Genomic DNA, 234,237 nt, shown 5'->3' on the forward strand with positions numbered 1-234,237 from the left:
AAAGGAAAATTGCCAGATGTGTGAATTTAGATAAGAGGTAAGAGATCTGCCTTGGACAGATCCCAACAGTGTCCCAGGTGAATTACAGAATGGCTTGGAGAAGGTGGGTAGAGAGGGAGGTAATAACAGTTCATTCAGCTTTCTGAATGTTAATCTAATTGTTAATCCATTTGATAGAGAGGGACAGGGAACTTCACCCAGAGGGTGGTGACGCACTGGAACAGGTTGCCCAAGGACACTGCATATGTCCAGTCCCTGGAGGCATTCAAGGCCAGGCTGGATGTGGCTCTGGGCAACCTGGTCTGGTGGTTGGTGACCCTGCACATAGCAGGGAGTAGAAACTGGATGATCATGGTGGTCCTTTTCAACCCAGGCCATTTTATGATTCTATTAAACAGTTGCGACACATCTAATAACCAGCTCTTCAGCTTTGTTGGTGCACTAACTTGTAAATGTGTGTCTATTGTATGGCTGAAATGTGGAACAAAACAGCAGTTCATTACAACTAAAACCCATATGCAGTGTTGACAGTTGCCATGACAATTTTGTTGGGTAAAACCCAGATGCTTGATTCTTAATTAAATAATGTTGAAAAATTTTGGTTTTACTGTTGTCCATTTCATTTTAGATTTAATTCATTAAAATACATTATACTCCCATAGTATGCTTAATAATTTTCACTTAGTAGTTAGCAACCATCAGTGTGAAACAAATATATGCTTTCAGAATCTTACTTTTAATTTCCATCCACTAAAATCTGGGGTTTTGTTTCCAAGCGAGAACAAAAAGTAATTAGGAAAGCTGTGTTTTTGTGTGTTGTTTTTTTTTTAACTTAAGTGCTAAAAGGGGGTTATGATCACAAACTAACTCATAAAGGCAAGTCTGAAAATAAAAAAGAAAATGCTCCCATCTGAGCTGACAGCTCTGTGTGGGCAGAATTAAAGTTGTTACCATAAATTACAGATGTGGCACCACATACGTACCACATATAGGGTTGGTCTTTATTTTTATCTTCGGGATTTCAAGTTTCTAAAGGGTAAATTGAACTCTTCATTAACTTTGTTCTCTTGGTTGACAGGAAAATAAATATTAGAAGACTTAACAGTGTGTATGTCCCAGGGAGGTGGTTGAATCGCCATCCCTGGATGTGTTTAAGAGCCATTTGGATGTGATGCTCAGGGATATGATTTAGCAGAGGATTGTTAGAGTTAGGGTACTGTTTAGGCTGCGGTTGGACTTGATGATCTTCAAGGTCTTTTCCAACTTGGGCAATTCTATGATTCTATGTCCCTATGGTGGGACTTAGTTATATTCTATCTCAAGTTGAAGACTTACACCCCACTGAAAAGTATGGGCAAAGGCAGAAAAACAAACACCTCCACCATATCTGCTGGACTTCCTGGATCGCTTTTCTCATAATTCAGCTGCCAAATACTGCCAGAGTTAAGAAATAGAAAAGAAAATCCCAAATAGCTTAAAACATCTTGCCAAAATAATAGTTAACAGCTATTTACCCATCATGATTCACTTCCTTCAGGATCCCTGCATAGCTACTTTTAGATTATATCACCTTTTCAGGCCAGGTGATAAAAGCTTTCTCCTGACAATCTGTAGTTCCCTCACCGTCCAGTCCTAAAGGCTCTGAAACTGGGATGCAGCCAGAGTGTAACAGCTGGGACATAAAGCTCAAAGGATACTGCAGAGTCTTCTGCAGATACCAGCTTGGGCTTTGGGAGGGTTGTCATGTCACATCCCGTGATGGTGGCACTGAGTGCAGGCTGTCATCACCCATCAGCCCAGTGCTTTGCCTCACATAATGCCAGAAAGAGCTGCTTGCAAGAGGCCAGAGCACAGAGAAGATAGGTTAGCTATGGGAAAGGTACAGGGAGAACAGAAAACTTGAATGTTTCCCTTTACTCGTTCATACAATGACTACTGAGACTGTTCTCACAGTAAAACCTAATTCCAGTCTGAGGTCCACAGCACTTTAGACAAGAATAAACTTTTTTTTTTTCTAATAAAGAAATATGAAGGGTTTTCTAAGAGGCAAAACATGTATAAGCCTACTCAAATTGTGTGGGAGATGGATGACAAAGCCTCTCTCTTCTTTAAGATTCTCTTCTAGCAGAAACAGTTTTATCTGGATTTTTGACATCAAGCATATCTATTCCTATGCCTTCTTTTCCATAGTGATGCCCAATCCCAAAGCACTCCGAAGACTATATGTTCATATTGTTACACTACGCAATACTGTAATTTCCCAATCAATTCACTGACAAAGTCACTGGACAGATTCAAAATAAGAATGCAACAAAAGAGAAAAGGCACTTCTTTCAGAGCAAGACAAAAAGAGGGAGGAAAAAAAGAGCAAATAAAATAATTAGGACAAACACATTAGTATTGCTCTGAGGGACAAGTCATTCTCTTCCTGAAGAAATTCATTATTTGCAATTACTTCTGCTGTGAGATAACTGTAATGCACATCTCACAAGAAATGAGCTCAAGAGCTCATCTCTAAGGCACTGAGGAAAAAATGGTGCTTGGCTATGTCTTAATTTACTTGTAGCCTACAGTCTTCAATAATAAGTCTTCATTAATGATCTTGGAACAGCAAAAATTAAGTTTTTAAGGAGATTTTAAGGAATGAGAACCTTTTTGCCAACAAAATTACAGTCCTGCTAAAGGGAGATGAGACTTCTCAGTAACTGGGTGATTCTTTGTGACCCTTAACTCTAGTCAGTGTTCGATGGGTGCAGAGCAAACAGTTCAGCATCCAATGGGAGAAGTTAGGATTCAGCAAATTTTCCGCTTGATTTTCACTTTAGACAAGAGGGTGCAACAATATCAGAGAAGGAGTTAAGGCAGACAAAAGTAAACTGAGTGGGAAACCTATCAGTTCAATTTTCTCATCAAAGTTCATAATATGGAACAGTCCAAATAATTTTAGCTATTAAAGGGTTATTATAAAGTAATTTGGTTTGAATAACTGTTTCTGTTACCAGGAAATCCCAGGAAATAATGAAAAGATATATAAAAGCCAAAGGAAAAATGAATGCTGTAAAAAGGGAAGAAGAGCCTGCAACATTCTATTTACAGTGCAATTGTCATGCATCTTATCAAATCATGCCACTGTTCCTCTGTGTGACAATTGCTGAAATGTGAGACAAAGTACACCCTATACTCAACTGATACACACTGCATAACATTAAGCACTGAATAAAGGATATATATATATATATATATATATATATATATATATATTTGTTACAAGGAACAGATGGTCACCTTATTCAAGCAGCTGTTGAGAAAAAAAAAATTACTGTCAGGCATCAGAAGCTAAAAATGGTCAGATTCAGATGTACGTCCTCCTGCTAAATAGTGGTATCAGCATTTAGCAACTAACTGGTGTAAGACAAGACAAAGGAAATGAGCTGAGATAGCTTCTCCCGGTCAGCTCTGCCTGCTGCTCCTGATGGCATGTGAGCCATACCAACAAACCTAAGCTGTTGCTGAACACAAGATCTAGCTGTGCCTTAAAGCACTTTTGCTGTCCAAGTTCAAGGCTAGCGAGTGGAATTGCTGGAAAGTACAATAAAGGAATAAGAATCTCAAAATCTATACGATTAAAACAGTTATTTTAGAGACTATATTCTATCACTAGGTGGCGTTGCTCTAAATCTTTCAACAGCTGTCTATGGAGCTCTGCTATATGGGTAATACTTGGCAGTTAGAAATGCATGCGGGTATCACAGAGATGGTGCCACGCTACTTAGAATGTGTACAGTACTTCAGTGAATCTGTCTGGTTAGAGATTTTATTCTAACTTCGACCTCATCTCTTCTGTTTACTACTACAGTAAATAAACACTACAAATAAACACAGTCCCTAACCAGACATTCAGCTATTCCAATCCCAAAGCATAGCCTATTCAGAAGTGCACAGAAAATAATCCCAGCTCATGGCTTCCCTTTTCCACAGTTCACCTTCACAGATCTAATCATCAGGCAAAGCACAGTTGATTTTAGGCCATGTTCAAGTGTTGTATAATGGCTGTGAAGCCAGTGCTCTTTACCAACTCCCTGTGCCAACGTGTAGGCTCATTGGCCCATGGCATTTGGAAAATATATATATGTGTATATTTCAAAAGTCTAAAAAGTTATTTTTGCTTTTTTCTTTTACTTGAACTCTCTGTGAAAGCTGTTAACAACAAATCTGGCAGCGTGAAATAGCGGGGTAAAAAGCACGAGCATATTTATTACCTCTAAACCTGAATGAAGCTTTCAAAAGAACAGAAGTGACACAAAAATTCAAGGCTCCATTTCAAAACAACCTTAGCAAAATGTGTGTCCAGTTCAATTTTGGACACTACTGAAATCTCATTCTGACTTCAGTAACTAAATCCTGTGTATTGTATCTAAGGCTTATGGACCAATGTGTAATGCCACTGTAACAAGAGGGTTTAAAGCTTCAAACATGCAAAAATTAACCATGCCCAGTAATGCCATCCTTAAAATCCACTAGTCTCTGAAATTACCTAAAGCATGGAAATGGCTAAATAAATAAATAAATAAAATTAATGTTTATGCACTTCATATTTATAAATCACTGGATAAGAAATAAGGGGCTCATTAAGGGACTAGGCCCCAGAACTCCTCGTTTTCAGCTGCGGATTCTAGATGTCAACTGAGAAACCACAATCCTTACACGTCTGTATTTGCAAGACATGTCAAGTGAGGACAGTCAGCCTTGCACAAGAGACCCCTGCACATTCACCGTGTTAACAGTTACAGCCTCAGTCCCATTGCTAGATTTTCTTTCTTGTTCAAGAAACACCCTTTAATAAAATGCATTTTATGCCTTGATGTTTCTGTCCACTTCATTGATGCGATGAGCTGATTTGTGTTGGCATCCATTTCAACAAATTAACTTCACTGTATGCACAGTGATCCCACTTTCCTGAGCTCAAATAAGTTGCAAGCAGTCAGGATAGCTCTACAAACAGCAGTGCTCATTCCCAACAGTTTCAGTAACAGGAGTACAACAATCAGTAACAGCTACATTGTTCCTTTTTAGAGGGGATATATGACCATTTTAGCTCCTTTAAAATAATTTCAGAGCAAAGGCAGAGTGCTTTTCAGTAGAGTAAATGAAGTCAGTCTAAAGAACAAAAGGTTATTTTCACTTTCTGCAGTAGTTATTTTCCAGAAGTCCGTGAGCTATTATAAAAGAGGTTCCCTCCCCCCCACCCCCTTTTACACCCCTCCTGTAATGCCCTCTTGCTCTGTTAGACAAACACACCCACGAGCATCTTTCAGTTCTGACCAGTGATTCTTGCAGGTACTGATCAAGGCACTTTTCCCCTTATCTGAATCTCTGCAGCCTAAGTCTCATTCACCAGGTTCTCCAGCAATTGCTTCAGGTCTGTGTAATTGGCTATGCATAGCTGTTCAATCAGATAACACTCATCCTGGCAAAGCACTCGAGTAATAGGGATGAAAGAAGCTTAGCACTAATGACAAGTGTTGTCTTTAGCCTACAAGGCCTTGAACACACAGCAGGAGGGAAAAACAGTTTCATCAGTTTAACTGAATCGATTTAGAAACAGGTTAGGTAAAATTGGAGAACCTCTCATCCTCTGGCTTTCATTGGAAAATGTCAGTTTCTGAAGCAGTTGGTAGGAGCAGGAAGCACTGAGCTGCACTCTCAGCCCTAGGAGCATGGCCCAGCACTGCTGTGCTACTTGCCTGGGAGACGCAACTGATGTCCTAATAAAACAGTCCTCCTCTTCTCTGCCTTCTTTACATTAGCATGAATTCTGAAAATCAGATGTTCAGCCACTGTGGTTAACAGGTGACTATTATGGCTTGACACTGCTATGTAGACACAGACTGAGTGTACATATTATGTCATTGAGGAATAATTAATTGGGCTCATCTTAAAGATGAGTAGAGATTGGTATTAATATATTACTCATCTTAATAAATGTGCCCACATATACATGACAGATAAGCATGCTGACAATATTATTTAAAAAGAAAACACAATGCCTTGATAGAACGCATTCATCAAAGGGAGGTGAGCTCTGTGGTTCAAAATGCCTACACTTAAAGACACACATTAAGTCCCTCTTGGGTCTGCAACTGATTTCTTGAAGGTACAGGATAAGGGACCTTTCACTGGTCAATCAGCCTTAGTGGGAATCCAACTTAAGTGCCTGTATACCAATGTGTGGAGCATGGGGAACATACAAGAGGAGCTGCAGGTATGCGTGTGCCTGCTGGGCTTTGATGTCATTGAGATGTGATGGGATGACTCTCACAACTGGAATAATTGACATGGCTTCACCAAGGGTAAGTCATGCTTGACAAACTTGGTAGCCTTTTTTGATGAAGTCACAGTGTCAGTGGATAAAGGAAGAGCATCTGACATCATCTACCTGGATTTGTGCAAAACATTTGACGCTGTCCTGCATAACACCCTGGTTGCCAAACTAGAGAGAAATGGATGTATCACACATTAGATAAGGAATTGGCTGCACAGTCACACTCAGTTACAGTCAACAGCTGTCCATTTGTGGATGGGTGGGCTGTGAGGGAGGTGTCCCTCTAGACATCTAGGCATATAGCAGAGGAGTCGGAACTAGATGGTCTTAAAGGTCCCTTCCATCCCAAACCATTCTATCATTGTACAATTCTTAGCCACTTAACCAGGCTGTAGGGATAGGGATAAGTTCTGGCTTCTCTCTGCTTAGGAAGCAATTCAATCTGTTGCTGCAGTATCATTCATGAGATTCTCAACAGGGCTGGGCACAAAAATGGAAGGTCACCAAGAAATCAGAGCAAGAGTGAGATGTGATATCACAACAGCAGGAGAGAAGGATGGCATTGCAGTGATGGGCACATGAGCTAATTGCAGTTTTCTAGACCTCAGAGGATTTGGCTAAAATGTCAGATCTGGATTTTTCTTACTGAATGTAAAAGGTAAAATCAGGCAAAATCCAGAAGGTAGAATGACTTCTGGAAAGAAGACATAATTATAACACTGTGGGAACTACTCACACATATCTAAAGGAAACTGTGTCTTAAAAACAGTATTTTCTGCAAAGTTAAAGAGTGTTTCAAATTCAGAAGTATTTACCAGCTATCTTTCTACTGACAGTCATGGTAATTATTAGTTACCTCCTATTTCAGTCAAAAGCAGGGTCTCCCTTTAGTCAAGCATTTGATGAGCTGCACTGGGAATCTTTGAAATGAACTACTAACCTTGCAGAGTACTGACAGCTCTTTGTACAAATGTTTCCTTTAAAATAAATTAGAATAACAAGGTGGGGTCATATAAGTCAGGTCATATAAGGCAGTTATTTGAAGACACATACACATAAAGCAATTTGCATAGAAGCCTTGTTCCCCTTACAGATTTGCAATAACAGTTTGTTAAACTTTGTTTTTCCTTCATTACAGTTATAACTGCTGCAGCAAATGCACAGTGAAGAAAGGCAAATACGTAAGAGCAGGGTTTTTATCAAAGGCCTCTTGAAAGTCTGTCAGCAGGGCTTAGAGGCTTGTGGATAAATTACAAACCCATGACATAGCATAACTAAGTTTTGTGGGTTGAGCAGATGCCAAACATGGCAGCCAGTTTCTTTAGACTACAGAAAGAGGCAGACAGTTCCTAACACACACGTACTACTCCTTTGCTCCTAACACTATAGCATGTCTATCTGGCAGGTTAACACTTGTACTGTTTGTAATGAAGTTTATCGATTCTGTCTTCATTAGACTGAGGATCATTGCAGCCAAAAATTCCCAAATACGTGGTTGGGTACCAGGCTATACAAAACAGTATAAGAGACCTAAGTGCTCCTAAGCAATGCCCTGATCTAAATAAAACTGCTTAGTCCTTACTGCACTGTGGAGGCCTCACAGGAAGGGACAGCAATCCTGGAGCTTCTAAGAAGAATAAATTGAGCTGCCCTGTACAGCACGTTATCTGGATCTGTTAGTGCAGGAGGATCCACATCCTGGCCCTCTCATTCATCAAAGTGAACATGTGGTATGCAATAGTTTACAGTCTTGAGAAGCTTACAGCCCTGTTTCCATTTGGATATGGCCACAGTGATTGCACCTCATCAGCTGGACATTGCACTTTATCTGGAAAATGTAGGGGTGAGAGTAACAAAGGAAGAGGGGTGAGGCAAAGGGGACTAAAGAGAAGGAGCGTATGAAAGAATGAGAAAGGAAAAACAAGGAGAAAAGGTAGTGGGAGCGCAGAGTGGGATAGAGGAGGGCTAAAGGGAACCCCTTGCCTCCTTCCAGGTCACTTCCTGGTGGTATCTTGCTCTCCTGGTACAGCTGAGCATAACCCTAAATACTAATCTCCACATCTACTGATTTCAATAATTTGACATAGTATCTTGCAACCAGCTCTAAATACAAAAAGCAATACTGCAGCCATTAATCAGCTAGTGCAGTCCCTGCACATCTGTTAGTGCTGCAATGCAGCACCATTAGAGTGAACGTGTAAGCCTTTGGATAAACAGTTGCTAATTTATCCTGCAGTTCCCTAGAGTCACAATAAGGGTAAATCTGTCTACTAGACTCACCACAAAGATTCCTGAGAGGTGACTTGAATTATACCCAGTCTTTGTTGCAATATCAAAACGCTGAAGCATAAGATGCTTCCATTCATTAAAATGAATTAAACTGCCCCATTCTTGGAATAGAAAAGGTGCTCAGCCCTACCACACAACACAAGCCCTACTGAGTTCAACAGAAATGCCATTGCTGCAAAGGAGGCACAACAAATTATAATGATGCACTCTTTTCGTTTGCCAGTAAACACCTATAAAACAGACTGTGGCTCAAAGTGTGTTTTCACATAGACCCAGAGTTCTCCAGCAGGGCTGCTTACATAAAGTGAATTTGGCATTTGCTGTCTAGGGCATAAAGGTGCAGATTTACTACTCATAAGACTACTTTATTTCTCCAACACTTATTTGCTCCTGGCTTTCGAAAGCTTCCATAAAACAGAAAGAAACTACAGCTCTTTAATTTTTTTTTTCTTTTTTTTGAGTGAAGTGACAGAAAAGTGGCAGTTCTCCCAGCTGCAGAGCTGTGAAATGATAGTTAGATATTTTCTTCTCTCTGACAGGTCTTTTACAGTAGGAAATTAGTGAGAGCATGCGCAATCCAAGGGCACTTCCTCAAAGATGGTAGCTGAATGCAGCCTCGGTTGAAAAGCGCAACAGAATTCTCCTCAAGCAGAAGCCCTGTCTAACAAAACAAAGACCACCACAACACAAAACCCCTACGAGTCATTGCAATAGACCCCATCCACAAACAACCATATGGAAATTCTGTGCACCTCTTGTAGTAGTTACCCTCCCTCCCACTAGCTGTTGCATAGCTAAGGGAACACAACCAGAACTCAGAGGGCTGTTCTATGAGCAGCCTTCCATCCAGTGCAATTAATACTATATTGTTTCTCAACACTACAGGGATCCTACAGCTCTGTTTTTGTTTGACACATTCTCTGCTGCTTGTATTTGAAGAGCTTTTGGAACACGCATCTGAAACTAAGAATCAGGGCACTTAATCTGAAGATGCTAGTGGCACAGTAACCCTTGGCTCTCCCTTGGGTTGAGATATCATCAGTGACATTTTTGTCTAGGATTGTCACGAGAGGAAACTAAATAGCTAAATACTTCCTAGAATTAGAGCCCAAGTGCATTAGGGTACATGAGCAGTTTGTCTTTCAATGGAACCAATGATGGCAGTGAAAAAGGAAATCTTCCATCTAGTCTCTTAAAAAAACTTGATGAACCAATGCAGTCCTACCAATCATTTTAATTTGAAAAACAGAGCGGATACATCTACAGAGATAGAGGCAAAGCGGGCAGGTAAATCCTTTTTAATGCAGAATCACACCATGTTCTCATTGCTAACTGATCTTTCTTACAGCTTGCTTATTTGCCTTCACCCTCCAGCACTTCTGAGCAGAGTGACATAAAAATAGTGCGTCCTACAGTTAATCAGCAACAACCCTTCCATGGACATAGGGTAGGACGTTGACCAGAAGTGTTTAGAGTTCTGAAATGAAGACTAAATTTAGCACTGATTTTGGCTCCAAAATTCCTAGTACTTATCATTGTAAATGCTACATTACACTTCAGTGTGCAGCTAACACTTGAGAGCTTTCAGAAATGTTTTTTCAGAAGAGGTCAAGAGCAAGACGTGGCACTGATACACTCCAAGTCTCCTCGTGACACTGCTCAGACCATCAACACTCCCATTAAAGCACTGTTTCTATGAGAATGGTTCGTGACATCAAGAGTGGCAGAGAAGAAAATACAAAGCATTGGGCAAAGGAGAAAAAGGTGAACAACTTAGGTGGCCACTAATGTCTGATGCCATAAAATTGGAGTCCTTGCACACAGCAGGAGATATTTGACATTTTCAGAGCTTAGCACTTGCACGATTTATACCATGACTGTTATTTTTAAAGAGAGCAAAATGAGAGGCATTAGCAAGAAATTTCCAGGCACACCACATCCTTAATCAGCTGATAACTGTTTTCACCTTAAAAATGCTGGTTTGTCTGGCAAAGTAAAAGGCATTTGGGATATCAGAAGGTGTTAACAGACCCCTAAAGCTGGGTCTGTGTTCATATCAGAAGCCAGATCAAGATAAGATTTCTTCTTATGTGGCAGAAGATTATGGAGGCCAGTCTGTGCTAAGTCATTTATGTCACAGGAGTTGAAGAGAAAGAGAGAGGTAGAAGGGCTGGGACAGAGACACAGAACCTTAGTGGGGCAACTGGAGAAGTGGGTGCAGCCAGTTATCTGGCACTGCAAACAGCAGTATAGGGGGAACTTATATTTGTTTTTCTCCATAGCCTATAGTTAGAGAAAGCCACTTCCCTTACCTACAGCTGTCCAGTGGGAAGATCTCAAAGGAACACTGTCAAAATGCAGCACACACCACTGTGGTCCAATGGGGCCAATTATAACAGCTGAGGATCTGACCAGACAGCTTCTCTCACTTCTTTGCTACTCAATCTGTATTCACAATGTTTTGCTATCAGAAATTTATCTTATGAAATATTAATACCATAGTTTAGTGCCAAGGGTGGATTAAGACCTGGCAATGCATAAATGCTCCAGGTAATCAGCTCAGCAACTTTCAGCTGTCAGTCACAGCTCTCTGAAGTTATCCTGGCAATGGTACATGCTATGAGTTATCCTCATTGCTGATGCATTTAAAGCAGTATCAAGCAGATGTGAGACTTTTCTCTGTAAACAACGTGCTGAAAACAATCCCAAAGAACCAACCAACCAGTAAAAAAATATTAGTTTTTGAATAGATACCTATGGTTTAAGCAAGGATACACAACCAACTTAGGGAGAACCCAGTAAGTGTTTTAATATTAAATAAAGCATTACATAATCTAACTAGAAAGCGAAGGCCACCATCATGCTCAAGGAAAAAAAAAACCAAAAAAACTGGGAAGAGATGAAGTTATTATTTTGTGATCATTTTAGTAAGGCTGTACTTCTAGGTAAACGATGCTTAATTTACCAGAGCGGACTATGAGAAGAGGATAATAAAGCAAATAATGAAGCAAACTATCCAGACCATACAACCCTCAGTAGATTTAATCTACAGACAGCTCAAGGTTTCATTACTGTGTGAAGAGATAGGTCAGCTCTAATTCTTGCATGAAAAATATTGCAATCCAGCTTTAGAAGAAAATTCCCATATTAACAGGACTCCCCCTGCAGCACATTTAATATTTCCTTGATCCCTCCCAACTGCTAAAACATTTATGGGTTTCACTGTGTCTCAGTTCACAGAAATAACAGCTATAGAAGGTTTAATTGCAGTAGGAACACACTACGCTTTGTGATGGAGAACAGATCAATATAAACAAGAAAACAATTGTTCATAGATTTCTTCCCCCCCCCCCCCCCTCCACTGGTGCTTATCTGATTACTGATATCTGCTATGTTTATATATCCTATAATCTAAATCTTTCTGTCACAGATATCTAACTGAAATATTTTACAAATAACAAGCTACAGCATTGTGCTCCTTCAGCGGCTGTCTTCATCCTGTAGAACTGCCTCCTCTTATAATCATAGTATCATAGTATCATAGTCTCGTGCGGGTTGGAAGGGACCTTAGAGATCATCGAGTCCAACCCCCGGGATTTGAGCCTCCTGTGTAGCAGAGCGGCACTTCTACCACTTGCGCCACAGGGGGGATTCGAACCAGGCAACGCGGCATTCCTACCACTTGTGCCACCGGGGCACACAATGTTGCTTTCTCCCATTTTGCTTTCCAAGTACACAGCATCACCCAACACCTTATTTATCAGCCATTAACAGTGGAGAATGTGAACATTCTCTTATTGTCAAGTAGCATAAGACCAAAGGTAACAGTTTTTGAAGAACCAAATGCTAGACAGAAAATGGCTAACTCAGTTTAGGTTAAGTCTACTTGAATTTCCTTACACAGTCCTCCCAAGAGTAGGATGACTGTGCTTCAGTGCTTATCTTTCGATTACCTGCTTCCCGTGTCAGCTCTGCAAGCAACCTGCCATTCAACGAAAACATACTTGTTTTCCTTTGACATGCACAGTTAATACATCCCCAGTCCAGGGAGGCCTTCAATGAAATACTGATTTGCTGCATTGCTTGAATTACAAATCCAGTCAAGGAAACCAAAAGGTCCCCTGCCTCAGGAATGTGTTATCCTTAATTTCATGTATCACTTTCTTTCCAAGTCACCAGAACATTTGAGGTCTCTGCATAACTTCGAAGTATCAGAATCAAGCACCAAAGGCTAATAAAGTTAAAACAATACAAACAACTGTGTGCTTTCCCACAGTGTCCCATAGGATTAAAGAGAATTTAAGAATGGGCAGAATAGCCCCTGGGTCAGTGACATTGCTATTAGACGATATCATTCCCAACACACTTCGGGATAACAGCCTTTCCACAGGTAGGCTCCCTTCTTTCTCTATTTGCCAAAGCAGATCTGACTTCTTAAAAGCAGATCATTTCTTCTTAAATATAGACAGAAATGACTTGTCAAGTGGAAGGAATGAAGATGGGCTGAGGACCATCTCCTTACGCGGACTATTGAGGTAAACCTACTGTGGACAGCTAGCAATCTCCAGTCTCTCAGGTGAACACAAAATAGATGTATAAACCTTTTTCCAAATCCTCTTTTCTGAAGTTCTCCAAGGAGAATCAGAGCTCAGCCAAGCTCTTTACTGAATAAAAACACTTATTCAGGAAACAGTACGCTCTCCAAGCCTTTATATCACATAATATTGATTGCTGGTACTGATAACTGAATGTGAATACTATGCTCAGTTTGCCTTTAATATCCCTTGGAAACCTCTTGTAAAGGGGTAAATTATTAAAGAAAGGGACTCTCTTATGCTGAGGCCAGGAAAGAAACTTGTGAAGATGTACCTACATCTTTATACATATCCAAAAAATACACACCACTGATATTTTCTCAGTTTGAGACTGCTAATACAGACAACTTAGCATATATTAAATATGTTATTTTTGGGAGCATATCTCTGTTACATGCACCATTAAAACAACTATGCTTCATAGGCTAAAAAAAAAAAAAAAGCCATAGGACTCATTTGGTGATACACTACAGAAAATGGTGGGAAGGTTCAACTCTACCCAGCTGATATATAGAGTTTTTCTATTCAACACAGTAAAGTGACTTGATTTTATATTTTAATGAAGGAATTAATTTTCATTGAACTTGGATCTACGTAAAGATCACATGAGAAAGGTACTCTATAATTCTCATTTCCATCTCCTCCTCTAATCTCATGTTTTTATTCTTACGTTTCAAACCCCATCCCTGTGTCAGCTTTTTATCCTTCTACTCCATCTTTGCACAAGGCTGACTTCTCTTTTAAATCTGGTTCACTTCTTTACATGACACAAGCCAATACACTTTAGGTGTGATTCAGTGTTTGAATTATTGCAGTTGGGTCACTAGCTATTCATCAGCCTATTAAGAAAAACGGGACCTACTTAAAGATGCAGGCTGAAAATTTTGCAAGTGTGTATTAAACAATTTATCCAGACCAATAACAATATTGCAAGATTAATAGCAAAGCAGCTGACAGAATCAATATCCATTCCTCCTCCCTCAGTTCTAAGCCTGGATATACTATGAGAACAAGCCATATTAAATTTAAAGCTAACCTGATCTAGGTTCTGTCACTCTCAGGGCATAGGATTCTATGACATTTGGAAATGGCATCTACTTATGCAACATCCATTTTTCAGTAGCATCCATTTCCAAGTGATATTGTGATGCAAAATGAGCTCTACCTACTGCTTATGGAGTAAGGCTCCAGTAACCTAGGCTGGTTTTGTTTTTCCCTTTGCCAATGACTGTATAGTATAAAGCTCTGAATAGCACGCATTTATAAATTCGAGAATAAGTATGCTGCTATTTTCAGAGGAAAACTGTCATTATAAAACCAGCCAGCACAGGGCCTCGTAGCACTTAACTTCATAAGACAATTGGTTTCATGGAGAGAATACTAGCAGCAGCATTATCCAATAATCTATAGACTGAGCTGAAGAAAACAATAAAAACTGATCTCAGTGCAGAGATGGAAAGAAATTGATCTTCAAAACTCATCTTTAGAACATCAAATAATATAACTGACCAATGAAAACCCAAACTGAAAACCTTAGGGCACCTGAAATCAGCACCTATTTCTATGAGATAAGGTAACACACCAATAAGTGCTAGAAGAAGGATCTTACCTCAGTTCCCAGACTCAGTATTTAGCCCAAAGCCTTATAAAAATACGCCCAAGTTTCATACATTATAGAATACCTGCAGAGAAAAAAAGGAAACAGATGAAGTGAAACCCAATAAAAATGCAATGTTCCCAACTGTATACATATTTAACAACCACCACAAATCCCATCTTTTTAATACACCCTGTAGAAAAAGAGGTTTCAGTTACTTGCCCTTACAGCCATGAATATTCAGTCTAATTCGCTGCCATCTCTAAAAAATTTTAAGCTCTGAAAAGCAGGATACTTTAGAAGATGAGTAACTACTTATCTCAAGTTATCTTCAGATAATCAAGATATTTAACAGTGACCTTGGTTCTTTGTTCATCCTGAACTTATCTATTCTGCCAAGGGTTCATTTTAGCCTGCTGGTAACATACTAGCCATCAATCCTGCTTAATTATTTCTAGCTAAAAACAAACCAAATGTTGATTTGGCATTAAACAAAATTCATCTAGCAAAGCTTCCATGAAATTAAACCTATTTATCCCTTTGTCTGCTAACTGAACTATCTGTGATGCTTTCTCCAGACACTGCATAAGATTTTAGCTATTATTCTAAGCAAATGAATTGAGAACAAAAATAGAAACAGCCATTAAAAGATAATGCTACTGGATAATTCTTGCTTCCAGTTCTGTCTGCATATATAAGCTTAAGATCTTCATGATACTCTAATCAAGCTGAATTAAAAGCTTTCTAAGTATAATTTTGTGCTATATAAGCTTGTCTCATTAAAAATTGGGAGAAGAAGGGGGGGGAGCAGCTTTCTGACTATGATATAAAGTAACTCTGATAATGCTTTGTGAGAATCAAGCTGAATGTTTGTACTCTCACACCCCTTGTTTTTACAAGTGAAAGAAATGTACTGAATCATGATTAAGACTTTATCTGGAACATCCAAAGCACAACCATCTAGAAATAATGAGGCATCAAGCTGGCCTTGAAGAAAAATCTCGTGCTCCAAATGCAACAACACTGGCTGTAGTTCAAAGTGTTAGAAAGTGACCCTTCTTCTGTACAATAGGTGCTTAATGTGATTGTTCTGACAAGAGCAGCTAAGGGTTTAGAAATAATCATCATGTCCAGGAAGATGTTTCTTACATGCCTCCCACTTAACCTTAACTGGATTATGAGGATGTGCAGTGGTATTGCAAACAAACCTTGGTGATCTGAAGTACTGCTCTGTACAAAGAGGCTTTCTTTCCCCAATTAAGTGAGCCTGGTACACAATTATTCCAAGGCTCCTTTTCATTCCTCTGCTGGCAAAGTTACAAAGACTCTGGGAACCGGGATGCCAGTTTTCATGCTGCTACCAGAAGCCTCACACCTATTAAAATGGAGCAAGTTCCTCAAAACTACAGTTAGCAGGGAAGCAGAACAGCATGGTAGGGCAGTAAATCACGACTTGAAGTGAGCAATGCACCTGATCCTCACTTTTAATTAGCTCTAAAATGAAAATAATACATTAACATGTCAGCTTCTTCCAATCTGCTTCATACTGCACCTAAAGTTACAGTTATGGCTAACATTCTCTGTCGGAATTTTCTGGTTCTTTACTTTAAATGTCGCAGCCATGTCAAGAGCCACTGTCAGAAGAATGAATGTGCAGTCACCTGCAGAAGAGTTAGCACTGACAGATATTCTCTGTCTGTTCTTTTATCAGAATCCTTTCTCATCTCCCCATTTAGCCCTCAGGGATAACGCAATCTAAAAAAACATCAGCTTCATAGCAAAATATTTTGGAGTAAAAATACTCCGCCTAGATACAACAAACCCAACCAACCGCAGGACGTAGTTGTGACAGAGTAAGTAGGTGGGGAAAAACATCTTACTGACTCCTTATCAAGAAGTGACTTCTCTTCAGGTGGTTCCACTTTGCTGACCTCCTTCAAAACCTCTTCATACTCAGTGGTTCATACAGAAAGCCAGAAAACCATGGGGAAGGAAATGCCTCAGGGTGAGAAATAGTGTCAGATTAACAGCATCAGGTTAAATAGTAACTCACTTTTGTGCATTAATCGGGACAAGAACCAGAGCCAAAGAGCAGAGGGCTATTCTGACATCAAGCTGATGACCATAAAGAGGCTATGTGCAATGGTGCACAGATGCTTCCAAGTCAGCCTATCCTTTCCTTTCCTCCTATTGCTTCTGATTTCTCTGATCCAAGCAGGGAGGCTCACATCAGCTATCTGGCTTCTGTAGATCAATAACTGAACTGTGATACCAACACTCTAGTTCACATAGTTCAGCTGGTCAGGTAGGTGTCACCAGCAAACTTAGAAAAGATATTCAGAGCACTCTCCTCCATACAGCCATTCTCCCCTAGTGTCTACCACTTTACCTGTTCACATGCTTCAACTTAGTTATGGCTTCCCAATGACTCTTGCTAATTTTCCTCTAAAGAACAGTACAGGCTAAAGCAGAAAAACACCTACAAAAGGATGGCAGAGAGCATGGCTTTCCATGCACTGCACACTGCTGCCCTGTGCCTGAGTGCTCTGAACCTCAATGGACCAACCACGCAGTCAGTGTCCACTCATGCTTGCCACCACCATGTCTGATCACTGCTTCTCTGCATACAGATGCAGTCTTCAAGCAGGAGCCCATGTTGTAAGAAGGAATAGATGCCCACTTCATCACCCTGTCAGTGCAGAGATACCACCCACACCTAGGCCATCCATGAGGGCTGTACTGTGTATTTGCTGTATGCAGCAACAGTATGCTCAGCTTCTAAGCAGCTGTTTTTAATTGGAGAACAATTTACAAATCCCACTTGCTGTCACATACACTAAATCAATCACTGAAAGGCAAGAAAAAAAAAACATAGAAATTGGGTTTCTCTTTCTATGCTGAACCAATGGACAAATTCAGCTTGTTTTGTGGAACAGCTGTGTTTAGACCAGCCAAGGTCTGATCCAGTGTTTGCAACTGACCCCTGGTTTCAGATTAATTTCTCAGAGCTACACTGAGCTGATGGCATCTGAGGATGTCTCTCCCCCACATTTGCTGTTGGGAACATGAAGGCATGGCCCTATCGCCACACCAATAACAATGTCACCTGCAACAACATGATTAAGCAGGTTCAGGCATTGTGGCTTCATGGAAAACTGACTTTTCCCTCATGAAAGCAAAGCACTTCAGCTATTATCCTCAATGCATAAACTTATCATTTGCTTCTCACGTTCTTTTCAGTTTCCTTGACGTTTAAAAACAAAAGCACCTTTGGCCTTACCAGCTCCTCCCCCACGCTCTTAGTACCTGGCACACAGCTCTGCTGACTGGGTAGGTGACCTTCTGCTCCTCTGAGATTAATTGAAGGTTCAGAGGTTTTGTTTCCAAGGCAACTCCTTTTGATGGATGTATGAAGTTCTACAGTTTGGGGGAACCTGCAAAGCTGCAGAATCCCCTGCAGCTCACTCTTCTGGGCTCATATACAAAGGATTGGAACCAACTTGAATTTAAACTCCACCAAAGTCCTTTGACAACCTGACTGGATGGAAGTGTCAGTCTAAAACAGGAGCTGCACTGTGTGAAAACAGCAGCAGCTTGTTTACTGGAAGAGAGGATGAGAAATCTCTGCTAAACCCCATGTCTTCAAAGGTATCTGCAAAACAGACAGCACAGACAACATCTCTGCAGCCTGAGTGAGAGCGCTCCCAGCCAGAGCACAGGAATAGGAGCAGAACAGCTTTGCAATTAGCAATGAAACTGCTACTTCTCGGTAGCTGCATGTGGCTGTACGTGAGGTCATCATGGGAGCAGAGGTTTCCTGAACAGTTCCAGATGTCAATAGACACCTTAGTGAGAATATCTTTGAACTATCTGTGGAGGAAAAATGAGGTAAACATGAATAAATTACACTGAAGTGATTGAATGCCATAGTACACAGTATTTGACAAGGGAAAACTGCTAAAAAAAAAAAAAAAAAAAAAAAAAAAGCCAAGAAATCCTATCTAAAGAAAGTTCAAGTTGAGCATCCCTGAAACATCCAGGGCATGGCAAAGTGAAAGAGCCCCTGTGGTGAGAGGTGGAAGAAAGCAGCTACATCTGACACTGCTGCAGGTAACAGAAATCATGAATGTATAAAACAGGTGAGATCATTCCTGGTTGTTTGGGCCCTGCATAGAATATGCAGGCCAAATTAAATCTGTGAAACCAGCAGGATTTTCTATTATCATAATAAGAAGCCACTCAAAATTACTTGTTTAATCCTGTTGTTCTTACAAGGGGCCACATATGAGATCACAATTACTTCAACTAGTATTCACTAACATCTTCCATTATAAATAGTTGATTTCAGTTACTCACAACTTTGTCAGATTGTCAAAATTGAGCATATAGGCTTATTCTGGTATTTCAAAATGCATATTTTGCACTTAGAACATTAATACTTCAGTTTTTCTAAGAAGAAAACTAGGCTCAGTTTTGTCAGAGAAGGTTCTGTCTTTAACAACACAATGGCACATCCACTGTGCAATTGGTAAGCTTGGGAAACATTGCTTCAGCCATAGATTTGCCTCTGTGATGAACACCAAGATCCAGCTCGACACAAGGAAATAATCAGTTTTATGTTGCAAAACTGAAACTTTGAGATTTATACAGTCTTGGCAATGCTGCAACCAACAAGAAGGCTATAAAACTCCCTGATATCTTCCAGTGGAAAGTCACGTTACAGAAATGGAGCAGCAGTTATGCCGTGTTGGTACCAGATGACAGCACAAACCACCTAATGGAAAGGATGGGGAGTGGGGGGAAGAGAATCCAACCCAAAACACTGGGCAAAGGAGGCTGGAGAAATAGTCCCAAGGGGTGAAACATTTGTGCTCCCACTTCCCAGAAGCCAGCTGGAAGGAGCACATCTCAGCAGTGCAAGCAGGAGATAAAGTGCTATGGTGGCTGCAGGTGGCACTGAGACCTTCAGAGCTGCAGCACGAGAGTCAGCAAATCCAGAATAAAAAGCAGCATGTGCCCAATGCTCAGAAAGGATCAGCAGATGTGGGAGGGAGTCTTGAATCCAGACAGAAAAGGGAAGAGGGTTGTTACCAAAGTCAGACTGAGCCCCTGAGCTGATAATTGGTATACTCTCTACATGGCAGATGTAAAACAGCACATCTTGGCTGAGCAACAGACAGCTCAAAACCTGCACACCTTGCTGCCATATACTTACAGGGACAGAACTGTCCTGCTTCTTCAAAACAGAGAATTGCAAGGAATTCCAACATGACTCCTAAAAAGACCCACAGCTCTATTTTGTGCAGAAAAGCACTCCAGACACATGGAAATCTGCCCACCTCTCTTGAAATAAAATAGAGCATCTTAAGAATCAATCCTCAGTTCAGTACATACAACCTTGATTATCAGGCTTGAAACACTGTAGATACCTGCATCTCTGTGAACTGACTGTATTGAGATCTCAATTCAGATACATACAAAAGTGTATTTTCACAAAGAAGAACACACTGTTCCCTAGCAGAGGTTTCTGGCTTCAAGGGCATCTAGAAACAACAGCACCAAGTCATCCCACATTACTGTGATTTTTTAAGGTTTTTTAATTAGTAGCATTTTTCCCATCTATTCTTATAATCAATTCTGAAAGACTTTTGAAGCTCAGGATAAAAAAAAAAAAAAAAAGATACATAGCTATAAAGCAAAACTAAATTGAATTGAACCTACCCACCCCCCTGCTGCTGTTAGCAACCTTCAGTCATTCTTTTAGTTTCCACATTGCTTTCTCTCTTTAAAAGAATAAAACCAGCATTACTCACCACCAAGGAAAAATATTCAGTAAACGCAGTAGCCTCCAGCCTAACTAAATCCTGTTGTTAGTTCACCCCAGCAGTATACAATGACTACCATCACTGCTCTTGGTGAACTGTTAATTGGGTTCTCTGCCTTATTATACTCATTACAGAAGCAACTGTAATCAAATGGTTGTGTACAAAGAATACATCTCCGACCCCCTGCATGCAATTTTTTTCTGAGATGTGCTTTTGTGCTTCCACCATCAGCCACTATTCCCTGGAGGCAAACACAGAGTCTGTACCATCTCTCAGACAGCACCTGAAACAGAGACCTGATTTAAAAACAAAACCAGCAACTACAAAAAACACAAGTATTACTGGGGGAGAAAAGTAAAACTAGTGTAGAAAAAGATAACATAATATTAAACATCAGCGCTTGCATAACAAATGGTGTGACTTGTAATAAATTGTAGTTTTTTTCCATTTGGTATGAGTATTTTCAGATACACAATCAACCTTCTGAATGTCTCCCTTGAGAATTCCATGACAGAACCAAGGTTTCCTCTTCCCAATACCATGAACACTTGCGATGTCAAAGTTGTAATGTTTAATGCATGGATGCAGGCCCTAGCTTTAGATATTTAGATGTTTAGTTTCTGGTACTACTGAAAAACAACCATTTATTGCTCTTCATAATCATACATGAAATTTTATCATTGGGAAAGTGGCATATTCAGCCTAAGAATGAAATAAATCTTGAGAGATTTGAAAGGCTCTCATTTCTTGTGCTTGAACTCAAAATTACTTGGCAGCAGGCTGAAAAACAAACAGGATTTTTTTTCTCCCCTATGCAATACACTGTTTAATTCCAGAGCTCTCCACAACAGAATGTTGCAGAAGCCAAATTATAAATAGGTTGAAGAAATTAGACTCATTCATCACTGGTGGAATTAATCAGGATGGTCCAGCCACAGTTACCCAGTCTGGAAAACAGTACTCGTCAGATTGCCAAAGGATAGAAAGCATTCTGTATGAGAAGGTATTTTAGGGACATCCTGTTCTATACAGTGCTTTTCCCCAGTGTAGCTACGGATTGAGACTACTTACTAGGCTGGATGCGCTTCTGGATTGATCCAGGAAAGTAAATATGAGCCTCTAAGACGGAAGAACTACAGTAACTTCCATTTCATTTGTCTGCTTTCCAATGTTTAAGCACAGAATGTGATCTGGAATTCAATAAAATGTACCAACCTTTTTGATATTTGCATGGAAATTATTTAGACAGTTTACAGCAGAATCTCAACAAACAGAAGATCTCAGTCTTTTAATTTAATCTACCCTTAATGAAAGTATTTCCTGGACTAAAGAGAAGCAAAACTAAGTATGAAAACAGGTGTAGCACACAGAAAAAAAACGCGTCAAGTTCATATGCGTTGTAGAGCTACTGTAAGATTTGCACTAAAGAAGCAAAACCACAACTTCAGTCATGAAATGAGCGAGCTTCTTTCTCTTTATCTCCCTTTACAGCTGCAAACATGCATCAGCAGTCCTTGGAGATTTGCCTTTTGCAAGCTACCTTAATGGCAATAAAGAAACAGCTGTAAGAACAGCTTTCCCTTGCGTATTGCATTTCTTGTGCTGCATTTCTGACAACATTAACGAGTCACAAAGGGGAAATAAACTGCCTTTGAGTTAGGCTGCATACTGCAGTATTACTCATCTCCAGCATCCAAGATGAGAGACTGTTGTTTGATGTATTTTATAACGCCAATCCAATGTACAACCTTGACAAAAAAAGACCTGCATCCAGATCCCTGAGACAAGTAGAGTTGTCTCCATTGACACTAATCCATTTCACCAGCTCAGGATCTGACCTGTGGACTCGAATGGGAGCTCGATTTGTATCATCTTTCTTGAAGACTGCTTATATTGGTGGTATGTGACAGTTGGACTGAATCATCTTGGAAAATAATACTAATGGGTACATCCATAATTGCATACCAATAAAGAGACTGTGGCTGTTAAGAGTCTGCCTCACATAATGAAACCAAAGTCCTGTGGCCTTTCTTTATACTAGAAGTACAGTAACAGAAGATTGATGTTACTTGTTTCTATACCTGCAGAAAGCACAGACTTTCTTCCACAGTTGGGCTGGCCTGTTCTGATTCAGCAAACAAGCAAATGAAAAACAGCCATAAGGGAACAGCAGGAAAAGCACAGACAGTGAAAAACTTTATCAGAAAACCTGCATAGGCAAATACAAGAGAAAGCAAATATAGAAGCAGTAATACAACTAAAATCACTCCAGGCAAATACTAGCTGGAATTACTGCAAACTGAATGAATAAGGTAAATATTCAGAAGAGTGTATAGAGACCTTCCCATGGCTGCACTCCAGGGAGGAGATCAACCTCTCAGAGATGGAGCTCTTGTTAATGATAAGTCTGCCAAATATAACCTATTAAATAAAAGTAAATTCACCAGATGACAATGCAAGGCCTTGTTAAAAAACCAAATGGCTTTTTTCATGAAGACACTGGAGAACTATAGAATTTACAAAGCAAAATTACAGTAGTGTGGGGGAAAAAAAAAAGAAAAATTAGCATTGTTAAGAAAATTGTACACCAGTGGCACAGGGAAAATCTTGCAGGTAAAAGTGCTGAACAAAAGTCACATAAGGTTTCTAAGAAATATCACTTAATCCCATTGTGAGTATTGCCATATTCCTGAGCAGATGACTGTGTATATATCTCAACAGGTAGTGGTGAATTAAACTAACCTGCATAGGTGCCCAGAGCCACATCCAGCCTGGCCTTGAATGCCTCCAGGGATGGGACATCCACAACCTCCTTGGGCAACCTGTTCCAGTGTGTCACCACCCTCTGACTGAATAACTTCCTTCTAATATCTTACCTGTCTCAGTTTAAAACCATTTCCCCCTTGTCCCATCACTATCCACCCTTGTAAACAGCTGTTCCTCCTCCTGTGCATGTTTTGCACAGAATATTTGTTATACTAATACTAAAGCTCAATGTACTTTGTCAGTCCTGCTCAGAAAGCTTATGTATAGATCTAATGCAAAAACACACTCTTTCCTCACTCTGTTAAGCAGTACAAACCAAGAGAGTGTTACTGCTTGTATTCAGTAAAGTGATAGACACCGTTAGAATACATGTTAAACATACATAAGGCTGCATTTGTGATTACAAAAAAGATATCGCTCATTGTTTAGCTTAAAAGAGTTGCTGTCATTGTACATACCAACCCACTCTAACACTTCATGAGAAGTACTACAATTTTGCAAATCATCACTTTTCCTCAGTCCTTTCTATCTATTTTTGATTGGCTTGGACCAACGTTGTTGACACCATGAGGGAATATCTCCACAGTCAAATCTCCTGTGGCAGGCTTGGCTTCCACATACAGACACCGCTTACAGGATGTCTGTTTTACTCAGCTTCCCAAGGTCTACCATCCTGTAGACAGTTGGTGACAGAGATGCTGTCACTATGACATTCTTGCAGTGACCACAGCACAAGACAGAGCTGCCTTTTCAGTGAAATCCCTACACTATACAAAAAGCTCCTAGAGAAGTTGATAGCCTCCACACATTTTCCCTAGAGCTCAGTAAAATAATAAAGGAAACATTTCAGTCAAAACCTGTGGAGTTGGAGAGATATGCCTAAATACTATTGTACTGGAGATTTTAAATCAATCATTTCTTCTCATTTTAAGAGCTCAGCTGAAGATTATTTCACTTTCCTTTTCCCTCTCCATGCCAATTACAGTTCTGCTGAGACAGTGAAAGCCTTAGCATGGAAGGATTCAGAAACATTCCTAACTATTTTCTCATTAGTATCTTTGAATAAGAGAGTAAAAAATCTTACTTGCTTATGGTTTTGGGACGTTCAATAAGCTCCATAGCCAATAGGTTATTATATGACATACACTGTTAGTGAGACTAGACTGAACAATGGCTACATAGAGATTAAGATACAGATAGATGAAAAGATGCAGTATACAGAGAGATCTGAACTATATTTAGTTTCTGTATCAGTTTAACTGCTTTTCTTAGTTTACAGCTGACAGGTAAGGAGAGGTTAAACCAGATGTTTCATACAAAAGATTATTGTGATAGAAGAATAAAGGGAAAATGCTCACCAATGTTGAAGGTTTGTAATAAACACCACAAAGGAGCAAGCTCCAGAGAAAAAGAACCTGCCTTAGTGGCAGTCAGCCCTTAAATCAGATCTGGGAGAGGTGGAGCCAAACTCCAATCATTCCGGTAGCAGAGCTGAATTACCTTCACCTGTGCTCCCACAGCTGACTCATTGCTTGCCTCAGGTGGTTAATCAGAGGTTAAGGCTGTGATCAACAGTTTTCCATACACTTAGCTATCAGAAGCATTTATTACTGGACCTACTGAGAGAAGATGGGCAGCTATGGCCATGAAAAATACATGTTTGTTCTTCATAATAGTAATAGATCTTTTCTTATGCACTCTATTGTACAAACAGATCTACCACATCTTGATTGTGAAATGTTAACATGTATCACCTATTTATGTTCTCCAATACTAGTTATGATCAAATGCTAATGCACCTCTTAATGACATTACTATTACTATTACTATTACTATTACTATTACTATTACTAAAGACTATTACTCTTAAATAACGGTTTGAATATCTACAGACCAAGTGTCAACTAATCAAGGTCCATTTACTTCTTACAAACAGTACTTACTTACAAAGTACTGTTAATTTACTCAGTGGAGACAGCACATCTCCAAGACTCACAAAGCTCTGATATCCACAACTCTTTATTTGGAGGATATATATAGGGATATATATATAGGGAGGATATATATATATATATATATATATATAACTTCAGCAGCTACACCACAAACACTGTAAGCTTGTTGTCAGGTCAACATTTCCTCAGTGGGAAACACTGATTTTCCCAGTAGCAGCGGAAGATTTACAACTGAATTTGTTTTCTTCATCTATTCTCCTTCCCACTTGTGTCTATTGAGTTTATGGTGACTTTACTTGAATTTAAGGTCTATGTTTGTGCTTAAGCTATGCCCACATCTCCTAAGAACAATTAGCTCAGTTAAGAAGTGGGCAGGCAAGCACTACGGTGTTTTACCATTACTTAGCAAGCACTAACCCAGAGATGTTGTTTACTGGGATATTCAGTTAATCCCTGAAATGACCCTTGCTCTGAACATGCTTTATTTTAATTCAGAAAGACAGTTCTTTTCACCTTTGAGTTTCCATACAAAGTTACAATAAGATAACTGCTCTGTCTTGTCTAGTAGCCAGCTTCTTTCTATGCAAATAAGAAAGCTGTTGCACTTCACACAACATTTCCAGCCTTCTGCTTCTTGTCTGACACGTAGTAACACTCCAGATAAAACAGTAACACCTTCTTTCACATTAGTAAGATCTCTCAAATACACAACCATTTTTTAAGTGCAAGACAATAAGGGTCGGGTTTTCTTTTTGTTGTTGGCGCTGATGGTTTGTTTTTTTTAAGTGATTGCAGCTTAGAAGCCATAGCAATTGGACAGGTAAATAAAATGGGAAACGATTATTCTGTGATTCCAGGTTCACTGGGAAAAGTTTCACCAAGCAGAGATCACCAGAAAGAGATCCTTCCCCAGTGCCAGTCAGCCCTTAAATGGGGGTCTAGGAGAGGTACAGCCAGGCTCCGCCCCATCTGAATTGCCTTCACCTGTGCTCTCATGGCTGACCCAGTCCTTTCCCCAGGTGGTCAATCAGTGGCTCAGGCCATGACTCAACAGTTCCCATGCAGATGCAGTAGGAACTAGATACAAATTATTTCAAATAATGCAAATAATTGTTTTGAATATTTTTGCTTAAATGTAGAGCACCATACCTCAGCTGGAGGAAGCTTTGGTTCAGTAATGTGCTGTAAGAGTCACCCACCTCCAGTATTCCTACAGATCACCTTCAATATTTTATCCAAAAACTCTGGCTAGCTAACCCCATGGACATATATCAGCATAACAGACTTTCTGCAGCTAGTTCATGTTACAGAACCACAGATTTGTACAGCTGGAAGGGACATCAAGGGATCATAGTCAAACCCTGTGCTAAAGCAGTTCCCTACAGCAGGTTGCACAGGTTGACATCCAGAGAGGTCTTGAATATCTCCAGATAAGAAAACTCTACAGCCTCTCTGAGCAGCCTGTTCCAGTGCTCCTGACTCTTACAGTAAAGAAGTTTTTGCCTGTGTTAATACATAATTTTCTGTGATCCAGTTTCTGCCCATTTCCCCTTTTTCTATTGCTGCTCACCATCTGGAAGAGTCTGCCCTCATCAACTGGACTCCTGTACGTTGTACAATTCTAAACAGCTGTGAAAGGCCCTCTCAGGTCCTTAGGTCTCTCAGCCTTTCCTCATAAGAGAGATGCTTCAGGCCCTTTATCATCTTTTTGGCTCTCTGCTTCACTCCACCCCCTGACCTGCACTGGTGCATGCAGTTAGTCCTCCCCAGGTGCAAGACTCCACACTTGCTCTTGTTGAACTTTATCGGGCTCCTCTGTACCCAACTCCCTAGTTTGTTCAGCTCTTGTTATATAGCATCACAGCCTTCTGGCATGTCAGCCGCTCATTCCAGCTTTGCATCATCAGCAGTCTACCCAAGGCAACACAATGTACATGCAACTTTCCATCACAAGAATAGTAGGAAGAATTGAGGGTGAGGGGTGGTTTTTAAAAACTGATCTTTGAACAAGCTAGGAGATGAGAATAGAGAGTGATAAGGAATCAAATTAAAAGCCCACTAAAATTCTGTGATAGTCAAAGTAAATAAAGCAAACATTGAAAGAAAATGTATGATTTTGGAAAGATAAAGATCAGAAACTAAGAAGGTTAATTAATAATGGTGGAGCTGAACCTAAAACCCCCAAAATATAGCACCATCCTCCCTGGTTTTGCTTTGTTTTCTAGACTCTCTTTAATGTGAAATAAAGCATTTGAACAATTTTGGTAGACTATATAGCACTTTGTAAACAACCTATTGATAGCTACATGATAAGGAAGTTCTAAGAAAATGTCAGGATAAGGAATCAATTGTGTGTCTGGAAATGCCCCATGGGGAAGTACAGCCATCAAAGTACTGAGGTGTATTTGATATTCCAATTTCTGTTGCAGAGTATCAATGCTGAGAATCATACTGTCCCCTGTTTAGATCACATAGCAGGCTGGGGACAAGATGAATTTTCTACTGATACTACGTCTGAGGAAATTGCTCATTTCGTGTTCCCTCAGGCTGGATGCCAAAAGGAAATTAAAGATACATTGGCCAACTCAGCTGCTGTGCACTAACAGCATCTGAAAAATACAGCATACAATCTTTGCCATGTCAGGGCAACCTCTCTGCAAATGAAAGCTAATAAGATCTGGATTGCAAGGAATAGCGATAAAGAGTTTCTGTCCTCCAGGACACTCTCAGCTGCTGGCACAGCTGTAAGAGCCAGTATAGAATGCTTGCTGGATACTAGGACCCACAGAATTGTTGTATTTATCACCCTCCTTTCTACCACTTCATTTGCAGTGTGAAAGGAAAATGCTACAGTTTGCTGAGGAGCAAGATTTTGTCAGCAATCAGAACAATGCCAATGTGTTGTAATTGGTACCAAGTTTGAGTTTTCCAGACAGATGGGACTGGACCAACTACTCACAGCTCTGAACAAAAATATCATACTAAGCCAGCCAACTGTTGAAAAAGCAGGCCACCAACCACTGAATTATGCATTTACTTTGAAGGATATCTGGATCCTCCAGCTTTCACATCACTGCATTCCTCTCACATGCAAAGCTTTTTCTATCACATAGATATTCAAAGAGGTCCCTGCCCTTTGAGATACTGAACACTGTGTCCTAATAGCAAAAAAACACTCACAGATCAGAGTAATTTTATCGACAAATTCACATTTCAGATACGCTCAAGGACAAAGACAGAACACTCAGCAATATCCAGGACAGAGCCCATGGTCATTCCATCCTTTCATCATCGTACCACTAAAAGCTGTCACCTTTTGCGTATTTCTCCTGCAAAGAGTTCTTCTAGCAAAAGGAGAAAAAAAAATCCAAGGTATTTTCGTGCTCACTTGGAATTAGCTAGACCGACCTTTCTTCAAATGATGCTGCAGTTGTTTGAATTTCCCCTTCAGATGTATTTGGCCATTATACATGAGCAAGTATGATTTGCAACTGTAGCCCTCATATAATTGTGTGCCCCGGTGGCACAAGTGGTAGGAATGCTGCGTTACAACTACCAGAGAGCAGAGATCAGCACTGCTCCTCCACTCCCTGTGAGGACCTGTAGGCTGCCATGAGGTCTCCCCTCAGTCTTCTCTAACAGAAAATGTCTAGTAGACACTTTCAAGGATCTGTCCATTATGACACAGAAGTCTAACACCAGTTTCCTCAGTGGAGGCTCAGGAACCCAAGCAGAAGTCAGACATTTCACTTCCGTTATGTATATGTCATCCTCCTGTCTAGAGATTCACAAAACATCTCCCACAAAGAAATACATAAGTGTAAATGTGAGGAGGAGATGGGTCATTGTAGAGTACCTCCTTAATATTATAGTCACAGCACTAAGTGCACTGCAATGCACCCATACAGTGATACTTCTGTGATGGACTTGTCATCTGTAGAAAACACACCACTTACTTGACAGGGTGGTTGGAAAAGCACAAGCTCTTCCTTCTACATTAGAAGGAGCATCAATTTCAGACCTTCAGGGACAGGATGGAATTTGTAGCCAAGAAAAACCTTTTGCCTCATCCAAAAGAAAAGGTCATTTTCAGCATAAGTTAAGGCTACTGCCAGTATTGCCAGGGCTTGCTAACAATAACCTCAGTCAGAATGGGTCTCAGATGCAGAGGGAGATGTATAAATTTTCTCCATGGTTACAGATTTCAAACATAGCCATCTGAGGAGTGACTGCCTTTGTATGCCATTTAGTATGACAAGAATGGAAGCATCTTCAAAAGCAAATTGCAGATCCTGTTTAGATCATAGCCAAAAACTCTGGATAAGCTATCTGTAGCAGACCATGCATCCCAGAAAATGCACCATATTAAGAATGAGAACAATAAAATGCAGGTGGAACATAAAGAAGTTAATATTCAATGTGGGTGAATACTTGATTGATATAATAAGACCAGTGATAGAACTATGTCATCAAAAAGGAATGGATCATTTAGAAAATGATCAGAATTCTAGAAGATATGACCTCTGAAAGAAGATGAAATTAATATTCAGCCTACAGAGGAGTCATCTGGAAAAGGACGTGATATGTAAAAGCATTCAAATAGGTAACAAATGATTGCAATTAGAGAAAAATCAGACCACATGGAAGAACAATCCATTGCAATTTGATGACCAGAGAAACCACAAATGGCTCAGAAAATCCTGTGAGCTAAAATGGGTCTGGCCATGCTTTTTTTCTGATAGCAGTATCATTTATGCATGGCTTTGACTGCTGTTGGAAGCAAATTGCTGCGTTAAACAGACCTTTGCTCTGGATCACAACAGCAGTTCATGCAGACCTCAGTGGTCTCCGTGTCCATAGAGAATACAGGCAATTATTTTTATTAGAATGGGGGAAAGAAACTCTCATCAGGAGGGACACAGATCCTGCCTTTGGAGAGAAGAGTGGACTGAAGGATCATTAGATCTTCATTCTTAATATGATATAGGGATTTGTCACGGGTTACTTAGATTTACCTATGCCCGTGACAGGGGAAGCCACCCCGTGCCCCGGGGTGCCCCTAACCCCCGTGCAACCCCCCCCACCCCCCCCCCGGGGCCCGGAAAGGAGGGGAAAAGGGGAATGGGATAACAACAGTGGCAATCTAAGGAGGAAAAACTTATTTATTTTACTAAATATGATATCGAAATACAAGATAACACAATATAATATAATTGAGGCTAACAAATCGAACGAAACAGAGAGAGAGAGAGTCCCCAAAAACCGAGAGGCCTACTGTGAACTCTAGGCGACACGGCTGGAACGCTTCCCACTTCCCGAGAAGTTCAAGAGAAGAAGGAGGGCACTCCAGCCTGGGAACAAAATTATACAGCGTCCTGGTCCCGTGACTTATCATTACCCCTGTTGTTCTCTGGGATATGTAGTCTTCTTCTGTGGACTGCACATTCAATAGAAGTATCCATACTTTACATGATGTTATGATGTGGAATACTGATAGCAAAATTACAAAATTACAAAACCATGACAGGATTTAATATCAAAAGGTTGTTAACTCACCACCCTCCCTGCTTAAGTTCTCTAGAGTGGTTTCATAGACCTCAGCTAGCTAGAAAACACCTGGTTGGGGAACACCTCTTCTGTTCTCCATTCTATGCTGCAATATTGTTTCCTAGGTGGATCATTAATTAAGCAAAAGATGAAGAAGACAGTTCAGCTGCCCAAGGCTACAGCTGGGACACTTATTGAGCACGAAGGAATGTACGTCTGCCAAAAGGCTTCATGAACCTTCTCTTCATGCTGAAAATATCTTGCAAACTGGTTGCTAGGTGCTCAGCTCCTTGACATTTACATGCTTGAGCAAAAACACATCTGCTGTTTAGCAAAACGTCATAATAAATGTCATTTTTAAACACTGTCTGCAGCAATTTTGGTTAGATTTTCAGCAAAACATGAGTATTATTTCAGTTCTTAGAGGTAAGTCCTGTTATGTGATGGCCAAGTACAGGCTTTTTTAAAATGCTATTGGCTGCTGCAGCCATTGGTAGAAAGTGAGTTTTAAAAAATATCTATGTTTTACTGACAGTAATATCTCAAAAAACCCAAAAGCTTAACAAAATATACAATACTTGAATGATGTGAATGGATTCATGCAATCAAGAATTCTGGGTTAACAATAGTTTATTCTCCTTATATGGTTTTTTCAGGAGCTGGAGGAGTACAGTGCTACTTCTGTCTACTTTAGTTGTTGAAGGAGATGTCTGTTGCCCTTGGTAAATGTTCTGTGGGACCTGTGTGCAGAGGCAAGCAGGTAAACAAACAACTACAGCTGACTTTCAAAGACTGAGTCCTATAATATTGCTGGATCAACAAAATTCACACTCAAATAACAGAATGCTGTGAAGTGTTTCCCTCTTGATGATTCTTTACATAAGCTTTCAATGATTAAAGGCCTCTCTTGCTGGGTATGTCAAGGGTTCACAACTATTAAGGCTGACTGTAGCAGCGACGGTGTGAGAAGAGCATCCCTGGGCAGCACCACTCCAGGGAGGAGCTGGGATGAGAATAGGTAGCCCACATTCTATCAACTGCCGCTGAACTGCAAGAAGCTGTGGGAAAGGCAAATGGAAGAGCAGGTCCTTATTTCATCCCTGCTGCTATTGTTATAAAAATAAATTGATAGACAGCAGAGGTTTTCACCTCTAAATCCAAGCCTGGCTGACAGTGATTGAAAGCCTCTGTCAGAATGGCTGTTCAGTGACAAGGCATGAGGGAAAATTTGAGCAGTGTGACTCTGGTTTCTAGGTGTACATCAGCATCACAAGAGAGACTGACAGCTTCCACCTCACAGCTAAGGAATGAGTAACAAGCATAAACTTTATATAAGTTTTGGGTACCTCACAGTCATAGCTTCTGCAGTACTATTCTAAGAACAGTACAGCTGGGCTATGTTTGTAACATTCAGTCAGTTCTACAGCAGAGAATAAAATAAAAAGATCCTGGATTATCTTGGCCTTTAACATGTCCCCATACAACATTCTTATCACCAAGCTGAAGAGGAACAGATTCAGTTGTTGGACAATATGGTGGGGTAAGGATTTGGCTGGATGATCACAGCCTGAAGGTTGTGGTCAGCAGTTCTAGATTCAGGCAGAGGCCAGACAGAAGTGGTGTTCCTTAAGCTTCTGTTTTTGTACCAGTGCTCTTCAACATCAATGACACAGACAGAGGGACTGAGTTCACGCCTTCAACAAGTTTGCTAATGACACCAAGCTGAGTGTTGCAGTTGATTTGACAGAAGGAAGGGATGTCATCCACAGGGACCTGTCCAAGCTTGAAAAGCACACTCACATAAACCTGATCAGGTTCAACAAGACCAAGTTCAAGGTGCTGCATGTGGGTTGAGGCTATTCCCTATATGTGTACAGACTGGGAGAACTTATTGAGAGCAGCCCTGCAGAGGATAACTCGGGAGTTATGGTGGACAAAGTGTTTGGCACGAGCCAGCAATGTATGTATGCAGCCTGGAAGGCCAAAACTGCATTGCAAGCTGCACTCAAAAGAGAGGTGTCAGCAGGGCGAGGGAGGAGATTGTTCCCCTCTACTCTGTCCTCGTGAGACCCCACCTGCAGTACCTGCAGTAATGTGTTCAAATTTGGGTCCCTCAGCACAGGAAAAACACAGAGCTGTCGGAGCAGCCTCAAAGATGATCAGAGTGCTGGAGCACTGCTCCTATGAAGAAAGGCAGAAACAGAAGAGGAAGAGAAGACCTGATTGCAGCCTTTCAGTATTTAAAAGGAACTTAAAAATAAGATAGAAACTGACTTTTTACATCATCTGACAATGATAAGACAAGAGGGTATGGTTTTAAACTAAAAGTGGAGAGATTTACATCAGATACTAGGAAGAAATTCTTTATTCAGAGAATAAATTCAGTGAAACACTGGCAAATGTTGCCCAGAGAAGCTGTTGTTGCCCCATCCCTGTAGTCATTAAAGATTAAGTTGGATGGGGCCTTGCATCACCCAATCTAGTTCTTGGCAGTCCTGCAGAGAGGTTGGCAACAGGTAAGGTTAACTCCCAACTCAAGCCATTCTATGATTCCATGACATTACGATTTGTCTCTTTTGAGAAAATAAGGTGACTTCATGCAGCCCATTATAAACCAATTTGAGAAACTCTCAGAATCTGTTAATTACACTTTCTGTGCTAGTTTTGTTTGTCCAAAATCTTCTACACCCATTAGCTGATCAGATCTGAACTTAGTAACATTGCAGAGACTGAGCAAAAGGGAGAAATTTCTCATGGAACATAGGTTAAGTTGAAGAGCCCTACTACATATTGAAATGTATGAATATACATCTAACCATAAGACTGCATGCAGTGTAAGGCTGAAAAACATAGAATGGGGAAAAATGGTATTAAGTATGAACTTGGGTTATGAGGGAGGAATGAAAGAAGCATATAAGTAAATTAAGGATTCTGGGAAACTGAGATGGTCACGGTTAATAAATCAGACCTAAATATTGAAGGCCGTAGATAAAATACTTGTCACTGCACACTCTGGGGTCTTTACTTTATATCTTTGGTGCTGATTTCAAGATGAAGCTCTTGGAGATAAGAGACAAGTTAAGAAATTTGATTTGTTTCTTGCAAGTAAAAGCTCCAACTGTGACAAAGAGGTAAGAGGAAGTTGCTGAAGGTTTCTCCATCATGTTGAGACTGAAAATTCTCCACTCTGGTGTTTGAAAAGCAGACAGACCACCTGTTATTCTTAAGTGATATATCTGCCCTTGAACTTTATGGCTCAGTCTGTTCTAAGGAATCTAACAATAATAATGTAAACTTCCACTTCTGTCATAGCAGATGAAAAAGGGGAAATGCTGATAACATGAGAAAAAGGTTTATCGATACATCTGACAACACACATTTATAAGCAGTACACACAATGCTAGGAGGCATTCAAGTGACTTAACTGCGTAAATCTCTGTTAATAAGAACTGCAAACAGTTAGCAGGGGAGGTGTGTTTCACAGCATCTGATGTTTATGCATGTTAGGGGGGCTATTTTTAAAAAGCTGAAGGCAGAGTATGATTATTTCAGAAACATTTCAGTGTGCTGCTTCTCACAAAGCCTAAGTGATTAATGTTGAGGGTAATTTGTGTGGAGGTGTTTATCACCTTTTTGCTGGTATTTCTTACTACGGTTTTTCTACTAATACAACAATTTGATACCCAGCTGACATACTGAGGGCTTGTATAGTGGAAAAGCAGAAAGAATAATATAAATAAAGAGCAGCTCAGAGCAACAGCACTTGATTGACACTGTGAATCTACTCTCACTGAGACACAGTATGGCTTCCCTGGCTAATTTTAAGAAAAACAATTAACAGTAGACTATTATGCTAAAACAAGTTTAACTAAACATATCAAAATCATGTGAAATTTCTACAAGTTATTCAAGGCCAGGCATTCAATAAGCAGGATTGAAAGAAAAGGAAAAAAATCCAGATTCATGATCCTGTTCTTATCTTATATCGTATATTTTCCCTATCACTCTCAAATTTTCTCACTAATTTACTCAGTTATGTAATTGAAGATCAATAGTTTTTTCTATGCAATAACAGGCTATGATTTAAGCTCATGTTTAAATGTTAAGAAACATCCATCCTACTTGTAAGGAGAAGAATCTCGTATAAACTTCTGTTAGCATAGCCCCAAAGATCTCCTATTTATGGGGAAAAGATACTTTTTAGTATGAGATATAAGGTAGCCTAAAATTAGGACTCTGACTTGAAAGAATAACATTAAGTTCTAAATGATAAAATGAATAAAGGTTAATTTTAAGCACTACTCTTTGGAGATAATGGTAACCACATTATCCATTATATTTTAATTCATGGTAAAGCAGATTCCAGTAAACCTTTCAGACTAATTTGTAAATGAAGACCTTAAGGATCTGACCTCTATAAGGGAAGCTGATATTACTCATTCCTTCACACCGACCTATGGAGAGAATCTCATGTGAAATGGACACAACCAGCATTCCATCTATTTTTGAAGAAGCTCAACAATTATTGCTGGGATTCTGCACTGTTTAACAGTGTCAGCTTTTTGGTCATACTTCTGGATTATATTGCAGACCGTAAGTTTTAGAAACTGGGACTACATTGCTCAAGTGTTGGTTTCTGTTTAAAGCATTCATTCTGAGGTTAATTTATCACACACACTGGCAAATTCCACTTTGAAACAGCATTTGCTGATACAGGGGTGTTGGTTCAAGAGTCATTTAGATGTTGTACTGAGGCACATGTCTTAGTGGGGTGGGCAAGACAGACAAGTGGGACCTTGGTGGTAGGTGGACAGTTGGACTGGATGATCTTGGAGGTCTTTTCCAACCTTGGTGATTTTATGTTTTTGTGATTTCTTATTACTTGGGAATTAAAAGGGAAAGAAGAGAAATAAGGATTCCCTGAGTTTTTAATATAATGATATTCCTCTTCAAAACTATTTTACATGCCTATATGGAATAAACCAGAGAAATTAGGATGATTTTTTAAAAATAATTTTAAATAAATATTTTACAATGTGTTAGAATTTTTTGTGTATGTGTTCTACTTTAGCAATTCCTTTTTCTAGTTTACTACATTAAAATAGAGAATAGGTCAAGTTGTCAAAGCCTAACTTGTAGTGCAGAGATCACAGTGAGTAATTTTGCTTAATGAAGCTGTAATCAATGTCTGAGCAGCTCCATCATTAGTATCATTACGTTATTTATTTATGCTCTGTTTTGCTAAACTCCTCTCTATAAATAATCTTCAAAGGCAAAATCTGCATAAGCTAAAGTGCATATTACTTCAGAGTTTTGCAAACAACCTCTTGTAGCTCTCATTTGACTCACAACCTGAGATCCAGTAGATCAAGTACAGACGTTGTTTTAAGTCAGCCTGCCTAGGAGGTGTCTGATGTTTTAGCAACACAAGCAACTAGAACAGATAAAAGATACTCTAACAGCAGTTTGAGCTGTGCTAGGAAGGAAAGAAAAGGGAAGGGGAAGGAAACGGAAGGGGAAACGGAAGGGGAAGGAAATGGAAGGGGAAGGGAAAAAGGAAAGGAAAGGAAAGGAAAGGAAAGGAAAGGAAAGGAAAGGAAAGGAAAGGAAAGGAAAGGAAAGGAAAGGAAAGGAAAGGAAAGGAAAGGAAAGGAAAGGAAAGGAAAGGAAAGGAAAGGAAAGGAAAGGAAAGGAAAGGAAAGGAAAGGAAAGGAAAGGAAAGGAAAGGAAAGGAAAGGAAAGGAAAGGGAGAAAAAGAGAGAAAGAGAGAAAGAGAGAAAGAGAGAAAGAGAGAGAGAAAGAGAGAAAGAGAGAAAGAGAAAAGCACAGCAATCCAATTGGTCTATAAAAATTAATTAAATGTCTTCCTCAATTAAGCATGAGAGATAGTGCTTATTTCATGAGACTGCTCTGGCTACCTGGTGATACAGGGGCAAAGCAATATTTCATAATCTCCTAAAAGAAGATCATCTTATTCCAGTATCAACATCTATATCCTGTCCAGTGATAAGAAAATTAAATGTTATGCTAGGAACACAGGCTTCTTAATAACACTGGTCTAGATGAATATTAAACAAAGGCTAAGAAGAAATGGAAAGCAATTACAAAGCCTTGGAGACAGACCCCTGCTATACGCCACTGGAATAAGTAACCTGGATTCTTCTGAATACCACACTGCCTGAATTTCACTTCCAAATTTCACTTAAAAACCAACTTCAATTGCTGCTTAAAAATAACGTTAAGAGCACTGTCATTGCTTACATGACTGCACGACCACAGAGTATTATGAGAGCATGTGCACTCAATAACTCAATACAACTCAAAATGTTAACCAGTGTTGCCTTTATAAATTGACAATATAAGCTTTAGATATTAATCGCCATAAGATTATGTGTTGTTGCAAACCAAATCTGTAAGGTGATTATCTGATCATTCTCAGTGTATCCTATACACAACCATAATGTTTATGCACAGGCTACTGAGACATGTTCTGACTCCTTCAGATTCATGGAAAAAGAATGAATTAGAATTGGAAAATCAAGGCTTTAAAATTGAACCAGAGGGTCAGATCATAAATTGGAATGGAAGAACTCAGCTCTATTGACACAGATGAGCTATCTCTGGTTAAACAGTAAGAAAACACTCCATAACACTTCTAAGTTCACAAAAAAATGTTATATATGAATGACAGGAGAAAAAGCAAAACAACAATAACAAACCACCCTCTCCTTTCACTCCAGCCATATGTAAACTCTGTGTTCATTTATTTCACATAAGTACTACGTAATTTAAATTACAATTAGGGTTATATTAGCACTGACCAGTAATACTGATGCCAAGTATTCACCAGTTACTTTATAATGTTCAGTGTGGCATTAAGACTAACAGATCAACTGGTAAATACTGTTTTATTTGTGATCAAGCATTAATTTAGGAACTATATAGCTAAAATACAGATCAATTCTCTACATCTTTGCATTATGCAATTAAGCAATACTGACTTTTTAATGCAAGCAAGACATTCATACTCTGTAACTTGCCTTTTTCAGGTGTTCAGGATTCTCTACCCCAACAGCCAGCTGCAGAAACTGCAAAGAGGAGAGGTGCTATGAAGGTGGAGCCAGATTCATAGGTAAGTGATCCAGTGTAAGGAGACCTGTCTCATTCCATCTATACAGTACTGCTATTATATTTGAAAGGGTAAGAGAAAATAAGAAAGCAGCTAGCATGGTCATTAGACAGCAGGTTGCCCTCTTTGAGCAAAATTTCCCCAGTGCATGCTAGTGGTTGTCCCTTATGTGAACATCATTAAGATGGATAAAAAGATACCTTCGCTAATTTAGCCAAACTGAAAATGAAGACACTGGAAACGTCAAAAACTATCACCATTGTCACACCATTACATTACAGTGAACATTACAAACAAGCATTTTATGACACGAGATTTTAATCAGAAAGATTCTAAGTAAACGGACCATGAATTCCCCTTTGGTTGGATTAGGAAATAGAAGCATTTGATGGCTTAATTTCATTATCAGCATTGCTACATACTCTTCAGAGTCTTCCACTGCACCTACAGTTATGTGATATTTTACCCAAACAAGCTGACTGCAGAGGATGAAGCATGGAATTTTGCTACTGCTAGTGACTATGACAGAAAAGCAAAGAAAGAGCCAAAGAAAAATTCAGATCAAACCAGAATCCAGCTAAGGCAAAGCTGTTTCTTTTATGAGGCGGGGAAGTGCTTTGAACCTGCTGTTTCAGGTGGAAATTACACTCCTATAAATTGACAGGATGATTATGCCAATTAAGCCTACTTAATGCAATATTGTTACATGCTTTGTAACTATCGATGCCAGTAACCGTAACTGGCCCAAACACACTTCAGTCAAACGTTAAACTGGTGCAGCAGAAAAACTGTTTTTAAATCCCATTAATTACAACAGATGAGTTCAAAACAAATGTGGTGAGCAAGCGCCCTCTTAGGGGTATTTGATACTAACAGTGCTCTTCACTTACATAACTTGGAAGTTCAACACTGACCATTTCCCACAAATAAAATGGCAGTGTCTGACATTCCCCAATCCCAACATTTCTGAAGTGCTGTGAAAGGTTTAGAAATATTGTCTAGAGTTTTTGTCACTTCTGTTTCTAAATGAAATCATTGGTCACTGCAAGTACTGAATTTGCCAAAAGAATGATATAAAAATAGTCCTTCCAGCCTACAATACTTCCTCATCCCATTTCTCTAACAGGAATTAATACCAGCATGTGTTCTCTTATTGGAATTGGTGGTGGGAAACTAAAGAGAGAATAAACCAGTGGACTTTGTTTTCTAAAACTCCATAGTAAGCCAAACAAAAGTAAGAAATCTCCCTAATTATTGATGTTGCAGAGATGTTGCTGGGTTCTCCTATGACACTGACACAATACAGCCTAAGTAAGAGAAAGATGAAAAGTTCTATTTTGTGTTAGAAATGAATACAGAAAAAATAGTATGTGTGGCAGACTTGAAACTGCCTTTGGAACCTGTAGTAAGAGTCAAATAGATAAAGACTGATATGCTTTTCTGGAAAGTGCTTAGCCAGGCTGGGCAGGACAATATGGGAGAGCTCCTACAGATTTAGGTTGACATGACACGAGGACAGAACAGCACCCTGTTTTTCTCTGACGTGGTTATTGCAGGCTTGGTTATAGAAAAGAAAATTCATGACCCTACTTCAGATAGCCCCTGTCACTAGATGCCTTTTGTATATACAAAGCATTGCTGCAAAAACTTGTGGACAATTCATCTCTCCCAGTAGGTCTTACCCTGGTCTTCAGTAATGAGAGCATGAATTCTGACTAATGAAAGAGACACAATCCTTTAGAAAATGCTGCAGTTCCTCACACAAATCATTATGGCCCAGTTTTAGCAAGCCTCAGAACAGCAGAGGTACTTTTTTCACTTGTGTCTTAGTATTATGTATTAATAACAGAATATACATGCTAATTTGCTACAGAGACTAGCCTCAAAGCAGGTAAAACTGCACTGGGCAAGGGATCTGAAGTGAAAAAAGTGACCAAAAAAGCTCTTTTTAGACATTTTTGGAGCCAGCAACAGTGCTGTACCTGGGCTAGCAGCTGGCAGCTTGTGGGCGGGCTCCTGAATCACCAGGGGCAGAACTGGTGGTAGAGCTCAGGGAGGAAGCGCAAAGGCTGAGGACCATCAGCCTATAAGGAAAAATGATTGATGAACTTTAAAGGAAGCCTGTTTTTTTAACACCATACCTTCATATTTCCCCTTGTATAATTTTATATGTTGTTTTTGGAGTAAATTCTAATGTTTCTCAGATTAAAAATAGTCTAGAAATGTTTGCTTTATACATTTCTAGACAAGAGCTCAAGTTTGGACCCTTCACAGCATGCAGCAGCAGCCAGCAGAAAGAGAAGCAGTTCTAGGAAGAAGCACTGCTTCTACAGAAAATTCACTTCTACAGAAGGCACAAGAGAGCTTTCAGGTCTTTAATGATATATATATATTTCTTTTCTTAGGAACATACCTGTTTCAGGAACCCCTGGTGATCAGATGAGTAATCATCAACAATGACACCACAGTGGAAATTAATGTTTTACAGATTTAAACTACTATGTTATGGAATCACTGTTGAAGTACTAAAAGTTACCCTCTCATAGGTGTTTTCATTTATAAGAACATACGAAGAACATGTCACAGCTCCTCAATTACACCTCACTAGAAAATCTGGTTTTATTTACTTCATTACTCTTCCCAGTCTCTTAAACTGGAAAACACAGTGTGTTTTTCTACAAGTCCGTACCAGTTGTAGCAACATAAATTGCATTACAGAATTGTTTTAGAAAGATGCTAAGAGATGCGACAAAGGTTCAACACTCAATGTCTTAATGTCTCTCCCTGTGAAGTGCTTGAGCTGGAAAGGACTACGATGGAGTGCTTTATTGTTTGGGATATGAAAATAGTTCTACCTGTTTCTCTGTAAGAGGACTTGAAGAGCTAATAATTTCTAGTGTGTTCCCTATGCTGACACAGGATAAACCATCAGACACAAATGTCTGGTAATAACAACACATACATTACTGGCATAGTCGTGTCCATCTGAGGCAGGAAGATGCACACACTGCTTGCTCTTTTAGAAACATGGATTAATTCTAATTAAATGTCTATTTAATAGGACATCACCAATAGCCTAATGTTATTCCTTTAACAATTATGTTCAAGCTTGGGAGAGGTAAATAAAAGAGAAAGGCAGCTGGAACAGCAATAATTGGTCTAAGTGACTAACAGAAAATTTTGCTCTGAATATTTTTTCTGAGGAATTTTTCTATTCCTGCTCAAATTTGCTCCAAGAAATGACATTCTCTTTCACTCCTCCACAGGCTCATTTGCATTTCACACACAAGTCTGACCAACAGAAACTGAGGAAGAGATATACTGTTATAGAAAGCAAATGTGCAAACCCGACCTTTTCTCTAATTGGATAATATCTCCTAGGACATTCAGAGTCTGAGTTTTTTTCTTCATTACATGGATGTAAATCAGGATGAGCTTCTTCTGAGATCAGAAGAATTATATTCTTAGTCTTCATGCCTTCTGGTGGTCTTTTACACAGAAGCACGATCATCCTTCAGCCATGGATAGGTGTGATACTTGTCTGCTTGTAGCACATTAGCACTAGATGTGAGGTGAACTACACAGGGTCAGATAACAATAGATGCTGATAGTAGAAATAGTGCAGTCCTCATATCACTAGAACAACAAGATGTAGGTTACATGGCATACAAGAACGTTGCCATGTCAAGAAACATAGTCATGAGTGTTTGCATTCCTTAGGCCAATTTTTAAAGAGTAGGTTCTGAAGGCAATAGAAAACTAAAACACTTTTTAAGAACTGATGGCAATTAGCCTGTAAGTCATCTCTACTGCCTACCATGAAAGTTTATCTGTATAATTACTAGCTATAAAATGAGTGCTATAGTTTCAAACAGAGTTCCCACAGTTTCCTTTTGGGAGGAATCTACCTTCTGGCTATAAAACTGACAGCAGACTAATGAGAGGCTTGGGAGCAACATGCAAGAATGTGAAAGAGCCCTCTTTCTAGACGTCAGAATTAACTTCATCTCAGTTTTCACCTAAAAAAAAAAAAAAAAAAGAAACAAAAACCTTTTGAAAAAGCATTCCAATTAATTCAAAAATCCATAACAACAGCATTTTTGATCAAGTAAATGATGAACTTTGACATATAGGAAACACTTCTCTTAGTTAGTTACAGGAACTTGTTTTGATAGTTATTTTAATGAATGAAAAATGAAAGACTTTGTAGAAGCAGATAAAAAACACTGAAAAAAAAATGGAGCATGACTGAAATCCTGGTCTATAACCTTTCAGAAGAATAAACATCAAAGAATTTCAGGTCATTAGCAAATGAAGATGGATTTAATCAAAAGAATATTTACATATGAATAATATAGCTTGTTATACATTTATAGCCCATCCGTGGAAAATTGAATTAATCTGCAATGCAAACCAGCTCTGTTAGCTACTCAATGTCAACAGTGATGACAGAACTGTATTTAATTGGTTAAAAAAGGTCTTGTTTCTTTTTTGGCAATTGCTTTTTGTGTAGTACGAAGATTTTCTGAAGTCACTGAGCAACTGGTAAAGAGACCATTAAAACAAAAAAGTACTACAGCATGTTATGATCTTTATACTCACTTTTTATCGAAACAAGGTTTAGCTTAAATCACAAAAAACTCGTAAGAGTTAGTTAAAAAGATGTGGAAAGTGGGCAGAATGCACTATATCATCAGTTTAAATCGTCAGATGGGCAGTGCTCGGTGCAGAAGAGACATGGAGCTGATGGAGTGTGTCCAGAGGAGTGCCACAGAAATGATCCCAGGGATGGAACACCTTCCTGTGAGGACAGGCTGAGAGAGCATGGACAGTGAAAGAGGGGATATTTAGATTGCTTTTAAGGAAGAAGATTTTTACACTAAGGGTGTTGAGGCACTGGGGAACAGGCTACCCAGAGATGTGGTGGATATCTTGTCCCTGAAGACATTCGGGGACAAGAGGGTGCTGAGCAACCTAACCTAGCTTAAGTGTTCATTACAGGGGAGCTGGACTAGGTGGTCTCTAAGAGTCTCTTCCAATTCGCTTCAGGAATCCTCATGCCTATTTCATTATTATGCTGCTGTGCTACTTCACTGCTATTGTTGTGAGGGGTCAGCAGGTAGCACAGACACCCATATGTGATACAAGACACCTCCTCCCTTCAAAGGCTCTCCCTTAGTGAATGCAGGAGGCCAAATTATGTATGAATAAGCAAAAAGAAATGCATTCCTTTGCAGTAAGTCTTGTGCGAACGCAATACCAGTTTCACCCATCATGGTAATTAATAGTTTCTGTGGAGGCCTGTTTATCCAGACCTTGGGACACTCAATAGGTAATACAGAATTCCAATTTGTGAAATATGCTAAAAAAAACCACAAACCCACTTTGCAGAAATGATGATTTTGTCAAAGTGCCCTTTGAGTAGGGAATGAGGGACACTTCTCATCAAAATCTATGATGAAATTCCCCTTGGTTGAAAAAAAAACCAACTCAAGAACTGACGTATTTAAGTACCTTGAGACTGCCAAAACAGGTAGAAGTGCAAGAAAGGTGTAGTAGTTCACATGAATCTCTTGATAGAAACACTGTTGCCATAACAACAGCATATTAGAAGGTTAGGGGGAAAAGCCAGAAATACATAACTTCAATAATGTAAAAGATCTAGTTTCAGGTCTTCTCTATAATATGCTACAGCTCATTTACCGCAGCTAAATAAGCATAGACTGCACACAGTGCATTTCAAACCAGCAAGCATTTATTTTCACTCCTCACCTTTCTCATATCTAAACACTTCAGAAAGCATTACTCATTATAGTACCCTTGTGAGAAAAGTGGCTTTATCACTGTTGTCTGGCACTGGGGTAAGTCAATCAGAAAGTACCAATTAGCCCACCTAAAGTTCTATTAGAGACCTACTGTACAAGAACTATGTTTCAGGCCCTGACACAGCCACTCATGGTCCTGCCTTTGGGATGTCTCTGTTCCCAGCACTGCTCAGCAGATAACTCAATATCTTCCTAATACTCACAAAAAGGAATTTTGGTAACAGAAAAAGCACCAAGCAGAACAACAGGTGTGGTGAGCATTAAGGATTCCCTCCTGCATTTGTTTTGATTACAAAACAGACTCCCCAGGTTCCACTACAAAAAGTAGAGATTTCCTCATTTGCATAAGAAGTACTAATGTGGAAAGCAAATGCCTGGAATGGGATCTCTCTTTAAAGGGACAATGGTCTCCAGAACAATTTGCAAAGCATAAATGTATCGTTTTTGTGAGTTTTCCTGGGAAAATTGTCCCTCAGAACAAAGGATATAGAACTATTGGCAAATGTCTTCTTTTTCTAGTTTTTTGGTTTTTTCCTCCTCTCTCTCTGCTCTTTTTTATTCCTCTGAGGGCTAAATTACCATTCTTTATTTCCAGAGTTCCCACATGCTATTATTATTCTTCCTTGGGTGAATCTGATTCAGAGCCCTGTACTTTGCTTCCTGACAAGTTTTAGTATAGTCTTGCAATTCTGACATGGGAAAAAAAAAATCTTATGTATGCTTTTTAATTGATTTTAAGAAATTTACATCGCGCATAGAAGGCTGCTATTTAGCCTATTGTACTTCCTCAGTCTTCTCCCCTCACATACATTTAGGATGCCATAAGGATTTAAATGAGCTATTCACAACACTTCTGTTGAATATTCCTTATGGTCATGACTTCTGCCTATCTGTCTTGCAGTCAAGAAACTACCTACCAGATGGTGTTTAAGTCAATTCCATCACGCATTTTGGTTGCTAATGCTGCTGGATATTAAGACACTGGTAGATAGTAAAAGAGGGTAAATAAATCCTTTTACCTATGACACTACTATGCTGTTGCTTCCCAGTCCCATCACAGGGAAGTGTTAGTTGATACAATATGCAGCACCCAGGTACATATCTCCAGGTTCCGTTTGCATTCTTCAGAGCAATGGGAGGTCCAAGTACTTAGTTTTGGCCATATGACAATGTGGGGAAGGCAGCTGGCAAACAGCGTATGAGCCTTCAAGTCACAGCCCTGAATTTATCAGCAAGTCTTTAGACTTTCTACTCAACTTTGGTAACTTTGAAAAAATTTTGCCAAAGAGAAAACAGTTTCTGAGTGCTTTCTTCTGTACATGGCAGCAAGTCATCAGTCTCTTGCTTTCTTACATTGTTAACTTAGTTCATCTGGTCAACATCTGTAAGTGACTCTTCAGAGAGGCAAGCTCTATAATAAAAGCTCTAAAATAATAATTTTACTAGTGACAAGTTCCTTAAGACTGCATACAGGCAAAACACTCCGCTTTTCCTTCAGTGAGAGTTCCTTAGGAATCTCTAAGGCTACATATAACCACCCACACAAATCTTTTGCAAAGACATTTGGATAGAACAATCTGAGCCAGCATGGCCTCCTTCTACAACCCTGCTCTAAGGACTTTAAAATCTTCAGTATATCTCTCTGTGGCTTCCAATTGTACAGTGATTTGGCAGAAGGGGCTGTTTTTAACTCTGAGTAAGATATGGCCCAGTATAGATTTCGTAGCTACTGCTACTATGCTTGAACTTACTTGATTTGTGACCCTAGTTTTTTTTTCCTCTTTAATGCTGATAAAATAAATGATAATAAGCTCACAGTTTAGACAGCCATTTCATGAAGTGTACTGAGCACTAAGATGCTTCCTTAGAATTACGCACCGTCTGAGATTCCTGGAAAAAGGGAATAACCAACACGTTGCTTCAGCATCTTTGTTTACATGCATTTGTCAGCCTGGTAAACAAGTCACAGTGGTAAGATAGACCTTTGTGCAACAGAACAGTCTTTCCAGTCCCTTTCAGCTGGAACCCAAGTGCCAAGAGCAGCAAAACTGTTTATCTCTTCTTGACATTTCTTGTGCAGCATTGTCCTGGAAGAACATTCATAAACCAGCCAGTAATATCCCCCCTGGAGCTCGGGCACAGTATGTTTCCACTGCAAAGAACACTCTTCTCCTGACTCTGATGAATGATTTCAGAGTAGCTCTGATTCAGCACTATCTTACTGCACTGCATCATTAAGCTGGAACACAATAAAATTGCCTCTTGCCATCCTCCACAACTCTCAGCAACCTCCACTCTGATAAAAACTTGTTTTCTATTTTCCTCTAATAAAAAGCAGCTCAGAGTTCCACAACGGTAGCACATTAGCCAGCTTATTCTTCTTCACAGATTCATAATATCATTACCTCTAATCAAACAGTGAAAATCTTGAGGTTAAATATACAGTCCTGCAAGCTTTATTCTTCTCCAGAACAAACAATGATCTAACTTTTTTCACGCAGCAGTGACTGATATTCCCATATGAATCCCTACCACACTCCAGAACAATTAAGTCAATGTATGTTAATCATAGTTTTGTGCCCTTCCTACCTTGAATCCATCTATAATATTGGCTTTCTGAATGATTTCCTACAATGACATAACATGAAATGTATAAAGGAGATTAAACATCCTATCATTGTACGGAAACAGTGAGCTCACTTTCAGAGTCTTCCCAAGGGCAACCCACAAATAGCACAATGCCTAAAAAAGGAATGCACAGGTCCTGAATTTCCATACACAGGCTCTCCAAATTTACATCCATAGCCCCACTTTTTAACATAAATTTAACTGGAAGATTTCATAACAGTTTTCATGTAGATCATAGAAGGTTGTCAACAGACAAAATTAACTCACATTTGTCATGCCTCCCTCATTTACACCTACTCTGAGCTGGGAGAACTTTAAGGCTTGTGTATTAGTGCTTATTGTAAATGTCAGTCATCAACTAACTGCTCCACTCTGTTCCTAGAGCAACATGAGACTTTAAAACACACTGCATTCTAGGCTCTTGATTTCCCTTATATCTCTAAAGGCCACAAATTGACTGCACAAGTCAGTAAAGAAACAAACAAGGTCAGTCAAAAAAAGGATGGCTCAAAACTGTTACTTTATCATTATCAACATCTGAAAGCAGCACTGGCATAAAACAAACAGCAATTAGAAACATCCTTTCCCTATCCTTCCAAGAAGCTGACTACCACTAGTGCTATGAAGGAAGGGCATGAGGGCAAGGTAAAATCACCAGTAACTGATAATTTTACGAGTTTCAAAGAACTTCAGAAAAGCAAAATACAAAGCACTGCACAGGTAAACAGAATAAACTGCAGGAGAATCATAGAATCACCGCAGCTGGAAAAGACCTCCGAGATCATCCAATCCAACTGTTCACCTGTCACCAATATTTCCCCACAAAACCATCATCTGCAGGCTTACTGAGGGTGCACACAATGCCCTCATCCAAGAAATCAATAAAGATATTGAACAGTACGGGCCAACTTACTCAGGGTCATGACATCTTTAGCAAGTTAATGACACACCACCAACATTCTGATTCCGAAGAGCAGGCGTATGGGGAGGAAAGGAGTTGGTCCCCCTTCCTGTGGACCTTCAATGCAAATACACCTAGACCTACCAATAGGTCATAGAATAGAATCAAAGAATCACAGAATCATTAAAGTTGGAAAAGACCACTAAGATCAACCATCCAATTGTCAACTCATCGCCACCATGCCCACTAAACGATACCCCTAAAATTTTGTTACATATTCTTCAGCTGATGCTTTTACACAACAAGCTGCAAACTTGATACTAGTACAGAGCAAAGTTTTGCTTTCCCATGAGGATGACGTGCAGAATTACAACATATTCAGCACAAGATTTTCAGTTTATTTCTTAAACTGACCATAACTCAGCAGCAGCATAGCTAAGATAACAGGAGTTCATGTCAGAATATCTTTCTTCCTATAGCTCTCCTGCTTCTAATCCCTCACCTATCCTCTATGGGCAGTACTGTATGGTCTGTTCCCTCCTCCATTCCATACGACTCTTGCCTTTATTTCTAGTTATAATAATTGAGATATTTTGTTTTTTGTTTTTCTACTTTTGAAAGAAGCAAAGTTCCTACATGTGCAAGCTGTAGACTGTAGATACTGCAGTGCCCTCTCCCAGTCTATTCCAATGAGTGAGGTTACACAGCACAAGGCAACATCGGACAACATCAAGCTATCTGCATGATCCGCAGCATCTCAGAGAGCCATCTGCTCCTGCCATCACTTGCCTCAGCGCTGGGAGACGGCAGCACTCACAGCAGGATGGAAAAGCACATGTGTTGTACAGAAGCAGCCCTGATAAGGCATGCAGACAGATTTGCAGGGAATTCACTTTCAGCCATGAATTATCAGTCTTGAAGCGCTGAGTTCCAAACACAAATGCTGCAGTGCATGAGAAAGAAGGAGAGGCAATTGTCTAGTCACATAAACACAGGTGGTAGTAAGTATTAAACAGATAACCCAGTTAACCAGCAACGAAGTTACAAGTTATTTCCAAGTTATTTCTAACACTTTATTTTGTGCGTTGAGTTTACAGAAGATGACAGCAGTAAAGAAATCTCATCCCAACTACCCACAGTGTAGGAGGTTACAGAGGTGGTATTAATCAATACAGCCACCAAAGATTACTGTGAAGTGTTCCTTTGTATCAAGAACCTGCCTTCCAAAATAAAAGTAAAGCATCTTGCAAATGCAAATTGTACCTTAGGTGACAAAGCTGCAGTACCAAATGTCTGTATATAATGACCTTCACTGGTAGTAACTCTGAATTATTAACTACAGAATCATTGCTTGGGATTGGAATAATGGGCATCCACTCCCGAATCAGCATATTAGATGTCAAAACCTTTCTGTAAACTACTAAACCTGCACAAAACAAGATCTCTGTGACTGTACCTCTTCCTACTCATCTTATGGCACTGTGGCTCCCACCCAGATCCGATCTTTCAGACAGCATAACCACAGCTATTCTGGGAAATGTCAGAAACATTTCATATCTCCTTAACTTCAATAAGTATAATCTGGAATTTACATGCTGTGTCATTATAACCTGCAGCTCCAATTTTGTAGAACAACCATAAATGGAAAGTTTAATGCTCTAAAGAAGCTTTCATTGTAATTTCTTTCAAGTAAAAAAAGGGGTTGAACTCGATGATCTATAGAGGTCCTTTCCAAACCCTATGATTAGATGAATACATATAGCATGAATACCTTTAAGAGGTCTCAGTTAAGGGCTGGAGGACTTAACATCTGATCTATGTTTACACTGAAAGAAGTGAAATGGAAAATGTGAAGGTTTCACTGAAGAGAAAGTTTACCTTTCTGTAATGGAAATGTCAGTTCTACCTTTTGCTTTTCAAATGCTGTACAGTAGAATCTAAATACTTTAAGAAAAAAATAGGCCAAAAATAAGACTTAGGTTTTTATTTTACAAACAAAGTGATTCTTAGCACTTACAGTTCTTCTAAAGAGAAGAACAACAAAAATTGCATCATCATACTCAATGGGAAAATGGTTTTCTTGACATCTGCCACAATACATACACTCTCCTTAACCACTTCTCTCCCACAGAATTCCCTCCAAAAACACTGCTCAAGTGTCAGAGGAAGTCACATAGAAACAAAGTTTAATGCAATCTACAAAAGGCCAGGAGAGCTTTGTGCTACTGAAAGTGCTGCTTCACTGCAAAATATCAACAGAAAGGAAGAGAAATAGGCAGCAGTGTTGTGCCTTGATATAAAACCTTTCACGGCACACCACTAAAAAAGTTATACAGAGCATAAATATGTCTGCAAATACCAAGTTCAGTAAAATCTGAAACATACTGTGATTTGCTCCCAATTTCTGCAGTGCAGTGTAAAGAACTGCTTAAATGCAGTTCCATACACAGAAAGCTAAGTGTAAAATAAGAGCCCCATGTATAACGGGAGGTGAATTATGGGGAATAAATAACAGCAAGAAGAGTGTTAATATTCTATGCAGGTGCAGGAGAAGTATACTCTGTTATTCCATTAACTTGATGTTTTAGAACTGTTCTACTGTTATCCAGCACAGACGTGCCCAGAACAATACATACCCTGCAATGCAAGTTGGTTACGAGAACTCGCATTTTCAGAAAACATCTTTACTTCTTGAAATAGTTTGAACAACACATTTTCTGCACAAATTTGACATAGTCCACAGAGAAGGAATGGAGCTAGATTGACCTGTATTAGCAATGCACTAAGGTCCGGCATATTCAAACAGGAAATAAAGAGCTAAATAAAAGCTACTCCCTCAAGTCACTCTGGATTCTAGCTTCTGCTAATTCTCTGCTGCCTTTCCTTACTAGCATAAGTCTGAGGTAATGCTTTCTACAGAACAGGATAAACATGCAATACTTTCAGTTGCATTTGACTTTTTCCCCTCTTTCAGAAATTGCCATCATTACTAATTATGACTGTGCACACATAAGCATGTTTTCTTAAGAACATTGTCTATGTAAAGAGATAAGCTAGGATTCTACCTCATGCACTCACCTACACACCAACTCCATTATGAAAGCAAACACACATTTTTCAAGCAGCTGATGAAAGCCTTGTGTCTCATTCCCTGGCAGCCACACTTGATAAATTACCAAATCACACAAGCTTCGCTTAGTCTCTGTTTGCTTTACTGAAAGTAGTTTATTTTTAATATTAGAGAAAGATAATAGAAAAAGAAAAACAAATCTCTTATTAAATAAATGCAATCTGGAACTTGATTATTAGAACTGAACAGAAAAGAGAGTTTGACGTTTCTGTATTTCAGATTGGAGACCCATGGGTTCATTCAACTATGACTGCTAACACTCAATCTCACGTCAGAGATCATATGGGGAAAATAGGGACTTGACTTAGAAAAATCGCTGTTCTTCAAATCTATTCCCAGTGAAACATCTGATTACAGTAATGTCTTCCAGACCTATGAAGGGAGAAAAGAGTAATTCATGTATGTAATAATTAAACGTATTATATGATGTAATAATTAAAAACAAACATACTGAGATTAAAAAAACAACAACAATGGGATGATCTAAACAGTAAGGGAAAGGTGTCAACAGGAAAAATGCTGCGGAAAAGGGAAAAACCCAGGAAGGTTCGGCGGTTTGAAGTCATTTGATGTGAGATATTGAATATATGTGCAACCATGTTCAACATAGACATTACTTTTTAGCACAGTTCCACACTTGCACAGAAGGATATATCAATGCTATTATTGGAAATAGCACTTACAAGCGCGAGCATGTGTACAGAAGTGTAGATGAAGTGATTTAATGTACAAGGTTTTTGGATTCAAGTCAGAGATTGGAAGGTGTTTTCCCTTCTACTTTGATGAAGCAGAGCTTGCTGATGTCCACGGGAACACACTGATTTGTAGATTGAACCCCATGGCCAATGAATCATGATAACTGCAGTAGTGCAGTATATGCTAGAAGACATTCTTATGCATCATTTACAAGTTTTAATTGCATCTTCCAAGTGGGAAATGGTATCTACATGTGCTGCTGAAACAAGCAGAAAGAGAAAATTAACTAAGCCAAGAGCCAGCTTCTCATTTTGACCTCCATACAAAAGCGTTCGCTTTTCTGCGCGTAGCTGAGATTTCTCACTGACTTACTAGCAAATAATGAATTTTCAGAAGCTGCCTTTATTTGCAGCCCTCATAAAAGCACCTAAGGGATTGACTCACAAATTGCCTGGGACATTTATACCTTCACCTAACCTTGCTAAGGGGACTGTCTTCATTATGAGTCTGCTTCTTCATGCCCTTTCCTCTGAGGCAATAAGAACAGTTTGGTTGTGACATTCAGCTTTTAATACTGGAGTTCACCAAAAAAACTGCCAACACAGGGCCAGGCTTTAGCAGCACTCATCTTTTTCTGCTTCGTATTCTTTTAACAGTAAAGGAAAATGCAAGCTAACATTTGCTGTGACACACACTTACCTGGAATTGTTCAGTTCTTTAAAGTGCTGCCAAAGGGTCAAATGGATTTATAGGAAAGGTGCTAAAAACTAAGGAAACTCAGAAAACGTGAACAGGTCAAACTTCTGATCAGGAGACCTAAGAGGTAAGGAAGTGTTCTCTACTGGAATCTTATGTTAAGCCCTAGTGATCAGTGCCCTTTACCTCAAATGCCTTTGAAATAAAATTCAGAGGGCAAATTTGAAGCTTCACAAGCTACAAACAAGAATGAATTCTGCTGCCCCCGAAACACTCCTATGACGCACAAAACCAAACACTGACTTTTCAGAGTAATGTTATAGTTTCTAACAACTTTAAGATGTGAGGTTTGGCAGACAATGCTGTTTACCAAGTCCTGAAAATGCAATATAATGCTTAGTGAATAGAAAAATAACCCAAACTTTTATTTTACTCATCAACAGCTGGACAGATTGTAACATTTATATTTGACAGAGCATTCACCACTGCAGATATCCACACCTCTGCTCCACATAATCATATGGAAGACGAGAAATAAACAGATAAACCAAAAAGTCCCTCTGCTTTCAAGCTTCTTTAAATGAAGCAAAGTTCCTGAAAGGGCAGAAGGAACCTGCAGTTCTTCCACTGACTCTTCTCAGAACACTGGAGATGTGGCTGTATGAAGAAAATACATAATTCATTGGATGGTCTCACTTGCATTTAAACAGTATTATCTAAATCCTGATCAAGACAGCATTGTTGGCTCTTCATTTTCTTTCTCTTAATCTTCTTAATTTGTTCTTACTCTTCTCAGTGCTGTAAAGTAAGTTTCTTAAGTGGATCAGACAGAGGAAAAGAACAGTGGTTACACAGAGATAGGAATAGAATAACTGATGCTAGAAAATAGAGAAGATGGAACAAAAAGAGACTATGACAGTAGTAAAACACAAGTCAAGGACAGGGTAAGGCATACTGAATGCTGGACCAGTTTCAAAAACTACCTGTGGTAAGTGCAGCTGACATTGCATAGGGCCAGGCTGGCAGAAAGATGTCTTGCACAGACCAGTGCTCTGGAGCAGGCCATCTCCTGCCATCATTGACATGAGCAGAATAGTAGATTTTAGGCCCTGCCTGTATTATTCTACAGTTTTCTGTAAGCTGCTCATTCACTAAAAGTATTTGGGGCAGGTTTGGAAGGCCAAGAACTAGAAGATTTAGGAGCTCATTCCAGTAGCTGCTCTGCTAAGGCCACATCACTCTCTACCTGAAGACATTTTAGACTTTCCTAAAAAGGCTGCCTATGATTCTCATTAAAAATAAATAAATCCTGCCATGTAAGAAATACAGTCGTGGGGAGATTGGGCTGACATTGGATACTCCAAGGCTATAAACAACTCACCGGTGGGCAGATAATAAAATGCAAAGCTCGGAGCTGAGCAAAAGTGGTTTTATGGAGCGATTATCTAACAAGTGAAATACATCCTACATATACAGTAAATGTGAATGCAATATGAAGATGCAACAGTCAACAAAGAGCAATGTAGAAAAGCCTTTTAGAAAACAAGATAATAAGCACAAGGCTTTTTTCTTCCCTTTGAAAACAAAACAAAAAATACACTTAAGAGCAATTACCAAAAAAAAGAGATTAACTGATGAATGACAATTATAATAAACCTCTTTCAAATGCTGTACCACCCGTTCTCCATTTCATTTATACCCCTATTACCTTCCTTATTCTCAGGCTCAAGCAATTTCATAACCAATTTCTGCTGAGTGACAGCACGATAGCCAAGTCAGCAATCTCATCTAGGCAGTTTTATTTCCCAGTTTGTGCTCACAGTTGTTTGTTATCAGTAGGGCATCGGGAGGCATAAGACCAGCATGTGTAGGGCTTATAAAACCACAAATAAAAACCAGTGAAATCTGTATTCAGTGGCAATGGAAGCACTGAGAATAAAAGGGAAAGTCAGCGTATGCAATCCTACAAGAAAATCCCAAAAGGAAGAAAACTGGCACACCTGGTTAATTGTCAGCCATCCCTACTAAAGTGGCCACACAGCACTTCTGTGAGAGCAGCAAAGGCTGCGATAACATACAGCACAGTAATTCAGATTACTTATGATAAATACATTATAAACAGATGCAACAACTGCAGGGTTTGCAGTACTTGATACCCTGTATTTAACACAGAAAAAAAGACTGAAGCCTCTCTTCAGGCAACCAGCGGATTTATTGCTTTTTTGTGCACAAACCTACATTACGCCTGCTAATTTAATACTTTATAAATGAACCATTGCCAGGGCACGAGGAACATTTTTGCATCCTCTATAGAAAACAGCACAACTGCAAATAAAGGCAACAAGCCAAATTAAAATATAAAAGAACGCATGTAAATGTCATGGTGTCCGATCAACAAGCACTGTAGCAAATACTTAGTGTGTTTCTAAACTGCTTTACATTGCAGCTTGATTTATTAATATATTCTACTACCTCCATTCCTCTGAACTAAAAGTGATGATTGTTTTCATTTACTGAAATCTCTCTCTCTACTTTTACATACAAATGTATGGAATGAAAGATATTACCCCCAAAAAATTTACAAAACCCTTGTTTATAAGTATAATCAAATGTAGTGTGAGGAACGGTACTTATTCTGAACACTATGCTATATTCAAAATAATTACTACTGCATGAACAATTAGGCAGCAGATCTCACCTTAAAAATAAGGCTCATTAAAGAGATTGAAAAGCAGATATAAGAATGGCAAATGCCCCTTCTTTACACCTCAACACATGATAAAGCTTAAGGTGAATCTGCTCAGGGATATGATTTAGCAGAGGGTTGTTAGAGTTAGGGTACTATGGTTAGGCTGCAGTTGGACTTGATGATCTTCAAGGTCTTTTCCAACCTGGGTAATTCTATGATTCTATGAATCCATTGGACTTCAGTGAACTTCTACAAGCCTCACAACACAATGGATATTTTACCTCACGCGTCTCTGAGGAGAATTAATAAGAAGTGTTGAGTTGGATAACATTTGGAGCTGAGTACATGTCTCTGGACATAGATACAACACAGGATCATCTGTGATTCACCTCAGTCTTTGGAAATTTAAAACCTACCTACACACAGAGAGAAATGGTAATGCTTTTCTATCAATTAGATCTCATTTTTCTGAGCACACTGATCAGAACCATTGGCCAGATGTTCAGATGAGCCCCATCTGGTTTGGATTCACTGGCCAAACTGAAGTAATGCAGGTAGCAGAGTATCTCCTTTCATTAAGTATAAAAAAGCATTATTCATCCAAAATACCTACCTAATATTTCTCTCAACATATTTTTTTTTTCATTTTGCTAAAACCACCTTGCATTAGCCTGACGTCACACGGCCTGTCATCACCACAGTTTTTACCATAGCAACCCATTACCCTACATAGTCACATGAACCAAAGCTGAATGTGGCACTGTCCCTATGCATATGAAGTTTCAATTTAGGTCAGAATTCAGCACTGCCAGCTAATAAAGTCCAGTCAAAGAGCTGAGAGAGTTCCTATCCAGAGCACAAGGAGATAAGTACAGTGTGTACCAAGACAACTTATATAAGGAGGTGTTTTTGCAGTGTCACTGGCTTGGAAAAACCAGTTACACCTCTGAGTTCAAGTGTCTGATTACATTTTCTTCTCAACTCTTGTAATCACGCTGTCATCTGTAAAGGACAGGTTTGTGGAGGAGCCTCAGACAAACACCAGGGACTTTGGTGCTCATAGAGCTGGAAGGGCACAGCTTCTCCCAGGACAACTAAACAAAAGGCTGTGAGCAAACCCTTAAAGCACTCCTGAAAACCCAGCTGCCTATTTCCATTGCTTGACAGGAAGCAGATTAATTTTAATAGCCCAAGATACACATCCAGTTTGATCTTGATGTTAAAATGCATCTTGGTAGTATAAAACAAATCCTGAAATGGAATTTTTCTAAGTGTTAGAGATCCCTTTTTTTCTTTTTTTTAACTGGCATTTCTGTAAGAGAACACAAGCACTCATGTTTTCAAGGCTGATATGAGAGGAGCAGTGGAGTAATGTTAAGTTCTGCACTAGCAAATTAGTACAGCAGAATCAGGTTTCTTTGTTTGTCTGTTTTTAACAAGTGAGAAGGCATTTGCTTGAACTCAGTGTTGGGAATATCCCCATCCATCTCACAGAAGATCACTGTTCTTCCACTGGGCTCATAGAGTCATTGATGGGGGATGGAGGAAGAGTCAGTCAAAAGACAGCTCCAAAATCAAGTGGGTACTAAGCCATGACAGGAGTGAAACACATTCACTAAGACTGAATGCTCAGTAAGTACTTGGAAATGGCAATTATTGCACAGAAACAACGTTAAACAATTAAAATATTTTCTTCTGGCTCTAGTCCTGGAAAGTAAAATGAGTATGGATTTCATATTTGGTCCACAATGCAAAGAGCTGAACCACTGGGTAAAGAACATCACATTAGAACTTATCTCTGAGGACTTAGGTGGGAGTGGAAGGTTATCCAAGCATGACATTACAGGTTGGTTAGTCTGACCTCAGTGTAAGGTTTTACAACAAAATTGCAAGAGATGAAAAAAATAAAATACAGAATAAGCAATACAAAATATAACAGGACACTTAATTAAAAGGTGAATGCATTCCTAGAGGATCACCAGGCAAACCAAAGGCAGAAGGCTGAAGTCCAAAGTCTGAAGCATATGATCCCTAGAGAGCATCTCTCCCAGTCTTCAATTCCAGATCATACCTGGGGCCAATGAAATTACTTTCCTTTCCTATGCCCCAAAGCGGAAAGCAAAGCACTGATTCTGCTTTTTGGGCAAATTTTCAGAGAGCAATCTCACACTACAAAACTCTGTAAATCCCTGTTGCCAAGGAACCCTTGGGGCTTTTTGCTCTTGTTGTTTTCAAGCTTCATTTCCTTTCCAATTCCTCCTTCCTGATCCTTTTAATCACAGTACAATCCATAATTAGTCAAGTGGTGCAGATGAGTGCTCTGCATTTATAGGGGTGGAAACAAACAAACAAACAAGCAAAACAACAACAAAAAAAACCCAACAAAACAGAAAACCCTCCACACTCAAAACCTGAGCTGAGATTTCCAATCCACTGCAACAGTGCTTCACTGCCTAGAGCAGTCAGGGTGTCAAGTCAGCTTCAGCTGAATCAGTTTATATACAAAGCCTGTAATAGTGATATCAGAGCACATGCACTGGGTAAAACAGAAGATTTAAAAGCTGTTAGAACACTAGAAAAAATTTCTTAAGTATCAGAAGATCCAGATATAGCATTGAGTTACACACACCCTATGCAAAGACAAGAAAACCTTGTTGGTTTTATTTTCAGCTATCTTTGGTACTGACCGTAATCAAATTCCAAAAGAGCATTTCAATTAAGTGGACTTAACTAAGATCCAAAATTGAATACTGTTCATTTTCACTTGTGACTAGAAGTCGTTTCCAATAAGTCTCTTAAATATCCATAGGAGTACTAAAAACTGTTTGCCTACCAAGTATAAAATAAAAAGATCTCTTTATTGGCTGTTCCTATCCTGAAGTAGCAAAGACATGCCCTCTTAGCTCCTTTTAAAGGATTGCACACTGTCACAAATGTAATAAGACAACCAGATCAAAGCACCCTTAATAAGCCACTGCATTTCAGCACTCCTTGAAGCTCAGGCAAGGCTACACCTACAACATGGTAGTATTACTGATTTAGACTCATCTCCACTAAAGAATGATTTGTTTCCATCTAAAGGGTATTTTTGCTTTATGAAAATTTGTCTCAGTGAAACAACAAGGATAAAGGAAAGCACAAGACCGTGGGAGTTGAACCCAGCAAACAACTAAACAACCTGTAGTGTGATATAATCAACCCTCCAGACCCCTCAATATTTGTATTTCAGCCATTGTCTTCCATTTCCAAGAGGCTTTGTCTACTTGGCTTGTTTAATTGCTGAGCATGTTTTGCATTTGTGAATAACCTCTGCAGTAGTGTCCATGGTCAAATCCACTCCTCAAACCTGAGCCTATCTATACATTACATCTTGTCCTTGAAAGCCTGAAGTGTCATGAACTCACCAATTCTAGCAGCCTAATCCACCTTCTGGCTGTTTTTATGTTCTGTGATTGCACAAATCTTGGGTACATGAGGATCTACATGATGTACTTTACAGCCTACCTCTACCGAGATAGCAAAACCTTTCCACAGTGCGGAGGCCCGTCTGAGTTGGCATCTGTGCCACCAGTTCTGCTCCACTGCTATAACCACCCCCACAGGGCATTTGCCACCATCCAGGACTCAGTGTAGAGGTAGGGCACTGACCATTTCTCTCATTCAGCAATATCTAAAGCCAGCTGGAGAGCCTTCACTTCTACAGATTCACTTGATTCACCTTCCCGTTCCATGTTTCCCACAGCAAGGAGTTCTACATTTAAGAAGTATTTGTTTCCTCGTGTAATTCTGACTCAACTATTTTTAAAGGGCACAACAGACGTATTTTAAAGATCTTTTACGTTTATAGAGAGTGAAAACCTACTCTATGTAGTAATTATGCTTAAGAGATTAAATGCCTTTGTTTAGTCTGAGATCTCCCAAGCTAATACCTAAGATTGATACTGTCTGGAAAGTTACAATTTGTAAATGAAGCCAACCTAAACAAATAAACAAAGAAAAACAGCAGGGAAAAACTCTATAACATAACTGTATTGTATTTTCTCTTTCTTCCAAATGAAGAAAAGCCTCAGATGGGCACTAGCATTAGCTAAGGAATGAACCTGAGACCAAATCAGTCACCAGGTTTTAGTGTTGCTTAATAGAGCTCTATGTTAGTCAGTGTTCTTCTAAGTCAAGGCTATTACATCTGTATGAAATGAAATCCAACCCTGACAACCACACACCCTGTATTCAAAATTTTTGTCTTTAATACTCATTTCTGTAGCTTAACCTTCTCAGTATAGGACCAAGGTAACAGGGAGGAAGAGAAGAACTTTATAGTCTCCTGACACCTAAAGCTGCTAAGAGCTACTTTAGCTCGCATAAGCAGACCAGAGGACCCCAGTACTATCCAACTGCAATGAGCCTTAAATCTATCTGTCACCTCAGAGTCCAACATCAAAATGACCCCACAGTCTGGAAGGAAAAATTCAGCTAACCTACAGTGTTATTTTTTACACTTCCTTATTGACACCATGGGCATGAGTTACATGAATTGTTTTGTCAGCAGTGGAAATAATGTGAACTATCACTAATATCAGCTGATGGCTTGCTTCCTAACACTGCCCTTTACACAAGACAAATCCCATTACAAATATGCCAATTTTATTAGTTTATACGATCAGTGAGCAAATTCTGTCTTTCTGCAGCTTCTGATAATTAATATAGTATAGATCCTAGTTGCCTTGGCTGAACACATAGATTGTGAGCTCCAAAAACATTCAGTTATACATTCTAATCATACACACTGAAATCAAGTTACATACTGTGATGATCTATACGCCAGCCTACAGCTTTCCGCATGGATTAACAGACCAATGATTTTGTATTCCATTGCCAAGACAACATTTTCAACATCTTATACCTATAGAAGACACGTGTTCTAACTGAACTTTATGAAAAGGAATCATTCATCAGGAGAATGTGTGCAGAAATTTGGCCAGAAACAGTGCATGGGCCTCAAAGCAGTAACTCAGAGGTGCAGTTACTTATCCCATCACTGGGCCCTTCATTACTAACCCCACAAGTTACAGTACCTGCAGAAGGGCACAGACAAACCCAGACTATACCTTTTTATTGGCTTCTACAGTCCTAATTTACTAGTCACTGGTCATGCTGAATGGCCTAACTCCTGTTAATTTTGCTCTGGAAGCTACTCACTACTTTTAAGAGAGCACAGGCAAGATGATGAAAGTCACCAGGAGGTCACGGATCAAATTGGATCAGGCTACTGTTATAGATGGTGTTAAATTGCATTGGAATCAGGAACTCGAAACTACAGTAAAACAGCAGTAAAAACTTGCTGAACAGTCTAATATCAGCCACTACTACAAGCCAAAGCAAGGCAGATGGGCTTGTTTCATTATAGGTTTGATACAAGACCACTGATATGTTTTCCCCTGGAGAGTTACACAGTTTTTGTTTTGGTCTTTAATCCATTAGTAAGGACCTAAGTAATTGCAATGACACTGCAGAAAACATAACATGAATTTTTGGCCATAAACAAAACACTAACACAGAAGCTTGGCTCTTATTACATCCCGCTGCAAGAATAACATTCCCCACCTTCTCATCAATAAAAGCATTATACCAATGTACTCTTGGACTTAACACATCCTATCTTAAAAATATACCAAGGATACCATTTGCTAGTACCCTCCTCTGTTGCTACGGATTAGTTTTGACTGATGGTAAGCATAATGTTGATAATTAGCCTCTCCTTCTCTCTCCTTTTGCACTAAATAACCTCTAGTCAAATACCATGCTGCCACTTCACTAGAAGATACTCAGCTGCAGCAACGGCCGTGGTGGATGTCTGTTATTTTCACCTTACTTTAAAGCTTACTAAAACTTTAAGATCTATCCTTCCACAGCACAAAGCAATGCAAGGCAGAATGTAACTGTATCCAAATTAAGGCTCTTAGCTAAGATATGTACCTAAATTGCAGAGAGTAGAACTGATGTTTTCAATGACATATGCTAGCTACCCTCATCACCCAGCTCATGACAAGCAAGTTAACCTTCCTGCCACAAACATTTACCCATTTGGTATTTCTGCTCTATGGCTCTCTGAGAACCCAGCACCTCTAAGCAAATCATAGCTCAGTGGCTTGCAAGTATCTGCCTGCAAATTTTCATCTCATTTACCTTCTGATACTGCATGATCTTCACACACGTTTCAGGGCTAAACTCTGCTTGTGTTTTAGACTTGTTTACAACTTACCTTAAAAATAAGCAGCTTCTTGAAAGGCTTTTTTTTTTTTTTCCTGTATTTTAAATGATTTTATGTCATCTAGAATACTTTAACAACAGTAAAGTTTAATAAATAATGCAAAAAGGCAATCGTGTCATTTATATTTTATCTAGCCATGCTGAAAAGAAAGGCGAGATGACTACCCCAAGAAATTCTAACTTTGGACATCCAGAAAGAAGCCACCAGGTCTATAGGTAGACATCTAGAGGTAGACACCTAGATGGCAAACAATGAATCTGTATTTTGTCATGTGAATCTCAGTCTAAACGGAGGATTATTGGGAGCAACTTCTACTCCCAGTGCAACAAGGTACTCAGAACAGTTCCTTTCAGCGATGATGTTCACAGGAAGAAAAGCAACAAGAGTTTAAAATCACTTCCTGCCATTCTGTCAGTACACATTGTCTGTCACACAATGTACTCTACTCCTTGGAAGCCTTGTGCCAATATACAGTCATCAGTTTTCTCCCCAGCCACTCAGATGGTTTTGTCTATTTGCCATCATACTTAAATTTATCAGTTAACATAATTAACAACCATCGCTGACTAATTGTGGTATGTAAGCTCAGAGCTTTTTAAAAGTGAGCTGCTCACAGTCCATGTGGGACTTGGTCACATTTCAATATGATTTGATAACCATCACCACAAACCCCCACAAGAAAAAAAAACAGCCAAAAATCCCAGCCTTAAACAAGAGGATGGGTACATCTAAAACCCTGCAAATTTCACCTGTGAAGCAGAGTTGAAAAAGCACTGCTAGAGTGCAATTTGAGCTGAAGTTCAAGAAAGGATGATTTTAAGATGTTTATACTCATAACAGTGTTTGGATTGTAACTCAGTGGGGTAGGATAGTTTTCTGCGTCTTTAGTCTGATGAACGACCCCTGCTGCAGAGTTGGAGTCAGTTCCATGGGGTTTTTTGTGTCATGACTCATACAGTGAAGGTAGGGATGACACCATAGAGAAATGTCTTTGCCTCCCTCTCTCAAACTTTCTTACCCACTGCCTGACGGCATGACTCATTTTAAGATCAAGTACAAATATAATAAGAACTTTTACTCACTGAAAAAAATGCTGTATTTCATGGCTGCCTTTAATGTCAAAAGAAAATAGGAAAATCTGGACTGGCAATTAGCTTATTTATGGAGTTATGCAGAAGTTGTGCTCAGATCTCCATGTTTTTGACCTTTGTTAGAGTCTGACGTAATTCTAGCACCAGTTGAGGCAAAGAATATGTTTTTATATATAAACATATTTTGCTCATGGACAAAGTACCAGTACTGTATTTTTCCCATATTCAGTTTTTCAGAGGTTAATCAGAACTGTTTGCACTGAATGAAATGGTAGGCTCCTTGTCGTGGATTTACATTAATGGATCTCGCTATTTATCCTAATCTATGAGGCTCATGAATCAGACTGTCCTGATCCCAACAACAAGGCAGCCAAGAGAGATCCATCTCTCTAGAGCACAACACAGGAGATCAAAAGAGGCGTGTAACAAGACATGGGGTGAGCCTACCCTGTTCACTTGCACTATTTCCTACAGTCTTCTCTAACAGAGGCAGCAAAGCTCTGTAACTCATTTCAGGTCTGGTCAGCTCCTATTAAAAAGAGAGTCCATAGCTTTGGCAGTACCCAATCCTTGTTACACGGCAAAGGAACTCAGCAGAACATCAGTGCCTTCAAGTCCTACAAGAGGAACTTAAAATGAGCAATAAAAAGAAGATAGAAAATGAAAGACTCTATTACAGTTGTCCATGATGTAGTAAAGAAATCAAAACGAATCACTGTGAAAACATACTTTTAAACAACTTGATCTGCCAAAATAAACTACTCACAAACTTCTCAACATGGCGCAGCCATGCCTTCTTTAAGAACCTGCTATGTATGATAAAAATGAAAATGTCTTCCAGGAAATGGCTCTTCAGAGTGCATTGCCTGTGCTACGCACTTCATTTCTCTGTACTACGAAAATATTCTCCAGTCAGGCTACAGCAAAGCATCTGATTTGCTTGAATTGCTACCAGTGACAACCAGAGTACTTGCATTAACATTCACTCTAACCATTTTTCATTGCCTACCCTTTCACACTCTCTGCTATTATACATTTTTTTAAGCTCCCAAGATTAATTCCATGAAATGATCAATGACATTTGTAATGTTTAAACAAAGGAAAAGTGCCTTGATGCTTCTGTGCCTGTTTGCACTTCTGCAGCTTCAATGGAAAGTCTCCAAGCTGGCTTTTGTTTGCTGATTACTTTCATTTGCAACATGGAGAGAAGCAGGGTTAGCACATGGAAGATAAGCTTTATTCTAAACATGAAAGGAATCACATGGCAGAACATTCAGTTCTTAGGTGAATGGTTTCCATGCTCTTCAATGAATCCGAGAACAGTCTCAGCCATAAATTACATTTCCACAACAAGAATGCTTGAGTATTGCAGGCCCTATCTGCAAAGGAAAACACGGGCTTGTTGACACTGTACCGCACTTGCTTGGTTTAGAAAACAGCACACATTGAAAATTGTTTCAAAATACAAAGCAAACAGTTTTTCTTTGTAACATGCATGTTTCTCAGAGACTAGGACTGCCTACATTTCCCCTGGTATTTGATTTCTGTACACAGTCATGTAGGAATCTGTGCTGTCTGAAGAAAAATCTAATAAGAAAAACAAGTGGCATTCCTGCCAAACCTTCCAAGTCTCAAGTCTCCAGGCAGCTGTTATTAACCAGCCACACAGACCCCATAGTTCAAAGTTTTAGTTAATTAACAGTATTCTTCAACACAACCAGAAATAAGCTTGGTTATTCACTAAGAAGAGACTAACTGGACTATATTACTGACATTATTACATGGTGATTGCTGCTTATCTGCCAGACATTGCTATATATGTGTATGGACCTGTATGTGTGTGTGTGTATATATATATATATATATATATATAATATGTATGTATACACCGACTGAAGTAGTTTGTGGTAAGTTAAAGGTGCAGCTTTAACAGAACTCAAGGGTGCTGTTCCAGGTGCTCAATCCACCCCATGGCATACAGGAAGAGCAAGAAAGGGACTGTGCTGCTGCTTCCACCAACACATGGCTCTTACTTGGGTCCCTGGTGGGGACCTTGGCAGAGTTCATGGTGAGCAACTGAGCTGCTGGATGAGAATCTACTGGATCTGGACCAGCGCAAAGAAAAGAACTGCGGCACACATCACTGACTGTAAGTCAAGGAAAACCTAATTGAAGTCAATTGAGTGAACTAAGCATGGGGTGAATTAAGAGCTGTTGCATTAGGGTAAAACTGATTCCAATCTTGAAAACTGAATTTTACCTTTTTCATTTTTTATCTTTTATGTTTTAAGCTATCACCCTGAAGGCCCTACATAACCTCATCACAGTAGGGTGAGAGACAGGGTAACAGTTCCTACTTTCAAACAGTGCAAAAATGCTACTACCTTATTGAAGAAAGACACCGATATTATGTACCCAGTACAGCAGAGAAAGGAAAATAAATCACACAATAGAATCATACAATGGCTTGGGTTGAAAGGGGTCATCAAGCTCCAACCCCATTGCCACATACATCAGATCATACCCTCCCACAAATGCAAATTTTCCTTGTTTAAAGTAACCAATAATTTACATTTTGGATAATACAAATAGGAAAAGGAAGGTCAGTGGTTAAAAGCATATGCTGCTTTTGATCATAGAAGACATTCAAAACCCCGTCGCACAGCTGTGAGTTGGATGATGTTGAAATTCATTTACATGGTGCAGCAATTCAAGCTGCATCACAGCACAGTTCTACAACAATCTTTTTCCTCCTCTCTGGCTTTCCAACTCCTGACAAACACACCAGAAGATATTAGCAAGGAGGGTGGATACATTCTGTCTGAGCACTTTCTCTGTACCTGATTGGAAGCATGACCAAGCCGTGCTGCTGAGCTGTTGCGTGGCTTAGTCTCATCTGCCACCCAGTGGCTTCTTGCCAGTCCTGCAACTTAGTGCTCAATTTACCACTGAGGTAGGCTCTGAAGAGGGTCCATTTTTACACACGCAGATAAGCCATGACACCGTGTTACTGCACTCCGATATCAGCCCACAAGAACTCAGAATAGCAAACACAAAGTTTGGTTAACTTCTCTACACACAAGTTCTGCTTCACTCTAAGATTCCCAACAGAACCCCAAGTTTCACCTAAGAAGTAACCACTGGCTCATCCGTTGGGCCACAAAAAGCCAGTTATCACCAAAAGCAAAAAGTTGGAAGCCTTTGCTGGGAAAAACCATCAGAGAGAAGCAGCTCTGCAAAAGCAGGGACAGCAGCACTCAGCTGATCAGCTGGCAGCTCTGTAGCTTTGGGAGAATGTTGTACACGAGGGAGATGTTTTATTTCAGCATAACCCAAACTGTAAGAGATTTTACTTCCAGCTTGGCTGATGAGACCAAACTCATTAGTTTGTCAGAAACAGCAATTTTGGTAAATGTCTCTTTTGGGGCACTGAACAACAGAGAATGTTTATTTAACAGCAAGAAAATGGCAGTTTACAAACAGGATTCATTAGAGACAGAGTGGTACAAGTAAATGTTTTCATGTATCAGTTTGAAATACGCTGTGCCTGGAGCACTGTGGTGTTTCCCAGTCTCTGCTGTGGCCATGGGAATGGAGCATCCTGAAGGTTTATAGTTACACATCTTGACTTCAGGAGTGTGAAGGAATGAGGCATTTCTCCCTGGTAGTTATAAGTACACACAGTGAAACCCATCTGTAATTTCATTACACAAGTTAACTGGGATCAGCACACAAATGTGTGCTGATTTGTGTACCACAAATACACTACTGAGGATGCTAGAAGTGTTCTAAAAATTGGGCAGAGGGGACAAAACCAAACAGAAACCTTTATTCCTTCTTTAGAGGATCTGTCCCAGCTAAGATTTCCTAAACCCAGACTGGCTTTGAACTCACACTGAACTTGAAAGGAGGCTTCTAGACCCTACATCCTGGTCACACTGCTCAGCCTGAGTAGCAGCTGAAGAAGGAAATGCTGCAGGATGGCTCCCGTCACTCAGCAACAACCAGAAGTGTTTCATGTTGAAACCAGGACAGCAGGGCACGCGTGACAGGAGCCAAAGGAGACACTGACCTCCTAGGGTTGCCTAGGTCTCATAACACTGCAGCTGATCTGCATCTCCTTCTGGGAGGTATTTGGGGACCAGGGAAGAAGTGGGCCTGTTTTAGGCACATTCATACCCATACTTAGATCAAGGAGCTGTAGATCAAGTAACCTCAGAGAGCCAGGTTCAAGAGAAGCAATTTAAGGCACATTCTGCAGGTGCTCAATATAATGCAAGTCCACAATCTGGCCTGTATATTTTAATCCATCACAGTAACTACCTGTATTATCACTGCAGCCTATCTGTACAACACATCCTTGTTCTACATGAACTATTCCATAGCCTTGGTTGTAAAGTTAGCATTCAAAACCTACTATTCAAGTTCCATCCCCTTCTTCCTCCCTTCCAAATGAAATCCACCCTTCTTGCAATGCTATCAAGAAAGCCTCGTACACTTGACCTTCCTCAAGATATTCTAAACATTTTATGCTAATAAAGTACCTGCATTTATGCAGACATAAACATAGCTTAAGAGACCTGCAGAATCCATTAAAACTAAAAAAAGATAAAAACTCTCCACTCTAAATTGACACTTTGCAAATTGCCACTAAGATTAAAATACATATAAATTGCTGAAAATGAAATGACTGCTTAATGGGTGAAATCCAATCTGCTTAAAATCTAGAGAGTGGCAGAGACAGGAGGAAAAATAAGGAGCTAGCAATCCCATTGAGCAAAAGCTACCACAAGTGGATCCACAAGTGACATGAGCTGCTGCAATTTGCAAATAATGAGGCAGAGAAGCAAAGCTTGCAAGTAAAGTCTTCTGCCATGATCTTATCCATATTTATGAATTCCCAAGTCAGAAAGGTTTGCTGCATATTAGTGAATTTGTTACCTATATATAGCAGTTGTTTTTCTACTGCAAACTGAGATATCCAAACCAACCCACAGAGCAAAATCATGTCAGGCACTCTATAATTTTTAATGTAGCTGTAAAGCCTGTTTTTCAAAGCAGATAAACTTTTCAGTTATACACAAATTAGCACTTACCAGTTAGCTTTGCAAATAAGCTAAGGTCTCACTTCTCCCTTACATCTCCCTCCCCCAAAAAAGCTAGATACAGTGAAAGAAATACACAGCTTTGTTGCTTCAGCCATTGAGAGGGTGCTTGACCTTGCTCTACAGTGACACGAATGCAGTAAAGCCTAGCTATTTGTTCAACATCTAATCAAATGAGACCTACCAACAGCTTGCAATTTCTCTTAAGAATGAGAATGGTTTTATTTACATGAAGATTTTCATGGCCATTGAACTGAAAACTGAAATTACGCTGTAACAGAAGCATTTCTGCAACAGCTCCAATTCTTTGGTCTGGTCACCTTCTGCCTCATGGGGAGCGAACATAGATTTATGTCATTCTCAATTAGCATTCACCTCCCCAATGAAATGAGACAGAAATCATCTGAAATAGCTAACATCTATCACAATCTCCCCATGTCACAATGAGCCAGGGCTCAGTAGTGATCTCCCTCTCTTCTCCAGGCCAACCCAGAGCAATAAAGAATGAGGTCCTCTGCAGACTATAGAGGGCAATTCTCCAAAATGTTTATTCTTCCAAATTCATTAAGTGTTGCATGAGTTCCCCCTAATACCTGTCCCTGGTAGTAAAAGAATAATAATAAAATAAACCCATTCATATAGGCTGCACAGTTTGTTTGTCCCGAGTACAAATTTACACTCCAACTGTTCAGGTCCACTGGTTTGAGTACAGATTTAATGTAATATTCTGGGTTTCTTCCTGGGGTTCTCAAAGACAGCCAAGCAATGAGAAAATTGACAATTTTCAATTACTTTAATTATTAGAGTAGCTAAAGTATGTCCTTGAAAAACCATGTTTGTAACCTACTTAGGAAAACATTTGTATGAGACACTGGCTTAATCACTGGCTTACACCCAAATAGCCGTAAGAGGTAATGATACAATTGGTTTTGTCATAACTTACATTGTTGGTTTTTTGTTGTTTTTTTTTTTTTCCAGTTTTCCACTATAAAGTAAAAGCAAGTGCAAGAACTCATTAATTTCTCCCCAAATTAATTCAGTGCTTTATAATTACTACTTAAGACTTTCTTTGAGATGAGGAAGGAATGAACACATCCCAATCTCCAGAAATAGAATTCATGTGAAGAAACTATTGCTCCAGACTGCAGAAAAGGCCACATTGGATTTATTTCAACTACATAAATAAGCACATTTTAATCATCAGGTTTGTTTACACGAGACTGTACAAGCTGTCAAGGCCCATCAGCACTGGATGGAAAGCAACTAGTCACCCACTCAGCCCCATGCTGCTGATGTATTTGGTATCACCTTATCTGACGAGTCTTGACAGCCCTGGAAGCAGAAGCCCTTCTTTTACCCATATGTGCAAGAGGAAGCTTAAGCAAACAACTCAAGATAAGCAGAAGAAAACTTCACCTCATCTCAGTTTCATGTTTTAATTCATATGGGCCACTTCAACTGCCTGTATAGAAAATGAGTCAGACCAGCGCTGTCTTGGCCCTCAAATGTCTATGACATTTTATTCAAAAATTGTTGTCATTGTCTGCTTTTAAGCCTATATGACTGGTGGAGCATTAAGTCTAAGATGAATCACTACCTTTCAGCACATGGCTGACATATGTGGAGGTAGGTACAAGACAAAGAAGCTCTTCCATTATAACATTAGACACTTTGCAGCTGCAAAAGGAAGTTCTTTGCACATGCACAGTAACCTATTGCAGCTCAGTCACTCTTGAGATGAACAGGAATTTGAAGACCTCTTGTATCTACTGCACTGACAACTGACAAATTAGACTGAGATAAACAATCTCTTACCTGAAAATGAGTTCAGCATTCTAGAAACACAGTAATTAATTGTTTCAAAGTCAGCAAAACCTTACGAAACCACCAAAATAGGAGCAGGCAGTCACAAAGTCCACATCCAACCCAAAAATCCCAAGAACCCTCATACAACTCTATGCACACTTCTGCACAGAAGATGGATAGTCCAGCCTCTTTTTTTCTCTCTCCAAGGTGGCAAAGCTGGAGACAAACTCTCCCCAAATTCCTGCCTTTTTTTTTAATCTTATTTCCTTTGCGGCAGTTCCCTGTTTATGGTAACTTTATGGAATGGGAGATGGATGAAAGAAGAAAGAAAGAGGCAAGCCCTTGTATTCAAAGTACCTAACCAGCACCATCCAGGGCCTTGGTAGCATTCAGCAGATCCTAACTGCAGTGCTGGTAAGCAGACACATGCTGGGTTGGCAGAGCTGTGTGTGAAAGAGGACTAAAAGTAAAACCTTCACACTAGTGGCTGCCAACCTGTACCACAGGCAGCTCCAGCTATCCTGAAAAGGGCTTTGCTTTCTGCAGTGCTGAGTATGATGAGAATACAGTCTCACAGGCAGACTTGTGCATGCAAAGAAGTTGCTCGGTAGACTTGGTAAATAAAGCTTAGTTAATTAACTGAACTTCAGTACACAACAACTGAGCATTAGAGGGCCAACCATAGCTGCTTCAGCAGCTCAGACAGCCCAGCAACTTATCTGATGTGCTTTCAAGAAAGCAAAAAAGCACACAATCAACCAAAACCTTGGAATTATTTCATTTAGCTGTAAATATTTTACACTAAATAAAATAAAAATAATAACCCTCTCAATAAAGTGTCTCTCCAAATGATGGCTTAGACTACAAAACAAACAAACCACCCCTGAAACTACTATGAAAGAAATATTGTCTTCTCTGCCTACATTCATAGGATTCTGACAACACCAAGATCAATCTATTTAGGTTTTTTTTCAGAACTACTTCTCAGTGTTCCTCCTCCAGATGCAATTGTCGTGTGCTTTGAAAAGAAACAAACAACAAACCCACAACTTTAAAGCCTGTTTAGGATCTACAGACCATCCCTTTGGGAAAATGATTTCCATTTAGCTGGCATGCAACAGCAGCAACAAAAGTCAGGTTGCTTGAGTGTGCAGAATCTCAAACAACTACAAAGAAAACAGAAAAGGTTTCTGAAATACCATCACCAGCTCTCAGATGGAAACCTGTATGGAGGGACTGTTAAGAGATCAAGATCTTTCCATCTGTTGGCCTTTACACTTGCAGAGCCCAAATTAATCTCCTTGAATTAAATCAATACTGTAGCTGAGACTGATATTATGACATAATTGGTATAGTCTGAAAGGAAAAAGGCTGAAAAGGAAAGAAAACAAACACACAACAAGGTTAAACAGAATATAAAAGAAAGGAGCAGATACTTATGTCCAAATATTTTAAACTAAAGACTCTCTCCAAGTTCCCTTCCCCTAGAAAAAGATCACAGGAGACAAACCTGCATATGAGTGAAATAGGAGACTTTCTCTGTGAGTTTTAAAAGCGAAACAAAATAGTGCAATACTATGAATGATGGAGCCTTTAACATTACAGTTGCCTGCAAAGTGTCTTTCTTGAGCATCCACAGGTTAAAGCAAGGTAACAATGAATGTTGAGCAGCCTGCTTACTGTGAGAGGTTAAAAAAATAATCAAAGCAAGCCTTTGCTAGTGGGGTGTTGTGCCCAAAGGTACTTTGTCTCTGTTCTCAAATACCAGTCCAAACTGATTTTTCTTCAGTTGTCTTGAAAGGTTCAGCAACTGCCATTTCTAATTTCTCACAGAGAAAGTTGTCTCTTCATTTCCATCAAATTCTATTGAACCTAGGAACTATATAACCCTACTGGAAAATAAGTGATGGGGAAGCCTCTAGAAATAGATATGAAGCTATGTACTAAACCACCTCCCTGGGCAGTCCATTCCAGTGCCTGACCACCCTTTCTGAGAAGTAATACTTCCTAATATCCAGCTTGAATCTCCCCTGCTGTAGCTTGAAACCATTCCCTCTGGTTCTATCACTAATGACACGAGAGAAGAGGCCGACCCCCAGCTCACTGCAACCTCCCTTCAGGAAGTTATAGAGAGCAATAAGGTCTCCCCTGAGCCTCCTCTTCTCCAGGCTGAACATTCCCAGCTGCTTCAGCCTCTCCTCACATGGCCTGAGCTCCAGACCCCTCACCAGCTTTGTTGCCCTCCTTCTGCTGAATCCCAGTCCTTACAATCAGACATCCTTGAATCAACACTGAGCAAATCATCCATTGCAGTACAAGCCCTTTCTCCATGCTGGGTGCTACACTTATCAAATTCATAAACTATAACTTCAAAAGTACATGCTACCAATACCAGCTCCTGAAGAATATCAAATGGAAGTACCTTGACATCACAGCTCATTCAATACAAACATTATTTGTATTTACATAAAGAAAACATTTATCTGTCAGTATTTTTTCAAAGGCTTTGAGTTAGCACTACCATCTGCAGTTAAGTAAGCTTAGAACTTCACTTGCATCAAATAAGATATTTAAGCATCTAAACTTACACAACAAGGCCATCTAGAGCTCAAGGCAAGTATTAAATCCAGGTACTCTAATGAAAACACACTTGGCTATCTGCTTTCAGGATGATTTTGTGCAAGGTTACTCTATAGAGGACAGATTGCAGATGCATCTCACATTTCAGCAGAATGAAGCACTGTCTTTGTAGCTCAGTTGCTTCTAATAGTTGGAATCCCAGAACATTCCTATATTCCAGTACTCAAAGTAAAGCTGACTTCCACAAATATTACTGGAACAGCCTCTGCAGCCACCTACAGCAAAAAAACAGCAATTGGCAAGATAAGAGCCATAGAAATAAAAAGCAGAGCCCATGGAATGTGTCTTAAAGGCACTTCATGCCAGGTACAATTCAGAGGAACAAACAGCCTGCTTAATGAATGCTGTGACCCTTCAGCACAAGTGGAGAATAACCCTAAATCATTCTGGTGCAAATAACCTTCTTCCATTGCTTGAAGTAGCCTTTTGACTAGTTCACAGCTGGGCAGTGATGTCAACACATGTCATAACAGGACAAAAATTAAATTAATAGTTTAACTCCTGAATTGAATTTCCCTCAAAGATGAGGCCTGTTTCAACCTGTTTTGTCATGATCAACCAAAAATCATAGAAACACAGAATATCCCACATTGGAACGGACCCACAAGGATTATCAAGTCCACTCCCTGGCTCTAAGATTTTCTAGTTCAACCACCAACCTATTACCACCATGCTCCCCAAACTATGTCAGAACTGCTTAGTATTATCATCATTCTTGTTAGTGGCTGTTCTGATGGCATCACTGCAACCACAATGTCACAGTGCAAGATGTGATTTCCTGCCCACTCTTCTCTCCCCAAAGATTGTGCCAAAACCATCAGGGGATGACTTTTACATTTGGTCCCATGGATATCAATGGGATGCAGTCATCAGCCTTGCTACAGGCTGAAGATGCAGCACAGTTAGAGCACATCACAGTTAGCTCCAGGTAGAACAAAGTAGAGCTGAAGAATTATATGTCACAGCATATAGAGTACTTGAAGAAGCCACTCATTACTCATTTTGCAACAAACATTATTGTGGTGGTATTTATTTGACAGATGGAGAAGGGGGGAACAATTACTACTTGTTCTGGCAGAGAACCATGTCTCCCCCAGAGAAAGACAAGGTAGCAATGCCTTAGGGACAGAGATGTTACTGTCTTCCCACTGACAGTCAGGTTTAATGACATAAGGCTTTCTCTGTACATGTAACCGTCTTGTTGAAAACACGACACTGTGACCACAGCACTCTGACCTTTTTTTCCTGAGCAAACAGCAAGCTCTACAAGCTGATCTACACTGTAAAAAGCAACGTAAGGAAGACATCCTTGTAGTTTAATCTACAGTAGCTGGGATGAGCTTCAAAAGGAAAAAGAGTGGTCTTGTGAAAGAAGAATCCACCCAGAGCTACTGAATGCAAACATGTTCTCTCTGGTCCAGGGAGGGCAGGGATGAATCTGTCATGGTATTCAGCATGAGTTAGATGTGTCAGGGGATGTTTTCTGTCTTAATAAGCTCCTTCATTTGCTATATTCTTCTTGCATAATGCTACAGCAGCCTTTCTTGGTCCAACCTCATGACGGACAGAGTACTCCTCATGCATGTGAATTATTTCAGACGTTTACTATTGCATCTTCATAACCAAATGTTCCATGACTACTGAAAACCAAGCCCAGCTCCTAACATTTACTGTCTCCTACCACAAAACTAGCTTCATTCAGTTTATACAATGCATTGTCACCATATACAACAAGAGTAAAGACTCTTCAGAGGCGTCCACACCCTTAAGTGATGCTTAAAACCTCTAGTATTATGTGTGTACAATATATACATACGTACATATATGTATACACAAATCCAGTGCTACTTACTAAGCACTCATACAGTTTTACCTAATACCATCTATTTGGAGCTCCTGCTTCTCACTGGCTGACAGCGTAATTTTAGTCTGAGCAGGAAAAGCAATCAGACTCACACTGATTCCTTTGTGATTTGTATTGACATAACACTATTCATTCCAAGTTTTTTTTTTTGTGTGCGTGTGTTTTGTTTGTTTGTTTTCTTTTTGTTTTTTTCCCCCTTCAGTCAATCCCTAATATTTCTAAACCTGAGTTCTATCTTGCTCCATAAGCCGATCAGTCACTTCTCAGGGCTGGACACGGAGCTTTATCACAGCAGTTCTACAGAACAAAGCAGGACTGGGAGACTGTAAGGAAGAAAACCCAGCTAACAGGTCAGTATCAGCCACTGAAGATTAATCATTCTTCCTTTGCCAGGGAAAAAACAAAACAGACCCAAAGGCAATTATCTTCCTGCCTAAATCAGGCATTCCCAGTGAATACACATCAATCAAGAATACTTCAATAGCAAGCACAATTGTCAGAATCAGCCCAAGGTTTGCAATAATATTCTCAAGTTACTATTTTCCTCACATGACTCTACCACATATACCCTGGTGTCTAAAGAAGGTGCTGTTTGGATCTATTATTTTACACATGGTGTAGAGTTGCCAACAATCCTCATGAAGAAGCTACTGTTGTTAGTCGACTAATAACTAATCTTCGTACAAGTCTTTGTACACGTATCCTTAGATACAGAAAATATGCACTTTTATCTAGGTCAGGATGACCATGCCTGAAACTACTAACATGATTAAGTAGAGGAACTCTTAATCACAATGTCACAACTAAACTTGCCTTTGAAGACAGGAACATCTTGAAAAAGCACGTAGTTAATTAACGAGAGTAGAGCAGCCTGCAGGAAGGGAGGTTAGTCCTATCTTTGACTGACCAATTGTAGGCCAGAAGCTGCATCAGAGCAGTGGCCAAGTGATAAGAATATACATAAGAACCCTGTCACAAAAATCCCAAAGTGTATCTTTAAACAACTCCGTCCTTGAAAAGAAATGCATTCAGCAAAATGATGAAGAACAGGATGGGCAATTGCTAATGGCTTGCTCCATAGATGGGAGAACTGATCATGACATGCCAATAATTAGCGGGGAAGAACTAAGAGGAAGTCGAGCCATGGGATGAAAATGACTTAGCCCTGCTTTGGGCTATCATCAATCAGCTATCATTCAGACTCCACTGAGACAAGCTGTGAAACCTACTGGATTGCTTGTATGGATGCAGGTTTGCTTTTCTACCTCTGAGACGATGAATTGGAAAGACTTCTAAATCACACAGGGAGAATGCAGAGAGAGTTCACAGAGTCCTTCAAATGATTATTTTGAATTATAAGCATGAATGGAAAGATATAAAGGTTTTTATGAATACATTATTGCTCTCTGCAAAAAACAACAACAAAATACTGGTTTTAGAGAAATCTAATGCAGAAAACAGGAGCATAAATGAAAGGAAAGGTCCAGAAGAGTTTATGCCGCAGACAGAACCTTAATGAGATCCAAATGCTGACAGGGGACAGCTGATGCTTATGCAGAAGCAACAGTTAATACTATACAGGGTACAACATGCAGTAATCAAAACAAAGAATACCTCCAGAATATATCAGAGCCCAACAGAGGACCTCTTCTGCTACCACTTAGGGTGCAATACGGAACAACCTGTTTGCATGTGTGCTGTGTTCTTCAAGGACTCAATGCAACTAGAAGTTGAATGCCAGAAAAGCATCTCATGTTTCATTGCCAGTGATGAACAGCCACAGAACAAATCTATTCTCTTCAGATCACAGAGGGGTCAGATTTTCATCAGAAAGACATCTTCCTGCAACAGCTTTGGTAACAAAGAGCACAAGTCATCAGATAATTCAAGTGACAAAACACCACTCCTCATCTTCTCTTAGTCCTACATCTGTCTCACCTGCCAGCCTGGCCTCTTCTGCCAGTGTCTTCATAGTTTCTGTCTTCTGCTCTCTCCCTGTCAAGGTGGGGATGTAGTTTTGCCTTCCTCCCAAGTGCTCATGCTGCAGCCCATGTGCGGAAAGGAACTTGAGGGTAACACAGTTACCACAGGGCCAGCCACACTTCAGGAGCACACAGCATTGGGATCATCAGAGGGCAATGGCATGACAAAGTTGTGGTTGTAAGAACACACTTTCTGTGGGGAAAAAAAAAGAAACAACACACTGTGGGAAAATCATTAATGAACTGTCACAAACCCTGAGGCAGGTTTATCGTTAGCAGAATAGATAATAAGATGCTTACAGCAGCATATATAATTACAAAATCTCCAGTGTAAAAGGTTAGTGCCATCACAAATAAGGTTTAAATCCTTCATCTGCTGAGTCACCCTTATTATTACCAACAAGCAGCATCAGAAACCTTGTCTGCTGCCATATAACTCAAGCATGTCCTGTGGAGAGCCAATGAGATGGGCAGGGGAGGACCAACATGAGTGCAGCAGCTGGGAGAGCTGGACTTGTTCACTCTGGGCTTTAGGGGGGGACAGAGAAGCAGCCCCTAAGCAACTGCAAGGGGATTTGGGCTTTTCATTGAGTACTGTTCTTCCGCCCTCCGTGCAGCCAGGCAAGGCAGCACCGCTAGATGTCAGCCCGAGCTCACAGAACATCATCGCTCGCACTGGAAAGCGGCACCAAACCCCAGCCCAAACTCCCAAGGTGTTCCTAATGACAAGTATTTTTTCCTTCAGGTAGTTCCATATGGCGTCACGTGTCTCCAAAACCAACTCTGATGAAAATAAATATATATACACACTACAGTTTAGTTTAGTTTCAAGGCTTCTGAATCCAAATGGATGCCGTGAGATAACAAGTTAAGAAAGCAAGTTTGAGGATGCCTCAAGAGTTGAAAACAACGCTGTTTAAACACAAAACTTAAGCTATGAGTTTACTTCCCCTATGCCGGAATACAATGAAGGGAAATTGACTATAAGGTCCTGTCAGGCAAATAACACACCTGGCATGTCAGATGCTTTTTTACTTATTAGAGCAGTAGTAGTGAAACTGCTGTGATTTCAATAAGGAAACTGCAAGTACAGTAATCACTGCAGGGAAAATGAAAGAAACTGGAAAATCAAATGCATCCTCCACTACCTGCTAGCATAATATCGATCCTCCTCTCCTTCTCCTGTAAGTCAGCTCCTGTTTATTTCAGCTAGGTACACTGCAGCATGAACACTAAGGGGTCTGAATGGCAAGCTGTGTTGTTCTGCAACAAGCTTCACCTGGGAACGTGCAGTGCAGAAAGCAGATCCATGTTCAGTGTGAAAACTATTGATTTTTAGCTGTCAGCTCTATACTAATAGTGCTGCCAACTGCAAGCACTCCAAAGTTTCCTACAGACATCTTGTGATCCCTTGCCATTTTTTTTCTCCTCCCTGCTCCAGATCTCAGAGAAGTCTGGGATCACTTGGTTTACTTTTTGTGCTAGTATTGCTAAGATTATGGTTGTTACACTACTTTATGTTTCTAAGGGTAGAAACTTGGATTTGGCTCTAAAAATGAGAGAGACCTTCAAGTAACAATCAGGCTTCAACAATGGGAATTTAAAATTAACCAAGTTTTGTGACATCTGCAATACTGCATACTGAGAATAGAACCAAGCACTGATTAAGAGAATGAACAGAAATGGAAAATAACGCTTTGCAGAGGGAGGGCGTCAGACTGCAATACCTCTGCCCTTATGAGCAGAGACGAGACCTCTTGTGAAGTGAGCACACCCAGCATGCTTTCTTTTCTCTGCTCAGCATCCACACAGTGAAGAGACTGCCCTCTGATAGAGCAGCCTAAAGATCAGGAATGGCTGCATTTGTTATATCACATCCCCGGTGACTACTGAACGAAGTCACAAGTCTCCTTTGGACAATTTAGAAAAGGATCCTGCCAATACATTGCATGATGAAGCTATAAATTGATCAAGCCTGTCATAGCAGAGTTCAGGTTGCAGCAGAGGCCACCAGTGCTTGTGAGATGACAGTTTTACACGATGTCAACATATAAAACAAGTACCTATGACACCAGGCAGACAGATAGTGCTGCAAAGCTTCATTAAATTAGAAGCCAACCGACAGTTGCACATTAGAGACTGAACTCAGCAGACACGTAGGTTCACCAATACAATGCTTTTCCACAGCCAGATGCTTTACAAAGACAACATAAGGGTTCAGTTTGTGAACCACTATCTTACTTTCCTTGGAATTAGGTTGTCAAACAGACACTCTGGTGCCCCCTGAAAGCCCACTAAGTTATTTCCTGCACAGAAAAGATGACCAGACTCTGAAGAGAGCTAAAAAAGGCAAAGAGGAATACAAGGCAAAGAGGAATACATGCTGTTCACACACTGCAACGACAGCCCCAGGCTCACTGTAACTGCTGAAGAAGTCGTATCAGGGTGATAGGCCAAATGTCATCCTTTGTGCATCTCCAGAAAGGGCACTGACGTGTGTGTGCGTCCACAGTTCCTGCTGTATGCATCCTAAACTGGAATATTCTGCACCCCAGCTATTGCACTCATCCTAAAGTTCACCCCGGCAGGAACTGAAAGCAGACATGTGTGCAAGCTCTGTTTGCAGGGATAGGCATTAAGAGTTGTCATGGAGTTCTCTCTAGAGCTCACTCTCCCCTCCAGTGCCGCCCCCTCCCCCCATGGCCATTTAAGGCAATCCAAAGAAAAAGAAAAGAAAGAAAAAAAACTTGTCTCCTTCACTCATTATCCCACATGATATTGCTGCATCAAGGCTAAATACCAACCACACCTTCAACCACAGGTGCATGTAACACACTGCTGTGCGACACAACCTCCCAACCTTCAAGATCACCCAGTGCAGACGTTCACCCACCACCAATACTGCCCACTAACCATGCCCTGCAGTGCCACATCTCCATGTCTGAATGACTCCAGGGACAGTGATGGCACCACCTCCCCGAACAGCTGGTTCCAAAATGGTAGAATTGTTACACAGGAAACATTACCACAGCATCTTTTTTGCCCCTTGCTCCCCATCTCCCCACATACTGCCAGCACAGGGAATGAGGTTCCTTCAGAGAACAGTACGCTGACAGAGAGGGCACAGTGCTTCCCCACCTAGAAAATAGAACCATAGAATGGCCTGGGTTGAAAAGCCACAATGATCATCCAGTTCCAACCCCCTGCTATGTGCAGAGTCACCAACCACCAGACCAGGCTGCCACAGCCTCCTTGGGCAACCTGTTCCAGTGAAAATAAATCCAATATGCACACTTACAGAAACATAAACAATAACAACATCAGGTATTCCAAGCACCCTGCACAGCCCTCCCACATGTGGCAGTACAGAGATGCTTCAGCTTGAACACATCCCATAACTATCAGCATTGAGAGCAGTCTAACACAAAATAATGCTGATGGTTTTGTTTCTGCCAGTTTCTCCACTGCAGCATAACTCCTGCAAGAAAAACAATTTAAATGAGCAAGTCACACATTTGCTCAACAAAAGAAGGGCTTTTCCAATGTTTATTTAATATGTAGTATAAGGTTATGGAAGGAAAATGCAGGTCAAGATGGCACATCTAATTCTACATATAACCTGTACTACTCAAAATAATGCAAAGGCTCATAGAAGCATTCACAGGTATAATAATTTCTGAAGAATAAATCCCACAAGACTATTTTCCTCAGCCAAATCACTGCCTTTAAATCAACTTTTGCACTTGAAAGATGACTTATTTTACAATTACTTATTAAAACATAATAAAGTTGGTGTTCAGTGAAGGGTTCCGAGTTTCTTTGTCGGCATTTCTTGATAGCACCCTGGAGATTGCTCAGCCATCTTCAGCACTACTCACAGAAGAAATCAATGTCCTGAAAGAGAGTTGAAAGATGTTTTGAGATAACTGAAGGATTAACATTCCTTTATCTACCTTCAGGGGATGATAAGTAGATGCAAACACTGAATACGCTAATGTATTCAAAGTACGCTCTCTATAAATTAACTCCACAGAATTCTGGAGAAGAAAGCTTTTCTTTTTCAGCTCCTTTTAATGTGATTGGGATGACATAACTCTTTAAAGTGAATTGAGCGATGCTATGTTCTTTATTTTTCCAAACAATTCCTTTATCTTTTTGTTTCGTATTCCTACATCCACACTTGGCTTTGAGTTGTATGTAACCCCTTATCCATAAACTATTCCTAACCAGACATGAAAAGGATGCCTTAATTTGATTCAGGCTGTGATTCGCTCACTACAGAGAAACCTGACTAGAAAAAAGAAAACTTACATTAACAACTTGTATGCTCACACTAAGCAACATTTGCATTAAGTCCAGCCTATCACATGTAGCTGGCCACTGATATACTAATGTCCTCATTCATGCTCCCATTTAGTGCAGCAGATCCCCCTCTAATATCCCACCCCCATCAAGGTACCTATCAAGTTGCCCACTCGGTGCTTTCAATGGGCAAGAACTGCATGCTGCTTGATCATTAAGCTTTGGGCATCACCAGGTCCCATAGTATAAATGAAACAATAAATGAAAGGCTAGGGAAAAAGGCAGTCAGAGAAGGTGGTTCTCACTCCAGTGGTAACAACAGCAACAGACTTAACAGGTTTGAGGCCAGGAAAGCAAGGTACAAGCATTGCCAGCAGCTTAAGTAAAGGGTAGCAGAACTGCAAACATAAGACCAGCTACAACATTGAAAATGGAAGGCTGGTAGCATTACAGGCATATAAGAGCTGTGCAACAACAGCTTGTGTGCAAAGCAGTACTCTTTAAAGGATACTTCTGGATGAATTGATATGACCAGTTAGAGGTCCATTAAGAGCTGCTTTAAACACTTTTAAATGCAAATATAGTCAGATCCTTTAAGCTCACGTTTGCAACACATGTTAAAACACAATTCCTAGCAACTATTAAACTTCACTTATTTCTCATTTTCAATGAAACCTTCCTAATAATCAAGAGCTGAGATAAAGAGTCCACATACAACTTCAAGGCTATGAGCAATGTGCTATAGGCATAAATAAGTGAGTTTTCACATTCAATTGCCAGGGTCCTGCTTTCACTGAAGGGTGAGAAGGGTGTTCAGGAGTGTAAAACAGAAGTATTCTGACATAAGTCTATATAGACCATTAATAGAAGGTGTTTGTACACGTTACTGGTGTATGCAGTACAATATTGAGTCCCCAAAAAAGAAAACCATTTGCAACACATTGCAAGAAGCTTGGGTCAGACTCTTATGGGGCCTTCAAGCGATGCTATTCCAATCAGTAGGAACAATAATAGGATCAAGGCCTTAACTCAGCATTTGTGAAGTCTACATTATCAGAGCTTATGTTAGGATTTTATTGAGAACGTTTGCCTGCGTAGAGGCCCAGAGATAGCATCCCTAAGCATCCGTGATATGCTACAATCAGCTGCCACAATTATAATTTGTTTTTACAGGAAATTAGCGTTACACAGCCAAGGATAATTATATACAGCTGGGGTTCTGTAAATTCCTTACCGTTGTAGGAACAGTCTTATTTGCTTCTTGATAGACATGTTGTTCTGAGACCAGACTGCGAGGGAAATAACCAACTGTCCCCATATGGTCTTCATACTCTTCTCCATAAACCTTCAAGCAAGGAGATGTATACTTAGGTACATTAGAACAGCCCTCATTTGCTTTAAGCTAATTCATAATTTAGCTAAAAGCAGCTACTTAGCAGCGTTCGTAACTCTACTTTTGGATCTACTAGTTCCCCAATTAACCAGCACTTTCAATGAACTATTATCACAAGTTCTAATACAGATATTTTACAGGTATTTATTTCCTGGAGTAAAATAACAGCACAGTTTTGTTTTTAAGTGACTTCAGCTAATATTAGCGTTTACTTCCTTTATATTGAAGTTTTAAGATTGACTGTAATGAAAGTTTTTCTCCTGTAGTTTCAGTAAGCAGCCGCAGAAAAGAATTGCTGAGCCCTTTAAGTTGAGTTAAATTCATAATTACTGGATAGTTAATGAAGATACTTTAACTTCATTACAAAAAACAGGAGGAGAAAAAAAAAGGCCCTTGAGACTCCTCCATCAGTTCAAACGCTCAATTTGAAAACTAAGTTGCCACTTTATAACCCACAGTAGCTCAATATCAACACATTTTTGTCAAGAAATAAATGCCACTCTACTTCTGGTTTGCTCATATACACAGGAATCTCATCTTACGCTTCCAGCCCAGAATTCTCCAGATTCTTTTTCTTTCACTAGTTTTGAGTAAACATAAATCAACTGCCCTTTTTTAATATTAATGAATCTGCAGTCTGGAGCGTTATAATCCTCTTCTGCTCTGACAAGGGAAATGGTGTCTAGGAAAAAGAAATAAAAAAATCAAGAATGAGAAGGATGAATTTAAAGACATGCTTTTATAAAGAAAAATATGGAAGCGTGTGGATGCACACATGCAAAACCATTTCTACGGGCCAAAGTAGGTTATTCTGAAATTAATGTCTGCCAATAATTTGCCCTGCTCATTTTTCCATAACTCCAGTAAGCAGAATAACAGCTTCAGAATGTGTCATTTAACCCTAACGTATGTTACAATCCTTCTGCCTCTTCTCTGCTCTCACCTTTCACTCATGAGAAGGGTCCCTTAGAAAAAGTCTTTCTGCAGTAAAATGGGATTTGATGCTCCGCATTCATCTTCCCACTCTATTTTAAGTTGACAGACCAATTTAAAGATGAGCTAAATAAGTAGTTTTCTGCCACACCACAGCTTCCAAGCCCCACAACTGGTTTTGAGAATATATTCTCTTCTAATTAAAAATCAAAACTAAATTACTCACAGACACAGTCGTCATCAGCACACAGCTTCTTGCTGGCAAGCTTGTCCATAAAAATCCCAGTTGCAAATGGATTCATTAATCCAAGACACAAAAATAAGATCATGAAATAAAGACGTTGTGTCATTTTTCTTTGCTGCAGCACTTCACCGATGCGCACTGTGCCCAATGATCTCTATCTTTTATGGAACAGCCAAACAGCTGGACAAACACCCCTCGCCAATGGGAAAAGATCAGAGTGACATTCCACTGCAACTAGAGGAGCTGGCGGCAAGAGGGAAACCTCAGGTTACACTTATGCAACAGGATCCTTTCCTAAACTTAATCTGGAGCAACTGTATTACTTAAAAATCTTCAGCCTTCCTTCAGTCACACACAGTCTTAATCTAACCTCAAGCAAAATTTGTTGGAGAACTAGAAATTAAGGCAGACCCCAACAAATAGGGAAGAAAATTATATCCTTTCAAATCCTTAAGTCCCTTGTTCTACACAATCACACACTAACACTTCTAATCCTCCCTGGCCCATAAACTCTCCATGGCAGCAATTTCCTCATTACAGTCTGCAGAAAGGTGCTGCTTCAAAAAGCTAATCTTAAAATCAGTCCTTATAAATGACCAAAAGCAATGCTTTGTCTAAATAAGTCTTAAGTCAGACCTCAATCACCTCACTACACCACTGGGAAAAACACATGCTCTGCAGCTAGAAGCTCACACAGCACACATAGGGAACACACCACACTGCAGCAAGAAGCTACAGCTTTCAGCCTACTTTCTTGTTTTCCAACTGATCTACTTCAGAAACAATAAAAGCCTCAACACTCACAAGGCAGCTACTGTACTCATTTGAACACCCGTTTGTAACACAGTACCCAGCCTTAACACCAGCTGCTTGTCTGAACTACATCTGAAGGAAGCCACACTAACTTCATCCCATTAAGTCTTTGAAAGGGTCGTTAAAGGACTCAGACAAAGCTTTAAAGAACTGAGGAATGGTGCAACATGAAAAGCACGAACGCCACAATACCATTTCTCAAATATGAATCTCCAAGAGCCTGACTGCAATTCTCCTAGACAACACCACGGAAAAATCCAGTGAGTTTCAAAGATATAGTTTAGGTTTTGTTATTCTCTAAAGCTAAAATATCTCTTTTTATGTCTTCTTCCATCTTTCATTACCTGAACAAAACGCTTCAGCTTTTGAAGTGATTTTTCTCAATACTACATTGGATTACTTCACTGCATTTAATGTATTTTGTGTCCAACAAAACCGTTAAGTGCTTTAAACAAAGGGGGGGGGGGGGGAGGAAACAACACCACAATCACTAGGACATGGATTTTGTGAAGCCTGCCTAAAAATAGACTGACAAACTTATCAGCAGCATCTTTGGAAAGAGACAGAAAGCTCTTATTAAAATCACTGCTAAAGACCAGACAATTGGAAAATCAAAGCCGATCAAAACAAAACCACAAGTCTGTCTGTACAAAGACTTCCACTACCAGCCATCACTGTAGAGAAAGTCAGAAAGTCGAACCAAACTGTCAAATTTTAACCAATTTCTACCCACACCCGCATAAATTAAAACCACAGTGATCTATTTCCCTTAAGTGACAAAATTGTTCTCAGTGAAAAGCAGCTGCTCCCTTGATAGTGAAGCTGAAGACAGAGCACTGCATTTGTTCTGAACACACTGACATTTAACATTCCCACTCACGGTTTTCACTTTGAAGACACATATAATTTTCCAGCACTCACTTCTGAGAAATGAAAGTCACCTTAAAAGTAGTTAAACCAATGCCCCCCGTGGAGCAATGGAAAGCAATGATAATGCCTTCTACCAGGACAGGAGCACGCTTACAAAGGTACTCATCAAGATTTAGTTTAGAAAGTAATACAGAAGAAGGCAGCTCACCCTGTCCAAAGACCAATGACATCTCAAGAAGAGCATGATCTCCAAAGTGATGCTACTCCCTCAGCTGCCAACCCTTAAATGAGGGTGAGGAGAGGCAGACCCAAGGCACACTGCTTGCACCTGGGTTAGCCATGCCTTCTCACCTGGTGCTCAATCAGGTTCAGGCCATGACCTAGCAATTCTCATCTGCCAGCCTGACAGATTAATAAGACAGATTCAATGACAGTTTGAGAACAGCATAAGCTGAGTTTATTTTATAAAAATTAGTATTTTAGCACAAAAAGTTACTATTCAGTATATCCACAGAAGTCTTGCAACTGTGCTGACAGCTGCAGCCATTTCACACAACAGTCTTTTCTGCACAGGACAGAAAACATGCCATACTCTCATATTAAAAAAGGAAAAAAAATAAATCAATACAAAGAATTCCAAAGAGTGTCTGGTTATTTCTTAGCATAAGTGATTTTCATGGCATGAGACGGAGTTATCTTGAATCCTTGGAGAGCATCTCGAGCAGCTCCTGCTTGACATTCATTTTCGAACTCCACAAATGCAATGTCATGACGTCCGGGCACTAACCGTACTTCTTTGAATCCAGGAAACCTTTAAAACAAGTTTAAGAAGAGTCAGATAGTGTTTTCTAGTTTGATAATTTACCTCCCTTCAGCAGCCAGAAGACTCTCCCACAAGCGTCTACTAGAATAACAGTTACTATTAACAAAAGATTCAATTGAAGAATTATTACATTTCCAGTCCTTAGAACTTCAGCTCTTTTAAAATATCATTCAGCTGAAGTTATTTAATCAGTCATGCCCATCTGCAGGAGCAATTAAAGCCGTTTTTAAAACTCTTCCTGATGTCTTTAACATTACTCACCAGCTTGATGCACTGCGGATTGACAACAGATAACTTCTATAATCAAAATCAGTTTAAAAAAAGACTTCCATTTTGCACACAGTCATCAGAACTGACATCTGTAAAGCTGGCAGTAACACAGAACTGAAACACCTTCAAAACCTCTCATTTCTATTAATCAATTAGCCAATAACATCAAAAAAACAAGTGCGTAAAAGCAGCAAAAGGATCCAAAGGAAAATTTCCTTCCATTCAAAACTTACTGATTGAATAACATGGACAGCATCATCTCATTTGTTTCCTCAGGCAGGTTATTAAGGAAAAGAATATAGTTTGGTGGGTTATCAGGCACCTGCAAGATAAGAGCAAAATTCAGCAGACTTTCCATAGCTGTCAGCCCCTCTAAATCGGTCTGCATTATTATTTGAATAAAGACTCCCAGATCCCTAGTTTTGGCTGTAACACCGGTAGCTGGGCTTTAGGATCCCTTCATGCAATATGCAGACACAGATCTCAGTGGTTTTTGGTTTTGCTGATACTGCAGTACTCCACCGTACCAGACCTCAGCACTGCCACAGTTCAGACTAACTAGTGCCACTTTAGATTTCACAGGTCATCCAAGACATCTCTACAGGAGGAGATCAGCTTGGAAAAAGGACTTCCTCACCTTCTCAGGTGAAGTATCTGGAAGCCATGATAAACCACCTGCTCATCTACAGCAGAAATGAACTACTGTGTATCTTTGGGGAAACACATCGTTTTACTACAGCATACTATTAAAATTTATTCGTTACAAACTCCATTAGATCTTAAGCTTCAGAAAGTCTAAAAGACCTGCTCACAAAAACAAGCATTACCTGCTGATTCTGCGGTGAAGTCCCAGGGGCACTGCTTGAATTTTGTGTTGCTCCCTAGTAAGTAAGAGCAAAATAGTTTTTAAAAGATATTTGGTTAGAGATAAATACATGGTGATGTGCTTCTGTACAACTCAAGTAGTGTATGAAAGACGGTGTGGACTTATTTTTGTTAAGCTGCAATCCAAGGAACATTTGTTTATGAAATACTTGCCCAAGGGAACCAACAACACGTGGACTGCATTGAATCCCCAAACCAGGTAATCAAAGAATAAAAATTTAACTAATGGCTGAGTCGGCAGATACAGCAAATCACTACTCAGCCATCATTAAATTCAGTTGAGTTAGACACAAAGTAGCTTTTGAAAATGAAGACCTAGACAAGACATGATAGACACAACATGACAATAAAATACAGGCTTCACTGAGGACTCCAGTTTAACAAGCATAACTAAAGCTATTACCATTATAAATAAAAACAATTACTCCTAGGAAATCACTATATAAGAATTGATTTTGAATAAATCCTGAGGAAACTGAATTTTCTATGCAGATGAAGTTATTTTTATGATCACATACGTCTCATTGACAACAAACTGTGTCTTTGCAGAAACAGTAATTAATTAAGACAATATTTAAACTTTGTGCCTTCGTTGTTTTTTTTTCCTCCTGTCTTTGCAAATCAACTGCTAAATATCGTTAGCCTAGGCCAGGCCAACCATTACAGGAGATACATTCCATGCCAGCTCCTTCTCATCTAACTGCAAATGGATCACAATGTTCTACCCATCTACCATTCTACATATATGAACATATACATATTGTTACTTTCTACATTGGTTTATTGTACCTTTGCTCTGTACCTTAGTTTTCATCTTACAACAGGAACGAGGAAAAAAAAAAGCATTAAAAATAAAAACAATAAAATAAAATGCACTAAAGACTATGTAATCATACTCCATCCTGCAGCTTTCATGAGTGCTAAAGAACACTACAAATGTAGAGACAACAATTGAAAGAACTTAAAGTACTTAGTCCTAAAAAGATCCAAAACATTACATTACCAAAAAAGAGGGTGTACTGTTTGAATTGCTTTTTCCCTTCTTTTTGGAAATCCCTTACCTGAATTATCTTTTTATTTGCTGCATTAGCTGACTGTTCCAGAGACTTGGCCTTCTTCTTTTCCTTCCTCTTCTCCTTGTCAGCAAAAGTACCCCGCATTTTAGAGATGATATCAGAGTCTGTTTTGGCATACTGAATACGCTTTCAAAAGGAAAAAAACAACAAAATTGTACTGTTTGTTATACTGAAAATCTCACACCAACTTCACTGAACGCATTCTCTTTCATTCACACAATACATTTGTAGCAACACTGTTTTAAATTATATTTTTACAGAGTACGTAACATGCTAATTATGCCTAATTATGCTAGGCAGGGGGGATAGAACTACATGATCCTTGAGGTCCCTTCCAACCCGGGTCATTCTGTAATTCTGTGATTAATTCTGATTGCAACTAAAGAACTTTTAAAAACCAGGATAGACCTCTCATGAGAAGAGATTACTAATTTTATGACCCTCATTGGAATCGGCACTCTAATCAGCTAACAGCATCTTTACCGTGTCTGTCAAGGTAGCAGATGTACAAAGCTATATAACATCAGTTAACAAAATTGGCACCAGCTGCTACTAAAAAAAAAAAAACCTAGGGGGATAAAGCATCTGGGCCTGGGGGGTGGAGCTGATAAGGTTCCAGTGATCTCAGATCTCTGCAGAAAACTGAGTTCAGTAAAAGTCAGAATAAACAAACAGAATAAACACTTGCCTCAATTCAACCCAGACCGCATAGGTTGTATCAGCAGCACAACTATGCTATTCTTCTGACAAGAGCTTCCTGAAAGTGCCCAAGTGAAAGACAAATGATGGAGCTATGAGTATATAAGGGCACAGCATTACACACATATATACACACGTGTGTATACTTTTACAATCCTATCACTTATTGAAGATTACTCCACCAGCTGAATTTATTTTTTATGCTTTGTCCATTTCTAGACATAGGATGCATCCTGCAGTCAGTATTCAAAGAGGGAAATGCACCTGAATGCTTATAATGCCTTAATGCACTTTAATTCTCTACTGCATTTTACTGAACACAAAGGCCTTTAAGGGTAAGTGACAGAACTAAGCTTGCACAGTTGCTTAGCATACAGTTATACAATTATACAGTTAATTATACAGTCAATAAGTAAACAGAGGTTAAACAGGTGTTTGGTATGAAAGATTATTGTGATAGAAAGATAATCTGTGATAAATAGAAAATGCTCACTGATGTTGAAGGGTCAAAGGAGTGATCTCCAGAGAAAGAGACCTTGCCTTAGTGGTAGTCAGCCCTTAAATGAGATCGGGGAGAGGTGAAGCCAAGCTTCACATGCTTCTGGTAGCACAGCTGAATTACCTTCATCTGTGCTCCCACAGCTGATTCATTGCTTGCCTCAGGTGGTTAATCAGAGGTTCAGGCTGTGATCAACAGTTTCCCATACACCAGGAATTGTTAGATAATCTGAGAGCATTCATGAAAGAAGTGTGTGCCTCAACAAAACAACAGTATAGCTCTCCTTATCGCCCAAAGACACGAGCTGAAAGTATTAGCGTACCCACAGATCACTGAAGTGGACCGTTTGCACATACAAGCCTCCCAAATTAGGAGATGCCCAGTTACCCAAACAGGCTGCAAGTGTGTTTCAATTCACTGTGTGTTTCAATTACTGTCTCTCCAGTGCGCCTCAAGCTTGTATAAATACATATATTTGTCAAGACAGGACATTACTGAGTAATAGCACAATTGCAAGTACATCTAACAGTTAATTCCCAAGGCACAAGTACCAAAACACTGCAACACACCACAGTAATGTTATTTTCCACAGAGAAGGAAGAAAATAACTTACCATCGGTTTCCCATAAAATGGAAAGCCTTGCAGCTGTCTCAGAGCATTGGTAGATGATCCTAGTTCTTTAAATATAACAAAAGCCTGTCCTCTCATTTTCATAGTCTTCAAAGCCACAATGTCAACCACATGACCAAACTGTGAGAATAATGCATATAAGGACCTCTTCAATTCTGTTAACAAGAAAGAAAAAACACAAAAAGACTATAATGGGTTGCACGCAAACGTCTGTATCTACAGAGATAGATCCTCATACAGAGAATATGGTGTCCCTCAGTTGATCCTTGCAACCTTTACCTCACAGCAGTAAGCTACACAAGCTTAGAACTGCTGTACAAATGCATATTCGCCCAGTTTTGGCAGGGAGGTGTATTGGCTTCACAATACTCAGCTAGAGAAGAAACCGTACTAACTTTGTATTAACTTTATATAGGTAAGAACTACACAAAAGGACAAACAGCTCGGCTATGTATGAGCACCACTCACAGCTGCTGCTGACACCCACCACAAACCGCTCAGTAACGCCTGCAGGCCTTGAAGAGCATTTGAAGTCCTGTAGTTAAAAGTTACGATGATAAACAGTTATTGATGGAGGCTCAGGGCACGGCATCAGGGCCAACCAGCCGCCTCAGCGCCAAACCACGGCCTCTCAACAGAGAGCAACGGGACGAAACATGAGCGGACAGCCCCCCCCCACCCCCCTACCTTCTTTCTTAATCTTATCATTGATGTTGTTGATGTAGATGGTGTGGTTCGGCCTGATGTCCATGCTTTAAGCCGGCCGCCGATCAGCCGGCAGACAAAGCACACGCGCAGCCAAGATGGCCGCCGTGACGACGCAGGCCGCAGAGCCGCTCCCGGAGCGATCGATGCGTCGGAATCGCGATGGCGGGCGGCGCATGCGCGGTGCCTTGTTGGTTGGATCCTGAAGGGCTCCAAGATGGTGGTTTGATATTTGATACACACCACAAGTCTAAATAGTGTTAGACAGCAGTTCCCGGCACTTTTCTCTGTTTATTGTTTTATAAGCGACTAACATAAAGCATGTCTGTGAAATCCAGGCGTGAATAATGTATTGAAACGTTTTTTAGAAAGGTATAGCATGTGTTTTATGTGTTGATCAGTAACACAGTCCACATGACTCATAATTTAGTTACAAAGTCCAAAACTACTTACTTGTTATCAAATCAGGGTAGCTAAGGGAATTTGATTGTCTTCTGGAGTGACATAATATGAATGACTTTCTTTTGAAGTCTTTAAGCTGCTCATAGAGAAGAAACTAATGAAAACATACACACAAAAAACCTTAACCTGACAGAAAATAAGGAAGGATTCATGGCTTCTGTAATTCTTCAGTGCCACGCTCATACTTGCTCAGAGTCACTCTAAGCACTGCTGATTTATTCTTGAAGAATTTGAATGCAATAAAGCAGAAAGCCATCCTTTCCTGCTCCTCAGGTGGGATTTCAGTCTGTCTGCTGGTTCAGAATAGAAGCAACATTCATTCCTCAGGCTCCCCCCTAGATTTATTTAGATTACTTTTGTTTTCTTAATCCCCAGAGAGGTACAGTACTATTCTATTCACAAAAGGAGTTATTTGTTTAAAAGTCCATGAGAGCTTGAAGAATTGTACAAACTATTCCAAGTTTCTTAGCAAGAATGCCTCTGGCAACTTAGTAGGCAGTTACAGTACATCACCAATATAATATGCTGGAATCATGCTTGCAACTAACAGGTAGCTGATTTCCAGAGACTCTAAGAAGTGTTGGAGAAGCAAAGCAGAGAAGACAAGAGTTTTTGAACACTGCTTTGTATCCACTGCTCTTTTCCAGTCCCTTACTTGAGATCGAGGATACCTGGCATTGATTTATTATTGCAGCTGTTTGTTATGAAACCTGTAAGAAGATTCATTTTTATTCTTCTAAGAGCAGCTCTCTGCATTAAAGCAAGACGGTAATCAAGAGCAGTGTACAGTGGAAGTTTTGGTCCTGGTTTCATAGCATCACGCAATCTTCATAGCTTTGATTGGGTCCACATGCACATAATAATGCTTCAGACTTTTCACAGTAATTATCCTGCAGTATTAAGACTGTAGCGTTGTTAAATTCACACAGATCTATCTGTATAGAAATGTTTTCATCTCAACAGCGTGGGGAGGAATCACATGCTAGTAAGAAGCATGTGTATGATGTGGGTGGATTTGTCTTCTGTAGTTTGGTTCCACTTTTTGACTGCTCTGTTCTGCTGTGTCAAGCGTGATTATGCAGCACATCAGTAAACACTGGGACATGCACAGAGACAATGGACAAAATGACAGGAAATACAGAAATTCCCAAGCAAGTGCACGTTAGCAGTGCGAGCAGCTGCAAAGTTAACCTGCATGAAACCTCACATTTTAGTCAGAAGGTTGAGCAGCTTACAGATCTATATTCAATTGGAAGGTGCAAAACAGAAAGTATTGTGTCCTAGAAATCTGTGGTTGCTGGTCAGTTATCCTGTCTGCCATCCACAAGTGCAAATTGCCAGAAGGAGCTGAAGAGGCTGCAGTGATTTACAGACTCTTGTTCAAAGGCTTAGGCTACACAGTCTGTCAACTAACAAAGCAAAGTGAATGGACAGTGTGGTGGCAGAAGAAATTTAGTATTGATGAGCATGTGGCAAGGCACTCAGAAAAGAATCACCTGAAGTATTCACAGTGGAGTTCTGAATTAACTATAAACACTCAGGAAGAAGACCTGCGTGATCCTGTCTGGAGGACAATAAAACACCCAGAGGCAGGAAAAGAAACAAACAAAAACACTGGAGAAGGAAAAAAAAAAAAAAATGCACTGCATGAGGTGTTTCATAATCCCTAAACAGATGGTTGAATGTATTACTGTTTGCTCTAAATCAAACAAAACCACACAGCCCTCTGACATTTATTGTTGGCGGTTTATGCTTTTAATGATTAAATACACTACCTGATTGACCTTTCAGTTTGTCTGTACAAGTCAGTCAAGGAAGCTTCACCAACTGAGAGAAGAGAAGAGCACACCACCACAACCAGTTATTTGGAGAGGAAAATTGCTCTGGCATGGTTATAATAAGACTCCACCACCTCACAGGCTGCCCAGGGAGGTGGTGGAGTCTCCTTCTCTGGAGATATTTAAGACCCGCCTGGACACCTACCTGTATGACGTGGTGTAGGGAGCCTGCTTTGGCAGGGGGGTTGGACTCGATGATCTCTAGAGGTCCCTTCCAACCCCTACAATTCTGTGATTCTGTGATTCTGTGTAATATACTCTTTGATTCTTCTCTTGACCAAACCAGACTTTCACCTTACCGAGCACACAGGAGAAAAAGAAGCAAACCAACAAAAGAAAACTACAGCACAATTTCCATTGGCATCCTTCTGGTTTATGACAGCATGAAACAGTTGCATTGCTTTAAAAACAACAACTGATTACCGCAGTTAAATGAACCAGAACTAAATTTTAGATACTTGCTATTCATTGTTAATTAGTTGTATCCAGCATAAGCTGTGAAAGGAGTACATTTTGTCACTGTGTTTTATCAACCATGCTGTAAAGAATAAAAATCAATAGAACTTTGAGGTGGACAACAACAGGTCACGCAATAAAGTCCTTCAACAGAGCCCATGCGAGTTCACCAATGAATGCTTCCCATCTCAGTTTGGTTTCTTCAATTTTTGTGCTGAATGGATTGCAGCAACTCTAAATGCTGTATTCACACCTAAATGTTTCAATTAACTCTGGGGCTGCTGGAAGCCCGCAACAGACCCCTTCCATTTCACACATAAAGAAAATCAGAAAGGCAGGACCTGTACACCTGAGAACATAATGAAACCATTAGCTCTGTTTCCTCTGTGGTCATATTCTTTTTCTGAGTTGTTCTTTCCTTTATCAGAGAGCTTTTCCCCTTCTCCTGCCGGTTGCTCCTACTAATGACTATGGGGCTTTGCATCTTTTCTGTTAGGCTGCTACATCAGTTCCCCTGGACAAAAGATCATCAGAAATTGCAGGTATGCTAACCACCACCCCAACGGAACAGAGAATTCCTCACATTTATTAGATTTAGCATTACAGTAATTCCCAGTTTGTTTGAGTGCGCTAATATGCTGAAAAAGATGAAATGTGGGTTGTGCTTTTAATTTCGTACAGATGGTTCCAAATTAGTTCAGGGTGCTTGGGTTTCCCCTTTATTAGTATTGATTGGTGGTGGTACCATCTGTCCTCGCTAACTTTTTGCTGGGAAAAATAGCAGCACTCTGGTTTGATTTATTATTATTCCTCAGGAAGGTGTGAATTCCTTTCAGTTTGGGTTAATTTTTTGTTTTACTTTTACTGGAATTGACATGCTGGTGTAGTGGATGTGAAGTGACTTACATTACTCTGGGTGTTTTGAGTGAAATACTTTTGAATCCTAATGCATATGAAACATCATAGAGTAATGAAATCAAGTCTGAAATGGTTAGTCATATGAACTTGCCTTGTTGTTGCCTTTCTTTTTCTCTTGCAGAATCACCAACGTTGGAAAAGACCTAAAAGATCATCCAGTCCAACTGTTCACCTATTACCATTAGCTCCCACTAAACCACGTCCCTCAACACAACATCCAAACGTTCCTTGAACACCCCCAGGGTCGGTGACTCCACCACCTCCCTGGGCAGTCCATTCCAGTGCCTGACCACCCTTTCTGAGAAGTAATATTTCCTAACATCCAGCCTGAATCTCCTCTGCCGCAGCTTGAAGCCATTCCCTCTGGTCCTATCAATAATGGCACAAGAGAAGAGGCCAACCCCCAGCTCACTACAACCCCCCTACAGGAAGCTATAGAGAGCTATAAGGTCTCCCCTGAGCCTCCTCTTCTCCAGACTGAACATTCCTAGCTCCTTCAGCCTCTCCTCATAAGGCCTGTGCTCCAGACCCCTCACCAGCTTTGTAGCCCTCCTCTGAACACGTTCCAGGGCCTTAATGTCTTTCTTGCAGTGAGGGGCCCAAAACTGAACACAGTACTTGAGGTGCAGCCTCACCAGAGCTGAGTACAGGGGGACTATCACCTCTCTGCTCCTGCTGGCAACACTGTTTTTGATGCAAGCCAGGACGATATTGGCCTTCTTGGCCACCTGGGCACACTGCTGGCTCGTGTGCTGACCACCAGACGAAAATGCAGGTCTAATATCAAGCCTGCAGTTCTGGATCTACAAAGTACCCAGCCAGATTTCAAATGGGGACCAAAGACAACAGGCTGGGCTTAAACACACCTCCCACACAAAAAGAAAAAAACCAAAACCCAGTAGTGCCATATCTGTGCTGTTCTTGAGTACAAACAGCTGGGAGGGATCTGATGAGGGCAGTGATGCAGAACACAAATACCTGAGGGACTGCTGATGGTGGAGCCCAAAGCTTTATATGCAGATGGTTGATAAGATCATTGTTTGATCTATGACAAAGAAGTGAATGAGAACTTCACTCTGCTTTAAGCAGTGCTGTTTTGCTGAAATCTAGGGTAGGGGGTGGGCACAGCTAAGCAGCTGGTGGCGCCCCTCTGAAGCTGAAGAAACTCCCAGAGATGGGGAGAGAAAGCACAATCTGCACTGAGCACTAAGGGAAGTTCCCACCTGAAGGAACAGGTTTACGAGGAAACAGATAAGTTCTTTCAGGAGGACGTTGAAAGTCGAGAGTTTGCCACACTTATCCCACCTGAGAAGGGAGGGTTTCCATGGCACTTAATGGCACCTTGCCCTCAGCATCAGTGTGGGGCTCCATGGGCCATAAGATCCCATAAAGAAGCTCTCAGATTTCCAGAGCTTCTTTCTCAAGCCAACTCAGCCTTGAAATTGCTAAGGCCCATGCCAGCTTCAAGCCAGGAAGCCATAAATAAGCTTGTGGTTTAAAGACTCATTAGTAATGATTAATACAGTTGGGACAAGCAGCAGCAAGCCTCCCTAACAAAGTCTGCCTGGGACCGTGTTGAGGCTCTGCCTGTTCTCGATCTGGATACCAAGAAAGCTTGAGGGTTATTTTGATGGTCTCATTCTTTCAAACGTTTATCAACCTAAATCGTTTAGTTCTTGCTCCCAGCAGATTCTGGGGAGCTGATGGTAAATTATACCATCTCTGGTACTTGAGTAGGTTGTAAATTCACCATATCTGGTGGACTCAGGCTGGCTGTAAATTGTTTTTGTGTTCCTACAGCTTGGCTGGCTGTGGAAAAGACTGCTTTTGATGTGCTGCCTTGTTTGCAGTCGTGCTGGAATGCAGACAGCCTCTCAGCACCTATTTCTTATGTAGTCTTAGCGTGGTATAGCCCCTTTCAAGTGTTAGGGTTCTTGTCTGCCATATCCTCTTTAAAGAAAAAATAAAAACATTGTAGGTCAAGAGTAGCGTCAAATGGGACTTCAATCTTCTCTCCATCAGAATTCCACCCTGGAGCAGCTCTGTGAGTGTTAGCTTCCTAAAATACTCCACTGCAGCTATGATTTATGCTGCCTTGCCTTCAGTAATGTAAAAATAAATCTCAGCTCCACGAGATGAGATCTTACCTCTGAGAAGGAATAAATTTTTTCACCTACAAAGAGTGAAATGAGAACAGGTGCTTGGATATATATATGAATGTATGAGTCTGCTGGCTTAAAACTGAGCATGCGGGCAGATTAAGACAATCCTCTCTGCTGAATTTCTGGTTACAAAGTCAGGCTATACAATATTCAGCAGCCAGCATCTTATATCAATTAAAGTTTCCTGGTTTTTGGATTGAGAAACAATTATTCCACACATAGCTGTTAGAATCTTTCAAGAGGAAAGTAGCGACAGAGAAATGTTTTACTTCAGTATATTTTATTAAGCTGTATTAAACATGAAAGGTTTTTGGTTTTCATAACATTGATCAACATTTTCAAAGACTGAGATTCACAGAATCACCAAGGTTGGAAAAGCCCCTAAAGATCATCCAGTCCAACTATTCACCTATTACCAATAGCTCCCACCATAGAGAAGCTCTATTGAAAAGTATCTTCTTTTCTTGCTAGTGCCTTTTTCTGTGCTCCACTCTTCCAAGCCTGATATCAAGGGTTAGAAATATAATGCTACCTTTGTCTGCACTGTATAAAATCTCCTGGCTGAAACTGTAGAGTGGGTGCCGTCTTTTTCTATTTGCCAGCTGTGAAATATTTTGGTTTCCTTTTGGTCTGCATTTTAACTAGTCCATCAGTAACCGAATACTTTGTCATCCATGATACTGCATTGGAAATCTGCATTAATCATTCACAAGTGAGGACAAATCCAAACCTGCTTTGCAGAAACTGCAATTTCCCTTCACAGAAAATGCAATAATCTGTCCAGTGTGCTGTAATTATTATGAAGTAAAGCACAGATCCACCTCTGCTCCCACCCTCCCATACCAGACGTGGGCTCCCGGGGCAGTTTCCCTCTGACCCGCTGTCTGTCCAAGCACCAGATGCTGGTTGCTTCTCAGCTCTGGCAGATCTGCCTCTAAGCATTTGGAAATAGAGGCTGTGAGGGAGAACTGGTGTCCAGACCACATCTGGGAGAATAATCAGTTGTGCCTGGACTTTATCATGCTGCATCCTTGCCTGCTCTTTATAGCTAAGCAGTAAGCAAGGCTTGGGACTATCATTGCCCTTTCAGACTTCATCAGACTTCGAGCTCTCAATTTCAAGTGGTCTCGCAACGGAGACATCCATACCCTGGGGGAGGTGTGGTGTGTCCTTGAGCTGGAGTGGGTCTATCAATGAGGAGAGGATGAAGATTGCTCTGATACGCACAGTGCTCACATCTCTTGTGCCCTGTGTGACTTTCCCCAGTCCGTGGTGGCCATAATGTGGTCACCTCTTGCCCCCTGTGTACCAAGGCACAGCAGCAGCAGAGCGTGTCAAGGCTCACATGTCAGGCCTTGGCTTCCCATTCTTTGGGGAGTACTGTGAAAGTTTTCTTTTTATTGTGGGACGTCCAATTATATATGGGAAATGTCCTCACCAAACCTGCTCTGCAGCCACTGCCTTTGAGAAGTCAGCTAAGGATGCTGTCACCCGAAGAAATACCGCCTGGCAGCCAGATTATATGCCATGAACCGTTTCTTCAGAAAATCCATCTTAAACTCATTTTAGGCTAACACAGTCAGAGCCATATATTACGTAAGGGGCTGCTAACCCTTTATATCTGCTAAGTGTGATTGAAACACATTACTCACAGGCTTCCTCACTACCTGGACAGTTTTATCTGAGAAAACAATCGTTGGGGGAAAAACTCCCTGTGCAGACGGCCATAGAACACCGTTAACGATCCCAAAGGTTTCTTTACCTTGGCTTTAAGCAAGAGCCAGCTGCCAGAGGGAAAAGCACAGAAAATCATCTGATCAAGGGCACGCTCAGATTCTTCTCCAAGATAAACAGATGTTGCCTTAGGACTTTAAAGTATTAACTATATTGGCAGCATCAATACAGAACTCTGTATTTCTTCTTTGTCAATAAAGTGTTTTGGTTTTTTTTTTTCTTGATAATGAGGCCAATGCGTTTTCTTTATATCTGCATGCTGTAAAATGGGCAGTATTTAGGCACAAGCAAGACCTTGGGGAAGGCACAGTGCTTAGGAGATTGTTCGTGTTCTAAATGAGCACTGCAGTGTTAACTAAAGGATGGGGAGGAAGGCTGTAAGGAGAGGGGACAAAGCTCTCCTCCTGGGGCAGAGAGTTGCAGATACTGTGCATAAACTGATTTAAACAGCATGATCACAACACAGGCAGAAGTTCTCTCTAAACAAAAACTGAGAGTAGTGGTCTTTCCCCTTCTTTTGCATAGAATTAGAGAATCATTGAGTCATTAAGGTTGGAAAGACTACTAAGATCATCCAGTCCAACCCCAGCCCATCCCCACAATGCCTCCTGGCCATGTCCCTCACTACCACATCTCCACAATCATCTCTCATTGTGCATTCCCAACAGTATGAAATGCAAGAAGTATCTCCATCTGCTTTTTTTTTTTTTTTTTTTTTTTGCTTTAGTTTCATGCTGGGAAGGCTCAAGAGTAGCATCATCCAGACAAGTCAAAGTAATGGCTCGGTTCTTTCTCTTTAGTCTTTATATTAACAAAATGATCTTTCTGCTCAAAAATGTAAATACGTATTATTTTCCTTTCTGAAATGAAGTGTTGCTGTGTTTTTTTCTTTATCCCCTGTACTAAATTTCTTCCAACACCACACATTTATTCTGTAAACTGGAGGAAAAAAGCCCAAGCATCAAAGAACCCCATGGATAGAGTCAAACCTGCTGATAAAATCAGGCTTATTCTACACAGTAGGTGCAGAAATGGTATTGTTATACTTTTGTGTGTAATAATATGGTATGATTCAAAAAAAAATCTATGTCCAGAAAGAAATAGAAGTGATTTTTTGATAAAATCACATTAATAATGCTTTCCTTGTGCAGGAAAAAAAAAAAAAGCCCGCATGATTTGTGTTTGAGTCTGATATTCCGGGAGCTGATAACACTGATAGGCTCATTCATTTCTGCAAAGCTCTCAGGAAATGTCTAGGGGCTGTATGAATGAGAATTGTTAGCATTCATGAAAGTGCCTGGGTGCTTTGTTGCCAGGAGACCGTAATGAAAGTACAGCAATGCCAGCCCGATGATAGGAATACGGGCTGCTGCATTAATCCCACCTTCTGCATACACGAGATCTCTATCATTTGCAAACGTGAATGCCTGTGCAAGGCGGCAGGAATTTCGAGAGATGATTCTACTAAGCGTTCTGTAGAAATGTGGAAGTTTAAAAAGCCTCCAGCCAACAACAGCATAGCGCTGGAGCTTTGGAATATGTCCTCCCTTCCTTCAGATGCAGTTGTATGGTATGCCACGCTTGCACATAAAGTATCCATGCTGTTCACTTTTTGGAGAGCCTAACTGAGGTGACAAGGACTGGTGGCCCTCTGATGTTATATAATTAATAAGAGGCTCATGTTTTTGCAACAAAAGGCAAAGGAGGAACCTGGTAAATTAAGACAGGGTTGTTCTAGATAGGCTTTCCTGTGAGCAAAATTGATGAAAGAGTCACAGGGTTGGGGATGTAGTGACTTTGCCTGCATTTGGAGGCATTTGGTTATACTCGCGTGCTGTATTTCCTACTGCTTGCACAGTGGGGAAGACATAAGGTTCATGTTTGTGCATTCATATAATGGCACATTTTGTTGATGGTTTGTCCCATACAGGGCACTTTGTGTTGTCCTGCTGACTTTCAAAGGGATTAACATCACTTCCCAGTAAGAGTAATGAAATCTAGCAGAGTTTTGTGAGCATAGTTATTGGCCTTTGCCCCTCATTCAGAGTTATTTGTTTGAATGTATAACAGGAATATATTGAACTATTAGCAAAGACTTCAGAGAAGTCAGAAATATATATATATTTTCAAGCAACATCTATTTTTCACTCTGATTTTTCTTCATTAGGCTGGGATTTTCAAGGTGGGGAAAAGCTCAGTGAAACAGAGAAAAATGTCAGTGTCCTTGAGTTCCGCTGGAATCTCCTACAGGAGACTTGGGGCCGGTTCAGATGGCTGAATATAATGAAAGTCCAGTGCCTGCTCTCAGTCTGTCCTTTAATCTTCAAGAGAAGCAGTTCTGGTGAATGGCTCTTCTAAAATGACTCCATATGTCTCTTACAAAGGCTCAGTGGAAAGCACGGTTCGGTTGAAGCGATGTTCAGGCTGAGGATGTGGGCGTCAGTGGGAGCTGTGAGTCCCCATGCTGTGAGCAGTGCCCATTGCCCTGGGAAGCTGCTACTCTCAACAGCTGGATTGCCATTTGTATGCCTTCAGTCACAGTCATTTTGAAAGCAGCAAACCTACATCTTGATCTTAATTATTCAAATAGCAGCTTTTCAGCAACGTTCAAATAAATACCAAGGCTTCCTTGACAAAGCAGCGCAGAACTCGTGAATGCTGCAATGAAAGTGAGCTCTGAGGTAGCATACAGAGAGGCTATTTGTACCAGCTCTTTGGAAATTAGATACAGTGAGATGACATTTCCTTATAGCAATCTTGGGAAGCTCATCCGGAGCTGATAGCAATCACCTCTCCAAAGAAAAAAAGTGCGCTAACCTCTGGTAAATATATCTCTAGAGAGAAGCAAAAATAATCCTGTGAGAAGTACTGCCTGACTTCAAGGGAAGGAGCCTCAGCAAATGTGCCTGACAGTTTGGCCTTTCCAGCCAACAAGGCATGAAAAGGGAGATGAAAGAGGCAGAGCTTTCCTGTCAGATGGGAGCTGCTAGAGGAGAACCGAACTGACCCAAAGCGTTGTTTGACCTTGTGTTAGAGGCCTAATCTAAACAGATTCAGGAGGAAGGTGAGAAGTGAGATGGTTCCCTGGAATACCTATGGCACTGTGGAACATGTTATGGATGTAGCTGCTGCTTCTCTCTCAGGGCAAACGCTTTCTTGCTGTACCTCTCCATTTCATGCTATGGGGTGGATGTCTTTCCTCAGGGAGACAACTCCAACTTTGCACTGACTTTGTGGAAAATGGAAAATATCTGTGATGGAGCGACCAAGCCAATTACCATTGTCAAAGAGGCATCTGATAACCAACAGGTAAGTTAGGGCTATATTAGAAGCACAGTGTCTGAATGTTGTGATCCTTTTTTTAGCTTGCAAGAGCTGTCATTGTCCAGGGCTTCCCTGACATCTATTAGGCTCCTAAGAATCCTGACTTTAGGTGTAAATCCCTCCTTTATTTAATCGTCTCTATCAGCCATATTAAAACTTGTTAGAAGGTCCCACACCAGCAGGAGTGCATCTACCTAGATTTGTATAGAACTGCTTGCTGTGCTGAATTCTATGGTATGATAGGCCATGCACAGACTGCCTGCTATAGAGTTGCCCAGCCACCCTTATGTTTGTCTCCCCATTCCCAGTGCTCACTTTGAACCTGGCCCTTCAGTTACATCACCCTGCTTTGCTATGGGTTCTAGGAGTGCAGCATCACCACAGATGGTTGTTTGGATCCAGAACAGAGCAGACTGCCTCTCCTTGGCTACCAGCATGCAGGAGCATCCTGATTACTGCAGCTTTTCCATGCGGGATTAGCGACGTGTGTTCCAACTACACGTTGTTACAAGGTGTTTCATTTCAGCCTTTAAATAGTAAATACACCTTAAAATTGCACTGACTTAAATTTCAGTACTTTACTGGCTTACTGGAATCAATTTCATACATGAGCAGGCAGCTTTTTGTTCAGAGGCAGGACACGTTTCTCTGTAGTACACCAGACTGGGCAGGTACGTGAGCTAGATACATGCATGCTGTGATGCTGTCAGCCTTTTGCTCCTCTTTAGTCAAGGGAGGGATAAGATGGAGGGCAGCAGGGGGATGCTCCTTGGTTTTTTACTATGCCAAGCACTTATTTTTCCCCTTGTGATCACACGATGTGACCTGGGTGTTAACCTGCAAGCATGTGTGTGAAACCTCTGTTCTCATGTGCTTGTTAGTCTCTGCTCTTTAACTGTGGTATCTCCTTTCCACTCATCTTCACCAGCCTTTCCCATTTGGTCTGAATTCGTTGCACAGAAAATGCTATGCTGCAACACAGCTATTGCAATGGGCTTTCTGTCTTTTTTGAGTGGGTGCTCCGGACGTTTTATGTGGCAGCATAAATTGTTATTGCCCATAATAATATTACCATATTTATCCCAAGGCGAGCAGGAGAAACATCATTTCTCTACAGCAATGCTTATCATATCAGAAAGTATGTGTACAGCAACATCCTAAGTAAATTTTCTAAATACGCCTTCACCGTTGTAGCAGCAATGATACTTCTCAGAGCCAACACAAAAGCTGTCACTGCTTTTTAGTACAGGTAAGTATTACCAAAATACTCTAGTAGCGTTTTATTGTTTATACAAGACTTTTGCCACTCAAGAAAGTGATGTTACTTGGAGTAAGGATAGCACTGCTTATCCCTCATTCAAACGTAGGAAGCAAAAGCAATTGAAAGACTTAGAGAAAATCAGTTTGTATCTTAAGTTTTTCTTCTGTTTGGGACTCTAGTGAAGAGTGGTGACTCTTTAATGCAGTTATTATACGGCAGAGCGGAAATGTTTTCAGAGCTTCCTTTCTGGATCCATAGTTCAGAGAGTTGAAATGCAGCTGGCCTCTCTCCAACAAAATCATTTTGGCTGTGGTTTTAAGACAGATGATTCTTGGTGGAGCTCATGCATGAGAATATGAGATCTCAGCGCACTGACCAGCAATGGTACATCAGTCAGTGAGGCACTAAGCAGAGGAGTAGGATCAGCTCGCTAAGAACGGTTTTAACCATTCTTTGCTCTTTTTCTTTTTGTTTTATTTTACTTATTTATTTATTTTTCACAAAGAAGGGAAACATTGGCCACTAGAGGGAGAATAGATTATGCATTTGTTCTGGATGTGCGTGCTTCTCATTCATGTTTGAGACAACGTCTGTACGCAATTACTGACACACAAAGCCTGTTTTTCATGTTCTGCTTTGTGTGATCCTAATCTAATTTTATCACATTGAAGAAGCACAATGAAGCAAAAATTACAAGCTGCAGTTTCATTAGAATACTTCATTTGACTTGATCTGAGTGCAAATTACGGCAGGCATTACCTAATATCCTTTGCAGATATTATTAAAAAATAATTCACGTGCAAGCTGAAGTATTGCTTGATAACTAAGCAGTTCATGCTTAGTAAGGGCTGTTTCTAAAGGGAACTGGGACCAGGTAACACTGGCAACCTGGAAGGAAAAGATCTTTCTGCTGTTCTGGTGTTTAGCTTCTTGCTGTGCTCTCTTCCCAACACTTTTGTTTGTTGGTTTGTTTTTAAATATACACCATTCTCCAAATCTGTTCTTTCTGGGAGAGCTGTGGATGGTATATGAAATCCCTTTTGCACAGCTGAATGATGAGGAGTCATTGACAGTCATCTCAAAGGGCTATTGCAGGCTTGACACCTTGGCACACCATAGAATCATTACAGTTGGAAAAGACCTCTAAGATTATGTAGTCCCAAGGCCAACCCCAACCCCACCGTGCCCACTGACCACATTCCTCAGAGCGACATCTCTACAGTTCTGAAACAGCTCCAGGGATGGTGACCGCATCACTCTGTGGGCATCCTGTGTTTCCTAACAGCCAACCTGAATCTCCCCTGGCACAATGTGAGGCCATCCCCTCTCATCCGCTGGCTGTTCCCTGGGAGCAGAGGCCAACTCCATCTCACACAGCCTCCTTTCAGGTCATTGCAGAGAGCCATGAGGTCTCCCCCTGAGCTTCCTCTTCTCCAGACTAAACAGCCCCGGTTCCCTCAGCCGCTCCCCATCACTCTTGTGCTCCAGACTTCTCACAGCCCCACTGCCCTTCACTGGACACACTCTAGAGCTTCACGAAGGCCTGCGCATTGTGGGGGTCTGTCTGCAGCTGAAGCAACTTGGACAGGGATTCCGGAGAGCGCACCAAACTCCATCTATTTGGCTGCTCTTCAAAAGAGGCCATGTCCTGCAGTCCTTCTCTCTTAGCAAATCCATCCTTTGAAGCCAATGGCAAGATTAAGTTTATTTTATCTTATAGAGGAAAAATAAGCAGAGTCAGTTCTATACATCTCCAGGGGTCCGGCAGGAACTGCTGGTCTGGATGCAAGCAATGGGCTGCCTGTGATGTGCCACTAGTGGGCTGAATCCCCCCTGTCCACCCCACACAGGAACACAGCTTGTATTCATCAGGCTGTGGCTCTTCTCGCACCAGTGCTTCCCATGTGTTTCTTTCTTCAGAAAGAGACCGCCTGCCCTTCCAGGCCCCAGGTAGCAATCTGTCATCACACGCCTGCCTCTGTTTGCTATTTATGTTTTTGCCTTCTCTTTTGCCCCTTGAAATTCTCAGCGTGACTCTCACGCTCTCCCACTGGGCAGCAGACTTGGCTTGCTAATGCTTGCTCCGAGCCTTATTAGAAAGCCGGTTATGTTTATTTTTCATGAGCAAGTATCAGGAAAATGGCTTTTCCAGAGTGCCTAAATATTTCATTCCAATTGAGCGGAATCTGTAGATCCTTTGAAGATGTATGTGTTGTCTTTGAAGTACCTCCTGAAATAGTTTTCTTATGAATATTAGCATATTCAGCAGTTCAGACCTGCTCCAGCTCTCTCCCTGGGGGTTGCAGATAAGGCCTTATCTTCTTCTGAAGGCTGACCCGGACTCAGTCTATTTTTTCACTGATCCTAATCTTAACACTAAATACAACAAGACTTCACATAGAATAGCATATTAGGAAATAAATGTGCTCTATACTAACCAGAGCAATCTGTTTCTCAGCAAAGTTGGCTTATCCAAATCCTCAAAGTGTTTTCTCAGGGAACATTATTCCAAGAATACATTTGTCTGTCTGCCCCTACAGATACTGGTTAAAATTGTTCTGAAGTCAATACAAGATTGCTCAGTGATTTTTAGAGTTTCGCTTCAGGTTTCATATCCATTTGTATTTTCCTAAGTTCTGTTGTTGCTGTTGTTGTTTGGCTATAATAATAGTAACTTTAATTTCCACTGGAATTCCAGTAGCTGTTAAAGATGAGGGAGCCAATGGAGAATGAGATTCATGCAGCTATACTTCGTGTGCAGACTCAAGTGCCATTCATTATCAGTTCTCCTCAACCCACAGTAGAAGCTGCTTGCTAATTCGCATCCCAAGCTGTTGTGGGAAGAGGAAGAGCTTTGCCATGGGAAGCAACAGAAATAGCATCAGAAACACAGAATGAAAGCTTAATTATTACTTTCTGTATGACATCAGCCAACCCTACTCTGGCCTCCAGAAGAGCTTCTCATGCTCTTTAGTCTCTTCCACACATCTGCAGCCCATTGCTCCCCAGGGATGGGACATGACAGACCCTCTCTTGCCCTAAACCTGGACACCAAGCAGCAAGCAGAGCACAGTGCTCCTTGCAGCTTCTCTCTCCTGCTGACAGCGTAAAATGGAGACAAATGGAAGAATTTCTGCTATTTAGAAATGCTATTTCACAGTTGTTGTTTTTGCAGTCTCCGTGAGGAAAGCCGTGAGGTGTGCAGCTGTTTCTGACACCAAGCAGTGACACTTTCTAATCTCAGCAGCACCAACCAGAGACAGTTTGTGTGTTAATTCGCCGTGTAAATCCTGGAGTGCCAGAGAGAGAACATCTCAGAACACAGCATTGTGATAATTCATTAGAAGTTATTAAAGCTTTCTGTGGCTTGCTTGCTTATCAAGTGCTGTCGTGTTACCTTTTTGACATAACAGATCGTCTCTGTGTTAATTGAGTGATATAACAGAAAACACAGCAAAGGAGAGAGCTCAGAGGCTGCCACCATAGCACCATGAGCTGTAAATAATAAGAACTTGTTAAGGAAAAATTATCAGAACATCTCCCTATTATACTTAATAAAGAAACAACAAATTGCTGTGTTCTTGGATGGCTGGGAAAAATAATGGATGCAACAATAGACAGACTCATTTCTCTTTCCAACTGTGCAGAAATTAAATGTCAACTACAACCACTTACTCTTCATTTCTGCTTCTATGTACCATACTTTTTCTTGTCATGCTCCTTAACTGAAAGTGAAACAAGAGGGGACAAAACCAACCTCATTTCGGAGAAGCCGACAATACCTTTGAAATGCTGCAATGTACCCTGTGAAATTCATGAGTGCTCTTCATAATGAGAAAAGTTTCTGTGTAGGACACACTTTTCCTGTTGTGCGGGAACATCTCTCCTTTCTGTTCTAAAACAGAAATTAAGTGCTTTTGTTTTCATGGTGGTGATTGTATGGCAATGGTTGTCTCCCATCAAATATATCTGGATATAAGCAGTGCATTTTGTTGTGCCTTATTTGATTATTCCCACGTGAAGTATGTTTAAAATGCTTTGAAACTAAAGGTGGGTGGAAAATGCAGCAACAGGAAAATCAATTCACAGGAGCACTAATGAAGCAATTAGCAATAGATCGAAGGAGCAGGGAGGCAGACCTTTGGCTTCTTGGTTCAGCTCTGGCTCAGTCTAACAACACTTGACAGTGGTGCTGTGTATCCAGCAGACTGAATGGGTGCTTCACCCAGGCTTAATTAATTCCCCCAGATGATGAAATTCAAAAGTTATCTACAAATTATTCCTTCTTTTGTCCAGAAGAGGGTTCGCACTTCACGCTCAATGTGGGAAGCTGGAGGAAGGAATCTCTGCTCCAGGAAACCAAACTCCCAGTGCAAATGCATCTTGCTGAAGCACCCAACACCAGTGATGGGCATGAGGTTCTCAGGAAGGGACAACATGGGAGGGAGGATGGCATTAGCCACCTACATCCAGCTGCTGGGTGAGCCATGAGCAGGTTCTTGGCGGAGGTTTCCTATGTTTGAGAGCAGTTCTGTTCTGCTGTTATCATTATTGCAAACACAGCGTCTCGCTCCAGTTTGTAGGAGGGAGAGAGTTTTTCACACACAGAGGTCAATGTGAGGGCTGAATGCAAATGAAGATGATTTGAGAGGAATGGACCCGCTGTGTGAAAGCTGCGCAGGGTTCTCGGTTGGTCAAGGATAGAACTCCACCTGGACACAGCCATCATTGGCACCAGGTGATGCCATTGTCCTCTGCTGTCCTGAGCAGAGTCCAAGTTGCCCCAAATGCATCACTGTGAGCTCAGCCACCAGCAGCACTCTGCCAGAAGGACTGGCTGAATGACTGATGTCTCTGCTCCCATTGAAAACTCAAAGGCAACCACTGGAAGGAGCAAGGGGGGGAAGATGCCAAAATCCAGCACTGGCAAAAGCTCATTAAAACCTACAGCTCCAAAGGAGAATTTCAAGCTGACAGCTTGATACTTATTTACTTGAAATTGCCTTCTGAGTCCTGCTGGAAATTGGATAATTTTACTTGTTTAGTGTGGATGCATGCAACACTTGGTTTAATTTTTAATATAACTAAATCCTTTCTTTTTCAGCCATTGGAGGACTCCATTTGGATGCTCCATCAGGACGATCTGAGGAAGTTTCTGCTGCCTCCATGTGAGCAGAGGAACAGCCACTGCCTGTTGAAGTTGGCCAAGACACGTGCCTGAATGTGATGTTGGCTTGGGCTCAGCTGCAGAAGAAACAAAGCAGCAAGGAACCACATGCCCACTGCAAATCTGGCAGAGGACATGTGCTGCTTGCTTTTGTTTCTGCTTAGCGTGGGATCAGAGTGAGTTCAAAGCAGAGATGGCTGTCTGATGAATTAAATTGAACATGGTCAGGACTTAGGTGAAGCCAGTTTGTCTCCTCTTGAGGCTCACAGGAACACCAAAGATCCCATCTCTGTGTCCAAGCCTAATTTCTACAGCAGGTGGAACAGGTTATCCAAACCAAGAGAGAAAGGTAGCAAAGAGACTTTGTTGTAATGCGAGGAAAAGCACTGATTGAATATGCTTCACTGACCAGATCTGAATGGTACGTTTACTTCTAAAGACTTTTTGCCAAGGAAGTAGAGAAATATTTGGGAATGTGTTCTTTGGGTTTGGTTCCAATTCTGGTTTACAGACATTGCCACCTGTTTCTGAACGTAAAATAGTCAGTACTTAGAAACTGACAGCTGTGTTTTCCAGTAGGTTTTAAGGAACAGAGGTTGATGTACTTCTGTTTGCCTTTACACTTGCTTTTTTTGTTGTTATCTACAAACTGTGACTTATGCATGTAGGTCTCAAAGATAGTTAATTCTGACTAGTTTTATAAGAAACACTGTGAATAGAATGACTCTCCTAAACCCTCGGTCTCCTCCAAACATCCACCAAACACCTTAATCACAGGACATGACCATGAAGAGTCAGGCTTGACTTCCTGGGTTCCCTCTCTTGTAACTAACTTTATGACTTTGCAAAAGGCATTACATAATTGGTGTACAGGATAGTAATTCCAAGTCAACTATTAACTCATTGCTGTACAAAGGGACAATGCCATCAGAAGGGAGAAAGCAACAGGCAGAAATGAGTCCAAGGAGCAAAACTGTTCTCCATGTGAATGGTGGTCAAAGCCACGCAATAGTGCATATGCTGAGAGTCTCTAACCAGAGCAATATTTAACTGAATTCTTCTCAGTTTTATGGAGTGGATTAATCTATCCCACATTTGCTGCTACTTTGCTGGCTACAATTCGAATTGTACTGAAATGCAATTCAGTGCTTCTTTGAAGCTTCCAGCCTCTTGATGCCAATTACAGCCCCCATGTGAGGTGTAATGAGTCCTGCTGATAAAACCAAATCTGGCACTGCTGTCAATAGGAAGGTAGTAGCATTCATACCTCAGCCTGGTGGGAGAAATACATTTCTAAAGTAGCGTAGGGGCACAGAGGAGTCCTGAGAGCCTTGGGAGGTCTTGCTTCTTCATGCTGGCCGCATGTGCATCAGAAGCTCCAGCTTCCATTTGTAATGGCAACCTTCCAGTACCTGAAAGCACCTACAGTAAAACTGGGGAGGGACTTTTTATGAGGGCAGGTAGTGATGAGGGGAAATGGCCTTAAACTGGAAGAGGGCAGGTTCAGGCTGACTATCAGGAATCAATTCTTTACTGTGAGGGTGGTGTGACACTGGAACAGGTTGCCCAGTGAGGTTATGGATGTCTCCTCCCTGGGGATGCTCAATGCCAGGCTGGGTGGGTCTGCGAGCAACCTGGTCTAGAGGAAGGTGTTCCTGCTTATGGCAGGATGGGGTTGGAACTACATGGTCTTAAAGGTTCCTTGCAACCCAAATAATTCAGTGATTCTATGAACTATTGATCGATACAGATCTCCCTCTAGATACTTTGGATGTGTGACAGAGACAGATACCGACAGATACTAGCACTGATGCCAGCACTGGAACACGCACTATTCACAGATATCGCAGGTAACTATCCAGATAAAACACAGATAGCCATAGATAACGCAGAGGATAGGTCTGAACCGCAGCAACAACACACTGGTATCGTTGTCTATGCGGATAGGCAGAGGCAGACACCTCTCTCCATAGCTGCGTACGGACACCTCGAAGAGCCGGGTGCTGAGCCACCCGGGGGCGGGGCAGGAGCCGGGGCAGGAGCCGGGGCCGGGCCGGGCCGGGCGGAGCGGCGCTTCGCTCCGTTGTTTGTCCCTGCGCTGCCCCCATAGCAGCCGGGGCAGGTCGCCATAACGACATGGCCTAGGCCGGGCTCTGCGCTCGGCCCCGGCGGGACGAGGCCGGGCCGCGTCGCGCTATGGCCTCGGTGAAGGTGGCCGTGCGGGTGCGGCCCATGAACCGCCGGTGAGTGCCGGGCGGGCGCGGCGAGGCTGCCTCCACCGCTGCCGGTAGCGGTGTGGGCTGGGCGGGCGGTGAGCGGAACTTAAGGGTCCCTTCTCGGCGGGAGGCTGCAACTTTGGGAGGAGAAGAGCATGGGCGGGCCGGGCTGCAGCGGGACTCGGGAGCGGGCAGCTACTCGGTGGGATCTGATCGCCTGAAAGGGGAGAAGGGAGCTTGGATTGGGCCGGTTCCGTGGGGCTGAGAGGCTGAGGTGCGGGTCAGCGTGTGATCTTGTCATCAGTGCCCCTCGTTGTTAAAACACGGTTCTCATCAATCTTTAACGCTGTCACGCTTATCAATCTTTAACGTTAGCCCTGGTCTCAGGTTGCACCAGGGGAGGTTCAGGTTGGGTAGCAGGAAGGATTTCTTCTCTATGCAGTGGCACATGCTTCACATAGAGTGATGGGATCACCGTCCCTGGGAGTGTTCCGGATACGTGGTTCTATGTACATTTCATCTCTCGTTTGGGAACCTCCAACAACAGGCAGCTTTAGGACCTGAAAGTGTTTGTTAAAGAGGAGTTTGTGTGCTGGAGCTGCGATGTACTCAGAGGCAGAAGAAAGAGGAGAGTGTGCGGCAGCAAAGGGGGGTGGTTGTGGCAGGTGGTGGAAACAACTGATAAGCCACAAGTGGAAGTCACCCAGTTAAAGGTTATCTAGTCCAACTCCCTTGCAATGAATGGGGACACTTACAGCTTTATCATGTGCTGCTGTAAGCTGAGAATCCCCATGTCCTTCCTTCTGCAGTAATATAGTATTGCAAACATAAAGGCCAGTAGTCTTATTTTTCCTTATACTGGTCTTCCTTGTGTGTGTCTTCTCTTAGCTGTGCTTATCTGTATGGGTCGTTGCTGTGAGTGCTGCAGTATTCTGCAGACAGAGGGCCTTTTTATTAGCTGAAAGCTTCCTAGTTGGGTGCTCATAGCACTTGTTGCCAGAGTTTTTAACGTGATGCTGTGGAGAGTTAACTTTGATTTCATGTGTGCCTGTATATATGCTTTGGTTTGTTCTGAGCTTAGTCATGCAATGCAGCTTGTTTCATGAGTCATTTTTAATTAGAGAAAACAGTGTTAATGAATAGGTATTGGGAAACTCCTGCATATGCAGCAGTTACACTGTATGGTGTAATAGTACTGCTAATGGTGTAATAAGTCATGAACATGGGTCTTGGAATGAATCGTGTGACAGGGAGGGGTTTGTTTTCAGCTTGCATGCTGTGCCATTGCTTAGATGACAGGCTTTGGTTTAATGTTAAACTATTGACTTATAATTTGGAGGGCTTGACTGGAAGATCCCCCATGTTTCCTCTCAAAACACAGTTTCTCATCAAGATCCTTTCAGAATGGCCATTATCTGGACAGAGTGATGAGGTTGTAGAGAGATGTGATAGTCTTCAAGGCACGTTGCTGCTGGTGTATAGGGCTGCCTTTGCTGGGCTGCTGGTGGCTACTCACTGCCTACTGAGTGGCTGGAGCCTTGGGGTCCTGTTAAGTCAGGCCTAATTCTAGCTCTCGTTATGTACTGTATCTGCACAGTTCGAGGAAGTATGTTGCTTTCATTCATCTATTCAGAGTCTTCTAAGAAGTATGTGGGGATAATCTCTTCTTAATTCCATTTTACATCAACTTCTCTTTGCGTGAAAATGAAGATCAAATTAGTATTCAGGAAAATCTTTTATCTACTCCCCAGCCCCCAGTTAAATAAACTCATCTAGAATATGCTAAGAGAAAAAACTTTTATATTTAGTAAAGAAAATAACATTAGGAAGAATCCAGTTGCTTCTTCTAATTATTATTCCTCCTTGATTTGCTACCCTGATAGCTCTACTCTATTTGGTTTTAGTTCAGGAAGTCATAGATGAACATGAAGTCTTTATGATTTTGAACCTTTTATTTCTGTTTCTTGTATCTGTATTTAATGTATTCCATTTGGTTATCGAATGTAATTAGTTGGATATACTAGGGGAGGGTCATTCACAGTCTTTACCTGCAGAAGGTGCAGCTGGCATCTCTGGTTGAGATGTAAAAGATGGGGCGTCTTAACAAAATATGTGCTGTCAGTGTAACATAGGACTGGACCTCCAAAATAACAGGACTTGGGCTTGTGTGGCATGCAAATAGATGGTTTTATTTTCTATTTACTGTTTCATCTTTTCAAGAGATGCGACCAGTAGAAAGAGCTTTATTCTGCAACTTGGTTACACTCGTTTTATGAGTTGTAATGGGTGAAAAAGGGAAATGAGCATGACAGTGTGCATGTCATCTGTCCTTAATCGCTACCCTTTAGCTGACCCAAAGGAAGATGCACTTAGCAGATGGTTATGGTTGGCAATGACATGATGATACCCTGTGGGTGTGGCCAGCTTCCTACTTGAGGTTAAGGTGATGGGAAGGTGTCACTGTTTAGCAATTGCTGAAGAGTACACAAGCATCTGTAATTTACTAAGAATGCCATCAAAGACTGCAGAAGCCTCAGCGATGGTAGTTTGGGACTGTTACTGTGGTCTGTAGTTTTGGTGCCTACCAACTAAAGCCATTGTATGATTCTGTAATATGGAGTCCAGCCCTGGCTGGGTAGGAATGGAAGAAGCAGTGGCCATGAGGGTGGGAAGTTAATTCCAAAGTTATCTTCACAGTATGCTGAGAACTTTGCAAGCATGAAACAGAACTCTAAAGTAATTTAAATAACAACTGGTTGAGTGATGTGTCAAAGTGTGGGCTCTGATGGGGCTTTGACCTTTGCTAGGATGAGAAGGTAAGAAGTGAACACCAGGGATGATTGTTGGCTAGGAAATGGGATGCCACAGGTCAAGATATTCTAGAAAAACTAGTTGGACTCTTAAGTCTTTTCCGCAATAGAAAACGTCAGCAGTGCTGAAGCAAGCCAAAGCTTTTGTGTTCAAGTAGTAAAGAATGCCAGCACTCTCCTGTGTTCCTTCTTCAAAACTTCTCACCTGTATTAAAGTATGTCGTTTTTGAACATCAGTGGCTTGCGCCTTGTTTTTCCCTTTTATTTCTGTGCCTTTTTCTTCTGCAGTTAATCTTTGAAGCTTTTCAGCTTAGAGGAGATGAATTTGAGCTTATGAGTGTGGTGCGATGACAGCTCGGCTCCTGCTCGCAAATACATCACACAGCCAAACAGAAGCTGCCTTCTGTGCTTCCCCTAGTGCACCCCATGTCGGTACCTTCTTAAGCTCTGTTTCTGGAACCTCATTATCTGATTATGCTTGGGAAAGATCAACAAAAATGACTGGAATCATTGATCCAAAAAATATTGAGCTAAATGTGTACCTTGCGTTCTGACTGCTGGAATAGATTACGAGATGCAAATCTAGGCTTAAATATTGAAAAGGAGAATTAAATATTTAGTTATGGCTCCTTCATAGTGTCTTGGGAATAATGGAATGAAGCTAATAATGTATCAGCTTAAACTGTATCTAAGGAATTACTGCTAATGGGATAGTTTAGGTGGTGGAAGAGCCAGTCTCCCATGGGGAATGAAAGCCCAGACAGCTGGGAAGAGCTAATTCCTTTGAAGAAAGTCATTATAGGATGTGATCTCATGTGAACAGGAAGGTGAGATGAGACACAGGTGGCGTAAGTAGCTCCTGTGTTTGCTTTCTGCCTCTGACCTCCTTTGTGGAGTATTTTGCATGGCCTTATGTGCAGGATCAGACTTAAACTGTGTGCACGGTCTCTGAAACAGCATCTTGCCATTTTCGTGGCCAAAGCAAGGTGTTCCAGGGATTAAGCATGTGGGATTTTCCCAATCGCTGCCCTGTTTCTTCTATTGCCTTCCATAGCACCAAAGGCCAAAAACCTCCCAGCACTGAAGTGGCTGGAGCATAGCAGCAATGTGGGCATGTGCAGCAACATGGTTAAGCTGTCCTCATTTACAGTCCGAGCCTCCAAATCTTTATGATCTTAAGCATTTTGAACTCCAAAAGCTGGTTTTAGAATAGCTTTTCTTTGTTCATTTATTTCAGCATTACCAAATGCAGCATCAGGTTACATCCGTGTCATATCACTAAAAAGACAAACAATCAAATATTTTCTGGCTCTGCTTTTTGTTGAAGGTGGGTATTGCTGGGGTGAACAGCAGGCTGAATTGATGAGCAAAGTCCTTTCGCAGCAGCTGCAGATACAATGCCAGGGTTATTTGTTGAGGGAGGGATTATTAGGATTATCTTACAGGAGAGCATACATGGCGATAGTGTTTAATTGCTGATGGACTAAAGGTCTTTCTGTTGGACACTCAGACACTCCAAATATTGGATTATACGTAGTGAGATACAGAAACATGGGGTGTACCAGTATGTTTCTGTTTGCTTAGATTTGAGAGATGTTTGTGCCTAGATAACTGAAGTCGCTTGTTGTTCTACCTGGATTGCTTGTGTGCATCTTTATTAAGGGAAGGAGTAACCGAAGAACAGCCCTATGGCTTACCTGGGAGGTTAATAGATGGGTGACTAGGCCTGAGTTGGTGGGAGGTCAGTTCTACCTGTAATACTGTTAAAAAGACACACTTAAAAAGCAAGTCAGGTACATGATTTAATGCAGTGACCAGACTGTATTACCATGAGCGTGCATAATGTTCTAAGCAAAGCTAGTTATCATTTGACATAAGGCAGCACAAGGACACCGTGTGTTCATTTCCAGGAGAGCTCTACTGCTGGAGATTGAACTGCTGCATTTCAATATTGTGGGTGAAATTTATTGTTATGACTAAAAGCATTTAATCTATGTTGTCCTTCATATGAGAAATGAAATGTGTGTACTGGTCTGTAAGCTAAAGGACTAGCTCTGTTTCATGAGATGTACAGTGTTTTCCCTGTTTCCACATTCTCAGATACTAAGTTTAGTATTCTGGGTTCACCTGCTTTGTGAAACACCATTTGGAGTGGCAGAACTCGTGTTTGCTGACTTACATAGTTTGCTGACTTCTTATCAACTGCTACCAAAGAAGGGAATGAGCTTATTGCTTTAATCCAGCAGTCCACACTAGCAAAGTATAAAGATTACAGTGATCACATAACAAACGCGCATCATGATAGAACCATTCTTTTGAAGCCTCGGGTGTGTGTACCATGTCATGACACAATCACAGCCATACCATAGGAAGCTATTTCTTTCCTGAAATCTTGGGATTGAATCCGATTGACTGACTTGCTCAGATTTTACTTCTCAACAAACTCATTGAGACTTTTAAAATTGATGGTTAGGGGGAAAATGTCTTTAATCCAAGTAACGCTGAAGGTGTTTTGTCTGTGAACAGTTTTTATTTATGTTTAATGTGAACCCGTCTGTATTTAGAAAGATTATCTGCCTTTTAAAGATGCGTCTTGTAAGAATGTTTCAATAAGCATTGAAGTCAATAACAGAAAACCCCAGTGAGCAGAAAGAAAATTAGGAATTTTGTGGCATTTTTGATACTGTCAACTTTTCTTGCAGTTTGAGAAAGCAAAACCATCCTTGTGTAGTGGAGGTTTGGTTTGACATTTTATGAAGCATAGGGTTGAATCGAATGTTTCTGTTTTAGGAGGTGCTCAAATGAAGGGAAGCGCTTTTGGTCTGTGTGATGCAGTGAGACCTGAGGGCGCACAAGGTACAGTTAGTGTTACCAAGCTGATGAGAAGAAGCCAAGTTCTTTTTGTGACACATTTTGTTTAGTTTTTAGTTAAATCTCCCTGGAATTCTGGTCGTTAAGCAGCTCTCATGCTTTCACATTGTGACCCCAGAAATACACCTTCATAGTGAACAGAGTGATAAAATAGGAAATCCATAACATTGTGCCCAAAGTGTAAATATAAGAAAAGAGTAAAGAAAAGCCACCGAGCTTGGTTGAGCTGCTTTAACAAGTGCTCAGACTGTGTTTTTCAGTGGTTGAAAAACAAAATCACCCAAGAAAACCCTTTTCAACAGGTTTGGACCCATTAGATGTCTACAGTGAATTTCCAAGGGTGGATTCTTTTGTCCTCTTTTCGTTTTCTCATAGAGATGCTCAGCAGCAGTTTGGGAAGTACCTGCATCCATACAGACTTGGACGTGTGTTGAAGTGGTCTTTGGGAACACCGTATTTGAGAAAATTGGTGGCACTTCTGGTTTGGTGTTTTTTGGTTTTCCCCTCCTACCCCATGGCTGGAATGTGTTGTGTTTTTTTACTGTTCTTTTCCTCAGTCAGGCCTGACATATGGGATGGTAACAGCAGCAGATTAGTGTGGTATAAATATCATGATTTTCTGATGACATAAGCTGTTATTAATGCTCTAATGTCTGAATAGTGCAGACCAGACTAATAAAAACTTCAACTGGAGGACCTTAAAGATGAACTTGGAAGAAGACCAAACACGTTTTGCTTCTTTGTAGTAACTTCTTCATTTATATTTGAGATAACAGTGCTTTTCCACATTCCACTCCTCTCTTTCTGTGGGAGGATCTTCCAGAAGTCTTGTGGAGGACGAGATAAATGATGTAAAGCAAGGAGGTCATTGAAAGTTGCCTTAAAATGTGGAGATACTGCCTGAATTTTACTTGGATGAGATACGCGTGGAGGTGCAAAATTGTTCATGTCTTTGCTCTGACAGTAGGTGGGGAATGTGAGGGAAGGAGAAAGTTGATTTGGAGGTATCTACATTATGTTTTCTTTTCAAGAAGTAATTGGTCATCCTTCTCAGACATATGGTTTGATTTTTGGAGTGGTTCTGTTTATAGCCAAGAGTTGGACTGTGAGATCTTTGTGGGTTCCTTCTTACTTGGGATATTCTGTGATTATTCCATGGAACTACTGCAGAATCACCTTGAGCTGAGGCAGTTCTTGCTCATTTGCATCCTCTTGGATAGAGTTTAGTAACTTCTGTGTAGTACAAGTGGACTGTTTATCAGATTATTCCATTATAAGGGAAGCATGCTGGTTCTTTTAAGCGTATCTTGGTGCTGGTATGTATTTAGTGGTAGCAGAGTGCTCACGGTAATGCTGAGCTGATGAATTTCCTGGTATTTACGCCAAGGATCTTGCCTGCTGGATCGCATTGCGGTTTGGTTGAGAGCCAAGGGATCACGGGTTATAAATGTCATTCCCTTGTGATCCTGGAAGTCCACGTGGTGCATGAAACATCAGTAGAGAAAGCCTGCGGGCTGCCCTGGAGCAGGTCAGGCTCCAGGGGAATCAAGTTCTCTTAAATTGTCAAAGCTTAATTGTGAGCTGATTTTGGCAGCCGGTCCCTTGTCGGGGCCTCGTAAAGGAGAGGATGCACTTTTGGGGTTGGTGTTTTTGCTTTGTGGCTGGGCTGGCTGCAGTTGGGGTCTTCCAGCCCTGGGTGCCTTTGGGAAGGTATCTGGAACTGAAATACAGCTGCTTGCAGTCCAAACCTTTAATGGTGGTAGAACTTGCATTCACAGCTTTCTGAAGAGAGTTGAGTTCCCCTGTGAGCTGCATAAAATGATTGCCTGCAAGTGACTGCCTTTGTGCAAGCAATTGTTTTCTTTTTATGTGATCCTCTCAAACTCTTTATGTGTACAATAAACTGTACTCATCCATATGATACGAAAGTAAAGCTGTAGCATCTGACTTTAATGCTTTCTTCTGTCAGTTCTTCCTCCTTCTTTCAGGTTACCCCACTGATTCAGATCAGTATTACTGTTTTGTATTGTTTCTGCTTTCCACCTTCTCCTACAGAAATGAAAATCCGAATGTGATTTTGAAGCACTTTCATAAGCAGGGCCATTTAATTGGGCTGAGTTGTTTGTTACACCTTCTCTAAGCAATTAGTTAGCGACTAGTAGAGGCTGTTCAGGAGGTGGGGTGAGAACATAGGCTGCACTGCTGCCATAACAAGGGCTATTTCCTGTTAAAAGTACCATGGGAAACTGCTTTCCCTGTTGACTGGGATTGTATTTGTGTCTCTAAACTATAGACCTACTAAAAGATACTGGGGTTGACATGGAAATGAATAAGGCATTACTAGAAGCATTCCTCTGATGTTTTTCTGTGGTAGATCTAAATTCGCTTGTGTAATTGCAGCTGCAATTATTACAATTATATATTTTATTAGCTTAGAAAATAACTTAATGTGTTGATATTTAAGTAAGCACTTTTTATTCGCTTAATATTTATTCATGAACGTAAATTTTAAAAATGGCTTTGGCTTTTCTTAAGAATTTCTGCCGGAAAACTGTTTGTGGGCATGGGGTGACAGCCCACAGATGGGAAAATGTCACAACAAAAAGGGAGGTGATTGTCCCTCTCTACTCAGCTCTTGTGAGGCCCCATCTGGAGTGTTACATCCAGGCTTGGAGCCCCCAGTACAGGAAGGATGTGGAGCTCTTGGAGAGCGGGTCCAGAGGGGGGGCACTGAGATGATCAGAGGGCTGGAGCACTTCTCCTATGAGGGAAGGTTGAGGGAACTGGGCTTATTTAGCTGGGAGAAAAGAAGGCTATGGGGAGACCTCATTGTGGCCTTCCAGTACTTGAAGGGAGCATATAAAGAAGAAGAGGAAAGGATGTTTGCAAGGATGGATAGTGATAGGACAAGGGGGAATGGATTTATACAGAGACAGGGGAGGTTTAGCTTAGATATGAGAAGGAAGGTTTTCACACAGAGGGTGGCACTGGTGACAGGTTGCCCAAGGAGGCTGTGGATGCCCCATCCCTGCAGGCATTCAAGGCCAGGCTGGATGTGGCTCTGGGCAGCCTGGTCTGGTGGTTGGTGACTCTGCACATAGCAGGGGGGTTGGAACAAGATGAGCACTGTGGTCCTTTTCAACCCAGGCCATTCTGTGATTCTATGATTGCCGTTTCATTTGGTGTGTGTATCCAGGAGTTTCTGAGGTTCTGTGCATTGTGGTAAAGCCCTTTGCTTCCCTTGGGTTTGTCGTGGTGCTGTTAGCAATTAGAGAGCCAGGTTTTAAATGATACACAACGGTCTTTCACTTTTTGTTTCTGTTCTTTTTGTGTGTGGGTAGGAGATATGCTCAAGGTTATAATTCAAGAGCAGACTGTGCTGCTACTTTGGTTAGATATGAGAAAATCCCATCTCTAGGAAGCAAATTGAGATATGCATGTGTTAGATGCTGAGCTAACATTTCTTATGGTGCTTTTGAAAACAAACACTTGTGACACGTGTACATGCATGATATCACTGCTGTGGATGTGAGCTGTGTTTCTTTCTGAGAGGCAGCAAACCTTTGGTAGCAGAGCCTCTCACTTGTGCTGCCAAGCATCATGTTCTCAAAATATATCTTGGGTACCCCATTTCTAAGTGAGCTTAAAACATGAGTGTGTTGTGGGTGTAAGACTGAGTCCCTGCTACCTGGGCTATATGGATGGATGGGCACTGCTACTAATAGCAGGGTGGTTACAGCTGAGGTTCATCTTACAGCGTTATGTTTTCAAATGTCAGAGCCACTTAAATGACTTCACTGGGCTTTGGATCCTCAAATTAAGAACCCACCACTTAGCTGACATGCAGAGTCGTGCATCTGAAGCTGTTTTCCCCAAGCTTCCTTTCTGCTTCTAGATGAGGGGATCTGGATTTGGAGGCAGGCCCAAGTACTTCAAATTTATCTCATAGCAATAAATAAACATTTATCGCAGCAATTAAAAATAGATTCACTTGATTAATTGACTGTGGCAAGAAACTTATTGAATGAAAATGTGACTGCGGATGATCATGATATGTTTTATTTAATGTACTCAAGCTTTGCTTGTATTTTCAGGGAGAAAGATCTCAATGCTAAGTTTATTATTTCAATGGAGAAAAATAAAACGACAATCACAAACTTGAAGGTGAGTAAACAACTTGAAGAAGGAAATGCTAACCAAATAGCTGTCAAAATATGACTGCATGCAACAGTGGTGCTTATTACATTATGGAGAACAGCCCTTAGCGTTTGACTTTTGAAGTAATCCTTAGGGGTCAATGTAAGACTTGTTGATAACCAGTCTGCAGGCTGTACCTCTTAGGTTTATTGCCATGAGTGTTACTTAGCTGAAAGATGAAAGTCTACAATAGAAGTATGTGCCCAGTAGCTATTAAACCTTCAGTTTATCTGTAGAAGCAGTCTCCTGGAATTCCCATGTAAATGAACTGAACGCAAAGTACCCATCACTTGCTGTAGTATTTTGATTTTCTATTTTAACGTTTCTCTTGCCGAGAGAAATCATGCAAAGCAAATAGATTTTTGCAAGATAGATTCCAATGACAAATATACGAAACGGAATTTCAGTGTAGTTTGTTGAGACAGATGGATTAGAACGGCAGTGATTATTGCTGAAGTGCATCGCTAACTGTCATGCCTTGAGAAGATGATAGTGTAAGCAACAAGTATGTAGTGCTGTTTTAATGAGGGCTCTGGACTGAAATGATGATTACAGTGCAAAGGTCTCTGGATCCAAACTAATTATAAGTGTAGGAAGATCCCTTAGTATAATCTGACTAAGCATAAGAATTGTGACAAGAATATACTGTTAGGAGCAGTAAGCTAAAATCCAAAGGATTCCTGCTATGCTGTCCTGTAATGTGACTGTCCTTACTTTTGAGCTGTGTATGGTTTTCACTGTTGTTAGAATAATAGGCTGGTCTTCATCACAAATCATAGAATCATAGAATTACCCAGGTTGGAAAAGACCTTGAAGATCATCAAGTCCATGTCTTAGTGTGTAGCCTGAAGTTGCATTTGCATTCAGAATAGTTGTTAAAAAAGCATTTTTAATGATGTCATCAGCATGTATTGTACTGGTTCATTTTCTTTTTTTTCATAGATACCAGAGGGCAGTACTGGCGATACAGGAAGAGAAAGAACTAAGACCTTTACCTATGATTTTTCCTATTTCTCTGCGGACAGTAAAAGTCCCAGCTATGTTTGTCAAGAAACGGTAAGATTTCTAGATATTGAAAAGAAGTTGGTTTCTTATTCCCTCCTCCACCCCACTCTGACTTTGTAGTAAAAGCGTTATTGGAACTTCTTTCTGCTGGATGTGCTTCCCTCATGGTTTGGAAATTCCCTACATGCCTGGGAGTTTGAATGTTTTCTTATCCTCTTTTTTTTTTTTTTTTTGGCTTGTTTTCTAACTTATTTAACATGGTTAAACGTCGTGTTTTCTATTTCAGCAGGCTAAATGCCTTCTCTTGTCTGGTTTGTCTTGTAAAGTCAAGCTAGACAGCTTCTCTGAGCTGCTTTGTGAAAGGAGGCATTAGATTTGTTTTGGAAAAGGTTTATGGAAAAAAATCACTTTAGAGAAGCAAGCATATATCTCTAATTCAGATAGACAGAATCATTCTTTGCTAATTGAAGTGTTCTTTCCCCTTCCCCTCTTTACTATTTCACATTTTCAAATATATATTTTTGAGTGAATTTTGAGTGTTTAGTTATTATTATCTTCTCTTTTGGTTTGTGGAATGTGGGAAATATAAGCTCAAAATGTGAGTCTTTCTTTCCCTGTAAGGTGACATAAGGGTTTGCTTCTGAATGTGCTGTAAGTCAGATGACTGTATGCCTCTCTGGTTTGTGTCTTACCTATTCTGTAATTCCCAAATTCAGGGGTATTGGTGTGGCTAATCCTAAAAAGCCTCAGAATAGAACTAAGAAGAGGAAGCAAGAAGTTGAAGCCAATTTAAAATATTTAAAAGAATTGTGACTAATCTTCTTGATTAGGAATGTATACTTGACATTTCTCTTCAAGCATTAGAATAAGCAGGAGATGATCTTATTTTCCAGAATGTTATTTGTTTCATAAAGTTATAAAGGCAATATGGGCATATGAACACATTCTTAAACTTTATTAAGTAACACAGTATACATTTATTTGAAGTTGATGTGAAAGTATCTTAATTGCTTTAGCGCTGCTGGGCATTTGAGAAGCATGTTTGAATGCAACGATTGAACTCAAGTTTGTAGTGGGAAGTTTAGTAACTTAAGGAAAAGTATACCTGTGTAGGGATAGTTGCAGCAGCCTTGAACAGTGATTATTTTAAAGTCTGTGAGCTTTATGGTGCATAGTAGTAGGATGTTAAAATAAATCCTAAACACAGCCTACATGTCCACGTTCAGTATTTTGCTCTTACAGTGTGTCCCATGATGCCAGGCTCTGCCTCCTTGTTCCTCACTGGCATGTATAACTTCTGTTATTCAGTCTCAAAGAAGTTGTCATCCTTGTATCAAGCATGGTAATTATAATGTGTGAAAACAAAAGGAAGGTTTGAATAATGGGAGTGCATTTTCTAAAACAAAAGCTGCTCAAGCTATTGTTTTGGTTGTGTGATTCATTCCACGTTTAATTGGAAGGCTTTGTAGTTAAGCTCTTATCGAGTTGCTGCAGAGTTTCCAGTTTACTGCACCAGTGGCATAGAAGAAGGGCGCCTTCATTCATGTTCGTTTTGCTGTGGAATAAAATTGATCTTGATTGTTGGTAGTGTGCTTTGTTCGTGACCGTTGTGTTTTTCCATTTGAATGGAAGAGAAATAATACAAAAAATTCTGTCTAATATGATATGCTCCATTAATATGCCTTGTAGATGCAAAATAAGCTTTCGTATTCAAAAATTAGAGTGGGAGTGGCAGTCTGCCATCCAGCCACTTAGTTTGTATTCACATGTAAGTGACAAATAGAATTTTGATGTGCTTACTGACCTTTTGTGACAAAACACTATTGCAGTCATTTGTCTTGAAGAAATTAAATCCTAACAGTGTATTTCCTTCTAACCTGTGCATTAAGTCTGTGTTCAGACCATGCTGTCTGTAACTGGCTGCCCGATGTACTGTCCCAAATTGTTAAGCCAGGTATACACAGATTCTTAACAGGGAAAATACATAAAGCTGAGCAGACACACGTGGCTCCCATTAAAAATCATCTAGAATGATGAGAAAGTAGAAAGTTGCTGACCTCAAGTTATGGCTTCAAGCTGGTCAAGGAGAGATTCAGGTCAGTAGTTAGGAAAAGATTATCATAGAATCATAGAATTACCTAGGTTGGAAATAACCTTGAAGATCATCAAGTCCAACCGCAGCCTAACCAGTACCCTAACTCTAAAAACCCTACACTAAATCGTATCCCTAAGTACCACATCCAAGCAGCTCTTAAACATAACCAGGGATGGCGAATTCTTCTTTGAAAGAGTGGTCAGGCGCTGGAATGGGCTGCCCAGTGAGGTGAGGTGGTGGAGTTACCATCCCTGTAGGTGTTCAAAGAATGTGTAGGTGTTACACTAAGGGACATGATTTCGTGGGGAATATTGGTGGTAGATGGGCGCTTGGACTGGATGATTTTGGAGGTCTTTTCCAACACTGGTGATCCTATGATTGTACTGGAAACCTTTATCAGTGTGGTTTGAAAACAGAAGGGAGGCTTTTTCTCATGATGCAGCAAGGAACAAATGCTCATTTTCTGGGTAGGCATGGATAAGAATAGTGCAATACATCTTTATGAAGCTCAGTATTGAGGAAAGCCCACAAACATCGTGGAGGGGGAAAAAACATAAAAAACATTTGAATTTTTGTTGTGAGTAAAGAATGCATGGGGAGAACTATTGTGTGGAAATAATGATCTTATGCTTTTGTGATCGCAGGAAGACAGATAATGGTAGTTTGTGAACCCTGGAGGGCTTATGGCTCAGTCCTGAAAGGGCTGCAGGATGTAAATGCAGGTGGGAATTTCATGAGAGCTCCAGTCAAAACAGTAATGCCTAAAGGCTTAATCCAGCTGGTGAGAAAAAAAGACTGTTATAGAGAAAGGGATGAAAGGGAAAAATCAATGTAGCAAGTACTCAGGAGAGGGAACGGTAGTGAGGTGCTGCTTTTCAGATGACAAGAGAAAGGAAAATTGTGCTTAGGCTGATCCTTGCTCTCTTCCTATCAGACAAGTATTACTGATTACAACATAGCAGCTTTTATGCTCAAGGGAAGATCAAGCTAAGTATTACATAGGCTGGCTCGCAACTCAGCATCAGTGATTAAGGCGTTATTCAGTGTCCCTCCATAAGGAGTGGCATGATTACAGTGCGGGTATGTGTGTGTGCTATTCAGTGTTAATAATGACTTTAAACCGCGTGTATGGATGAACGATAGACAAATCGTATGAAACATCTGTGAGATTTTTCTGAAGTTCATTTATGGATTGGGAGATCTGTATTAATGTTTTCATTGCGAGAGAAATTGCACCGTGTGTTTCTTGGGCCAGTGAGGGCATGGGTGGAAATGAAAGGTAATGATAATGAATGGTCAGGAACCTGAGGGGGGAAGCTGGAGGCAGTGCTGCAGAAAAAGGAGTTGAAGACACCTGGTGAGAGCTGAATTAGGTGAGAATGGACCACCTTTACTGTGTGATGTGGAGGATGGATCATAGATTTCTGAGGCGAATGGTTGCATTAAAAGGCCAGCAGAGAAAAGAGGGTCGCTTAACATTGTAGACAACATTACCATGTTTGCCTAGAAATAATACTTAAAAGCTGCTTATAAAATAACAGGGCCATTTTCTTCCTAGACTTCATTAAATTGTGCCAAAAAGCTCACCGTGCAGAAGTGCTAACAGGATTGATAAACACCTCTTTTTGAGACCAAGACAGATATTTGCAGAGCACAGGGAGTTGACAGAGATGCAAAAAATAAACAGATATTAAGAGTAAGAGAAAGGCATATCTGAGATGAGCTGAAAGCAAAGAGAGCTGCAGAAGGAATAGTGTTTATTTCTTTGTACTTCTGTAAGTCACGCAGATCTCTCACAGAAAAAGAAGCAAGAAATACAGTGCTGTGTGGCTGTAAACTAACTACAATAGAAACATTTAGCAGTTTGATTAGAAATACTTCTTTTTTGTCACAGAGTAAGCATTATTGGTTGATGCCAACGGCTTATTACATGGCAGCTTACTGTGATTGTTTAACGTTTGCTGTACTGGACTGACAACTAAAAAATATCCTTTGTTTTTAGGTTTTCAAAAACCTTGGTACAGATGTGCTTAAATCTGCTTTTGAAGGTTATAATGCCTGTGTTTTTGCATATGGGCAGACTGGATCTGGGAAGTCCTACACCATGATGGGCAATGCGGTATGTAGTATTCTGCAGATGTGCCTTTGTGTTATGTAGCAGTGCATTGCAGATATGTATGTGTTTGTTAGTGCTGTCCTCTGTCCTCTCTGTATACTATTGATTTCCACTGCATCACAACTTCTAGTAGTAGTAAGAGGTTTTAGAAGCTCTTGTTTCTTCTACAGGTAAATATTTCCCTTGCAAGAAGTGTCTTTAAGGGATGCTCTGTTACACTGAACAAAAAGCAATCCTTTCCACTGTGTAACAGAACCAATTTTTTTAAGTACTACCACTGATTTTCTATGTTAGACTTGAAAATTAAAAAAAAAAGATGTGTTTTAAGCACATAAATGCTCATTTTTCTTCTGAAAAAATCTCATTTTCAGACCACTTTTGAAGGGTTAGAAGGTTGAAACAGATTCTTGACCCTTTTCTGAAGTGCCAAGTGTGAAGTAGGGACTGGGGGTAAGAGTAGCTAAATGTGAGTTTCAGCATGTTATGGGTAGATAATGCTGACTTTGAGTTTAAGGATTCCAGCTTTCTTAGCACCACAGTGAAGACCCTGTAAAAGAGGGCAGGTGTGATGGGAAGGGCACGTGGCCATCTGTGAGTGAGGAGCAGGAGTAGTTTCTTGCAGCTCCCTCCACAATGGCTCAAGGTCAAGGACAGAAAACCTTGGCAAAGCTGTTGGAAGTGGAGCAGTGCGAAGGGCTGACTGACGAGCTCTGTTTGAAAGGCAGCTTTTACAAGTTTAATTCCCCTTTAATCCTTGGGAGAAAATACTTTTGTTCCTAGCAGAATTGAAAAGGGGAATATTGCCACTTGTCCTTCATTAGCTCACTCTTTGGAAATGCCGCCTTGCACCTCTTTGAGAGTAAATTAGCTTTAAATCTTATTCTTTCAGTTGTCAAAGAATAAGTGGCTTCACTATGGTAAGAAAAATAGGCTTTTGTAACCAGAAAAGATCTTATGACCTAGATGTGGATTTCTATTTTGGAAATTTATATGTGACATTTTTATGAGACTGCCTGACTATATGTAATGACCGTAATCATCAAGACATGTTGCAAGTGAATAGGTGCTGAAGTTTGTTTGACACTATTCGATAATAAGGGTCTAATCTTCTTGCCATGATACATAAATACTTTAATCTGGTTTTGTACAGCATGTGTATAAAATACACTCAGCCGCCAAGTTAAATGCTTTAAAATTGATGGCCCTGTCAGAGACGCTGCTATGCTGTAAGAAATCTTGAATTGGAAATAAATTTTCTTTTTCCCCACTTCTCCTTAACAAATATGAATTCTGTTCTCCCTTTTCTTTCAATGTATGCTGTTCTTGGCTCCGGAAGGCTGCTTCTTTAACAGTGTGTGCCACAACTATTTCAAGAAGTACGTGGACATGTTAGAAGTCTCGAGCAGGGATACTGAAGTGGTTGGAGGTCTATAAAATATGTTCTATCAGGAAATTATATGCTGAGAAAGGAAGACTGTGGAACAAAGGAAGTCTTCCAAGATGTGAAAGTCTACTGCAGAAAGGAAGAGAATCATTTTATATATCTGTATGTTTTTTTCCCATGTAAGGCACTTGGGCAAGCAGTGGAATGTTGTAATTGCAGTAGAGAGGTTTCTGGTTAGATAACACAGAAGGAAAACAAGCTTTTAATGAGAAAATTCAGCTCTGCAGTGAGCTACTTATTTTGGTTCTATAAACTTTAATGATGGGAAATTCTATAACCCTGAAAAAAAAGAGGTAGAGATGATAAGATATACTTGATCCTACTTAGGAGCAGTAAGGGATGAAAAGGGAAGAAATGTTTAATTTTAGTTTCTAATAAAGAACATTCTGCATGATGTACATTTTAGTGACAAAGTAGACTGGGGAGTATGTGCTCGTACTTCCTCATCTCCATCCTGCCATAGTTGAAGTTATTCAATTAGAGTAATATTTTCTATTTTAAGACTCTCATGCAACTGCTGGTTTGTGTCAGTAACTAATGGCTTGCCTGAAGCTTTATGATGGATCTTTCATGTTGGTTTTTTTTTTCCCTTAAACTGTAATTAAAACTATTCAGTTGTTTCCAAGCATGAGATGAAAGAAAGTTCTTTTAATTTCCTCTGTGTTTTTAAAATAAATAAATAAGTGGTGGGAAATTCTAACACTGGGCCCTGAAAAATATTGGGAAAAGATGCTCCCGTGTTACCAAAGGCAACCTCACAATAAGCATTATTAACTTGTAAGTTTCTCCCTTTATCTGAAGGCTGTTTTATTCTGATTTGGTTGTTACAAAGCAAGGTGGAATCAGTGGAAGGTCTAGATATGCTTGAAGGACAGAGTAGGTAATTATTTTGTAGAATGAAGCCCAGCTTAGGAAGGACAAACTGGCTTTCATTAAGACCTCGGCGAAGGAAGCTAGGAAGAGGGGAAAATAGGGGGAGAGCATGAAGGTGTGCAGTGATTTAAAATAAGAAGTTTGAGACTGGACGAAGAGCCAGGTAGGAATACTGTCTGCATCAAGGAAATAAGGTGACCAGCTCTGCAATGGCATCTGGTAGAAGGCTGCCGGAATTAGAAGCTGAAGAATGAGGAAAGATAGGAGAAGTGTGGAAGCAGGCTGGTGTGACCTTGGAACGGGGGCAGAGCAGAAGAGAAATCTTTGCCTGTGCAGTGCCTGTCTTGCCAGAGTCTGGTGCAGATAAGTCCGCTGTAGGTGTGTTTCCTGCAGCCAGATATCTCTAGAATCCCACTAGGAAAATTTTCTTGGATGCCTGGAGTGCCTGGGCTGTTTCCTTGCTGGATATTTGTCCTAGTTTGTCCTGATTTGCCTTCTTCCTAATTACAAGGCTACAAACTCTAATGAAGATCATTTCTTGCCTTGGCTGTACACAGAATTAGAATTAGTCCTTTGCATCAAGTCTATGCCTTTTGGACTGGAGGCAAATTGTAGCTGACAGACTGTTTTGTAAGCTATTCTGATTTAGCAGCTCTTAGCCCAGAGCTCATCTGTATGCTTGTCCTCTGCCTTTGTTCACTCATTTCAGCTCTGGAGGAGTGTTAGCCTCTGCCTTTGTGTCAGGGAGGTGGGGAGCTCAGCAGGTAGGTAGGTGGTGATCTACCTGCCAGACAGAGCTGTGTGGTTGTCCTTCAGCCCTCTGCTGCTGGGGAACCCTTGGCTTTGGTTGGGAAAGACGTTCACTGCAGATGTTTGCCAAATCCATAGTGAAATGAGATAGATGGAGGAATTAGATAGTTCTTACATTGCTCTTACATAAGCCAGTTCTGCCTTAAGTAGCTTGGGATATTGAAGCTAAGTGAGAGAGGTGACACATAGCCCAACAGTAAAGAATTGGAACTAGGATGTACGTTCTTACATGCATAAGAATTAATGTGGCAAGGTGAATACAGTTAAGTAAAAGGCAGGAGAAGGTTTGATACCTCCCATTGCTGTTTCTCTGTGTGAAACAATTGATTCGAGATTTTATTGTTTAAAATGTACTTCACATGCATATGTAGCCTTGGGAATAAGAACTGTTGTTGTTGCAGGGTGATGCTGGCTTAATACCTCGGATTTGCGAAGGGTTATTCAGCAAAATAAGTGAAAAAACAAAACGGAATGAAGCATCCTTTCGAACAGAAGTCAGGTAGGTGTTGGCATGTTAGTAGTTTGCTATTTTATCATACTTGATTCAGTTCCTGCAACCCTGTTTGGCTTATCTCTGAGAAAGGCCTGTTTCCATGCTTGGCCTCAGTCCTTTAATTGATTTTTGTTGGCAGTTGCAGTCAAAATGTGCAATACTTCTAACTTTGATCCAACAACTCTGTATTTTGCTTTATTTACCTGATGATGAAAATGCCTTTACAACTGGAAGGCATCTTTCTCATTTTACTGTTTATTTAAGGCTGACATTAGGTGCTCTTGGTCTTGCTAATGCCTGCTCCCTTCTGATTTCTTGTTTTATTTCCTCATGATGCAAGGACGCAGCAGTTGTTACTATCTTAAGCCAACTTTGGATTTGCTTACCCAGGCATTTCGTCTTGTTTTCAAATTATCTGAATATGCCTTTTATTCTCTTAAAGAATCTTCATTCAGTCAGTGGTTTTTCTGGCCTTTACTTTCAGCTATCTGGAAATTTATAATGAACGTGTGAGAGATCTTCTCAGGCGGAAGTCATCAAAAACAAATAATTTACGAATCCGAGAACATCCAAAAGAGGGACCGTATGTTGAAGGTAGAAAGACTTCAGACATTTTTGCACTGGATATTTTACTACTTTTACATATTTAAACGTGTTAGATTTAATTGCCTGGGTTTTTTTTTTTTTTTTTTTCTCTTTGAAATAAAGATGATGACGTATATAGAACTTTCACTTGATATAAAAGCACTAAAGTTGAATAGCCTCATTTTCTATTTCTATTTGCTTTCTCAGTTCTAAGATTACTACACGTAAATACAGTCTATCTGTAAAGTCAGTCAAATTTCAAGTAATATTAAGAGATGCAATTGGTTTTAAGAATTCATTGAATGTGATTGATACATCCATAATGTTTAAGATGGAATTAAATAATCTAGTTGGCTTAATCCATCTTCTGCTACTGGAAGTTCCTGTTTCTTGAGAGGTTGTGCTCATGGACCAAATACTTTAGTAAGAGTGCACATTTTCTCTTAATTTACTGTAAACACGTAAGTTAGCAGTTATTCATGGGAGATCACATTCTTTTCCTTAAGATTAATAAAAAAAGCACAGCAAGAAACAGTGCAATTGCAGCATCACTTTGTAGTGATGGTAGTTTGAGTCCTTTTGATGGGATAAAAAAAATGAATCAAGTGCATGTATGGACATACTGAAACATTGTGCTTTTCTTTAGATTTGTCTAAACATTTAGTGCAGAATTATGGTGACGTAGAAGAACTTATGGATGCAGGAAATATAAACAGAACTACGGCTGCAACTGGAATGAATGATGTCAGCAGCAGGTCTCATGCCATTTTCACAATCAACTTCACTCAGGTAAAAACAAGCCTGTATTAATGTCTGTGTTCAATAAGTCATATGATAATAATGAAATACGCTGCTCAAAGCAGCAAGTTTGGATAAATGGTTGACTGTACGTTGTCTTCTGATAAAGAAAGATAGAAGTGTGAAAGTGGCATTTTGGGAATTGGAAATACCTGTATCACTAATCACATTCCTTAAAATTAATGTTGTAATTTGACTACTTAGAATGACAGTTAATAGATCTTGAGGAAGTTCGGGTTGGAAATTTGGGCTAAATCATTTTAAAAACAAAACAACAGAGCATCTCTGTGGCCCAAATCATGGGGGAGAAATGTTGTCTGGGTGTTTTGTTACCAACTTTTCCTCTCTTAATCTAAGAAATCTGTTCATATTTCTCGTTTACTTGTCTAAAGATTGAAATTGTTTTCGCAGAGCATAGTAACCTTTTAAGTTTTTAAAATAATTTGCAGTGAACTCCTAATTGCTACTTCCTTAAACTTGGGGGTGGGAGGAGAATGTGAGTGTAGGTGTCTGTGTGCGGTAGCTGTAACTTTAAGTGATAGTTGAAAGCCTAATAATATGAATGCAGCATGTATTCACAGTATACCAGGTAAATGCCAACTCACAGTTGTTGGTACACGTGCAGAAATGGCTTGGAATTGCAAATGCTAAGATTTCAAAAAGTAACTATTTCAGTGGGAGTTGAGAACAAAAGTCACAATAAATGCCTTTCTGTGACACCCCTTATATACCCGTCTTCTGATACTCTGCTACTGTGAGTAAAATTCAGTGACATGAATTGGATTCTGTAAGATTTCAGATTTTTGTAGCTTAATACTTTTTATTTTTATTTTTAGGCTAAATTTGATTCTGAAATGCCTTGTGAGACTGTTAGCAAGATTCATTTGGTAGATCTTGCTGGAAGTGAGAGAGCAGATGCCACTGGTGCCACAGGGGTTAGATTAAAGGAAGGCGGCAACATTAACAAATCTCTCGTTACTCTGGGAAATGTCATTTCTGCCTTAGGTAAGTTACTGGATTTTGTGCTTTATGCTGTTGTGGATTTGTTAATTGTTAAATACCGTTTTGCTAATTTACAGTTTTTATTTCCGCAAGTACTGGAGTTAGGAACTAGATGATCTTCAAGGTCTCTTCCAACCAAAGCTACACTGTGATTCTATGAAGTAGTGATTTAGAATATATTCTATGTTTGAAAATGAGTGAAAATGTATAACTGCTCTTTTTTGTTTTCCTGTCCTCACGTCACAGCTGATTTATCTCAGGATGCAACAAATCCTCTTTCAAAGAAGAAACAAGTATTTGTGCCTTACAGAGACTCTGTGTTGACTTGGCTGTTAAAAGATAGCCTCGGAGGAAACTCTAAAACTATAATGATTGCCAGTAAGTGTCTTTTAATGACTTTTTTTGCATCCTGAACTATTCACGCTTAATAGGATTAGCTGTAAATATTTAGATTCCAGATGCTTCTTTCAGGCAGAGCATTCTTTACACATTTTAATTTCTTTCTTTGTGAGTTTTCTAGTGACTCTCTGCCTTTACCTGCATTCTTACAGAACATCTCTTGCATCAGTACAGCTGTATGTGGTCTCATTATATAGAATCTGATTAATTTGTTTAATAATTCCATGAACAATGGCAGTTATGTGTCTCTAGAATTTGAGAATTTCATTTTCATGTGCAGATCTTTAAGGATTCTTTGATCTCTTTCTGGATGCATTATGTTTGGTCACAAACATAACAAGGCATTGACATTGTATATGTACAGTCATTAGGCATACATAAGGGTCATCTGAATGTGCATGACTAATTGTCTGCATCTGCTCTGACAGTGAGCTCACTGCTGTGTTAGTCCATAGCAGACACACAGCATAATGATAAGCTAATCTGACCAGTTAATCTTCAAGTAATATCTCCTGTTTGTTCTTGTGATTCATTTGCATTCAAGACAGCTCTGATATTTGTGATAAATGCACAAGCCCGGATCTAGATGAAGTCTTGTAATTCTCTCTATTTATACCTCTCCTTTGCAGACTTTCATTCTCAGTTTTGTTTTGTTTTTAAAGGAGGGTTTTGTGCATCTAGTAAATATAAATGTGTGCATCAGTTCACTTTTCCAAAACATTTCTGCAGAAATAGTGGCAGAAACAGCCTGGTTTCTTTTGACATTTAGTGGGTAAGAATGTAATCTTTTGTAAACTTACTTTTTGAGTACAGTGTTTTAATGTTGTATAGGTTTAATTATTCATGATCAGTCAACCTACAAACTTCTCTTACAGCTTTCTTTTTACCCATAGGAAGCTCTGTAAAGATCACTTGACTTAAAAACCATGCATGGCACGTACTGCAGGTTTTTCAACAGATTGGGATGGGAATCTCATTAAAAAAAACACAACTATTTAAGCTACTAAAAATAGTATTGGAAACGAGGGGTGGATTTGGGATGTCAGAGGTGTAAATGTGAAGAAAAAAAGTTTCTCCCCTATTTAGCTGTGATGCAGTTTAATTGATGGACTCCTTTTTTGAGAAACGGTTGGGCAGGGAAGTTGAGATTCTAAAATGCATTGAACCAAATTCTGGTTCTTCAGTTGCTTTGCTGTGATTGGATTTTCTGGGTTCTTACATTGCAAGATTTTGGGAATATTTCTGGAATTGGTGCCGTTTCCTTTCCTGAGACTGATCATGGTGTCAAAAGATGATCATGGGCCTGATGCTGCTTTCTTCTTCTGGCTGTTCAACTAACGCTGTGCTAGCACCTATCTTGATGTTTTCTTACAGTTTTCTTACTCAACTCTTATGGTTGAGTAACTCATAGTCTGTGGTGGGGTGGGTGAGGAGGCTTTAAAAATGCAGTGAGCTTTTAGTGCCTTTACTAATGATTATAGTGCACAGCTGCTTTTTCAGCTACTTTTCCATCTATTAACGATGCATCTGCTAGGCACAGCCCTGATGGTTGATCTCTTCTCCAGCAGTAACTCTACCGATAATGTGGCTGAATTGCCTAACAGAGCCTGACAGGCTGTCCAGATATGTTTGGCATGCCTTTCCTGTAACTAAAAACTCACACAAAAAAGCAGGAAGATTATCTTAGGCTCTAGGAAAAGCTCTTATAAAAATATATCTGTTTCTGATGTGCCGTATTTCTATAAAATATTGTAGCATCTGTCCAGAAAGTGAATAATTGAGTAGTGGGAGGGAGGCAGTAAATAAAGTAGAAAAGTGATTAGTGTGAGCTAGAGGAAGTATAGACTGGTGCCTAGAGCATCTCCAGTAACTCAGGCAGTCTCTGCCACTAAACGAATATTTAGTGGCAGAAAATTATGGTTGCTTAATTATTTCTTCAGGAGTTTTCATTGTCTGGTTCTTTGGGTTGCTTGTTCATTTGCATCATTAAGAAGACTTCTGGTCCCTTGTTTCCAAATGATGCTCTCTTTTTAATGTAGACATCTTATACATTGTTAGGAAAATTAGCTGAAATATAACATCAGCGCTTTCATTAAAAATCCATTGCATCTCCTTGTTGAGTTGCCTGTAAAAACAATACTTATTTTTCCTGGTGCTTCAGATGAGGAATATTCTGCTTTCTGCCAGACACCTGCAGCTCAGCACAACAGATAGTTGTGTAAATGGGTGATAGAAGCTCTTGTTTTGGTTTGTTTTTCCAGTCTATCTTTTGCTTAAATGCTATTTAAGTTAATTCCAAAACGCAGCACAAAAGTACCTTTTTTCTACCTGAAATGACTTTTCCATTGGATTTTTATATTGATCCTCTATAGAATAGTTGGTGATTTTTTCCACTGTTCATGTAGAAATTCACAGGAGCCTGTGAAGTATTTATACAAGATATTTATGCTTACCAGCAAGTTCTAAATGTTACATATGTTGACGGAAAGATTGCTTTACAACTCTTGATTGCTGGACCTAATTACTTAAATTACTTAAACACAGTTATAGTGCCTTGAGGGCAGTAGAACAAAATGAAGAACTCCAACAAATTGAAGTGGTTATGTATTTCTGTCTCTTCATCCATGATAACTTTATCAGACTTAAAATATAAACTAGCTTTACTAAGTGAAACACATGGTTCTGTGGATAAACTTTCTGATTTCATCTCCTCAGCTATTTCACCTGCTGATGTCAATTATGGAGAAACTTTAAGTACACTTCGCTATGCAAATAGAGCCAAAAACATCATCAACAAGCCTACTATTAATGAAGATCCTAACGTCAAACTGATCCGTGAGCTGAGAGCTGAAATAGCCCGATTAAAAGCCCTGCTTGCTCAAGGGAATCAGGTTAGCTTTACTTGAAATTTATGTGTAATTTTCCTTGAGTTATAACATCTATTTCTAGAACGTAATGAGATAATTATCTTTCATTATATTGATTTGAGCAAACAAGCTCTATGAGGCTATGAATGAATATTATTTTACTGATTGAATCAGTTTCCATATGGCCAGTAGATTACCTCTTTTAACTTGAGGGGGAAAAATTATCAGTCTCAAGCTTTTAGCTTTCTCTTAATGTAATCAGGCCTTGATTGCAGTTTGCTGGGGAACAGGTACTCAACTCAGCACAAGGAGACTGAACAGAACGTATTTGATGTGTGTAGGATGGTGGACTGAAGAAATGCATTAGCTGGTCCCTCAAAAGTAGAAGGCATGAATACCATAATGACCATGTTTTTACACTGATGTGGATTTGGGTAACATGGTTTTTTTGTGTGTGTGTTGCACTACACAGTACATTAGAGAACATGTAGTGTGCTGAACGTGCAAAGGACTTTCAATTGTGATGGAAGAAAAGGTCTGTATTTTTTATTGGCACAGACTGAAAACTTTCCTAGTTAGATTTATGTCTTGGATAGAGGAACTGCTGAGAGGCCCTTCCTCTTTGAATTGGTAATGCTGTTCTTCCAGAGTGCTGAGTCACCAAACTGCTTGATTTAAAGAGTCAGAACACTAAGGAACTGGGACTGATCAGAGTGGAACACTTTATAACAGTAGGAGTGATTGCCAGAACCACTCTGCCCAGTACAAAGCTTCTTCATACTGGAGAAAATAGTCTGGTATATTTGATTTAGTTATGGGCCTGTATAGAATGAAGCATGGTTTCTTCGGAAGCGTTTTAACTATACAGAATGCTGGTTTGCTTTAAAAAATACTTTTTGTTGTGTCCTCTCCCTGTCCACCTGTATCTACCTGCAGAATTTCTTTTTCTCAGTGCTACAATTCTGCCTTTTCTCAGTACTGGCCACTCTAAACAGTTGTTGCACAGGCTCGGTTAAGCTTAATTTCTCCTCTGTTTCCAGGATGATGAAACTGGACTAACAGTAAGGAATGTACAATTGCTCAGGCCACACATCCCTTCTAAATAATGCCACTCGGGGCTGTTAGATTTAATGCCTGAGCAAATATGATTTGGAAAGACCTCTGAAAGGATACTGTATGATTCTATGAGTCTCTAGATTTATCTCTAGACCTACCTGAGTTTATTTTAGATAGACTGCATGGTGCGAAATGTCAGTGCAACATAGACCTTTTATTTATGTAAGTTTAGTACTGCAGCTAGATTTCATGCTATAAAACATTTACTGAAAAAGGGAATAGGACCACAGTATGAAGCAGTAATAGGTATTGTGGGTGATTGAAGCTGAGCTCTGCTCTGTTACAGACAATTAGAAAACTCCTCTTGGGGCTGAATTGTTGTTGTATTTTTGTACTTCTTTTGTATTCTTTAGCAGAGAAAAATGAATGTTTCTTCCCTAGCTTGTCTGATCACTTTTAGTTTTTAAATATGTTAGCAAGGTAGATGTAGCACAGACCCCTTTGAAGATGTAACGCTTTGTCCTAATTCCAATTTGTAAAGCAGTGGATATCACGAAATAAATCTGTTTTGGCTGTAGGATGTGATAGACGGCTGTATAGCAGACAATAGACAATTTGCTTAAGTTAATTGAATTTGTGGTGGTTGGTAAAACAGCAAGTGGTGTTATGTATGCATAATAGAATATAAATCCCTCCATCATTTCTTCTGTGATCTCCCTTTGTGTTCCCAGGATACTGTATTTGCAAATGCTTCTGTAGATCACTGAAGATACTGGTTACTGAAATGCAGTGCCAGATTCAGTGTGGGAGGTCACATAACAATGAGTACTGCTTTTGTGCCTATAGTTTCCTTTTCTAATGCCTATTACCTTATATACAGTTTTTAATTACAGATAGACAGTACAGATATGTCATGCAGCAGAGTCATTAAGTGTTGATGCATAATAGTCTTTCCTGTTTAACAGGAATACAGAGTTAAATTTGGGGAATTACATGTTATAATCTTGTCTGGTTTCTGTGTGGGCAAGTTTGTGACAACATGTTTTCAGAGGGAATGAAATAATGCTCCCAAACTGGTGATTTGTACTGAGAATATCTGCTTTGACAACACTTCGATTACATGGAGAGTTTACAGTATTTTAAGGTAAAATGGCATTTGTTGGAGTGTAAAGTATTTCATATTAGAAGTCAGAGAAGGTGAACAGGTAATTTCTTTCAGGTGATTTTGCCAGGATTGTCTTTTTTTTTCTTCTTTTGTTAACTTGATACTATTTATTTTTCACAATTATAGATTGCTCTGCTGGATTCTCCAACAGCTTTAAGTATGGAAGAAAAGCTTCAGCAGAATGAAGCAAGGGTGAGTTATTTCATAAATCAATTTAAAAACAAATAAACAAAGTAAAAGGGCCCTGGTGCAACTGATAGCCATTTATTTTTATAAACATGACCGTTAAACCATTAGATGTCAAGGTGTATTAGAATGAGCCATATTTACAAAGTACACTTTGGATTTATTCATATGCCACATGTCTGCTAGGAATGCATTTTACAGCTCTGTGGTGTACACAGGGATCCCTATTGTATTGTGCTGTATACGTGAAGTGGAACCTGCAAAGCAGTGATATGAGCCTTCAGTTATAAATGAATTTCTCATATTCAGACAAGGTGTTTAAAACGTTAGAAATGTGATTTTATTTTAGTGCACAAACAAAGCTTTTTATCTAGGTGTACTGAGCAATAAGAGCTGCTGTATACACACTAATTAAAGTACATTACTCGTACTCTAGCAGTAATAGCTGCTTGTCCTGCTCAGGAGTGTTGCCCTCTGCATGGAAAGCATACCAAGTGTGTTTTCTTTTCTCAACCTCATTAGAAGGTTACTTGATTAATATTTAACCTAATTCCTGCAGGCATGATTACTGAAAAATCTAGGTAGGTATTGCAGCGGTTGTACCTTTTTTCTAATACTTGAATGGATGCAATAATAATGCTTATACAGATGTAAAGTCTACATTACCATATTTAAATTGTGTGACACATATATGGTAGCTTTAATGAGTTGACTTGTCCTTATGTAAGAGGGGTTTTTGAAGAGTGTTACAATGTGGTGAATAGACTTACGGGCACTCTTAATACTTCTTTTCAGTCTCTTCAGCTTTTTTCCCTGCTTTAACATTCTGACCACCAACACTGATGGAGCTGTGAAAAATGTATTTACTTTTCTCTGAATTCTCGAGATAGAGGTAGAAATGAGATAAATATATTTATTTCTTCTTGATTCATTTGCATTTGAACTGCAAAGACAGCTAGGGTATAGGCTGCTGGTTGTAAATGGGGAGGTCTTTGTGGGTAGGGATGTAGCCATAGTGATTTTCATCATTCTGCACCATGAAGTGGATTTAAATAATAGATGATTGTGTATGTTTTTAAGTCACTGTATGTAATTCCTGTGCAGAAATCTGCCGATATAAAAAACTGAAGTGTGTGTATGCATGTGTGTGTACACATACAGATGTGCATATGCACACTTATATGTAATGTGATAATGATTTCAAGTCAGTCCAAGCTTCTAGGTCAGTCTGCCTGAATCGCTTTCTGTACAGTGATTTCTAAAAAGCCAGAAGGGATTTGAAATGAAAAGAGCCTTCTCTGGTGCATATAAGTTGCCCTTTGAGATGGGCAGCTTAGTGAGTAGGAAAGGCAGGACAACGTTTCTGTGTTGATATGCAGTGCTGTCCCTGTTAGTAACACCTTTGCAAGCAGACCCTGACTTCAGTGCTGATTTCAGCCAAGTGATTTCTGTGTTGCAGCAAACTTACCTCTGATTCTCTCATGATGGCTACCTACTGCTGCTTCTGCATGCAGAAAGAGTTTGTTTTGACCAGAATATGTTTATCTCCAATGAAGGGAAGAAGCTGTCGTGGTTTAGTCGCTTACTGAAGGAGCAGTAGCTCTCTTTTAAATGTTTAAGTCCTAAACTTTACATGAAGAGTTGCACAAGTATTTCATACTTGTCTAAGAATTAATTATCGTGGACTTCAGAAGAGATGTGATTTCTCAGATATTTGTTCTCTTTTACAGGTACAAGAACTGACCAAAGAATGGACAAACAAGTGGAATGAAACCCAAAATATTCTGAAAGTAAGGCAGATATGTTCTTTTTCAACGTGATGTTTGAACTAATCTTAGGGTTTTTCCTTCTTACAAATCTTTACCATATTGAATGTTTCCATTTTACTGCAAAGGACAACTCAGAGCAAGGGCAAGTGGCTCCCTCATCCCTTTGGTGTTTTTGTTGTATCCATAACTGCAAATAACCACCTTTTATGTTGTATTGGATTGTGTTGCATAGAGGATATGGTTTTTTGCATTGGCCTCAGATTTGCTTCAGTTAGAAGTAGTTCTTAAAGTTGGAATAACAGCTTTTAGTTGAATATCCTCCAGTAGGTCTCCATCAAACAGAACAGATGGATCTGAGCTGAGTCCTCGAGCACTGGGATTTTTGCAGCTCAGTCATGTAAGCTGGCTTGAGTGCAGTTGTTATTTGACTCCAGAATACTTCTGAAGCAGTTAAATCCACACAGTACTCTCTTGCATTTAGCAGTTTTAGTACAGATCCCAGAGGGCAACTTGGTGATTTCCATACTGTGTTTTTTGAATGATACTGACTGATAAACTTGTCTTATCTGCATATATCTTTGCCTCTCTACTGTCCAGTTGTTCTGGTAGGGATTTATGTTGGCTTGTAGCTCTTGAAGGCGGTATTTTTAGGTGATGTACTAATGGGCTACTTCATGGTTCCATATGAGTGCTCACAGAAGAACAATTCCCACAGTTTGGTTTCCACAGAATGTTTTTGCCAAATATTTTAACTATTCTGTTAAATAAAAATTTGGGAAACAAACCCTAAACTTTCATGATTTACAGTATATGCTGAGAACACACTTATTCAGAGGGTGATTCAAACAACAGCATAGTGTTTGTATAAATCCTCCTTTTCGCTCATCTGAGACTTGTTTTTGTAGTTGATTTTTGCTGTGTATCGCTTTTTAATTGTGTTGATTTTTATTTTAAGTTCACCTCTGTGTCTTTTATCTGACTTGCAAGTAAGTCAAATGACTCTTGTGCTTAAAAATAAAACACAAAGAGCTTAGAGAACAGAGCAGGACTGGAAACTGCCTAGCAGATGGCATAACAGAATGGGCTGTTTAATGTCTGTCCAGACACTGAACTGGGAATTACCGCTTGCATATTCCTCAGATATTTTAGGTCCAGTTTTACATTATTCCTCTGTTTTGTTATTCTGAAGCATCTATACAGATATACTTCTATATGGAACTATTGTCTTCTCTTTACTCAGGTGTGGATTGGGTAGTTCCATGAGAATTGTTGAGTTCTACATAGACGATAAATTCTAGTCAGCTGCAAAGTGAATGTGATGTAACTAGCTTGTGGAGAGTCTTCTTAGCTTAATGTTGGAAATACACTGATTCTTCCATAGATACTGCAGGGTTGTACGAAGTACTGATCTATTAATTGAACAACTCAAAGAAACGAGGGAAAGCCCTATTTGTTAAATAGCCAAACATAAAAGCTTTCAGAACACAGAAGCTGTAATTCTGCCCTTCTAGTACCGAGCTTTTGTTAGTTTAATTCATCCAGCTTCTGTATTTTCCACTCCTGATTGTGCTGCTTTATTTTACAGCGTTTTACTGAGGCTATCTGTATTTTTATTCCACTTCTTGTTCCACTTCATTGCCAGCATATGAGTGGGAAAGAGCTATATGGAGGCTTGCCAGGCTGCATAGGGAAAGCAGATTTTAAATTAGAGAAAGCAATATTTTTTGTAACAGACTCCTTCCCTGGCTTTATTTCTTTATATATATGTATAGATAGATACCACTTCTTTCATGCACAGATCATACAGATTGCTTTTAAGACTTGAAGGTCTTGGTGCCCTTTTAGAAATAATACTGTGCTCGCATCATTGCAGTCACAGCTGCAACTTTTCCATGCCATTCACCAGTAGCTTTCAGAGCATTCTTCATTAAGGACCTTAGACTGTCATGTTTGTCTTTAAAAGCTGCTTCTCTTTACCTTCTTCCCCCTGAGTAAGTAAGTGTGGTTTGCAGGTGATTGATGCTGGCTGCGTGGAGGAGTCTGGTAATTTCTTGACTGTGCATTGTTCCTTGGCTGTGTGATTTGAACTTGGTTAAATGGTAATTCTATCTGGGGTACCTTTATTGAAAGATTGTTTGAACTGAGCTTGAGCAGGTGAGGTTTGTTTGTGGTCATTCTTTTAAGTATTTAACTTATTTATTTTTTTTTTTTTACCCCATGAACTACACTAGAAGAGACTAATGCTGAAATTCATTCTTCCCTCATCTCTTTGTGATTGTTAAGTTACTTTGAACCTTGCTTTATGTGTTACCAGCTGCAACTAAATGTTACCTTGTAAATAATAAAGCAGAATGGAAAATTCTGTCAGATAGGAAGAAAGAATACTGTGTGAAGGCAAGTTTTTGATTTAAAAACGTATTTGGCAGCTTCAATTATTTCAGTCAGTGCTGTGCCTCAGGTACAGCTAACGTGCATATCCCAGTACTCTTCCTTATTTCTGCTTGTAGCTTTTAATGTGCCTATGTTGTCAATTCTGAGTATGGTGCTGGATCTGTATGGCTGAATGCTTGCATTGGCTGTGAACGTTGTTTATGATCCAGACGTCCTGCTGCCTGACTGGATGCATCCTGGAGCACTGGTGGTAGTGGTGATGGTGTACACTTTCTTTCATGCATTTGGAAGGATCTGTTTTGCAAGGAGACTGTCTGGGTTTGTATGGAGTCTGAACTACTGCCAAATCACATCCAGAGCCCAAATCCTCGCACTATCATACTGCAAAGATTAACTGCATACATTTTTAGATGTGTTTTAAGAGGGGTTTTAAACTTATGTTAACTCTCATGAAGTATCTGTTACTGTAGCATGGCAGCTGCTCGGAGTTATGTGTCTGGAGGGACAAGCATTGTTTTTGACAGTAATGTTTGTCTTCATCCGTGACCTCCTCACTGTAATAAAGTATAACACTCTAACCCTACTAACCTAGTAGTATATCCCTCTTTTAACTGAAGGGAGGATACTGTTCTGAGTATTAAGTAGGGAGAATGATGCTGAGCATTAGCTAAAATACGGCAATGAAAAGCGAAGTGATGGTGTTGATTTAAAGCCCATAGGCTTAGTGCTATTTCCTCAAATGTCATCAGCTTTGCTGTACATCACTTCTCTGTCTCCAGGTGACTTGCAACCTCAGCACATACTTAACTCTAGGATTTTGATTCTTATCTTGCCTTATCTCACTGAATCTGTTTGCTCTTTGTTTTTCTTTTCCCCTTTTCTTAATGTTCTTCTATGGACATCCCTGAAAAAGAGGAGGAGGGAAGAAAACCTGCTTGCTTTTTGGTGTAGGCCTTTTTATATTGTTTTGTGAAAGATCAATCCTGGGGCCTGTAATTCTGTTTGAAGGTTTCTAAGATGCTGACATTGCCTATTCAACTTAAAGTTTTTCTTTATTTGAGGTTTTAATTGATGCAAAAATTCTTTAGATGTGGCTGTTCTGACTACACGTGTTATAGAATTGCTTAGGTTGGAAAGGACCTCAAAGGTCATCGAGTCCAACCACAACCTGACCATACTACCCTAACTCTAACAACCCTCCTCTAAATCATGTCCCTGAGCACCACATCCAAACAGTTTTTAAACACGTCCAGGGGTGGTGACTCAACCACCTCCCTGGGGAGCCTATTCCAGTGCTTAACAATCCTTTCAGTAGAGAAGTTTTTCCTGATATCCAACCTAAACTTACCCTGGCACAACTTGAGGCCATTTCCCCTCATCCTGTCACCTGTCCCCAGGAGAAGAGACCAACCCCATCTTTTACTGGCATCGTTTTGCCATGTTTTGTGCATATTCCAGTTGCTTTCTGTAACCTTCAGCAGCTTTTATATTAATTTTTAAACGTGCATTCCTTTATATAAATCTCTACTATTCTTTCCACTTTTAAATTTCTTTTCCCTTTACTGTTTGTGGAGAGATTGGTACAGAGATTAGTAGTGATATAATAAAGACTGTACAGTATTTTTAGCTTTTTCCTTCTTTGGTGCATGTTACTCTTACCTAGTGTTGCTCAGATGCTCTTCTGCATGTTTGCGTGTATGTGTTACAGTGGATTTAGAGTTGTGTTTTATTTCATTATACTGCTGTTTGATACTGCTTGTATCATTAGTGTTGTATAGGAGAGCTCAGCTGATGTCAGAGAATGCAGAAATTGATCTTCCCAGAGTTTGAAAGGACAGAGGTCTTTCTTTGTGTGCATGTGTGTCTAATTCTCCTGATCAATATTTTAAGTAGTAGCTGCTGCTTCTGGCTTTGTCCAGTTGGACTGAGTGACACAGCTTCACTCCTATCAATAACACTAATTCTGCTGCTGTACTTGACCACATTGTGTAAGCACATTATTGATCAGTGCTTATTTGACCTTTTTCACACCCTTTGTTTGAGTATTAGTTAATGGTATGTTTTCATGGCTTTAACAATTGGTTTTCTTACCTACATAAGGAAACTGTTGCTACTAATGTCCAAGTGTTAACAACTACTTTTGGTTGTGGGTTTTTGCTTAATTATTTTTTAATTAATTTTTTACAATTTATATTTTAGCTATGCATTACCTCCTTTTGAAGGAGGTAAAGAACTCTTACATTGCCATGATGAGTGAGTACAGACTAACATTAAGCACTTTACTGTGGTAGATGTATTCATCTAAACAGGGGAGCTTTAAGAATTGTGGCTACATCCAGTGAGGACTTTGGGAAACCAAAACTGAAAGAAATTGTGTTCCCCTAGGTAAAGTGCAGATTAGGGTGGCAGAAGCTAATAGATTTTGTCTTTAATCATTTCCTATCCATACTGGCTTACATACTGAAGTAAACTCTGTCAAGAGCAGTCCATTGTGCTCTATATAAATTCTGAATTAGTTGGCACTTACTCGCATATTCAGATAATATATATTTTTTAACCCCCACTGCTGGGTGATATTTAAGCACATTTATCTCCATTCTCTTGCCTATAAGGCTTGACATACGTCACCATTTCCTGTTTTATGCCACTTTGTTAGTTTATATTAACCTTGACTGTTTGGGGTCCTTTTCCTCTTCTCACTTGTTTTGTATCCTACCTCAGTACTTTGCCCTTTGAGCGTTTGTTTTCTGCTTTCTTTTCTTTTCCTTGAATTGGCCTCCAGTAACTCCATAGCTTATTTCAGTGCTTTACTCACATCAGCAATTTGGTCATGTTAACCTAAATCTTGTCTGTCCTCACTTAATATGTCTGCTCATCTTTATCCCCGCTGACATCTTTCTCAGCTCCATCTTTCTCTGCAATGACTCTTGGAAGGAGGGAGGCAGCAGGCAGGGATAAAACAGATTGAAAGACTTCTCCCTTGTTTGAACATGCTCAGTCCTCAAGTGTAAGGGTCTCTCAATTAATACCTGTAGCTTTCACATAAAAACCTCCTTTCTGCTAAATGCACTTGGTTACAAAGCAGAGATGCAAGTTTTGGGTTCTTGAAGAGCAAACTCTAGATTTTTATTTATTTTCCTGAAGTACATCAACTTTTAAATTAATGTAATGTCTCATGGTGTGCTTCGGTAGTTATAACACTTCTCCCATTAATTACTTTGGCAACTAGTAAAACCAGTGTTAAGAACACAATGCATAATATAGTTGTCCTAGATAACTAATGAATAGCTGAATATATACTGAATATTTATTAATTATTCACACATGTGAGTATATAAGAACAATGACAAAAACAACAGATATTTGTAATCATTCATATGACTGATTATTTTACTAATAGGTACTGGGAGATGTTACACAAGTTGTCACAAAGGACACAAGTATAAGATTTAATCCTGCCCTCAGTATGTGAATGTGATTGGGACTTCTTGGCTGTGTGCCTCAAACACTGGCCCTGAAAAGATTCTGTTACAGGCTAATGAAAAGAAGTTACAGGAATGGCGTGTATTTATATACAAACTGATGTATGCATGATACTGTATTTAAACTGTTCATTTTCAGCTTTGGCATATGTGTTTATTTGTATGTTTGGCAGGAGTAACACTTGTTAAGGATTTTTCACATAGCAGTAAGTGAATAATTTTTGTAAAATTGTTGCTAGTTAGACATATTGGTGTTGCATTTTGGTTAGAATGTGTAATTTTGGCTGTGCCTAAAGCATAACCGTATAGTTTCAGTGACACTTAAACCTGGACTTTATTTAAGCATATTCTATTTCTTATTGTATAACTTCTATTTGTCATCTGTACTACTCTCAGCATGCTTTCAGTTCTTGTTTCATTTTTACAAAGTATGTCTTCTGCATGAGGTTTTTAATGATGAGGCTTTAGGATCACTGCAAAATTCAAACCGGATTGAACGCCAATTAAGCATTTAAGGCACGCTATTCCTGAATTCCCTTTCTGCTTTTGATAAGTTGATGGAACAAATGGGATGCCAGCTCTAATTCTGAGGTTGGTTGTTCATAGCATCCTCTCTACCCAGCAGTGACGTAATGTATGTACTCAGACTGGTTTTGCATGGAAAGGTATGAAAGCACATTTGCATTAAATGAGGCTCTTACATTAGGCTTGATGTGGTTCCCTTCAGCTGGTCTGTGAAGGATGTGAGGAAAACTAGGTATCAAGAATAGTTTAAAAGAGTTTTCACGTCTGTCTTTCTCAGTCAGAAATCACACAGTAAATGATTCTTTTCTTCTAGAAGCCTGTTAAATGCTGTCCCTGTTTCTTACACTAGATGTCACTACAGATACAAAAATCAACTGCTGCTGGATGCGTAATTCAGATTTAATTCAGATATTTTAAGGCAAAATGATTTGCAGTATCTTTCATTGCTGAAATACTAGAATAAGATTATTAGAATGCCAAAACACTGGCTTAGGAGCAAGTCCTGAAGAACTTGAGAAACTGTTTTGACAGAAATGTTTCTGAACAACAATTCACGGATGGGATGATGTGTAAAGTGAATGTGCACGTTCAAGATTATCACAGTTATTTGTCAGTATCTTTTTCAAATTACTGTATATCAAAAGTGTTTGACAAATTACTTCAGTTAAGGCTTTAAAAATGTATTTATTTTCTCAACTTGAAAGCTCTGAGATTTTAGGGATATTGAAAAGCAGGTCCTGGGAGAGATGGTGTCTCTTATTTGACCAGGTAATATACTGTGGACATAGATGGAGGACATTTAATTTCTACTTTCTGAAGGAAGTTGTCTGACATCAAGGAAATGTTTATACTTCTCAGTCCTTGTATGGCATTTAAGCACAACTCCTGCTCCCAGAGTCATGATATCTAATATCTAGTTTAGCTGTCACTTTGACCAGCATTTGTCTTCTGATACCTAACCCAGTGCTTTGGTTTTGTTTGCTTATTTCTACAATGTAGCTGGCCTTGAGGTACACATTGGTTTTGCTTTAAGATAGTAGCTTTCATTGCTCACCAGTGATTTTATTCTTTTCTTTTCAGTACTTTGCCCACAACAACATTGATTTGCTGTTGTAAGAGAAGGGGGAAGGAAAAAAAAACCTAGTAAATTGGGAACTGGTGCTACTGATCTACTGTAGCTCTTTTCCTAATAGAAACACTATTGAAAATGTCCCAGCCACCTGGGGAACACTGAGTGCAGCAGTCAAAAGTGAATTTCAAAAGAAATAGATGTCTGATTTCAAGTCTGTGTCTGCCACCTGTGTTCATCTTATTGAGAAACCTCCTTTCTCTCTTGTAGCCTCTTTAGCTGCTTGCTATGCCTCTGTGGTGGTCTGACCACTTTGAGATTTCAGTTCCAACTAGAAAGTTGCAATCAAGGGATACCTAATGCTACTCATTGTTTTTTTTTATTCCAGTTTTAAGCCATTTTTTCCCCACTTGAAACCACCTGGACCATCAGAGAAGCACAGCTGGGGGCTGTAGATTCTGAGCTCACCAGCCGTGGATTAAGACAGGATTGAATAGTTTGGTTGATCCTGACTGTGCATTCCAATAGAGGCCCTCTGGTTTCTAGGAATAACCATACTCCCAAGTATTTTACTTCATCCTTCTCCATACAACCGAGGCTCTGCATGTGTAGATTATCCAGGCCACATTTAGCTTTAATCCATCCCTAGGGCTTGTAGGCTGTTTTCATATGAGAAGGAATCGGATGGAAAGGGTTGCTTTTGAAATTCTTTCTGTAGCTCAGATGCCACTTGTTCGACAATTCCTCCTGTGCATTTGGTCTGCTTTTCTATTAATTTTCCTGTGGCAGGAAGGAGAGCTCAACTGAAAGCAGAGGAAGCTCCTGATTTAGCCTGTACAAAAAAGACAAGAAGAAACAAACTGTGAAAGCTGTTTCTTCTAAAGGATCAGCAAAGAGCTGACAAGCAGCAATGATAGAATGTAGAGTCCTTGTTGGGCTTGGTTATGGGAGGCTAAGGAAACGTTCCCACGTCATGATCTTAGAAGAAAAAAGCAAATTTGTCCGAGACTTTCACAGAAGAATTGTTTCAAATAGTTGTGTGGAATTGTGTGTTTGATCTACTTTTATTTAGGTGTTTATTACTACAGAATTCTAATTGCTTTGAATGCACAGTACTGTTGTGCACCCGGCTTAATGTCTTAATTGGCTACTGAGTGTAGTGTTGATTCATGCAGTCCTACTGTTGTAGAAGTGTCCCAGTGTGTGCCCCGGTGGCGCAGTGGTTAAAGACGCCGCCTTGCAACACTGGGGCCCGGGGTTCGAATCCCCCCTGTGACGCAAGTGGTAGAAGTGCCGCTCTGCTACACAGGAGGCTCGAATCCCGGGGGTTGGACTCGATGACCTCTAAGGTCCCTTCCAACCCGCACGAGACTATGATACTATGATGATACTATGAAGTGTCGTTAGTGCAATGTTCATTCTTTGTTCTTCTTTGCAACTATGAAGACAATGGAATTATTCTGCATAGTCCTACTCTTCAGTTTCTTTCAGCACAGAGTGGGACATCTTAGTTTTAGTAGGGTACTGACAGATTTAAAGTAATCTGTGGAAGTAAAGATGATTTTCTAGGCAGATAAACTAAAACAGAATTCCAGAGAAGTGTAACACTTTAATTCTCTCATCCCTCAAGAAACACAGGCAACAAAATAGTTTTTAAGAGGAATAAATGCATTTGCTAGAAGACTTGTTTTTTTTCCTTTACAGTTCCAGAACTCATTCATCATCCAGCTTGAGCAACAAATGAACTGGGAGTCCTGTGGATACAAGTCTAGTTCCCTTCATTCTCTTGATTCATTCCCAGAGTACAATCTGTAGAATGAATTATTAACAGATCCTGTAGACAGTATATGATCATGTAATTAAAGACTGTATCCTAATGCATATGGGAGAAGGGGATGAATTAAGATCACCAGTTTCATCTATTCCAACCATTCCCTTTCTTAGATACCAGCACAGAGAATACAGAGGGCAGAGTTGCTGTCTCTCAGCTGGAAGGTACAGTACCTCCTGCTAGGAAGGATCACCAATGGCAAAAAAAAAAAGAGTCTTGTTCTATGCTGTTAATGTCAGTGTTGAAAGTTGTAGATTTATTTTTCTTTTGAGAATAATATATGCTTAGTGCAGTCACAGGTTGTGAAGAGGTGAAGTCTGCCCTGCTGCAGACATAGCTTACCTGCAAAATACCCCGTGAACCTCATTTGTTGCAATAGAAGAATAGTTTTCCCTTAAACTCAAGCTGGTGAGGGCACAAACCAGCCTGCAGCAGATGTTCTAGTGTGGAAGGTGGCAGCTTTGATGGTTGAAGTTTTAAAAGCCACTGGAAAACAGGATTTTACAAACAAATGTCCAGGAAGCTTAAGCAGCCAAGCAGGCATCTATACTTAGAATTAGCCAAATCCTGCAATTCTATTCAGGGATTTTTTTTTCTCTCATGTCAATAGCATTTCTGTCTGTGCGAGGTTTAAAGCATGGGGGAGCAGAGATTTCAGCCTGTTAAGTTTGTCCTTGTAGTTCCAGGCATGAAGGCCAAGATTCCTGAAAAAATTACTTTGAATCTGCTAAGGCTTCTAATGGAAAGACTTGCAACACATTTAAACACAGTGTTGCATTGGGGTGCTACTGCAATAATGGGGTGTCTGTATTAATAGAAAGCTGCATTTCCATGGTGAGCACAAGAGTAGGGAAAAAAACATCAATGAAGAGCAGAAAGGGTAACTTAGGAGACCGATAACTGCTCATGTTATCAGTCTTATAAATCTCTTATTCTTTATGGAAAACTAATGAAGCTATTGCTTTAATTTTAGCTTCCCTGTGTTAGTGGTTGCTCATTTAAGCAGTTCTGCATTTTGCATCTGCATTTTTAATTGATATTCAGACAACTCTTGACGCCTGTGTGGGCTGCTGCGGGATCACCTGCGCTTTAACAGTAAGCTGCTTGCAACAGAACTCCGATTTTCTGATCTTGGTTGTTACAGACTCTTTCATAGGTTTTCTTGATTGATGAGGGTGGTGTGGCCTAAAGCTGTGGGAGACAGTCAAAAATCTGATTAGAGAGTTTCCTTTTAGTTGTGGTTTTCTTTGTGGCTTTGGGTAGTAGAAGATTCTTTCGGGTTAAAGACTGAAGTGTCTGAATTGTACTAATTGTTTTGAAACTGACTCTAGTAGCCAGTGTGACGGTGCTACGTTTTTTGTCATATTGACTAGAACAACCGTGCTTGGTGAGAATTTGTGCCTTATTTACCATGGGTATGCACAAAGAAACCAATATTACCTTTCATAATTAATGACTATATCAATAACTAATCTCTTGCTTTTAAATTAAGAAATATGCCCTTCTCTGCTTTCATTTTATTGAATGAACTAATAGGATAGTGCAAAACATATTTGGACTCTTCCACATCAGTGATACCTCATCAAAGACTGTATTGTCTGTGTTTCCTCATCTTTTCCCTCTCTTCCTTTTAAACAGCATCTACTTTTGTGGCAGAGGATTAGTATTTATTTGTTTTATTTGCTGAATCTGCATCATGCTGAACAAAGGAGAGACATTCCATATTATACATACATAATGTTTTACCTTGGGCAAAGAATGTCTGTGAACAGTTCCAATCTAAAACTTAAGTCAAATGGTTAAGTCTGCTTCTTCCCCTATCTTTTTAGAAATTACATCTAGTAATCCCAAACCAGTTTTTGCAGTGTCTTGAAATAATTTCTTCTCCCTTCTATCGTTTGCTCCTCTCATCATAGGATCATGGAATCATTAAGGTTAGAAAAGACCACTAAGATCATCTAATCCAACCACAGCCCACGGTACCCACTAAACCATGTCACTCAATGTGGCACCTACCCTTTCTGCAACACCTCTAGGGACAGTGACTCCACTACCACCCTGGGCAGCCATTTCCAGCCTCGCTGTTCTTCTGCATTTAGAGTTTCTAAGTAAATTCAAGAGATGTAATTAAGAGTAACCGGTCTGCAACAAACCAATTCAGAACTTAATCTGTTTTAAAAATACCAACTTATATAGAGCTTCCTGTTAAATATTCACACTTAATTCCTCAAAAAATCTAGTTTGTTCTGAAGATGAATGGAAGAATTTCTGATTAAGGGTAACAATTCAAACTTTCATATCTTAGCCATAACTGGGAGCTTGATTGCTCTAAGCAGTGAGTTAAGCTGTCCTAAAGCTTTATAAGATAAGAACTCAGGATATCTAATTGTGGATTATGTTTTGCATGAAGGGATGACGTGTCCTTAGTTGCTTTTTTTTTGTTCCAGTGGGATTCACCTGTCACTTGTGCTTCTGCAGCTGCTGTGGTGACAGCTCTTTAATGGGAACTCTGAGAAAACCGGGGTTTGGAATATTGATGTGGCAATTCCTGTGCAATGTTAATTAATTGGCTGACTACGTGCTACAGGGATGCTCACAATTTTGGGGAAGAAAATAAAGTATGCTTAGGCAGAGTGTTGTATAACTAAGAATTAATTCTACTAAAAAGAGTAAGAAAGAAGAGAGTATGGTTCCAGTCTTGAAACAAACTGTAGTTTCTTTATCTGTAATTAATGGGCATAGGCATTTCCTGTGGCTCGTCTCTTCTGGCATTCAGTAATTTTGTGATCAATTCAATTGGCAGTATGCTATAGATATGAATACAGTTTATGTATATTTATATGTTCATATACAGATCTTAGTGTGCTTTCAGTGGTAGAATGTGTATCCTTGTTTAGGCGGGGTTTATTTCACTAGGATTTGAATTAAGAAAAGGTAAGCATAGTTTCTAAGAAAAGTTTATTTCTCCTAAATGACTTTACCAGATTTTCAGAAGGAAAGTATCAACAATCAGAGTCATTTTGTGTCGTGTTAATAATTATTAATGATGTTTCTGTCAGCTTAAAGTACCAATTATTTTATGCTTAAGGAACACAAAATAATATAGATAATTTTTAAAGGGCACTTTACTCTGTCTTTTTGTAGCATCCTCAAACATTTGACTTGAAATCGAAGGGAATATATATCTTTTGTAATTTCTGACCTTTTAATAGTCCTTTAATTTGCATTAAAAACTGCACATAAAGTGACAACTTGTATTTGCTGTCACTGACCTAGTAAAAACCAGCACATTATTCCTGGGGAAAGAAGTAAGGTGATAATACCTTTATCAACCACCAGAAAAGTCATTATAAACTCTGTTCTCAAAGTGGAATGAAGGAAAAAGTCTGCTAAAGTGCTACCTATTGGAGCTAAACATTCGGAGCTAAATCAAATGTTAAATTCAGAGCTGCTGCTCTGACCTACGTTCATTATGTTGAAGTAAATTGTGGAGGGACTCAAATCCTTGACTAATGTTACCTCCTACATGAGTTACAACGTCAAGGTTAGTGGGGAGACTAACATCAAGAAATGCCTTTTTAAAATGAAAACGTCTTTAAAACCAAATACTTACACTGCCATGTGTCTTTCAAAGGTAGAGCAAGCAGAACTGTAAATCTGTTGTTTCTAAAGTATGAATTTTTAAAGAATCTTTTCCTTTCTGGTTAATACTTACAACATTGTCTGTGGTCCTGCTGTCAATTACAGAACTTGTTGTTTGTGCTTTGCCCACTTGGTTTGTGCTGAAATCTGTCTGTGTTCTGGTCCGTCAGTGATCCGTGCCAGGAACAGCTGTAGTTTACTGATGTCAGTAAAGCTACCTGACCCTGGGATCCCTATTTAACTAGTGTGGTGAATAGAACCTAAATAAAAAGTAGATGTAGAGAGGGTGTGAGGAAATATTAGGAAGGAGGGATGCTGGTAGTAGGAGCTCATTTTTGGGCCTGACCGTCTTTAATCTTTTCCTTAGGTGCATTAACTGGTGAAGTTTACTGATAATAAAGTGGAGAGACATCATTTTTCAAGCGGAGCATCTCACAGAGGACAGGATGACTGAGAATTAGAATAATAGAAAGGAGATTGATGGCAGATAGTTTGAAGTGCAAAAGCCCAGGGTCTAATATGAATTTAAAGCCCCGTGGAATAGGGAGGAGGATGGTTGAGACTTCACTGTCATAATGTAGTGTGGCAACATGAAAGATAGTTGAGAGCTTGGGAGGATCACATAGATGTTTTGTGTAGTGAGAGGAAAACAGAGATGTCTGACACAAGCAAAACTGCAAATACATTGGGAACGCTGTATGTAAGTCATCTCTTCTCAGACTGGAGATGTGAGGGTGGAAAGCAGCCTTGCAGGAAGGATTATGGGGATTCTGATTGGCAACAAGTTGAACCTAAACCAGCAGTGTGTCCTGGAGCCAGAGGGGGGGATCATCCACCCTGGGGGACCAGTCCCTGTGTGCCCTGTGTACTCTGCACTGTGTGGCCTCACTGTCAGGTGAGAGCTGCAAAGAGAGGAAGTGTTAAGCGCTGTGGTGTGGCTGTGCTGGTTAGGTGAAAGCTGATGCTCAGCCTGTTAAAATAGCAGCGAGGAGAGAGGATACAAATGCTGACAGTAATTATATCAATAAATACAAACACAAGAAGCAAAATAATTATTTCAGCTGAATGCTGATAGTGATTCAGAATTCAGGAGTACGAACTGACTATTCCTAAGTTCAGGCCAAATATGTGAAAACAATTTCAGTTCTGCAGTAGATGAGAGCCTGAGTTGGAATCCATCAAATGATTTATTAAGCTATTTGGGAACTGCACTGGCAACACAGGAGGTCACATTTGTTTCTTCCTTTCTCAGATAGGAGAAACACTGCTAGCATCTAAAGCAGAAGCAAAATTCCCAAAACTCCAGAATTAAAGGAATTTTCTTGTTTCTAGAGATAACCAGCAATTTTGCTAATTTTGTAGTAAGCTCATCTTGTAATATTGACTGCAACTTTAATAGTGGGCCATGCATTCTTTATAACAATTAGGATGCAAAACAGTTGAGAATTCAGAGTAGTCAATCTGTTTATGTGGCACTTTTCTTTCAGAAGAATGAAATCTGCAATCATTAAGATAATTTCTGTAAATAGAAACACCAGTCTATTTGCAGCGTATTCCTCTTAAAGATTGCTATTTTTAATCCACTGAAAACCTCTCCGAACTCTAAGTCTGTAGGCTGAAATAGTGAAAATGATCTTTGAGTGGAAATTAAGTTTAGAAGTTTGTGTTTGGAAGGGAGATGAAATGTGTAGATGGACCTAGGCTGTGCTTCACAGCTGTCTTATGCTGGGATGGTGATCTTGTTGCATACTTGAGTTTACAGGACTGGCTTTTATCAGAGCTTTGATGCAGACTTTGACTTGATAAGGGGTTGGTGTTTTGCAGGTGTTAGATTGCTCACCTGAGAACACACACTGTAAGTGCTTAGTGGGGTTTGCATGAGACACTGAGGCTCGCGTGCAAGGTAAATTAATTAGATGTTTTCATGAAGGATAGTTAGTGTCTACCAATACCTTATGGAATTAATATACTTGCAGAAAAACTTCTCAAAGCTTGCAGAAGGTAATTGTGTGTTGGAGGCTTGTTTGTCTTCTCTAAGGAGGTAAAATATTTCTTTGTGTAAAAAGAAAAGTGAGGTGGGAGGGCATACATAATAGAAAAGCAGTCTGTTTTCACTTCCATTGAAAGGGCTCATATTTCACAAGAGTATTTGATTAACACAGCTAAACACGTAAATGTACTGCTACATGGAGGGTGGTATAGGGATAATAAAAGCATCACACATCCCAGTGTCAAATCTGGAAGATTTTGTAACTTGAAAGATAAATTAGATTTCTCTGTAACACATAGATTGTATGATAATACGATACTGTTGGTTGATTTCAGTTCCTGATTATTTGATAATTTAGTTAGGATGTCAAAGCAATATGTATTAATATAGAAAATGGGAGGATAATTTAGTTTGTGTACTGCAATTGTGTGATGGAAACTCAAGTAATTTGTTCAGCAAAAGAATTCCTGGGGTTTGTTCTCTAAAGCCTTGATGATGTATAATTTAACTTGTTCAGTTTTATGATAGGGTGGCAACCTGCAGCTCAGTGCAGGGAGGGTTTACAGGTTAACAAAGTTTACATGAGAAACTCAGTCATTACATGAAGCATTAAAAATGCTGTCATTAAAGCAGAACTTGAAGAAATTAAGAAGGAAAAGAAAGGTCTAGGTAAGGAAAGACATCCAAAATGGTAAGAATTATAGGAGAGTGCACAAGGCAAAGGCAGGAAGGCAGACTGGGAAGGAAGCATTTCTTTCCAGTCAGAAGTGCTGCTGTCATGTTTGCCATTGCACTGCCGCTATCTGGTGAAAGGTAACTCTTTAAAAGCAGACGATGCTACATAATGAATCATTATGTGATTATCTTATCATGCATTTGAGTTTCAAGGAGGAAGATCTTAATCCATCAGAACACAAGAGGAACAAAACATTTATTGTATTACCGCAGCAAATATAAAGTGTGGTTTTTTGGTATTTTTTATGTTGATTTTTATTCAGATAACTCATTGCTCTAAGAAGTTTTTAGAGGCAAAATTCAGTGGGATACAAAGGAGACTTAGATTTTTTTGTTGGTAACACATGTTTCTAAGTGCATTTACCGGTAAAATACTTTATAGAAAGGCTAGTAAACCTCATTTCAAATCAGACTTCCAAATATTCTCATCTATTATGCAGCTGTTAAAGATTATATTGGATCAGATTAAATAGGCTTGTAGATGAAATAATTTAGGCAACAGTGCCCACTATTGCAATAAAAAAGAGGGCAAGCAAGATAGTAATCCTTCCACCTGAAATCTTTCCGTGTTTTTTGTGCCTGCAGTTCTTGGGAGTAGGGAACTAGAGGTGATATCCTTGCATAGTCATTCCCTGCTTTCTTTTTCTCGCCATTTGCCAGTTTTTCTTGCACCTATGTAAATTGTATCAGCAGTATCCTTCAGTTTAGCAAGGGATCCCTTTTCCTTACTTATCTTCTGCTGAGTGGTTTTCTTTTCTGCACTCTAGTATTGGCTATTACAGCTATTACAGCCAGTGAGCATTGACCATCGGTGAGTTCTCCTGCTTGGGTTTTGTACGCTTCCATCAGGGCACCTCTTCTGCAGTTATGCATCATTTCCTATTTCTTGAAAGGTCTGGAAATGCAAGCAGTGTAGACCTCGTACAGGCCATATGCATCAGTTAGCTTTGACTGTTGTATTCATATCGTTTTTTTGTTGTAACTTTGCTTTTTATGCTTGGCAAAAACATCTGCTGTGGAACTGCAAGTCCCCTCATCCTTCTCCTTTCTGGGATGGAGGTGATCGAAACTGGTGAAGTGCTGTGAAGTCCTATGTTGGTTACCCTCCTTGATCAAGGGATGACCAGCTGATCCGTGCTTCTTATGGCCTCCATTTGCAAAGCCTTTTTAATTTGGTGTATCTGCTGGATTTTGAAATAAACATTTTCAGGTGCCTCTGAATTCTGAGCGATTCGGAATATCTTTAGGTGTGAAGCATTTCTTTCTGCTGATTTAAAGGGAATGCAGAATATGGGGAATACTTATCTGGAGGGGAACAAATTAAGAACTTCCTTTGTGTACAATGTACGGATCTATATTTTATGGGGAGCTTAATGTTACTGCTTTGCCACTGAGGACATTCAAACGTTTTTGTGAACCTGGGACATAATAGCATATTTGCAATGAAATCGAATGCACCCAAAGTACCTGTTAGCATAAGAATTTGCTGTAGTATGTAATTAGGTTAAATATTAATGCAAAGAGTTTTGCCATTGCACATTTTTTACCCATAACTTCTTTAATCGAGTATTATGCATCTTTGCATAATTTAAATATAGGCATCTGGACAATTTACTTAGCTAGCATAATGTTATGCCTTACTGAAAGCCTCTATTTGGTGTTTTATCAGAACTGTGTGCCAGCAGTTAACTGCTGCATACTGAAATAAAAGAATTCAGATTTTTGCGATGGAAAGTGTAAAATAAATTAGTCTTCACCAAGGAATTCTGTTCATTAAAAGGGCACTGTGCTATTTCTTTATGCTTTTTAATATTTTTGTGTGCCTCTGTATTATTTATGTGTATTAAATGCGCTGAATGTTGTGCATCATAAAAGTTCTTTAACGTGGGCAATTGTACAAAGATTGCTCTAAAAGTAATGCCCCCTATCTATTTCCATGGAAATAATACCCTGTCTCTGGAGGCATTCAAGTCCAGGCTGGATGTGGCTCTGGGCATCCTGGACTAGTGGTTGGTGACCCTGCACATAGTAGGGGGGTTGAAGCCAGATGATGGTGGTGGTCCTTTTAACCCAGGCTGTTCTACGATTCTATGAAACCACAGCTGATACAAAGAGCACAGGTACTATACGTAAAGATTACGTTTCTAAACTGCAAGCCTGGAGGTGTCTTAATGCAGTTAATTCAACACATGTGGTGCAGCAGTGTGGAAGGGATTCTGTGACAGCTCTTGTATGCTCCCAAGACGTGCTCATGAGTTGAACCCCATCAGGATGTTTCTAGCAGAGGAATTCCAAGAGACCCTCATTTACACAAACAATTTAATCCTCTTGTTTTTGCTGTGACTCCAGAAGGTGTTTCCTTACGTACTGTCTCTGAATTATTTTATGACTGAATTTCAACAAAAATGAGTCTATTTAATCTAGAGGCTCCAAAGGAAGAGAACCTCTTTTTTTTATTTATTTTTTTATTTTTTTGTTCTCTGCACAGTGCAGGCATTTGTATTCACGGGAGTGCTCCTTTGTGTGTAATACTTGACTTGCTTTATTTTCCACAGTTTATGAGCGCATCTTAAATACAGAGAGAGTACATCTGCACTTCTTTGTTCAAGGATAATTCAAGACAAGATGCATGCAGTGCATGCAAGTTTTTTAAATTCTGCCTTGAGGCTTTCATTCATTTTCTGCATTAGTGATTTTTTTTTAATGGGGATGACAACCTTTCCTGCTCTCGGCATTTTGACTCATGGTTTCGCTGCTTTCTAAACTGGTGTTGCACAAGTGAAAGTGGATCAAGTTGCGGAACATACCTGCTAATTTCTCTGCCTTAAAATAGCTTACAGACCTTCAATTTATTTCAAAGGAAGTCCATCCTTCCTCCTTCCTTTAGAAGTTTTCTTCCTGTGCCATCAAGGGTGAAAGAGGAGCAATCTGGCTGCTTCTTTCTGACCATTTTCTTATCTTTCTTTCAATTTGAGAGAACAGTGACACATTGTTGAAAGTGTTTGTGGCTTTTGGTTTCAGACAAAAGTGCACAGTTCAAAGTTTTCTTCTGGATTTGGAATTAGGTTGTCAGCCAAACAATTGAAAGCTTAGCAGTAGCCCCAGTTATGCATCAGGATTTTTAGTAGAAAACCTAATAATAGAATAATAGAATGGCTTGGGTTGGAAAGGACTTTAGAGTCCCCCCAGCCCCAACCCCTGCCATGGGCTGGCTGTCCCTCACCAGCTCAGGGCTGCCCAGGACCCATCCAACCTGGCCTTGGGCACCTCCAGGGATGGGGCACCCGCAACTCTCTGGGCGTCTGTACCAGGGCCTTCTGAGTAGTGAAGGATTTCTGCTTAACATCCGATAGATATCCTCATCTCACTACTTAATCCCATTACAGTCTGATGCATTTATTCTAATACTTCCCTTAAAAGAGCGTGTTATATTTGTGAACAGTAGTTATACGCAAAGTAAGATTTTTAGAAACTCTATTTGTGTTCTTTAATTTTAGATATGGATAAATAACGCTTCAGTTTTAAATCACAATTATATGCATTTTATTTTTTTAGTATACAGTAAATGCGTTAAATACAAAAGACTGGAAATTGAAGCTTTTTTTACTTTCATCTTAATTATTTGTGGCAGGATTTTCTCTCCCAGCAAAGATTTCATTATCTCTTGGGATGCTTTTTTTCTCCTCAGTCAGCGATGCTCACAAATGCTTTGTTTATTCTAGAAAAAATGTTCTGCTCTTAATGTTTCATCAGTTGCATTGGGCCAGAGGTGCCAGCACTTGTGTGAACAGCCACCTATATTCACTGTTTTAAGTCTTCAGTCTTGTCATATAGGAAGGTTATAAATTATGTGTAACAGTAGGTGCCACTCAATAAATATTTAATACGAGATAGATATTTTGACTGAAATTACTTTTTTGCTTGAACAGTGATTTAAACTGTATTTTTTGGTTTTATGAGGTGACGCTTTTATAATATCAAGGAATAGCTGGATGCAGTTTGAATGTCAGAGAGCTGCAGGGCAACATTAATCACAGGGTTTTTTCTCTTCTTTCTGAAGGCTGGAGAACTTTTTAGTGCACCCGTAACCAGTCTGGGATTTCCTGGTTTTGTTTTAGAGTCTTTTTTGTGTTATCACCATCTCATTTTGCCCATGTTTGCACAGTCACTGGAGAACATTTTAGGCAGTGTTGATATTGATGATGTTTTATACCGTGCAGAAAAAAAATGATGTAGTAGATCTTAGATTTGTCAAGTTGCTGTACGTAGGAAAATACACACCGCGTTTGTAAGAGAAAGCAGATAGATTGCTGTTATGTCTCAGTTGGCTCTGAAGAGTGAAGATAACTTGGAGAAGTATTCATGCTGTTGTCAGAAAACTTGTTTTCTGTATTTGCTGGCACCAGGAGAAAAGTGTGTGCTTCATAATACACAGAAGCTGATGCTGCCTGTCCTTCCCAAGTTGTCACTCTTCCTTGGCTTATAATGGCTTAGATCTTTCAGTAGAAAAACTGGTTCATTTTGTGAAGCAGTGTGTGCGTGTTCACAGTCTGCTGCTGTTACCTTCCAGGTCTAGGAAGTCAATAGGATTTGAGTTCAGTTTACAAAGTAAACTTTACGAACACTAAAACATATTTCAAAGCTATTGTTTATCTCTTATATATTGTGTATACCCATAGAACTAGTCACATGATATTTTCAGTACCCACCAGCCAAATGGTGTCCAGCCACGGCCACAGGGACCTGCTGCCTCCTACCCAGCCCCTTCCTGCTCTGTTGGGACAGTGGCAAAGTGCTAAGGGCATGCAGGAGCCTTTGCTGCCCAAAAGCCAGTGGGTGGCTCTGCTGCTGGCTGTCTGTCTTCACATAGCCTGAATGGTGTCAAGCCTTGCTGTAGGAAGGCTCAAAGGGCAGCACCTTTACAAATCTGCATGGGCTTGGGGCTTCTGAAGCAAGTCACTATAACGCCTGGATGGAAATTCTCCCTAGAGTGAGAAAACTCCCTCTGTGCTGCCAGAAATGTCATGGTTGAATGGCCTACTGGCAGAATGTGAGCTCTGTTTCTAATGCCTCCTGTGTGCCACTGAGCCTTGTATACCTCAGGTTCTGGATAGCTCTGCTTGGGGATTTGAACAGAAATCATTGCCTAGAGATATTGTGAGGGTGCTGGAGAGAAGGATTTGGAGGATTTCTGCCCCGTGGAAAAGGCCTAGGGGGTCTTGGTCTACAGCCAGCTGAACACAAGCCAGCAGTGTGTCCAGGTAGCCAAGAAGGCTATTGGCATCCTGGCTTATGTCAGCACTAGTGTAGCCAGCCAGCAGGAGCAGGAGGTGATTATCCTTCTGTATTTGGTGCTGGCATTCATTTTTGGGCCCCCTGCTGTAAGAAGGCTATTGAGTTGCCAGAATGCATTTAGAGTATAGCAGTGAAGCTCATGAAGGGTCTGGAAAACACGATTACAAGAACTGGCTGAGGGAACTGGGATTGTTCGGTCTGGGGAGGAGGAGTCTCGGGGGGGCTTCACTGCTCTCTACAACTGCCTGGAAGGTGGTAGGAAGGTGGGTGTCAGTCTCCTTTCTCAGGTGACAAGTGATAGGCATATGGAAACTGCCTTAAGATGTGTTAAGATCATACATTAGGTCTTAAGAAGAATTTTTTCACATAGAGGTTGGTCAAGCATTGGAAAGAGCTGCATAGAGAGTTGCAGTCACCATCTGTGGAAGTGTTTGGTACATGTGGAAGTGGAAGTTAGGGATGTGGTTTATTGGTAGCCTTGGTAGTGTTAGGTGGTTGGATTTAATAAACTCGAAGATCTTTTCTAACTCAAATGATTCTGTGTTTCTTCCAGTGTTAAAGCCTTCCACTTACACTCCTGCTGAATGATACTTTATCCCACAGACGTTGCAGAGTGTGGCCCAAAGGAAATGAAAAGAATTAAAATCATGTGCTACAAATATTTCCTGCATTTCTTTGCTATGCCAGTGCTTCCTTTAAATTGGATGGTGTTCTGACTGCTTAAGCTTGCTGGCTTTTCAGGTGTCCTGGTTTTTAGTTGCATAAGATTCACTTTATTTAAAGGACTGCCAAAAAGTTTTTAGTTTTCTATTTTTTAGCCATACTAAATTCTATGTAGTTTTAAATTCTTCTTACTATCATGTATGGTGATATAGAGCTTGCTTTTATACAACATTGCTTTGTTATTCTCTTGATTGATCTCCCTTATCTGGTATAATTCAGCTGTTTGTCTGGCCTCTTTCAAATAACACCTTCATAGATTTCCTGAACGGTAAGCTTGGAACACTCACTGGAAATATAAAAGTTGCATTTAAAATGTAAGGGGAGAAAAAAACTTGCCAATTTTCTGTGGTATCACAGAGAATGAGTTTCTTTAAACATAGTCTGAAAAGAGAATGAAGAGTATTTCCTGCATATTTTAATAACTATACTTTTGTCCTTTACAGGAACAAACCTTGGCTCTGAGGAAAGAAGGGATAGGTGTTGTGTTAGATTCTGAACTGCCTCATTTAATTGGCATTGATGATGATCTTCTTAGTACTGGCATCATCTTGTATCACTTGAAGGTAAATGCATATCTGTGCTTCCACAACCTTTGTATGCTGTGTAATTTTTCAGTAGACAAACTGCAGTATTAATTTGCCATCTAAATACATTACTCATACAAGCGTTCATTACATCTCTCCACTGTGGTAAAAGTTCCTTACATTTCTCTCCTGTAGTTTAGGTCTACCCTGAGGGTTAACTGGTTAACCAGAGATAGGTACTTACTGTATCTATGCCTGGTTTTTCTTTTCATTAATTTCATTGTAAAGCTTGACTATAAATCCTCATCTAGATTGTCTCAAAGCTAAAGTGATGGTCCCTATGCATGATAGTTGAACTTGCTAATATATTGTCTAGTAACGACTGTGAAAGTGCTTCTTAAAATACAAGGGAAAGAACATAGTATGTTTAAACATATACTGGGCTATAATACTCTGAGAAAGATAAACCATTTCTTTGTATGAGAGAAAGGGAGATTTCAACTGAAAATGTGTACTTTTCTCTCTTAATTAGGAGGGCCAAACATACGTGGGCAGAGATGATGCTATGACGGAGCAGGATATCGGTATGGAATTTTGCATTGTTTCTTTCCATTCTTTCTAACACTCCAGTCTTTTAACAAAGCTTTCTAGTTTTCCTTTCTTTTCCGTTAGTTGTTCATATATTCTTGCATATTCTAATTTTTAGGGGATTTTTAAGGCTGCATTACGTGGGATATGCTTCAAGGAACATGACTTACAAAATAGCTTGTGGGATTCAAATTATTCATATTCACATACTTGTTTCTTATTTCTTTCTACTTTTGAAATAGCCTTCTGTAAAAATATTATCTTTTTTTCATACAGCACCTGTCACAACTGCTGCACAATCACTCTCTTAACCTTTGCATAATGAGAATATTTTTATATTGTTATACCTAAAGCAGTCTCAGGTCTTTAGACTTGGGTGGAAGAAAATTCTGGAAGTGAAAAGATAGGCTTCATGTACTGTATTTCTTAGTTTTTTTAAAAGACAACTAATTGCCATTGCTGGACTGTCCTGTCATATGTTGCTTACAGGCAGTTTCATTGAAATAAGCTGCATCCTTAGGTTCTCAAATGAAAGGCTGAGAGGTCAGATAATGTAGTTTTGTATATATCATGTTGTTAAAAGATGCGTGGATTAAAATTTATATATGAATACCACAAAACAAATGTTGCTTTGTGATGTTAAGCAATATGAGTGGAGGTAATCACACATAATGCACAGAAAGTAGCATAACTGATTGATAAGTGCCTGAATGTAATGGAATATATAACCTTATTTCAACCTTTCAGTCTAGAATTGCATGTTACCATAGAACCATAGAGTGACTTAGGTTGGAAGGGATCTTAAAGTTCATCCTGTTCCAACCCGTTGCTGTGGGCTGGCTACCCCCCATCAGCTCAGGCTGCCAGGGTCTCATCCAACCTGGCCTTGGGCACCTCTGGGGATGGAGCACACCCACAGCTTTCCGGGCAATCCATTCAAGTGTCTCACAACTTTCTGAGTTTAAATTTCCTCCTAACATCTAACCTCAGTCTCCCCTCTTCTAGTTTATAGACATATTCCTTGTCCTATCAGTATCAACGCAAGTGAAAATTCAGTCCCCCTCCTGCTTGTAAGCTCCGTTTAAGTACTGGAAAGCCAAAGTGAGGTGTCCCCAGAGCCTTCTCTTCTCCAAGCTAGACAAACCCACATCTCTTAACCTTTCTTCATAGGAGAGGTGCTCCAGCCCTCTGAGCATCTTCATGGTCCTCCTCTGGACTCACTCCAACAGCTCAACATCCTTCTTGTGCTGGAGGCCCAGGCCTGGACATAGTGCTACAGATGGGACCCAGCAAGTGAAGGGCAGACTAGATGGGGACAATCCTCTCCCTGCTGCCACCCCTCTATTGGTGCAGTATGCTGTTGGCCTTCTGGGCTGCAAGAGCACACTGCTGGTTCACGTACAGCTTTTCATCCATCAGGACCCCCAGGTGCTTCTCTACAGGGCTGCTCTCAATGAGTTCATATCTCTGTGAAGTCTGTCTCTACAAATACATAAACTTTCCTGTTTTCTTTATGAGAAGAAAAAGAAAAAGAACACTTATTAATCTGGTGCCAAAACATGAGAAAAGGCCATTATGTAAAATAAATCAGAAAAAAGCACTTCTACTGCAATAAAACAACAAAAAGATGGGTTCAGTGTTAAAGGAATGTGGGAAGTGATAAAGGAAAGAGCAAATATTGCCCAGAAAAAAAATGAGAAGAGACATTTGGAAATATGTAACTCAATATGTCCTTAATGAATCAAAATCAGCATGCAAATCCTACTAGTTGTTAAAAGGCTAATTATTCTATTTTTGTATGTTTAGTTCTTCATGGTCTGGATTTGGAAAGTGAGCACTGCATCTTTGAAAATCTTAATGGTACTGTGAATCTAATACCACTGAATGGAGCACAGTGTTCTGTGAATGGAATTCAGATTACTGAGGCTACGCACCTAAACCAAGGTATTACCCAGCATCGTATAGTTTTTGATAGTGTCTTTGTTTCTTTCCAGCAAGACCGCTGATAAATCTACATGTATACAGAGGGATTACCATTTAATTCATTTAATTTTAATTCAGTTTCTTCTCATCTGCAGCCCAAGGTGATCAGGAGAGCAATGGACTTCTTGTTCTGTCACAGAACTGCTACGTGATGTAAAGGGAACTCTTTACTAATTTAAGCCATTTCTTGATCTTCAGTGTGAGCTGATACTTACCGTTTGATTTCATTCAAAGATTATGTGTAAAGTGAACTCCATGGCAGATTGCTTAGATTGCTGTAATAATGAGAGAAAGAATGTTGGTTTCCACATGACTTAAAATAGAGACGTATTTTTCCAGCTCCTCAGAGGTCCAGCCCCACTTAACACACTGTTGCCAAATCCTCTTGCACAGCAAGGGGTTCAGCTCAAGTATCTGCTAACTGCAGCTGAAGGGAAATAACAAACGGGGGAGAGTAACCCTTGCAGATGACATTCAGGGAATTATAAGTTTAATATTTAAGCTTTAAACTCTGGAAATGAAAAAAGCTCCTGGGGCAACTGGGGCCAAAGATGTATTTTGTTGGCATGGAAAGAAATGACATCAAATCTTGGTAGAAACACTGACAAGAAACACTTGACATGAATTGTGGTTGCAATGCCTCATCTTTTCTTTAGCCTTCTGCTTTTCAAAGGTGGTACAGGCTTGACTGGCCTCAGAAGGAAGTTGGAGTTTGGATGCTGTTTTCCTCTTCTAGGTGATGTGTCAGCTTGAAATTTGGACTGTAAAGGGTGGAAGTGTGGTTTGTTGTTGTTGTTTTGCCTTCTGACTTTCTGTCTAAACAAATTTGCAACTCAGGAAAAGGGGGCAGAAGAAAGGATTGCTTTGAATTACTAAATTGCGCAAAACAGCTGCCTAGGCTGACCTGTGAACTATGTAACCAGATTGAGTTTGAAGGAAGGGTTACAGCTTTGACATCAGGCTAGCAAAGCTGATAAATCAACTGATTTAACAACTTCTGCACAGTACATGTATCCTAGCTGTGTTACCATTTAGTCTCACAGCATGAAGCGCCAGTCTCTTTAAATAACTGATTTGGGTATTGCTGATTATCTGCTGATATATTTAAGTGTTTCCGTTAGTGATAATCTAAAAATTCGATGCGTTTTCAGATGAACAGTTATTAATAATAATAAAAAAAGAGGCATAGTAATTAATTACAACTTCCTTCTTCAGATTAATTCCTGCATTTGTGAATTCTAGCTAATGTGGCCTCTGTGTAAGTGCAACTCATTACACTATTCTTACCTTATTAAGAGCATCTGGTAGAATTTCTAAAAGTAATTGAACAAATATTCACTTAGTTGCCCTTTACCTTAAATTTGTCCTCAGTTTAAACTGTGTTTTCCACTTTTAAGCTAAGGTGCCAACCATTCTGTAGTTAACATAATCTCTCAAGGTTTGTTTCTTTTTATAGTTTGTTAATAGAAGTAGTTTTAAAAACAAAACAATCTAATTTAGAAAGATCCTATTTATAGATAATTTTGTTTCTGGAGTTCCATAATATTGCTGAGTGTAGATGAGAAGTGCACGGTGATATTTGAATACACATTCTTCATATTTATTTCCTATGCTCTCTGGTCATTTTTGTGTTGGAGTTCACCCATTAAGTTACCAGATCAAAGGACCATAAATGATAGGCTGGTTCTGCATGGTTCTTGTTGCTGTTCTTTATACTGTCAGTGTATTTGTGAAACCTTTTGTTCTTTGCCATTTAACTTTCAAGGAGAATAAGAATTTTTGCTTAGTAAACAAATAAAAAGCAAACGGCATAGCAAATCCAGTTATGTTTCCATGACGACATTAACGCTGTGCATTTGCATTCTGACAGGGAACTGCATTGTGTAATAACAGATAACCTAACCTGATGCTTTGGAACTATTTGACAGGGTGGCTTTGATCAAAACTTTTCTTTCTTTAATAGGTTTTCATGTTGCATATCTCAGTTCTGTCAAATGGAAGTTAAGACTGTAGTTATTCCTTGATAGTAGCATAATTAAAAAATAACAAGCATGTAGAGGTCCCATAATGCAAAAAGTAGCACAATGATACAATAATGCCTATGGCATCCTGGAATAAAAAGGAGGAATGTAGTAGGAGAAGAGGGTGAATTATATTTCGCCTTGTAATCTGCTCTTTCACCATCCTGGCATACTAAATTGAGCAAAGTGGTCTAGCGGTTGGCAACCCTGCTCATGACACAAGTGGGTGGAACTACAGGATCTTTAAGGTCCCTTCCAACCCAAAGCATTCTATAGTTTTAAATACTTCCATACGTATATAATGTGACTTGCACACATCTCCTTCCCCCTGGTGAGACTGAAGCCAGATCCTCCCCTGCTAGGCTCATGACCATATGATTTGGAGAAGTACTGGAAGAGAAACACAGTCGTTGTTCATATGATCTGCCATCTGGTTTTGAATGTCATGTGCTGTTTTTAAGCCTTTCTCCTGTTTTTTTTAGATGCGTGAAGTTAGGAACACGAGTCTATATCTGTATTCATTTATTTAAGTACCAACCTTCTATCTAGTAGTGCAGTCAAAAATATTTACAATTGTATTAATCTTCATCTGAAAGTAACCAAAGTGATTTTACTGAAATCCTCACTGTCTCCTCTGCTAAGGTCATCAAAACAACCTTCCGGCAGACAGCAAGAATGGGGTACAGAGGTGTTTGTGTCTTTTGCTGGCGTGTAAAGACTAGCAACTGTTACACCCCTTCCACTATAGTATCATGACTATCAGGAACCCCTTTTAATATGCTTACATTGAACAATAAATGTGCCTGGCACACTTCATGAAGGAAAGGTCAACTGGTTGTGTCACATAAATCATGAAGGTGGTATCAAAATGCCTTTGCGATACAATCTGCATACGGATCAGTGTGACATTACTCTTTTTAAGATCCAACAAGGTAAACTGTTGGGTCCAAGACTTGATCTATTGTGTAGACATCAAGAAGTAATAGGGTGACTGTAGTGCCTTTTGTCATTGATTTATCAAGACCGAATGACCTTACTGGGGTTGGTGTTCCTAACTGAGCTAATTTTAGGACCACAAATGAAGGAAAAGTAGAGCTTTCAGTTTAGGTGGAATGAATTTTTACTTCAAACAGTAGTGGATGAATGATGATTGGTTTGTCCTTAGTCATATTTATGGATGTTCCAATGGTGTTTGGTACCTGCTGGTAGCCTCTGAAGTAGTTCTGTTCTAGAGTGGATAGGTCAAATTGAGTCAGTTGCTATGAGTGCTTCTCCTTCTTATCCCTAATCTAAACTGCATGAGTATGGTTGACCCTAGTGTGCATGAACATTCTTTTAAGTAGGAAGAAGAAGGAATAAAATATGCACATCTGTTCACAAAGCCGTGACTATATGTTGTTATACACTTGAATTGTCAAAACACATTTTCATTTTGTTCTTATTTAATGGAAAGCTTTGCTTACATATTGGATGTCTGACAAATCATTCAGCATTTCCTGGTACATTCTGTTGACAGTAAATGATATGTGTTTTTCTCATTAGGTGCTGTGATATTACTTGGAAGAACCAATATGTTTCGCTTTAACCATCCCAAAGAAGCTGCTAAACTAAGGGAAAAAAGAAAGGTAAGATTAAATCAGCATTTGGGGGAACTTAAATCCCTTCACACTTCCTTGCTAATAGAGACATACCATGATCATTGTAGAATTTGTTTTGTTTTCCCATAGAATATTTCATGAAGTGAAACAAGCACATCAGTTTTTGTCTAACACGTACATTTTATGATCTGTTGTTAGAGCGGACTGCTGTCTTCCTTCAGTTTGTCTATGACAGATCTTTCAAAATCTTGTGAGAACCTATCAGCTGTTATGCTTTATAATCCAGGGTGAGTATATTCAAAAATGCTGTAGTAAAAAATGTTCTTCATTTTAGTCGATTGAATGCTCCAAACAGCACTATTAGAAACCATTTTGCTCTCAATTTAATAGTACATACTTACTAAATAATGGGCTTCTGAATGAGATGAGAACTTTTGCAAAGTGTTATTTGAACTGAAAATTCACATTCATTCTTGAAAATGGTCTAAGAGGACACTAAGGAACTTTCCATCCTGCTTAAAACTTGCTTTTAGCTGGGATCTCACTGTTGAAATGCAAGAGCTCTAACTGCACCAGCAAACAGCCTGGCACAAAGAAAGTTGTTTTACTTGGAGTTCCAAAGGAAAGATTTGGCATTATATAACTGGGGGCTGTTCAGCACAGTAACGATAATGCAGATTTTACATTTATGCTTTCTTCAGAATTAAAAGCTGACTATTTTTCATAAGAAAAATTAATTGTAAACAGAAAATATAGGATTTCTCAAGTTTGTGTAAAACCAATGAAGACCAAGTTAGGATATGGAAAGCCATTTTATTGTACAGATAGGAAGAAATAGAATGTTTGTTGTGGAGAAGCTGATTTTAATGTCTTTACCAGTGTTCTTTAAGTGATTTATGTTCTATTTCTTTTTTTCTGTCCAGTAGTTAGTGCCTGTGTTTTACATTGAGAATGAGATGATACTCTTTAACCACTGAAAAATTGTCAGTAAATTGAATTACAGGCTTGGGTAGAGCAGACTTATTCCTAAATTTTACTGTGGGGTTGTTCAGTACCTGTTAGCACTCAGGGAGATCAGACAGATGATAATAACTGTAGCTTAAGCAGTGTGTTCAGTACTGAGTGTACCTAACAACGTTGCTTCAAATGTGATTGTTGCACTTTTGTTAGCTACTTACATGAGAGTTTGTGTAATAACACTGCATCAAATGCTGCAATTATTGCTCTTTTGCTACTGAACTACTCAAAACGAACACAAGCAAGGGAGCCAGTTGTTCATAAATTCTCTTTTTTTTGAGACAGAGAAGAAAGAGAAGGTTAAAGAAAAAAAGAAGTGTGAATATATTTGCATCATTTCTTTCCTATTTCCTTAACCTTTTCAAATGGTTTAATCAGATCTTCTCATGACAACTGTTAGTACTGTATTTCCTGAGGGCTATGGAAAGTTCCTGGTTTCTTTGTTTCTCAGGGTATTGATCTACACTGGGGTACCACAAGCTTTCCCTACGTATTTTCCCTTATATTGTTAGGAATAGTTGCATCTACTGCACAGTGCTGGTCTTGACTTTGCAGAGCATAAATTAGGACAGATTCTTTCACGAGTTGCTTCACTTTTAGCCTTTCAGATTTACAGCAAAATATAACGGCATGGACATGGCCCATTTGAAGGTAGGGTTCAGAATGATTTCTCTTGCCATCGAGTTCATACTTCTACATCCTGTCTTGCACAGAGGGTTTTTTCCATGATCCTTTTGTGAAAGTATATTAAAAAGAAGTTACTTGATGTAGGATGGAGCAGCTCTCAGCAAATTCTTTTTATATTCTTTTCTTCCAACATTTAGTGGAATATCATTTCTTTTTTCTTCATCACTTCTTCCAGTAGCTTGCCTTATTTCCTGAAACTCTTTCTGGACTGCATTTCAGGAATGGGTATTTTGTCTTACTTAATTTGTAAATGCAAGCAAGCATTATGCTTAAGGCTCACATTACAGGAGGAGTGCGTCTGTCACTTCTTTTTAATCAATAATACCTATTTATTCTAGTTACTGCTAAGTACGTTTGTTTTTTGGAGTGAGGAAGCTCACAGTAGTTGCCAGTTCATTATTTATTCTTTTATGCCTATACTTAGATACTTTAACAATGTTGAAAACAATATACGCCATAACTTATAATACACTTCGCCCATGCAGGGCAGTGGTTCTCATTCTAATAGATCAGTGAGTAAAGAAAAAGTATCTCAAATATGGTCGGTCTTAGTGGTTTTATGTCTGCTGCAACAGGAAGGTAGACTCTGAAACCTGCACGGCTGTTTGACTGAGATTCATCTTGTAAATTAGTAGAAGAAAGCCTGTCCCACAATCGATGCAGCTCTGTGGACAGCAGTTTGGCAAGAGCAGCTTTTCAGCTTAGGCTCTGACAATTTTAAGTTTATTTGTGTTGGTGCTAAACTGTTTCCTTTTCCTCAATTGTGACATTACTGTTTCTTTGTTTATGAGCTTGTCCAAATAGGTGTAATTCCACAGGAAGTATCATTTTCAGGGGAAGCAGGTGGCCGAGGCAATTACAAGTTAAAAAACATGCTTTGAATAAAGCAGTTCCCAAGCATTTAGGGCTCAGTAATATTCAAAGCAAGCAGTTCAATGTCCATAAAGAGTCAGCTTGCAATGCAGGACATGGACCATTGCAACAATGGGCTGAGGTAGGCTCAGTAGCAGGCCAGTTATGTTCTTTCCTTTGTTTGTGGGATGTCTGTAGATGTCTGTTGTTAATTTGGTACTTCCAGCCTTTTTTCCCCTCCATTTTCAGCTCTGATAACCTAAAGGCTGGTAGCTGAATTTGCAATTTCTGGAAGCTGCAATAAACATTTTGTAGTATTTCGAATCCATACCAATCAGTGGTGGAAGGAGAGTCTGTGGGCTACTCCTTTCAGCTTGGATGAGAACAAATGACATAAATGACTGCTGCTCTGTATATCTGTGTGTTTGTGTGTGTGGCTATGAGGTGTCCTTATGTAGCTGGCTGAAGTTTTTGGATTTCTGGATGTGTCATTAAGAGATTGTTTCCTTTGAAGCTGTATGCGATCTGGACTTATTTCAGAGCTTGAGAGAAAGTGATAGCGCCTGATTTAAAATACTGTGTACTTAAAAGAACGATAAAAGAAAACAGAACCAAAGGAACTTTTAATGATCGGCAATACCTCTCTTAAAGCACATGGCATTAGCTGGTTTCTCAGCCTGTTTTCAGAGTACATTGTGCTTGTTATTCTAAAATGAAGAAAATGAGAGAGTAGGGACAGCTTATGCTCCTTTGAAAAAGATTCAGCTTTTGAACAGGCTTGAAGTTCTTGCAACTAAATGCAACTAAAACCACTCCTCTTTTTCCTTTGGAAAGAAAACCCGTATCACCAAATTAGCTCTGTAGGCTAAGAATAATGTCCAAATTAGCAGTTGATTTTTAAACTTTGTTTTTCAACCCCCAGACATTTAGCGGTGGTCACTGTGGTCACCGTGACATCACGTATAAGAAGATCTCTTCACCACTTTAGCACGTCTGCTCAGTACCAGTTGAATTCACTGAGACTTCATTACACTTTCAGCTCCATATGGTTATTCCCAACTTCTTTTCTATGCTGAAATTTTGTTTTCTTTAAAGATGATAACACAGATTTTTTGCTCATTTTATTTCTATGTTCCCCACATGGAAATTGTTGTTACCTTTAAATATATTTTCAGGTGGGTGGCCTGTGTGTGTGACTTCTGTTGTGTGGGTTTTTTTGTTGGGTTAGTTGTTGATTTCCTGTAAATGTTTTCTTACTGTACCAAAACCTTTGTTCTGTTCATTCCCAATCTCTTTCTCTAATCCAGTGTCATGCGACACTGCTTTAGGTAATAAGCTTTGGATAAAACAGTTTTTCTCATAGATTTGTGTTGAAGATTTCATTTATGGGCCTTTTGTAAACTATATTATACTGTAACCGTGAAACCACTCATGAGAAACCTTGATTTGTCTTCAGGATGTTGGTTTTCTTTTTGAATTAATCTCGTGCACTGAGCTACTGAACAGAAGTGTGGCATCTTTGTTGCCTTGCTAGTATTCAGTCTTTCCTAATAGATGTAGTACCAGATCACGCTTTTGTGCTGTGTAAATTAGGCTATTGTGGCATTGAACCAGTCCAACTGACTTCCTTTTCTCTACAGCTTATCTGCACTGTCCTTATCTCTAGATGTAGCATGTTTTCCAGGAAAATGGTGACTATTTAATTCTACACTGATCAGATTAAGTTCTTTTGTGTAGATCTACAGAAGAAGAAGGAGTAGATTCCAGTCTTTAATATCTGTATATATATATGTATGTGTGTGTATATATATTAATTTCAAGCTAATACTTTTTTTTTTTTTCTAAGCAGAGATTATGTGACAAAGTACTTTATTAAGGACAGGCTGAACCACCACTTGTAACTGTACTTTGTCATATTGGCAGTGATTTCTTACAGCCAGTGCTGGTTTTGGTGATGTAATTAGTTTGAAGCAAATGTTGCAGAGGTAGCGGCATCAAAAATAATGAATTCTTAAATGTGTGGAGAAAATGAACATCCAGATAGGGAAGACAAGTTGTTTTTACCCCTGTGGAAACAGAGGCTGCAGTGTGAGCAACATGGGTGGAGAGCAGAGACACTGCAGAACCTTCAGTGGAGCTCCAACCACTTTGAGTATCACTACATCTACACAGCAGCAATACACAGGGCTGCATTAGGCCTTCATTTCGTAGGACTATACTTTACTTCTCCCAAATGCATTGAAGGTACATTTTTAGAACAGCTGGATGTAGTGGTTGGGAGCTGTTGGTTAGGATGTTGATGGTGATCTGCGCTTTGGAAGTGGCCATTTACCCAGGAGAATGAACTGCTTTTGTGTAGTTCATTCCTGTCCTTCCTGAACAGCCCTTTCAGCAGCTGGAGCTTTGCTTCAGTGTAAAGTAAAACTGATTGCCACTGCCAAAGGTGGTAGAGATGCTTCATCAAAAAGAAAATCACAGAATTTTCACCACAGACTTGTTTTTATCTCAATGACTGCTGTGATGGCTTATTTTCCTTCTATCAGATCTCAATGAAAAGCCACTTATCATTTTTTATGTGTATATAAAATGTTAGCCAAATCTTGTGTTTTACAAGGCTGTTACAATATCAAGAGATTTTGCTTTGGGTTTTGTGCATCATGTTAGCAGATCAGAAATGTTTTATTTCTCTGTGGCTTAACTAGGCATGGGCATACTTGTAAATCATCTTTGCTGACTATGTTAGCAAACATGGCTTGCATCTGACAGTGCTTAATGGACATCTGTATTTCTGAACTCCAGATCCCCAGGATCTGTGTTATTTTGGACTGAGATAACGATGAATGTGGCCAAGCCCTGGCTAAGAAGTGAACAGGGCTATGAATTCTAGAGGCAGACTGCAGCAAAATGGAGGGATTTTCAAATGTTCATTAGTTTTCATCTCTTCTTGTGCTCTGTGATTGTGCCGACAAGTGTCCATCCCAGACATACTCTTAGGGGAAAGGGGAAAGAGCGCTCTTGGTGAAACATTGATTGGAAAGCTCTGAATGTCTGGAGCTGTGTATAGAAATCTATATTTTCTAATCTCTTAGGCATCGTTGAAGGCATTTTTAATATAAGTTTGTGAGAAATGGGAGAAAACGGTGTATTTAAAACTGATGTTTCTTCACTAATCCAGAGGTTAGAATGATGCTTTTTGGGCATTTTGGAGTCATGGTTTACTTGAATTATTTTATTGTATTAGTGGTGTATTTTTTTTTTGCATGTTTCTAATGGCAATTCCTTTTTGCCACAGATAATTTCATGACTTTGGAAAGAAATATTAAATATACCATAGTTTTAAAGCACCTGCCTACTTAATTGCAATCATGACATCTTAAATTGCAGTTCCACAAATAATTCAAGTTTGATCGTGGTGCAGTCTTGTGGTTTTTTTTCACTGTTAATGAACCATCTCACCTGCAAACTGCTAAAGCTGGAACAGGTCTGAAATAACTGGAGATTTGTGTGTTTAGTTGAATGCTTCAGCCCACATTCAGGCTCTTTTTGCTTTAAAAAAAAAGGCACAGAAAATATTTATTTTGGAAGTCTGCCTTAAAGAATATAAATCTGTTGGAGGAAATTAAAATAAGAGGGGGACTTCTGTACAACTGTAATAACAGTTGGTATTAAAAGTGACAGAAAATACTTTCTCGTGATTACTCAGAACCATATTGAACTAAGCATATTAAAAATCTCAAAGTATTTGAGATAAAGAAGTTAGTGTTGTGTTCTGTGCTGGAGTGTTTCACTTTGCGGGATTGTGCTTTTTCAGCCTCACTGATGGGCATCGTAGTGTTGTGTTGTTTCTCTTGGGAGGAAGAGGCAGAACTATGAGCATGCTGTAGCACTGTTTCAGAGCTCTTTTCAGTTCTTGGAGCTGGCCAAGCTAATAAACCGTAGGATTATCAGCATCGATTAACGACCATTGGCATTTGTAAAACATGTTCAGAAAGGATCACTATGTAAATTTTACCTTGAATTGTAATGTTATTGACTGTTCTATGGATCTACCCCGTTTAACCTCTAATAAAACAAACTTCTGGTCATGTTAAAATATTCTCTACTGCTATTGTGGTTTTTCTATCAATTCTTCTGTTAATTGATTGCTCTCTTTCCCCCTACCTCCCATGGCAGTCTTTTCCCTGTAAAAGGACCGATCTGTTTAAGGTAGAGAAATTCAATTCCTATCTATTGATTGCCACGTCCACATGTAGTTAACTTACAGAGACTATCCTAATCATTTATGTCTTTTTATCTTTACTTTTTACATAGTTTTTTTCTGCTCCCCTAGAAATTCATTTTTCTGTTTGTTCTCAAGTGTCTGACAGCATGATATCTAATTTGTATCTCTAATGAAGGAAATATTTTCTGTTATTGTAGAAAGTAGTTCATAAAACTTTTTTCATTCACATCATTAGAGTATTTTAAGCAGATGCTGTGAAATGCACTGAATGTTGTTTTTCTAATAGTCTTTTTTTTTAATCAGACTGGAATTTGAGAGACAACAACGAGAGGAACTTGAAAAATTAGAAAGCAAAAGGTAACATAATTCTCTGGTCTTTATGTGTGTGTGTTTGTATGAATGTATGCATACACACGTCATAGGCTCATTTGAATGATCAGTGTTTGAATGATCATTTTGAATCACAGTGTTGGTAAGTTGGGGATGCTGATGCAAATATCTATGTCTTGTTGTTTTCTCTTCCCCTCTATGAAACTTCAGTTATTTCCCTGAAGTACTGTGGATTCTCACTGACTAATAACCAGACAATAACCAAATAGACAAGCTTCATTGTAGCTGTGATCTTTAGCAAAGTAAATACTAAGCAACAGTAGTAATGATGTGTGCATACTAATAATACTTACCAGAACTGATTTAAAACACAAAAGGAAGTATTGTCAACTGGAGAACTGACCTGATTGATCTGATTCATCATACCTGCTGGGATTAATCTATTTTTTAAATAGATTTCATCTTGTTGGAGATCATGGCACTGATAACACTCAAAAGCTGAAAGATCCTTTTTAAATTGTTTGCTTGGTTTCGAAAGAGCTGTTTACATACTTGGAATAAGTTAAGCTAAAAAACAAAACAAATGATAACACTAAAAAGCCCCAAACACAATCTTGGAACAATTAGAAGATGTAGAATCACTGATACTTATTTGTTCTGTTGATAGGCCTTGAGTTCACGTTATATATGTGCTTTAATTCATCAAGTCTCAGTTCTTCAAATCTCACTTGGAACTCACTAGAACCTTTAAATGTGTTATTGCATGTGATGTGATTTATCTTAAAGTTATTTCAACTGCATCTATCCCTAAGCTTATAGTTCTGTTTAGCAGTCAGTCCATTAGGTACATTAAAAGAGAAGTCATAGTTTCTATTCACCTATTGAATCAATTTTGGTGAGGCAAATTTCAAACAAAGTCTTTTTGTTAAATTTTTTCTATATAAAAATGAGTGTGTGCATGTGTAAATATAAATGCTTACTCTTCACTGTTCACTGTATTCCATCAATACTTTTATTGGTTAAGATAGAGCTAGCAGTCTAACAGTATTCCACCAGCATAAATGCTATCTAAAATGTTTTCTTATAGTTTCGTGTATCTGTGACTTTGCATGTTGAAATCTGTACTGTTGTCTCAAGGATTCATTTGTTTCCAGGGAGTATAAGATTTTAACCTGTAGCAAAACAAAACTGTTTAAAAAGAAAAAAAAAAAAGTGATATATATTCTGAAATTCCTATCTAAACCTTTTTAAGTTCCTAGGGTTTAGTTGTCATAGAATCATTGAATGGTCTGGGTTGAAAAGTACCATGGTGATCATCCGATTTCAACCCCCCTGCTATGTGCAGGGTCGCCAGCCACCAGCCCAGGCTGCCCAGAGCCACATCCAGCCTGGCCTTGAATGCCTGCAGGGATGGGGCATCCACAGCCTCCTTGGGCAACCTGTTCCAGTGCATCACCACCCTCTGGGTGAACAACTTCTTCATAATATCTAAGCTAAACCTCCCCTGTCTCAGTTTAAAATCACTCCCCCTTGTCCTATCACTGACCTCCCTCATAAAAACAAAAAAAGAGATGGATATATTTCATGTAAATGTTTTTTTGTAGGAAACAGATAGAAGAGATGGAGGAAAAACAAAGATCTGACAAAGCAGAGCTGGTAAGAATGCAACAAGAAGTAGAGTCACAGCGCAAGGAAACGGAAATAGTACAACTGCAAATTCGAAAACAGGAAGAAAGTCTGAAGCGCAGAAGTGTTCACATTGAGAGCAGGTTGAAGGATTTGCTGGCTGAAAAGGAGAAATTTGAAGAAGAGAGGCTGCGGGAACAACAGGAGATAGAACTTCAAAAGAAAAAGCAGCAGGAGGAAATTTTTGCCTGTGTCAAAGAGGAATTGCAGCGCTTACAGGAACTTAATCATAAAGAAAAAGAAGAGAAAATGCAGATTTTCCGAGAACTAGAAAAACTTAAACAGGAAAAGGACGAACAGTATATTAAGCTGGAATCAGAAAAAAAGAGAATCGAAGAGCAAGAAAGGGAGCAGGTGATGCTTGTGGCTCATCTAGAAGAACAGCTTCGAGAGAAACAGGTCATGATTCAGCTCCTCAAGAGAGGCGACGTTCAAAGAGTCGAAGAAGAGAAGAGAGATCTTGAAGATATCAGGGAATCTCTTTTGAAAGTCAAAGAAGCCCGATCTGAAGGTGAAGAAAACTGTGAAGAGTTAGAAAAAGCACAGCATAGCTTTATAGAGTTTAAAAAGAAACAACTAGAACAGTTGACTATTGTGGAAAAAGATTTAGTTGAACAAATGAATCACCTAGAAAAGGAAATAGAACATGATAAAGAAGCTCTGGAACATTTAAAACTTGCTGAGGAAGAGCATGTAAATCTCAAGAAGGATGATGAAAACTTTGGTGATGCTGTTCTCAAGGCTGAAGAATTTGACATGGTAAAGATGGCAGAATACAGGCTTCAGTCTAAAGTACGCCAGCTTCAGTACCTGAAGAGTAATCATTTGCCAGCTCTGCTGGAAGAAAAGCAAAGAGCCTCTGAAGTCCTTGATAGAGGCCTGTTAGGATTAGATAATACTCTGTATCAAATAGAGAAAGAAATAGAAGATAAAGAAGAGCAGCTTGCACAATATAGAGCTAGCACAAATCAGTTGCAGCAGCTTCAAGAAACATTTGAGTTCACAGCCAATGTAGCTCGGCAGGAAGAAAAAGTTCGGAAGAAGGAAAAAGAAATCCTTGAATCGAGGGAAAAACAACAGAGAGAGGCATTGGAACAAGCTGTAGCTAAGTTAGAAAGAAGGCACTCTGCTTTGCAACGTCGTTCTACAATAGATTTTGAAATTGAAGAGCAGAAGCAGAAGCTTGCCACATTGAACAACAGCTGCAGTGAGCAGGCAGGCCTGCAGGCGAGTCTGGAAGCTGAGCAAAAAGCCCTTGAACAAGACCGGGAGCGGTAAGTGTTAGGTTAGCATCAATATTTAGAGCCTGTGATTCACAGAAGTTGAATCATTTTATGCCTTAGATTTTGAGGGGGCAGTTTGTTGTGTGTCCCACTGTTTGAGCTTCTGATTTTAAGTAGTTTGCTCACAACTGAGGCTGCATATTGCTTTTTGGGTATTTCAAGTAAACCAGTGGGATGTTTAATTTTTTGTTACTGGCTTTAGGGCTAAATAAAGTAGGCTAGCTGTATATCAGTGTAAAACATACAGATGCTTTCATACAGCCCTGTGACAGAAGCATTGTCTGTACCCTTCTAAGTACACATGATATTTGGAGCTGTACTGTAGCATTCATGCTAAGTGTGGAAGGCTCAGAGGAAAATGAGTCAGGTAAGGCGGGTTCTTCCTTTGCAGAAGGAGAGGAAGAATTTTTTATTTAAGTTTTGGCCTAAGCAAAAATCTGCTGGGATTGGTGGACTCAATACATGCAGTTTGGAAAAAGGGCAAAATGAGCATTTTAAAATGTGTTGTCTGATTTGCTAATCCTAGAGCTTGAAAACCTGTCGTTACTGGTGGAAAAAAAAAGTGATTTTATTTTTCATGAGGTAGAATTTGTGGTCTGATATTTAAATTTTATAGTGATTATGTGATCTTTTGCAAACACTTCAAAGCAGATACTCAATGAGAAAAATCACTGAAAAAAAATACCTATCAGTCTCCATATCCGTGAGCTCTTCTGTATCCCATTTCTTTTAAACTGTTATCAGATGATTGTAGTTCCTTTCTACACCCTGCATGGAGAGCACTCTTTCAGCATTCAGAGCTGTTTTGTGTGTCTTTTAGTTAGAAGTCTTCAGTACTGAGTTATCGTTCTGTTGCAGATGTTTGCCTTTATTTTTGTGATTGTCTTGAAGAACATATAATCTAGCTTGCTGCACTGAGCATCTCACTTGAATAAAGCCATCTATAAGCAACTGGAGGTTCCAGTTAACTTCTTAGTTAACCCTCAAGAGGTTGCTGGGTTGTGTGGTAAGTGGGAAAAAATATATTGTCAGCTAGAGGAATGAAGCTGGAAAAAGATTCCAAAGAAGTGAAAAGATTTATTTTTTTCCCCTTGTTTACTATAAAATCCTCTTGCACAAACTAAATGCATCTTTGCAGTCTTTCAGTGAGTGCCCCGAGCGCCCTGAATAACTTAGTGCAGAATGTCATTGACGTACTCACAGAGAGCGCTGAATTCTTGTGAATGTTGAGGCAAAGAAAATGTTAAGAGAATAGTAATCTGTTAAATATTTCAAGCTACTTAAGTAAACCTAGAGCATGAATGCTTGAGTTTACACTGCACAGTGTAAGTTGTGATGTCCTAGGCACTTGAATTGCGTGCATTTCTTATTGTTAATTTGGAAAACATTTTGTGATGATGTGATTTGGAAAAAGAGATAGTGCTAACTATCTAAAAATGTGTATATCCAGTGTTCACTTGAAATGTTATATTAACCTAGGTCCATCCTAGCTGGATGAAATTTCCAGTTTGACTAATATGTTAGCTGAGCATCTCATTCACCTACAGCGATAACCTCTCAAATGATAATTTGAAGTTAATTTGTGCTGGAATAATTCGTGCAAGCTTTGTCTTTATTGGAAGGGATTTAAAGCAATAGAATGAGGACTGTGTAACTGTAAAGTCACCTCTGAGGCAGTGGGATGCATCACTCCGAAGGGGCAAGGAGCAGCTCATTGACAGATGCATCACAGCTGGATAAGCTTATAGCTAGAGGAAATTATTTCTTTTGATAGGAGGATGTTTACAAATTGGGGGATAAGGTATGTTCCCTTCATATAATTCTGATTGTTCCCTTCATATAATTCTGGTTTTTGTGGTTAAATTCATTTTCCATAGATGGAAACACTCCCCCATATCCATCAGCTATCTCCCATCCACTTTCCTGCAGGATGCAAGATTGTTTTGCTGCTAATCATAAGAAACAGATGGTTTCTGGCTGTGCTGCGGGAAGTATTAAACAAATGAAGTACCAGTTCATCTTGCTTTACTCCTGTCTAAGCCCCTCAGCATTTGTGCTCTCTTCAGTTCTCTTTACTAACCTTCAGGAGGGAATAAAATAGTTGTAGCATTATACTTCAGTCTGGATACATACAACTGCAGTTGAGGCGCTGGAATCCTTGCTTTGAATCATTCCCCTTCCTTTTGCAAGAACTTTTCTTTTACTCTGTAATTTTAAGTAAACCTGAGAAAAACAATTACATTTAGAGACAAAAGTTGTGATGGCAATGAGGAAGTTTATTTCTGCGTTACTAATCTAACCTTGGCCACATTTAAGTGAAAACCATGCTCTGCAGGTTGCTTTGTTAAAATAGAGTTTGACTAAGTGATAAATATTGCAAGAAGTGCTTCTTATTTTATACTAGATGCCTCAGGCATGTTCGGTCTAAACTACTGTATCTGATTTTATATATTCTATTCTGTGCATAAGTCTGGCTGATATGATATTTATTCTATGGTTAGAGAAAGTGAGGTGATCTCTGTTTCAAAAGATGATTTATAAATTATGTGAAATTAATACTACACTTTTTATTTTGTAAATTTCCAACTGTGTGCATGTGCGGACAGGAGGAATAACTGAAAACATAGTAAGAGTTATGTATATAACATACAGCTATTAAGATTTTCTTAGGAATTGTGTCCTGCCTCATTGCTGGATTTGGTGTCTTTTTTCTTGGGATTATTGCTATATTTTGAGATACTTATTACCCCATACATTCATTTACTTCACACTAGAATGTGAATAACTGAGATCTTCAGTAAAGTTCTGTAATGAGGGAAAGCTTATGCAAATTACCCTAATAGATAGGTTTAGTCTTCCTGAATTAATATTTAATGCACTGAGGTGGATACCACTGAAAGATTTTGATGTTGGTTTATTTAGTTTAGCTTTGCTGTGGTAATTTGTTCTTGAGCCATCCCTACTTTCCTATCTACATTTGCTTAAAGAACAATTAGTATGCCTGTATCTTCATAAATATTGATAGCTAAGATCTTACATACATGGATTGCAGTGTGAGTACAAGAGCTGTGGGAAGCAATGACACCTTAAAACAGACAACATGAATTACCTTTTAAATTTTCGTTATAGCCTCGACCAGGAAATTCAGCAACTGAAGCAAAAAATATATGAGGGTGATGGTGGTCAGAAAGGAAATCATGGAACGTTAGAGGACAGACTGTCCCATAGCAATTCCCCAACAAGCCCAACAAAGCCACAGCCACCCTCTGCTCCACTGGTTGATGACAGGTGGGTAACCTGGGTTTGATATGAATGGAGTAGGAAATAAATACTTTGAAAGACTGTCCTGACAGTCCTGGACTGTAATTAAATCCAGTAACTATACTTAAAGAAGAGTCTGGAAATAAACATGCAATGCTTTAAATAACCAACAGGCTTATCTGTTACTCTTGAGCCATTTATATCTTGAATGCAGGTTTATGAAACTCTAAACTTAAATTGATTTTGCATCTACAGTTATTGTCTGTATGATATTGCTTTATATGCACTAAAAACAACAAAACAAGTGGAAATACATTAAGCCTTCTTAACAGGGCAGTTGCTAGCTATTACTCTTTTAAATTCTATTCTTTCCTTCCAGTGTTCTTTTTATTCTTACACTTATGGTTATTAATACCAACTCTTGGAGTGTTCTTTCTGTTCAAAGACCACGTTTGGTAGCATGAGTTACCCATAAAAGCAAACCATCGAGTGATAAAAATACAACTTCAGCCTCATGTTTTTTCATCTCCCTTGTCCTCATTGCCACTTGTGTGTAAAGATAGATGCAAAGTTGTGACTTAACCTGTAGTCCATTGAATTGTGTAATTGTGATAACAAATTATTTAAACTGTAAACCTTTGGCTGCTAAATGAACACTTGTTCAAAAAATCTATGTTGGTTAAGGACAGATAAAGCCTGTCTAACATTAAACTGCCAGTTTAGAGTTGTGCAGTAGGGTTCGTAAATGTTTCGGAGTTCCTTCTAGCCTGTCTTAGATTTTGTCAAAGAATACACTTATTTTCTTTTCCTACTTGTATCCTGTAGGATAAATGCCTTTATTGAACAAGAAGTGCAAAGAAGGCTCCAAAACATCCATCATAAAGCTGATAATGATGGTAGCCTGTACTGGCCTACAGAAAGTTTAAAGGTGAGCAAAGATGGGTAAGAAATCCTGACCTTCAGTACTGCATGTGCATACACAAAGTAATTATTTTTGTTCGGCAATTTTCATGTTTTCCTGCATTAACTCCAATTTACCAGTTATATATAAATAAATCAGGGCTGTTCATTTTAGGTCTTGCTGTTCTTGTTTTCTAGTGGCTGTATTTTGTTTTATTTTAGTTTTTTGCAAGGAAGGTTGTATAAATGGCCATAAGAAGATTGCAGATAGAATCAAAATTTTCATGTTATGCCTTTAAAATACATTGATGAAGTTTCTTCTGGAAGATCAGAAACTGTTTATACTTGCAAACAAATGCTCATTTCAAAACTGATAATCTGATTCATCTGAGGAACGATTTGTTTGACTTCTGTGCCAGTGGTTTAATAAATATAAATAAGAAAACAGTTATTTGGGGCTGTTAAAAGATGTCTTCTTATAAGTACTTAGAAAGAACTTATACAAGAATGATGCTGTATTTAATAATCACCTGTACCTTTTTTTGTTCTTAGGATAATGAGAGACTTAATAATGGCACCATTCAGCGCAAGCTTAAGTATGAGGTAGGTCCTAATTTGTCAGAATTAAGTGGTTGTCTTAAATTATGGCATGCCCTGTAATTAAATTTCTTAATGTTTAGCTGCATAATTAGAAATTTGAATTCACAGCAAGATTAATGGCTAATAGAGAAAGCAATTTATTTTTCTGTCTTGGAATGAAAGTGATTTTTTTCAGATTGGGCATAGCTTTTTCCTTGATTGAAAGGTATGCTGTTGTGGATGTTTCTTCCTTGTTTTCTCATGATTCTTAATTCAGAACAGTATCCCTTTCCTGATTCTTAGGTTATAAAAGTGTTTAATGAGGACAGGATGTTTGAATTCAGAATACCACTGCACTGTTGTGTCTCGTGGTGATCTCAGTACTGTATAATTGTTTGTGGTATTTGCAATAACATTGGGCAAATTTGCCTGAATGTCGTGAAGGTTTTGTACCTGTGATCTTATACTGAGACGTAGACCCCTTAGTTTCTTTGCAATTGCTCAAAACATTGCTGATGACCTGACTTGGTGAGTAGTTTTTAAGTATCATAATGTATTTAAACCTTTGTGGAGAAGGAGGGGGCTTCGGTATCTTTCATTTGGACTTTCCCATTGTTTATTTTAAACTGTCTTGGACTTTCTGACTTTATCTTGTGCTTGCTTTTGCACGGTCTTTGATAGTGTAGCATAGTATTTTTTTGTGTGGAAAAATAACAAAGGTCTTACAAATTTCTTCATTGCCCTTTTGACTTTCCTGTATTTTCATTTATGTATATATATATTTAAAATGAAACAAATATAAACCAAGTGAAATGGATACTGTACAAAGTAAAAACAATGGTAGCCTGGGAAGGTGAATCATTCCTGAATCTGACCTCAATCGGTTTTGTTGGGTTTTCCTTCTCTAATTTGGGTAGATTATACAGTGATTCTACAAATTTTGGTTGATTGTACAAACCCAATCAAAATCAAACCTGAATTTAAGAAATGTTAAAACCAGAAGATTTTTTTTAAAGACATTTCTGTTTTCTTCTTTTGACGTTTTTAACAGAAAAGTCAACAGTGGCAGCCACATTGTGACTTTCCATTTATTTCTAAAGATGTCAAATGTGCTTCTGAGTTGTGTGGAGAAAACACAGGAGTAACAGATCATAAAAGACTGAAGGAACACACAGAGATGTGGGACTTATTTTCCGGGCCTGGAAGAATCTCTTCTCCCTTTGCATCAGAAAAGGCATTTGAGAATGGAAGGAGAAATGCAGAACAGGAGAGCTTTGCTAGTCTTTATGACGCTGAAAGTAGTTTAACTCACTCTGAAAATAGTAATACTTCAAAGAGTAAGAAGATTCCTTATCAGAATGTTTTATCTACTTCTTCACAAAGTCATGACTTAAATAATATGGCTTACTCACTCTGCAAATTTGAAAATTTCAATCATTTTGATGATAAAATAATTACTTCTCAGGATTGTGACAGCTCAAGAACTGAATGTTATTGTTCCTGCTTGGAACAGCTGTCTCCTTTAGGATCCTTAATGTGTGCTAATGAGCAGGCTGGTTTTAACAGCATTTCGTGCCTTGCCTTTCCTCAGTCTAACACACATTCTGAAATAACTGTTAAAGAAAGCAGATCATTTAAGACCACACAGCAGACAATGGATGACCAGTCAAGTAGTTCTCAGCTTCCAATTGAAAGAGCTTCTGATTTAACCTCCCGTACATCAATACCTTCTCATTTTGATGTCAGACCAGAACACACCTATGGTTTGGGATATCTTCTCAGTAAGCTTTCCTGCTTTTACAAAGAGACCAGTAGTCAATTGCTTAACAGTACAATGGTTCCTAAACAAATTAAGAAGCTGGGAAGTTTATGTGACAAAAGTGAGAGATGTGCACAGGTGGTGTCATTAATAAAACATTTGCCACTTATAAGGAACTTGGAAGTAGATGTATTCAAGTCCTATGTGAATCAAGACATATCCTACTGTACTGATGACACCAAAGCTCATACTGAAAATATTGTTTTCCCTGAGACCCCTGTGAAAGAAGATGTCAGGATGTGTGTAAACACAAGAATCTCAGATGCCTGTGTGAGAAAGCCAGCTGGAGGTTTTGTGTGCTGTTGTAAGAATGAACAGCTGGAAAACAGTCTTGTGTTAAGACAGACTTTTGTGAATTTTCCTGATGTCTTTATGAAGCTTCAGGTCTGCTCTCTTGAAAAAACGCTGGACTTTTTGACCTGTGCACTACCTCAGATTTGTACTACTGTGGAGGAGTTGAAAGGCGTATATTGGCTTGCTGTTGGCAATTGCAAAAAGTGCGATCCAGAACCTGCTTGCTTACTTCTGTTCAGCTCTGTTTTGTATATTATTGTTTCGTCAGCCAAACAAGAGATTGGTCAGAGTTCCTTGGCAGTATTTCATGAGCTTCCAGTCATTACAATACAGGAGATTCACGTTGGCTTTGCTGGACAGACTATGAGTCTCCTGTGTTCTGCTGACGATGATGTACTCACAATATTTACCTATAACAGACACTACACTCAAAGAATTTGCCATGACATAATGAGCATTTTGATTTCTACAACGGAGGATGCTGCTTGTTTAAATTATCAGCTCTTGAAAGATGATTTGATGCAGATTTCACTTGACTGGACATCAGAAGTGAATGACATAGTCTTTGCACAAGGAGTACGTTTGTCATGTAAATTCAGAACTGTATTAGCTGACCTGGTTTACTTACTCCATGAGAATATGGGAGATATTAAACCTTCATTAGCTGACATTCAAGTACTGCTATATACCACCGTGAAAACAGACTGTGCTAACCAGACTGTGTATAGATCTCTAGTTCTTACTACTACTCATATCGGTCTCTTAAGGGAAAACAGTGCCTTTTATCCTGCACCTAACTTTTTGGATGCTTCATGCAAGCGATCACAATTTGACAGCCTTCAGTTGTACAGTTTGAATGATATCAGATGTGTAGTTTTGCCAGACAAAGAGAGTTTGACAAAAATTGAGCTTGTGTTTTCTAGAAGGAGCAAGGTTGGATCTGATTCAGGAATTGGTTTTTCAAAATACTTTGGAAAAGAAATAAATACTCAAATGACAGTCAGCCCATCAGTTCCTCAAAGCAGTTTGCATATCCCATCAGAGATCTGGAAATTAACATTCAGTTCAAGTGAAGAAGCCATTTGGCTAATTATGCATCTGACTAGGTGTTGAAATCGAAATACATTTAGATACATTCAAAATAGGAAGGCTAATGAATATTGATAAAATACTCTTTTGTCTATTGATTTTATTTTAAAAGAAAAGAGTGGGAAAAAAAAGAGTCCTCTGGGCCCTTAAGAGAATACCTTAATTTGGGTACATGTATCTTACAAAAATTCACTGTTACTTTGATAGCTTACTTTTGTGCTGTACATAAATTTCCTTGGAAAGGGGAGGAAATTAAATGGTTCTATTTTCAGTAGTAGGTGGATCCAAACTATAATTGTAGCTGTATCTTCTGATTTCCTTTTTGGGTTTTGTTTTTGGCTTCCTCCATCTCCTATCCATCCAAATGTCTTTTCTCCCCACCTCCTTGATTGACCTTTTACTTAATCGGAGTATCTTTGTTTTTCACGCTTCTCATCTATTTTGTGCCATTGATCTCAGTGCTTCCAAATATTTGCAGTATTTTTTGTCTGATCTGCAAAGTGTGTTTAAGGCTACAGTTCAGTACATACAGTTCACTGTATGCTGTTAATACTAAGCATGCTGATGGTTTTTGTTGTTACAATTTTGGAGAGGATAACGTTGGCAAATCTGGGTTGCCTTGGAGTTTTGCATGAAGGATTAATACCCTCTTGGATGAAAGTTTCTCACAAGTGCAAAAGGAGTTGTGTTTGACTTAAGTCATGCTGTCTGAGGTTCCTGGAATTGATGGATTTACTCTATCTCTTTTTTCCTGGGTCTTCCCTCTTTGCTAAGGCCCAAGAGAGCATGGGCTACATGGAAGCAGTGAAACAGAACAAGAGAAATGCAGAGAGCATCCAATTGTCTTTTTCAATTTCATTCCCCCTACCCTGCCACCCTACTTTCTTCTTGCAGGGAAAAAGCATAAGGCTTTTTTGAGTCATTCCTATCTATTTTGTCCAAACAATCAGCTTGAACTCCCACACAATTCAAGTCTTTGTATTCCCAGTGATATGAGTGCTTATGGAAAATGTGATGTGAAAATGAAGGAGATTACAGAGTGTGAAAAGATGTTATGCTTCGGCAATTTGACCTTTGTTAATGCTACTACAACTGTGTTAAGACTGAAGCTTTAAGGTTTATGATTTGTGTACGTGTTTCTCATACTGTTAAATGGATAGTTAGCAGCTGGGGATACTGCCTGAGGGATGAAGCATATTTAACCCTAGAATTGTCTGGTGTAATGTGTCAGATGCCTGGCCTGAATTTTCAGCTTGTTTACTAGTGAGTTGATGATGCTGTGGGATTAAATTGCTTTCAGGCTTTTTAATACCATGTTCCAAAAAATAACAGAACTATTGAAAATAGGTGAAGCATTTCCATTAGTCACGTCTTGTCTTGAGCTTAGTGAAAGGTTCCTCTTTACCTGTTACTCCTGTCCAATGTTCAAAAATTAAAAACAAGCCATCTTTTGTTTCTTCCCTTGCAATGAGAACAGAGTATGAATGTGCCATCTGCCATGTTTATGGAAGATGGTCCTTGGCAGGAAAAGTGGTGGGATCTAATCTGAAATTCTAAACTCTGTAAGCATATTGCCAGGAGAGGTTCGATCTTCTACCAGACAGACTTCAGTCTCTTTACTAGTATACAAATGGTTCCCATTGATTGTTACCTTCCGTTAAGGCATGGTAATGTAATTCACTTGAGATTTAAAAAGATGTAACTTACTTTGGATGAGGAAGCTGTGGCTGGAAGCATGAGGGTTAATTTGGATAGTAAGTTGTGATTGTCCTATCATAACACAATTTATACTGCCCTAAGCGATTCCAAAACCAAGAGACAAGTGTATTGGTTTGTTTCAAGGCATAGTTTTTGTTTTTAACAAAAAAAGGATACATAAATATTTCACAGAGCATGGAGCATACAGTACTTGTGTTGGAGTGTGACATTCTATCAGCCTAGTTAGAGAGCAACTCCCTTACTCACATCATTAAGTTATTTCTTTATAACTTGGTAAAAGTTAACGTGAAGTGGTGCTTTCTGTGAGGACTGTCTTAAGTCAGGGCTACTAAATGACAGCAATTACTGAAACTAATTTCTTTTTAGATTGCACTCCGCAGTTTAAAGATGTTTGCACATGTTGTGTTCCAGATAATATGGTTTTCCTTCTTTGTTTTCAAATCTGACTTGCTGAATATGATTCACATTTATGAGGGGGAAAAAAAAGAAAAGGATTTCACTATGGAATCTTTTATTCCGCTGTAAATTAAGCATAATGATGGATGTTCGTCACTACCAAAGAGTTATTTAATGTACGAGGGCAAGTTTTTGACAGTACATTGTCTTTGAGATGATTCTTCTGACTATTAGATGTTTGTAATAATTTCCTGAAAATGATTGCCAATAAATTATGTCTTGACAGAGGTGGCTTTAAGAGTGACTTTATGGCCTTCCTATTGTTTTAAAATGGATCGTACTGTCGTCAAGGCAGTGAACTCCCCTTTCCCCCAAGGATGGAACTGCTTACATTTCTATACTCCAGAAAGCTGATGTGTAGTTGAATAGCTGATAACTGAGGGGACAATGAAAGAAGAGCAGTGTGGGGGGGAGAAAATCATTGTTCGGTAAACAAAGATTATTATTATTATTTTTATAAATCTATTCAAGCTTAGTCTTTCTTTTTGTGTTTTCTTTTTCACTACTATTAATGCTAGCATTAATATTGGCATTTATAAGCAGCTACTAATGAAATAATGAGATAACAACCTGTCTTCTCAATAACCAGATGTGGATACGAAAAAGGTATATGTAACAGCTTTCAGAGGGCCATTTGGGAGTGCTTCAAACTTTTCTGCAGCTGCCACTTTTGGTATTATCGTCATATATGATATGCAACCAGAGTTGCTACAGAGGGACCCAGTTCACTGGGCAGAAATGTGAACCACATTCAGATTTTTGAGTAGTGCTGGTCAAACCGAAAGGATTTTGACCGTGCAGCATTCTTCATGAAGTTCTGAGAGTAAATGTTGAGAATACAGCTGCAGATGAAGCGATGGATAGCATCCTTAAATACAGATTTGTGGGGTGGCCATAAATTTGAAGTGATAGTTTCACAACTCATTTTCCTGTTATTTTTGACTTATATTTGTTGTGCCATTGTTGCCTCTTCAACTGTATTTTCAGTGCAAAAGCTCTCGATTGAGTCGGTGGATGACTTCCTACAAAGCAGTTTCTGCTTTCATTCACTTCAAATGCTTGTGCTACCTTTTGGGCAGGATCTCTACAAAACATCCATCTTTTCAGCTGCAAAGCTATTTTATTATTGACATAACTTTACAATTATGAATGCCATCTGACTGTTAGCCCAGTGTGCTCTCACTATAAATAACGTCATAGCTTTGTTCACTCCTTATATGCTTATCATTGTTGAGGTTTCTGTTACGGGTTAGGATTTTAAGAAGATAATAGGAAACTCTTTTGACAGTAGATTCCTGTGTTATCTATACCTTGTCTAATTGTAAAATGACCTGGATTTAAATCCAAGCTGTAAGAGCTTTCTGAATTATTTGGACCTCCTACTGCTTTGCAAGATATTGTAAACAGATTTGTTATATAAATACGTATGAAAAATGAACTCGTCGTATGCATGCTTATTTTTTCAAGGAGGGTTAATAAGCCTTCTCTTTTCCTTTATTTTTGATATCTAAGCTGAGTATTCTGTATTAAATTCACCTCGTGTATTTTATATGTAGTGAAATGCCAGGACTTGCTTATAAAAGCAGATCCACTTTGTTTTCAAGTAATTCCTTCACTTTCAGATTAATTTCTGCCACTCTCACGATCTCTTTCCCAGCTCTTCTAGCTGAGAATGCTTTCTCAATTTCAGTGAAGGTTTTTTCTTTTCTTTTTCCTTACTTAGTTATTTTGGTTTTCCTTTGTTCTCCCTATTTGGTATGCACATGAAAGCGGATGGTCTGTCGTTCTTTGGGAGCAAATCCAGATGACCTAAAGGACCCAATTAAAATTAGTATTCCACGCTATGTCCTGTGTGGGCAGGGAAAGGATGAACACTACGAGTTTGAAATAAAGGTATGTGCATTTCACTTGCTTCTCCTTAATGTTTTACAAGCATAGAAATATCATCACAGTAATAGTAATAATAGGAACATGCCTTTTCTTTAAAAACATCCAGTTCCTAGTTATCTCTGTCCAACTGTAGGTGTTCACTCTAACTACATCACAGTTAGTAACAGTGGAAACAGCAATAGGTACGTAGTCTTTCTTCAAGTCAGTACAGTTGTTGTCCTTCTGTGTAAGTGGCCTCTGTACTACTAAACAGAGGGGGTTATGAGAAGCATGCGCAATACAGGACACTATAAAGACAAGTATTTTCTAAATGACTGGTTGTCAGACCCTTGGGAAAGACAGTTCCAGGTCATACTAAGATGCAAGTGTAAGGTACAAAAATGTTTGGACTATTTAACCTATATTTACCTAACGAGAGCCTAATTTAAGTATTTTGCACATTCCCACAACAAAGGCTTGTTTCATTTCTGGCTCTTTGTTCTGCTTCTTCCCACCTTGAGTTTACAAGCTCTCGCTTTTCCAAATTGTTTCCCCTCCATTCTAGTGTCTCTCCCAGTCAATACTCTGCAGAAGTGCTGGAAAAAAAAAAAAAAAGCATATTCATTATGTTTCCTCTGGTACCAAGCCAGTGTTTTTTCAAAGCAAGATGTGAAATCTAATTGGAAATGTGCTTTCAGTGCATGTGGACATGTAGCATAACTGATATACATGACATCAGAGACTCAGTTGGCAGCCACCTACACTGAGTGCACTGCCAGATGCTTCATCAGGTGGTGAAAGCTGGAGGAGTGACCTGCCTTCACAGTGTGCAGGTCCGTTTTTGAGCTATGTTCATGGTCTCTTTTGCAGAGTCTTTCACTGAGACAGTCAGTCTTAGCTCTGTTTATTGCTAATTAAATTGTCATCTTGAAACATATTGCACTGTTTGTGAATGGAATGCTCCTGTTTGCTGTTTGAATGTTTAATTTGCTGGGGTCAGTGAAAGCCCAGCACCTATCAGTGATGCTGAGAAAAGAATAAATGCACGTGAACCCCAAGCTTCTACAGCTGCTTGCCAGCTGTTTTCTGCAAATGGGATTTACTAAACTGGATAATGGTTAGTAAAGGTAGATAAAGTAAAAAGTGTTGAGTCCTTTTAGTAACAGTCCATAGATTTCTTTTCCGAGTACTCTTTTTTTACCCCTAAATACCATGGAAGCATATAGGGGGGGCCTGGCACGAAGAGGTAGTATTTGGAGGAAGGTTCACACTTGATGCAAAAGGAGATGTTATTGCAGGGGGAGAAATATGCTGGAAAAAGGTGGATTTTTGATGAGGAAAGAACAGGATAATATCCAAACAAAAAATACAAGGGCACATGAAATTAGGCTTCAGCAGTTCTGTTGCTTGTATTTTGTTTCTGCAAGAAGCAAGACTCACAGACTGGCCTCTCCAGTGGCATGGGATGACCTGATACAGTCCTCTGGCCAAGAGCTTGTATATGGTGTGGCTGTTCTCTTCTGCTGTACTTTTCAGTACCATCGTTTTTCTCTCTCGTGTGCCAACTCTAGATTGCCTCTGAGGGAAACTGCTGCTTAAATATCTTTGATGAAGTTCAAAGCAAGTAAATGATAGCACAGAGTAGAGAATGGGCTATCACTTTAATAATTGCATTCTATTGCTATCAAGTTCCTTAGAGCAATAAATATTTTTGTTATAACTCCTACGGACCTTAGTTTGACACTCCATGGGATATCTTAATCGCTCCCTTACACAAATCAATCAGCTGTGTACACTTCTTTTTCCTTTCCCTTTGCCTGCAGATCTCCGTGCCATGTTGGGCTGCTTTTGCTGTGGTCAGGATTTTGCTCCAAGCTACAATCTGTAGTTTCCACAAACTTTTCTATTTTGAATCTTTTCCCTGCAGAGCTCCTATCTCTGCTTGGATCTTTAGTATACTTCAGCTGTTCCTGCTCATATTCTGTAAGATATCAGAATATGTGATACAGTGATTTTTTTCTCCTGAAAGCTAAGAAAGTAGAATTGCCTTTCTACAAGCAAGAAGGAGAGAATGTGAACCTGTTTTACCCTTTCCTGATGGGTGAGGATACAATGCCAGTTGTAGAAATAATTCTTTATTATAGCGCCACTTTTCTTTAGCTAATTTCCAGGTGATGGTGCATTAGAAAGTACATCAATCTTGGAAAGAGGCTCTTGTAGTGCTTGTCTCATGTCCTTTGCTGCTGCCCAAATGAGCTTTCTTCACCAAGGTTCTCCTTCTTGTTAGGGAAATGGGTGGGTGACCTGTTTGTGTGCAACAGCACTTACAAATCAGACCCAGTCAAGATGATTGATTTGAACTGTAAAACAGACTCAGAATCTTTGAATCCTAAGTATCTCAGAAGTATTTTCATCAGCAGATGTTTCTAGTGATTGCCTTTGTAGTTAAATCCTTGCATACTGCTGTGTGGAGGAACAAATCTGACAAATATTCTGTATAAATTTCTTCTTGTAAAATGAAACAGTAAAAATTACTTTGTTTATATGCCCAAAGAAAGACAACGCTGCCACACTTCTGGGCAGCACTGTGTTAGTTCATAAGTCTTTCAACCCTTCTATACCATCCAAAAAGATTTTCTTCTAGTGCAAGTTCAGCATCTCGTTCATCTAAATTTATATGATCCCTGGAAAGGTGTTCTGACCTGTTCACCTTCTGTCACTTGACACAGGTCTCACTTTTTGATGTCAAGAAAGGCCCACAAGATGTTTTAGAGAATAGAAACCAAAACACACTCCATTAGAGTTAGCATCTTCTTCTTTTGCTGCAAGAGAAATCATGGAGTCGTTTCTATGGGTCTGCTGTTAAATGTTTGATACTAATAGATAACTTCCCAAATAAACTTCCTTTCAGGTGACAGTTTTATATGCAGTCTTTAAAGACATGATGAGGCAGTAGTAACTCAATCAAATCTAAGCACAGTTACCTTAGAGCTGAATTAGAATACCAGAAGATTATCGTGTGTTCTCCGCTTCCTTTTGTGTTGCTGTAATACTTGGAATATTCAGACAAAGCCACAGTAGAAACGGTGTGCGGGAAGAGTTTTTGCCTTGTTGGCATCTGTCACAGAGTACCTGAAATTACTAGACAGCATCTGTGGGAAGCAGGAGGAGCAGTGAGGTTGCAGGGAAGGGGGAACCTCCAGTTCAAAGACACGAGTGGGTTAACCAAGAGTAGGTGATGGGAAACTAGACCAGAAATTGGGCATAGCCCTGTCCAGGGATCCTTTGACAAGAGAGAAAGGTGTGCATGTCTGTACGTAAATATATATATACATAGGTAAATGTACACATGCATGCCTTATTATTTTTATTCAGCTTTCCCCAGTTGTTGTGACTTCTTTCATTTTATTCATCCTCTTAGATATTTTATCAAAACTGGCTTTTTCTTGTGTTTCAAAGCTTTCTAGTCATCTTTGATGAGTTCTCTGTAGAAGATCAAGGCAGATGCATCCCAAAGCAGTGGGTTGTTTATTTTTTTTTAAGGTCTAGTTATGAGATTGCATTCACCAAGTGCTGTGGTGGGTCTGCTAACAACATTGATGGGTTTCATCAACATTTTATCCTGTAGAATTGAAGTAAAGCAAAAGCAGTGCTCATTAATACATGAAATATTGCATGCTCCATGTGGAACGCAATTAAAGGAACAGTCCTCAACAGTACTGATACCCTGAAAGATGAACTTAAAAATATCCATTAAAAAGGGCAGGATGAGCCCTTGGTGTCCTGCATGTTCTGCATCTGTATTTATTGACAGTGGGAGGACTAATTTCAGTAAGGTCCATTTTTGGGAGGTATGAATCTTCACCGTGACTGTTTAACCAGCTTAGAAGTGCAAGGTGGGAATTCTTCCTTTTCTGATCGCTTCAGAAGCAGGTGTAATATGAACCTATTTTTGTGGGTTTACTTATTTGCATGGGTTGGGGAGGTGGGAGAGCAAATTTTTTTAGTGCCTTTGAATGAAATTGGTTGAAAATATTGGTTTAGTGATCACCTGCCATTGTGCAGAGTGAAATTTAAGGAGACAAGACTGCAGTATCTCCTCCCAAATGTCTGGGTTTTAAGTAGGAAATGCTGCACTTTAACTTGAGTGGAAAAAGAAACACAACTATAAGCCAAGGCTAAGGCTGTGTAACTGCCCGGATAAGAGTGTTTCAAAATGTCTTACAGATTTACTCAACCATATGTATGCATTTATATATATTTATTACTAGTAGTAAATTACAAGTAAAAAGTAAAGGGTCATTCAAATTTGGTTTATTTGTTACAGTTCAATAGATTTTCATTTATCCTAGTTCCATAGTTGCATTCTGTATACTCTCTCATAGTCTTTACTGAAGGATGGAAGAAAGAATCTCAGACCAAACTGGCTGTATCAGCTGTAGGAGTACAGGGCCATGTTCTAGAAACGTCATTGCTATGTCAAATACACTGTTATGCTTCTACTTACGTGAGTGGAGTATGGTCCCATCTGCTTTAACAGTAACGTTGTTGTGGAGCTTTGGGGGTTGGTTCAGGTTTTGTTTAGCTTTGAAAGTTATTTTCCGATAATATCAACAGCATGGAAAGAGAGAGTGATTGATGGCACCTCACCTCAACAGAGGAAAAAGGCCCATTAACAACTGTAAGGTGTTGGAGTGCATTTACTCACTAGTCTCATATACTGATCAGGGGAGTAAACAAGGGGGATGACAGGGAACAAGTCAAATCAAGCCACCAGAGAACACAGTAGAGAGCAAGCTTTAGGTACTCAGCAGCACAGATCTGTGGCTTTGCCTTCCTATGCAGTTCCATCAAGTATTGCTGAAGTGGTTAGAACAGTTTGTATTTGTTAGATCCTTTTAAGAAGTTTAATAAAATTGGCTGCAGGCAGTTGGGTATATTCGGTACCGCCCTGTCACTTAGACAGCTGCCAGATGCTCAGACAACAGTATCGTTGGCAAGCTGACATACCTGCTCATCCCCAGGCTGTGTAGCTGGGAGAGTCCTGGATGCTTCAGGCTACATTGCTCCCTGGAAGGCATGCCAGTGCAAAAGCTCTGGGGAAAAAAGGGGTCATTTTTGCATAAATATCATGTGCAAATGAGATTTATCACACTAAAAGCTCACAGTTCAATTGTGCAACACGGATTTAAAGCAAAAGCAAACTAGAAACAACATTTAAGTTGCGGAGCGCTTTACTTTAAGGTGATCATTCAGAACAAAATGGATAATGGGTTAATTAAGATCAGTTCAGCATACACATTTCTTAATCCCTCGTTTATTGTAGGTAAACCTGCCTATGCTGTTTGTAAACATTTGCCTCATTTTAAGGCTTGGGAGATTAACAATACATTGAGGGAGGGCAAAGACATTGAGGGAGGACAACTGTGTGAATTTATTTGTAAGGAAATGCAGTCCGTCATGCAGACATGGTAGCAGCAGTCAGGCTTGTTGGTGACAAGAAAGATGAATTATATCAGAAATAATGAATTTGTGTTGAGGAGATAATGCCAGAAAAAATGTTTGTTTTAGAACAGAGTAGTAGGGAGGCACCTCCACAGATCACCTGGTCCAGCTGCAGTTTGTGAAGAGTATTTGTGAAAAGCACTCTTAGATTTTAGAAGCCTGGTTTTGTTTACAGAATCACAGAATCACCAAGGTTGGAAAAGACCTAAAAGATCATCCAGTCCAACCATTCACCTATCACCAATAGCTCCCACTAAACCATGTCCCTCAACACAACATCCAATTGTTCCTTGAACACCCCCAGGGTTGGTGACTCCACCACCTCCCTGGGCAGTCCATTCCCTCAGCCTTTCTCCATAGGAGAGGTGCTCCAGCCCTCTGAGCATCTTTGTGCCCTCTTCTGGACCCAGTCCAACATCTCAGCATCCTTCCTGTGCTGGGGGCCCCAGGCCTGGATGCAGTACTGCAGGTGGGGCCTCACAAGGGCAGAGCAGCTGGGGACAATCCTCTCACTTACCCTTCTGCTACCCATTCCCCCTCTGTTGATGCAGTTCAGGATATAGCTGGCCTCCCAGGCTGCAGGAGCACACTGCTGGCTCTTATCAAACCAGGATGATGGTTTTACTGTCCCGGTTTCTTTTTCTCCTTCCTGGTTATCCTTCTCCATTCCCATTTTCCGTCACCCTGTGTCTATCATATGCTTTGTAGTGTGGGAGCTGGTTGTACATTTTAAGACTCACTTTTGGGTTAAAACCTAAGCCCATATCTTTATAAAATGCATTTTGCAAGATGCATATTGTTGATTCTTGTGCACAAATTCATTGCTGGACAGAAGTTATATCATATATTAGGCCCACTGGATTAAAAAGGCAATAAGTTTAGGTATTGCTAGTTTGTTTTCTTCAGCTGTGCTATTTGGTGGAGCAGAATGCCTTCCTCTCACCACAGCATCACTCGATAGCATTAGATCATCAGAGCAATAGAAGGGCTTTGCTGTGAAATCAGAGGCTCTTCATATCACTTTTAGGACCCACTTAGAAATTTCTTTCATTTCACCTAATTTTAGGTGGTGAAAAAAATTTGTCATTCACTGGAATTTTTATTCCAGTTTCTCAGTTCCAGTGAGGGTTTGGAGTATAACTGGCAAAGTTGGGTAGCTGAATTGCCTTCCTCTTGGCTCCCTTTGCTCTGTGCTTTTTTTTTCCACAGTAGCACTTCAGTTGATTTTAATGAAGCTTCCTGTATAAATGAGATGCTCACCGACATGCTGATGACACAGTCCTAGAGTTCTTTAAAGGAATATCTTCCACTGAAAGGCAATATATGTTCTTTCCTACTGTACAAATTGGAACCACATTCTATACGATAACAAACTCTTTGTTTACAGGAAAAGTATGTTTAATATTTTTATGTGCATTTCTACATGCATATATGCATCATTTTATATGAGAACAGATGCACCTACATCAACATAGAAAGATGCTACACTACACCTACGCTGAGTGCTGTTCATTAGTGGAACACCTACTAATTGTAATGCTGTGAGCTGCATAGCTGCACTGACAAGTGACTGGGGATATTTTAATGTGTTTACATTGTCAGCCTGCCCTGGAATATGGAATACATGTGTTCAGTCTTTTCATTTGCAATCAGTGATCCTTATTCAAAAACAAGCAAACAAAAACCCCCCAAAACAGAAAAGTGAAGTAAACCATAAATTATAGAATTTCAGGAAAGTTATCCATATTAATCTGATAACTCTCTACTCTGTGTAGTTCTTGGTGTGGTGTGCTATGTGATTTTACTTTTGTTTTTTTCTTTTTATATCATCTGATACAGATAACAGTCCTGGATGAGACATGGACCGTATTCAGGCGATACAGTCGCTTTCGGGAAATGCATAGAACTTTAAAATTGAAGTACCCAGAGGTAAGTTTTGGTCAAATCTATTTGGCAGGAAAGAGTGGAGCCTTGAAAATAACAAAAACTGTGGGTTTGTTGTTTGTTGTTTTTTTGCTTTTTGGGGGGGATGTGAGGGGAGAGAAGCGTACACAAAACCAATATGCTTCTTAGTAAAAGCAGCAAGCCCTTTGGCAGTTTGAAGCTCCAAGGCTGCTAGAGACTGGATGGATTGTTGCATGCTGTTACTACAGTGAAACCACAACTAAATATGCTGCCTCCAGCCATTAATTCCCTTTGCTGCCAGCTGGAGTCATTCCCTGGAGGTTGCTGCTTTGTTCATTGCAAACTACTTGCGGTCATACCACGTCATCCTGACAACTCCTCGTTTAAAAGGAGCGTGTTGTTCCACAGATACCCTTTTGTGATAGTGCTTTCCAGGTTTCTGCAGAATGGAAAATTGATCTTTCTGACCACCTCTGAGGCTTTGAGCATTCAGGATATGAGGAGCTGTGCCTGACAGCACTTCAGTTCATTGGAGTGAGTGTTTGTAGAATTACAGTACTTGGTTTCCACATCTAGCTTTTAATTATTGATGTTTTGCTTCCTTTCTCCTTGTTCTGGTGGATATTAGCAGAAATCAGTCATTTAAGCAATTGAAGTGGTCCTACCTTGAGAGTTGTCTCAAATAAGTAGGCATAGACCATGTATTTTCACAGGCCATATATTAAAAGGCATTAATATCTGAGAGTGTGTGATGCAATAGCATGCAAAGGGTTTCTTGTTGATTTTTTCTTATGTATTCTCTAAGCTAAAAACATATAGAGCACGGGAAGACCTTGAGGTTTTAAGGAGTATAATATCAAGAGTCTGTGTCTTGTGGAGATTCTGGAACTTGAGATCATTCCTGTTCCAGAAGAGTATGAGACCCAGAAACTGAAACTACGCACTATCTAAAGAAGAGTAAGCCTAAGGAGAAGAAAATTACAGTCATCTTTTCTGATTGTCAGGAAGTTCTGAAAGATCAAAATGAATTTTGAGGAGAAAATTGAAACATTCTCTTTTCACAAATGCTTTTAAAGTATGATTTGGAACGAACATCGCTGTGATATTTTTGATTCAAAGAAATTGCTGCAGAGATACGGTATGTAGACACTAATATCCTAATTGCATCTAACTCCTGAAAAAATGGCTAGCTTGTCACCTCTTTGAAAGAGAAAAGGGTTACCTGCATCCCTCTGCAGACTGATCTTCCCCTTTTAGGAAGCCGTGTTTGAGCAGACTTTCTCAGAGCCTGTTATCAGTCCTGACAGTACATTGAGGAACAATTGAATGTGACATTTACAATTATTTCAGGAGATCAACTTCATTGTAGTTTGTAGTAATCAAATTCAGAAGGAATCTGATGTTCTTAAAGCCTCCATTAAATTGTCCCTTGTGCTGCAGCATGTTATTGTCAACTTTCTGAAGTGAGCGTATGTGACTCACAAGCTGACAAAGTCATGCTTTTTAGTGTTACAGGAGGAGGATTTTTTCTTAAGAGTCAGAAGAGCTGAGGAGTGGTATTAGTAGGTCAGAAAAAAAAGCAGTAGCATCTCCTGCAGGTTTCATAGTAGCTTTTAGCAAGAGGCGCGGGGGCTCTGATGTTATCTCCATGCATCCCTTGAGAACAATTACAGGTAAATAATTTTCTTCCTCAAATGAGGAGAATACATGCTTTAAATAAGCAATTTTCATTCCTTATGCTTCTTCACCATCTGCATTCGTGCTGACAAGCTCAATATATTTCATATTGTAATGTGCTAATTTGTTTCTTATTGACACTTCTAAGCTGCCATATATTTGGTCTTAGGTCAGTTTATTGAGATTAACAGAACTGCTGGCTTAACTATACAGGTAATTAAATTTCTAATTTCCATGTAGGAGAGATGTTGTATTATGTTTCATTGAGTTATCTATCTATCTATCTGACAATAGCAGGACACGGGGAAATGGTTTCAAGTTGAAAGAGGGAAGATTTAGGTTGGATGTTAGGGGGAAGTTCTTCACTAGGAGAGTGGTTAGGCCCTGGAACAGGCTGCCCAGGAAGGTTGTGGATGCCCCGTCCTTGGAGGTGTTCAAGTCCAGGTTGGATGGGGCCCTGGGCAATCTGATCTAGTAAACGTGTATGTTTGGTGGCCCTGCCAGGTAGGGGGGTTGGAACTACATGATCCTTGAGGTCCTTTCCAACCCGGGTCATTCTGTGATTCTGTGATCTACTCTTAACAATCTGTGTGCAAGTCAGGGCAAATGCCAAGTCACACAAGTTTGTCAATACACCTTTCCTAAAGCATGGTACTTTTTGGAGAAGCATAATAATGTGTTTTGGCTTCCAATGTGCTTGAAAGAATTGATAACTCATGTTACTATCTGAAACAGCATATCTATAGCTTAGTTAGAATCTTCCAGCCTTTGCTTAGACTCCTTTTCAAAGCAAACTGTAATAAATTATTGGTCAGATTCAATATGCATGTACAAAGGAAGTACAAAGCACTCTAATGCACAGAAGAAGAAAGATAAGCATTTGGTCAAGTCATCCACTGTGTCTCTGGTAGTTCTCTCCGTGTCACTCCAGTACCTACTCTGGAAGCCCCATTCCTTTCAGCAGTGATGCTGCCTGCTTTGCTCTGTGTAGTGCAGGCCGTTGTGTTGTGTTCACTCCTGTGAGACTTACGGCACCAGAAATAAATGGCGAGTTTGTGGGCTGAAGAAACATAGCTAGGATGAAACTGGTTTTTTCTGCTTGTTGTCATTTCCACAAAGAATGCCCTTGTGTTGAATTAAACTTTTCATATCATTCACTGTAGTCAAGATTTGGTGTTTGTTTTCTTTGAAGGAGTTTCACTATCAGTGTGACGTATGTGAATGAGCAATGCTTTCCTATATTTTAGCCATATTTGGTCTTAAATAGCCTTAGTTTATGGAAATTTGGGATTAATTTTGCGGAACGGTTTGGAGCTTGGTTTGTTTGGCAAACTGGAAGTCTGTTTCATTTGCCAGCGATCTAATTTGGCATTCATTATGACACTAAAATACATTTAATAACAAGTTTGGCAGAGTTGGCTCCATAGTTTTATTCCAAAGACATTTGATCCTTAAATGAGAACCCATCGAAGTTGGATTTTATTTTGTATCGCTCAACTTCCAGCTCTAAATTAATATTTGTAATGAACAGAGAAAATACTGTGAATGCGTTTAACATATGAGTGTCCTGCTTTTTAGAAGTGAACTTTACGGCTCATTAGTTGCTCAGCTCTGAATTACTACATCAGTATTTTAATAACTTGCTGATTTTGCATTTCATGTTGGTGCCACTGAATTCCCAAAGAAATGCACTGGAAAGCTGATTTATTAGGAAGGTTTTTTTAAGTAAGTCTGTCTTTTCAGAAGCAGAAACTCTCTTAATGTCTTACAGTCTCAGAATGTGTTAAATTTTATGTACAGTTGACCATTTATCACTCCTTACGTGAAACCAGGCTGTGTAGAGAACCTTCATGCATTTTGGAGTTCCCATACTTGCCACTTCTATCCAGATAGATAGGCCAGGTTTTGGAGGCTTTCATTGTCAGCTTTGCTTTCAGTATTCCCTGTCACTTCTCTGGAAGCCGCCTTCCATGTATACAAAAATCTCTAAATGGTGTAAAAGGAAGCACGTAGCATCAAGGCATTTTTAGTCCTAATAGTCAATCACTGCCTTAAAACATTTGTAAATCCGCACAGAGCTTGTCAAAGAGCAGTTAAAAAGCACACTTGCATTTATAGATCAATTCATGAAGAGAAGGATGTGCATGCAGGCAAGATCTTGAAGTGATAAAGCGATTGGCTTCTAGCTCATTTAACATAATCTAATAATTTGTGTATTCATATATGATGTGTGGCAGTCTGCATATAAAGTAATATTTATGTCTTTCACTGTCTAAAGCACAAGAAAACCGGTCATTATTTTTTGAAGAATTTCAGGCTTCATAATTGATCCAGCTTCCCCTTCCACTGGTCTGGTTCGTGTCATCGTATGTGACCAAGAGGATGCATAATATCCGTATCTGAAGCAGAAGGAAATGTTATACACAAGACTGAGCCTTTGATCCAGAGTTCCCATGTGTTCTGGCTCTACCTCATAACCTGTTCCCACTAGGGAAATAAGTGTGTGACATACATTGTAGTTACTCATCTAATATCATATATCTTGGAAGTTAGGCTTGTTGCATGCTGCAGACAGTGGGGATGTTTCGTTGGATGCTAGGGTTTTACAGATACTGTAAGTATAATAATACTGTCCAATAAGTATTGGACAGTAAAGATCGTATTTTATAACAATTGTAATAATTAGGAAAAAAATGCTGTGTGTCTCATTTCAGCTTTTTAGTGTAGATTTCTAGAAGGACGACTCATTGGTAGTGTCGATGGGAGTCATATAACTTCACTTCACATCTGAAGACAATATCCTCTGTTAATCAGCAATTTATTTGACAGAACGTAGTTCTTTTGGATTGAAACCAAGGTTCCTGCTTTCTTGCTTTGCATAAGAAATCCCACTTACTATGTGGGATTAACCCTGCCATGCAGTGATGAGAAGAGGTGTTAACTGTTGATTCAGCTATCAGGGTCTGATCTCACGTTCCTTTCCTTTAGCCTCTGTCCTCCTCTTCTGGGTGACAGCCAGTGGAGGAAGGGATCCACATTTCCTTTTTAAATGGCTCGTACACGTGTTGCTCTTGATAAGTAATAAATGGAAGAAATATTCAGCACAAAATGCCAGCACAGTTAATGGCGAGGGAATGAATATGAGGTGAAGCTGTTGATTTTAGGAGGGCATCCCTGGGTTTGGAGAGAAGTTATTTCCAGGGTCATTGATAGATAAGCGCAACTTCTTGCTAACTTTCAAGACATGGTTGGTGATTTTTTTTCTTGTTGTTGTTCATTATTTTGTGTTCTTCTCCAGATATTTATAAGGGTAATTGATCAACCTTTGTGTATTTATGTAATTATTTTTTGTAAATCTCCCGCATAAGAAAGAATACAGCCAGATGGGTTAAACAAAGAGGGAGCTGTAAGTCAGCATTCCTTGTGCAGAGCACTTAGAGGCAGCTGCAGCTTCTCAGCTGGGAGTGTACCTTTCTGACTGCTCCAGCTTTCTGACGTGTAACTGTGCAGCTGCAGCATTTCATTAAATGTAAAACTCATGTTAATCTCCTGGGATTACTTCAAGAGGCAAAAGGATGGGGAAGCAATAACTTTGAGGTGCTTGGCTTACAGGGCTGCCGAGCCAGCTGCCATCTAACTGGTGAGCTTTGGAGCACAGGAGCTGCTTTGGCAGTAGAAGACGAAAGCTTGTTGCACCAGAGCAGGTCTGTCAGAAGCTCTGCTGGTTTTACTATTGGATTTGTCATTTACTGGTGTTCAGAAGTGTGTAATCCATTAAGAGTTAAGATTTAGATAATACATTTATGTTGAATGGATAATTCTGGACGTCTGAATGTTTCTAGTGTTCGGTCATAGGAAATATAAGGCACTATAGCTGTAAATAACTGCAAACTTCTAAGACAGTATTGAAAATGAGTTTATTCTGAAACCTTCAGTGACTGAAATCCCAAATCCTTTCATGGGTTCAGTGGCTGCTGAGGTTGATGTTGCGAAACTCCTAACCAAATGACAATTGAAAACCAAAGGTTACACATGCTAGAGAGAGCAAGGTGTAGCAAATAGCAGTGATCACAACAGTACAGGTCTTGCTATGCTATTTTATTATATTAGTAAGTCTGATTTTGTCTGTATGGGGCTTCTTAATTCAGTTACTTTCAGCTTCTAGGAATCCCAGGACCCACTTTCAGCTTCTAGGAATCCCAGGTCCCTTAGGGAGGGTATTGTATAACAATATTTCAAGTTTTATTTTGCCTTTGAAAAACTGGCCCAGGGAAGCAATGAACTTCTTGATGTTTTTTGACTTGTCTGGAAGGATGTTTCTGAATGCTGTCAAGCTTTAAACTTTTTTTTTCAAGTAATCAAGAATATATAATGTAGTCTTGTTTCACACAGTAGAGAAATGTAATAGAGTACCAGATCTCCCATGCAAATCTTAGGAAAACCACCAAACACACATAAACCATCTAAAAACTGTAGGTTTTTTGTTTCTTTGCACATTCTACCACCCTCCTCCCCCCTCCCACAGAATAATGGGTATTTGAACACAGATTAAAATGGAAATTGTTTACAAAGCTACTTTGCTTGTAAATAGAAAATGCCGTGTTCTGTATTAGATGTCCATGAAAATAATACATCCAGTAGGATCGTAAGTGTGCAGAAATGGGCATGGAAATAGTTTTTGAAGTACAGATCATAAAGGCAGACTTAATTCTTTCTCTCTTACTGGGCACTTTGCTAGCCTTAGTAATATATCTTTCCATAAATATTGAAGGAAAAATAGAGTAGTAATCTTTAGAATCCTGAAGTATGTGTAAACCTTACAATTGTATTATACAAGCGTGTGATTATAGCCTTCACCTTTATTCAGTGCAAATTACAGTAATTATGGTATGGATAAATTTAGATTTCAACGTTTATGTTCTTGTCACCGGTAACAGCCATTAAGTACAAACACAGGAAGCGTATTTTGTCATATACACTTTTCCAGCTCACATTCCTAATTATGTTATGTGCAGAGAACTATGAAAGCCTGTAGGTTTATATGCATAGTGCTTCCATGTCAGCCTTGGTTTGCTATTAGCTACAGAGGTAATGTGAGTAGATCCCTAAGTGCTTAGTCTGGCCTTTCTTTTTGTAGCATGGAACTTTCTGCTCCTGCTACTTTTAGAAGAACTTTTAGCACTTTGCCTAGTGCATCAGTCTATAAATGCATATGAGCAGGAGAATCTTTTCCTGTAATAACCTGCAAAAAATATCCCTGCTAACTGCATCATGTCATTCAGTGCAAGTTTGATTATGGGGGAGTGTGTTTATTCCATGTGGCATCTCTGAATTTAAACTTGCTAACAGGGTCATGAGCATCTGTGGCATAGCAAAACCACTGGCATGTTTGTTTCCAGCATGGTGTGTAGTTATTCATTTTCTAGTATGAAAATGAATTCAATGTCTGAATATCTGAATTTGAATGCCTAAGAGTCTTGTGAAAACCTGGCTTTGGGGTTAATTTGTGATTATTGTTGTTTTGTATGCTAGGATTGCGCAGCAATGTTTTCTTGAGTTGGTAGATGCAGTTTTGTAGACATGCAGTTTCTGCCTCTCTCTTCCTCTTCTCATCCCTCCCTCCTGTGGTTTGGTCAATGATGAGATCTACTTTTATGTCCCTCCTCAGCAACTAATGGAACCTTTGAGTTTCCAACAGTTCTCTAGGAAAATACCATTGGTATTCAGTACAAGACAGTTAACCTACGGGCAGAAATAGAAAGCCAGGTCTTACTGATTGTGCCATGCCAAATCTATAAGATTAACAGCACATAAATTAAAAATAAAAGCCCTTGAAAGGGATAAGTTCATGGCTTCATAATTCACAAAGCATTTGACAGCATAATTGCTTTGATTATTTTATAATCTGATTTCAAAGTTCTGCTCAATTATCTGGTGAATTTGCATGATATCAAAATATTCTTTTTTATTTTTTTAATCAGTACAATAGTTTCAGGTGGATAATAGCTGTCTGTGAGAGAGGAATGCTTCTGAGAGGAACAGTGCTGAGACAGTTTAACTTGGGTTTTGTCTTCTCACTGAGATTTGGACATTTCTTAGCTGCTCCTGAGGATCTATAGGCATTGTGAATGCCTTAGGCTGCAATCCCGTCTTTCTTTTTTCTTCATGCTTAGTGAAAGGCAAAAAGGAAGAGCGGAGTTTTTGATGCACCTTTTTTATTTCTTTTTTAAATAATTGTCTTTCTTAGAAGACTTTTAAGACTGTTGCTCCATTAATCGTTAGCTGTTATTGGCAGTCTCGCTATCTTCTAATAGTTTTGTGAAGAACAGCTTGTTCTCACGGTGTTTCAGGGTTATGTTGATGGATTAAGTGGGTTTTTCAAGAAGAATCCTTTTGGCTTCACTTGATTTAGGATATGATGTATCCTAACTGTAACTTCAATTTTTGTCAAAATATCCAAGTCACATTTGAACCAGTAGTGTAGACAGTAGCAAAAACTGTCTGGTTCCAAATATACAGCCAGTTACATTTCCTTTCCTTGCACGTATAGATGATATTACCGACACAGCTGCAGATGTGAAGCTATTACAATAAATTTAAATCACTGTCTGATCAGGAGGACGATACCAAGATTCTCTTGAGGCTCAGTATCTAAAGCGGAGCTACAGAAAAGAAGGGAACAGACCCTTTAGCAGGGTCTGTGATGACAGAACATGAGGAAAAGGCTTCAAGCACAGATTGATTTAGGTTAGATAGAAGGAAAAAATCTTTTACAGTGAGGGTGGTGGGGCAGTGGAACATGTTGCCTAGAGATGTGGTTGATGTGCCATCCCTGGAGACTTTCAAGGTGAGACCAGATTAGTCCTGATACAGCAGTGTTGCCCCTGTGCATTGCAGGGGAGTTGGACTAGTCTGCCTTCAGAGGTCCCTTCCAACTCTCTGTGTGGCTTGTTTTTAGCATAATATTGCAAGATTCTCCTCACTTTGTTCATCTAAAGCCTCTGGGAACAAGTCAGTGCAGGTTGCAAGTTGTACTGCTTACTAAGAGTATAATACGTGTTTATTTTGATTTTGATGTATTAAGCAAATTAATGACTTATTGTTTAAGTGGGATTGAGATACAGGTGGCAACTGATGGAAGTATCATTTGTAGAGTGCTGAAGTATTCTGACAGAAGTAAAAGCTCTTGAAAAACCATTTTCCCCTCTATTTGACAATAGATGTTGCATGTCCCAGTATAAACATGGCTTACAGTTTGTCCGGGAGCTCTTAAAGAGTTGAAATAGAGGTACGTTTTATACTGAAGTATTAAGTTGTTACTTATGCTTATGATATGTAAAGATACTTACTTCCATGGACCCTATTTGCCTTTTCTACAGGGAGAGAAGGGCCTTCACTTGGCCCTTGAGGTCAGGGCTGATCCACAAGGGAGGGCATCCCAGGATCTGGGGGTGGCTGGAACCTCAGTGATGATGGGGCACAGCCCAGTGGTACCTGAGCAGGGTCAGTGATCTCCCAGGGAGGTGAGCAAACAGACCCGGTCCAGGGCCCTGCTGAGGTGGATCAGTAACTAAGGAAATATCAGGGGATGCTGACTGTAGCTGGGATGATGTGTTGTGAATATTCCCTTGCTTCTGATATATGATGCTTTACTAGGAAGCTTAAAGGGTGAATTTCTTCTTTTCAAAATGAAACAAAAAACCTACAAAGGCACAAAACACTACATGAATATTATAATGATGCTAACCATTAAGAGGCACTTTTTACCTAAGGGTCTGTTATAAATATTTGTTTATCTTCTTCTGGTAATGAGGTTTCAGACTTGCTGTGGTGAAAATAATGTTCTGTTTCTTAATTAAAAATGGGTTGACTTTAGGAGCAAGGAAGAAAACAAATTTCTAGAACTTGTATAGCTGATAACGCACTTTGTTTCTAAATGAGCCACCTTTGGTTGTGTGTTCACAATGGCATTTTCTTTTAAGGGTCTTGGGACAATTTCTTGACTGCTGTAAAGCTAGTAGATAATAATAATAAAAAATCTGATCTTTTTTACCATCTGTGTCTGCAGCACAGAGCGTGCAGAGGGCTCCATCTTACAAGAAAATTTTCTATCCCACTGAAAAGCCCAAAGCAAGAAAGCCCAAGCAGTAAAATTTATTAGACATCTCTGCATGACAAAAATCAATAAAATACAATCTCTTGTGGTTTAATATGAAAATACACCTAAGGAAGCTGTGACTCTCAAGAAAAATACTGAGCTGCCGATACAAATTGAAAATGTCAAGGAGGAGAAAACTGAATGTAGAGGATGCAGACTGGTTTACTGTAGGGCATATTTCAGAACCAGGCAGAAATATTAGGATGGAAGAGAAGCTATGGAATCTCCTTTAAAAGACAAAATCTGTGGTGGCACGTCCATAATACAGGTTCTGGTGAGATGAAAAAGCACACCTTTCTATGGGTGCAGAGCATAGTATGCCTCATCACTGCTGTCTCAGTGAGGTGGTGCCTTCTGGGTACAGAATTGTTACACTCTCCTAGAAATCAGCTTACAGTCAGTCATTGGGTATCACCAACCCAAATGCATGCAAAAGTTAAACATATCCCTGTGTGCCAGCCCACACAAATAATGGTGGTGAGTTCAGTTTCGTGGCGTTTAGTCCAGTGTGTTGTTGAGTTTCTGTATGTACAGAACATACAAGGGTTTTGCTTTCTAAGCATTTATTTTCCAGTGCATGATGGATAAATTGTACTTTACTTGGAAACAAATAGACATTCTCACCCAGCTCCATGACAGGAGGATCTCAGGAGGGTAATGCTTGTGAAACTGATGGCAGCATTGGTCTTCCTGGTCCCCATAGCTGCTTTTTCAAAGTGCTTTGCCAACCAAATTCCTAAAAACATATCTGTTAGGTTGATTGCGTTTAGTTACATTAGTTTGTCATTTTAAGCTGTACCTAGTGACAGCACTGATAGTGGGGGGAAATCTGTAATTTGTGTGAGCCTTGCAGCTGGTTTTTAATTCTGTGATAAAGCAGCTAGTTTTATAGTATCTGTTAGACTAGGCATAAGTGAAAATGTATGTATAATCTATGCGGCTATAAACCACTCTTGCTGTTGGAAAGGGAGTCAATAGTTCCTTTTAAACTTCTCATTTGCCTACTTAGATGACTCTTTCTGTGTTTTTTTATCATTTTAAATGACACAGAAGGCTTGCTAACTTCTCCTTGTAATCAGTCCTGTTTGTTGCGAGAGTTGCTGCTTTACACCTATAACAAATCAAACTTAGCGGCGTACTACATATTTGTTTGCAGATATATTTCTCTGTGACAGCTGTTCTTTAAGACCCTGAGATCTCCCATTAATTTTGAGTAGTCAGGAAGGCATCCGTCTAGTCAGCAGTAGAAATTATAGCTGCTCTTTGATGAGTTTTCATTATTAGCATTTCTCAAAGGCAAGGGCGACTGAAATTTATGGCATCAGCTGATCACACGAGAAGGGAATGTTTCATAAACGCTGCCAGATGTCACTGAGATGAGCTTGTATGCACCAAACGAATCACTTCTGGAAGAGCTGTTAAAGCTGCTTCAGCGACTTCTCCTACCTGGACTGTTTCTGTTGCACGAGATAAATAGCACCGGGACTTCTCTGTGTGCCACCCAAGTGTCCAAAGAGCCAGTGCAACAGCAACAGGAACATGGTGTGGGGTGGGCAAGGCTGTATTGTGGCCAGTGCAGAGGTGGTGCCTGCTGTGCCAGGGCACTCCTGTAAGCTCCTATAAATCGCAATGGGGAGGTAATGAATCAAGTCCCAAATTATTTTTGAAAGGTAAATAAACCCTATATGGTGCACCATAAAACTCCTTGTTTTCTTCTTTTGGAGAAGCGAGACTTGTGCTGTGTGTTTATGAAGATTGATCCATGTGCTGAGCTTGGAAGACGTAACCTTGCAAACCTAGCAGTTGTTGCCATTTCTTTGAAGAAATAAAACAGGCACTGTGACCTGAAACACATACAAATGTTTAGTTTGCAAGATCAGAGGCAAAAAAAAAAGTTGAGAGTGTGTTTTAAACTTGCCCATGGACTCTCTAGGTCAGTGTGTACTGTTGTGTTAGAGCACGGTTTGTCATGTGGCAGCAGTAAATTACCCCAAAAGGTTTCTATCTTGGAGCAGGGGACAGATTAAATGGGAGCAAAACCAGAGTTGCAAGAGCATCTTACCTTTTTTGTATGTTTAACTTCATATTCTGGGAGGTATTTTACTATTTAACCTAACCAGCATATTTAATTACCTTTAATTTGAGTTGGACTGGTTTGCATGTGAGATAACTGTATCCTTTAGGTTGGTATGTTCTATCCCCTTGCCCTCTTAATTTTGCCTTCCTACAGCCTGCGTAGAGAACTTAATGTATTCCCTTTGCCATCTGGGCCAATTTTTGTCCCTCTTTCATTGGTTAATAATTCTCAGCTCTGCAGGTAGCAGTTTGTATTTACAAAGATGTCCTGGCTATATTGCTTTCCAGTTTTCTTAAGAGATTAAAATTTGAGAAGACTGCAGAGTTTTATAGAACCACAAAAGGTTTGCATGAACTTTGATATATCCGCTACCAGTCATTTTTATAGTGTTATAGGTGTTCTGTATTTAAATGCTATCGTACTGCTTATAATGAACAAAACGATGAAGTAATCTGTCAAATATTATATTCTGTGTCATTTATGGCTCTATTTTGGTGTTTTGTTATTCTGACTAGTCTAAAAATTGCTTTAAGGAAAGTAAAAACAGCCCCGTAATTCCAGATAACTTCATTGGGTGCACTTAATTTGATTTTCTCAATAGCAGGTGGCAGACTAAATGGAGTTAAAATAATGTAATAAACAGTGGCCTCCACATCTCACCATAGTCCCAAAAAACCATATTGAATTTAGGTCTACCTGCTTTGTTTAAAGTAGGAATTTGGATATGCAAACTCTTTTAACAGTTTTTATAATTACAGATGATTGTCTGGTAGGGAGGTGGGTATGATACAAAGACAGTGAACCCCAGTTAGCAAAATGCAAAAGAAGGAACTTCTGGTGTCCAGTCCTGCTTGGCAATTTCGCATTGTCAGATGGAGATTGCAAAGAGGTTCACAGGGACTTGGATTTTTTGTGTGTGTGTAATTCAATGACAGATGATGCTAAAATGTTCTTTGGAGAAGACTGGCTCTGAGGATGGTAACTGGAAAGGATGCCAGGAAGATCTTAGAACTTCTGGGGGTGTAAATTGCCAAGAAAGCTACCCAGAATTAGAGATGCCAGAGTTGTAGGAACTTGTACATCCTGCAGAGATTCTCATATATTAGTGAATGTGGAAGAGATGGCAGTATTGCAGGCGAATAATGTAGAGGAGCTACCCGCTTTTATACTGGTGATGTTCCAGAGAAATAAGTAGGAAAAAGGCAAGGAATTGTAGCCAGTTAGAGCCCATCGTGTATTTTAGGAGGGAGTTATTTCAGGGTGAATTTCTTCAAGGGAGGAGGGAGACGTTCATTCCTCTGTGCATGATTGACTGGGATCCAGACAATGCAGGCTGTAGCAGCAAGGGTAGGTGAGAACAGGAAGCTGGAAACCTGCAGCTCCAACAGATTTGCTGATAGACAGCAAGGATGAGCCTAGACCAGCTCCTTGGGTCTCAGAAACACTGCAAGGACCTGGGGAGCAAGAAGAGTTGGAGCAGAGCCGGTGAAGAACTGTGTTTGGCTAGTGTAGGGGATCTCCTGTGGGGCCTTCTCTGCAGGGACCTCTGGGTAGGAAGATAGTTGTGTAAAAGCTTTTCCTCATTCTGTTCCCTGATCACTTGACGTTTTTTTTTTAGCTTAGGAGATCTGTTACACTTGGCTACTTGAGCTTTTGGTACCTTTTAAAAGGTACTTGGTCTTCCCTGGGGCGTTTGTTGTGTCAGAAGGCTGGCTTGGGGCAGCCTCAGAGCTGTGGCTGACCTGTAGTTGCTCTGATATCCTGCCTCTGAGGTGTTCACAACTCTCATCCCTTCTGGTGGAGAGCAGAGAGAAAGTTTTGGGAACAGAAAATTGGATGTAGCAAATGAACACTGGAATAAGAGAAAAAAGAATGAGGTAAGGCACAGAGAAAAAGATACCAGTAAGATAGAGATGTGCTACAAAGTGGAAAAGAACATGTTGAGAAAGATCTACAAAGAAGAGAGAAATTGGAAAAGAAAAATAAGAAACAAACTGAGTATGCAGAAAATAATCCCATGGGAACCCATATAGAAAATAACCTTTAATCTGTTCGTTAAATGCTAGCTCTACTTTTACTTAAGGCTCTATTATAAAATTGCATAGAATAGATGGCTTACTTCAGTTGAAATTACTATAAAAATAAGAAAGGTGTGCTTTAAAAAACACCAAAAAACACCAACAATTTTGTTGTCAAATCCCTAAATATTTAGCACAAGCTCCTAGTTAAGAACTCAGTTTCTTTCGATTATGGAAGTCTGGTACATCTTGAGAAGTTGAGGCCTAAGTTACTTTGTTTAAACTTCAGAAAGTGAAACTAGGACAGTTTTTTCTTTCATTACTTGCTGCAAAATCAAGTCAGGTGCAGCCACCACACCGGCTGCAAACCCAATGCCACATTCTTCTCTTTGATTTTTCTCATCTGTGACAGAGAATTCTGGTACAAAGGATCAAAAGTCAGACACGTCCTTTGAAAAATGAGAAAATAGAGAGTTGTGAAAGTAACATGAGAGTTAAAGAAGACTGACTTTTTAATTTAATAGTTAGCATTTCCCTAATTTTCTTTTTTCCCCTTTCCCCCCCATTTAAATATATCAAAACACTGAAGTACAAAGAGAATTTGGGATGAAAGATTAAAGATGACTCAGCCTCCATCAATGTCTGCCCTGTTTTTCTTCTTAGAAAAAATCTTTTACCATATTGTAGGCACTAAAACATAGATTTTAGCCACCAGAAATAATGAGATATTTCAAATCCTGTAGATTTTTGCTTGATGTGGGAAAATGTCCCCCGTCCCCCCCCCTTTTTTTTTTAATGTTTAGGCAGCGTAACGCTTTGAACAATTTCACACTTCAGAAGTGACAAGCCTACATGGCTGCATTATGTGGTGTTTTACTTTGGTCCATTCCATATTGAAATATCATCCGTGAGGTACTTTGCAAGACTTATATTAACATATTACTTTCCACTGCGAAAGCCTGAAACTAAATTGTATCTGGCAGGTCCCTTGAAAACTTCCATTAATGTGAGTGAAGCGTGTTCCAAATGAATATAGAAAGTAGAGGATACCCTTCAAATGCTGAGTCATGTATCCTAAAAAGGATGAAAAGGAAATGAGTGCTTCCTGTCCCAAGCAAAATCTACTAAGGTATCAAGGCCTTCAAGTTAAACTCTTGGTTTCCAGAAGGCCAGTCTCCACATTTGCATCTCTTTTTGTGGCTCAGTAGTTGAAGGCAATGAAGGTTCATGGTTTTACTAAAAGGGAATGCTTTTGTGTAAGTTTTGCCTCCTTGGGTGAATCTGAAGGTCAAGGAGCTGTAAGATAAAGAAAGGGCGCTTGCTGTTCTACCAGCTGCACTTCCCAGTATTAAATGCCTGCTGATAAGCTAGCTAAAACCAATCTCGTGATTGAAATGGGATAGAAATGCAGGAATCCTGTAAGCTGTTTACAGTTTGCTAGGATAATACTTAGTTGATCTGGAGCCCCTTTCACTGGGGATTGGAGCTGGTGCTGTCTAAACGTGATCATATTAATCTCACAAATATTCTAGGTAGCTGGGTATCATTAGTTACAGATGAGGTTGCTGAAACACAGGCAAGTAATGTACCCCAAGTAATACGAGACCAGAAATAAAACACGGCCTTTATTTATTATGAAGAAATTAGGGAATAAATTGCAAATGACTGTTTGCCTCTCCCTGAGCCTGCTACTGCCTAGCAACGATTGCTAGATAGGATAAACATCATTAACTGTAAAAAGTTCAGTGTCTAAAAAGACATTAGGAGTGCAGATAGGCAGTCTTGAGGTGGCTCTATACTAACTTGAAGGATTATCTTTTATTGTATTTTGAGTCTAAGGGCAGTTCTTTTCTCGCCCATGGTGTGTGTACAAATTCACGTGCACACTACTTTCTATATGATGGATTTTGCTTCATCGTGGTGCTATGGTTAAGTACGGTAGGGAAATGATTCTGCAGTCAAAATAAGAATTAGAAATCTTGAACACTACATGCAGAAGCTTCTCAGGAAATCATTCTAGCTCACTGTTTCTGTCAAGCTGGGGAATATGCCTGTTAATTTCCCATGGCAGAAAACGCATCACCTCATCAGCGGCCCTAGAAAATGACAAAACATCCAAACCAAAAAGAAGCCTGACTGCCAAACACTCTCATTGCCGCTGCTGCAGGAGGAGGGGGACTGGAAGAGGAGGAGGGGCATGCGGTAGAAATTTCAGGAAAGCAGAATAATGTGCCTTGCTATCTGTAGTGTCCTCCCGTTATGCCTTATATTACTGCAAACCCTTCATCTCTCAGTCAAAGTATGACCCTTCCAAAGTACCTTTGAGCCAGAGGGTACACAGTCATTTAATTCTAAAAGAATAATTTATACTTCTGAATCTGAGTGAGTGTGAAATTCTTTTTTAGTGTTGGAGCTGAGGCAAACAGCTCTGTGCAAAACCTACACCTGCAAATATCCTACGTATTTAAGCAATCAGAACAAACGTGGTTCAGTGACACACTGTGCTGTGTGTATTAACCTGTAGCAATGGTAATTTCATCTGAAGCTACTGTGCTGTTTCTTCAGGTCTTTGTAACACTGCTGACTGTATCACTGCTGCTTTCTTTCTTTCTTTCTTTTAATGAGCAGGCACTATGAGAAGATGATAACATTTTTATAGTCGCTCTTCTTATTTTTGGAACACATGCAGCAAAGTGTTTTCCCTTTGTATTACAGTTGTAAGTTAGTTGCAGAGAGGAATGGTGTGCGTGTATGTGTATGTATATATATATATCCCAGGTAAATATATTAATATTGTATTTTTATATAAATATACTACAATGGATCAGCTTCCTCCAGCAATGAAGTGACACAGTCACATAAAGGAATAAATAATTCATGTTGCCGCGTAAATAGTTCTAGTTCTAATGTTGCAAAGGTAATTTTCAGACTGTGAACTGGTTGGGAATTGGTGTTATGGTGTCTTTTTAAGCATTTGGGCAGCCTGAAACTTGAGCTTGCAGAGTTTTGGATATCTCCTGTTTGTTTTGATGGGTATTTGACTTTGCAGTCTGACAGTGCTTCTGCTGTAGTGGCAAACAAGGAAAATTAAGTTAGCAGTATATTGTAGATAACATGTTTGCTTTCATATCTCATGGGATATCTGGCGTGAAGTGGAGTAGGAGATATGGGAATTGTTTAGGGCTTCCGAGGTTGCCAAAACGATGATGAAGTCTACAGCTGGAGGTTTTACACCATGCGGTTGGGAGGTCATCTGTTGTGCGACAGAAATGCTTCCCATTTTGTTTGTGTGATGGACACCTGCCACATCTTTGGCTGAGAGGAGCCAGAGGAACCTTGAGAAAGTAGCAAAGCAGGGACTCAGTTATTCCAGAAGACCTGAGGCTGTGCACCTTCTGCATCCAGCCTTGTACAGATGGTGACTGCTGTAGATAATTAAGGCTTTTTTGCTGCGTATGCTCTGCAGAATGCAAGGTCTTTCCAGGTACATAGATACGTATACTCTGTAAACGTGTATTGCAAACACAACACACATGCATACATACACCTAGTATAGTTTGGCACAGTGGCATTCTGTTCTGGATGTAGCCTTTTGTTAAATAAGCTTCTCCAAGCCTGAAATACTCAGGACAAGATGTTGTCCATCCATGAAGCTATGATTTTCTTTTAGGTCCATGTTGTAAGTTGCAATGCTTCACAGCAAGGTTGGCTGAGATGTTTCTTTTACATGTTAAATTAATGACTGCAATAATGAACTTCAGTTGTTCTGGTTTCAAACATTTGTGCATCCAAAGATGTGGGAACTGTGCAATATTAAAGCTATGCGATCAGCTGCTTTGCTTTGAATGAGTTTATCAAGGTTTGCTTGTTATTAGAGAATAAAACTAAGTGTTTTTCTCCTGTGATGTATTCAGAAAGCTAACAACTTTTGAAGACACCTTGAAGACCATTGCTCATCCTGAAGTTTTGTTGAATCAGTCCTTCAAAATCTCTTAGAATCAAACTTCACTAATCATTCTTGGTTAAAGATGTAATGCTTTGTTTTGACTGTATAGGGTCTGTCTGAGGAAGCGTTAGCAATAATGTTGTTTTTCATTTGGGCAAATCTGCCTCTACTTAACAGACACTATTTTAAAATTCTATAAATAAATATTTAGTAGGAAATAAACTGAAAAACAGTCTCTCTAGGGCCAGGTGGGGTTTCTGGCAGTAGCTGTTTTATCTTGCTTGTTTCTAGCAGTTACATGATTCAGTACAATTTAATAAAATATAATTTGTGCAGGGGTGGGATTGGGAAGCCCCTTGAAAACGTTAGCACTCCCATTTCTGTATAGGTCAAGGTGAAAGTAATGCAATGAAAATAAGTCCCAGGGACGTAATTATAGGATACTATTTAGCCATATGCTGCTTGTCCTGCCAATGTGAAGAAGCAGGCACACATGGTTGGAGAAACTTGAGGAATATAATTGGGTCCAGCTGACAAATCTGATGTAAAACAGACACCTCTTCTGCCTCTTCAGATGCTCCACATCAGTTGATGCTGCTCATGTGAAGATCCTTTGTTAAAATTATCCATGTCGGAGTTCAACCAGAGAGTAGGGATAAATTATTTGTATTGCACGATTCCTCTGTCTTTTAAGAATAGCTACATTCAATGTTAATAATGAGGTTCCTCATTTAATTCAGTGTACTACAGCTCCCGGTAACCAGATAAATTCTCTAGTCGTATATATGCCAGAAATGATGCATCTTGTTTATTAATTCAGTATTATCATATGGCCCGGGGAATTCATGCATGAGGCATTTTTTACCCTTGGGTTCTGCCTGCAAGACAACTCTAGCAATAGTGGTGTAAGGTTGCAGATTTCTATCTGCAGTGAGAGCTGGAAAGAAGTTGTATTGAGCTGCCTTAAAATGCAAACATTTTGAACTGCGTGGAGAGGACTTGTGCACCATTCCCATGGTTTAGCAGACTAAGTTTATTGGTGCTTGTTACCACCTCTTGAGTCGTGAGCGTGTTTTCCAATAATAGCTGTCTGGAATTTGTTGAAATGTTATGTTTGCTGATATACAAGAAAGGAATACTCTTCTCTTGCTGTGTCCTTTACTAGAGTAGCTTCAGTACAGGATGAGAAAGAAATGGAAAACCAGAGCTTTCACCAGCTCTGTGTTGAACTCCTAAAAGGACAGATCTGAACAGCACTTTTTAGATGTTCTTTTCCTTCCTTCTTTTCATTTTTAATGTGGTAAATAGAATTCTGCATGGTTATGTGGACTCTCTTCAGAAATTAACATTATCACCTTCCTTTATGGACATACATTTGAATGTGTTTGAACTCAGTTGAGTTGCAGCTCTGGCAGCACCTCTTGGCATCATTATAGCTGCCATTACCGTGCACGTACATGTTCTTTCTCTATCCCTGTCGTGAAGTAAACTGTTATAGTTTATGGCTCCATAGAGATACCTCAGGTTGGTCTCAGGAGTCAGCTGGCAATCTGATATTACTATCATCCAGAGCATAACATCATGATGACTTTTTAGACGCAAGAATGTTACATTTATGATCTAAAAGAGCAGAGGAACAGGTTAAATAACAGTGAGTTGGAGACCACTGTTTTTAAGAGACTGAGTGCAATCTTATACAAAGAAGCCTGAGGAGTTCTTTCTTACTTCTTGATAGGCATTCTAATGTTAGATTCAATTTGCTGTAGCAAAACCAAAATAATAATTATAAATGTGACGTCTAATTCCTAAATTTGCTTCCTGTCTCTCTTGTATGACCAAATATGTTGTTATTTTAGCAGCGTTACAGACCAGATCATAATGTCAGTAGAAAAGGATAGTGGGATATTTGCTGGCAGCATGTGCTATAGCTCAAGACTGTTTGGCTTTTTCTTCTTTCCAGTTTGTAGTTTAAAGAGAACTATCCCATTTTAGCTTGTCATTTATAATGCCGATTCATCCTTTCATGTCTTCTAGGTTGCTACTTTAGAATTCCCTCCCAAGAAGCTCTTTGGAAACAAGGATGAACGTGTGATTGCAGAGCGACGGAGTCACTTAGAGGTAATGGCATCTTCTTCACGGCCTTTTGAGGTGTATTTAGGTGGAGCAGTGTGTGCTTGACCAACGGAAACTGATCCCATATGATCACAAATAGCCTACCTGTGAGTACAGAGTTACTTGCTGCTTCATTTAACACGGGAGATGGCAGCAGTAGATTGTGAAATAATGAAGCAAGGCTTTAAAAAATCCTAGTCTGGAGAAAAGAAAAGGCCATCTCTTCAGAGATGTTCATGGGAGGTATGTTTATTTAGGGGGGAAAGGTTGTGGATGAGGTAAGTGTTCACTGTAGACAGATGGTCTCTATGCAAGACAAGATTAAAAAAAAAAACAAACAACAACTTGCTACTTGAAATGCAGTTTGTTATCTGAAGATTTACTGTTTTATCGTAGTTACTATAACCACATAGCTCATGACAGAAGGAAAGCAATATATAGGCATCTCTGATTTCCACTTCGGAATGTGTTTTTCTTTGAATTCATTTGAAAGCTTAATTTTATGGAGCACAGGGTAGACAGAGGGTGGGGGTTTGGGGTTTTTTTTCTGTTTGTTCTGCAGTGCTGTGTGGATGACACAGTTTTGACTCCTGTAAAGCTTTGGGTCTCTATATTTCTATACTACCTTCCAGTACTTGAACGGAGCATATAAACAGGAGGGCGAATAACTATTTACGTGGGTGTATAGTGATAGAACAAGCAGGAATGGTTTTAAACTGAGACAGGGAAGTTTAGTTTAGATATCAGGAGGAAGTATTTCACCCAGAGGGTGGTGACACACTGGAACAGGTTGCCCAATGAGGCTGTGGATGCCCCATCCCTGGGGGCATTCAAGGCCAGGCTGGATGTAGCTCTGGGCAGCCTGGTCTGGTGGTTCGTGACCCTGCCCACTGCAGGAGGGTTGAAACCATGTGATCTCTGAGGTTCTTTTCAACCCAGGCCATTCTATGATTCTAATGTACACTTTGTTGCAGCCTGAGAGCAGAAGATGGGGTTTGAGGAAAGAGGAGGAAACAAAAGACTAAAGCATACAGTCCACAACTATTTTGTATCCACATGAGGATTACTTGATCATTCAAGTCATAAAGTATTACTTTCTTTGTAGAGCTGAAATAGTATTAAGTAGAGCTTTACAAAATTGAACATAAAAGTATACTGCTTCCAACTGGAAGCTTTTCTTGCATGTCTTGATTTTTTCTTTTCCCCCCACTGTATTTCACCTTCTCTTTGATCCACAAACAAAACATCTCCCCGTTGACTTTGGATGTGAGTCTGTCTTACATATAGTGCAAAAATGTAATCTTTTTTTTTGTTTCATGTCCTCCATAGGCATAAAGGCATGGCCACATTCCAGTCCAGTCCTCAATTTGCATATTTTTGTACCAGTAAGAAATTTAATCCCTTAATCTTTCTGACCTTCTATTGATTTGCTAACCGACTTCTTTGTAGTGTTTCTGAGTGCTGAATCTCCTGTGTCTAGTGATGCTTTGATCATGATCATGTAGTAATTGTAGCTGTCAGTGTGGCTAGTTTTTAGCTTTAAGCTGTATCTAGTTTAGCCAAATTGTGTCCTTAAAACTTTATTACCAGTATATTCTGTAAATATTATAATTTACATGAATATGTTTTGCCATATGCCAGGTAGTACACTGGGCCATGCCACTCAGTAATCCTGGCAAATCTTTCTGTATTAAAGAAGCATAAGATCTCCAATGGTCAAGAGAAAGTTATATAAAGAGGACAGGGAACCAAATGTTACCATCCTTGCCATGAGGAATTTGATGCCAGGATCTTCTCGCCAGTTCACAAAGATGCCAAAAATGTCTTAAGTTTGGATCTCTGTTCCTGGTACTTAATTTTATCCCCTGTGTGTTTATTTTTGCAGTGATCTGCTCTGGCTTTGCACTTTAGACCAAAAGCTGATGAGCTTCGGATAATGGAGCTGCAGCTTCCTTGGCAAAGCAGTGGAAGAAACCACCTATATTGTGGTTGTTTTCAAAATCATATAAATCTTTGCAGACTCAAAGCACATCTTGAATTATACTGGGAAGCTATTTGGCACACAAAGAGTGTGTGATAATGCACCATGGCACAGGGAACTGTTTCTATTTAAAATGCTTGCTTTTACTTTCTCACGACGAACCGTGAGCATATGTCAGTGGGCTAACCTGAAAGAAGAAAGTGGATGGATTGCCTCTATGAGGGACTTTGCCTTTTGAACAGGGCATGTTTCTCATGTGGGAGTTCAATCAGACTGAAGGTGGGAAAGTCAAACCTCAATAATGAGCAGAAACATGGCTAGTGTTCAGACACTTGGCTTTCATACCTCATAACGTAGCCTGATTTGCTGAACAGGTGATGTTATTCCAGTAATAATATCATTTAAAAGCTTATTTGATTGTTTCACATGATTAGGCAAGAGCTAGTGAGTTAATACAGCATTTTTAAAGCAAAGCTCGACTTCTAGGCCAACAAAAATGTGTATTCTTCTCCAAGGTCCAAGCTGATTTGATCGACTGATAGCATGTGACAGCGTGACAAATATATCAGTCTATTAACGGTGTTCTGAACAAATATTCCATGTTGTAAGATCATTAGTAGTGCTGTCATCCCTGTGGTGGATAACAAAGGAATTACTCTCCTCTTTCAGCTTTTACATTAGGTAATATTTATATGTTTTGAACAGGCTTTATGTTGTTTTTCCTGGGCTTGTTGGATTAATTTTGGAGTGGAACAGTAGAGATTTGTCTAGCCCAGGGCATTCTTGAGCAGCATCTGTGAGGAGAAGCAGTTTCTCATTTAATTCACTTTTTTCCAAGTATGCACACAAATGAAAATCCAAAATCCAATGCACACCTGTGTAAAAGATAAAACAACCGAAGCTCTCATTTCAGTCAAACACCTTTCTAAAGTACTTTCTGGAATTAGCAGTGGGTTACTGAAATGGCCTCATAGGCTCTTTTCTTTATGTCAAGGCTAAATTGCGGCTCAGTCTGATCTGGGAAATTAGGCAGACTGGGAGTTCTTGTAGGAGCAAAACTATTCCTCAACTTCAGAATTAGCTAAATGTACAGCAGAGAGCTACTTCTATTGCATATATCTCAACATCTGTTTTAATTGCCTCCCTTTGGCTACAGTCAGGGAAATTTTTCCTTGTGCCTAATTACAAAACCATTTGGCCAAAATATCCTTTGAGGGACCCATAGCTGGTTAGGAAGAGTTTGTTTATTTCCTACACTGCACCTCTCAGGTTCTAGCCACAACAGGAGCAGAAGTACTGAAAATAGCAGGAGGGCTTTTGTGGCTGTGTTCAGTGCAGCTGAAATGCTGCTGAGGACCTTTTGGGAGGGCTGTTTTGTTTTCAGATTGCCGTGTAGTGTTACCTTATTTCACCTTCAATTAAGAAGTGGGCATATTATTTCATTAGAATGAGAGCGATGTTACCTTGAGCAAAAGACACCAGGAGCCCCCAAATTATGAGAATTTTGATTTAAAATCACAATGAATTCAAAGTTTATGTAAAACATCGGGTTCTTTATTTCTTTTATTTCCCCCTAGCTAGGTCACGTGCTTAATAACCAAAAGCTTCTCAATACGTTGTTGGTAAAAAAGTGCATGTTATGTGTGATCTTTTACTGTGAGGTGAACCTGGAGAGAAGTCTTTGATATGCAGGATGCGTTTTTGCAGTGTAAACACTTTTACTTTGATGCTTGTTGGTATAATGTAATCTTTTGACCGATGTCATACGTTTCCGTAGAGGTTTTGAAAAATAACCTGCGAATTGGCACAGGGGTCTCACCTCTACATCATGAGAATAAGCACCTAACTTGTGTTTAAAATTACCTGTCCTAAGTGCCCTGTTGCAATCTATTAATTTGGTATTTCATCAGGGACCTGTTGCAGGGCAAAACTCTAAATTAATTGTTCCACAGTGTGAAGGCTGTAATTTCACTTCAGAGCCAACCTTGCTTGATTAAATCCGCCTTAAATGAAACAGCCAAGAATTCTTTTGATTAAAGTTAATGAGTAGAAGTTAGTGTGTATCTATCCTTTCATGCAATTAGAAACCAGTAAATAAGGATATAGGATCCCGTTTTTTTCCCTGATGAAATCAGAGGACGTATACATCCTTTCTCAGTTTATAAGCAGAAACTTTTCAAAGGAAGCACACGTCACAGGAGATGTGCTGCTCGGTGAGTGTATCTGTTTCTGTTTTATCTTCAATACCTTTTATTACTGGGGAAGCTGATAGATCTGTGGTTGACAGTAAAAGGTTCTCCTAAAATCCCAGCTGCTCTGGGATATTGCGTTTTTGCAGGGAAATTATTATCATCATTCCCTGCTTAATTTTCTCCTTCTCATGGACAAATCCTTTGTTCTCGTAAGGCAGATCAGTGTTAGCCCTGTTTAACCATTGCGCAGCCAGGAAAAATGCATAAGTAAATGCCTATACTGACATAATAGATAGTCGTGTTTCTTGCCTCCTTGCTCAGAAGCCTTGCAGCCATGGACCCACTCACTGCCTTTCTCTTCTCCTGCTGTCACCAGCGTATTTAGAAAAGCACGACTGCTAAGCTGACAAAATCCCAGCAGGCTGTGACTTGAAGGAAAACAAATAGAAAAAGCCCCTCAAAGCTCAGCCTGTCTCCTCTCTGTTAATTATTTCACTTTCCCTATCCCCACTGCTGCATTTCCTCAGGTTTCTTTGTGGACAGCAAGGGACGACAGACAGAAAGCCTGACTGGGGATGCACCAGCAGACAGCACAACAGTTGGTAGAAGTCACGCATTTCCTTCTGCTGCTCCTTGCAGAGCTCAGGGTATGAAAGTAAGTCCACCTGTACCAGTAGAGTAAAGCAAATCCACTTGGAGTTTTGAAGGAGCACATACATCTTCCTGTCATTCTCTGTCCTTTTTTTTTCTTGTCTTTCATACTTTGAATCTCTTTTAAGAGACAGACACGCTCAATTTATTTAAAATTAATAATGCAATTGTCCTTAACCTCCTAACTTCCTGGTGTCTGATGAGGAGTTTTTCAATGATAGGTGGGAAGAGTTAGAAATAAATCTTGAATGAACTGCATTATTCGATTATTCTGTCCGGTCCTAAGAGGGAACTGGCTGGTGAAAGCAACCCAGAAACTGAATGTGTTCAAGCCAGTTTAAGACCGAATTTCTTGAGGTTTTTCTTGGAGTCACGAGGGCAGAAACATTGTAATGAAATTTTAGGTGATTCATCGTCTGAATATTCAGTATGAGAGAGGAGAAAGAGAATGTGAGCACATCCTGCCAGTCTTTACTCACAGTGCATCCTTAATCTTTTTAACTGAAACAACCAGCTTTGTGCAAGTTACAGGTGAATTGATGTTTGTATTGCAAACACCCTGGCACGTGTGGTCAGTTGGGCACTTGTGTTTTTCTTAACACTGACAACAGTCACAAAGACCTTTCAAAGCTATTGAATGTGCGTCAGTTCAAAGTGACCATTAAAAGGAAATTATTAGGCTCTGGTATCAGCTTATAACAACACCGGAGCTTTTTAAGAAGGGCTTTAAAGCTGACTGCTCACCAGCCTGGCTCTTGCAGATTGAACGATTGCCTATGACAGTGCACTTGTAAATACTGTTCTTAGAAACATCTCAGTGAGATGGAATTCAGAAAGCATGCAGAATATATTTGATAATCACTGAAAGATAAAAGGAGGCTTTTCCTTTTGTTACAGACATGACTGCATACCGTACAACTACTATTGCAAAGCAATCTGCTGCAAATGGCAGCGTTTGATAATCCTCAAAAGATTGTTTCATACCCATAGTCTGAACTATGTTTCAGAGTGATGATTTTAATTTCCCAGTAGAGGAACAGGAATGTAATAAAAGCACAGGAAGAAAGAGTAGAGACGCATCCACAGAGAAAAACAGCACATGTGTTTGGGAAGGGGGACTGAATAGTGAGTATCAGTGATGTGAAATCCACATCAAGCACAAGTTTCTGGATTAGGTGTAGTCACCCTGCACCAAGAGCCTTTCATAACCTCTAATACCTATTTATTTTGAAAGAAAGCTAACTGCTTTTTGGCAACAACACTAAAGTCTTGCCGTGTCTACAGACAGCAAACATTTGCAGTTAACCACTGCAGAACAATTTCCCATGTCAGGTTTAGGGCCTTCAGCACATCATCAGGGCTGCACAAGGCACCTGGCTCATCTTCTTTGAAGTGGCAGCCCTCACAGGGAAGCTGTAGCAGCTCTCAGCAGTAAAGCATTTCATCGGTTTTGGGTGCCACTGCTTCTTGTGTGAGGTCACATTGGCTTCAAAAAGGAAGTACATTTCATTTTACTGATTGAGTAGATCCGCTAGATACAAATAAGTAGAAATTAGGATGTTGCATGCATCAGCAGTTGATTCCATACCAATAAAGTCTTACTTTGATGAAAAGCTACGGAATCTCAGCCAGGCCCACAGCAAATGGTGCTAGTCTTATAAGAGCCGTAGGAGAGAAAGATGATAGTTTGGAAGAAGTGAAATAAAAGCCTGGAGTTGTTTTATGAATGAGATCAGATCAAGCTTCATTCCAAAATGCTACTAGATGCAGAAAGAACAGTAAATGCAAGCAACCTCTTGGTCTTACTTGCTTCAACTAAGTGGCTCATTCAAGATCAGGTCTGAAACCCTGTTTCTAAGAGCTTGCTAGAGGTAACTTCCACACATGCTCCTTTACAATAACTTTGATGCTCCTCTTTTAAGGTGTATGATTTCAAGTCCTACCTCAAAAAAAATAAAAAATAAAAAAAATAAAAAAAATCTTTTGTGATAAAATGTTCATCTCTGTTGCAAACAAAGAATTAAATAGGGTGTGTAATTCTGGGGCCTGTTTTTGGTTTTGGTTTTGGGTTTTTTTTAGAGTATGAAAAAATCAGGTATGTCTATTCTGATTTAGAAAGTTCTGCACATGTGACAGCAGTATTAACTCTAGTTTAGCTCCATATCATAATGTGTTTTGCTGTCAGTTCTGAATAAATCAGCATCCTGCTGCAAATCAAGTTCTGTACTTCAATCGGTCTCCAGTAATGGCTCTCCGCATTCAGATATGGGTAGATGAATAAAGGGAGTGCTAGACCAAGGACACTGGCTTGAACTCATTGCTATACCTTTCCAAAGCAAGAGTATCAGTCATTTTCCAGCATACGATTTCACCAAAGGAAGCAGAAGGTGATGCATATCAAGTGCTTTGGTAGCTGTTTGCCAAGGCCACTCCAGCAGATGACACGCTGTCGCTGCTCACCCAGAGATGCGTGATAAAATCAATTCTGTTGTTATTCTTTCTGAATAGATTTTGACAGGACTTGTTTTGACTTGTGCTCCAGAGAAAAGATTGGTTTCCTTCACTAGCTGGGTCTTTCTGATCTGTTTTTTATGGCCTTTTATTTCCCAAAGCAGTATCACACTGATGGACCACCTGTAAATCACAGTCTTTACTGGCTTTATCTTTTTCTTTCTTTTTTTCTGCTAGCCTACAATTCCATTTTTCATTGGAGTTACTTAAAGCCAATGAATTGGAGCTTTTAGCATGCAGACATTGTAAGAAATATTAAGTCCCATAGATTTAAATGAATTTCAGGTAGAATAAGATTGTAATTTGGGAAGTAGACTGACTTCAGCAGTTAATTCGATGCAGCATAATAGTAATTCAACATAATGTGCTCATGCCATTAGACTTGCACAGAAAAAAAAATGCTCTAAATAGGTATAATGAATAGTTTGGATTTTGAAAACCTAGGAGAGCAATTTCACCTTGAATCATAACTGGCATCTCTCAGAACTCTTATACGTTAGGAAAATTCAAAGAGGTGTATGTATTCAAGTACATTCCAGCACCACCCTGGGTAAAATTAAATTTTAGTGGCACTCAAACACTTTTGGAGATGTTACAGAGGCAACTGGAATCCTGATTCAAGGAATCTGCAACACGTTGGGCTTGAAAATAGAGGCAGAATTTCCCGAGGGGCTAAAATGCAAGTCCTGTTTTCTTTTATTAATGGCATTTAGATATTTGAAGATCTCAGTTCCTTCTAGCTTGGTTCCAAAGTTATTTAGGTATCTCTAAATGTGCCCAGAGGGAAGGTGTGGATAGAACTGCTGCTTCTCTCTTAGCCCTGGGTCAGGTCCACCAGCAGCACAGGTTGCTGCAACATTAGTGGCACTGCAGTGCCTAACAGCAGCCAAGTACACAAGGCTCCATAGGTCCGTTTGATAGCTCCAGAATTCTTTGCTATGAAAGCAATACCCTATTTTGACAGATCCAGCATAAGTAAATGTGTTCCTTAAGAAATGAGCTACATTGCATTGTTTGATGGGGTTTTTCAATCATATCTCCTCCTACATAGTTCCTTAACAAACAAGTTTGCTCTAAGAGGCTAAGAGTTTGCTTGTGTGTGTCATAGCCTAATTGTCAAGATATTTGCTGGCTTATTAAAGAGAAATACATTATTTGTGTTAAGGGAAACCCCTAAGTAGGGGTTTCTTGGGAAACACAGCCAGCCTTCCACAGCAGCTGATCCCTGCTGCCTGCTCTGCAACAAACGTTCTACTCCCCACACAGCTGTCTTGTCTGCAGCACTTGCTGCTGTGCTTTCAGGTTTTCTTTCCTCCATGGATAAGAGGACGTGAGAACAAAGTCTCTTGGGGAGGCATCTGGAAGTTTAACATGGGTGTGCTTCCATTTTGGGGGCAAATGGTTGCGGTGTGAAGTTGGATGTATAGGTATGAAGCGTACTGGTATAGGATAGGGTGAGGCAGTACTTGCTTGGGAAGGCCTTTATTTCTCCCTAACTGGTAGGTATTATTATCTGTAAACAGTCTCGCCTCTGATTAGGCCTAATCAAAGTGAACAGGAAGGGTTTGATTAAAACAAGTTATTCCTTTATTCTTTGCTTGTATAATGTGAAGCCAGTTAATCCAGCCCTGAGCCTAATTAATGTCTGCCAGTCTGAAAGAGACAGCCCTCTGCTGAATATCCTGGCCAGCTGGTGTGACTTGTCATTTTTAAACAATTTTGAATCTGTCTTCATTCCCCTGAAAAATCTCCTTGTGCTTGCACAAGCCATGTGAGACCAGAGCAAGGCCTGCCATACCTATGGGACAGATAAATTCTGGAGGCATTTATTACCTCTGACTTCCCAAGGAAGCTTTGCAGAACTCTGATAGTGTCTCATATTATCGTTTTTTGTTAGGAGAATTCAGCCAACCTGCCTGGTCTTTCTGCAACAGATACCGGTTCTGGTGATCATGTTGTAATTCTAGAAGCTTTCATTCCTTATATTTCACAGAGCTAAGATCCTTTAGGCACAGGGTAGTCTCCCGGGCACTAAGTCTTTTCTCTCTGTTATGAAATCACAGCTGCACATAATGACCTAGGGGTGTGTGGCAGGAGATGAATGTGTACAGATAGTGAGGTGACATTAGATGCGTCCTGAAGGGCTCGAAATAACAACCTGAGGTATTGATATCACCTGCTGTCCTGCTCACATATTTTACTGAGATCTGCTTTATGATACCTTATAATATATGTCAAACCGCTGGGAAAAAAAAAAGTGAAGCCGCATATTTTCCTCTTTTTAAAAACAACAACAGCAACAACAAAGCAAGCAGAATCACAGAAGGCCAAAACACCCATGAGCAGTTCTATCTGCTGGATGGAGAATGGCTGGAGGTGATGATATTAATCGTAGCCTGTGTACGGTCCCCCATACTTCCATGCTGTTTTACTGCAAAGCAATACCACCTTTATTTTAAATTCTTGCTGCCTGCCAGTTCTTTCCCTTCGCTTTCGTATTTAACAAATCCAGAAATGGATCTGAAAGTACTTTTAGAGAGCAATCAGAGCATTGTGCTGGCAATTACTCACACCTAATTAGCTGGTTAGCTTCAGCAGGTCCCTCAGGGAAGAGGAGATTGCTTTAGTGGTGAACACAGGGCAGAAGCTTTGCTGTGATGAATTGGATCGTGTCCTGGAGGACCAGGCTATCCTTTCAGAGAAGCCTGCTGGAACTGCTAGCTGGATGGCATGCCTCTGTTTGGGCAGCTTGAATACCCCTCACTGTATAAAGTTGGGATATTTGGCAGAATTTGGAGGACCTGGAACTCAGTTCATACTACATCTTCCTAGCCCTGTACTCCACTCCTGACCCAGGTAATCCAGTCCTGTTGGTGTTTAAGACATGATCTCTGTGTCCTTCTGGAGGCAGAGCCAGCTTAGCTTCCTTAGGGCTCCTTTGTTCCACACTTGATACAAGCTGGTTGCAACCACAGCTTTCGTCTCTTGGCATCCTGCTGATTCCCTCTGACTTTTGCCAGTAAGAAAAAAAAACAACAACCAAACCCAACAAAAAACCAACAAGCCACAGAAGAAGCAGATCCAATTAGGAGTTTGAGTCCTATTTTTGTTGGGCAGACGTAAGATCTCTTTGGATTCTGTATGTAGTATCACCCCAGACGGGGCCCTCTGCCAACCTGAAGTTGCCACCAGACACCATCTCCTGTCAGAGTCGTTTAAGCCAGGCTTTTTTCTGTCAGCAGAGGTTGTTGTTAGCAATGATGGCTGGCATTTCTCTAGCGCTTCGTATTTGAAAAACCTTCCTTGAAGCCCTCGTTTCTCTCCTCATCCAGACACCAGCCAATGGTCTAACATAGAGAAAGTTGCTTAATTTGGGAAGGGGCCCCAAAATGTTCATTTTCCTTTGCATATGGCTGACAGTTTCTCTCTAGGAGACAAAGGCAGGAGATGGCTGATTTCTGCAGTAACGAGGGGCTCCTGCAGCAGGCTTTGTCTTCTGAGCAGATCCTTACTTTAGTGATGGCAGATTGGCAGCTAAGCACGTTCCTCATTCTGGGACAGATTCTTCCTCAGGAGTAGCTGACTTTGTGAACATTCTCTCTGAAACCAGTGCAATAATTGTAGTATAATGCAGATTTCCAGAGACAGGGATGTGCTTCAGACTCTTCTTTTTTTGGTAATCAGATCTCTTTCCTATAGAAAACAGCTGCTGATACCTGCATATGCTTTGCTCTATGAATAATTCAAATCAAGATTTGATTTAAAGCTTGCAGCACTTAACACTAGTCAACAGAATAATTATGTGATTGATGCCAAGGGAAGCTAGCATCTATATTAAAGGGAGAGAAGAGCCGATGCTAAAAGTTAGATGAGCAAGTTAATTATTGCTGCCTGTGCCTCTGATGACCTCCTGTGACCTTGGGGGAGAGATTTTTCACTGTCAGCTGGATGTGTGGGTGTTGAAAGAAAGGGGGGAAAAAAGAAGCTATTGTTTTAGAAATCCCCAAAGCTTGGTGAGGCTTATCTAATGAAAATTTGTGGTGCTTTCAGCTCTGTCAGATATCAGTGGGCGATATTTAGTATGCTAATTGCAAAGTATTATATTGAAAGAATTTAAAGCTATTTATTTTTTTTTTTGAGGGGGGTCTTTTTGTAGGAAATCACTAGAAACAGCAGCAAGGGAGGGGTGTTCCAAATTCCTTCATATTCTGGAAGTTTATGAGATCTGAAACCGACCAAAGTTTAATGAAAAATCCAATTCTTCCTAAGCTCTGCTATTGGTCTCCGAGGCTGTCGCTGTTTGTAATGGATTATGAGAACAATGTCATTGAACTGAATTCTCCTTTCATATGACACAACTGAAAGGATGATAAGAACGCTTTCACTGGCAAGAAAGCTTTTTGATTGTAATAACTTTAATAACTTTAAATTAAGTTATGGATTTATGTTAAAATACATAAAATTATGAGGTCCCAACATCATGACGGAGTGAAGAAATCATTAGAATGTCTTTGCTGTGCTGATGGATCAAGCCTGAGATGAACACCCGTCTACTGATAAAGAAATGAACCTTATTAAAATAAGAATTTTTAATAAGCTTTCAAAATGGTTACCATTTTGCCATTAGCACAATGAAACTGGAAGGGAAGCTACTCAAACCAGTAAGGGACAAGAAAACTTTGGGCCTCTCCTGACTTTCTCCTGTCGTGCTTCACTTCCTAATGCTTGGAATCCAAGTTGAAAGCTTCCAAGTGTGGTAGCATAAATTTTAAGACGAAGTCTGTTAAGATTATAATGCGTGCCAAGAGAGGAAAAAAACTGCTTTTCATATATATATATATATATATTTTAATTTAAACCTGGCTTTCTATCTTTATAAGTCTCGCCAAGAGTCTTCCCATTCTCTAAGCTGCTGTTCCTGGATGTATATTTAGGCTGAGTAAGCAGTGTGGACTGTTGACAAGTTACCCATTTTATGCTCCTGCTATACTGCTGGGGTGCAGTCCCCCCACACTGAGACGTTTACAGCTTTGCAGTTAGGATGTTTTCTGGTAAAGCAACAACATAGCAGGTGAAGTGAAACTCCTAAGCGCATTTTGAAGAATACAGATTACCAGGCTAAACGTGGAACAAATGACTGTAGGCCTGAAAGGCTTACGAGCAAAAATGAGTGAGACGTGACATTTAGAGCATTTGTAGCATTTATGGAGTTTTGCTAGACTTGCATGATTAACTTTTAAAGAAAATAAGTGGAGTTGCTATAAAATAGAGCTTTTAGTACAAGGAAAAATGATTTAGATGCTGTTTGTGAAATGCTGGTAGGATGTCACAGCATTAATTTATATGAAATCTGTATGTGTTCCTGTGTTGGCAACCTGAGCTTGCCAGCATCAAAGACTTGTTGTTTTTTTTTTTTAAGAGAGCACATCAAAAGATACCAGTCTGCTTCCCACCTAGTTTTAACTCAACACAAACAACAGCATTGCTCTGTAAACAGAGAAAAATCACACCTGCTGCTGCAAGTGAATTTAATACGAAAGCTCTGAAAACAACTCTCCCCCTCCTCATTGGGTCCCAGAAGAGGAGGTAATCTCATCTAGCCTTGCTGCCACTCATACAGCTTCCAGTATCCTCCTGAACTGCCACAAAGTCCATGTCGAGTCCCATCCACATCTCCAGCAAAGTTTTTTCTCCATGATCCTTGTTGGTGTGCCCCTGTTTCTTTCCCTGCTTGCTGTCACCCTCATTCTCTGCCTATTCTATGTGAATTAGGGAAGCTTGTTTCAATGCGTAAATAAGGAGCTCTCTTTATTTTCTCCTACCACATTCTTCAACTTTGTCTGTCCATACTGCAGCAGACAGGACAGAGCAACCTTCCCCTTCACTGCCTCTCCACAGCCCTTTAATAGGGGCATACACACTAATTGTGTGAGCTCTGTTTTCCATCTATGGGAATTAACTCCTAATCAGCGTATCTGGGCAGAGCAGCCTTAATTGCACTGAAGCAACAGCTTCTTTGTGTCAAGGGCACATCAGTTGTGTGCTGTCCTAACGCATCAGCATTTCAAACAAGGGCAAATGCAGAGATGGGATTTAAAAGAGAGCTAATTTGTTCAGAAATGGTTGTTGAAGAGCACACAATGCCAAGCCATATGGCTGGGAACCTTCACAGAAAATGAATTCCATCATAATCTGGTATAGTCTGCTTGTTGTCATTTTCCTGAGTATCTTCTTCATGTTCAAAGAATCTGCGATATTCACAGAGCAACTCCTGCGTGCAGATCTGGGAAAATAAGTATCCCTGCTGTTCCCAGTGCTCCCCTGTCAGATAAGTGTACGCTTATAGCAGCGGGATCTTATTTATTTATTTATTGCTCTTTCGTTAGAGCTGTTGTGCCAAAACAATGAATAATGGCTCAACAGCAAAGGCATGACAGTCAATTATCTGGCCATACATACTGAGGTGAATGCAATAGGTCTTATAATGTCTCCGGTGAGAAATTTTGGTACCTTTGAGCCTTCAGTAGCCGTAAACTGAAATTACTGCAGTAACTTTTCAGCACAGTGCTAAAACTCTAATGGTATGCTATGTTTTACATTTGATTTTCCACCATACTCATCCTTCAGGCATTACTGGGTTGGGACTGCTTTGAAGGGCCCTACTTTGTGAACTAATTATGACAAATGCTGATATGACATCTGTTGCTCACTTTAAATTACCTCTTAGGCTGCTAGAATTCATCTTGAAGGTATTTTTGTAATGAATATTTTTCATGAGCTCTAATACAACCTGTGGGAGAGCTGAATAAAAAAGGAAATCTACCAGTCCTGCCAAGAGAACACCTTATGTGCCAGCTGCTACTTTTTGTTGTTGTTATCCTGCATTCTGTAATATTAATATAGCTGGTTTCCAAGGTACTTTAAATATGTAACTGGCTGTTATGTTATGGAGAAATTCTCCTTGAGAAGTAAATAACTAGGACTGCTTCCTGAGCAGTCCTTTTTCATAACCCACAAGTTGCTGCCTTCAGATGACTAAACTTTGTGGTTTTTTGTAGGTTATTGTGCTGTTCTGTCTTGTAGACGTATTTCCCGCTGCATCCCAGATCAGTGAATAATTTCTTTAATTCCCTTTTTTTTTGTGGTCAGTCTGTACAGAGCAAAGGTGTTTATCCTTGTGTTCAAGATGCGATTTCCCCTGCAGCTATTTGGGTGACATTTGGTAATGTTTTATCACCTGCCCAATCGACATCTTACCTACTGTGACCATTCAGAATTTATAACTACCGTCTATTAAACCGTGCTAAATGATTGTAATAATTCAACCCATATGCAAAGGAAACCCCGTCAGGTTTGTGAAAGCTAACTTTGTATTAATATACATCTGTCACAATTTCTCTGGATATAAATGGATGCAAGTCACGCAGTGGTTGGTGAACATTAACGTTTGGGAAGGGAAATGCTTCTTACATGTCAGACTTTCTTAAAAACAAAAAGCATTCAGGGGGCAAGTGAAAAGATGCTCTTATGTTCTGAGATGATATGGAAGTCATAGGACATTTGTGCAGATGGCCTTGATCAAAACAAATCCTTTTCCATGTGAGGTTCATGAAGGCTTGATGAGGAAGATCTCTGAAGTCCTTTTGTGTCCATATGTAGTGAAATTCCTGCAGAATAGATTTGAGGTTTGCACCTGCTGCAGTGTTTTGTAATGCTAGACAGCATTATTAGCTGGTCGTGATTAGCAGAAGTACTACATGAATGCAGAATAAAGCAGTTAACAAGCTTGGAGGGGAAGAAAATGGGGAGTATTTCTTTTCTACTTAACATGGACATTTCATGTCCATATCTTATGAACAGATTTAAATGCTGATGGTTACTTAAAAGGACTCTTTGCAGTCCATGGAGGTGTTGTTATGTGTTGTTGGTTTTTTGTTGTTTTCTTTTTGTACTGCTGTTTGTTTAAATCTTGCAAGTACTTGTAATCAATTTGACTTGATCAAGAAAACCTTATGACATTCTGCATTTTGTTCCACAGACATACCTCAGGAGCTTTTTCACTGCAATGCTGCAATCGCCATCATCTCCGCTGCACATTGACAAAGTGGGGTCGACTCTGTCAAAACACACCATCTGTGAGTTCTCACCGTTCTTCAGGAAAGGAGTTTTTGACTATAGCAGTCATGGGACCAGCTAACTTCTGTGCCAGGACCCTTGTGCCAGAGGAGCACAGTCAGTGGTGCCTTCACTTCTGTGGTGTGAGAGAAATTCAGGGGAGGAAGAAGGAGTATCTTCTTTCATGCCGGAAAAGCTGCATCAAACCAACTCTAGCTAAAGACTGCTATGCCCTGATGCTAGCTTTAGTCCTTTCCCATTCTCATATTAGTGCCTGCGTTTTCCTGGCATGAAGCACACAGACATTGCTCATGAGTTGCGCTCTTAATACTGTATGAAAGCTCTGACACTCATGCTGGGTTTGGATCCGCTCCTCAGTGGGAGCACTTCTTCGTGTTTGCTCAGACAATTTGTTATGGTCATGTGAGATCATCTCTTGTTCGCTGTGCTGACATGTCATACTGACAGAGTTTCTGAGCAGCCTTGCAGTTCCTGTCCAAGCTGCTCCTTAAGGAACATTACCTGTTTTGATTTCTTACACTCTATTGTGGCATTTAAGGCAGTGCTCATACTCCAATGTTGCTTCTTTATTTTTTTTTTTTCTCCCAGAACGTATATTTTTAAGTGTTTGTCTGTGTGATTGAGTTTTTCTCAGAAGAATTAAAGAGCCTGAGTGACTTGAATGTTTACAAAACATATACAGCAGAAATAATATAATTTAAAACCTTTAAAAGTCTTCCACGCTTGGGTATTTTGAAGCAGAATGAATCACTTGCTGTTAATTAAGCAGTAAAGGAAGCAATAGTTGCTGAAGAATGCAGTCGGCATCTTTTCACGTTTCCTAATTACCTTGACTGTAAGTGGATGCCGTGCAGCGTACAGAGCTCAGAGCTATGCATAAAGCTAACTCAGAGTGCTAGATTTCTTCTTTGGAAAACAGCTTCTTCATAATAACACTGTAAAACCTGAACTTCATTTGCATCAGTTAAAATTTACAGGATTTTACTAGTAGTACTTTAAAATGACTCAGGACATATTCAGACTTGCACATGTATATACAGTTAGAACTCATGTTGCTACAGATCCAAAACTATATATACACTGTGACTGGAACTGGGTGTATGTACATGTTAATGTATAATTGGTTGTAAAAAAGCAGAATTAATGAGCTTTTGGCTAATATTAAAATGCATCCTGGAAGGTAAGTTTAGGAGTACGAAGCATTATTTGTGAGTTGCCATCACTGACCATCGGTAGGTCTTGGTTATCAAGCTATTTCTTGTTGTGGACAATGATTATTAAACCTGAGGCAGCAACGCTGGTAACACTTTGATTTCATGACCTGAATTACAAAAACAGCAATGCTTTATGTTTAGTATGATAAATAAAGAACATTTTCCACTACTAAGACCACCCTGCTATGGTAAGCATTTCAAATGTAGGAAAAAAAGAAAATAGGAAAAAGCTGGCTAAAATGGATGACTTAAGGTTTGAAAGTATTATGATTATTTAGTTTTTCTTCAGTGGAAACAGATGTGAACGTAAAGTTTCAAAGCCGCCTCTCATCAGAATGATACCAGGGTAGGCTTAGATGTCTTTTGATATGTGTCACTCTACCCAAATGCTGTTAAAATACCTGTCTCTTGACACCTTGAATTCGAAGCTGGGTTTTTAGAAGCAGTCAAACAAGTCTGAGAGCTTATGGCAAGTGGAATGACTGGAGTTTGATGTTGCTGCAAACATTAATGGAATATTGCTATTTTCACCTGTCTGTGTTTACCCTGGTGGCATGTATGAGTGCTTCACAATGGTAGAAATTGGGTATCGCGTTGCTGTTTCATTCTGGCAGGGGAACTTTGACCCTAAATCACATTTCAGTACCAGAAAGTCTCTTCAGTCTCTCCTGTCCTGTCCTACTCTTCCATCACTACACTGCCATATGGTAAGGAATTAGTGCTAAATAGTTTTTAGAATGAATTTTACGTAGTTGTGTGTAAATCATTATTTCCCATGTCCCACTTGTGTGAAAGGACCAACCTGGAAAGGCAAGAAATCGCAGGCTGCTCTATCTGCTCTGCAAAACCACTTTCTTCAGATTTTCTTCCTGAAAAACCATCAGTGGTGCCAACTTTTTCCCACAGCAACCAGTGGGGCACCTGACAAGTGAAACTGTCATGCCACAATGCCAGTGCTAGTATATGAGAAGACCGGAATGTGCAGGACTCCCAGAGGTAAGTCATGCGTCTGGTGTCAGTTTGGATTTGGAGAAACTATTTAAGAAAATCACAGCTGGACAGAGCTGAGTGTGAAAAGTATGAATATTTCGGTTTTCACAAGGATTTAAAAGAAGACTTGCGCTTGATTCCTGTACAAATTAATTCAAGGAGGATCAGATGCTCTAGTGATATGAATCTGCCAATAAGGTGTCTAATTTGTGTTGGCTAGTTTGTCTGGCCTGTAATGTTTACTGTGTAGATTGCAAGTAACAAAGTAAAGGCTGATTAATCACTCCATTTAAAATGTCACCAAGTTAAAGGATAGAGAAATGCAAATGTAAACGTGCAATTTGGACCGCAGCCCCAGGCCACCAGTTTTTCCCACCTTCTTATATATTCTTCAGTGTGATCCAGAGTGCAATAAATGATCACAACCTAAGGCGAGACTAAGAGGCATCTTTTAATAATATCATCACCTATGATCATTAAGTCGGGCTATTTCTCTTCAGAAGTTTTCAATAGAAGTTGACAAGCACATTGAAATTATTGTCCATTTTCAAGATCTCCGAACTGCATCCCTGTAAAGTTTTCCTCAGGCTATAGAATTTTCCATTAATTTTACTTTCAAAATATTGACTCTTGTGAAAGAGTCATCTCCGGGGCTGGTCGTTTTCAAGGTGCCTCATGGATTTGTGCACGTGGGCTTCATGTCAGCAAAGTCCTTAAGCTAAATCTTAACTTTTGTTTTGGGACTATTTATACATTAAAGGCAATAATTATTTGTACCTTGCTGAACTGGGGCCATTGTTCATGCCCTCCTCCCTAAAGCTATGCTTCCATATAAGTCATCAGACCATTTGGCTCATATCCTTGCTTCTCTTAGGTGTTCAACAGAGTTTTGATGAAGTTTTACTCTTTGTGTGCTCCACATTTTACCCTAACTTGACTTAGCACTGCACTGTGCCCTCCCTGTGCCCATCACCCACCGATGTGTGGCTGTGCTCAGGGCAAGGCCAGGCCGAGCCACTCAATGAGGCAGAGCTGCCGCCATGATGGCGGGAAGGGGGGTGGCAGCAGGATGGGCTACAGGTGGGGGTGGCAGCAGGAAGGACCACAGTGCTCATCCAGTTCCAACCCCCTGC

At 39.7% G+C, this 234,237-nt stretch overlaps 3 protein-coding genes across 19 annotated transcripts; 1 reads left to right on the plus strand and 2 right to left on the minus strand.

Moving 5' to 3' along the window:
• Positions 1–78,881: 78,881 nt before the first annotated feature.
• On the minus strand, positions 78,882–82,358 carry OTOR (otoraplin). Its single transcript, XM_015856746.3, has 4 exons — positions 82,204–82,358; positions 81,587–81,726; positions 80,886–80,996; positions 78,882–79,243 (listed from the first exon to the last, which is right to left on the minus strand). Exons 1-4 carry the CDS (start codon positions 82,325–82,327, stop codon positions 79,220–79,222), a joined length of 399 nt encoding a protein of 132 aa, XP_015712232.1. The 5' UTR covers positions 82,328–82,358; the 3' UTR covers positions 78,882–79,219.
• A 1,974-nt stretch (positions 82,359–84,332) lies between these two features.
• SNRPB2 (small nuclear ribonucleoprotein polypeptide B2) lies at positions 84,333–89,607 on the minus strand. Of its 2 annotated transcripts, XM_085540965.1 has the most exons (7): positions 89,475–89,607; positions 89,275–89,322; positions 88,770–88,942; positions 86,944–87,084; positions 85,825–85,878; positions 85,231–85,319; positions 84,333–84,715 (listed from the first exon to the last, which is right to left on the minus strand). In XM_085540965.1, exons 3-7 carry the CDS (start codon positions 88,869–88,871, stop codon positions 84,556–84,558), a joined length of 546 nt encoding a protein of 181 aa, XP_085397091.1. In that variant the 5' UTR covers positions 88,872–88,942; positions 89,275–89,322; positions 89,475–89,607; the 3' UTR covers positions 84,333–84,555. The 2 variants fall into 2 exon arrangements, with proteins under 2 accessions (XP_085397091.1, XP_015712231.1); XM_015856745.2 differs by lacking the exon at positions 89,275–89,322.
• A 19,313-nt stretch (positions 89,608–108,920) lies between these two features.
• On the plus strand, positions 108,921–232,084 carry KIF16B (kinesin family member 16B). 16 transcript variants are annotated; one of them, XR_001553712.3, is made up of 28 exons: positions 108,921–109,057; positions 118,806–118,875; positions 119,851–119,964; positions 124,011–124,127; positions 127,653–127,750; positions 128,229–128,338; positions 128,976–129,118; positions 129,964–130,132; positions 130,376–130,507; positions 133,244–133,419; positions 135,743–135,808; positions 137,533–137,592; positions 159,698–159,817; positions 160,311–160,362; positions 162,173–162,310; positions 165,913–165,995; positions 166,167–166,255; positions 172,698–172,730; positions 173,050–173,103; positions 174,681–176,036; positions 179,175–179,333; positions 180,132–180,234; positions 180,759–180,809; positions 187,933–188,055; positions 195,376–195,465; positions 215,352–215,435; positions 220,130–220,257; positions 230,803–232,084. XR_001553712.3 is itself a non-coding variant. In XM_015856732.3 (27 exons), exons 1-27 carry the CDS (start codon positions 109,011–109,013, stop codon positions 230,959–230,961), a joined length of 3,996 nt encoding a protein of 1,331 aa, XP_015712218.2. In that variant the 5' UTR covers positions 108,921–109,010; the 3' UTR covers positions 230,962–232,084. The 16 variants fall into 16 exon arrangements, 10 of the variants coding, with proteins under 10 accessions (XP_015712218.2, XP_015712220.2, XP_015712219.2 ...); XR_014944334.1 differs by lacking the exon at positions 220,130–220,257 and having other exon boundaries at positions 187,886–188,055; XR_014944333.1 differs by lacking the exon at positions 187,933–188,055.
• The last annotated feature ends 2,153 nt before the right edge of the window (positions 232,085–234,237 follow it).

This window comes from Coturnix japonica, chromosome 3 (genome assembly GCF_054131305.1).
Source record: "Coturnix japonica strain WE chromosome 3, WE-NBRP24, whole genome shotgun sequence".
Classification (NCBI taxonomy): domain Eukaryota; kingdom Metazoa; phylum Chordata; class Aves; order Galliformes; family Phasianidae; genus Coturnix; species Coturnix japonica.

Coding starts and splice junctions, on each gene's coding strand:
- SNRPB2 (XM_015856745.2), bottom strand. CDS start 89,538: ATGGACATCAGGCCGAACCACACCATCTACATCAACAACATCAATGAT. Junction 87,085..88,769: donor CATTTTATGGGAAACCGATG/GTAAGTTATTTT, acceptor TCCTTTTGAAAG/CGTATTCAGTATGCCAAAAC. Junction 85,879..86,943: donor CAAATAAAAAGATAATTCAG/GTAAGGGATTTC, acceptor CTTACTTACTAG/GGAGCAACACAAAATTCAAG.
- OTOR (XM_015856746.3), bottom strand. CDS start 82,327: ATGACACAACGTCTTTATTTCATGATCTTATTTTTGTGTCTTGGATTA. Junction 81,727..82,203: donor TGCTGATGACGACTGTGTCT/GTGAGTAATTTA, acceptor TCTTTTTCCTAG/ACACCATTTCCCTTGTCAGA. Junction 80,997..81,586: donor GAGAATTCTGGGCTGGAAGC/GTAAGATGAGAT, acceptor CCTTGCTTGAAG/GTTTATGGAGAAGAGTATGA.
- KIF16B (XM_015856729.3), top strand. CDS start 109,011: ATGGCCTCGGTGAAGGTGGCCGTGCGGGTGCGGCCCATGAACCGCCG. Junction 109,058..118,805: donor GTGCGGCCCATGAACCGCCG/GTGAGTGCCGGG, acceptor TTGTATTTTCAG/GGAGAAAGATCTCAATGCTA. Junction 162,311..165,912: donor GGCTACGCACCTAAACCAAG/GTATTACCCAGC, acceptor TTTTCTCATTAG/GTGCTGTGATATTACTTGGA.